This window comes from Grampus griseus (assembly GCF_964374135.1).
Source record: "Grampus griseus genome assembly, chromosome: 18".
NCBI classification, from domain to species: domain Eukaryota; kingdom Metazoa; phylum Chordata; class Mammalia; order Artiodactyla; family Delphinidae; genus Grampus; species Grampus griseus.
In genome coordinates this window covers 29,636,657-29,925,014 of record NC_139012.1, presented here as the reverse complement: position 1 = coordinate 29,925,014, position 288,358 = coordinate 29,636,657, and the positions used below count along the sequence as shown (strand labels likewise).

Genomic DNA, 288,358 nt, shown 5'->3' with positions numbered 1-288,358 from the left:
TTATTCTCAGCTGCAGCTTTGACCAACCCAAGGTCAGAAAACCCCGATAACCTTGTACATCTTTGAAAGATGACCAGAGTCCATGGCCGTATGTCTTTGCCGTTTCCATTCTCCGTCAGCGATTTTAAATAACTAATGTATTATTCCCACAACCAAAGTTCAAGTCTTAAATTTGTTTTGTTCTGGGAGGAGGAGAAAGGGTAAGGTGAGGGCTAGTGCTTGTTATTCTGCCAATTATTGTCATTTCATGACTCTTTTTGTTTATTTCAAAGTGTTCTTCGATATTTAAAAGTGTACATATACTTCTGGTTAGTTTCATATTTGAAATCAAAACAAATGTAGGAACATAACCTTTTAAGGTAATTCAACATCATGATATTGGATTATTATCTGGTTGGAAATGTGGTTTGGAATATTAATAATGTATTGAGCTAGTTTATGATTAAACACGGGTTGAAAGCCAAATAATGTAATGGTTTGAAGGCAGAGGCAGAGGGGAAGCTTGATTCTAGCAAGGTCATGGAGTGGGAGAGGAACTGGTAGAAAATGCAGCCTGGACCCTCTAATTTTAGTCCTTTTCTTCAGCACCTTTTAATTTTCTGTACCTAATAGTTGCCTCTGTCCCTCTGTTTATGGAGCATTTAAAAACCTGTGATAAACAGACAAGATACCAATGAAATTGAAAACTGAGTATATTGCTCATTGCATTGGTTGGTCACCCATTCCAGTCTGTGACTTAATGTTCCTATCTAGGTTGAGGTTTAAACACAGTAGTAATTTTTATGACTGGAGCGGATCAGGCTAACTTAATTCAACACCTTCCTGCTCACCTGCCCGTCCTGCTATCTCTGTGTTCGAAGTTTTCAGTATCACTGTCACCCTGTGGAAGGACCAAAGGGATGCCAACTTGAGCTCATTGCCATGCCTGGCACCAGAATATGAATCCTTCCCCAGTTACTTCCAACTGGTCTGTTTCTCCACCTGCCCCATTTTTGTCCTTTGGGAGTTGTGTGCTGGTCATCACTTTTGTTTGCGTTTAGTGCTAAATTTTTAAAGAATCGCACTCTGTGGGTCCCCCATTGATATTTACAAAATTCCTCTAAGTGGTTTCCCTCTTTCTCTGTAAACTGCATCCCTTCTACTGGTGGTTTCCAACCTGTGGTCTGGCGTGAAAAGGTTTGCTGGGTGCACTTGAATCCTCAGTGCATACCGGTGTTGTCAATAGACTAAATGAGGGTCTTATGATTTGTACTGTTGCTTTTCAAATGGATGTAGAGCGACGTAAACAGACAAGATACCAATGCATTTGAAAGTGTTACTGAATTCATAGAAGCATTTCTGGTAATTATATATAATTTCAATCAACAGATATTAAGCTTGAAAAGACTCTGATGGTAAAACTTTGTTTAAAATTTTAAATGTTAGAAAGCAATTCTTACACTAGCTGTTGCAATTAAAATTAGTTTTTCAGAATATAAACCTGATTTTGTTTTTTGTTTTCTGAGGAGCCATGAAAAGATTTTAAAAGTCCGCATTTACATTAAGCTGTGAAGTGTAGCGTTCACAGCCCTTTACAATCTGGTCTCCGTCTGTATATCTATCTTTATTTTTTGATCATTTTCTCCATTACTATTTGCATAGTTGCCAGATAGCATAGACATTAAAAGCACAGATTTGTACAGATATCCCCAGAACTTATTTATCTTTATAACTAGAAGTTTGTACCTTTTGACCACCTTCATCCAATTCATGATGACTGCAGTTAACACTGCTGTACAGTATATTTGAAAGTTACTAAGAGAGTAAATCTTAAAAGTTCTCATTACAAGGAAAAAAGTTTTTTGTAACTATATGAGGAGACGGATGTTGACTGAGCTTACTGTGGTAAACATCTCACAATATATGTCAAATTGTTAGGTGGTACACCTTTAACTCATACCAAGCTGTGTGCCAATTAAATCTCAATAAAGCTGAAAGAAACCCCAAAGCGCCGTTTTGGAATCAAATCATTGTTCAGGTCCTGGCCCAGCTTCTTAAACGCTGTAGGCCTCAGTCAGTGTTCTTCCTTGAGCCTCCAGTGGTGCTTACGCCAGTTGAATGAGATGCTGACTGTAAAGGAATTAGTGCTCCCTAATCCTTGCTTGTGTTTCCCCGCCCCACACAGGGTGCTGTTTTCTCACCTCCAGGCTGTTGTGTGTGGAATGCCTGCTATTCCTTGTTTACCTAATATGTGTTGCTCCTCTGCATTCTTCCATGCTTGGGCTCTACAGTCAAGCTTTATGTGAAGCCTTTTCTCGGCCACCAAGCCTCCACCCCACCCATTCCTTCCTTATCACTATTGCTTGTATGGATTTTTCTTTTTTGCTCTCTGTGGTATAATAACAAACATTCTTCTGTATTAGACTAGGCGCTAACTGAGGGCAGGAACAGTAGCTTGTCGTTTGCTTGAGGATTTGGCACAGTGCCAGGTAAACACTTGTTGAGTGAATGTACAATCTAAGGCTGGAGCTTTAATGAAACCTAAGGACCAGGACTCTTTCCTTCTCCCAGTGGAAATGTGCATCAGAGTCCAAAGCTGAGCTTGTTGCTTTGGCAGTTGGTTGGGACCAGCTACAAGATACGCGTTCATCTGGGTGCCAGTGTGTACTTACCTATTTACGCAGTATTTCCTCTTCTGCCCCAACCCTGTTCCTGAGTGATGTCACTCTACTCCTGCCTTTTAGTTACTGGTTCCCCTCATGGGGACTTACATTCAGTCGTTCTGTTATCCAGAAAATGCCTATGAAGTGCCTACTCTGTGCCAGGCACTTGCTGGGCTTGCTGATTCAACTGCCAATTCTTTAGTATCTTTCTAGGACCTCCAGACAGAGTGCACCCCGTGAGGAGCAGACATGCAAACAGACCCTGCAGTGCCATCAGATAATTGCTCTGATGGAATTTTGCCCCGTGTATAGTGATGGCATCTGGGAGGCCGCCTGAGCTCACAGAGGAGGCAGCACTTGAGTCGAGGCTGGAGTGGGGCTAACACCTTTGCCCCCTGAGCTAGAGCATTGTGACTTTGTAATTTGTTGAGAGGTGTTGAGGTTGCATACAGCACAACTTTCAGGAGTTGCTTGGAGTAGTTTATTTATTTATTTTTATTTTTTATATTTAAAAAAAATTTATTTATTTTTGGCTGCATTGGGTCCTGGTTGCTGCGTGTGGGCTTTCTCTAGTTGTGGCGAGCAGGGGCTACTCTTTGTTGTGGTGCGCAGGCTTCTCATTGCGGTGGCTTCTCTTGTTGCGGAGCACGGGCTCTAGGCACGCGGGCTTCAGTAGTTGTGGCACATGGGCTCAGTAGTTGTGGCTCGTGGGCTCTGGAGTGCAGGCTCAGTAGTTGTGGTGCTTGGGCTTTGTTGCTCCGCGGCATGTGGGATCTTCCCAGAACAGGGCTCGAACTCGTGTCCCTTGCACTGGCAGGCAGATTCTTAACCACTGCGCCACCAGGGAAGCCCCAGAGTAGTTTATTTTTGTTCAGGTAACCTTTGCATGCAGTGAAATGCATAGGTTTTAAGTGTAGAGCTGTAGGATATACCTTTTTGTCAAATGTATAGGCCCGTGTACCCAGCACCCCAATCAACTTATTGAATATTTTTACCACTCAAGAACGTTTCCTTCCAGAAGGGCACATCAGTCTTTACCTCTCCACTCTTCAGATTTCTAGCATCATAGATTTCTCAGGGCAGTTGTGAGCAGCCAAGGGGTGTCTTGATGTCAGTTTGCTTCTTTTTTCTTTATGCAGCATCTTCCTATTTCTTAAACACATCCTCTTTATTTAGCAAATAAGAAAGGATCCTAGGACAGGAGGGGCGGCGAGAGATGAGGGCGTTCACAGAATTCTCTTGGGAAGGAACTGATTCACACAGAGAGGAACCAGGGCAGAGATGCTGTTAGAATAGCTTGATTCCAGGAAGGGTAAACAGATATGACAAGGTATTTCCTGAGGAAGTGGGAGGATTCTAGCAGTGTCAGTCATTCTGGATCCTTCCAGTGTACTGGTACACTGAAAGCTAGAAGTGGACGTCTTCTTAAAGTGGGGGAAAATACTAGGAACTCGTACCTTTAATAAAACAAGTGTTCTTGAACTGGCTAGAGAAATGAAATCCCTGGGCCAAAGGAAATGAATGATTTTTTGGTTCTTTTTTTTTTTTTTTGCGGTACGCGGGCTTCTCACTGCTGTGGCCTCTCCCGTTGCGGAGCACAGGCTCCGGACGCGCAGGCTGAGCGGCCATGGCTCACGGGCACAGCCGCTCCGCGGCATGTGGGATCTTCCCGGAGCGGGGCACGAACCCGTGTCCCCTGCATGGGCAGGTGGACTCTCAACCACTGCGCCACCAGGGAAGCCTGATTTTTTGGTTCTTGATGCACATCATCAAGTCACTCTGTGAAAGCTTTGTGCTAATTTGCAGCCATGAGCAGAGGCTGGGAGCCCCAGCCTCTCATTATTCTGGCCAGAATTAGAAATTGTCATTTGCATTTTCCCTCTAAATAAATAGATGAAAGATGTGCATTCTACTTTTTCTTAGGTCACTAATGATGTTAAACATTTGTCTAACCGATGACTCATTGGGTTTTCTCCAGTGAGGAAGGGTGAAGCTGAAACAGGGAGGGTTCTACCTCCTCTAAATGAGGTCGCAAAAGGCTCAGAGGGCCCCTGGCCTGGTGACGTAAGTCTCTAAGTTCATAGGCCAGGGTCGGGCCATTGAGGAAGCGTCCCCTGAGTTGTCTCACTTTGCTTTTGGGTTGTTTGGAGATAGGCCCGTTGAGTTCTGAACACAATTATGAGATAAAGAATGGAACAGTTGGCTGTTTTGAGGAATTCCTGAAGCTTCTCCGAGGCTGAGAGAGGAAGAATTTCCCCTGTGTGTGGAAGGAAGTGTCGATTCGTTTAACCTGTTGGGCTCTTGGCCTTCTCTGCGGTGCTCCAGGGCGCTCTGTCTCTGGATGCCCAGAGGGCTTTGGGTGGTCAGGGATTTCTACTGAGGCTAACTGGTCTCCTTTTATTTGCGGTACGCGGGCCTCTCACCGTTGTGGCCTCTCCCGTTGCGGAGCACAGGCTCCGGACGCGCAGGCTCAGCGGCCATGGCTCACAGGCCCAGCTGCTCTGCGGCATGTGGGATCTTCCCGGACCGGGGCACGAACCCGCGTCCCTTGCATCAGCAGGCGGACTCTCAACCACTGTGCCACCAGGGAAGCCCTAACTGACTCCTTTTATCTCCTGCTTCCTTTCAAAATTACTTCTCAACATAACAGCATTTGAGTTTTAGAAAAGCACTAGTTTTGACAACGTTAGTTAAGAAAAACCAAGCAACATCAGCACATTTACCTGATTCTTTTAGTTTGGAGAAATCGATTGTCGGTGAACTCTTTCATCTATTACATCTATTATCTGCAGATTGAATTGTCCATATTGTTCCTGTGCTCTACAGTCCCTGACAGACAGTTCTCAGGTTCTTGTTGAACAAATGAAAGTTTTGTGTCCAGTCAAAAGGTTGGCTGATTTAATTGATGTCTGTAGATCTCCTTAAATCTGTTAACTGTCAAAAATGTATCTGAGCCCGAGGAAATGATAAACTATGTGTTGTACCGTGTTTACTCTTTCCAAAGGTAATTGTCGGGTATGTTTCTTTAAAAACACTTTTGATGTACTCAAAGCTCTTAACAAGGATGATACCTGTCATATATGCACAGCTTTGAAAACAGGTTTAGCACACTCACTCTGCCACTTACAGATGAATCGCCACACGGCCCCATAAACAGCCTTTTCGAAGACTGTAAAATGCTCCCTGATAGGCTTCTCAAAGCCTGGTTCTGATTCCCGGGTACCGGATGCTCAGTTTGGTGCTTACATGTGTTTAGATGATAGTGCGCAGCCCTAGACATCACATCTGTCTTTAAGTACCTGGGGGATTGTCTTAAGGAGAGAGAATAGAAAAGTCTTCTGTGGGCTTAGAGGGTAGAACTGGTAATAACTGATTGAGCACAGTGAGACTTTTGACTCAAGTATTTTAAAGACCCTTCTATAAATAAAGAGCTGTCCTACCCCAGAATGGACTGACTTGAATGGTGGGTTACCGCCTAGTGAAGGTTTTCCAAGAGTAGGTAAGTAACTGACAATTAAAGCAACTAGTAGTTATTTTTTTTAACTATGTGGAAGACATGTGGCTAGAGCATCATACCCACATGCTCTTATAATGAAGGACTGTTATTACCCAAATATGTGTGTGTGTGTGTGTTTCCAGATGAGGAAAAAGAAGGGTGAGAGGTAAAATAATTTGCTCAAGGAAACACTAGAACTAGTAAGTGGTGGTTGGGGATTTGAACCCAAGCAATCTGACTTAATCAGTATATGCTGTTGTCCAAGAGGGACACCGGTCGGTAAATCGTGGTGAAGGATTTATAAATCAGGAAGAGAATGGGCTGTCAGTCTTCATTCCACCTAAAGCTGTGAGATTAGCTGCTTTCTGTTTATGACAAGTCCTCCACACACAACAGGTTCTGTCTTGTGATGTTAGTGCCTGGAAAGCTCGTGATCGAATATTATGTAAGCTACAGCGTTGCTAACAGACACCCTTGAGCAATTGCAGACTTTAGGTTTGTATGTTCTGGTGTATCTAAGTGCTCCATAAACCCTTGAAAGTGTTACAAAACGGAAACATGGTTATATGATGACACTGAGTTATACTTTGTACTAGAGTAGGAGATAAATTACATCTAACTAGTTTCTTCTCTAAACAATTTATAAAATTCCCAATTTTTTCTCTTATACTACCTGATTTTAAGTAGTACATGGTATACCAAAATTGTACAGTCTGTTACTGTATAGTGCTTTGAAATATATTTCGTATTTTTGATGAGGATACTTTCTAGTTAGTGTTTTAGACTTGTAAGGACTGAAGCCAAGATCATGATCAAAGATTTTGCATTCTTGACTAGATTTAAATTTGACTTAGGTGTCTGAGCTAGGAAGGAAATACCTGATTTATTATATCACCATTTCATAATATTCAAAGGAAGGGTGGTTGTTACCAACCTTGTTACAAACTTTCTCATTAGAGTTTGAGGTCTCTCATTCTACCTGAGGAAGGAGAAGATAAACAAGCATTTTACCTTTACTTCTTGAGTGGTGTCTAATCAATTTGGAATTTTACCCTATTGTCTGAAAAAATATCGTCCATCTATCAGTAGCGTCAGACATAGTTGGCCACACCTTCCTTCTTGAAACATTTCCTTCAATTGCCCTCTGGGTTTTTCTCCCATTTAACTTGATATTTCTGATTTTCCTTTGCTGAATCCTAATTATTTGGGTAGATATTAGAGTACCCTGGGGTTCATTCATCTTTCCATGTCGTCTCTTCTTTGTCTACAACCTCTCCCTTGCGGGTGTTATCAGATCCATAGCTTTGTACACCTTCTGTGTGCTGATAGCTTCCACGTTTATATTCCTGACCCTGACATTGTGTCTAACACTCCCCTCATATATGTATGTGTATACACACACACACAGTCTCAAGATTTCCAATTGTAGGTCAAATAGGCACATCACACTTTGTTCAAAACAAAATTCTTAGTTCCTCTCCCTCCCTCCCACCCACCTACTCATCCCCTCAATGTTTCCCATTTTAGTAAATGGCACCACCGTTCACCCACTTGCTCAGGTTCCCAACTTCGAAGTCACTGTTGCCTCCTATTTTTATCACACCCCACGTCCAGTCTGTCAAGAAATCCAAGTGGCTATATCTCCAGATACACCCAGAATCTGACCACCTCTTACCATGTCCATCATCACCTCCCTGCTTCCAAAGTAACAGCCAGGTTCCTTTTTAAAAAAGTGAACCAGAGATTGTACATTCAACTCTTGCCCTCTCTTCCCTCCACAATGGCTACCATTACATTGAGAATAAAATCTGAGTTTTTAACCCATGGTCTCCAGGTCCCCACATGACCTATTCCCTGTTTGCCTATCTCCTCTCTGCTCCCACTCTCCATCTTGCTTGCCATGCTTCAGTCATCCTGGCTTCCTGCTATTCCTTACATGTGCAAAGAAGGTTTTTATTTTAGGACATTAGCATTGCTGTTCCTTCTGCATGAAAGCATTTCCTTCACCTATTCAGATCTCAGCTTAAATGATACCTCCTCCTCCCTGTCTCCCTTTCTTTATTTTTATTTTTTTTTGCGGTACGCGGGCCTCTCACTGTTGCGGCCCCTCCCGTTGCGGAGCACTGGCTCCGGACGTGCAGGCTCAGCGGCCATGGCTTACGGGCCCAGGTGCTCTGTGGCATGTGGGATCTTCCCGGGCCGGGGCACGAACCCGTGTCCCCTGCATCGGCAGGCGGACTCTCAACCACTGCGCCACCAGGGAAGCCCCCTGTCTCCCTTTCTATAAAATAATCAGCCTTGTGACCCCATACTCTTATATTTCATAGCACTTATCATCACTTGCTGTTGTATGATATATTTTTTGGTTTGGCTGTTACTCCCACAAGCATATGAGTGTTTTGATTTGTTTTCAAGCCTTGAATAGTGCCAGGTATTTAGTAGGCACTCAATAAATGGATCAATAAATGGATGAATGAACAAATGTCTTTTAATTCTTTACAGTTGATGTCTTTCTTACTCTGATATGACTGACTTTCAGGCTGTGCTTCCCTCAATAAGACAAGTTGGTTTTGTTATATTAGGGTTTTGTTGGTTTTGTTTTTCTTGTTCAAGTTCCGTTCTGGATTGAGCAAGTTCAAAGCATGTTTTTAAGAAACAAGTTTCAACCATGTAAAATTGACTTTGCTCAACCAATTGTAAAGATGCCCAAAGGTAAGCAAGTATCATAAGGTAAGAACATCCTAGAAAATTTGAAGATGAGCCTCCTTAGCTGAATATCCTGCACTGGGGACAGTGCATCGTCATGAAACTCTGGGTTTTAGTCATGAAAAAGATCTTACAACTCCCTGACTGGTGTCCTCCAGCTTGAGCGTGGACCATCCCCAGGAGCTAACTGGAGACAGAGCAGAAGAAAATAGCTTTACCTTGTTCAAAAACAAAAGAAAATAATTAAAAATTTGAGAACAGAAACACTTCCTTCTGTCCCATCTCAGACATCTGAGTCTACTTCACGCTTTCCCAGTGTTGCACTTTATACCACTTTTTTCAGGAATCATTCTGAGATGGCACATAAAGCCGAGAAGCGCAGGTTTCCAAAAGAGCGTCATTCAGAAATGAGGGAAAAAGGGAAGCTGAAACTTTTTGTCTGTTTTTATGCAAGCGACTTTCTCTTAATGTGATTTAAAAAAATTATGCCTGGGCTTCCCTGGTGGTGCAGTGGTTGAGAGTCCGCCTGCCGATGCAGGGGACGCGGGTTCGTGCCCTGGTCCGGGAGGAGCCCACGTGCCGCGGAGCGGCTGGGCCTGTGAGCCATGGCCGCCGAGCCTGCGTGTCCGGAGCCTGTGCTCCGCAGCGGAGAGGCCACAGCAGTGAGAGGTCCGCGTACCGCAAAAAAAAAAAAAAAAAAAAGTTAAAAAATTATTCCTCCTAGCTGTCATATGGATTAAGTGATAGCTCCCTTTTCATAAATAGAATTTTTTATTCTGTAAGTTTCAGGTGGACAGCATTATAATTCGACATCTGTATACACTGCAAAGTGATCGGCAGCACAAGTCTAGTTACCATCTGTTAAATATAATTTCTTTACAGATGAGAAAAGAGCGGCTCAGAGAAGTAGAGTTTCTTTCCCAGCACTGCTGATACTGTTAGAACAAGTGTTTGAAGTTATATTTTTCTATCAGAAGAACTCAAGCTCTCAACCATTTCATTCACCTTCCTCTGTTTCTCTTCCTCTTTTATGACTGTACCTGCTTTTTTGGCACGTACACGCTGTGTTGTACTGTTCCATATGTCTGCCTCTGTCTCTCTTTTTTTCTTATTTCACAATTAAAAAGCATAAGAAAGTGCTTAGACTTAATATAAATGTGATGTGAATTCACACTAAGATGTAAGTAGATACTGTTGAATAACTTCCTGCCGTTGGGATGAGACGGGCCTAGAGACAGCATGTGTGTGTGCGTGTGTGTGTATTGAGGAAGGGGAGACTTGGGCACTGGCTTTGGTGGTTCTTCCTGGGGCTTGTCCTGGCAGGGAAGAGACAGTCCCAGGGTAGCATGGGGATAAGTGTGAACGTGTTGGAGAGCATATCTCTGGGGAGATGGGAGAAGCATTTGGAGGCTCTTAGAGAAGGTCCTTCTGGAGCTGGACCAGAAAGACGAGGGCCTCTTGGATTGCTCTGTTGGCAGGACAGAGAAGCTCATAGTCTACTTAGCGTGGAAGGTGCTTATTTGAAGGTAGTGAGAATTTCAAGCCCAAATTGTGGATAAAGAAGTTAATTTTTTTTTCCTGTGAATGTCATGTCGGGTGATGTTGGAACCCATGGGACAGAATGGGACGGTGGAGGGGAAAGACCATATCACCTAGAAGATCAGGGTGCTTGCCTTGGGAGTCAGTGTCTTTTGTTAAGAGGAAAGGAAGAGCAAAGAGAGGTTGTGGTCCAAATGCAAGGCAGAAAACTAGGAGGGTGTCAGGGACCCTAAGGGAGTGTTGGTTCCGTGAAAGGTAGAAAGGAAGAGGATGGTCAGCAGTGTTCAGGACTAAAAGAAGTGATCAAGGGAAAAGAAAATGGAAAAAGGCCATTGAATTTGGCAAGAGACGTCTCTCACTTGTTGAAAATAGAGCTTTGGCTTGTTAGTGTGAGAGCCAAATGAAGCCTCAGGAAATCCTGCTGGGAAGTCTCAGTATAGGCGTGCGAGTGCCCTGAGAGAAGAGGTGAGGAGAGCTATTCAGGAAATCTAGATTCTCTTTACTTGTGTTAACAAATCCTCTCCTTACCCCCAGCTTACATACACTAAATGTTCAAACCGTTCATACTTACGGGAAGTACACTCTAGGACGACAGGTCCGAAGGCATCATTGTGGTCTCTACGTGAAGTACTAAAGTTGAAGCACACTGTTCTCTTTTAGACATCTGTGCCCCTCACGTGCTGAAGATCATTTTAATCTCCTGAATTTATTTCCTGTTTCCTTAGCAGGGAAAATGTCTCTTTTGTCCTCAGGGTTTTTAGCTGATAATAACTTGGTAAAGTTACTTTGTTTACAGTATTTAGAATAAGTATATCTTTTTTTTTTTTAACATCTTTATCGGAGTATAATTGCTTTACAGTGGTGTGTTAGTTGCTGCTGTATAGCAAAGTGAATCAGCTATACGTATACATATATCCCCATACCCCCTCCCTCTTGTGTCTCCCTCCCACACTCCCTATCCCACCCCTCTAGGTGGTCACAAAGCACTGAGCTGATCTCCCTGTGCAATGCGGCTGCTTCCCACTAGCTATCTGTTTTACATTTGGTAGTAAATGTAAAATAGATATTTGGTAGTTATTTTGGTAGATATTTGGTAGATATTTTACATTTGGTAGTGTATATATATCCATGCCACTCTCTCACTTCGTCCCAGCTTACCTTTACCGCTCCCTGAGTCCTCAAGTCCATTCTCTACATCTGCGTCTTTCATTCCTGTCCTGCCCCTAGGTTCATGAGAACCTTTTTTTTTTAATTTTTAGATTCCATAAATATGTGTTAGCATACGGTATTTGTTTCTCTCTTTCTGACTTACTTCACTCTGTATGACAGTCTCTAGGTCCATTCACCTCACTGCAAATAACTCTATTTTGTTTCTTTTTATGGATGAGTAATATTCCATTGTATATATGTGCCACATCTTCTTTATCCATAGAATAAATATAAATAGTTTTGATTTAGTGACGGTAAGAAGCTTAAGGTCATATTAACCAGAAAACAGATGGTAATAAAAGAAATAAAACGTTTAAAACTTTTAAATATCGATGCACATCGTTGCCACGAAGGTGTACATTTTTGGCCTGTTGGGTCTGTTTCTTTTCTGTGTTTAGTGTGGTATAGTGGCGAGAGTGGCAGGGTTTGAGGTAGTACTTCATAGGCATAGCTCGTACATGGCAGGTCCCAGAGTAAAAGGTGTGACATGGACAAGACACGTAGCATTCCTAGGCCTAAATTCTCACTGTAAAGTGAGGGTTGCAAGGTGGTGATAAGGTTTAAAAAGAAAAGAAATTTGGGAGACGTGTAGGTTACTCAGCAAAGTGTCCATGTTAGTAGTAGTATTCTACTTGCATCTGTATACAGTCAGAAAACAGATGATTAATTGATGACTTTTTTGGTTTTCCCTGGAATGGCTAATTTTTATGGATGTGTGTGTACGTGAGCGCATGTGTGCCTGTGTGTGTATCTCAAAATACACTTAGATAACTTGCTGTGTATTCTAACCTCTGGTTTTCAAACATGGGTCTTTATTAAGTTCTTCTGTATTGTTCTTAAGCTGTGATAAAAAATCCTTTCATTTATAAGGACTTGAAGTTAGAATGAACAACTGCCTTATGAGTAGTGAATTCTGTTTCTTTTTTCTGTTTGTTTTTACTTTTTTTTTTTTCGGCTGTGCTGCACAGCCTGTGGGATCCCAGTTCCCCACCTAGGGATCGAACCCTGGTGGGTTTGGCAGTGAAAGTACAGAGTCCCAACCACTGGACCACAGAGAATTCCCTGAATTCTCTTTCTTGATGATACGTCTGTCATCGTCATCTCTCTAGGGACCCTCAAGTTCATTTTAGCACATCTTTGCTATTGATTCTTTCCTTTCAGTGGACCTACAGTATAAATCTAAGGCTAGTCGACCTGCCTGAGACCTTTTAAGTTGAGGGAAGAGAATTCCATATTTATTGCACTGTTGAAAACACTGCCATATATTCTGTCCTCACTGCTGCTTTCCGTTCAGCTACTAGTTTCAGATCAGAGAGAAGGGTATGTAGATTAGGTGCATTAAGATTCTTTTAACATAAATTGTTTTTTTCAAGTCTCTATGCATTACTGTTATTTCAGTTATTCTTTGTTCTTCATGCGTCTTTTTTATCCTTTAAGTTACTTTTCATGTTTTGTGTGTGTCTTTGAACCATCTCATTAATTTCGCTTTTCTGCTGTATTCAGTTTGGAAGAGGCAATTGTAAGATCCTTCCAATAAAGACACTTTTTGATGTCATCCTAAGAATGAGCCTAATGAGCTATTTTAGAAAAGAGAAGCTTTTACCGTTTCCATGAAGAAAGGAAATGCATTTTTAGGTGTTTTATTCAAAGGATAACATTATACAACTGCTTGTTTTTAAGCCAATTTGCAAACATATTTAGACTTGGAAAATGCTTGTAAGTCCTGAAAGGTATCACTTGCCAAATAGCTGATCCTTTTGAAATTTGGCCTCATTTCTGGGAAAAGAATGTGGTTGACAGCACACTGCAATGTGCAGTAATCCTTTTTGTGTAAGGAAATGAATCTTCTTGGCTTGATAAACTCCAGATGAGTTTCTGGCTCTTTGATTATTACCAAGTCATTTAAAATTAAGGTTTCATTATTCAGTTTAGGTACAGCCACCGTCTCTGTGCTTGTAATGGCCAATGTGATGTTAAAATCCTTTGCACAACTGAAGCATTTTGGGGAAAAATTACATTTGGGTGGGCCATTTTGGGGCACAAGCTTATGATGTGCCTTAAGGAGATCAAGTTGAAGACCCATAGGAAGTTCTGCTGGTGTCATAAAGGAGAATTTTCTTGGAAGCCCACCTAAATGTTTCTACTTAACTTTTCATCAGTCAACCTTTTCTGCAAAATAGTCTGAAAAATGTAGCTGGACACGTAACTGCTCCCAACAATATGGCGGTTTCATTACTAAGGAGGAAGAGGTTGACAATGAAATCTCTGCCATACTTATTTTCTGATTGTTCCTTTTTTTGTAGCATTTTGCTTTATTATGATTGCAATCTAGTGTCTTAGCTCTTTGAAGGTATTATAATTTTTTTTTCCCCTTTACTCCCTGCATTGTCTGTGTCTTCCGAGCTCCTTTTCTGTTTTTTCCCTTTTGGCTTTGGTCTCTTTTAAATTGGAAGTTTCTCTTAAACCTCTGATGATCATTGTCTAACTGCTCTTTAGGTTTTCTGTCAGTTTCTGTATATGGGGCCATGTTCCTCACTACCCTCCCTACCCGGAGGACCCGTTGCCTCTAGACTCTGATTCTTTTCTGGAGGAACTTGCCTGCTTTGGTTCTGCACTATGCCTTTGCATGTCCTGAAGTTGGAATTTCCTCCATTCTGTTTGGTTGGGTACCACTCCTCCATCTACTTTCCACGTCCAAATATTTGTTCACGGTTTTCTTCTACTGTTGTCTCTTTTTGAATTCCCTTTGTCTTTGTGGATTAATGCCTTAAATTTCTGTGCTGTCATTTTGGTGAGGTTTTGGGAGGCAATGGAGAGAAATGTGTAGCCAGTTCATTGTGTCCAGGCCAGTGTGTGTGTGTGTGTGTGTGTGTGTGTGTGTGTGTCTCTACAATAGAATAAAAGAGTAGAAAAACGTGGGTTGAATGACGGTTATAATTATTGCCTAGGTGAATTTCATACTAGTAAAATAAATGCCACCTTATATAAATTTTTAAAGAATCCTATCTTATTGTAAAATTAAATTGAGGGGGCTTGTATAAATCTTAAATACATACACTGTAATGAGGCAAAATTTAAATCACAAATAAAGGGATAGTGAATGCAGGACAAGCAGAAAATGAGCATAAGAAAGAAACTAAAGCCACAGATGAGTTGCAGTTTCTGCTATGTTTTCTAATACCTGTGCTAGTAATAGGTCATAAACTTCATCTTTGTAGCAGTTAGTTCAGTTCAGAGACAGAATCTTGACCCCATCCGTGCCTTTCACAGCCTGGCTTTTATGCACACTCTTTCACTCACCTCTGAGGAAACTTGGCCCTTTAAGGGAAAAAAAGTAAGTTGACATGAGTATCTAGGTTCTAGTCACTTCAAATAACTGCATCCTACAAAGAAGAGGACAGAAGATCAGAGAGCCTGAGTAACCTGCCCAAGGAAGAGCAAGCCATACCTCCAATCCTGGCTTCAGTCCTGCTGTCCTGTCTGCGACATCACAGTTGCTTCCAGTGACACCCCTTCTGTGAATGTTTCCCTAAATGAGAACGGCACTTCACTTGTTGTAATTAGTTGTTTGTCTTTGCTACAAGCTTCTTCCTCTTTTTTTACCAAAGATTTAATATTTATTTTATTTGTTCCCAGTTTTTTTTTTTTTTTCTGTACGCTGGCCTCTCACTGTTGTGGCCTCTCCCATCGCTGAGCACAGGCTCCGGACGCGAAGGCCCAGCGGCTATGTCTCATGGGCCCAGCCACTCCGTGGGTGGGATCCTCCCGGACCGGGGCACGAACCCGTGTCTCCTGCATCGGCAGGCGGACTCCCAACCATTGCGCCACCAGGGAAGCCCTGTTCCTAGTTTTATTGAGATATAATTAACATATAACTTTGTATTACTTTAAAGAGCACAACACAATGATTTAAGTATATTTTATGAAATGATCAACACAGTAAGTTTAGTTAACATCCATCACCTCACACAGGTACAGATATTTTTTCTTGTGAGGAGAACTTTGAGATCTACTGTCTTAGCAACTTTCAGATATACAAAACGGTATTGTTAAGTGTAGTCACCATGCTGTACACTATGCTGCAAGCTTCTTGAGAGGAGTTGCCAAACCACCTAGGGCCCAAGTACAGTACCTGGACCCTTAAGGATGGCTCAGTAGAATTTTCTTGAAAGAAAAAAGTGTTGAATAAATTTAGTGCTTTGCACATAATACTGGTACTATAAATCCTTACTGAATGAGACCTGCGACTTGGTGACTTAGACGTGTAACCTCTGGAGGAAAGAAATGCTGGGGCAGAGAAGGAAAGCTATCAGTACCACTGGAAACAGTGTGTAATGGTGCTGGTATTTTGTGGTTAAAGGGAGTGTACTCCAAGTCTCTGATGACAGAGCCCAATAAATAGTTTTCTGTTACTCTAGTGAATTTACACCTGTAATTCTGGCATCGTTAGTCAATAAATAATTCACAACTTGACCTGAGGATTATTAGAGATGTTTATAAAATACTCTATAAAACATAAACTTAGATTAGATTTTACTAATCACATAATGCACAGTGATCTTAAAGTTAGCAAATAAATAATTTAAATTCATTTTGTACTTTTTCTTTTCTTTGCAACCATGGTGGGTCTCTCTATGGCGAATGTAATAGAATCATAAGACAACACAGGATCCTGGGGGTTTTTTTTTTTTTCATATGAAAAATACCCCTTTCTCATTTTTATCATTAATACACTATCCTCTACCCTTTCCCCAAAGAAGAAATTTGGAATGTATATCAGGATCCTAAGCAGGAAACAGACCACAACTCACATGATTCAAAGAAGGCAAGGTCTTACGAATGTGTACAAAGAGGTAAGGGAACCAATAAGAAACAAATCTGGGGCCATTGAGGAGGACAGGCAGGTTTGAGTTTTAGTTGTGAAGTTTCTTGAGAGGCAGTAGAAAGGAACAGGGGAAAATAATACCCTGATCGTTCTGTTATTCTTTGTCACCTACATCTGACACTTCTCGTTGGACAAATCCAGTCAGAGGCCAGTTGGCTAAATAACCAAGATGATGCAGTCCTCAGGGGGGACAGGAGGGGGGTGTAATCAGATCGGGGTGGGGGGGAGCTAGAGAATAGATTGGGGTGGAGGTGAGAGCAAACAAACTAACCAGCATAGATTTCACCCATTCCCATCTCTTCCTTTTAGTGTAGCCCAATTTTAGGTCTGGACTGAGAATTTTCCTTGTAGGCTTTTGATCTTAAGGGTCCTCGTTGAACATTATTATACATTCCAGTCTCATTACTCAGGATCTTGGTCTACCGTTGTTTCTTCTTTTTTCATCTCAAGACCTCTGATACATGCTTAGATATACTTATTTCTCAAATATTTTCCTTAGGTCCTATTTTGGGTAAAAACGTTTCTGAAGCTTTGCATATCTGGAAATGTCTTTCTGTTACCTCATGGATGAATGATTCTTGTCTGGCTAGAGTTTTAGATTGCAGGCTTCATACTTCTGAAGTCTGTAGAGATGTTCCACAGGCCTCTCATTTCTAATGTGGTCGGGGAGAAGTTTTTGTAACTAGTTCTTATCTGGAAGCTTGTTATATTTTTTCGTGTAATATTTTGATCCGAAAATATCAGATTTTATTCAACTCAGTGAAATTTTATTCCATTTGTTTAATTATCGCTCCCATCTTTAGTCACCTCCTTTTGTTGGTATTTAGGTCTCCAACAGCTCTCCCAGAAGTCTACTCATGATCTCTGTTTGTAATTTTGCTCTGTGGTAGACATTTCTTTGAGGCCTCTGCTCTTGGGAGTGCTGACGTTTCAATTCACCCGCTAATTTTTTTAGCTTATGGATTATACATTTTTTAGGTTACAAAAAGGATGGTTATTATTTTTTGGTGTTGACTTGAATTTCCTGAAGTGCTCGTTTTTTGCTCAGGTTGTCATCTGAGCCTGGCGGTAGCTCTGTTTCATTAGGAGTTGGGAAGATTTTTCTTGTTTATTCTTCCTTTGGCTGCTGGGCCCCCGTAGATATGTAGTTATTTTGCCTTGTCTCCTCATTGCAGTTCAGGTCCAGCTTCTGGGCTTCCTTGTATGATGGAGGCTTGGTGGTTTCTATCCACGTGGTGGGCAATGAATCTGTTGATGGGTCCTTGGTCTGTCTATCTTGAGACACCAGCAAGAAACTCCTGTGCTCTTATGTGTTTTTATGCTCTTCTACCCTTGTCTGGATACATCCCTGTCTGCTCTCATCCCGGGGCCTGTGGAAATTGACCGTGTTCCCTTAAGGATTCAGGTCTGTCTGTGGGTCACTTCTCCCTGGGAGCCACTCTGGTCAGAGGTTTACCCTGGGGTCTTCCACTTTTGGTCCCCCAATTCTCTCATGCTGAAGGGGAGACAGTCCTGCAACAACTCCTTATTTACTTGTTGGGGACCCGGTATCTTGCCTGGAGCTGTGGGTCCAGGGGAAATGTATGGCTTAGATTTGAAGTTAGGAGAGGGAAAAAGGCTGTACATATTTAATATGCTACCACCTCCACTGTATTTAAAAATCTCTTGAGCTTCCCTGGTGGCGCAGTGGTTGAAAGTCCGCCTGCCGATGCAGGGGACACGGGTTCGTGCCCCGGTCCGGGAAGATCCCACATGCCGCAGAGCGCCTGGGCCCATGAGCCATGGCCGCTGAACCTGTGCGTCCGGAGCCTGTGCTCCGCAACGGGAGAGGCCACAACAGTGAGAGGCCACAACAGTGAGAGGCCCGTGTACGGCCAAAAAAAAAAAAAAAAAAATCTCTTAGGCTTTCTATAGATACATTATTAATATTTATCATGTTTTTGACCATCTATTCAGCAATTCAGAGTGGTTATTCACCTTTGCAGTATGTTTAAAAGTTTAACTTCAGAGTGTTTTAGTGCATAAAGATGTTTTTGCATTTCAAAATCTGGACTGTAACATTTTCTCTTAAATTATGACTTTGGAGTAAATGCAGGCAGATTTTGTATACTAACTGGTTGTCATAGTTATGGTTTCAGAGATGCCATGTTTAGCCTGTGGTTAGTAGACTTTAGAACGTTTGTAGTCAGTGGAGAGAAATCCTAGACAACAATTTTCATTTGGATGTAAAATCTGTGGCTCTTGGAAAGGTTGCATCAATTCTGTTGGCTATGAAAAAGCTTAGTTCAGGTCTGGCACACTGGCAGCCTTTCTAAGGGCTGCCCTGTGAAGAAGGTTAGACTTTAGGACCCTTCTTTCCCTTCCCTTCTTGAGGGAGATTTGATACGATTGTTTCAAATTACTCTTCTGTCATCTTTTGTGAGAAAAACAAACTCGTCCTGTGCTGATTTCAAATAGTATTGGTAGGCAGGTATAATTTTATATTTAAAAAAAAAGTAAAATTAATATCGAATTCATAGGAGCTCATCATTGGGGATAGAAATTATTACTAAAGTTTTTGTCACCCATAAGTAACCTTGATTATTAAGTGCCATTTAAAAATAAACATTAGTGAGCTTCAGTTTTGTCTTAAATTTTTCATGGTCATTATATTTTGTTCCTTTAGTACATTTTTCTGTTCTATTTTGAACCATTTAAGAATGGGCCCATTTTAGGGAGGGACTGATTAAAAATTCATTTCTTCTTGCATTTTTTTTTTTTTTTTTTTGGTGGTACGCAGGCCTCTCACTGTTGTGGCCTCTCCCGCCTCAGAGCACAGGCTCCGGACGCACAGGCTCAGTGGACATGGCTCACGGGCCTAGCCGCTCCGCCGCATGTGGGATCTTCCCGGACCGGGGCACGAACCCGCATCCCCTGCATCGGCAGGTGGACTCTCAACCACTGCGCCACCAGGGAAGCCCTTGCATTTTATTTTGGCATTTCATAAGTTTCCAGGAGAATCCAGGAATATATCCATTCTCTTTAGATTTTCAAATTGTAGTTAATAGTTTGTAATATTCTTATAAAAAACTTTATGTATTTACTGAAAAAATGTTTATCGAACACTTACTGTGTTCCACGTGATATAATTAATGGGACACAGCAACAAACAAGTAGGTATAAGTCCCTAGCCTCGTGGGGCTTACTTACATTTTGGTGGGGGAGATAAAAAATAAACGAGCTGACGTTGTATTAAAGTTTTGTTTATTGCTCCATTTTAGTCTGTTTTTTGCTCATTGTAGTTTATCCTTTCTAAAAAGAAAATTTTAAATCCCACCACACTATCCAGAGGTATGTGTACCTTATTGATCGTTTTCAAGAACCAATTTTGATTTTATTTACTTCTAATTTTGGTATGCATGCAGGGGATGGGATTCCTATTTCATTGTTTCTGCCCTTCTCTTTAATATCAATCTTACTTCTTGTTTCTTGGCTTTCTTGCTTTTTCCAACTTCTTAAATTCCCTGCTCATGGGGCACGGTGCCTTCAGTTATTGCCCTGGGAGTCCGAGTGATTGCTGTCTTACCCCTTTTCTAGTCTCAGGGTCTTGTCTTTACTACTTTTGCTTTGCTTCAGAGCTATCTGCTTGCCAGTGGGAGAGGGGCACCTCGGTCTCCCGAGGTTGTCGAGTTAGCCACATGCTGTGCCATGAGGAGAAGGTACCTTTGTTTCCTAAATATTATTCCATTCGTTTGTCATGATTCCTTAGAAACCCATTCCCTGGAGTTTTCGAAATTTTATTTGAGTCTCCCTCCTGAGTAGTAGAAGAGATGCCTTATGCCTCGTCAGGATTTTCAGGTGCGGAGCAGGGTTGGCTGATAACAGGTACTTTGTCAATGGAATTTAGAATGTCAGTAAGGGAGTATGGGGTCTCCAGGAGCGCAGTTAGTTAATAATGCAAGGCCACAGATAGTTTTGCAAACTTGTATTTTGACGTTTAATCTTCTCACTGTTTACTTCAAATCCCTTATTCTAAGAAGTTTTGATTATTCTCTCCAGCAGTAATTCTTCCTCCTACATGTTATTCTCCTACTTTATTTTTACCTCTAGTGTAGATAGCCATATCTTTTAGCGTTTTTTTAAGTTGAAGTATAGCAAAATGAGTGAGTTATACATATATATTATATATTCCTATATAATATATATATTCTTTTTCAGATTCTTTTCCCTTATAGGTTATTACAAAAAATTGAGTAGAGTTCCCTGTGCTATATAGTAGGTCCTTGTACGTTATCTATTTTACATACAGTAGTGTGTATATGTTAATCCCAAACTCCTACTTTATCCCCCCCCCCACCCCTTTCCCCTTCGGTAACCATAAGTTTGTTTTTTATGTCTGTGAGTCTGTTTTGTACATAAGTTCATTTGTATTTTTTTAAGATTCCACGTGTAACTTATTTCATTTGATATTTGGCTTTCTCTGGCTTAACTTCACTTAGTATGATAATCTCTAGGTCCAATGGCTGAGTAATATTCCATCGTGTGTGTGTGTGTGTGTATATATATATACATATATATATATATCTCACATCTTCTTTATCCATTCATCTGTTGATAGACATATAGGTTGCTTCCATGTCTTGAGATAGCCATCTCTTTTAAAATAGTGATTTTTGCTTGGCTTCGTCTCCCATCCTAATGTGGGAACACTTGAAGGGCTGAGGCCCTGTTTTTTTCATGTTTGTGTTTCCCATAATACTGTGTGTGTGTGTATATATATACATATATATATAGTATGTGCCAAAAAAAGGCTGAGGTGTTATTAAATTAAATATTGTCACATACTAGTTTTAGACAGAAAAGGTAGCTTCTTGACATTGGATGGCCAAGAATAAAATTCATGTACATGAATTTTACATGTGCTTTGTAAACTGCTAAGTGAGACCATGAGAAAGTGACTGAACTTCTCTGTGCTTTAGTTTTCTTATTGCAAAACGGTGGTCAAACCTGCTTCATGGGGTTTGGAGGATGAAATGACACAAGTACAAAGCTATTTCAACTGGAGTTTTTAAGGAATGCAGAAGACATGGACACCAGAAGTAACGAAAAGGGCCAAATTCCAGAAAAGGTAACTAAGACACTGGGAGCACACAAAGGGATAAACAGTGACTCTGAACCAGGACTGACTTCCAACCCCTGCCTCCTGTTTCTGGTTTCCCTTTGTCCGCTTGCTGGGGAGTCCAGGAGGCATGAAAGATGCCCCTGTGCCAGCACTGTCACGTTCAGAGTGCGTCTGTGCCCTGTGCTTTATTTTAATTTTATTTATATTTTAGCAACTTTATTGAGCTATAATTTACATCCCATAAAATCCTGTGCTTTATTAAAGATTCTTAAGCATCCCCCCTACCCTATGAAATTGTTGTCACTACATAGGGTTACCTTTACAGCTGAACAATCTTTTTTTTTTTTTAAATGGGTGTGCTTTACTACTAGAAATTGTAAATTACAAATGTTTTGTATGTGGAATTTATAACCTTAGATTCTCATTTACCTGCCAATTTAAATTTTCTTCTTTGGGTTTTCAAATTCTTTTTTTACGTGACAAGTAATGCGTTTAACTGAATGGCTACTCAAGCCTGACCTTAACTCACCCTTAATCATGTGTTAAACTAAATTTCTTAATGTTCCCAGAGTTCCTCTCTGTGGTACTCATGGAATTTTTAGAAACTGATCATTTCACAAGGACTGTAATTTTCAGCTGCTTTTTGGCTTTCTCATTTATCTTTACATACTTGAAGTATTAGACAGTTTTTTACAGTTACCCCGAGGAGGTAATGATTAACCCCTGAAGGAGGACTGTGTGAGCAAAGATGTTGATTTCAGTGTCCCAGGTTCTCATCTCTCATATTGTTGCTAGGGAAGAGTGGCAGATGAAGTTCCCATTTTACAGGTGAGAAAACTGAAGCACACTTAAGAACTTAATACACAGCTTCCAAATGGTGGAACTGAGGGCCTCTGATTTTAATCCTAATATCATTTGTGGATTGAGAATATTTTCCTGTGGATTATTCTAGTTAATTAAAAGTAGAAGTAAAGTTTTTAAATATTCAATTTTAACTCACTGAGTATTGTTGATTTCCTGGTATGTGCCTAGGAAAAAGAAGACCAATACATCCCTATGAAGAAAGCAGCTGGCCTTGGGGAATAAAACCAAGCCCTGACCCTGTTCACAGAGGAGGGGACCTCTTATTAATTCCCTTTAATTATCCCACCAACCTTTTATTCCTTTTGGACGTTTTCTGACTTTGATTAATGCTGAGAGTTTAAAGGAGCACTTGTAGCATCCTTAAGCTAAATAATGTCTTTGAAGGGACCAACACACTGAGTTTCTCATTTGCTTTTAAGGCTGATGGTAACTGAGATGACTTGTTATGTAGGGGACAAGAATATTGATGATTGCTAGTGAGCTTTTGAGATGTCCTTCATGACTGTGTATATAATTTACCTGATCATAGCAAAGGTAATAAATCTGTTTTAATCGCTAAGTATAAGACTTCTATATCTAAGGATTTTCTCTGAGATATCTGTATTTTAAATTTAGATTTGTAAAATATTTAGTCATACTTTTTTTTAAAAGTTCAGGCATAATTTTTTTTTTTTGCGGTACACGGGCCTCTCACTGCTGTGGCCTCTCCCGTTGCGGAGCACAGGCTTCGGATGCGCAAGGCTCAGTAGCCATGGCTCACGGGCCCAGCCGCTCCGCGGCATGTGGGATCTTCCCGGACCGGGGCACGAACCCGTGTCCCCTGCATTGGCAGGTGGACTCTCAACCACTGCGCCACCAGGAAAGCCCTCTGGCATAATTTTTATTCCTTTTCATATCACATGCTTCTTTAATCCATATAATTTTAAATAAAATTTTGAATTAAGATTTTGAAGTTTTAATATGTTTTAAGCTATCAGTTTAAGAAATATGAATTTAAAACAGTATACATAATAATACTGAAGTTACTAAAATAAAGTGCTGATGTTTTTATTTACCTCCCTGGGTTAATGTTTTAGTAGGGCTAGTCCTACCAGTTTTAGCATGGTTGGGGTCAAATGCTAACTGTAAAGTAAAATGGGTTTAGATTTACCTTTAATTGTCTTTAAGCTAATCATTTACAAATTGTTATGCTGAGGAACACAGGATAAAGACATTGCATTCTGTTGAAAGGTAAAAACAACAACAAAAATTCTTCTTCCTGGGGTGTAATGCAAAAAAGTAACATAAAATTCATTGTACTACAACTTTAGTTATTGCTTATTTTGTCTTTAAGAATCAAAATAGGACTTCTAAATGCTTAAATAAAACCTTTTTAAGTTTCAAAATCTTGTGATGAATCGGTACTGATGGTGAATACTGGTATATTTTAGTTTGGGGGCCATTTCTGGTTTTTATGTCCGATGTTTAAGATACAAAACACTTATGTATTGCTTCTCATAAAATTAGAAACATTTACGTGAATATGATTTTTTATATAAGTCAAGTAATATAATGACTAGGGAATAATTAATATTAGTAATTAATATCTTTGTCTTCATGTATTCCATCTAGATCTTAACATTTACCAAATGAAAAGTTTGATTTTCTTTTTACCAACTGCAAGGTACATGTGGAATCCAATGACAGGGTTGATTTTAATTTAGATAACTCCTGGTCCTTGAAAGGATATTTCTAAATATCTTTGGAAGGCAACAATAGATATATGTGTTTCTGCTCATAGTTTTTTGGGAAAAAAATTTATGTTTCATGGTTGAAATTGATAGCTGAAAAATTTTGTTTTCAATTAGAAAAAGCATTTATGTACTGCTTTTGTGTTTAGTTATTTTAAAAATCTGAAAGTAATTGATGATTTAATTCTTACTGAATTATATACAACTGATAGATAAAATGTGGTTTATCTCCTTTGAAAATATACGTCTGTTCTTTAGGTTTGACTATTTCCTACACATTTTAAAAAATCTAGTCTTCTTTCTAGAAATTCCCTTGATTTTCTTCCCTATGTCAAGATGCTTTTATCAGTGCTTTTTTTCTGTGATATTTTCTCTTTGCTCTGCAGTGGTGACTCTGATTTTTTTCTCGGTTTTTATATTTGGTAAATGGGATTAGGGGATAGACAAAGGTGAATGGAGGAAGTCTGTCGATAAATATTCTTTTTTTTTTTTTGATGTTGGGGGTAGGAGTTAATTAATTAATTAATTAATTTTTGCTGTGTTGGGTCTTCGTTTCTGTGCGAGGGCTTTCTCTAGTTGTGGAGAGCCGGGGCCACTCTTCATCGCGGTGCGCGGGCCTCTCACTATCGCGGCCTCTCTTGTTGCGGAGCACAGGCTTCAGACGCGCAGGCTCAGTAGTTGTGGCTCACGGGCCTAGTTGCTCTGCGGCATGTGGGATCCTCCCAGACCAGCGCTCGAACTCGTGTCCCCTGCATTAGCAGGCAGATTCTCAACCACTGCGTCACCAGGGAAGCCCCGATAAATATTCTTAAATATTGCTTTTAAATCTAAAATGTTGCTTCAATTTAAACTTTACTATTCCAGTTAGCTAAGAGAACACAGGAATGTGACCTCTTCTCAAGCTGGGCTTCTTGCTGACCGTGGAGATAACAAAGAAGTGTTTTCTAGTCCTTTAAGTACACTTTTATATATATCCAAACATTCAGAAATATGTTACATGGATTATGTCTTTCTTGATCTCATCATCGCCCTTTTTTACACATTCTGCATTCATAGTACAAAATCACAGTAAGGTAGTATTTCTGTAGCCAACATGGTAAGTCTTATTTACATGAGTATTCTTTGGGGCCCTAAAGCTGGTAAAAATGAACTGTCTCTTGCTGAGTTTAAATTAGCACAACGGCAGAGGGTCAGATATGTGTATGGAATAAAATTGTTTTAGTATTTTTTACTTTTGAGGAAATAAAATGGCTACTCTGAATTATACTAAATGCTTCATAGTAGTTTAAAATTTTCTTTCATGCTCTTATCCTTCGGTGGAATAACCTATTAGATTTTTTAGTAATTTCTTTAGAAATTTACGGCTTTCAGAAAACTTTCAATTTTTTGATTGAGGTAAATTTTAGAAGCAATTAGAGTTCAGAAGGAAATATGTTCTGACAGTTTCCTTTTTTCTGTAGTATAATAATTGTTTTTTTAAAATATATTCTGCATGTTTAGAAGTAGTCATTTATTTTATAAACTTTATATGAGAAAAGATCAGATTTACTTTTGGATTCTTATTTTGTAAGTTAATAAAATTTTAGTCTGAGTGGAGTAATTAACTTGATAGATTTCTAATTCAAGGGGCAATTTGTATCTACTTGGCCTACATTTTATATGTTTTGTAACTATTCATTGTTGAAGGCTAATATTGTTAATAAAGTAGGGATTTTTACAAGCTTTGGTAGTTACTCAATTAAATGTATATTTTCTATTTAAGATCCTATTTTCTGCGTTATGAAAAGAAAATTGTGAGAGGATAGTTAGATGATGTATCATAAAGTATTAGGATTTTTTCCCAATAATTTTTGGTGTAAGAATATTATAGTGTGTTTCTGATATCAGTTGGAGTCAAAGCAAGCTTTTGCTTTTAATTTGGTAATGTCTTGGGGGGTTATTTGTATTGATATAAATCATGCTTACAACTTACACCGAAATGCCTTTTAAAAATTGACAATAAACTGGCTTCTATTTGGCAGACGGATATTATGGTGACTGTTTAATTTTGTAATTGTAATCTTTTTTTGAAAATGAAGTTTTCCCATTTCTTAATTCTTTGTGTCAGGATTTTGAAACTTTAAAAAGTGGAAATCTTCCTAAAGTGTTTTCATTACTGCTCCATTAGCTCTAGGATGAGGCATTTAATATTCTTGATCACTTAGAATGGTGTAGAGTTGCTGCTGCCCTGGGACCTTACTGTGTTCCTAAGGCCATTCCAGCCTTCTGCAGGGATGGAAAGGCAGCACACTGGTCCTTTCATTCTCTCCCTGTATTCACATCCATTCACATCCAGTAAGTAGTCCTAGGCTGGTAAGAGAGGACTCACGTGTAGGCTGTTTAACTTACCAGGTCTGGGGACTGTTGCCCTCTGCGTCTGCCCTCCTTGACAAGCAAGAGTGTGATACAGATTGGTTCCAGCACCGCAGGCCCCCATACCCAAATCCACGCACGCCCAAGTCCCTTGTATAAAGCGGCCTGGTACGATTAGCCCTTTGTGACCTGACTTGTCACTCTGCTGCTGGTCCCTCCCATTTTCTTCCTTCTTCAGTATTTCTCATTGTTTACTTTGTAAACTTAATCTGAAAAACATAGCCAGTCAGAGTGCTTTTTCATTTCTCTATGAGAGCTAGACCATCTTAGCTCTTCGCCTGTCATCTTAGAATTTTTTCCTGGTCACCCAACATGGTTACTGGGTATTTTGAGTGTTATTTCTCCACCATCAGAAATGATTCCTGTCACCCATCACATCTGTCCCCAAATTCCTTTTCTTCACTTTATTTGAATGTTGAGAGGTCTGAAATACTTAGGTAATTGAGATTCTACTATAAAGGAGAACCTCCTAATAATTTTGACGTTGGGAAGTAGGATGAATAACTTGCTCATATCCTAGTAGGCCAGGTTGTCAACCCATGTGTTGATATTTCTAACTGGGAGAATGATTGAATTTACTTCTTCATTAGATTAGTATCTATTAAGGATTGTGAGTGTGTGTGTGTGTGTGTGTGTGTGTGTGTGTGTGTATTCAATGCATGAGTGAAATTCTGGGCCTTATTCTGGGGATACAGAAATGAGTAGCCTACATTATATTTCTTGGTTTAGTTGTCTGATAAGTGTCATCAGGCAGATACGCAGAGGGAGCTATGGGGGAGGATAGAGCACACCAGAATCAGACTGTAGGGGAAAGATTAGGAAATGCTTTCCGAAGAGGCAATACTTAATCAGAGCTGTGGCCATGGGTAGGTGTTAGCTGGAATACGTGAAACTGAAAGGCTTTTCTTCTAAGGAGAGGGAACAGGATGTGCAGCACATGAGAGAGAGTGACGTGCTCAGGGAATTCCCTGAAGGTTGGGGGTAGCTGGAGCTTCCAGGGGCAGCTGGACTCCAGAGGGAACCATCTAAGGTAGCAGTTTTCAAGGTGTGGGTTGAGACCCCTGTGAGATCCTTTTATTTATAAAACAATACTAAGATTTCATTTGCCCCTTTCACCCTAATTCTCTCAAGAGTATGCTAAGAATTTTCTAGATGCTGCCCTGTGTATGATGATATCATTGTTCTCTTGTTTAACAGGATGTGTGCTTGTGGATTCTTGTGCTTTAAAAAAATTTCTCACTTTAAATTTCTAAAACAGTAAATATTGATAGATAAGCCCACATAAACAAACGTTCTTTGGGGCCTTCAGTAATTTTTAAGAGTGTAAAGGGATCCAAAAATCAGAGAATGCCCTTTTAAAGAGTTTGGATTTTATCTTGAGTGTGGTAGGGAGTCATCAGGTAACTTTTGCAAGAGTGTGACGTGTTCAATGTTCTTAGAGAGCAGGGGTGCTGATAGAAACACAAAGTGCCTAGGGGCCAGCCTGAGGCAGAGAGACTGTTCAACAGCTATTGCTGTCATTCCTGAGAGATGTGAGGGTTTGAGCTACTTTTGGTGGGATAGACATGGTGGTGCAAATGGGGAGACCAAAAAGGGGGTAGAATCAGTGGCTCTGGGAGGGTTTGGCTGTGAGGAAGAAGTTCAGCTCACTCCCAGGTTTTTGATGTGGGATGCTGGCAGCCAGTGGTATGATAAACTGAGTGGACAGGTTTGTTTGTTTTTCTTCTCCCCAGCATTTTATAGGTATGTTCCTCTGTTTTCTGGCTTCTGTTGCCTCTGATTAGAAGTAAGCTGGAATTCAAATCATTGTACTCCTGTAAGCAAAGTGTCACTTTTCTCAACTTGCTTTCAGGATTTTCTGGTTATACTTAGTTTTTAACAGTTTGATTCTGACGTGTCAAGGAATTATTTTCTTTGAATTTATCCTGCTTGGTATTTGCTTATCTTTTTTTTTTTTTTTTTGCGGTACGCGGGCCTCTCACTGCTGTGGCCTCTCCCGTTGTGGAGCACAGGCTCCGGACGCGCAGGCCTAGCGGCCATGGCCCACGGGCCCAGCCGCTCCGCGGCATGTGGGATCCTCCCGGACCGGGGCACGAACGCTTGTCCCCTGCATCGGCAGACGGACTCTCAACCACTGCGTCACCAGGGAAGCCCCTGCTTATCTCAGATTATGTTTTCCTGCCATTCTTTTTTTCTGGGACATCAATGACAGTTGTTATGCTATTATGTTGGACATTTTAACAGTGTCCCTCATGTCCCTAAAATTTACTTTTTTCAACCCTCTATCTTTCTTTTCTTCAGATTGAGTAATTTGCATTGATCTATCTTCAGCATATCTTCAGTATCTTCAAAGGGTTCGCTGACTCTTTATCATCTTCCTTCTGCTGTTAATCTCGTCCAGTGAAGTTTTTATTTCAGAAATTTTATGTTTCATTTCTTGAATTTTAATTTGTTTTTTGTTGCTACAGTTATTCAGTTTTATAGTTTATGTTTCTCTGCTGAGATTGTCTTTCATTATTAGCATTTTTCCTCTTTATACCCGAGTATTGTACCTAAAATGCTTGCTAATTAGAACATCTGAAACATCTTAGGATCTCCCTTGATAGACTTTTCCCTTGGGAATGAGATCCTGTTTCCTGGTTCTTTTATGTCAACTTATTTGGACAGTATCCTGGACGTTATAAATGATGAGTTGTGGGAACTCACAATTCTGTTACATTTTGCCAAGAAGTGGTATTTTTATTTATTTTTTTGGTTTTGTTTTTGGTTAAAGCAGGTACTTCATTTGCCTGGATTCAAACTGTAAATTCTGTTTTACCTGTGGTGGTGGCAGCTTAAGTCTCAGTTCAGCTCTTTTTCCCTTAGTCTGGTGCTTGGAATCTGCCTGCACATCTGTGGTTTGGGGGCCTTCAGAGATCTGGGAGGAGTTTGTTTTGTTTTGTTTTGTTTTTTTGTGGTACGCGGGCCTCTCACTGCTGTGGCCTCTCCCGTTGCGGAGCACAGGTTCCGGACGCGCAGGCTCAGTGGTCATAGCTCACGGGCCCAGCCGCTCCGCGGCATGTGGGATCTTCCTGGACCGGGGCACGAACCCGTGTCCCCTGCATCGGCAGGCGGACTCTCAAGCACTGCGCCACCAGGGAAGCCCTTGGGAGGAGTTTTTATGCTTCCTTTCTCTGACTCTCTCTGGCCTGGAATTTCCCTCTCATCTTCTGGTGACTGTGGTTTTCCTGGGCTCCATCCTCTAGTTCTGAAGCCCAGTGAGACTGTGAGGTTTCTACCAGAATTTTAGCCACTTACATGGTACAGACTGGGGCCTGTCCTCATCTAGCATAGTTCGTTCATTCTTTCACATGTCAGCTCACCTCCAGGCATTGCTTGTTTTCATTTCTTCCTCCAGGGCCTTCAGAAATTTTCTCTTTTTTTTTTTAATGTATTAGTCCTAGGTTTATAGTTCTTACCTGTATGAGAGTTGGCCTGATAGGAGTTATTTGGCCGTCCCAGAGGTGGAATTATGGTATTGTATTGGTATTATTTACCAAGAAAGAGAGATTATAGAAAGACAGTCTAATGAAGTGGGAGGTGAGAGGAGCAGGATGGATTTGATTCTGGTTGTGCTGAGTATGATGTTAACCAAAGTAGAGTTATCCACCAAGTGGTAGTTATGGAAGTGTGACACTTAGAGGTGTGGTTTGGGCTGGAGGTACAGATGTAGGACTTCTAAACATGCCAGTGATGACCGAGATCATGAGAGTGGATGAGCAACGAGGAATGTTTTGAACCAGAGGACTGACCTGAATTCATACCTCTGGGGAACAGCCGTGTTTAAGAGGTAGGAATAGGACGAGGAACCCAGGAAGGAGATTCAAAGTGGAAGTGGAGTACAGTGGACCCTTGAACAACATGAGTTTGAATTGCACGGGTCCACTTATACATGGATTTTTTTTGTCATCGATTGTGCACTACAGTACTACATGATCCGCCAGCCATTTGCTGAATTCGTGGAACTGTGTATACAGAGGGTCAACTGTAAAGTTATACTCGGATTTTCAACTGCCTGGAGGGCACCCCTAATCCCCTAATTGATCAAAAAGTCAACTGTAATTTGTAAGGGAAAGTTGTTAAAGAAACCAAGCTCGTGATCAGCAGTTCTTAACCTGGGATCTCTTGACCCGGTTGGTTTAGGATTAAGTTTCAGGGGGTTTCTGAACTCTCTGCAGCGTGTGTATGTGTAGGATTTTTCTGGAGAAAGGGTTCATACCATTCATCAGATTTCCAGGAAGGTTTGTGACCTACAAATAGTTAAATGTTGAAATAAACAGTATCAAAACAACCCAATCAAAAAATGGGCAGAAGACCTAGACATTTTTGTAAAGAAGACATACAGGTGACCAAAAAGCACACGAAAAGATGCTCAACATTGCTAATTGGTAGAGAAATGCAAATCAAAACTACAGTGAGGTACCATCTCACACTAGTTAGAATGGCTATCATTAAAAAGTTAACAAATAATAAATGCTGGAGAGGGTGTGGAGAAAAGGGAACCCTTCTACACTGTTGGTGGGAATGTAAGTTGGTGCAGACACTATGGAAAACAGAATGGAGGTTCCTCAGAAAACTAAAAATAGAATTACCATATGATCCAGCAATCCCACTCCTGGGCATATATCCAGACAAAACTATAATTCAAAAATATACATGCACCCCTATGTTCATAGCAACACTATTCACAATAGCCAAGACATGGAAACAACCTAAATGTCCATTGACAGATGAATGGATAAAGAAGATGTGGTACATATATACAATGAAATATTACTCAGTCATAAAAAAGAACCAAATAATGCCATTTACAGCAACATGGATGGAACTAGAGATTATCATACTAAGTGAAATAAGTCAGAAAGAGATAGACAAATACCACATGATATCACTTATATGTGGAATCTAAAATATGACACAAATGAACCTATCTATGAAACAGAAACAGACTCACAGTCAGAGAACAGACTTGTGATTGCCAGGGGAGAGGGGGCTGGGGAACAGATGGATTGGGAGTTTGGGGTTAGTAGATGCAAGCTGTTACATATAGAATGGATAAACAACAAAGTCCTACTGTATGGCACAGGGAATTATGTTTAATGTCCTGGGATAAACCATAATGGAAAAGAATATACATAAGAATGTATATATGTGTGTAACTGAATCACTTTGCTGTACAGCAGAAATCAACACAATATTGTAAATCAACTATACTCCAATAAAAAATAAATTAAAAAATAAACAGTGTCAAATTAAGTTCAGAAAAATGACTGGAGAGTGTCTATTTAATCTACAAATTTGGAGCTCACTAGTGGCTGAGAGCGATTTCAGGGTGCAGGTGGAAGACAAATTAGACTTCACTGAGAAGTGAATCGGAGATGAAGATGCAGAGCTAAGGGCAGGGAGTATAAAATTCTCCTGCAGGAAGTGTGGATGGTAAGCGGAGGAGAGATTGCCTGATAGAGGGGAGTAAGATTAAGAAAAGCCTAGCAATGCCCCGCCTGGCCTCATGTGTCGCAGGGCCCTTGCCACACTATCCCCTTTGTGCTTATGTCCTGAGATTTTTAGTTTGTGAAAGCTGCTCTGCTGTCAAACTCTGGAGACTGCTTGTGTGGGCCGGCATGCCCGCACTCATAGCTTTTGATCCCAAAGATGTTACGAGCGCCATGATGATGACAGTTTATTTTTCTCTTTAGTTTGGTGTTCTTCCCCTATAGCACATTTTATTTTACTCTGCATATAGTAAAGGCTTAATGTCAGTGGCGTCAGTTTCAGGATATGGGATAGGGCCATGATCCGGTGGAAACAGTGGTCCCAGTGCCAAGGGTGTAGAGAACATCTCTGGTGCGTGGTTTCCCTTACAGCTCTCCATGGATGCTCTCAGGTCTCTGGGGGGATTCCAGGTTGCTATGTATGAAGGTTTCCCTGTCGTAAGCCCTTAGAATAGGGAAAGGCTTTCAAAACGTTGTCCAGGAGAAGTAGGGAAGTATGGAATATATCCCCCCCCCCCGCCCATGCTCCTTTCCCCCCGCCTTTGGACTTCTTTTCTTAAGAGAGAAGTGCGATTAGATGGGAAGACACGAGGCTGAACTACTATGGGAATCAGAAAAGTAGGCTGAACTAGGGAAACTGAGATTTTGTAGCTTTCTGAACTCATCCTGATATCCTTCAATTAAAGGAAATCTGCAGAATACCTGTTGTGGCTCATGCCTATTGCTTGTTGTATTTTCTGTTGCTGAGAAGTAGAACACTTTCCAGCCTGCCCGTGTCCCCTCCTCACCCGAGCCAGCTACCTTAACACCAATTCTTGTTACTTCCAGCCCTAATGAAGCCGTGCAGTGTCACTGTACTTCTAATATCAGATAATGGTGAAAATAATTGATCAAAGATTAGATGAGAGCTAATTCTCCAGCAACATTCAATTCTTTTTTTTAAAAATTTATTTATTTATTTATTTAGTTTTTGGCTGCGCTGCAGGGCATGTGGGACCTTAGTTCCCCAACCAGGGATCGAACCTGTGCCCCCTGCCTTGGAAGTGTGGAGTCTTAACCACTGGACCGCCAGGGAAGTTTCTCAACATTCAATTCTTATACTAGAAACTTGTTAAGAAATGAATCTATAGTTGGATAAATTTGTGGTAAAGATATTTTGGACCCTACCCTTCTTAGACTCTTAGACAAAGAATAAAATATATCAAATCACTTTAGAAGTTCCAGCTCCAGAGCCAACGCACTGCCCTCCTCACCTCTGTGAAAGCTGTGTATCACCTTGAGTTGTCACTGCTTGGTGAGAAAGTGCAGGGCAAGTGCGCACAGAAAGTGGAAAAAGTATTCACAGGGCTTCTGAGAAGCCTGAATGCTTTGGATAATCTGCATATTCTGTTCACTGCTTAATTTCTAAAAGTACAAATGGAAACGTAGTACACACACTATTCCGTTCCATGATTTTGGTACTTAACAGGATAGCTCGACTGCCCTTATATATTGGCACATAAAGGGCTTTAAAATTTTTTTGACAGTTGCAAAATCTAATATTTGTAATTACTGTATTTTATTGACTGGATGAACTAGAATTTATTTAACCTGTCCCCTTTTGACAGATACTTAATTTTTTCCTGATTTTTATAATTATAAGCAACGCTTTTGCGAATGACATCGGGCGTACGTCATTTTGCGTGTGTGCAGTTATAACTGTAGGATGAGTCCCAGCAGCTGAATTGTTGTTTTCCTCTCTAGAGGGTCTGCCAGTTTACACTCCCACCAGCCACGTAGGAGAGGGTCTGTTAACCCCTATTCTTATTCTTTGTCAGAAAGATGAAGATGGTATCTTGTAGTTTTGATTTTGTATTAATCTTATTTATGAGATTGACCATCTCTTAATATGTTTAAGGGTAATTTGTTTCTTTTCTGTTAACTATATTGCTTTCTCCTTTTTGTAAGAGCTCTTTATTTATTAAGGAAATTGGCTCTGTCTAGGATGTGAGCTGCAAGAGTTTTTATTGTGTGTGTGTGTGTGTGTGTGTGTGTGTGTGCACGTTGGTTTGTGTTTTGACTGTTTTCCTATGAAGAAACTATCTTAGTACGTAGTTGAGTTTATTAATCTTTTCTTTTGTGGTTTCTGGGTTTTGTATCATAGGGACCTTTCTCATTCCTAGAGTACCAAAATCTCCTAGTTTCTTTAGGTTATTTTGTAGATTCATCTTTTATACTTTAAAATCATTGATCTGTCAGGAATTAGCTTACTCTAAGGCATGAGCTATGGATCTAACTTTCTTTTTCCCTCAGATGGCTACCCAGGTGAATTCACCTCTTTTTTTTTTTTTTTAATGTGATCTACCTATGGCAGACATTACAAGTTGTCTATCTGATATCCATTCTTCTCTCGTCACCCTTTGAACAGTGACATTTATGAGAATGTTAGTAAATCCAGATGAAAAGATTTGTCTTCTTAGACACCCTTGTGCTGAGAGTGTCCATGTGTCACAGGTGACTATAGGGTGGAGCTTCCAGGAGAGCTATTGCCTGGGTGACAAAGAGGGACAGGCTGATAGCATAACCCTTTGGTTTTATCCTTTCCCTCTTTTCCTGCCTAGGTGAGGGTAGAAGGTACAGGTGGCCAGCATTTGTAGGCCATCAGGGAAATGATCGTGGATTACACTTTGAGGATGGATACTAAGAACTTTACAGAAAAATGTAACTGAAATAAAACACTTGTGGAAAAAATTCCAATCTCTGGCAGCAGAAGTCAGAGTGCTTCTGTGTATGTGTATGTTGGCAAACTCAAAGCAGAGGGTGAGGGCTTCCCTGGTGGCGCAGTGGTTGAGAGTCCGCCTGCCGATGCAGGGGACGTGGGTTCGTGCCCTGGTCCGGGAAGATCCCACATGCCGCGGAGCGGCTGGGCCCGTGAGCCATGGCCGCTGAGCCTGCGCGTCCGGAGCTTGTGCTCCGCAACGGGAGAGGCTCTCACAACAGTGAGAGGCCCGCGTACAGAAAAAAAAAAAAAAAAAAGCAGAGGGTGAAATACAATGGAAGAATGCAACTAAACAGAAGGACCGACTTCTTAGCTTTTATTCATAATATATTGGCCTTCCCCAAATTGGACACAAGAATTGGGGTATTCACAAAACTACAATGAAATACGAAGGCATCTCAAATCAAATGTGTTGTTTTTCTCACTGGGTTGTAGCCTGGTTTTTGAAAGGTAGAGAAAATCTGCTCAAAGGATGTGATCTATTTGGTTTCAGCTTACAGACAATATCCTGATTAGAGTAATGAAATAAATAGTATCCAATATTTAAAAACTAGAGATTGAATTATAAAGGAAATACAAGTAATAATTTATTGAAATTACTGGATCGAATCTGCCAGCAACAGCAAATAGTTGTGGCGAATATATGGTTTCAGAGTCAATTTCAACTCCCCATCCCTGCTGTTTATAATTTTATTTTCAGGTTAGATTATAACAGAAGAATGTTCAAACATATTTGTACCCTGTATTTCCTTTCAGTTAAAGTCTTTTCTAAACCAGATTTAAGTTAGGTTCCACAGTTGTAAAACAAATGTTTTCATGAAACAATGTTTAAACAGACTTATTTAGGAAATTGAGCTTTATTTTTTTTTAAGGTTGATACATCCTCCCCCTCCCCCAATCTTAGCATTTGTTTCAGTTCCAAAAATAAACTTAAACACACTTTTTTGGAATACATTCTCTCCTCTATGGTGTTGATGGAAGTCTGAACCAACGAGACAAATCCGGAGACATCTCTGTCGCTAGAGGCAAGCTCTGGAGGTGGTGGGTGAGCTTTCTCAGAGGGAGCTCTGTATCTAAATGTTACCCAACCACTCATTGCTGGAATGCTATTCTTTAAACAAAGAATGAGTTATTCACTTAGCTGAAGAAGGTGGTCAATGAGACATGATGCTTGTAACAGAAAATTGAAGAACATTTTTTTTTAAAATTTATTTTTGGCTGTGTTGGGTCTTCGTTGCTGTACGCGGTCTTTAGTTGCGGCGAGCGGGGGCTACTCTTCGTTGCGGTGCATGGGTTTCTCATTGCGGTGGCTCATCTTTGTTGTGGAGCATGGGCTCTAGGCGTGCAGGCTTCAGTAGTTGTGGCACACAGGCTCGGTAGTTGTGGCTCGCGGGCTCTAGAGCACAGGTTCAGTAGTTGTGGCGCATGGGCTTAGTTGCTCCGCAGCATGTGGGATCTTCCCGGACCAGGGATTGAACCCATGTCCCCTGCATTGGCAGGCAGATTCTTAACCCCTGTGCCACCAGGGAGAACATTTTATCAATTGTCTCCCTCTTCGTAAATGTCTCCTCCTTGTGAAACACACACACACACACACACACACACACACACACACACACACACACACAGATGTCATTTACATGGTGCCTCTTCGAAGAAGCAAAGTAATAATTAAAATACAGGGGAAAATTTAGAAAGTTTCCCCTAAAACTACATATATTTTTAGAAGATTGCAAATATAAAATGTAGCCACCTTCTTGTTTAAAGCATCCTTAGCATTCTCTGTGGAGCAGAGTAGACCATCCGTAAATGTTAATGGAATGGATGAATAAAATTACGCTGTCAAGTACAGCATATTAATTATGTGACTTTCTCCAGACTGAATATTTGACTGACTTGATGAAACAGTGACTGTGGCTACTCACTGATCTCTGTGATTGCTAACGGAATTATAGTTAACAGAAACAGATTTTTCAGAGTTTACCCTGCTGCATCTAAGTTGTACACAGAGAAGCCAAGCGCTGGAAGCTGGTTTCTTTACATTAATATGGATACCTTCTCAGTGTCTTTGACTGCAGGGGGGCCGTGAACCTGAGGCAGTGTAGCAGGTAATGTAACACCAGGGCGGGGGAGCAAGAATTTGTGAGGTGTTGATTCTCTTGAATTCCGTGAATGTCCCTCTCTTTGTATCAATCCACACCTGAAGATTAGGTTTGTTCTCCTCTGGATAAAACATTCCTTATTTAATGCATTCCACAGCAGCTACCAACTGAATGTGAAACTTAAATCTTGTTTCACTAGCTAACAAAGATGAGAAGACATTGCATTATTAAAGCTTTTAGCCAATAAGAGGGGTGTTAGGTACGTAAGTTGAAGACAACCCCGCCCCCTTCGTTGTTTTTAAAACAGAAACAACTATTCAGGGGTAATACTTTTCTGTAATAAGGTGGCAATTCTTTGATGATTACACCTAAGGCCTTTTTCAAGGGCTCTTAACCTATGAAGTGTTTAAAATTGTAAATTGAACTTATTACTTTCAGTCTACAATTGAAGCTTTTAATACGAAAGCTATGAAGTTTTACTTTTGGATCAAATTCTGGTAGCTCAGCTTTTATTTTGTGCCCAAGATAAGAGCAACCTATCTTTCTTTTTTAGAGAGGTTTTTAAGGCTTTGTTTATGGTATAGAATGAGCCCAAGTATTTTTTTTTCCTGGATTGTTTTCCATGATTTTGTTTAATTCAGAAGTGACATAGCTATAATCCTACCTACATTAAACACTAATAAAACCTGCATATTTGGAGGAATGGCCTGGACACTGGTGGGAGATATAGACCTCGGCAAGTCCTCTCTACAAAAATCTACACTAATACTTTTGACTAATTAGAGATTAATTTACTTAATGGTTCTTTAAAATTGCAGTTCTTTTCTGGGAGAATTAACAATTATCATCCAATTTTACCAGTATCTGCAATCAGAGTTTGACTCACTGGGGATATGTTTTGTATTGAAGTTTATAAGCTGCTTTATATCTAGATACTCATTCAATAAATAGGAGTACCTACTATGGGCTAGTGACTTTGTAGGTATTTGGGATATATTAGTGAAGAAACCAGACAAACATACAGAATAACTGTGTTAATTTTATTACATAATTCAGCCAAATTTACTGACTTTACTGAAACCCTTATAGTAGAAGTCAGCTAGATTTCTTGAAAGCCTGAGCGAACTTTCTGGCCAACCCAATAGGCTGTGCATTTATCCCTGCAACCTTAGTTTTTAAGGAATATTTTCTAATGGGGCTCCGCAGAGCAGAGTTTCCATGGTGACCTTTGGAAGATGGGGTGGGGATGAGATTTATAGACTAGTGTGTATGGCTCTTCAGTGATGCTCAGAATCTTCTGCCCCCCACACCCCTTTTTTTTTCCCACACCCCTTTTTTATTAGACCAGCTCTACGCCTATTGGTTTACACATGGGAATTCAGTATACTATTTCTTTAAAAAGGAGCGATCTACTTTCGCTTATAAATGGAGTGGGTGAGTGTTGGAAAACGGAGAATTATCTTTTTGTTTGAAATTTGCCTTAGACAACAGTGGTTTAGATATTCTATGATTAACCTTTGTTGCCATATTATTCTGTGTTCATCTATGAATTTAACTACTTTCTTGTCTTTCCAGCTTGGTAAAACTGTTCAGGACACTAAACAGATGATTATCTGAAATCCACAGCTCTCTTAGATGAAAGTTTGGAAAAGACCTTATACATAATCTGGCATTTGATCATGTTTTTTCTACTCACTCCCTCAGATGAAGAAATGATGAGAGGGTATTTGTATCAGCTTTTGCCATGATCATGCTGTGTAACAACTTTAAAGTGTAGTCTTTGGACCACCTGCATCAAAATAATCTAGAATGCTTTTATTTTTTTAATAAATTTATTTAGTTATTCTTGGCTGTGTCGGGTCTTCGTTTCTGTGCGCGGGCTTTCTCCAGTTGCAGGGGCCACTCTTCATCGCGGTGCGCAGGCTTCTCATTGCAGTGGCTTCACTTGTTGCGGAGCACAGGCTCTACACGCGCAGGCTCGGTAGTTGTGCCTCACGGGCCTAGCTGCTCCGCGGCATGTGGGATCTTCCCAGACCAGGGCTCGAACGCGTGTCCCCTACATTGGCAGGCAGATTCCTAACCACTGCGCCACCAGGGAAACCCTAGAACGCTTTTTAAAGCTACAGATTCCCAGCTCCCAGCCTGGACCCACTGACTCAAGTTTAAGTATCACTATCTTAAACCTCGTTTCATATCAGCTCAGAGAATGGCAACATTTCTGATAGCTGTTTCACATCACGTGTCTCATACCTTTTTTTAAAATTGAGGTATAATTTACAGTGAAATTCACCCTTGGTAGTGAATTGAGATCTGACAAAACGCAGACAGTTGTGTGACTGCCACCTCGATCGAGTTACAGCAGTTTCATCCCCCCGCCCCCCTCCCCCAAATTTCCTTGTGCACCTTTTGTAGAAGATCCTTCCTTTTTTACCCCCTGTCCCTGGCAACCGCTGATCTGTTTTCTGTCCTTGAAGGTCCTTGTGGTTTTGTCATTTTGAGAATATCATATAAATGGAATCATACTATTGTAGCCTTCTTTCACTTAGCGTAATGCATCTGAGACTCATTCATGTTTGTATCAGTACTTCATTCCTTTTCATCACTGAGTGGTATTCCTGGAACAGATGTACCTCAGTTTATCAATTCCCATTTGAAGTATATTTGGGTTGCTTTTAGTTTTGGGCAATTATGAAGCCACTGTGAACATTCATGACAGGCTTTTTATTTCACTTGAGTAAATGCTGAGGCATGGGATTGATGGGTCTTCTTGTAAGGGTCTGTTTAACTTTATCAGAAATGGACAGACTTTTCCACATTGAGTCTTTCTCTTTATTACGCAAGTGATGTTGAGCATTTTTTGTGTGCTTAGTTGCCATTCGTATACCTTCTTTGATGAAGTGTTTGTTCAGATAATTTGCCCATCTTTTAAATTGGGTTATTTGTTTTCTAGAGTTCTGTATTCTGGATGCAAGTTGTTTATCATTGTGTTTTGCAGAAATTCTCCCAGTGGTTTGATTTTTTTTTTAGTGTCTTTCAAAGAGTAGAATTTGTGTCCCAGCACTAATTATTGTCATCCTTATTTAATGCAATCGTGTATTTCTGTTTTTCTTCACAGATTCCTATTCAGCTGTGCCATTCTTCTCTAGTACTTTTAAGCCCACAAACATATCAAATATATCCACTGGCAGTATGGCGTAGTGAGAAAGAGTATTTTCTGTGTATCCAAATTTTGTCACTTTGACATTTCATAGTCATTTTTTTCTTTTTACAATTTTTGTCATCCAAGGCAGAAAGTCTTATGGGAAGGGCATAGGAGTTGGCCAAACTTCTTACGAAAATTTGGTTCAGTAAGAGAAAAAAATAGAGGCTTAGCAATTCTGTAACTTAGCTAGAGAGTGTCAGAGCCTGAATGGGGCAGCAGGTGTCTGACCCAAAGTTTGTGCTTGTTACTATGCACTGTCCATTCTTCACTAACCATTTTACTCTTCTTTGTCCGTTTCAGTAAAGAGCCTTAGTTTTTTCCTCTTATGTATTGTGATGTACAGTTTACAGAGAGCTTTGGTTGACAGCTATTGAGTAATCTTAGAGGCCCCTTCAAGGTTGTATCATCTATGACATTGTGATTTATCGGATTAATTCTGGTAAATTCCACCCATCTTCAGCTATTTGTAAGTTATTGCGTAAAAGCAGTGATATTGGAAAATTTAAGCATGTTTTCTGTAACTTTCCAGTTCGTTAGCCCACAGGTAATTTTCCCAGAGCTTGTTAGATTATGAAAAAAGGTTTTGCCTTTGAGTATCCTTTGGTTTAGATTTTCCACGGAATTTGCCTCCATTTCATTTTGCATAGATTTACTAAACGTCCTGTAAATGCAGACTTGAACTTGGAGTAACCTGCGTTTGCAGTTTCTGTGAACCCCGCTGGCCGCTGGGAACTAGGCTGCCACACCACAGATTTATGTTCTTTCCCCCTTCTGGCTAGAGTTGACTTATGTTTGTGTAAAGTTGAAGGAAACTAAAGCCTCATCCCACGCTATTGTCTTCCAAAAGCACGCCAAAGAAAGAGACCAATTAAAAGAAGAAAGCCTGGCAATGCATTTTAATCTTCTGCCTGTTCTGGGTGGCCTGCAGGCTCTGTGGAGGAGAGGAAGCAGTAGAGCCTGTGGAACAGTTACTTGGATTTGTCCTATGGAAACTAACTCAGAACTCAGCTGCTCAGGGTTTGCACCGAAACAGCTCACAAAGAACATGTTGAAATGAAAGCCATGCTTTCTGGCCGACCTTTGAGTGCAAAGCTCTGTGAGGCCTGCAGTGGTGGCTGACAGACACAAACACTCAACAGTGAGAGAAGTTGGAGGAAGCCTGCATACAGAGGAAGTATCTACGGGTGGTGACAAATGACAAAAAAATGATACAATTTAGTAGCAAGTTTGACGGTCCTTTATTCAAGGGAAGATAATTCATGGATGGGGGGGAGTACTGTTTCTGAGGGATTTGGGCAAAAGCGAGTTGACAGAGCCTTCGAGGCAGCAACATGGACATTGCATGATTGACCAGGAGGCCAGGAGTATCCTGGGAAGGCTAACAGGTCTAGCGTTTTCTAGCGTGAGGTGAGCCGAGCTGGAAGATTGGGGTCCGTGTATGTTAGGTGTCCTTGGCAGTTTTCCGTGAGTGTAGGCTGACTTAGGTTTGTGATGTGGGCCGGTCCACTGGAGTGGCCTCCATTTTTTTTTTTTTTTTTTGCGGTACGCGAGCCTTTCACTGTTGTGGCCTCTCCCGTTGCAGAGCACAGGCTCCGGACACACAGGCTCAGGGGCCATGGCTCACGGGCCCAGCCGCTCCGCGGCATGTGGGATCTTCCCGGACCGGGGCACGAATCCGTGTCCCCTGCATCGGCAGGCAGACTCTCAACCACTGCGCACCAGGGAAGCCCTTGGCCTCCATTTTTTATCAGCCGTAATTATGTATATGAAATAAGGGGTGATGAAGAGGGAGAAAGTGGCTACTTCAGTTATATCAATTTACTGCGAAAGGAGGCCCCGGCATCCAAGATTTCCCTCTTACCTTTTTTTTTTTTACCCCCTCCTCCCCCCTTTTTTTTTTACAAGGGGTAAAATATGTTGACACTGGCTTTGTGAGAGGGGGCTTAGCTATGACAGACTAATGGAATGTGTGCAGAAGTGTCTCTAGGCAAGGTTTGTGGAAACAACACCCGAAAATAAATCCTTACAGTGAAAGAACTGGCGGAACATTAGGAGAAAGCGGATTACACGTGCAATTGGTCATCCCATGGGGAATGAGAGACCCTCTACAGGGTCTGCCTGCATGAAGGCTGTTCTCCCTGTTCTGGACTTGTTATTAGTGACTCTTTCCAGAATGTGTTTCTATAAAGTGACTACCGGTTATATGGAAGGGCTAAACCATGACTGTATTAGGATTTGTTTGGTCAGAAATATTCGGCTGTCATGTGAGATTGAAGTCTTAAGTCACTGGAATAAAGGATGCGTAACTGTTTGAAGGAAAAGGACTTGGGAAAGCTCCAGAACACAGTACGAGTAATTTGGGAGAAAGCTGTGGTAGGGGATAGCACTTCTGGGCCACCAGAGGGCAGCATGCATTCAACAACTATTTTCTGAAGTCTGCATTTTCAAAGTACCACTGAGGACTGTGTGAAAGGGGGGCAGACCCTGGAGTGAAGTCAACTTTGTACTGATTTTATGCTCATCCCATCCACCTTGGATAACTCCAAGCAATATGTCATTTTTTGGTCTCTCCATGTTTTTCTTTCTCCCCAAGCAGAGTTATTCCACAGCTTTCAGTATATATCTCTATATAGCACTTATTAGATTTTTCTTTTTTTACTGAAATATTTTATTTGAAGGAACATAAAAATTAATTTCTTTTACCATGCGACTGTGAAGAATTAACTGCACCTTCCCAATAAAAATTTAATCGTTACTTTTATAACATTAAAGTAATTAAAGTCATTTACAAAGACAATATCAATTGAGACTCATCCAGTTATAACTAATCCGTTATAAACAAATAGCAATCTTAAAATTTCAGAATAAGTATCATTAAACTGAATTCGAATATAGGAAGCTCATTGACTATGCTATAACAAATAGATGAAAACTAAAATGGATTTTACACTCTAGGGATATATAAGTGTTAAACATTCTAATTTCTTATACAGATAACAGAAAGCTTCATTTCATTATTGTAAGCTCTCAAAATTTATGCTTATTTTTTCTACTTCTGTCAATTTCCTGACACATTTAACACAAGCATGGAAATCTTTTCAGTAAATTGAGCATGTGCACCTCACACATGTAGTGAAGGATGCTGGCCAAGTGACATATGTCTCATATTGTTTGAGTTTCCGATCTATTCTTTGCTTCAGACCCCCATACAAGTTTATTCTTTTCTCAAGCAACCTGTGAATTTGCAGTATCTTTTTTGGCTTTTACAGAGTTGGGGCTTTCAGCGGCTCTGATAGTTTTACAATAAGCTCTCCTGTGGCCATTTGGTTGCTGAGTTCTCAGCTTTCTCCATTTTGCAGTTGTCCACAGCCTGGTCTATGCTCTTGAAGGCCTGACTTATCATTTCTTTTTCTTTTTTCAAACCTATCCCTGACTCCAAAATACTGAATACGTTCCTTCCACTGGGCTTTATTTAAAGATTGTTTCTGACAAGGTGCCCCTTCATTCTTCGATTTATCTTTTCTGGAGAGTTTCTTTCCACCCCGCTTCCGCTTCCCAGGCTTGAGGTCAGGGTTTCATGTTTGGAATGCTTTTTATGCAATTCTTGAAATTTATTCCACATATTTAAGGGAATTCCAGAAAGGCACACTTTGTGTGCACTTACATGTGGCTCTGTTTCAGTTTTTGGTCTATCTAAGAGAAATCTGTTTCTCTCATTATCTGACCTTTCTCTTCCTGTGGGTTCAGGCTTCATCGGCAGAGTTCAGTGCAACATCACGTAGGCCAGGAGGAAGCAGCCCACGCCCTGTCTTTTCCTGAAGTTCAAGTCTTTAAGAGAGTAGCTCTTAGAAAGGTACACCTTCTCCTGCTGGCTGCACACCTGGAAGCCTGCAGGTTCTGGGGCAGAGCCTCACTATAATCCCAATGTGGGAAGAATCCCCTCCTGGGCATAACACTCAACGGCCAGGTCCCAGGTAGGATTTCTAGTCTGTTGACATTTTCATGCACTGTAAGTGTTTTCCAGGATTCACTGATTATAAACATAGTCCATTTTCTCAATGGGAAGCATCCTTACCCCCTCACTTTGATGGGACAGAAAACCCCTTTCCCACCAAAGAGCTTGGGAAGGTGCTGAGCTGCCCCTTCCAAGGAAAATATGGACCTGGCTGGGGTCTTCTCTGGCCTAATCTGCCCATGCTGGGCCTCCTGACAGATCCTCTGGAACTGTCACCAGGAGCCCAAGCCCATATTTAATTTTGTGTTAGGCTTTATGGGCAATGGATCTTTGTTAGGACTACTCAACTCTCTCTGCCCATTGTAGTGAGAGATCTCATTGCAATCGATTGGAGTTTGGGTTCCAATAAACTTTTATTTATAAAAACAGTTGGCGGGCCTGGGTTTGGCCCATAGGCCCTAGTTTGCCCACCCCTGGTTTAAGATGTGGTTTTCAATAAATTAGGTTAATAAGTTATTTTGTCTCCCATGTTGCTTTAACATAGTACCAAGCAAATGCATAAAGTACATTGATTTTGTTGAATATACTCTGATGTACTTTGAACATTCTTTGTTCAGTGATGAAGAGTTATTCCCAATGGCTGAATAATAATTATAACTACTTTTTCTGGCAATGCTTCAATGAAGTTCTCAGAAAATACGTAAGCGATCGTCTATGTGTTGTATTTGTAAATATTTAATTTACAGTTAAAAACTGGAGATTTGATTTTAGTAAATGAAAAGTTTTGATAAGTGCCTTTGGAGTGTGTAGTCTAAGCAAAACTGAAAGGTTTTCCTAAACCAAACTGTGACCGAGAAGAATGTTTTTAAAAAGCTTTAACAAAATTAGTTTTGCTTCAGGTAATGTGAATATAGCCAAAATATCTCTCTGTTTATAGACAAGTGGCTTAATGTTTGAAGTATTATTCATCCCGTCAGTCTCCTGGGTGTGTGTTGAGTAGACGATGTTTTTTCAGTGTAATTTCAAAACGCAGGATGGTTTATCATAAGAAAAAAATGCAGGATCTGTGTGGTCTTGGCTTGACTTAGAGTCACAGGTTACTGACTGTTAAATGTAATACGGAAATGTTTAAACCACACCGAGGTCTTCCCTGTAGCCGCCTAACCTCTTGTATCCTTGCTGTCAGTCAGCCTTTGTCCCACCAAGATGGAAGAGCTTCGGTCATGGTGCTCAACGCTTGGCTTCTTGGTCCAGTGACCTGCTTCCTCCCAGAGCTTTCCACTCTGTCCCCTGGAACAATTTTATGGTGAACACTCCAACATTTACCCCTCCCCTAAACCTTCTCTTTACCTCTTTGCCTTAAGAGAAAGCCAGTCCTCCTTTTTTCCTGTTGCCTTCTCCAGTGGAGTTTGCCATCTCTCGCCCACTTCAGGGCTGGAAGAAGTGGCCACTTCCAGAGAGTTAGCCTGAAATGTTCACACAGCAGTATCTATGTCTTAGACCAGTTGGTTAGACTGTCCAATATCCTTCTTCCTCACTGCTGCTGACCTCTGACCTCTCACTTGCTCCTTTTTATTCAGTGAAGACTTGAGCACCTGACTCATGCATCCCTCCTGCTCTGACCTGCCATCACCCTGGGTAACACAGTGTAGACCGGAAGGGTGCATCAGGTTCTCTCACTTCCCAATCCACGATATCCTTTCCTACTCCAGGCACTTTCTTTGACGCCCTAATCATGGATTTAGTTATTTCCTGGAAGGGCTGCACTTCTGCATTATTAAATCCCAGCATCTGGGCTTCCCTGGTGGCGCAGTGGTTGAGAGTCCGCCTGCTGGTGCAGGGGACACGGGTTTGTGCCCCAGTCCGGGAAGATCCCACATGCCGCGGAGCGGCTAGGCCCATGAGCCATGGCCGCTGAGCCTGCGCGTCCGGAGCCTGTGCTCTGCAATGGGAGAGGCCACAACAGTGAGAGGCCCACGTACTGAAAAAAAAAAAAAAATCGCAGCATCTTACTCTACAGCTTACTCAGCAGCTTCAACTAAACATGCTTAGTCAAAGCCCCTTTACTTTCTTTCTTCTTACCAGCTGCCTGTCTCTACTTCCCTCCCTGCTTAGTGTAGTCTGCACGGTCTGACACTAAGCCACTTTCTTGAGATTGTCTTCAAACTGGCTCTCTTGTCCTCTTGCATCTACCTGGGAAAACCCAACTGCTGACGGCCTGCTCAGGTAGTCTTGATCTGCACGAACTCCAGGTTGCCCCGACCCTACTTGTGTGGAGCGGGTCCCAACAGATCCCAGCTAGTTTCAGAATCCTTGGTCTACTCAGTGTCTCTTTTTTTTTTAAATTTTTTTTTAACATCTTTATTGGGGTATAATTGCTTTACAATGGTGTGTTAGTTTCTGCTTTATAACAAAGTGAATCAGTCATACATAAACGTATGTTCCCATATGTCTTCCCTCTTGCGTCTCCCTCCCTCCCACCCTCCTTATCCCACCCCTCCAGGCTGTCACAAAGCACCGAGCCAATATCCCTGTGCCATGCGGCTGCTTCCCACTAGCTATCTACCTTACTACATTTGTTAGTGTGTATATGCCCATGACTCTCTCTCGCCCTGTCACAGCTCACCCTTCCCCCTCCCCATAACCTCAAGTCTGTTCTCTAGGAGGTCTGCGTCTTTATTCCTGCTTTACCCCTAGGTTCTTCATGACATTTTTTTTCTTAAATTCCATATATATGTGTTAGCATACAGTATTTGTCTTTGTCTTTCTGACTTACTTCACTCTGTATGACAGACTCTAGGTCTATCCACCTCATTACAAATAGCTCAATTTCGTTTCTTTTTATGGCTGAGTAATATTCCATTGTATATATGTGCCACATCTTCTTTATCCATTCATCCGATGATGGGCACTTAGGTTGTTTCCATCTCCGGGCTATTGTAAATAGAGCTGCAATGAACATTTTGGTACATGACTCTTTTTGAATTTTGGTTTTCTCAGGGTATATGCCCAGTAGTGGGATTGCTGGGTCATATGGTAGTTCTATTTGTAGTTTTTTAAGGAACCTCCATACTGTTCTCCATAGTGGCTGAACCAATTCACATTCCTACTCAGTGTCTCTTAATTAAGAGGTTATTTACCCAGGACCTGCAGGAGGGCTGCAGTTCCCTCAGCTCTTTTCTAGTTATCTCCGGATCCTTCACGCATGTGTACAGCTATTCACGTTCCTTCTGGGTTATCCAGTCCAGTTTTAGCTCTTTCAACCTGAAGCATCACTTCATACCAGTTATCAGATGGCTCTGCCTTCTCCCACAGCGTCTTCCTGGAGGTCTAACTCCAGGAAGATTTAACTCATTCCATCAAGACTTTTGTAGAAGGCACATAAGACCAGTCACCTTCAGTCATTTTTTATTTTATTTTATTTTTTATTTTATTTTATTTTTTTTAACATCTTTATTGGAGTATAATTGCTTTACAATGGTGTGTTAGTTTTGGCTTTATAACAAAGTGAATCAGTTATACATATACATATGTTCCCATATCTCTTCCCTCTTGCGTCTCCCTCCCTCCCACCCTCCATATCCCACCCCTCTAGATGGTCACAAAGCACCTAGCTGATCTCCCTGTGCTATGCGGCTGCTTCCCACTGGCTATCTATTTTACGTTTGGTAGTGTATATATGTCCATGCCTCTCTCGCTTTGTCACAGCTTACCCTTCCCCCTCCCCATATCCTCAAGTCCGTTCTCTAGTAGGTCTGTGTCTTTATTCCTGTCTTACCCCTAGGTTCTTCTTGACATTTTTTTTTCTTAAATTCCATATATATGTGTTAGCATACAATATTTGTCTTTCTCTTTCTGACTTACTTCACTCACCTTCAGTCTTATTTCGACTTTCGACTTTGACTGGATGCAATTCAGAAGCATCTTGCCTTGTGTAGACAGGCTAGAGTTCGTAAGGCACTGTGCATATACGCTTGTGTAAATTAGTCTGCTCATTTTGAGGATTAAGAGTATGTTCTTATAGAAGCTGTAACTTGGCTTGATTTCTCACGTTGAGATGTGGGGAAGTGGCGTGAAAGTGCATGGTTCTCCCCAGTCCACGACTCTCGTGATCATTTTGGGTCAAGTGTGTGTGTAGGTGTGTGACCCAGCCTTTTGTTGTAATGCAGTTACCACAGTGGCCTGGAGCATCAGCTTAGGGTTCAAAAAATAACAGCATTCGTGGCATAAACGGTGATCATCGTCACCAGTGAAAGCACTTATTAAACAACCACATTTTGAAAACTGTCCAAATGTAGTTGAATAACGAATGCAGGCGGTTTTAAGTCTTTTTGTTCTGCACTGACGTTTGTTCTATTATTAGCCTCTTTCTGGAATATGGCTTTCGTGGTGTGGCCATTAAGGAATTCATCAAAATTTCATGTGGCCTGCATGGGTCTCCATTGTCTGTGGCTGCCATCTGGCTCTACTTTAGGTGCGGCGATCATTATTTCATGCGGCACTCAGGGTCCCCGTCCCTGCCGATACCCAATCTGTTTTCCTTCTCCTCCGGCTTTTCTGTCTTCTGACTTCATTCTCTGTTCCAGGATGTAGGACGTCTGTCATTATTCTCTGTTAGGGGAGGAAAATATTAGTTCACGCTGGTTTTCGGCTTTTCCTTTTCCCCCAAGACATTAGTTAGGGCTTTCATGTGCTGCCAGAACCTCTCAGGTGTTTTTCCCCAGTGTAGGTACCATCTGTCTGATCCAGGACTCTTGTTCCTGGATCACGGCCTGAGAGGTAGGGAGGCTGGTTTGCTCTCCCATCCCCTCCCACTTTCCACTGCTGCCTTTTCTTTTTCCTGAGCTGTGTTCTTTTAGTCTCTGAATCTGAATTAAACCTTCTCTGTATATCTCACACAGCAGTTTCTCTTTTTCTCCTTTTGGCCTTTAGGAGAAGTGAATTAAGATATTTTTTTTCTTACAGATGTTTGTTGTTGTGTATGTTACGCAGTGGGGGAGGGCAGGAGAAGATGTGTAACCTTGACGGAGGTTCCTGAGCTCCAGAAAGTTTCAGTGTTGGACAGAAGAGCAGACACGGCCACTTGATGGTGACATAAGGCAGAACGGGGTGTCTACTGAACTAGTGGCTCAGAAAATCCGTCTCACAGAAGATGTAGAGGGAGAAGGACTCTTTTGGGGGCAGTGGTGTTCGGGGAAAACAGTGGAGGGTACACTTTGAGATGTTGAGATGGAGGGGTGAAGGCCCTGGAGGATACTGATTGCTTGTGTTTACACAGAATCAAGGAATCACGTGTGAGAATCCAGGGGTGAAAGACCTGGAGGGAGGGAGGGAAGCCTTACCCTAAGGGCAAATGGACCTTTGGAAGATTTTGAGCAGTGGTTTTTGATTTTTAAGGAATGATAGGTAGTCTTTGAAGTACAGAGTAGAAAAGGGAGATTAAGGCAAGGTGATCAGTAGGTTGTTGAAATGTTACATCTGCCAGAGGAGAAGCCGAGAACTGGGGTGGAGAGAATGACGTGGATTTGGAGGGACAGGAAGGTTCATGCTCGTGTTTTGAGTCTGGGCAGCTGGGAGGGTGTTGGTATCATGACTTCAGTAGAGAAGTGGGGTGTGGCGGTTCAGTCCTGGGTGAGAGGGTGAGGCCTGTCTTACATGTGGGCTCTGTGGTGATGTCTGGGTGCTCAAGAGGAGATGCTCAGCGGGGAGGTGTGAATATGAGGCTGGAGGGGCGCTTCAGGGGAAGGACAAGGGTTGCAAGTTCAGGGCTACCTGCTTGGCGTTTGTAATTGAACGAACAGAGTTTAGAAGGTGGAGGAAGGCCACTGAGCAGGTGAACTGAAGAATTTGGAGGGCGTGGTTGGCAGGTTAAGCTTCACGGTTTGGAGGAGGGTGAAGTAATTACCCTGGAGAAGTTTTCCGGACTAACCCATACCCTCCTGCCTTGCACACATTCTGTCACACCCAGCTGCCCTCTGCCAGGGATCCTTCTCGGTTTTGCCTGAACATTCAGACGCATCTTCAGTTTGTTGTGCTTGGTTGCCTGCCCGTATTATCTCCCTTTTAAAGCATAGTTCTAGGCTCGGAGAGCAGAATCCACGTACAAACCTAAGCCTCATAGAACCCAGATCTGTGAGCTTCCCTGATGCTTTACTGGATGAGAGAGAAATCATCCACGGTCCTGAGAGGAATCTTAGAAATCTCACCCATATGTTCGAACATTTTTTATAACAGGAGTTTACTTTCTGCAAAAATGCAGATCATTCCACATTGGAGAATTTTATTATGGTAGAAAGTTGTTCCATGTAGTTGGGTCCCAGGTCTACCATTTAAACAGACTGTATATCTTAACGTGCAAGTTTTTCTACAGAAGTCTCAAAATCTATTGTGTGTTTCAAAATCAATTTGGTAGAAACACATCAAAAGCTCTTATAGAATGAATAAAGGAGACAGATTAGTGGTGTTTATATTAATTTTTTTCAGCCGTATTGAGGTATAATTGACAAATCAAACTGTAAGATATTTCTCTTTTTTGTTTTCATCAAATGTTGCTTGGTGATATGTTCTTAAGCTATTTTGTTGAATTTTTTAAAAAATGTACTTGGATCTAGCCGTGAAAACTAGGAAACAGTAATTCCTTAACTGAGGTATTAAACTGCAGCTTATACCTCTGCAGTACCAGGAACTTGCCAGTAGGTGGTAGCAGAGAGCAGGAACTGATTTCCTGTTCGGTTTCCTTCGATTTCCAATAAAGAACCAAAGAAAGCATTTAGAGTTGTGAGCTGTAGTGATGATTTACTCCAAATTCTTTTTCTTATAAGGAAATCAAGACTCACAGAGCTCTAGATACCTAACACTAAAACAGTGTTTATCGGAGACCATTCTTAGCAAAACTCCGTAAGGGTACTTCTGGAAACGTTAAACTTCAGGTGTCTGTCTCAGGCTCGCTTAGAGAAAGGCCTGGGACCTGTATTGTTTTACAGACGTCACAAGTGATTCTTTTACACGCTAAATTCTGAGTCAACGAGTGAGAGTCCTTCCTACAGGGCAGGATTTATGCTGGGCCTTCAGAATGCAATGAAAATCCCTGTGGATTTTCAAACTGACATGCCTGCGGGGCCAGCCAGGTGGTGAGCTGGGGCGAGGAAGGGTGGGTGTAGCAGATGGGAGGGTAGGGTCTGTGGCTCTCTGCAGAGTGTGTTCTCCCCAGGGCCGCCCATCACTACCTCAGGGCAGCCAGTTGTGGCTTTTCAGGTAATGCATGCCCAGCGTTGGCAGACCATTTCTTTTTTTAAAGAGAAGCTGGTAACCCAGATCTTTGCTCCCTCTTGCCCAACATTGTGCGTGGGCCAAACAAAACGTGTTCAGGTTGGAGTCAACCTGTCGGCTGTGACAGCCCCTTCAAGGACTTAGGCCAGTAGGGGAGCCACGAAGGCGAGTACACGTGTGCCTGCGGTGATGTGAATGTCACGGGCAGCCAGGAGTTGAAGGCGCAGAGGGGGAAGAGGGAGCCCTCAGCACTGCATGAGGGGGTCAGGCACACATCCTGACATTGAGCTCTCAAGGTCTGCGATATATATATATATATTTTTTTTGGCGTGGGGGAAACAATCTCATCCATTTGTATGGGCAGAGTCTTCCTTCTGTTATCCTAAGATGGAACATTCATATCAATCTTTTCACATGTCACTATACCAGGATACAGTTGTCCCTTGGGGGACACCTGTATCTGTGGGGGAATTGGTTCCAGGACCTCTTGGGGACACCAAAATCCGGGGATGCTCATGTCCCTCAAATAAAATGCCCTAGTGCAGTCGGCTCTCCGTATTTGTGGGTTCCACATTCCCAACACTCAGTACAGAGGGCCGACTGTGGTGCTGAAGAAGTTACTCTCAGTCCTTCTGTTTTTATAGTCTTGAAACAAAATTAAAATTATTATTAAATTAAATTATTACTGACATTATTACTAAAAACTAGAATTATTACCCAGCCAAGGATATTTTAAACTAATAATTAGACGTGTTATGGAGCCCTGAGCAATATCTACTTTTGAGATAAATAATCTGGAAACTTTGCTGATCTATTAAGGCCCTAGAAAGAACCTAGGGGAAACTTTGTTGCTACAAGTCGTTTGAGGAAAACTGATTTCTGAACCATTCTGTTGTGGGGATGGTAATTAGTTCACAACAGGAGCTAATGTGGAGGTGCTATGGCCCTCTGTGTCCCATCTTACCTGTGTTTTCTGTTTTGAGACCATATACGTAAAGTGAGCTATAAAAAAAGGCCATAACTGCACTTGAGAAAACTTAGGGTTGTAGAATTGTTTAGAGATAATGCAAAGATGACACATTTAAAAGTAAAAAGATAGATGCAAGTATATAAAAGGAAATATCGTGATTAAAACATTTCTGTATGTGAGGTAGTGGGCTGGAAGTTTCACTTTGCAAATTTAGACCTATTCCTATGAAATTATAAGTAAGTTTTTTAGGGGGATAGACGTTTAGGAGATAGTAAACAAATTACTTTAATAGCTTAACATATGTTGAACTTCCTTTGTGTATGGGGTATGAGATGGTATTGAACGCCTTTTAAAAAGTCTTCTTTATTGAACTTGAATAAAATGCACAAATTTTTAAGTGTGCAATTCATTGAGCTTTTTTAGAACATGTTTATTGAGATACAATTCACAAACCATACAGTTCACCCTTTTGAAGCGTACAGTTCATTGGGCTTTAGTGTATTCGCAGGATTGTGCAACCCTCACCCCAGCCTAATTTCAAAATGTTTTCATCACGCCCGGAGACACCCTATACCCATTAGCACTCACCCATTCTTCCCTTCCCTTAGTCCCTGGCAACCACTAATCTACTCTCTGTTGCTATGGTTTTGCCTTCTCCGGGCATGTCACAGAAATGAATCATCATATGTAGTCCTCTGTGCCTGGTTTCTTTCACTTAGCCTCATGTTTTCTAGGTTTGTCCACGATGTAGATGTATCAGTACTCCATTCCATTTTATGGCTGTATGATATTCCATTGTATGGTTATACCATCTTCTGTTTATTCATTCATCAGTTGATGGATCGATGGGTATTTTCAGGTTTTTGGCTAACACAAGTAATACTGCTATGAAAACTCATATACAGGTTTTTGTGTGAACATGTGTTTTTATTTCTCTTGGGCATGTACCTAGGAATAGGAGTGTAATTATCTCTTTGCTTCCTAGAAATTCACTGTTGAATGGAAGGAAGGCTGACGACTGTGTACCAGAAGGACGACATTGTTAGGTTGCAGTAGGAATCCATCAAGAATCACTTAGGCAGCTCCTGTGTCACAGGTCGCCTCAAGTTCGTCCCATAATGCCTAAGTTACACTGGAGAGTAAAGCATATCCTAGGGGTGTGACTATCCATTTGAAGTTCATGTAAAATAAGTAGTGACTGTCACCTGTAATACAGATACACTATTTCCTACGATGAATGTTTCCCACAGTGATGACTCTCATAGTAATTCACCGGGAGGTAAGCAGGTTAATTGTTGAGACTTGCTGATGTGTGTGTGTGACATTTCTGCACGAAACAATGATGTCTCTTGAGAACCAATGATTATATTAAGCGTTTGAACTCTACTTAAACTATCCTGATAATGGATATTCACGTCTACATGTGCCTTGTGTGCTATTTGTTTAAAAAAACTCCTTGATCGAGGAGCAAACAATAATTTATGCGCTAGACTAGGCTTTTGGTGGACTTTTTTTCCTTTGCAGTATTTTACCTGTTTTCTGCAGCAGCATAAATTTGGAGTCTGAACTTGTATTTATAGACAACATGTACTTTATACTTTATTCTTTAGAAGTAGTTTTGTGATCCTTCGCAGAACAAAGTATAGCTGTAGAGCTCGAGCACATTTTCGTGTGTGATGTTTCTGGTGAATTTAACTAGCTGCCAGTAGGGTTCAGGTTGTCTTGGATTTCGTATCTAGATGAAACCTGGTACGTAAATTGTCAGCCCTGGAGCACATCGTTCTTCCCTTGGTTTTATATAGTTCTTTCCAGTTGTGGCTTATTAATAGTTGTGGTTCAGCAAAAATAATCGGAGACTCTAAGCTAAAAGTTGGTATCAGGAAGTGGCCACTTCTTCTGGACCAGAAATTATGTTTAAACTCATTCTTTCCCACCCCCCCCCCCCAAATATCTGAGTGTAGCTGGCATTTGGCCTAATGATGATTAAGAATTTGGAGGGTTTATAAAGACAGTTGGCTTTTAATTATCCAGAACACACTGGGAGCTGTGTACTTTGCTGTTAGTCTTCCCTTCCCGGCTGCGTGAAGACTTGGGAGCCTTCCCAAGAGAAGGGGAAGTGGGGAGGTGTAATTTACACTAGCCGCTAAGACCAAGGGCTTACCATGGGCAGTGGGGTAGAAAATGTTTAGATTTTTGACCACTAAGAGACTTTCGGATTCCATTTAGAATTCAGTGATCTGTGCAATTCTAATACCACGATTTTGGAAGACTGTGCGTTGGCTTTGGATTTGCTATCAAGTGATATTAGCATTGGCAAAAATAGTCCTGGTATATGCCGGGATATTATGTAGTACAATGCCAAGTCTTAAGAGAGGCCAGTGACTTGAGAATTATGTCACTTAAAGCAGTGCTGAGTATACAATATAAGTTAACGAAGAACATGCTGTAATTCAGAGGCTTAACCACATTTTAGAGAGATGCCTAGGCTTAAAATGCCATTTTGACCACATATTTCAAAACAGGGTTATTAGACTTTTAAAGAGGAATTTCCAAGAATTGCTTCATCTTTTTATATTCCTAGCGCCAAGCACCGTGCCAGGTACGTGCATAGCAATTGCCATTACGTGATTTTTGAATGAGTGAATAACCAAATACTTTCTTAGTATCTTAGTTAAAATTAAGAAAGATTATTTAAATGGAAAATTGAATTCTAATGTATTCTTCGGTCTGGAAAAAATTTATGTAGCAAATCAGTGGTGAAATGCTCTCAACTGAGGTTTTCATCTAAGAATATTCCCTTTTAAAAAGGTATGTCACTAGAGTGATATGTTTCCATAGACTCTTGTATGTGTTTGTTCTTGAGCTAGTGACAAAACTAGGGTGAGTGATTTTGGGGAACTGAGGCAGGTTCTTCTTCTAAAACACAACCAATCTCCACCCTCCCTACCCCCCATACACTTGAAATTTAACTAGCAGTTTTGCTTTTTTGGGGGTCTTGTTCTTTCTTGCTTCAAATACTTGTGCAAATATTCATCAGAAGAGTAATTAGATTTAACATAAGTGACAAGTATGTGTAAGCCATATTTCAACCAATGAGAAGTTGGGTAAGACAGTTCTGCCCTTGAGAGTGTGCAGAATAGGCTGGGATGGCTGGGAATAGGTTCCTAATTACATTGTCAAGTTCACTCAGCGCTTCCATAGACACTCTCACTGGATGCTCACTGCCTGTTATGTAGGGACTGACCTAGGTCTCAACTCAAGCAAGCATAGTTTTACTCAGTTTCCTCATGTCTAGATGGGGTAAGAGTGTCCACCACACAGGGTTGCTGTGAAGATTAAGGGAGATCGTGCACGAAGTAAACAGAGTAAGGGTTAGCTGTCAATCCTGGAACCCCTTTTCTAGCTGAGAAGACTGAGGCCTGGGGAAATTGGGAGACTTCATTATACAAAGGAGTCTGAGACTCCATCTCAGCTTCTCTGACTTCAAATTTTTATTAGTTTAAAAAGGCCACTACCCAGACTCCCAGGTATTGAAACCAAACTTATGGTTACCAAAGGAGATACGTCGGGGGTGGGGTGGGGGGAGAGCTTGGGATGAACATACACACACTACTATGTATAAAATAGATAACCAACAAAGACCTACTGTATATAGCACAGGGAACTCTACTCAATATTCGGCAATAAGCTATATGGGAAAAATATCTGAAAAAGAATGCATACATGTATTCAATATATGTATACTGAATCACTTTGCTGTACACCTGAAACTAACACAACATTGTAAATCAACTATACTCCAATAAAATTAAAAAAAAATAAGATTAAAAGGATAGAGCCCCACCCTTTTTGGAAGAATTGGTTTCTCTAAAATTGTGAATAACCTTTTCAGTAATTTTACTCTGGGCAAGGAAAGAGCTAGAAGGTAGACTTTTTATATTTAAATTATGTTTAGTTTTTACCTAATATTTTCGACTGTGTGCCACAGTCCTTGCATTATAGGTTTTTAGTATGTGTGACCAATGAGATTTGTCAAATCTTGACTAATGTATACGTCTCATGGAATTCATCATAAAAATTGGACCTGTTTTGCGGCATCATGGGATGCTGCAAAAAATGAAGTTTGATGGAAGAAAGGAGAGAAGGGTGTTTTTAATTCTTTGGTGGCTTCTTAGAGACTGAAAACACGACAGCTCCTTGATGTGTGCCGGCCTGGGGGGGAGTCTCTCTGTGGAAACCATGGCCTATAAGGGCTCTCTCGTTGGAAGGTGGGATATACTAGGTTATGTTTCTGAATGAAAATGTTAAAGCACACCCATTGTTTGTGAATTGCTTCATGATGTGGTTCCTGTGTTCCCCAGTGCTTTCTGAGGGCAAATATTCCTTGGGGTTTTTTTTTTTTTTGGCATGACTTTGGTTGAAGTGATTGGCATGATGATCTCCTGTGTGTATCTTAAATGTCCTGATGTAGTAGCTGATCAGTCAATTAGTAACTTAATTTGGAATCAACTATGAGCCCAGTTGAAGCTCATCATCTAGTTTTTTGGCAGCAAACATCCCTTTCCCTCTTTTTTTTTTTTTTTTTTGCAGTGCGCGGGCCTCTCACTGTTGTGGCTTCTCCTGTTGCGGAGCGCAGGCTCAGCGACCATGGCTCAAGGGCCCAGCCACTCTGCGGCATGTGGGACCTTCCCAGACCGGGGCACGAACCTGTGTCCCCTGCATCAGCAGGCAGACTCCCAACCACTGCGCCACTAGGGAAGCCCCCTTTCCCTCTTTTAAAACAAGCTCAAATGGGCACTGTGTTTTTGCACTGTGATTCACACAGAAGTATGGTGGAGAGTGCTTTTGGGATTCTAAACATCTTTTAAATGGCTGCTTAAAAGGAACTGAAAAATTTAAACGGGATGAGGGCCTGCTGACTTGCATTAGTGAGTGTTTTGCTGATAACAGTCTGGTATAAAGTGGTCTTTGACAAGTTCCCAGAATGTTTGGGATTTAGGTCATGTGGTTTCTTGGCCAGAATTGGAGCTGAGATGTGAAGTTTTAGAGAAACTTGTTGCTTAGATTGGTGGGAAATCTCCTCCAGTGAGAGGATTTAAATAAAGCTGTGAACCAAACAGTAAAGGGTATGAAGATAATTCCCATTGATATATTAAGTTAATATATTTCATAACAAAAGAAATGGGTTTTTTTGAAATTTGCCAGGTTGGCACTTATTGAGGGTGTATTCGGTTGGTAGGTATTTTATTCCACAACATATGCCCTTTGAAAGCTTTGTATCAAGGGCTTCTTTGGAGGCTACAGGTGGTAGGACGGGTTTGACGGCAGTGTTTGTGCGGTGTGTACTTTTGGCGCGCTGCTCCGCCCTTAACTTGCTCAGGGGAGTAATTATAACTTCACAGGAAGCATCTCACCCAAGAGCCTCACACTTGGCCCTGTTGCTTCTTAGCTTCTTTCCAACAAGATGGCTGCTCAGCACGCAGGGACAAATGGCTGGAAGATGCAGTGGCCTCGACTACAGTGTGTAGTCTTTTTTTTTTTTTTACTTTTCTTTTTGAAGATATCAAATATTTTCAAATATCATTTGTGGGCTGTGAAGTAGATATGGCAAATACTTCTTTCCCTTTGAAAATCAGTAACTTAATAGAAGTGTGTAGAGTGAGATGGGTCCAGGATCAAACCCCAGATGAAATCTGATGTACGTCTTAGGTTATTTCAAGTGGTACTGATTTTATTCAACTGCATTAGGAAAATATGGAAAGGGACAAGGAAGAGGGAAGAAAACAAGTTTTTACAGAAGGCAAGGTGTGGCCGTTTGACGACATAGTGATTACTCCTGTTTGTGTTGACTTTTGATAACTCAGTGGGAAACACGTGGTCTCTATTTAGTTCCTGTGAATCACAGCCTCATTACATAAAATGTATCACACCTCAAATAGCTTGCTAATGAGTGAGGTTGAAAATTATTGAAAATCACAATGAGTAATTGTTAGATTAGAACTACCAAACAATTTTTCTTTCAAAATTCTGGAATTTCTTTTAGCGTACTGAATTCTTCAAATACAGATGCATTCACATTTTAAAGTATGATTTCATTTTTTTGAACAAAACAGCCTTCACTCTATTTTGAGGTCCTTTCTAGATCTCTATAATTGTTTTTTTTTTTTTTTTACAGTTTCCAGGATATGGAAGGTAGTCTAGTGGAGTTTTATAATGTAACTCAGTTTCTTCCTTTTAAGTAAAAGATGTTACTTCTGGCAACATGGACTTTCTCTTTGCTAAGATGAAACTTTTATTTTCATTCTACAGAGGGATAGTAATAGCTAATTGTGCTAACATTTGTGAATGCTTTTTCTGAATCAGGCAAGTGCTGAGGGCTTCACATGCAGTATCCCATTTAATACTCTGTGCAGCCCTGTGACGTAGGTACTACATCTCTGTTGCATCCCTGAGAAAACAAAGAGGTTAAGCACCCTGTCCAGGGTTATAGGTAGGAAATAGTGGGGCAAGGATTCACAGGCTCTAGAGCCCCACCCTGGCCTCACCTGGCCATGGTAGGTGCTGTGCTGTGTGTTGCTGTGTGTTTCTTAAGGAACGTGGCCCAGGCAGCTGCTATAGACTGAAAATCCCTGCTATGAATTTATGTTCTCTTTTTAGTTTAAAACTCTTGGGAAAACTTTTTTGTTTTAATTTCTTAGGAGAGGTCTTAGATGAGTTTATATTTATATGGATATATAAATTGCTAATTAAAAATTTTAATTTTTAATTAATCAGATGGTTTTCCTTGTTGAGCTTGAGGTAGATAGTATATACAGTATATATATAGTATATACAGTATGAACTGATAGTATATACAGTATGAACATTTTGTAATGTTCATGAAAATGTCAAGAGAAATGCTGAAACCATTAACAGATGAGTTTTCATTTTATTAGCATTTAGAATGCCACTTTATCACACACACACACACACACACATACACACACACAGTCATTATGTGTTAAGACACAAGTCTGTTTTTTTTCAGGAACATTGAAAAAAAGTTAATTCAACATTTTTTATTTACAGAGTTACCTTTTTAATACCCTTAACAGTGGAGGATTATTTTTGAAGGCACATTGCATGGTAAAATACATTAATTTAAATTAAAAAAGTCTAAACACAGATGGAAGACAACTTAATTTTTTTTTTTTAGTTTAGAAACACTTTGTGTCTGATGCATTTGAAACATTCTCTTACTGAGTGCTTATAAAATGCTGTAGGTTTTTGGTATCTGTTCCATGTGGATGATTCTATAACTTTCTAGAAAGTTAAACTTTCTGAACCTCAACCTTCGTACTAGTGAAAGGGGGAATAATAAGGATTATTAAACTTGAGGATGTGTGCATTTCATAGATGAGAAAAATTACCTGCATGAAAACTGGTGTCCTTCTCTTCCTTTATCCTTTAAATGTAGGAGACACAGGAAATTGACCTAAATCTGATGAACTATAAATTAAATATATAAAAATATAAATTAATATATTTTTTAAAATATATATTAATATATTTATAATTAATATATTTTTAAAAACATTCAAAAGAAGTCAAAACATTCTTTTGAATGTTTTTAAAAATATATTAATTTATATATCTATTGCACAAGAAACACCTGTGGTTACTACAGAATATACATAAGCAAAAAAATACTAAAATCAGCTATAATTCTACCACTTAGAAATAATTACTGTTAATATAGTTATTCTATATTTATTTATATAATGCATACTTATATATGCATATTTATATAATGCATAGAGTTATAGAAATTGGGATCATACTCCATGTACTTTTTGACAAATTGCTTTATAATTAATATGTTCAGTGTTCTCTACAAGTGATAAATCTACTTTTCTGACATGAATTGTAATTTCATGAAGTTTTCTGTTTTATGGTTATATTATAATTTATCTGATTTCTTATTGTTGAGCATTCAGGGTGTTTTAAGTTGTTGCTATTATGTGTAATGCTGTGAAGCAGTTCTTCTACTGATGTCTCTGAGTTCTTGTCCTGTTGACTTAATATAAATTCCTAGATCTGCACATAGTGTGCCCAAGAGAATGTGTGTTTAAGGTGTCAGACACGGGCTTCCCTGGTGGCGCAGTGGTTGAGAGTCTGCCTGCCGATGCAGGGGACACGGGTTCGTGCCCCGGTCCGGGAAGATCCCACATGCCGCGGAGCGGCTGGGCCCGTGAGCCATGGCCGCTGAGCCTGCGCGTCCGGAGCCTGTGCTCCGCAACGGGAGAGGCCACAACAGTGAGAGGCCCGCGTACCGAAAAAAAAAAAAAAGAGAGATGTCAGACACATTTTACAAATTGCCTTCAGCAATGGTAGTGTCATTTTATATTATCTTTAATAGTGTACAGAGCATGCCAGATTCCCATGTCTTCAAAATATAGACTCTCATTTAAGAATCTGTTTAGTTTTACATTCTGTCTTTGTAAATACAGTATAAATGGAGTCTGGTCTTATATCATCATTATTTAGATTTTGATAAGTGTATATGTACAAGAGTGCATTCATATTTTGACATATGGAGGGAGGTGGTCTGAAATCCGCTACATACGATGATTTTGCCTTTCTGTAGTCTTTTTGGAGAAATGAACCATTCTGGATAGTTGGGTTTTCTAAATATCTATCTCTATTCCATTATTTCTACTTTGTTAATATTCTGAATCTAACTCAGCTTTTTTGTCTATATGGTGCAGAGGTATTCTTTTTTTTTTAACTTAAAAAAATATTTATTTATTTTTGGCTGTGTTGAGTCTTCGTTGCTGCGCGTGGGCTTTCTCTAGTTGCAGCGAGCGGGGGCTACTCTTCGTTGCTGTGGGCAGGCTTCTCATTGCGGTGGCTTCTGTTGCAGAGCATGGGCTCTAGGCACACGGGCTTAAGTAGTCGTGGCACACAGGCTCAGTAGTTGTGGCTCATGGGCTCTAGAGCGCAGGCTCAGTAGTTGTGGCGCCTGGGCTTAGTTGCTCCGCGGCATGTGCAACTAAGCAGCCCTTAGTTGCTCCAGGGCTCTAACCCATGTCCCCTGCATTGGCAGGTCGATTCTCAACCACTGCGCCACCAGGGAAGCCCCTAGAGGTATTCTTTTGAGGGCTAATTCTTGTGATGTGTTGTCAGCATGTTACTTGAAGGTTGATGTGTGTATTGAGGTTAAGCATATACCTCTGCGAGCTACCCTCAGGTACCTGATTGCACTGCATCTTGGCCATTATAAGCTAATAAGTCGGTGATATTTACCCTGTTTCAGATGAGCAGACTGGGGTTCATGGAAGCTATTCAACTTGCTTAAGGTCACACAGCTACTAGATAATGAAAGTGGGATTTGAATATATTTTTGTCTGACTTGCGCCCTTTCTCCTTCCATTTTGTCACTTGCTACACTGCCTCTCAACTGGCCCATCCAGTGCTGTTGACTGTCACTCTTTACTGCTCTCCATGTGTCTGTGGGGTCACAGCCCTTCTTCCTTCTAACTCACTGCTTCTAATCTACCTTGATTTGGGAACATAATCCCTAGATTGTTTCAGTGGTGGGTAATTGAGTATTGGTGGCTCTGAGTGGCTTTCCTAATGACTAGAGAGAATGGGCTTTGACATCTGCTTTGGCCGTTCCTGGGACTTTCTCGTGCTTTTTAGCTTTGGGTAGGAGTTCCCAGATAAATGAGATGCTACTGTGTTTTCACTAGCTGGGATTAGTGCTCACCTTGAGTTTGTTTTGGATTTATTTGGGGAAAATTCAAGAGAGTTTGTGCTGCATAGGTTACCTGGGATAATACATGGGCCACTCAAGGTTACCCCTGAAGGAATATACCATTCCATTTGGATGTTTTACTGAACTCTTAAACTCTGTGTTTTACTTACGTGGCTGTGAGCTCCTTGCATTTTTTTTTTAGATCTACACCCAGTATCCAAGTAAGTGCACGTAACGGAGACACTTAGCAGATGTTTAATTCATGCAGCAACATAGCCCTTCTGTAGATTAATGACCTTTGTAGGAAAGGATCTGCTACTTCTTCCTGCTTTTGAGTGTGTCACCTCCTGACACAGGTTCCTGTCCCTGTTTATAGAACCAGCTTATGAGAAACCAACTTTAATTCTAGAAATAGCCATTGTTTTGTCAGTGACCCATTATTATGTGTACCTGTGGCACTGTTGGGTGTTGTGGAAAAGATGCAGAAGACATACAGGGGCTCTAGGTGGACGGTAAAGGTCACAGTGGTGAGTAAGGACAGCAGGAGCTTTGTAGCTCACCTAGGGTTTAAGATTAGTGACTTCCCAATCAGGTTTCCGAGATCAGATTTCTCCCTGAAGTGGCAGGTGGAGCAAGGCCTCTGCTTATGGGTGGTGGGTCCATCTCTAGGGCGGCTGCTGTCCCAGCTGTTGTGGTACACCTGTCCACACCCTTGGCTGGGGACTCAGTCCCAGGGTATTCCTGGAGCACCTTTTCCCTACATGGCCTCCATTTTCTCTGCTACTCTTGTCCCTATGGAATCCACTTTCCTCCCAACCACTCCACCGTCAGAAGACAGAGGAAGACAGAACTGGTAGACATTTTTTCAGCAGTTTCACTAAGAACATTGGTGGCGGTAATGGTAGATGGGCTGTTCATATGTAAAAGCCTTAAGTGGGGAATTGTCTGTTTAGAGTGTGTACCATCTTCCCTCTCTGTCTTTTCTCTCTCAATGTCAGGATTTAATCTTTTTCTTCCTATTGCAGTAAATAGCTCTTTACACAAATCAGGGCCATTTCATGAATATGTTTAGGGAGAGTCATGCCCTCTGCTATTTAGCTTTGTAATGAAACTTGAGGAATTTAAGGGTGGAATTGAAATTAATGATGTGCGTATACAGTTGGTATTTCAAGTTTATATCTTAATCTGGTTTTATTTACCCTTAGTAGAGTAGATTGCCCATAGGGCTTCTTTTTTAAATAGAAAATATGCTCGAAATTAAGCTTCTAACTTTTGTTTACCCTCCATAAAATGGTTGCATCATAGAAACCACTTGTTGTGGGTTTTTCTGTTTAGATTTGTTCATACTAAAATGGTTAACCTTTCTCTTTATAACGTAGAACAGTGCATAGAATTTCCTGTATGGAACAACTTTTGGTGATACATGCACGTTCTCCAAGTATGATATTAGAGGCATGTTAATTAATCTGATACTGGATTTGACTTGTGTATAATCCCTGATTTAGAGAAAACTAATACCCAAATATGTCTTTCAGGCAGTGACAGAGAAGAATTTTGAGACAAAGGATTTTCGAGCCTCCCTGGAGAATGGCGTTCTGTTGTGTGAGTAAGTATTTAAAGCATTAAAAAAATAATTCAAAAGCAAAGGGGCGTGTGTGTGCGTGTGCGCGTGCGCGTGCCTGTTATGAGGTGTCTTCATCCACCCCCACCCCACATGGCCACCATAGTCACTGATATGTCTTCTTGGTAACAAGTGAGATTTGATCCCTGCAAATTGACACCCTGACAGTACCAGACAGTAGGAAGGGGTTATCGGTCTCTGTATCTAAAGATAACATTGGTGAAATATATATTATTTTAAATTAGTAAACAAGAAAGATTCTGTTATTGATTGATGGGCCAGTAGGGGTGGGTGGTTGAGAAGCAAGCCCTATCGCATAGCACCAGCTCTCACTTGCTGTGGAAATTCTAATGTATGGAGTTGCCTGGTGTATAAGTTAATATAAAGCTTGTTTCCTTCGTCAGTAAACAGTGATGATTGTAGAACAAATTTAGGCTGCAGCAAATATTTCTTTGAACCTTTAAGTGGAGTCATGACATTACCACAATCAATTTGAGTCACAGGCCAGCCATTCATTCAATTAATATGATATTGCTGAGAATCACATCTGAGGCTTTGGTTATCCTAAGTCAGATAGGCTTGTGCCACGATTGATGGTGTGGGACCTACAGTGTATGTTTAGTGTGATGTTTTGTTCCCCACTGGATGCAGAGTACAGTTAGCCGGGTGGTGACCTTTGGGGGTGAGGGGCAGACAGTCTATGGAACAGAAGAATGCAGTCCTGGGTGAGGGTCCAGGTTGCAGACGTGAGCAAATAAAGTATAAGAATGTACTTGTGTATGTACCCACATTTTTGAAACCACTTAAGTATTCCAATCTAGACACTTATCACATAAGTATTTATGGAATCTGTCCACAAGCAACCACTGGGAGTGTATGTGCTCATACTTAGATGATTTTGATTATCCTTTTAAAGGAAGGTTGTTTGCAGCAAAGATCCGGAGTCAGAGGGCTTAGGTTTGATTGCTTGCTTCATACTTTTGGACATTTGAGCAAGTGACTTAACATCTGAGCCTTATTTTCTCATCTGTAAAGTGGAGATCAGGGTATCTGATCTGCCTAATTCACAAAGGTGCAAAGTTCTATAATACGTATATTAAGGTTTCCATAAACTATCAAACTTTGTATGAATACAAGTTGTTGCTAGGAAGACGGCCATGAAGATAAGTCTTTATCTCATCAGTTCTGTTGATGGGTGTTCACACTTCTTTGTCTTAGAGCAGTGTTATTAAGTCGAATCATATGAAGTGTTGATATTCAACTACGTGTGACCTACAGAAATGTCAATTTCATGTGATTCTACCAATATGTAGTAGGACAGGCATATGAATAAGGGTCACAAGTAAAGTTTAAGGGATGTTTCTTGTCCTTTTCTGATGCCACGTTCAGAGTTGTTGCCAAATAGTGTTTAAACTAATATTAGTAGGTCACGTGGCTAGCTCAATTGGTCACTGATAGGAAATTATCTTGGTTTGCAAATTATATGTTTTATATAGTCTAATGTGTTCAGAAGATGGGGGGAAAAATGGTTGTTAGACACATGTGATCTGAAAAGAACCTTAGCTATGAGTGTAGACTAGAGCTTTGATGCAAATAACTTTGATGTCAGTTTTAAGTCCCATAAGTCAGGATAGGAGTTAGGTGGGCTTATGTAGGCAGTGGGCCTGTGGAGCACAGAGTTGTTTTTAGACATATGAAAGCATGCAACCCAAATAGGTGATCTTTTTAAGAACTCACTTAGTGGTTATATAGTTCCAGTGATGAACTATTACTCAAAATAGTTGTAGGGATCCCCCTTTTGGGGACATAGCCTCCATAACTAGGTCATTAAACATACTTGAGAGTGACACTTAGTGTTTTATTTAAAACGCAATTTATGCAGCAGCCTAAATTACTTGAGATGATTTCCAAAAACTATATCCAACCTGAGTATATTGTTACCAGGAGGATATTCAGAGTTGATAAAAAACTGTTTTGATCACAGGCAGTACTGTTAGATTAAATATTATAAGTTCTACCTTAATGGTCACAGCAAACATTTAGATGCATGTTTAGAGATATATTAGTTTTTTCTAAATGTCATTTAAATTCACAACTTCCAGAAGCTCATTCTTAGATTGTTTCCTTATTGAAATAACACCAATTTGGGGTTTTGTGCATTACCAGCTAAGTCTAATCAATCTATTTAGTACCCAGTATTCTTTATTTTTAGTTTTTAAATTTATTTATCTTTGGCTGTGTTGGGTCTTTGTCCGCTGCGTGCGGACTTTCTCTAGTTGGGGTGAGTGGGGGCTACTCTTCGTTGCGGTGCGCGGGCTTCTCGTTGCAGAGCACAGGCTCTAGGCGCATGGGCTTCAGTAGTTGTGGCATGCAGGCTCAGTAGTTGTGGTTCACAGGCTCTAAAGCTCAGGCTCAGTAGTTGTGGCGCACGGGCTTAGTTGCTCCGCAGCATGTGGGATCTTCCCGGACCAGGGCTTGAACCCATGTCCTCTGCATTGGCAGGCGAATTCTTAACCACTGCACCACCAGGGAAGTCCACCCAGTATTCTTTAAATGAATGTTTCCCAAAAGTAGTGTCAGTAAATATTAAGCTGTGGTAATCAGTAATTTTAGTTTATGATGGGATCCCAAAGTACCGCATGATGTTTGTATTAAAAAAATTTCTTAATGGTGAATTGCATTATTTTTAGCCACTGGTTAATGAAGGCATTTTAATCTAATAGACGTAGTGTTGGAAAAAAGTCCAGGTAACTATATTCTGTGTAAATTTATAGCTAAAGAAAAGCCTAGCTGGTTGGTCTACAAAATGATTAAGCATCATTGTTTGATCACATATGCCTGAGTAGTTATTATGTCTAAGAGGAAAGCAAAACCTGCTGTTCAGAAGCCTGGTATTGTAAACCCTGACTTTTAAATTAGTGGTAAATATAGTAAGCTGTCTGTCTTCGAGAATATCTTGCCCATCTGAGGTCTCAAGTTTTAGCTGAATTATGACTTAAAAATAAATTCAGATTTTATAATATTCTATAGGAAAAGGCTGACTTCTCTTTGGTTCACTGCCATAAAAATGACCAATTCTTGTGAAATATAGGGTCTGCTTATTGCCTTTTAAAAATCTCTAGGCATCCTAGTTCATTATCACCATTAAACAGTTTTCTTATTATTTTATTTAGTAATTTCAGCAGTCTTTTATGCTTTAGTAGAAGTTTATCCTTTTTGAACTGGCATTCTGGAATATCAAAGTCAAGAGTTGGAGGAAATGAGCTCATTATAGCTTTTCCCAACTGGCACTGTACTGACATTTCAGATAGTTTAAATTGGGTGTAAACTCTGCACTGAGGTTTCAGACAAGATACACATCTGAATAATGAGGGTAGTTATGTGCATTTATTGCCTTTTAATCTGAAGTTAGTATCTGCTGTATATCATTTTAGTATCATTTAGTTTGATTGACTGTGGGATCCAATCAGTTGAGGGCTAAAGAATACTCCCCCAGTTAAAGTCTGTTATAGTAATTATTTTACTGTATACCTTAGACATGCAGTCTCTCTTGGCTTTATTAAACAGTGAAATGTGAACGAAATCTAATTTGGTTTTTTTTCCTAATTAGTAAAAGGATTGACAGGAGTCTATAAGGTGATTTCAACTCCTGGTTATAATTTTCTATGAATTTTATTAATAGTATTCATTCATCTGTCTCCTATCTTCAGTGTTTATTAGGGTTCCTGAAGACTCCCTTACTATATATTTAAAAATATAAGAGATTTGCCACTACATAAGTATCTGCAGTCCTCTCTTGCTCTGTGGTTCTGCAGAATTATATCTCTTTAAATATATTTAGTTGGAGCATATCCAGCTAGTGATTAGTAATTTCATAGTTACTCATCTTATGATAGCAATCTTGGAAATATTTAAATGGAAACATTGTTTATTATCTTTATGAAGTAAGAAGATGTATTTGAAGGTAATCTTATTGGGTGTGTCTCTGGTTAGTCAGTCAGTACTTCCCATCCCTGGAATAATGCCAAGTCTTTGCTCTGTCCCAAGTCAGCCATGCAGACGTTTATGCCTTTTTGAACTCACAGCTCACATTTTTGAGGAAACTCTTCTCACACTGGCACCAGGCCTTCCTTTCCAAGCTTGCAGCTTGGAAAGAGTGGAGCAAATAAACATTCACCTACTGGTTTGAGAAAACCTGTTTCTATTTATATCTGCTATGTGAATACTATACTGTCTTCCTGAAACGACTGTAGTATTTTGTTAAAGGTGCATTCAAAAAAAGAAAAAAATTATTAAAAAATACTCCTGTTAATTTACTATGGGATACTCGAGTGATTGTTTTAAGACATCAGACAAGATAGAGACCTTGCCACTTCTCATTCATGCGAGAGGGCTCTGTCCTTTGTTAGAGTTGGAGACTTTCACACACTGAGTGACAGCGACATCAGTGGATTCTTGGGGCTTCTATGCAGAGCTCCGTGTAAAGCTCAGAGGTCCTTCTGTAAGGATGAAGGCTTTTTTCTTAGAGCTCTTACTGGTTTTGAATTTCCTGAGGACAGGTGCGTTCATACAGCTCACCAGCACTATCAATTGACCCTGATCCCATATTATAGCCATTTAAAATTTAAGTAATAAGAACTATTTTTCTTCACTTAAAGTGGTACAGACCTTGAAGTTTCTATATTATTTGATAATCCAGTAGTTTGCAAAGATGCACGTGTTCAAGTTCATAAAGATAATTAAAATTTTTAAAACTGCTTTCTCTTCATGGCAGTGTTTTATGGTTGCCATCTGTATGCTGTCTTTTTAACCTTCACAGTCAATTTTTTCTGTAATTTTATATCCACATATAGCAAAACGTCATTTTTTTAAAAGTAGTTTTTCAAGTTGAAGGTCAGCTTGGCAAACATCAATTAAAAAATTCACTTCTGTAATGGTAGTCATGTTATACAGACTCATTGCAAATTTTGCAGAGGTTTTTTTTACATTGTGGCCTCAGACTTGAAGGTAGAAAGCTTTGGTCCTGTCTCGTGAACTTGCTGGTACCATCTACAGGGCTTTCTCATCCTAAATATAAATTACTGAGAGGAGGGCACACAACATTTCAGTGCTAGGGTCTCTGAGGAAAAAAAAATGAGAATGGTGTTCTACTAAAAATAAATAGGAGTAATGTATGTGCTAAATGTGTGTAATATAAACAATTTATATTAAAGTTGATCAGAAAAAAGTTATTTTTGAAGTAGTTTCTTGATGTCATGAAGGCTCTCAGGTAGGTAATGGAAAACCACGTGTTGGCCAGGAAATGGTGAACGTATAGGAATTCTAGTCAGTGCAACGAGAAGTATTAAGAAAGGGAAATGAATATTGCAAAAAGGACAAATATATAATGATATCACATCAATTAAAAGTAGAGTAATTGCCTTATATGAGAGACTTAATCTCTAGAATTTTTACTTACCAACAATCATCAGTCAGAAAGTCAGATGAGATCTAAGGGATAAAAGGCAATAGTGAAAAAGTTTAGAACACAGTTTACTGTTTACTTTAGAGAAATGTGTGAGACATATTTTGTATGTTGAAATGTAATGGTAAACTATATGCCTTAAGAAATGGAATGAAAAACTGTATTTCCAATAGTTGTCAATTTGTTTATAATTTTAAGCCAATACCCATGTTAAATCTAGTCAGACTTTTCTTAGAATAAATAGAATTTTAACATTCATAGGGAAGAATAAACAGGTGAGAAGAGGAAAAATCCTAAAATTAAAAATTTCTGTGGAATGATACTGTCTCAATATTAGAACAAATGACAGACTTGAGAAAGCACAGTAATTAAAAAATTATGGATTGCTTTATAAATGTACATATTAATGTAATTGGAAGGTCCAAAATACATTCTTATGCATAGGAAGTTGTGATAAAGGACAGATGAGAGAATGGAGAAGAGATGAGTCACTCGATTATTTGTATTGGGGTACATAATTGGCTAAGAAAATTAATTTACAAACTCAGCATATACCACAACTCAACATCAAAAAAACAAACAACCGGGCTTCCCTGGTGGTGCAGTGGTTGAGAGTCCGCCTGCCGATGCAGGGGACACGGGTTCGTGCCCCGGTCCAGGAAGATCCCACATGCCGTGGAGCGGCTGGGCCCGTGAGCCATGGCCGCTGAGCCTGAGCGTCCGGAGCCTGCGCTCCGCAACGGGAGAGGCCACAACAGTGAGAGGCCCGCGTACCGCAAAAAAACAAAACAAACGAACAAATGAAAACAAAAACCTGATAAAAAAATGAACAAAGGACCTGAGCACCCATTAAGAGATGAAGGGATGAAGAGGAGGTGGTATATATGCGCAGTAGAATATGACTCTGCCATAAAAAGAACGAAATCTTGCCATTTGTGACAACATAGGTGGAATTCGAGGGTATTATGCTAAGCGAAATGTCAGACAGAGAAAGACAAATACCATGACTCACTTAAATATGGAATCTAAAAACGAAAACAAGTGAACACATACAAAAAAACCGGAAACACAGTCATAGAGAACAAATAGGTGGTTGCCAGAGCGGGGGGATGGGGAATAAGTGAAATAGATGAGAGAGATTAAGAGGTACAAACTTCAGTTATAAAATAAGTGAATCACGGGAGTATAGTCAATAATATTGTAATATCTTTGTATGGTGACAGATGGTAACTAGATTTATCATGGTGATCATTTTGTAATGTATAGAAATATTGGATCACTGTGTTATGTACCTGGAACTAACATAGTGTTGTAGGTCAATTATGCTTCAGTAAAAAAAAACCAAACCCAAACCTTACGTATACTAGAATATAGCCTGGATTAAAATAATAAAAAACTGAGAAAATAAAATAGAAGAATTAAAAAAATTTTGGAGGCAGTTTAAGATTCTAAGCTTTGAAGGAATAGAAAAAACCCAGAAAAAATAGACTTGAAGTTTTATGAAATAGATAACTCTGGCAAATAACATTCTGGGAAAAATATTTTATGCAGAATTGGCTTAAATATTATCTAGAGTTCAAATAAACTGGTAAGGTACACGTTTGAAAATCTCAATAGACAAATGAGCAAAGGATGTGACCAAATACTTCACAAATGAAGAAATACTACTGGAAATAAATAGTAAAATCTCTACCTTCAATAGTAAGAAATAATTATGTTAAAATCAGATACGATTTTTAAATTGAACTAGTAAATAATTTAAAATCTGTTAAAAAAATTGATGGCCGTATTATGGCAAAGTAGTCTATGATATTCTCAAAATGACCAGTTGAGTATAAGCTGGTACAGTGCTGAACAGCAATTTGGCAGTATCTATCAAGTAATTATATGCTAGTTTATTTATTAATATAAACATATATTTATTTATCATAAAGGTTATAAGACTTTCCCCAATAATTCTTTTGTTTTGGACTCTAAGAAAAGACTACAGAATGGGAAAAAGGTATGCATAAAGCCTCTTCATAGTGGAAAATATTAAAAAGAGCTTAACTATCTAACATGTGATACATAAAACATTGGTAAAATTTTTTATTTCCTTTTCAAGCAGTGCTTATAAAGGCTGCAGCACTAGGGAGATCACGCAGTAGGGCTGACAGGCAGAGGGAAACAGTGTCGCTGTTTTATCATACCATGAGGTAGACACAGGAATGACACCAGCTGATGCAAAAGTAAATTGGTTCATATTGCCAGGTTCCTTTCCAGACAAGTACCAAGAGCTTGTCACTGATGGTTTTATTTCTAGAAATAGAATATAAGAAATGATAAGGAGCATGGTCAAAGATATACACACAGACATGCATCCAAGCATTTTTACAGTGGCAGAAGTTGGGAAGAACCTAAGTTCGACTGTGAGAATCCTCTGATTTATATGAAGGGATGGAGCAGAAGTTGCGATGTTACTTAATAGTAAAGAGCAGAACCAGGACAGGAAACCAGAGTCCTCCTGCTAACACGTATGGCTATCGATGTTGTATTGGGAAATGTCCTGTTACTCAGCAAGATCCATTAGTGCCATAATTGTTGATGTTGCCTAGAATAAGAGGACTCTGCTGTCAGACCACTTGAGCTTTGCTGGACTCACTGGAGGATGCTTCAGGCGTAACAGTGAAGCTAAACAGAAAGTCCTATCATCATGAAATGATGATTATCAATGCATTGGTACTGACTTGTTGCCGCTTCACTTACTTTCCCATCTTAGCATGTCTTGTTAACCATTTATTTGTGTTGTATCCTAATTCAGCAGTATTCAAGATTACTGCCACAGGAATTCTAGAAATCAAACTTATATGAATTTTACTACCAGTCTTTAAAAATATTAATACTGAAGTAATCATAAAATTCTGTATTGAATTTTTTTTTTTTTAGAAGATGTTGGGGGGTAGGAGTTTATTAATTAATTAATTAAGTTTTGCTGTGTTGCATCTTCATTTCTGTGCGAGGGCTTTCTCTAGTTGTGGCAAGCGGGGGGCCACTCTTCATCGCCGTGCGCGGGCCTCTCACTATGGCGGCCTCTCTTGTTGCGGAGCACAGGCTCCAGACACGCAGGCTCAGTAGTTGTGGCTCACGGGCCTAGTTGCTCCACGGCATGTGGGATCCTCCCAGACCAGGGCTCGAACCTGTGTCTCCTGCATTAGCAGGCAGATTCTGAACCACTGCGCCACCAGGGAAGCCCCTTGAATGTTTTTAAACTTTAAAATTTTAAATTACATATGCTTATTACTTTATCCATGGATGTGTGATCACTACTCAAGATGGTTTTTATTTTTAAAATATTACAACTTATGAATTTAGCTGTAGATAATTAATTAAAAATATTAGTAAAACATGTACTTATGATAACCACCCTAAATTAATATATCTGGTAGAGAGCTTACTCTCTCTTTTTTCAAAAAATATTTATTTACTTATTATTTATTTATTTATTTAGGCTGCGCCGGGTCTTTGTTGTGGCCCTTGGGATCTTTGTTGGGCATGCGGGCTTCTTAGTTGCGGCATGCACGCGGGATCTAGTTCCCCGACCAGGCATCGAACCTGGGTCCCCTGCATTGGAAGCGTGGAGTATTACCCACTGGACCACCAGGGAGGTCCCTAGAGAGCTTACTCTCTTGATCAGCATTTGACAATCAAGAGAGAACACTGAAGATTGACTTGTTTGGTAACAAAAAATGACAAAGGGGAATAGCACAAAATCATGTCTAGCATTTGAGTGAAACTAAAAAAGTTCTTCTAAATTTATTTCTACAAAGAAGATAGAGATTTTGAATCATTCACAGAAAAATTTCTGCGTTAGAAGTTAGTGGGTTTATAAAATATTTGATATGCCAGATCCTTCGATAAGTGCTAGGAGATGTGTTTGGAATGAGAGAACATCCTTGCACTTAGCACCTTCACTGGCTGGTTGCTCTGTGGCTGGTCCCAGTGCAGTGCTCTGTCTTTACTTGACATCTGTTTGTTGAGCAGAGTCTGCATCTCAAAGAAACCTAGACAAATGATTGTGTCGAGTAACAGATAAAACAAGGCATTGCTCCTTAATTTGTAAGGAAATGTGTAATATCTTTAGTATATCTTTTAAACAAATATTTAGCTTACTGATAGGAAAAGTTTGACTAATGTGGGGATATATGTTTAGAAAATGCAGCCGAAAGAAAGATATTAAAAATATGTACGTGTGAATGACTAACCAAATACTTATAGGTGAAAAAGTTCACTCTCATTGCATTGATATACTCTTTGATGTCAGTCTTTGTGGTACATTTGGAAAAAATCTTTGGAAATAGGAAGTCAAAAGATGTCTCTCGATTTTCTACGTCTGCTGAAGAGCTTTCTGATAAAGGGGAAATGAGATTTGGCATTTGGAACTAGTTCCTGGAGACCAAGAGACAGAGCATCACATTCTAGTTCTCATTAAAGCCTTTTATAACTGAGCCAGATGCCATATTGAGCTCTATGTGCAGTTTTCTTGGAGTGTTGCCTCTGACTTATATTTAAAGTCAGGTCACATTCACTGGTGATGAGATTTCTGAACAGAGACAACTTCCTAGCATCTGTTATGTAACTCAACTCCCTTGGAGGGAGGGGCAATACATTTTGGGGAGGAGAAGAAGAGGAAATAGATAAAACTGGAGGAAAGAGATGAAGGAGAGGGGTTGTAGTCCTTTTTGCGGGGGTGCTCTACCATGGGAGATAGCAAGTGACTAGGTGTTTCCTGTTCTGGTTTTCATCTTACTAAAAGAGCACACCCCTGGTATGCTAGCAAAGCACATGACCATGAGGGAAAGCTTGGGAGAGTCGAGGTATGATTCTATATAGGATTAGAGGGGTGGGGCAAAGGGATGCAGGCAGACAAAGTGGTCCCTTGACTGCCTCTAGTTCCTTGTGTACAGAGGTATCTGGAAAGTTAGCATGTTATATGGTTCTTAAATAGAGCCAGTGACCTGAAGCCAGTGTTGCGTTTAGGAATTCCACATGTATAATTGAAGAATACTTATTATGCAAAGAAGTTCCATTTGTAAAAGAGAGTAGTATCTCTCTTGTGTGGCACTTGTATTTTATTTGACATAAGACTATGCCCTATTCCTTTAGATAGACTTAAATTTCACAGAATTTTAGATTTTATGAAACCTGTTTTTCTCCCCAGAAGAAACATCCTAGTCTTTCTTTAATTGTATCTGAAAATAATTACTCATGATTCATAATCAGATTGGATGTTCACTATTTGCCAAAACTATATGAGCATTTTCTCCATATTCTAGTGCTTAGAACTGATACCATTTTAACAGTTGACAAAATAAAACAGCATTTTCCTCTAGTCACACTGCTTTTTTTAGAGGGTAGTTTGCATGTTATCCAGAGTGTTGTTGTTCCTTGTGGTTATTTCCATGTTTGTACACATACGAGGAGGTTCAGGAATGGATGCCAATCCATTGGGTGTATGTTGCTTCTAAGTAATAGCTCTGAAACTTTCTGATGAGGGAGGAGTCCATTAACTCACTATTGGGAGATGTCATTTATCTGTGCTGTTTGCTTTACCTCTATCCCTTGCCTCCTTTGGCTGACTTAATTGAGAGTAGGCTGTGTTATTATCCATTCCAGAAACTGTATTAAAAAAAAATTCTCGGGCTTCCCTGGTGGCGCAGTGGTTGAGAGTCTGCCTGCCGATGCAGGGGACACGGGTTCGTGCCTTGGCCCGGGAAGATCCCACATGCCGCAGAGCGGCTGGGCTTGTGAGCCATGGCCACTGAGCCTGCGCGTCCGGAGGCTGTGCTCCGCAGCGGCAGAGGCCACAACAGTGAGAGGCCCAAGTACCGCAAAAAAAAAAAAAAAAAAAAAAAAAATTCTCTATTACTAACGCTGTAATACAAAAATGGTAAGCGAAGTAAACAGATAAATTGAATGATCTGGCCAAAGTTACCGGTGACTCAAGTGGGTGGAGGCGGAATTCATGACACACTTCCTTTAATAAGGACAACTGATGTCAGATTTCCCTGACATTTTATAAGATGCCCCAGCTCATATTGATGTCTAACTTTTTTTTTTTTTTTGCGGTACGCGGGCCCCTCCCGCTGCGGAGCACAGGCTCCGGACGCGCAGGCTCACGGGCCCAGGCGCTCCGCGGCATGTGGGATCCTCCCGGACCGGGGCATGAACCCGTGTCCCCTGCATCGGCAGGCGGACTCTCAACCACTGCGCCACCAGGGAAACCCCTATGTCTAACTTTTAATATCACAGAAAGATTACATTTTAAGGTTCAAGTTCCGTAGGAAAGTCACTGTCAAACTAGTGGTCAACAACTGCTATGAATTTCTTGGTTGACGCTATGTTAGAATTATGTTTCTGTTAAGTAATGTTTCAGTTATTTGTACTATGCGTTGCAAGAAGCCACCAGTAATAGAATTCAAGAAATACTTGCTTAATAGGGAACAACTAGAACAATTAAATTGGAAATGTCATTTCTTATAAACCTGCTCAATTCTTTGCTAGCTCTTCAGCTAGTGATTAAAGAAAAGTATTGTGACCATGAGGGAGAAAGCCTTCCTTCCTACGTGATTTTCAGTGCACAAATAAGAAATTAGGAGTCAAAGAGTAACAGTTCTTGGAAATGCTTAAAGTCGAGGGGTGGTTCTGTCATCTATGTTATCTAAAGATCTTTGTGTGAAGAAACTATGAAAACAGAAAAACAGCTTTTGTTCACCAGACTAAATCTTCATAAGCCACTGTTTGGTAATTTTGAATCCTGTTAACAACATTCTGAAGCTTATTAAGTTGAGACTTTTGTCTTCTTTATTTTTAGCACACTCAAGTGTATATATAAATCTCTGGAATGTTGAAGGAGTGACATTCCACAAGTGTCAGATTTTTTTTTTTTTTTCTGTTGCCCATTGTGAAGGGGAGACCAGTAAATTAAGAATGTTTGATTCTTTCTCCTATATTTGCTTTCCTTTTGGAACTCTGTTACAGAATAAAGAATTGTTTTTTTGTGGAAGCATTACTGAATAGGAAAATCATTGTTTCAAATTATAGTTTTCTGGCAGTGATTAATGATTAATTAATGAGGCTAGCTTTACTAGAAAAACATTATTATAATATTAAATTTCTACATGGCTTGGCACTATTATCAGTGCACAGCAACAAAAATATAGAATTCACCATAATCTAGATTTAGAACCAAAAATTGTACTCTTAAGTTTCAGGTGTCAAAGCTGGGCTCTAAAAGTGTTTTAGAATCTAGAGACTTACAAATATCCTTGCAGATTCTGTAATAACAACATAAACTTTTGTTCAGTGTTAGATTCTGAAGTGACTGTTAGCCTATTTTGGGGAGTTCTGGTGCATTTAAATTTTTACCCAGTCATTCCGCAGTGATAACAAAGCAATCATAGAGTTGAATGAGTTACCAATGGGAAATAGTTGTTATTTGGATGAGTTCCACTGCACCCTTTACATATGGCAAAGAAAAAAATATGGTTTGAATCTACCTTTTTAAAACATGGATCAGTTTGAGAAAAAAAAATCAGTAAAAATGATTAAGAAAAAAGTATTCTTAGGTTGAAGAGAACTATATTACAATGAAAGAGATTCTTAAACTAACTGTTGAAACAGAATCAAATATTACCTTACTTTAACAAATGTGGAACTATTTTTACAGGACATGTCTTTGAATGTAGAAGTGTGTCTGTATGTTCTAAGAGGCCCGTGTCACTGTTGTTGGCATTGCTGGTCTCTGTTTCTTGACTTATTTTCTTAGTTGTTTGCTTTCTGTTGTGCTCTTGGACCTGAAGAAAATATTGGGATGGATGAATGACATGTATGATTTTTGAGGATGTTAAAAAGAACACTAAACTAATATTGGCATTCTTGTAACTGCATACATTGTTTCTTTATTTACTTTCAGTTTGATTAATAAGCTTAAACCTGGTGTCATTAAGAAGATAAATAGACTGTCCACACCAATAGCAGGTTTGGTAAGTAATAAATTATCTTCAAAATTATACTTGTTTCTGAAATGTAAAAAGATGGGCATAAACACGTTCTCTTATCTGGAATTATCATAGATATTAGGTTTGGGGTCTTTTTTTCTCAAGAAAAGTATTTCTTGTGATCTTGTCCTTATATCTTTAGTTCCGCCTTCTGTTTCCATTCTGCCTGGAGGCTTTTATTCTATTTATTTAATTTTTTGTTTGTTTTGCTTCTTGTGCCCTCAAACTGCCTATATCCCCCCTTTTGGCCCATTTCTTCCACAAATTGCATTTGTTTAGGATCACGGTCTTTCCGAAACTCAGTCCTCCGTGTATTGGTTGCTAGTTGACCACAGTTTATGGAAACTGGCCAAAGCTGATGAGTTGTTACATTTCAGGTGCTTCGTGCTTATACATTGCCCTTGCTCAGCATGCAGGTTTTGGAGTGTATTTGCAACATACTTAAGACCTGTCACCTCTTTTGGTTTCCTACCAACATCCTGTGTGATGTTGGGCAAGTCTCTGTCTTCTACTTTGCCTCAGTAACCTTTTCCATAAGATGACTATGGATGACTCTCTAGATTCATTCTAGCTTTAAATCCGGAGTTTTGTGTATGAAAAACACCCCATACTATCATTATATAGATTCTCTGCTGTATCAAGACCCTAGAGAGATCAATAATAATGTGGGACCATATCTTTGGAAATAAATAATTTATAATTACAAATGATGGATAATTTTCAAAATGTTAGCATTCCCGGGGCTTCCCTGGTGGCGTAGTGGTTGAGAGTCAGCCTGCCGATGCAGGGGACACGGTTCATGCCCCGGTCTGGGAAGATCCCACATGCCGCGGAGCGGCTAGGCTCGTGAGCCATGGCCGCTGAGCCTGCGCGTCCGGAGCCTGTGCTCCGCAACGGGAGAGGCCACAGCAGTGAGAGGCCCGTGTACCGCAAAAAAAAAAAAAAAAAAAGTTAGCATTCCCTAAGAATCAAGGCTGATGATGGGAGTCAGGTAAAAAATTAATTTTACAAAACACTCAAGTTTAAGACAGCTAATAACTGGAATGTAAATAAAATATTGTTAATATTTTATCTTTGGAATAGTCAAGCTGCTTATAATACATTCAGGAACCTTCTGCTTGGCCATGCATGTGTTTGCAGGTGTTAGAGGCATGACGGATTAAAGGTAGCAGTACTAAAATTTCTGGGTTTGCAGCTGGCATGAAGGTGTCATCAGAATTTTGACAGGAATAAGTTGGTGGCAGAGTGTTTATTATTAGAAAATACCTGTCTAGGAGAGAAGGAAAGAAGAGTTTTTACAGTTTTCTCTTTGAAAGATCAGAAAATTACTATTTTCTTTTGAAATATAGAATGCAGTGGACCCTTGAGCAAAGTGAGAGTTAGGAGCACCAACCTCCTGCGCACTTGAAAATCTGTGTGTAACTTCTGACTCCCCCACCAAACTTAACTGCTAATAGCTTACTATTGACCAGAAGCCTTATTGATAACATAAATAGTCGATTAACCCATATTTTGTATGTTATATCAATATATACTGTATTGTTATAATAAAGTAAGTTAGATAAAAGAAAGTGTTAAGAAAATCCTAAGGAAGAGAAAATACATTTACAGTACTGTACTGTATTTATTGAAACCATAAGTTTACATTGTCTGTTTACAAGATGAATCATCTGTCTGTCAATACCAACATCAATATTGTCTCATATGATACAAAACACTATAGCTGTTATACATATTACTAACAGTAGTCATAAAATTGAAAAGGTAATGTGAAAAAGAAATTCATATTTATTTAAAGGTATAATGATTCATGCATTGATAACAAAGAAACAACACTATGATTGCTTCATGGTTACCAAGCCTATACACTAATAAATGAACCATTATATGATTTTTGTGGCGTACAGTATTACAGTCATATTTATAATACAGTATTAGAAACATTGTTACATTGAAAAACCCACTTACCCGTGATGATAGTCTGATATGCAGTTTCTCCAATCATGAGAGAGAGAGAGGCATATTGTACTGTAATGTAATTCCTTGAAAGCAAAGTTATAAAACAGTAAGAAAACTAACAAATAATTTTATATTAAATATCACTCACCTTATGCCTGTGTAAAGGTTATCTACATATATTTTATGCATTCACGATATATACTAACTTTTTCTTAATTTTTTCGATATTTCTAGGCTACATGGTTCATCTGTGAGTTTTTTCAAATTGTCACAAATCTCCAAAAAATTTTCCAATATATTTCTTGAAAAAATATCTACGTATAAATGGACCTGTGCAGTTCAAACTTTTGTTGTTCAAGGGTCAACTGTCTATATATAAAGTTCCAGAGCAGTTGGGCTCAAATATTAATTCCTTCCTTCTTACCAAGTTACATCTGTTCTATTTCTGTCATGACTAAGCAACTGACATGATATTTTCATTGGTCTCAAACTTGGTTGGGTAAAAAACTTTCATATATATGCATGTATTGCAATGTACATATATGTATGAATTACTTCTAGCAATATAGGAGTCAGAGGTGTTATTTAAGGAATAAAGTTAAAGAACTTTTGTTTTTGAAGTCTTCCTAGGAAGAAACATTCAATTTAATAGAATCAATATGTTTTATATGAAAATAACTTTTACGAAATAACTTCTGTGAAAATTAAAAGTATGAATTGTATTGAAAGTACTCTGTTTTTTCAGATGGCTTGAGTTATTCTCAGTGTTATAGGTTGAATTGTGTCCTGCCCCTCAAAAAAATGATACAATGCGGCATACCTCAATTTATTGTGCTTCGCTTTAGTGCACTTTGCAGATATTGCATTTTTTATAAATTGAAGGTTTGTGGCAACCCTGCATCGAACAAGTTTTATCAGTGCCATTTTTCTAACAGCATTTTTTCACCCCATGTCTCTGGGTCATATTTGGGTAATTCTTGCAGTATTTCAAACTTTTTCATTATTATCATATTCGTTGTGGTGATCCATGACCAGTGTTCTCTGATGTCACTTCTATGACTCTGAAGGCTCAGATGATGGTTAGTATGTTTTAGCAATACAGTATTTGTTAACTAAGGTATGTGTGTTGCTTCATTAGACATAATGCTACTGCACACTTGATAGACTACAGTTAGTATAAACATAACTTTTATATGCACTGGGAGACAAAAAAAATTCATGTGACTTGCTTTATGGCGGTGGTCTGGAACGCAACCCACAATATCTCTGAGGTATGCCTATATACCGAAGTCCTAAACTGCACTACCTCAGAATGTGATCTTATTTGGGAAGAGGGTTGTCACATGGAGTATGGGAACAGAGGCCATAATGGAGTAGGGTAGGCACCCTAATCTAATATGATTGGCATCCTTATAAGAAGATGGCCTTATGAAGGCAGGTACACACAGGAAGAAAGCCATGTGACAACTGAGAATTGGCGCGATGCATCCTCAGGCCAAGGAGGAGCAGAGATTGCCAGCAAACCACCAGAAACTGGAAGAGGCAAGGAAGGATTCTTCTACAGGTTTCATGGGAGCATGGCTTTGTGCATACCTTGATGTTGGACTTCTTGTCTCCAGAACTGTGAGACAATACATCTCTGTTGCTTTAAGCCACTTGGTTTGTGGTACTTTGTCATGGCAGCCCTCGGAAACTAATACAGATAGGTAAATGTTTCAGTTAATACTTGCCTTTTAAAAAACTTTTTATTTTGAAATGTAGATTCAGAGGAAGTTGCAAAAAAAGCAGTACACGGAGTTCCTCTGTGCCTTTCACCCCAGTTTCCCGCATTGTAACATCTCGTATAACTCTGGTACAATATTGAAACCAGGAATTCACACTGGTACATTCAAAGACTTTAATCAGATCCACCAGTTTTACATGTAGTTAATGGTAACAAAGAGCAAAGATGCTTTCAAGCTACGTGAGGTGAAGAGTGTTTTATTGTAAGGATTTTCCAGAGGACTCTCGTTAATCTAGTGCTCAGGCATAAACATGGCAGCTGGGTTCAACATGACTACTTTTTTCTGTCCCATTTCTAACAGGAAATGGCATCCCTTAGTTGCGTTTCCCAAGAGAGGAATCTGAATGGATCAGATTACCTTTTCTTTTTTTTTTTTGTTAAATTGGAGTATAGTTGATTTACAGTGTTGTGTAATGTTGTGTTAGTTTCAGCTGTACAGCAAAGTGCATCAGTTATACGTACACATACATCCACTCCTTTTCAGATTCTTTTCCCATATAGGTTGTTACAGAATATTGAGTAGAGTTCCCTGTGCTGTACAGTAGGTCCCTATTAGTTATCTATTTTATATATAGTAGGGTATATATGATAATCCCATCTCCTAATTTATCCCTTCCCCCCAGGTTTCCCCTTTGCTAACCATAAGTTTGATTTCGAGATCTGTGAGTCTGAGATTACCTTTTTCTTTCCAGGCTACAGATCTCGTGGGTCAGTGGCCAGCTAGTAGGTGAGTTCCTTAAGGGAGAGAGTGGTCTTGGCTGACTGGGCTGTGGTCAGGAGTATTCATTTCCTTTAGTTTGTTCAGTTCTGGTGTGTGAGTTGAAGTTGTTTCATGAATGAAGTTTGTTTGGGGTAGATACCAAGTTAGGTCAAATACAGCAGTAATTACACAATTTCTGTGTAAGGGTTTGTTAAGCTATGTGAGTGTAATGCTCCAAGCCCCCTCTTGCATTCCTCTCTTTTTTACTCTCTTCTTCAGTTATGACTTTTATCTGTTTCATGTCCACTCCCATGTGTATTTAGCTTTGAAGCCAAGGCTGTGGATTTACCCATGGCAGATGGACCTGTGTGAAACACTTGGAATATCCCCTGAGCAATGACAACACAGAGGGAGATGTTAAGATGATTCAGAAGTATATTGAATGCTTTGCTTAAAACATTCATATGATTATATGATTACTTTTTTCTTTAGGAAGGCAGTAATCATGTTCTCATAGGTCTTCTAGAGATACAGCTTTCCTTGCTTGATTGAGTTTTGTAAAGAAATACATTTTCCCCTATCCTTTAAATTCTTTTTGTTCTTTATAAAGCCATGCTTAAAAATTCTAACGCAAGAGTTTGAGTCTTCCAAAAATTAGCTGGTGTTAAATGTGGGTATGTTCAAATCACTGAAACTCAAAACCAAAACTTTGAGAATTAAAAAACTCAACCTCAAAACAAACCCCTGAGAAACAGGCAAGATATTCTGATGGTGAAAAGAGCCGTTGAACCAGAATATTATTTACCATCTGCATTAATGTGCATGAGATACAATATGTGTAGAAAACATCAAGGAAGTTATTAACCGTAAGACTTATAGTCATCTTGGACCCCTAATGGTCGATTTGTATTTTCTAAAGCAAGGTTTCTCAACCTTGGCACTATTGACATTTTGGACTGGATAATTCTTTGTTGCGGGAGTCTGTCCTGTGCATTGTAGAACGTTGAGGAGCATCCCTGGCCTCTACTCAATAGATGCAAGTAGCAGTGTGCCCTCCATCCCCGCCTTGTGACAACTAAAAATGTCTCCTGACATTGCCAATAACCCCTATGGCATAAAATCATCCCTGGTTGAGAACCACTGAGCTAAAGAATCAAGAAAGTAAACGCTACCCTTTTATATGGACTAGTTTGCTGACTGACTACAGATTTGATTGTTCTCATGCTTGGCATTTCAATTGCGATTTCCCTTTGAAAAGCAATGGTATCCTAGAAAATTTAGTTTGAATCATTTGTTTGTTTGAATGTTTGTGTCTGTCAGTGGGCTTAGTAGAAAAATCCTTGGTATATCCGGACTTGCATGAAAAATATGGGCTCAATTTGAACATCTTTGCTCTAAAGTGTTATTCTTTCAGATTCCTTTAAGAGTGGAATGTGTAAGGTTGACTACAGAGGCTGGGAAAGTTGTCTCCTCATTCAGGAATGCTGTAGAATGTAGGAAATGGGCAAAGATGCCAGCTAGCTTAAGCTGTTAGATGTGTCATTTTCTCCTGCCTTCATAATGGTTATTTTAAGAAATAAAGCAAGTCTATGGGTCTGCCATTTTTCAGAAGGTTATTAGTGGTCAGTGTTCTTGTACCTGTGTAAAATTACTTCTGATTCATTCACCTTCACTCACCTATACACTTGGGTGTCAGCAAAGTAGTGCAACCTAGTCTATGCCAAGGTCACTGTTGAAACATCTAGTTGTTCCCTTCCGCTGTAGTAGAAAATTCACCTGAGGAATCAGCTATAAAATTTAAATATTCTGATACAGGTTTTATCATGTACTTTTCTGAAAACTACTCTTAAGCAATGACTATATTTATCCCATTAAAAATTTTTTTTTAGTAAAATAAGCCCAGGGGTTGGGAGAGGGGAGGTTTGTGAAACGCTGAGTTTGCGAGTTCTTTCTACAAGTAAAATCAAAATGTGAGACCTCAAGACAGACTGTTTTCAGGAGAAAAAAACTTTCTTCTGTTTCCTTTCTCTTCCAAGTTGAAATAATGTAAGAAGTACAAATATAATTACTAGTTTCATTCAAGGGTGGTACTTTTCTGGGTAAGAGGCAGGAATGAATTTTGTATGGTTGAAGAGAAAGTACTCAAGGAATATTAGAATGTGGCTTGGATGAACAGCCAGTATGAATATATGCCTTGCTTGAAAGAGTGGTGATTGAGAGTTGCTCTGTACTAGGTCAAACCCAATGTGTGTCTCAGAGGGAATATCTCTCTAGTTGGTAATAAGCAAGATGCATTTGTGAAAATATTTGGATGTTAATATATGCAAAACACTGATAACAAGCTGCGGCATGAGAAGAGAGGGGAAAATGGTGTACAGCTAGTTTAAAATAACCATTTAATGGTAAGATCAGTAGTGTCTGTTTTCTGGTCTTTTTTTTTTTTTTTTTTTTTTTTTTTGCGGTACGCGGGCCTCTCACTGTTGCGGCCTCTCCCGTTGCGGAGCACAGGCTCCGGACGCGCAGGCTCAGCGGCCATGGCTCACGGGCCCAGCCGCTCCGCGGCATGTGGGATCTTCCCAGACCGGGGCACGAACCCGTGTCCCCTGCATCAGCAGGTGGACTCTCAACCACTGCGCCACCAGGGAAGCCCTATTTTCTGGTCTTGAATTTTATTGCTGACTTCGTAGATTTGTTGAAGGAGATCTTCCACCTAGTAAATTTGGGAGAGGCTTCCACCAAGCAAATTCTTTTTGGTTCACTCATCCTTGCCAATTCGATTATTTAGCCAATAAGAGCAGGATTTTCGTACTGAGCTGATTCTGACTGCCCTGCCCCCCATCTTTAGATGGATGGGGGTCAACATGGAGGTCCCCTCCCATAACCCTACTCTTGCCTCAACTCTTAGTTTTCATGTTCTTTATTTCCTCACAGTTGATAAATAACAAAGGCTAAATGTTTCTATAAATTACCATTTCTCACCTCTTACTGTATTGGAATAATTTCATATATGTTGGGTCAGACCTTGGAGTTTTGAGTTAAAAGATTTTTTTCTTTTCTTTCATTTCCTAATGAGACAGTGAAGGTTAAACTATATCAATACACTTGATTAAAACTGCTCCATCTTGGTCTCATGATTAAAACTCTATTAAAGAAATGTTTTTATTACAAAGGGAAGGTGAACCACTGTTACAAGCTGTGTAACACTAACATTTAAACTATTCTTATTTTACTAGCATGCCAATCTCATTATTTTCTTTGAAAACAAAACACCAATAACACAAATACGGAGTACTTTTTCTTACTTCTTAATAAAGACATAGAAGAGTACTATAATGTTACCATTTTTAGTGTACTATTGCACTGGTGTAAGAAATCATAGCATAAAAGTTAGCCAGTACTATAAAAAAAGATCACTTTGTGCATTTGAAATGACATTTTCCATGGTTGTATTTTAATGTAAATAACTTTTTTCTAATGTATCTTTTATTGGAATTTCTGTGGATCACCATCTGTACTTTGAAATGGTTTGGGGTTATCCAGTAATCAAGTCTGAGGAAACAGACTGATGTGCATTGGATGTCTTCAAGGTAACAAATATTAGATATTAAATATCCAAATGCCTTAATACCTCCATGTAAATAGCATATAAATAAGTCAATGATGACTGAGTTATTTATATAAAGTATTTTTAGGAGATCTCAAGTTTTCTTGTCACCCTATTTTTCTCCAACTCTCAACTGAAATTAAGTATCACCAAGAGTAGAAACTTAGTGTCAACATTGAAATTGGTTACAATGCCCTTATAATGATGCAGCACTGTAAATCAGGAAACTCCGGTTTTATTTCTAGCCATAATCTCTTAGTCATGGCATTGGCACAAGTTTAGGAACACTTTCCTATGGTTTCAAAACTTACTCGTTTTTAAATCTAAGATGAACATTTATGTGCCAACTTTCAGCCTTGAGGGCAACTTTTTTCAAAACATTAATGAGGGCTTCCCTGGTGGCGCAGTGGTTGAGAGTCCACCTGCGGATGCAGGGGACACGGGTTTGTGCCCCGGTCTGGGAAGATCCCACATGCCTCAGAGCGGCTGGGCCCGTGGGCCATGGCCGCTGGGCCTGCGCGTCCGGAGCCTGTGCTCCGCGGCGGGAGAGGCCACAACAGTGAGAGGCCCGCGTACCACAAAAAAAAAAAAAAAATTGATTCAGAGTAAGATTATGTCATACATGACAGTTTTATTCAGATACAAAGACACTTTGAACAATCTCTCTTTAGGCATCTTTTTAATGTAGAAATTGGAAATGGAAGAGCAGATGACGTTAATATGAAATAGAACCCAGGTGTAAGACTGGTGTCAGGGCATTGGTTGCTTGATGGGGTTTAGGCCCATGACTATCCCTCCTTTCCTAAAAATACTGAACACCTACTCTGTGCCAGGTACTGTTCTAAGAACTTGGGACACAACCACAAGTAAGGCAGAGAACATTGCTCCCTAATGGAACATAGGCAGTAAGTCGATAATAACCTGTCAGGTGCCAATGATTACTGTGAAGAATCTATAATACCTTGCCAATTACCTTAATTATACTGAAAAAATAAAGTGAATGGGTAGAGAATGATTGAGTGCATGCATGAGAAGTATTACGGAGAAGGGGCTCAGGAGCGTCTTATTTCAGGGGCTGGCGTTTGATCAGGGACGTGAATGAAAGGAGGGAGTGGGAAGATATGAGGATGGGTGGGAGTTTTCCATAGAGAAGGAAAAGAGGGGTGGGGTCAAGGCAGGATCAAACCGGACCATTAAGGAGGACTCTGCGTCTGGAACTGAGTGAGGCAAAGAGGTAGGCCAGCAAGGTTGTATAGGGCTTTGTGGGCTTTGGTGAGTAGACTGCATTTTACCCTAAGCCACTGGGGATGAGAAGCCGTTGGGGACTTTTGAGAGTAATTTAATTTGTTGTTAGAAATTATTGGTTGTCTGTGATAAAGGATGCACGTATTTGTGAATACACTGAAACCCATTGATTTGTGTCCTTTGGATGAATTGTATAGTATGTGAATTAATGTCTCAATAAAACTTAAAAAGAGATCATAGATTGGTATTTGAAGAGTGGACTGAAGGAAACTGAGAAGCAGAAAAGTCAGTTAAGGAACAGCTTCAGTAATTGTGATGATTCATTTCATGTGTCAACCTGACTGTGCTGTGGGGTGTCCAGATATTTGGTCAGACATTATTATATTATCCTAGGTGTGTCTGTGAGGGTGTTTTGGATGAGATTAACATTTGAATTGGTAGACTGAGTAAAGCAGATTGCCCTTTCTACTGAGAGTGGGCCTCATCTAATAAGTTGAAGGCCTGCCTAAAACAAAAAGTTCAACCCTCCTGTGAGTAAGAGGAAGCTACTCCTGCCTCAGTGCATGAGCTAGGACATTGGTCTTTTCCTGCCTTCAGACAGACCAGAACTGAAACATTGGCTCTTCCTGAATTTCAAGGCTGCTAGCTTTTGAACTTGTAGTTATACCATCCCACTGACTCTCCTGGTTCTCAGGCTCTGCCCACGAACTGGAACTATGCCATCAGCTCTCCTGGGTGTCCAGCTTATAGATGGGCAGATTGTGGGACTTAGCCTCCATAACTGTGGACGTAGCCTCCATAATTGTATGAGTCAATTCCTTTTTATAAATCTCTTTTATATATGTATCCTGTTGGTTCTCTTTTTGACTAATACAGTAGTTCAGGCAAGAGAATGTGGTGGCAATATTGGGAATGGTGAGAAGCTGTCAGAGTTTCCAAATGTTTTGATGGAAAAAGTGTGTAGGATTTACTTATGGGTTGATAGAGAAGCCAGGGTTTTTGTATTAGTAGTTTATTGACATAATACATATGGAGCAGAGGGTTGGTGGAGGGGAGGGGAGAATCAAGAGACCCTGTGCAGGATGAGGCGATTTGCATAAGGTGGCAGATTTGCAAATGTCCAAAAAAGTGGTCAATGTTGATTTTAGATGTTATTCCCTAACAACATCATGGAAAAGATGATGAAAGGGATGGTTTGTGATTATTTAACAAGAAGGAAAATAATCACTAGAAGCCAGCCTTGTCCACCACAAATGCTCTGAAGCAACAGATCACTGGGCTGGTCCCATGGAGAGTCCAGGAGACCTACTAGAGGTCATGAAATGGCCCACAATGGATTTTGCTTGACTCACACAGGTTTTGCTTGTCTTCAAAATTTAAATCAACATTTGCATACCCTCATATTTTAGATAAAATCTTCATCTCTAGCTTTGCAGTGAATCTGGTAACAGCAGGCCTGTATTCCCCCAAGGCAACCATTATATGGGGTGTCCCATAGACAGGATGGGAGCCTCTGGTTTCTTTGTTCTCTTTTGCCATCTCTTTGACATTATGCCCGTTTTATTCATTTGTATTTGATTTATTCATATGACCATCCTTGGCCTTTTAGGCATCTGTCTTAATTCCTGTAATGTGTCTGTTGTTGTAGCCTTGGTAGTTGAGATGGAAAAGCGGACCAGCATAATATCTGTAGGCGAAATCTTAAATAATTGAGAAAAAATGCTCAGTTTTAAGGACCTGAATGTAAATCCATGTAAACTTGGAGAGAGGTTTCTGGCAGTTTGCCTTAGGGCTTGTACTTGCCCTAATTTTATTAAAAAAAAAAAAAAAGGTGGGATGAAAACATGGGAAATTTACTTAGTCTAGTTTATAGATGTTGGAGCAATCACGCATAGCTCATGTACTGGATATCAAAAACTGAAACTAAAAACGATCCGAATGGGCCTCAGTCTCCAAAAGGATATTCATCAGGAATATATTTCTACTGCATTCTACTGAAAAAAATCAATCACATGAATTCTGTGATTTTATATTAGCTACAAATGGAATCATGCATTTTATGCCTTTTTCTGTGATACCTCACTAATAGCATCACATGACATTCAATTCAGATTCTTTATATCCACCTTATTTTTATTCTAAATTTGACTAGCTTCCTGGTCTGTTAAAACTAACAGGTCTTCTTCCTATGAACTGTGATGTCAATTCATAGGAGGTGACTACACCACTGTATGTGAGCTCAGCTGATGGTATAATATAGATGCCACAATACAAAGTACCTGTGGTCTGCAACAAGAGAAGTTGGGTAAATTCTCTCCATTTACTGATTACTTACTATATGCTAGAAACTGTGCCAATCACATATCTATTTCCTCATTCCATCCTCACAATCACCCCATTATCCTCATTTTACAAGATGACCATTATTAATTACCTTTACAGTGATGGTTTTTTGTGATAATTAACCACACTTGGAGTCCTGTCTTGAGTTACAGATGCTTCACTCTGAGAAGGCAATAGCACACAGGAACCTGTCTTTTTTTTTTTTTTTTTTTTTTTTTTTGCGGTACGCAGGCCTCTCACTGTTGCGGCCTCTCCCGTTGCGGAGCACAGGCTCCCGATGCGCAGGCTCAGCGGCCATGGCTCATGGGCCCAGCCGCTCCGCGGCATGTGGGATCTTCCCGGACCGGGGCACGAACCTGTGTCCCCTGCATCGGCAGGCGGACTCTCAACCACTGCGCCACCAGGGAGGCCCCAGGAACCTGTTTTTAAGGAGGCTTGGTAGCTGTAGGCAGAACATCTCCCAAAGATGTTCACACTCTAGCCCATTGAACCTGTGGATATGTTGCAAGGCAAGGGGGGCTTAGGTTGCAGGTGGAATTCGGGTTGGAGGAGAGGATCCTGGATTAGCCAGGGGGGCCCAATATAATCACAAGGGTCCTGATAAGTGGAAGAGGGAGCGAGAACCAGATAGATGGTAGTGGAACAGAGACTCAGCCCGATGCTGCTGGTTTTGAAGATGGAGCGAAAGAAGCCTCAGGAAGGAAAAGAAAATCGATTTTCTTCCAGAGCCTCCAGAAGGAATAAAGCCCTGCCGACGCCTTGATTTTAGCCCAGCAAGACTGATTTTGAACTTCTAACCTCCAGAACTGTAAAATCATAAACTTATCTTGTGTTAAGCCACTAAACTGTAATTTGTGACAGCAAAAATGGGAAATTAATACAGTGGTTAAGAGCACACACTTGAGTTGAACTGTTTGGTTTGAATCCTAGCTTCACTACTTACTGGGTGACCTTAGGCAAGTCACATACCTCTTAGGCCTCAGTTTCACCGTGTGTAAAATGGGAACAGTTAGACTTTGTAAGCTTCTTTTCATGGGAAGTTGAGATTATTGGGAAAATTAGCTATTCTATGGAGAGCCAGTTGGGATAATAAGAGAATGGAAAAATGTCACATGAGCGACCAGAGATGTTGAGGAAACCAGGAGAAGCTGTGAGGTGGGGGAAACACATGGAGTGTACGAAGTAGGAAAGCTCAGGGGCTCTCCTGTGGGAGAAAGATGAGATTCATTTTGCATTAAGTAGGCAGGGATAGGATCAATATTTTATAATTACAGTGAGAAGTCTTTGGACTTTTTTTAAATTAATTTATTTATTTTTGGCTGTGTTGGGTCTTTATTTCTGTGCAAGGGCTCTCTCTAGTTGCGGGGAGCGGGGCCCACTCTTTATCGCGGTGCGCGGGCCTCTCACTATAGCAGCCTCTCTTGTTGTGGAACACAGGCTCCAGACACGCAGGCTCAGTAGTTGTGGCGCACGGGCCTAGTTGCTCTGCGGCATGTGGGATCCTCCCAGACCAGGGCTCGAACCCGTGTCCCCTGCATTAGCAGGCAGATTCTCAACCACTGCACCACCAGGGAAGCCCCTTTGGACTTTTTTGACATAGAAATGACTAAAAGTGAGTCAGCCTCATAAAGCAAGGAGTCCCTGGGGTTGGAAAGACTTACAAAAGGGCTGATGATCCAGACATATTACCTGTAAAAGAGTCTCTGAAGGGGGTGGGGTGGGGGCACTGAAGGAACACGAATTCCCAACCATCTCCAAAGTTTTACTGTGTAGTTTTCCTTCATTAAACATGCTTTATTGATTCATAAGACATGCATTTTAGCATCATTATGACACGTTGATCTAAGCAATTACATGTTTCACTTTGGAACATACAACATGGATAATTTGAGGACAGAACTTTGTTTTCTTTTCTTCCCATTTTGTCCCGTCCCCCCACCTCTGGCAACCAACCAATCTGTTCTCTGACAGAACTTCTTAAGAATCTATGTTGGCACCTTTTTTTTCTTTTTTTAACAGAGTAGGTAAGTTTTAGAATTACTTCCTTTCTGATGTAAAGTTTAATAGATATAATATGTAAGACCGTACCTGACTTCATGCTGCAGTTTGACAAAGGCTGTTATGGCTCCTGTGTAGTTAATTGTAACCCGAGTTGATTAAGCATGTCAATAACTAGCCTTTTTTTGTTGTTGTTGTTTTTAACATCTTTATTGGAGTATAATTGCTTTACAATGTTGTGTTAGTTTCTGCTGTATCACTAAGTGAATCAGCTATACGTATACATATATCCCCATATCTCCTCCCCCTTGCGTCTCCCTCCCACCCTCCCTATCCCACCCCTCTAGGTGGTCACAAAGCACCGAGCTGAGCTCCCTGTGCTATGCAGCTGCTTCCCACTAGCTATCAGTTTTACATTTGATAATGTATATATGTCCATGCCACTCTCTCACTTCGTCCTGGAGTGAGGTGGATGGACCTAGAGTCTGTCATACAGAGTGAAGTAAGTCAGAGAGAGGAAAAAAAAAAAAAAAAAAGGTTCTGAAGAACCTAGGGGCAGGACAGGAAGAAGGAAGGAGGTGTAGAGAATAACTAGCCTTTTACGGGAGCACTCAGCCCTCCATCCCTCTGACCTGCTGCTGCCCTAACCTGCCAGCTCTCAGTCTCTCTCTCTTGGTCTGGCTTTGCTCTTGCCCCATCAGACAGTGCTGGGGCAAAATCAAACCACCAAGCTGCTGGCACAGTTATCATGTATAAGCCCCAGGCCCTCCGTGTCACCTGGCGATTCCTTTTAAGCATTTCTGGTTGGGTCCTATTTTCACATGTGACAGAACTTTACTGCTCTCCTTGTCCTCAATTCCTTTCTTACCGGCAAGTGACCGAGCCTTTTTCTTTGTAGAGAAGTAAGCACCCAAGGACAACTTAAAGACGAGCTGCAAAAAAAAAAAAAAAAAAAAAGACGAGCTGCTTATTTTCTTCACAAATAAGGATGGAAGTCGAATCTCTTGTGTGTTTACCTACATATTAGAATCACAGATTGTAGGTGTGCTACTTCACAGCTTACATTTATTAACTAAGCCGTAAAACAGGATGAACTTTCCAAAACAAAAAGAGCTAGGGCTAGCTGATCAAAACTGTGACTAAGCTGCTTTCTTAATGGAAATGGTATACTTAAAAGGCAAATTTGGATATATTGTCATTGTTGCTTGGGAGTTGCTTTAAAATCATTTTGAATGACCACAATTAGTGTATCATAAGAATGGAATTCAATTCACTTTTAGTCATGGTCCAATGTGAGCTCTATAATACCTAGGTGTTTCGTGTTTACGCTAACGAGAAACACTGCTTTAGTTCATATTTGGAAAGAGTGTCCTTATTTTGTTATTTGTCAGAGAACTTGTCTACAAAGACTCTAATCACCTGCAGGAGTATCTTAGGATGCGCATTGCGATTCAGTAGGTCTGGGGTGGAGCTGCAGCTTCTGCATTTCTGACAGTTCCCAGGTGATGCCAGTGCTGATGGTGTGTGGACCACACGTTGAGTAGCAAGAGGCTAGGTCAGCTGTTCTCCAGTTTGATCCCCATCAGCATCGCCTGAGCGGCAGTACTGCGTGCCCCTTTGGTCATTCTGATGTGGCTGACAGGAGACTGTCACTCTAAAGCATGGACTTAGTTTCTCCGCCTCCAGCAGTGCTTACACCCTCTTGCTTGCTGGCACGTACCTGCTAACTTTCTGGCACTGTCAATTCCCAAGGCAGAGGAAATAGGGGCCATGTCATTAATAGAAAAGGAGTTGAGGTCACCAAGCCTCTTGGCCTTAGGATAAATTGACCGGCACCATCCTGTCCTCATGTTCAGAGGAATTGGATAACAGGCTCTTTTGAAAATGGAAGAATCTTGCTTAAAGTAGGCATAGAGCTGTACTGGGAAAAAAGGTCAGACTGAGCATGGGAAGATCGCTTGGTTCATTGATGGGAAACACTGCCAAGTGACGCCATTCTGGGAGCTTTGGTTTAAGATGTTGCTGGTATGGCCCTCAGGTCACAGGCCTGAGCACAGCTTCACTCTTCTTTAGAATTAGTTAGGATTTTCATCTTATTCAGGAATTCTGTAATAAATCTCTTTATTAGTCTTGACTTTATTTAAAGAACCCATTTTTGTGTATGACAGCTCTTGACCCTGTACACTCAGGAAATTTCTGCAGAGGTGGGTCTAACTGGTTTGATCTTAAGAGCAGACAGTTCCCCATCTGTTGTGGCATTAAGGTTTCGTCATTCAAAGTATTCCCTCTACATGTTGGAAGTCATCACACTTGAAATTTTATCATTAATGATACTTAAAGGGGCTTCCCTGGTGGCGCAGTGGTTGAGAGTCCACCTGCCGATGCAGGGGACACGGGTTCGTGCCCCGGTCCAGAAAGATCCCACATGCCACGGAGCAGCTGGGCGCATGAGCCATGGCCGCTGAACCTACGCGTCCGGAGCCTGTGTTCCGCAACGGGAGAGGCCACAACAGTGAGAGGCCCACGTACTGACAAAAAAAAAAAAAAAAAAAAAAGATACTTAAATAAGAAAAGGTCCTCTAAGTAAGAATGAAAGTGGCTTTGGGCAGGTGAGAGCCTAGGGAGGTGGAGTATACACTTTAATGAGGATTTAGACTTTGTGTAACAAAATGATTCAGCATGTAAGAGAAAATAGTTTGTTGACAGTAATGCAATAACACATCATTGTATACATATGTGTCAATCCCGATATCCCAATTCATCACACCACCACCACCACCCCCTGCTGCTTTCCCCCCTTGGTGTTTGTTTCTTTATATCTGTGTCTCAATTTCTGCCCTGCAAACCAGTTCATCTGTACCATTTTTCTAGGTTCCACATATATGCGTTAATATACGATATTTGTTTTTCTCTTTCTGACTTACTTCACTCTGTATGACAGTCTCTAGATCCATCCACGTCTCAACAAATGACCCAATTTCGTTCCTTTGTATGACTAATATTCCATTGTATATATGTACCACACCTTCTTTATCCATTCGTCTGTCAGTGGGCATTTAGGTTGCTCCCATGACCTCGCTATTGTAAATAGTGCTGCCATGATCATTGGGGTGCATGTGTCTTTTTGAATTATGCTTTTCTCTGGGTATATGCCCAGTAGTGGGATTGCTGGGTCATATGGTAATTCTATTTTTAGTTTTTTAAGGAACCTCCATACTGTTCTCCATAGTGGCTGTATCAATTTACATTCCCACCAACAGTGCAGGAGGGTTCCCTTTTCTCCGCACCCTCTCCAGCATTTGTTGTTTGTAGATTTTCTAATGATGCCCATTCTAACTGGTGAGAGGTGATACCTCATTGTAGTTTTGATTTGCATTTCTCTAATAATTAGTGATGTTGAGCAGCTTTTCACGTGCTTCTTGGCCATCTGTATGTCTTCTTTGGAGAAATGTCTATTTAGGTCTTCTGCCCATTTTTGGATTGGGTTGTTTGTTGTTTTAATATTGAGCTGCATGAGCTGTTTATATATTTTGGAGAGTAATCCTTTGTCCGTTGATTCGTTAGCAAATATTTTCTCCCATTCTGAGGGTCTTTTCGTCTTGTTTATGGTTTCCTTTGCTGTGCAAAAGCTTTGAGGTTTCATTAGGTCCCATTTGTTTATTTTTGTTTTTATTTCCATTACTCTAGCAGGTGGATCAAAAAATATCTTGCTGTGATTTATGTCAAAGAGTGTTCTTCCTATGTTTGACTCTAAGAGTTTTATAGTGTCCGGTCTTACCTTACATATAGGTCACTAATCCATTTTGAATTTATTTTTGTGTATGGTGTTAGGGAGTGTTCTAATTTCATTCTTTTACATGTAGCTGTCTAGTTTTCCCAGCACCACTTATTGAAGAGACTGTCTTTTCTCCATTGTGTATCCTTGCCTCCTTTGTCATAGATTAGCTGACCATAGGTGCATGGGTTTATCTCTTGACTTTCTGTCCTGTTCCATTGATCTATATTTCTGTTTTAGTGCCCGTACCATATTGTCTTGATTACTGTAGCTTTGTAATATAGTCTGAAGTCAGCAAGTCTGATTGCTCCAGCTCCACTTTTTTCCCTCAAGACTGCTTTGGCTATTTGGGGTCTTTCGTGTCGCCATACAAATTTTAAGATTTTTTTGTTCTAGTTCTGTAAAAAATGCCATTGGTAATTTGATAGGGATTGCATTGAATCTGTAGATTGCTTTGGGTAGTAGAGTCATTTTCACAATATTGATTCTTCCAATCCAAGAACATGGTTTATCTCTCCATCTGTTGGTACCATCTTTACTTTCTTTCATCAGTGTCTTATAGTTTTCTGCATACAGGTCTTTTTTCTCCCTAGATAAATTTACTCCTAGGTATTTTATTCTTTTTGTTGCAATGGTAAATGGGAGTGTTTCCTTAATTTTTCTTTCAGATTCTTCATCATTAGTTTATAAGAATGCTAGAGATTTCTGTGCATTAATTTTGTATCCTGCAACTTTACCAAATTCATTGATTAGCTCTAGTAGTTTTCAGGTGGCATCTTTAGGATTCTCTATGTATAGTATCATGTCATCTGCAAACAGTGACAGTTTTACTTCTTCTTTTCCAATTTGTATTCCTTTTAATTCTTTGTCTTCTCTGATTCCCGTGGCTAGGACTTCCAAAACTATGTTGAATAATAGTGGCGGGAATGGACATCCTTGTCTTGTTCCTGATCTTAGAGGAAATGCTTTCAGTTTTTCACCATTAAAAATGATGTTTGCTGTGGGTTTGTCCTATATGGCCTTTATTATGTTGAGGTAGGTTCCCTCTATGCCCACTTTCTGGAGAGTTTTTATCATAAATGGGTGTTGAATTTTTGTCAAAAGCTTTTTCTGCATCTATTGAGATGATCATATGGTTTTTCTTCTTCGGTTTGTTAATATGGTGTATCACATTGATTGGTTTGCATATATTGAAGAATCCTTGCATGCCTCGGTTAAATCCCACTTGATCATGGTGTATGATCCTTTTAATGTGTTGTTGGATTCTGTTTGCTAGTATTTTATTCAGGATTTTTGCATCTATATTCATCAGTGATGTTGGTCTGTAATTTTCCTTTTTTGTAGTATCTTTGTCTGGTTTTGGTATCATGGTGATGGTGGCCTCATAGAATGAGTTTGGGAATGTTCCTTCCTCTGCAATTTTTTGGAAGAGTTTGAGAAGGATTGGTGTTAGGTCTTCTCTAAATGTTTGATAGAATTCACCTGTGAAGACATCTGGTCCTGGACTTTTGTTTGTTGGAAGATTTTCTTTATTTTTTTTAATTTTCATTTTTTTGCGGTACGCGGACCTCTCACTGCTGTCGCCTCTCCCGCCGCGGAGCATCCGGACGCGCAGGCTTAGCGGCCGTGGCCCACAGGCCCAGCCGCTCCGCGGCACGCGGGATCCTCCCGGACCGGGGCACGAACCCGTGTCCCCTGCGTCGGCAGGCGGACTCCCAACCACTGCGCCACCAGGGAAGCCCTGTTGGAAGATTTTTAATCACAGTTTCAATTTCATTACTTGTGATTGGTCTGTTCATACTTTCTATTTCTTCCTGATTCAGTCTTGGAAGGTTATACCTTTCTAAGAATATTTCCATTTCTTCCAGGTTGTCCATTTTATTGGCATAGAGTTGTTTGTGGTAGTCCCTTAGGATGCTTTGTATTTCTGCGGTGTCTGTTGTAACTTCTCCTTTTTCATTCTTAATTTTATTGATAATTTTATTGATTTGAGTCCTCTCCCTCTTTTTCTTGATGAGACTGGCTAATGGTTTATCAATTTCGTTTATCTTCTCAAAGAACCAGCTGTTAGTTTTATTGATCTTTGCTATTGTTTTCTTTGTTTCTGTTTCTTTTATTTCTGCTCTGATCTTTATGATTTCTTTCCTTCTGCTAACTTTGGGTTTTGTTTGTTCTTCTTTCTCTAGTTCCTTTAGGTGTAAGTCTAGATCGTTTATTTGAGATTTTTCTTCTTTCTTGAGGTAGACTTGTATAGCTATAAACTTCCCTCTTACAACTGCTTTTGCTACATCCCATAGGTTTTGGGTCGCCGTGTTTTCATTGTCATTTGTCTCTAGGTATTTTTTGATTTCTTCAGTGATCTCTTGGCTATTTAGTAATGTATTGTTTAGCCTCCATGTGTTTTTGTTTTTTACATTTTTTTGCCTGTCATTGATTTCTAATCTCATAGCATTGTGGTCAGAAAAGATGCTTGATATGATTTCAAGTTTCTTAAATTTACTGAGGCTTGATTTGTGACCCAAAATGTGATCTATCCTGGAGAATGTTCTGGGCACACTTGAGAAGAAAGTGTCATCTGCTGTTTTTGGATGGAATGTTCTATAAATATCAGTTAAATCTGTCTGGCCTATTGTGTCATTTAAAGCTTCTGTTTCCTTATTTATTTTCATTTTGGATGATCTGTCCATTGGTGTAAGTGAGGTATTAAAGTCCCCCACTATTATTGTGTTACTATCCATTTCCCCTTTTATATCTGTTAGCAGTTGCCTTATGTATTGAGGTGCTCCTATGTTGGGTGCATATATATTTATAGTTGTTACATCTTCTTCTTGGATTGAACCCTTGATCATTATGTAATGTCGTTGTCTCTTGTAACATTCTTTATTTTAAAGTCTATTTTATCTGATGTGAGTACTGCTACTGCAGCTTTTTTTTGATTTCCATCTGCATGGAATATCTTTTTCCATCCTCTCACTTTCAGTCTGTATGTGTCCCTAGGTCTGAAGTGGGTCTCTTGTAGACAGCATATATACAGGTCTTGTTTTTGTATCCATTCAGCCAGTCTGTGCCTTTTGGTTGGAGCATTTAATCCATTCACTTTTAAGGTAATTATTGATATGTATGTTCCTATTACCATTTTCTTAATTGTTTTGAGTTTGTTTTTGTGGGCCCTTTTTTTCTCTTGTGTTTCCGACTTAGAGAAGTTCCTTTAGCATTTGTTGTAGAGCTGGTTTGGTGGTGCTGAATTCTCTTAGCTTTTGCTTGTCTGTAAAGCTTTTGATTTCTCCATCGCATCTGAATGAGATCCTTGCCGGGTAGAGTAATCTTGGTTGTAAGTTCTTCCTGTTCATCGCTTTAAGTATATCATGCCACTCCCTTCTGGCTTGTAGAGTTTCTGCTGAGAAATCAGCTGTTAACCTTATGGGAGTTCCCTTGTATGTTATTTTTCATTTTTCCCTTGCTGCTCTCAATAATTTTTCTTTGTCTTTAATTTTTGCCAATTTGATTATTATGTGTCTCGGCGTGTTTCTCCTTGGGTTTATCCTGTATGGGGCTCTCTGTGCTTCCTGGACTTGGGTGGCTATTTCCTTTCCCATGTTAGGGAAGTTTTTGACTATAATGTCTTCAAATATTTTGGCAGGTCCTTTCTCTCTCTCTTCTCCTTCTGGGACCCCTATAATGCAAATGTTGTTGAGTTTAATGTCGCAGAGGTCTCTTACGCTCTCTTCATTTCTTCTCATTCTTTTTTCTTTATTCTGTTCAGCAGCAGTGAGTTCCACCATTCTGTCTTCCAGGTCACTTATCCGTTCTTCTGCCTCAGTTATTCTGCTATTGATTCCTTCTAGTGTAGTTTTCATTTCAGTTATTGTATTGTTCATCTCTGTTTGTTCTTTATTTCTTCTAGGTCTTTGTTAAACATTTCTTGCATCTTCTCGATCTTTGCCTTCATTCTTTTTCCAAGGTCCTGGATCATCTTCACTATCATTATTCTGAATTCTTATTCTGGAAGGTTGCCTATCTCCACTTAATTTAGTTGTTTTTCTGGAGTTTTTTCTTGTTCCTTCATCTGGTACATAGCCCTCTGCCTTTTCATCTTGTCTGTCTTTCTGTGAATGTGGTTTTTGTTCCACTGGCTGCAGGATTGTAGTTCTTCTTGCTTCTGCTGTCTGCCCTCTGGTGGATGAGGCTATCTAAGAGGCTTGTGCAAGTTTTCTGATTAGAGGGACTGGTGGTGGGTAGAGCCAGCTGTTGCTCTAGTGGGCAGAGCTCAGTAAAACTTTAATCCTCTTGACTGCTGATGGGTGGGTCTGGGTTCCCTCCCTGTTTTGACGAGAGGTGACCCAACACTGGAGCCTGCAGGCTTTTTGGTGGGACCCATGGCAGGCTCTGGGAGGGCTCAGGCCAATGAGTACCTTCCAGAACTTCTGCCACCAGTGTCCCCTTCCCCACGGTGAGCCACAGCCACACCCTGCCTCTGCAGGAGACCCTCCAACACCAGCAGGTAGATCTGGTTCAGTCTCCCCTGGGTCCCGATGCGCACACTACTTTGTGTGTGCCCTCCAAGAGTGGAGTCTCTGTTTCCCGAAGTCCTGTCAGAGTCCTGCAATCAAATCCCGCTAGCCTTCAAAGTCTGATTCTCTAGGAATTCCTCCTCCCGTTGCCGGACCCCCAGGTTCAGAGGCCTGACGTGCGGCTCAGAACCTTCACTCCAGTGGGTGGACTTCTGTGGTGTAAGTGTTCTCCAGTTTGTGAGTCACCCACCCAGCAGTTATGGGATTTGATTTATTGTGATTGTGCCCCTCCTACCATCTCATTGTGGCTTCTCCTTTGTCTTTGGATGTGGGGTATCTTTTTTGGTGAGTTCCAGTGTCTTCCTGTCCTTGATTGTTCAGCAGTTAGTTGTGATTCTGGTGTTCTCGCAAGAGGGAGTGAGAGCACGTCCTTCTGCTCCGCCAACTTGGTTCAGGCTCTGTTCTTTGTTGTACAAGTATTGTAGTCAGCTTCTAAAGTGGTCCCAGTGATTCTCACGTGATAGTCACTCCCTTATACCTATAAATTGTACCTAATTAACTAGATGCTCTAGCTGAAATGATTTCCTGGTGGAGTGTTAATGTGCTTCCTGGCTTCCTCTTGATGATTATAGTAAAATGCGAAAGGTGAAGTGACAGGTAGAATAGTAAACACAAGGGGTCACAGGAATTGCTGGTTTTGGGAATTATCAGTCTCTTTATGTTAATAAATGATTAATTTTTTTTCTGAAAAAAATCAAGAGAATTGAGAAATGGGTTTTTGGCAGCGATCAAATTCAGAGCGCTTGCAGGAAAACAAGATGGTCTAACGATGAAGCTGAGGGTGTGGTTGTATAATCGCTTAAGATCTTAGAAAGATACAAAGTGGTACCTTGGAAATCTGTCTGGTCTAGCAATAGGGCTTCTAAGAAGCTTAAGGGTGGTGTCTCTCAGTCATCTCAGCACATGAAGAGAAGGGCTTGTCTTGAAGGAATTTGTGGTTGTGGCTTTTGTCTAAGGGAGTGAAGTCCAATAAGATTCACAGAAGACATATGGTATTTTTGAGGGAATTGTATTTGCAGAAACTTTGAGGGAATCATATTTGCAGAAACTTTGTAAACTTAGACTGAAAGGGAAAGAGGATTACAAAATAAAAAGACCTTTAGTCCTCCAAACTTCTTCAGCCAGGAAGCAGACTGAGAAAGGTACACATCTGCAAACACAAGCTACTTTCCAAGGAAATGGAAAGATAATTTTTAAGGCGGAGCCAAGTGTCCGGAGAGTGAAGCAGAAAACCATGAAGGAGGTGTTCCCTGGCCTTGAATCCTAATGAAGGACCTGCCAACCTATGCTTTGCAGGACTTCAGAATCAGTGACCTTTCCTTTCTGCACACATTGAACTGGAGTGTGTCTATTGGTTACCCTACACCTGTCGCACCATTGTATGTTGGGTGTCTGGGGCAGGTAACTTGTTGCTTCAGTTCACTGGCACTCAAGTTGAGAGAGCTATTCAAGGGCTGTTTCTAAGGCACCGCACCTGAGGAGCCTACTGCTGCTCAGATTGAATGCCTTCCATTGAGCTGTTCAACTTTTGACTTAAGTTCCTTTAATCTTTGACCTCTGTTCAAAATGAATAAAATGAATCATGGATGGCAGCTTTCAGCTAGGTAGTTCGCGCTGCCTTTTCCTGATAGTACGTACACTAGACTAACATCCTACTGCTACAAACAGGTTTTCTTTAAATGTCCCTGGGCTCCCTAACAGCATTGTTTTTCTCTGCCATACATTTGCTTCCCCTTTCCCTAAGTCCTCTCACGCACCAAGAACCCAAACTGTTGAATTTAGCCTCTTCACCTTACTTCATTTCCCTTTCGATCATTCCCTCCCACGTTGCCATCGCAGCCTGCCTTTTCTTCCTGTGGAGATGAGCTTCCCAGCATGGGAAAAGGGTAACTGCCTCTCTCCACGTGGCAGAGAGGACCCTCGCGGCCACCTGTTAGGGAGTGAGGTGAGCTTTCAGGGGCCCTGAGCGGCTCACCCCTCAGATGTGGCGTTGCCAGCAGGTGTGAGGGGACCAGCCTGTGCTGGCATGTGAGGAGGCCATTCTCTTGCCTGAGAACCTAACAACGTGGAAGGTGAAGAGTCGCATGGCATCTGCACAAGCTCAAGCCCATAAAGGATTTTCTTTTTTGAAGTGGAGTAAAGATAGAAGCTCCAGCTAATTTTGCTCACCCAGTGTGTCTCTACTATTGTCAGTGTTGGTGCAGCTGTTGACGTGAATGAAGAGCCTTGGTTTGTGAATGGAGGATTTGGGTTTTGAAGTTAGATAGGAGGGCAACCTAGATTTTCACGTTGTGGAGGCCCTTCCTGAGGCAGGTGCAGGGCATGAGTAACGACCACACCTCAGCTCTGCGGCTCAGCCAATGATCACTGGGCTTCTCCTGGGTCCTACCGTGTGGTTTCCCTGTCTGTCAGGAGCCGGGTTAGCAACCAAACCAGATTCCAGGTGTGGTATTCCACAGTCGTTCTGTAATTTGTAATCATAGAAACAGAATGTTCCTCCTCTTCTTTCTTCCCTGCCAACAGTTTCTGGGTGGGTGAATGTCAGTAGCTGGAGTTATTTTTAAAGAGGAGAGGTGAGGCTTGTCGTGCAAAGCTGGGAAGAGGGCGTTTGTTTGCAGAGCAGGGCTGACATCCAAGTGTAGATTACTGCTCAGTGGCCAGGCACTTGTCCTATAACAGGTAATGTTTAACGTGTCAGTCACAAAGATCACAGGAACAGCATATGCCTGGCATGAGAGAGCACTGCCGTTTATGCTCTGGAAAACTGAAAGGCTATACGTGCACATGTATTAATATTATTTTTTTTTACATACATGAGTGGCTTGGTCTTGCTTCCTCCTTTTTGGCTGGCTGTAATTGGACTTTGAAGCTTGGAAGTTATATCATAAAAATTGGTAACCTTTGTCTGAGAGAGAGCTCGGCTAAGCAATCACTTTCCACTTCTTTTCACAGGATAATATAAACGTTTTTTTGAAAGCTTGTGAACAGATTGGATTGAAAGAAGCCCAGCTTTTCCATCCTGGGGATCTACAGGATTTATCAAATCGAGTCACTGTCAAGTAAGTTTCACTGGTTTGTTACATGTTTTTTTAAACTTAGGGCTTGTGGCTTAAGTGTAAATAATTTCTGAGAGCTCTGATTACAGGAAAATTGTCCCTCCGTCTTCCTCTGTTTGCATTCCAAAACAGACCATTTAAGAAATAGTTTAGGGATTGTGAGTGTGAAGCTGTCTGTAACTGAGACCATGGTATCTTATTATTTTAGATTCCTGTATTAGCCAAAATGGTGGTTTATATTTTAATGCTTGTCCAACATCATAGTGTTTGGTTGCTAATGGTGAGGATGCTCATTATATTTATAAAGAAAATGGAGAAGGTTATATTTTAGCTTACAGAGTAAAAATTATTTGAAATTAAGACATGATTGCTAACATAAAAATGAGAGTGGGACAGTGATAAAAGAGACTTAATATTTGGAAAGCAGCGGTGCTTGGGACCAACATGTACCGCTAATGACTTTTGTCAACTGGCTGATTTCTAAAAATGAACTGTTTTTCACTCTTTTAATAGTATGGATGAGAAAGTGAAAGTGTGTGGGGGGGTGTGAAAACATGTGCGCAGGTGTTTGTGTTGTGTTTTAGATGGAAAATGCTGTTTGTATTTGAGTATATGGTTTCAGGAAATCTGGTTTTAAACTCTTGTAAGATTTTTCTCTTATAAATCTAAATTTGCTTTCAGTGAATCAGAATAAACTCATGTTACCAGCTCAGTGTGACAGGAAAATGATTTAATTTTGTAATAATGACTTCCTCCTTATCATGGCTCTTAAACATAATTAGCATTTTTCCTTTGGAAAAAAATAAACACCTTATTCTATCTATAGAAATAATAGAAATGAAAAAATTAGCTTTTACCAATTCAAAGACTAAGTTTGAAGAGTTAATATCTCTGTTGTAATAGCTTTAAAGTCATTAAAAAATGACTGTAAAATCTTAAATATGGTCAAGATTTTTTTCTAAAGAAGAATAACCCTGTCTATAAATATTTTTTATAGTAAACATTGTCTTTAGCCATATAACCTAAAAACCTGGGTAGGATTAATCTTTTAAAAGCAATGATATATTTTTAAATGAACAAGCCATTTCATATCTATATGCTTCTAGTTCTGTTGAACAAGCATTTCTAAACGACACAGCAGTGATCCGTGCATAGCAGGGATGGGTCTGTTAGCATTTCTGATTAATTTGAAGATTGTTGAGAGATGCTAAGTTTCATCACCAAAATGGCATGTTTACTTCTGCAGTATTCGAGGTCATGTTTAATTTCCATGAAAAATAACTATGGATGAATTTATTTTTCCTAATCAGCATTCTCTCGTATGACCTATCTGATGGGCAAAGAAATTTTTAACTTTCAACGTGTTTTTCTTCAGTTGTTGCTGTCTATTAAGAAGAAATGTCTTTTCCCCTTAAAATCATACTGTTTTGAAACTCTGTAGCCGATGTTCAAGGAGGCTATGAACTTAATAAAACATGTTTGTTGGCTTCTAATAACAAGAGTGCCCTGAGTGAAACTTGCCTGGAACCTGTTTCATGAGACACTGGGTCTAAAGTGTTCAGGAAAAATCAGTATCTGGGCTCAGCCTTCAATGAAATTAAGTTAGTGACAAACCGAAACCAGGAGGTCACGTAGTTACAGCCGTAGTAGGAAGTATGCAGAACAACTTGTTTCAGTGGAAACCACAAGTCCATAAAAGCAAGATGTGTCCAAGCAGTCCTAGTGAGAACATCTGCATGAGGACCTTGACACTCTTAATTAAGAGCATCGCCCCGACAGCTCCGTCTTGTTGGACCAAAGAGCACAGGGGTCGATCGTGGAACTGCTGCAAAGGAAGTGGAGGGTGGAGAGTGAGAAAGCTGGCAGACAGCTTCTTTAAATGATTGGCCAGAGCTCCTCTGCCCTGAGATAGCATTTTTTTTAAAAAAAATTTATTTATTTATTTTTGGCTGCGTTGGGTCTTCATTGCTGTGCACAGGCTTTCTTTAGTTGCGGCGAGCAGGGGCTACTCTTCGTTACGGTGTGCAGGCTTCTTATTGCGGTGGTTTATCTTGTTGCGGAGCACGGGCTGTAGAGCGTGGGCTTCAGTAGTTGTGGCACGTGGGCTTCAGTAGTTGTGGCACGTGGGCTTCAGTAGTTGTGGCACGCGGGCTTCAGTAGTTGTGGCACGTGGGCTTCTGTAGTTGTGGCTCGCGGGCTCTAGAGCGCAGGCTCAGTAGTTGTGGCGTAAGGGCTTAAGTTGCTCCGCGGCATGTGGGATCTTCCCGGACCAGGGCTCGAACCCATGTCCCCTGCATTGGCAGGCAGATTCTTAACCACTGCGCCACAGGGAAGCCCTGAGATAGCATTTTTATAGAAGGAAGGGAAAATGTGAAGGAAAGCAAATAATTCCTTACAAAATAGTAATGCATTTCTCTTTAGTTTCAGTTCTTATGTAACGTGGAGGCTTCTGTAGGTCAAAGATCTTGTCCTATATTTATTGTAGATTAAAAGCCTTGGTGTTGGTTAGGCTGATGGTTCTCAACTGGGGGCATTTGGCAACGTCTGGAGATACTTTTGGTTGTTATAGCTGGGATGGGGGTGCTACCGCCATCCTGGGGGTCAGGGGTGCTGCTAAGTACCCTTCAGTTCCAAAGGGTATTTAGTGGCCTCCGTAACAAAGAATTTCTGATCGCAGATATCAGTAGTGCTGAGGTTGAGAGGCCTTGACTTCAAATTTTTAGATTTTCACTCTGCCAGCAAGATAATTGTGTGGAAGGGAGGATACTGACATAAATTTTCAGCTGAAGTGTGACTTTTTACTTACTAATATAATGACATGTATTTCTGTGTTAGTATGTTTGTTCGTTTTACGGAAAGGCTCATTGTATTTGGAGCGTGCAGTAAGGTGTGAGTACTTGGACATTACCGTGCCCATCCACGTACATTAAAATTAGCAAAAGTAAAAAAAAAAAAAAAAGCTCAGGGGTCTTCCCTGGTGGCACAGCGGTTGAGAGTCCGCCTGCCAATGCAGGGGACATGGGTTTGTGCCCCGGTCCGGGAAGATCCCACATGCCGCGGAGCGACTGGGCCCGTGAGCCATGGCCACGGAGCCTGCGTGGCCGGAGCCTGTGCTCCGCAATGGGAGAGGCCACAACAGTGAGAGGCCTGCGTACCGAAAAAAAAAAAAAAAAATTAGCAGAAGTGTGGCAAACTATTTATTATTTTAAATGCTCTATCAAAATTCAACCCCTAAGATACTGCACTAACAGTTCACAGACCTGTTGTTGTTCTTCCTGCACATGTAATCTAAGATACACGTTTGCAGAACATACTGAGAGCAAAGAACTACATGTTGGCAAATGTGAGGTATTTCTTTTTGTTAGTGGACGACAGTCCACTATCTATGTTATTAAAAGCATAGATGACACACAGAGCCTAGGAGAGTTGTGTGTGGTGAGAATGAGTGGCAAGAGCAGAAGCAATTAATATAAAGACCCACTGCTGTTGAATCACTTCACTAATCTAGACCCTAAGTACAAATCTTATTTTACAGTAGTTTGAGATTTACCATTTACTTTGTAACAATTTTCGCTAGTCAAACAAGCTAGGGTACTCTTTATATTTCTGTAATTATACATATTAATTTTCTAACTGAATTATTTTATTTGAAGGAAGTAATAGTTTGAACTTTTCCAAATATATTTGAATTATTCCACTTATTTTGGGACTACATATATGCAAAAGTCAGTTGATACTTTTAATTTTGACATTCCTGACTTTGATGGACAGGGTGTATCTTTACTCCTTTTCTTCCCAAAAGGGTAGCAAGCAAACTGCGGACTTAGGCTCCATGAATGGTAGATTGAGATTGAACCTATCCTAGTTGAGATGTTTACTGAGGCCATGAAATTTAGCTTCTGCACCAATGATTAACTGCACCGTATTATTAACCATTTACCAAATATCCATACTGAGCTTAGAAACACACACAATCTGCAGAGAAGAGGGGGTGTGACTCCCACAGGGCCATCTCTGCACACTTTCTCTAAAAGGCCTGTGGGAGAGCAACCACAGCACACTGCAGAGCTCCTACAGCAAGTGTCATGGTCTTTGGTGGCATCTGGTCATCAAGAGGCACAGAACAATGACTCGTTGTGGAAAGCAACTCAACAGAGCAGCCCAGACGTCCTGTATTGGAGGATTGAAGTTGACAGAAAGGTAGAGTTGAACATTAAAGGTTTTAATTTTGTGTCTAGCATTTTGACTCAGACTAAGTCCTGCATTTAAACCATTGCTCTAAACCAAATTATACATTGAAATTTTTAAGCTGAGAATTTGAACAGATTATAAACATGTTTTCTGTTTCCACCCCCTTACCATTCCAATCCAGTTTTTCGCACTTCCTTAGATGCATTCTGTTCATAATACAATTATAGGATGGCGATGCTTTTGAACACAATATTTGTCATGCAAAGAAAAAGTATTTTTTAGTGTACACTTACTCTTTTGTTATTTACGATATTAATATTTTAGTTCTAAAATGTGACTTGAGATATTATTGACTGAGTTTTTTTAAAAGGTCTGTTTATCAAATGGAGGGTGGAGAAATCAAGAATCTGTTATTTTTACATGTACTAGTTACCAAAGGAACAGTAGTTGGAAGCGAAATTAATGTTCACGTATTTCCCTTGTGAAAATAACGGAGGCTCAAAATGATATTTTAAGGATTTAGCTGATCTCTAAAGCTTCAAAAGGTGCTTGATTTTGCAGCAATACTGTAAAGTCATGTCTTAGGAATTAAGTTCCCAGATGGCTCTCTTTTACAGTCTGCCAAATTTGACTTGAGATATGAATGTGTATGTGTATTTTTTTAACGTTGTTATTCATGTAAGTAAAAATATACCTACTTTGAATTGGATAATTTTCAACTTTCTCTCATTTAAACCTGATTATACTACTTTTTTTTTCCAGATGTGTCTTTCAAATGAGTTTCTCAATGTCTTAATCTGTTTAAAAAAAACGAAAAGGAAAAAAGCAACCTTAATGATATCCAAACTTGGATCTGTAACTTGAGTATGGGGAGTTCCACCTGTCAATTCATGTTGCTATTTTAAAATGTTCCCTCCCTTCCTACCAAGTAATTAGAACAGAATAAAAGAGAAAGGAAGTTTACTGCATCACATATATCTCTATCCCATTCATTCTCTGGTGTTAGGTAGTTACTGAAAGGGGGACATTAATTCTTTTGGGTTGCCGAAGTCCTCTTTAAGGCCAGCAGCAAAAATATATGGTCACATTTTTCAAATGATCTTTAATTGCAAAGTTTGAATTTCTAAGAGTCTGCTCAACTGCAGAGAAGGTGGTGGGATATGAGCTGCAGGGACAAACTGTAGAATAACTAGCAGTTTTACCTGGCATTTATTTCGCTCCATTTCTAGTTCTTAATTTATTTCTTCGATAGATCGACACTTTCTGGATGCCAAGTCTCCTTCCTCAGCTCCCCACTCCCTCAAATCCAAAGAGCCATGGGGTCTGATTTTGTCTTGGTTTGCTGGGTGAGACTTCATGTTATAGACTTTGATGGCCAGGATCTTTATCTACAAAAGTAACCCATCCTAACTTCATTGCTCCAAAGAATCTCACTTGGTGGCTCATTTGATTAGCAATTGTCATGAATCAGTTCATGGGAAGGTGGTAGAATTTGCTTCGCCTATCAGATAGCATTTGTTTTATAACGTGGTCCTTCAAAGGGTTAAACCAAAGAGATATTTTTGTTGAAGAGATTCTTTTTTCACCTAATTATCTGTAGGGCTGCCTATGTTGAATTAATCAAACTTTTACAGTTACATGCACTGTAATATCTGTAGTCCTGTCAGTCGTTTTTGAAAATGAGAGCTTCACCGGTCACTGGAGATGTTAAGCATTGTTTTCCCCTGAATTTCATGCTATATTCTGGTCTGATTTAACTGATTGTTTGAGTGAAGGGTGTACATGTGAGGTGCGTGTGCTTACATCTGTTTCTGGAGCTACAGAGTAGAAAGTGGCAGTTAATCCAGCTATGGGGAAATTTTGGTTTCATTCACTTGCCAATCATACAGCAAGCATTGATTCAGCATCTTCTCTGTGACCGGTACTTATACAGACATAAATAAGATGGAGTCCTGCCGTTAGAGGGGTTCACATTATAATTGAGGAAATGTCCTCATAAGTTAGAACACATTGTGTTAAATGCACAGGGCTCTCTGGGACTATAGAGATGAACAGTCATTTCAGCTTTTTAATCAGGAAACACTTTTAATTGAAGGTGACGTTGGTCTCTCTTCTGGGCTTTCAAAGCATTTCTTGTTTTTACCTACATCTAATTTTTCCCTAGACTTGAAGCTATCTGAGGGCAGAGTTAATGCATTTAATCTCCTCCTGACACCTTACGTGTTAAATACTTATTTGAAAATCAGATTTTAATTATGAAGATATGGAAATCTTAAAACCAGGCTTCGAAGATGAGAACTGAATATTTCTTTGCTAAGTGCTCCTATCTTTCTTCCTCATCTTTTCAAAACTGCAAAGCAGATCTGGGAAAGCAGTCACTAAACTTTTGGTTTGCTGGGTGAGACTTTTACTTATCATTTCAGAATATTGCAACACAATCTGAAACTTATACAGTTTAAAAGAAGAATGTGTGTTTCCTCTCAGTTGTGTGGGTAAAACTAAAATTGGAATGTTGGGCCATGTACTTTCCAAAGTATTTGGTGGAAGTTTTAATCCTTATGCTGATGTCCAATGATAAATGCTAGTATTGTTTTAACTGACATTTGAGGGATGTTGTTACATGCTTATATTTATATGAAGCTTTAGAAACATTTTAATGTTCTCATACCATCACCAATCTAAATGTATGCTTAAGGCTTGGGTGGAAAAGTATAGTTGTTACGTAGGTAGTTGGAATATCTTGTAGAAGCTCAAGGGCAAGGGACAGAAAATTTTAAAAGCAGGAATCAAGAGTGGAGGTAACTTAACGGGAAGTCATTAAAGTTACTTTAATAAGAAGTTTTACCAACAAGTTTACAGTAAGCCTTGTTTCTTCCAAAGTCAAGCTGTCTGCCTTGGTACCTCTTACCTTTGCCTAGCATTAAACACCAAAGCCAATTTGAAAAAAGTCACAAATTGCCTTTGACTTTGGCATGATAAAAACTATTTGAAGAATATGAGCGCACAGAAACATGAAGATTTCTTAGCAGCTCATTTGAATTGTTTCTAGTATACCCCAGGCTGGGTTTCTTTCTCACCCAGGATGGAATAGAATTTCAGTTGATGTGCATCAATTGTCATGAATAGACAATCATCCTAACAATAGCAGGGACTTTAGGTGCCTGACATGGGTTTAATCCCATCCCATTCAGTCACCTGGTGGCTGAATGACCTTAGACAGGTTAGTTTTCCTCCCTGTGATCACTTTACTGCTCAGTGAACAAGAGAGATGGAATGGCTAATATCCTGGAGCTTAGCAAATATTACCATTTGGGGGATAGCCCTACCCCGCAAGGATATTGTACGGATTTTCATAAAGTCATGTATGTAAAGTGTATAGTGCTTGACATATAGTAGTGCTCAATAAGTGGTACTGAATTATCAATTGTGATCATTTATTTTATTTTTTTTAACATCTTTATTGGAGTATAATTGCTTTACAATGGTGTGTTAGTTTCTGCTTTATAACAAAGTGAATCAGCTGTACATATACATATATCCAGATTCGTGACCCTATGAAGTGAAGATACGTGTGCTCTGTAGAAGAACATGGAGGGAACAATTTGGCCCCCAGCTGCTTAAATTGTGATGATTGGCTATAGGCTCTTTGCTTTTTTATGAGAATTTTAGCCATTTTAGACTTATCTCTTCTTTCAATTAGGAGCAGATATTAAAACAGATGTTTTTCTGACATGTATGTTTAGTCAGCTTTTTACAGTGTATCTGTTTCATTAGAATAGCAAAGCTGGAAACCAGAGAACATATATCTAAGTTATTTACTCTTCCTCCTGTTTATGTGGGACCAACATAATTTTATTAACTTTTTGAGACCTCAATTTTCTGTGTATTTTATGAAATGTTAGAAATATTGTAGTTTGATTTGGATTTATTTCCTTAAAAAGTTTCTATTTCCATATTTAAAAAAGCAAAAAAAAAAAAAAAAAGACATGAAACCACAAGCAGTCCACAACACAAATCCAAATTCAAAACTTTACTTTGGTGATTGGTTTAATTCTTTCATCCCATTTTTCCTCTTCTGTGAAAATTCTTATCGTTTTGGTCATTAGGAGAGGAGAGGTGGTTATCCTTTGGATAGGCAAGATCAGATCAGATGCTGTTCTCTAAAAGGCTTTTGTAGGCCTTATGAATTTTTTTTGGGGGGGGCGGATAGGTGTTCATAATGTTTACAGAATTCAAATGCACACTGCAGCTATGTTGTCCCCCAGACAGAAAACTTAGCTGCTCCTTTTGGATATCTCCCATCTGTGCTGTCCGTCAAAAGGCTACTGTACTGATAGCATAAAGGTCTTGATTATATTCTCTAAAATATTTGTAGTTTTAACTCTGGACATAAACAGTCATAACTAGCAATAGGCACTGTTTGTGAGGTCATAAGCCTTGGTTCTTATTTACTTCCAGTTGTACGTGGTGAAACACATCAAGAAACTAGGAAGTATACTTTCATGTTGATGCTTTGACATAACATTATAGCTTGGTTCTTTTAAAATGAAGAGACTCGCTATCAAATGTTGAATAGGTATAAAAGTTGTATATTGATCATTTATTGGTTATTTTAAAGAGTCTAGGTTAGTGGAGTAGTTATATTTTAGGGGTAATTGCCCTGGTATAATTTGTCATGCTGAGCAGCCCTTCCAGGTGGGATAGGCTGCTGATGGACTGATTCTCCGTTTTTCAGAGACATACCTTCTGCGTATCCCTACTGAAGTGAGAGGCAGGGTGATGGTCACTTTTTCTTAAGAGCTTAAAAGCATTGCTTCAGATACTACTGACCAAAATATACACAGTAAACTTAAGAAAACATGCTCCAAAAGTGTTACTGAGAAACCTTTAATTTTAAGGAAAAGTGTACACCGGCTGTATAAATTAAGGATACTTGCCACATTAAATGCATATGATAGTGTAATAAAATTCCATTCAAAAATAAGTAGGTTAAAAACATACTTGAATGAACACACTTCAGGTAAGCCAGTTTTTCTTAAGTTAAAAAAGGAAAAAGTGGGGGATCTTGGTGGCCTGGAAAAAGCAGCTGCTTTGAATTAAGCTCTGTTTGCATTAACCACCATAAATTTAAGAAGGGTTTGTGCTGTGTATTTTGAGCACTTTGGGGAGAAATCCCTAGATATCAAGTATCACTGTTATTACATTTCACCATTTCATTACATTATAATAACATTGATGGCTGCTAGACTTTGTAAAATGCTTTTGTTCTGTATTTTTTCTTTCACTTTTACTGAGATAAACGGAAATAATCTTCAAAAGAATCTATGTCTGGGTAGACAATTTGGCTGACATGTTACTAGACTTCTTTTGACTTAATATTGAGAAGAAAAATTCTCTGCTAAGTGGGGAGCTCAGACTTTATTTTGTGTATAATGTGTATTCATCTCAAAAGTGTGCAGTAGAGCACATACGTGTACACACACTAAGAACATATGTGAAAATTTGTAAAAGGCTTCAAAGAGTGAGGCACCAGACCCTGAGGGTCCCTAGATCCTTTTTTATTTTAGTGAAGAATTCATTTCACCAGAAGGGCTTGGTCCCTGTCTTGGAGGAGAAATAGGAATAGTATGATTAAATATTGGTGTCTAAAGCATGCCCATCCCAGATTAAGAAATAGAGCTCTATGTCCTTTCTCATATTTTTCATTCTCTTTTTCATTCTGCTTACAAGAAAGAGTCAGGGTAAAAAATTCCCGTAAAGACTGATATCCATTGATGTAAGCCTTGAGCTGCTAGAGCCAGAGATTACTGCTGCTGGGGTATCTAGAAGCAGCACAGTCCTGATGGGCTGAAGAGGGAGGGAGGACAGGTACATGAGGCTTAGCCTAGGGGTACTGAGTTCCCTCATCTGTACACCTTTTATCTTGTGGCTTGTCAGCCGCAGCCATTGAATATTTAATATGTGCTGTGTACAGACCCTGAATCCTGGGTGGGTAGAAGAGAAAAAAAACCTACTCTTTCTCTACCTTGTTCTTAAAACCATAAATAGGGAAGATGAAAAAAGCATTCTTCAGTCTTAATGTTTGCTTTTGTGTCTTAAAGAGCATTGCAGTGATTTACAGTTTACAACTCTAAGGGAACGATGGATTTGGACTGATGAATATCAACTAGGTGAGGGCATCACTGTACTACAGTGTCCGGAATATTTCATAACTACTCCATCAGGTTTAGACACCTGACAGACAGCTAGCTATCTGTCAGGTGTTTTACATTAGTTATTTCTAACCTAGTAACAGCCCAGCCAGCCATTTTGCTTCCAATGCATGAAATGAAGGGAGTCAGAGAGAAGAGTAACTTGTTTAGCTTATCTTGGGCAAATAACAGAGCTAGGATTTAAATTCAGGGGGTGTCTTAGCCTTCAAAGCTTGGATTGCTTCCACTGTATTGTCTAAACAGACTTGAACAGACTTTAAAAACTTGCTAATATTCTTTCTAGTGCTATGGGACTGAAATTGTCTGAGTTGCTGCTTAACCAGGCCAGCTATAGCCCAGATGGATTTGTGTGTATGACTGATATTACCTCATTTGATACATGGCCAATATCTTTATATTATAATTAAAATTTCCCCCTAGTTTGTGAGCTAAGTAACTTCAAATAGATACAATATTACTATGTGCCATTAAATCTAAGATCAGTGCTTTTAAGATCTCCTTATTTTAGAAATGTTAAATAGACACATGTGTACCTTAGAATAGAAGAAGTATGCTACATGTGTGGTCTTTTCTCCCTGTCTAGTAAATAGAGTATTTGGATTTTACTGATATGCACACATAAAGGCCTTTGTAGGTTTTATGACCTTTACACAGATAGTTATGAATGTTCAGTTGTATTTGCCATTCTAATGGAACATTCCTGTTAGAGGCTGTGGATTGTAAAACCTTACTAATCTAAATTGCTCAGGATCATACTACCACACTTTGACCTTTACAGCATTGGCATGAAACGTATATTTAAAAACAGAACTGGCAGGAAATTATTCTAAATAAGTTATTAATTTACCAATTTTTGATGCTTCATTTTACTTGTTAAAACCAAACCAAAAAACTCTCCAGAAAGTGGGCATAGAGGGAACCTACCTCAACATAATAAAGCCCATATAGGACAAAACCACAGCCAACATTATTCTCAGTGGTGAAGAAATGAAAGCATTTCCTCTAAGATCAGGAACAAGACAAGGATGTCCACTCCCGCCACTATTATTCAACATAGTTTTGGAAGTCCTAGCCATGGCAATCAGAGAAGAAAAAGAATTAAAAGGAATACAAATTGGAAAAGAAGTAAAACTGTCACTGTTTGCAGATGACATGATACTATACATAGAGAATCCTAAAGATGCCACCTGAAAACTACTAGAGCTAATCAATGAATTTGGTAAAGTTGCAGGATACAAATTAATGCACAGAAATCTCTTGCATTCCTATATCCTAATGATGAAAAATCTGAAAGAGAAATTAAGGAAACACTCCCATTTACCATTGCAACAAAAAGAATAAAATACCTAGGAATAAATTTACCTAGGGAGACAAAAGACCTGTATGCAGAAAACTATAAGACACTATGAAAGAAATTAAAGATGGTACCAACAGATGGAGAGATAAACCATGTTCTTGGATTGGAAGAATCAATATTGTGAAAATGACTCTACTACCCAAAGCAATCTACAGATTCAATGCAATCCCTATCAAAGTACCAATGGCATTTTTCACAGAACTAGAACAAAAAATCTTAAAATTTGTTTGGAGACACAAAAGACCCGAATAGCCAAAGCAATCTTGAGGAAAAAAAAAAACAGAGCTTGAGGAATCAGACTGCCTGACTTCAGACTATACTACAAAGGTACAGTAATCAAGACAGTATGGTACTGGCACAAAAACAGAAATATAGATCAATGGAACAGGATAGAAAGCCCAGAGATAAACCCACACACCTATGGTCAACTAATCTGTGACAAAGGAGGCAAGGATATACAATGGAGAAAAGACAGTCTCTTCAATAAGTGGTGCTGGGAAAACTGGACAGCTACATGTAAAAGAATGAAATTAGAACACTCCCTAACACCATACACAAAAGTAAACTCAAAATGGATTAAAGGCCTAAAAGTAAGACCCGACACTATAAAACTCTTAGAGGAAAACATAAGAAGAACACCCTTGGGCATAAATCACAGCAAGATATTTTTTGATCCACCTGCTAGAGTAATGGAAATAAAAACAAAAATAAACAAATGGAAACTAATGAAACTTAAAAGCTTTTGCACAGCAAAGGAAACCATAAACAAGACGAAAAGACAGCCCTCAGAATGGGAGAAAATATTTGCAAATGAATCAATGGACAAAGGATTACTCTCCAATATATATAAACAGCTCAAGCAACTCAATATCAATAAAACAAACAACCCAATCAAAAAATGGGCAGAAGACCTAAATAGATGTTTCTCCAAAGAACACATACAGATGGCCAAAAAACACATGAAAAGCTGCTCAGCATCACTAATTATTAGACAAGTGCAAGTCAAAACTACAATGAGGTATCACCTCTCACCAGTTAGAATGGGCATCATCAGAAAATCTACAAACAACAAATGCTGGAGAGCGTGTGGAGAAAAGGGAACCCTCTTGCACTGTTGGGGGGAATATAAATTGATACAGCCACTATGGAGAACAGTATGGAGGTTCCTTAAAAAACTAAAAATAGAATTACCATATGACCCAGCAATCCCACTACTGGGCATATACCCAGAGAAAAGCATAATTCAAAAAGACACATGCACCCCAATGTTCATTGCGACACTGTGTACAATAGCCAGGTCATGGAAGCAACCTAAGTGTCCATCGACAGAGGAATGGATAAAGAAGATGTGACACATGTACACAATGGCATATTACTCCGCCATAAAAAGGAACGAAATTGGGTCATTTGTAGAGACGTGGATGGACCTAGAGACTGTCATACAGAGTGAAGTAAGTCAGAAAGAGAAAAACAAATATCGTATATTAACGCATATTTTTGGAATCTAGAAAAATGGTACAGAGGAACCGGTTTGCAAGGCAGAAATAGAGACACAGATGTAGAGAACAAGCATATGGACACCAAGGGAGGAAAGGGGGGTGAGATGAATTGGGAGATTGGGATTAACATATATACACTACTATGTATAAAATAGACAACTAATGAGAACCTGCTATATGGCACAGGGAACTCCACTTCACTGTACAGTAGAAACTAGCACAACATTGTAAAAGAACTATACCCCAATAAAAGATAAAATAAAATAAAATACACAGAATCACAAGAGAAACCAATTACATTGAAACATGGTTGTCAAAATAGTTCTGAAACACAAATATGAAATATAATACTGTGTTTTTATTAATGTATTAAATTTTAAAATACAAACAAATTAAAAATAAATTTATCCTTAAAAACTTAAAAAAATTAAAAATTAACTTATCTTAAAAAAAAACGACTAAACCATGACTCCCTCCTCCAAACATCCTTGGCTGGGAATAAATGCTTATAAATTATTTATATATATACATATAATATAAATATATATATATAATATTTTCATTTCAGTTTAGGTTATTGTGTATTAAATCTTATGTAGAACCTTAATGCTTGATAATTTGAAGTCCTGTCTGAAAGCTCAAACTAAAAGCAAGAAGATAAATTATAGTCATATTACCTAGCTTATTGAATTAAAGAAGAAGAATTACTTCAGTACATCACTGCAAGTCCTGCTATCAGTGTAGCCGTTGGAGGGTTTGAAACAGGTGGTAAGTACAAAGCACCAAGTGTAACAGTAAATAACACTGTCTAATTTCGGTAAGATGAAACTCCTGGGGGATCAGATAGTGACTCAGAAAAGCAAAGTCCAAGAAATGACTCAAGCACAGAGACACTTTAAGAATTCCTTTACTAAGACTTATGACAAGTGGAGTGATCACTTCTTCTACCAAGTCATTAGAAGTTATTTCTTGCTAGTTGTTGAATGTAAATCTTTCATTCATAGGAAAAAATATTAAACTTTTATGTTGTGAATGTGATGTTTTTAGAAAGCCAAAGATAGTTGAAACTAACAGTAGCCTAAGATACACGTATAAGAGAAGAATACAAAGAAGGAAAAATTTCCTTTTAAATAACTAGTGGGATGGGTTAGATGCAGTAATAGAAAACACTTGTTTTAAGGCTGTTGAATATGTAAAAGGAGGAAAAGTACTGCTTTTGAGAGACGGAGTGGAGGAGAGTGGAAAGAAAGTAACATTTGAATGCTTTGCTTAATGCCTTGTATAATCTTACACCCTCTTTGTTAGAAAGAGTGGCTGCTTGAGTATACAGGTATGGAAGCTGAGAGGTTTGGCCTCTCACTCAAGGTCATGTGCCTAGCACAAGTGGGAACCCTCATTAGGACTCCAAACCCAGTTTCTCTCCATTATAATAATTCTGCTTTCAAGTGTATCCTAACGAAAGACAGGAAGGTCAAACAAAGGAATTTTGAACGTGTTAACGTGTATCTGTCAGACACGAGCTCCATGAAGTTGGTTGGATAGGAGGGAAGTTTTGGAGATACAGAAGAATTTGTAATTTCTAGAAGCTGTGGGTGAGAAATTACCCAGACTTTACTGAGAGTGAGAGTGCTTTAAACAAGTGCTTCTCAAACTTTAATGTGCACGTAAAACACCTTGGGCTCTGATTCAAATGCAGATTCTGATTCATTAGGTCTGGACAGGGCTGGGATTCTGTATTTCTAGCAAGCTCCCAGGCTGTGCCGATGAGCACCACGCTCTGAGTTACATGTATTTAGGCAATTAATGATAGTGATCGCATACTGGAGTGAGGGTTTAATAAAGATATTGGGGCAGATGTAAGGCTTTAGTGTGGATCTGGAAGATAAGTTGGATTTGAGTGAGGTGGGAGAATACTACAGGAAGACTGGCACATCCAGAGGCACAGAGGTGAGAAGTTCTAATCAATCATTTTAGAGAGCCCTTTAGATGCAAAGCAATGAGTAAAGTTAAGTAAGATCTCCGCTCTTGAGGCCTGAACTTATTTGCGGAGAAGGGTACGTATGCAAGTTTCTAGTCTAGGTTGGCAGATTAGAGGCAGGATGACAGGTAGGTTGGGACCAGCTTGAGTGGTACCTCGAGTATCTTGGCTGGGGGAGTTTGAGCTATCTCTTAGGTAGTGGGATTACTACCGAAAGCTTGGTGCAGAAGGTTACAATGTTAAAATCAGAGATTTAGAAAGATGGGGTAATGAAGTAGTACATAGAATGGATTGACTGAGAACTAGCTTGGAGGCTGGCACAGGTGTTGGGAAATGGTTGCAGTTCATGGATGTTTTGATAAGGATGCAAACTGCTGAAAGCAGTAAAAATGTAAAAGAGGAGAAGATATTTGAAGTAGACATGATGGGGGTTGATTAGAATGAAAGAGCAAGAAGGGCCAGCTTTTGAGCTTGTGCAACTATTAGCAGAAACGGGAAAGGTAGCCAGTTTGGGGGCAAGATAGAAATGAGATCTTAACACACTGCACTGGACATGACAGTAGAGTATCCAAATGGAAATGTAGGAGTTGTTAATGCATTTAATCAGAAATTATGGTCTTTTTTCCTTCTTTTAAATGCCAACGAAAAGAAGGAATTATTATTTGAGTCCCAAATCTCTTTTCTGTAGCGCCTTCTGGAAGTGTTAGGCCGGATTTCTTGTCCTAGGAACTACTTTGCTTTCGGAGTAAGGGCAGTGGGAATGTCATGCCCTCACAGGAAACACTGTGGGCTTGGCCTCTGGGCTCAGGTGGATATTCAGATCAGTTTAGCGAATCCAACATCACTGTGTGTCCTAGCCTTGGGGTCCTTAAATCATAAATACCCCTGTTTGCGTGGTAGCCACCATCTGGACCAGTGTTGGCCGTACTAACCCCACTCACTTGCTTTGTATTTTCTCCTACAACCTGAGAAAAGTTGTCCCTTGTCTTTCTGTCAACATCTTTTAAATCTAAACTCTGCGTCTCTTGTCAGCAACTGCTCCAGACAAGAATATGTACAACCCCCCCATAGAATAGACCATTTCAACCACATTGTGTCCAAATTCGTACAACAAAATGGACTTATCTCCTTGTTTTTTTCTCCCACCCATGAAAACCTTACTCCCAAACAACAGCATTGAAAAACAAAACTATGGAGTCTGCAAAACATCTCATTCAGCTTGATGGAATTTTATAAACCAAAACTGCTTCTACTTCTGTTCATCAAGGTTGGAAAAATAACAGTATTTTAGGGCAGGTGTAACACCAGGGAATTTGATTCAATAACTAGATGGATGGATAAATGAATGAGTTTAACAAATATTTATTGTGTTCTTACTCTGTGCATGGCACTGTTCTAGGGATTGGGGATCCAGTTTTGTGGTGAAAAGGACAAAGCCTTGCCATTCTTAGGCATACATGCTACTAGGGAGGACAATAATGAATAAAAATATAAAATGATGGGAGGTGGTGATAGGACTCTGAAACAAAATAAATCGGGTGGAGAGAGCACGTCAGGAAGGTTCGTTTTGATATGATATTTTAAGCATAGTTTTAGATAAAATTCTACATGCAGTAGATTTAAAGGTACTAATAAAACTAGCTATTGGGATTAGTGTTACATTTTATTAGAATCATAAAGAGTTTTGGTAAACTTTTCTCCTAAAACAAGCTCACTGATTTGAAGCTTTAGTGTATTTTAAAGTGAAGCATCAGAAAGGAGGCCCATTAACCTCCGAAGGTCGGGCTGCAGTTTGGGGTGCGTCTGCACACGAGGCTTCCCCTCCTCTGCACCTGACTCCCATCTGGCAGCCTGCTGGCTGGCAGGGCTTGTGTCTTTGCATTTAGGTTTCACCCTCGCAAATGAATTAAGGGTTCAGTTTTTGTTTTAAGATTTTATATGGTTTGAATTCAAGGAAGCTTGCTTTGATCAGATAATTAACTACTTATGGTATTTTGACTCCTGCTTTTCATAAAAGATTTCGTATTTTTCTGTTAGTCTCAAGTCTCATGTGTGTACTTGAATCATGTATTCCCACTCATGAGCCCATCGTGGCTCCCACTTACCCACAGGTCAAGTCCAAGCACACTTGAGACTTTAATGGAGTTCTACTGTCTAATCATGTGTGGCTTATTTACTTGCATTTTTATTTCCCTTCTACGCAAGCTTTGTCAACCAGTCGGGCCAGCCTCTTCCCCTGGACAGCCATTCTTACAGGCCAGGCACCATCTTGCCTCATCCAGGAAGCCCTTCCTCCCTCACTAAGAGAGGAAGCCAGATGCCTGGTTGTTAGTCCCAGGCGGCCAGTGCTGACTGCAATCTTTGCTCATTTCCCTTACCCTCTCTGTCCTTCCATTTCTTTACCTGCGAAATAGAGGACAACACTAGTACCTACTGCACAGGGACCATTGTGAGGATTAAATGAGTAAAGGTGAAGAGCTTAGATGCCTGACACATGGCACACATCCATTATACGCTGGCCGTTAACTACTACTGATACTTTACGTAAAATTTAAACTACTGTGTTCTCTAAATATGGTGTGTATGATCTACATGATAGCTTTTTTTATTTCCTACTCCATTGTTTTTTACCTTTATGGTAGATTTTTAAACTCCTAACTTTTAATATATCGAGAGCTAGATTGAATTATAATGTATTTGGTGATTGACGATCAGGTAGGAACAGGAACCCTATGGAGGGAGCAAAGAACACTTAGGGACGGTCCTTGTCTGTTGCCCTTGTCTACTTAGAGGAAAAGCTCGAGAGGAGGGGATGGACCCAAGGTGCTGAGAGAAAGTACTGCTGAGTTGCTGCCTTTTTTCTTTCTTGACTGTCTTAGATATGAGTTAATTTACAAATTTTCTCATACTAATTTCTTTTTTGTTATGGCAAGAACACTTAACATGAGATCTATCCTCTTGACAGATCATTAGGTACACAAGCCAGTGTTAGCTATAGGCATAATGTATCAGCAGATCTCTAGACTTATTCATCTTTTATAGCTGACACTACATACCCACTGAAAAGCAATTCCCAGTTTCCCCTTCCCCTGGTCCCTGGCAACTACCATTCTATTGTCTGTTTCTATGTCTGTTGACTATTTTAGATATCTCATTTAAGAGGAACCATGTCCTTCTGTGACTAGCTTATTTCACTTGGTATAATGTCCTCCAGGTTCATACATGTTGTTGCAGATGGCAGGATTTCCACTTCCAGGTGTATATCCATAAGAATTGAAGCCAGGATCTTGAGGAGCTCTCTGCACCCCCAAGTTCATTGCAGCGTTATTCACAATAGTCAAGATATGGAAACAACCTAAATGTCCATCGATGGATGAATAGATAAAGAAAATATGCGACATTACATGCTATGTACAATATTATTCTGTCTCATAGTAATCTTAATTCTGTATGTTTTCCTCAGTTTAAAACCTTAGTCTCCAATGCCCAGTAATATCTCATTTAATAAGATGCAGTAGAGATGACTTTGTGGTTAAAAATTGTAGGTGATTTTTTTTTTTAATAAATTTATTTATTTATTTTTGGCTATGTTGGGTCTTTGTTTCTGCGTGCCGGCAAGCGGGGGCTACTTTTCATTGCGGTGTGTGGGCTTCTCATTGCAGTGGCTTGTCTTTGTTGCGGAGCATGGGCTCTAGGCACATGGGCTCAGTAGTTGTGGCACGCGGGCTCAGTAGTTGTAGCTTGCGGGCTCTAGAGCACAGGCTCTGTAGTTGTGGCGCACGGGCTTAGTTGCTCCGCGGCATGTGGGATCTTCCCAGACCAGGGCTCGAACCTGTGTCCCCTGCATTGCCAGGCAGATTCTTAACCATTGCGCTAGTAGGTGAGTCTTAAGAAAGGATTGTAAGGGTGTGTTTCTTAAATGAACTAAGCAATATGATTTTACCGTTGGGGTAATAAGGCAGAAGGGAAAATAAAGGATCTGTCCATATAAGGAGATAGAGGAGGGAGAAAGAGCTGTGTATATGGAGAAAGGAGAGGTGTGGCAGAGGGACAAGAGTGACTCCCTCTGCCAGAAGAGAAAAGTGTGACCCAGGTGACATTCCTGTAGACTCAGTCTGTGCGACAAACAATAATAGGAAAGGAAGGACCTCTACTCTACCCTTATGTGTGAAGAGGATAGTTTTTCTTTTTCTTTTTTGTTCTTTGATATTTAGAGTAAATGGAGAAGTATCTACCAACTTAAATCTTAAGAAATGTAAGACTACAGATCTAGGGATAACTGATGATCTCTCCATAATCCTTGGATTTTTTTTTTTTTTTTTTTTTTTGCGGTACGCGGGCCTCTCACTGTTGTGGCCTCTCCCGTTGCGGAGCACAGGCTCCGGACGCGCAGGCTCAGCGGCCATGGCTCACGGGCCCAGCCGCTCCGCGGCATGTGGGATCTTCCCGGACCGGGGCACGAACCCGCGTCCCCTGCATCGGCAGGCGGACCCTCAACCACTGCGCCACCAGGGAAGCCCTGTCCTTGGATATTTTGATTACTATGATAACAACTATAAGCAATTGGATTTATTTTATATAAACAGAAAATATCCAACAGTGTTCTTAGGATGAAAAAGTTGAAAGCAAAAATAATTGAATAGCCCGCTAACGATTTATTCTTGCTTTAATCTTCTATTATTAGGAATGATTGTTTTTACTCTTTCCTTAAAGACTTATAAGTGGATAATTTGTCCTCTTAATTTGACTAACAGTTGTGTTAAAGAAAACTATGAAAGTAAGAAGGGCATTATCTCACCAAGAAGTTAGTAGTAAATCATTTTGCTAAAGGTCTCAAGTCTTACTAGTTCATTCATAAAACAGAATGATGCAATCAGTAAGAACTTACCTTAGTAAACTTTTACACTTCTATGTATCCACTTCCCTCCCAAATACACTGTTCACGATTCTCTTCATCCTCCCTCACTCCTAAGTAAATAATTTGACAGTCTGGTGTTCGATCCCTTTTTTGTGTTCTATTGAAAGTTTAAGACAAAATTTGGGGTTACATTATTTGAAAGGTTGTTTTTTATCATGTCTGAGAATTGCTTTCAGGGAATGACTTTGAAAACTTATTAATTTTCTGCTATCAATTTACTCACTTGTGATTTCAAAAGCATTTTTAATTTCATAAGCCTTTAAAAATGGGCATATAGTTATTAGGAGATAAATACTGTATTCAAAAGTTGTCAGCCTTCAATTCTGGAGCACGTTTATCCCACAATCGTAATGAAGGTAATACATGGGAACATTTATTTATATTAGTTCAAAATGCTTAGTCACATAATGCAGTTGATGTGAGTGTTCACTGTTTTATTTGAACTTACCAGAAAAGCTCTCTAAGGAGTCTCTCTGCTGCCTTTCATATCAACTTAAAAATTGTAGTGGGAATATTCCTTTATATGAGGTAAGAATCAGACTATCGGAGCTGGAAGGTACTAAAGAGACAGCTCCATCCAGTGCAGTCCTCCTTTCACATGAGAGGGAAAATGTGGCCCAGAAGAGGTCAAAATGCTATTCCAAGGCCACTCGTGAGCCAAGACATGTATCCTGACTTAAGTCCCACCTTCTGGTTTGGGTGTAGTTATTTCCCCCCGTGTCTTATGCCCAGCTTAGCCAGGGCAGCAGAAGACTTGAACAAGAATAACACTTAATTTCACCTGGCTTTAACCTTTTCTTATTTCAGTGAGTGACTGTCTATAATATTGATACTTTGTCTACATTTTAGTTTATTATTCTACTTCAGATTTAGTAACTTGAATAAGATAAGGGCTATACTTAAATTTCAAAGGCAACCACCTTCTTTAATCAGTAGACCTGAATATGTTCACATTATTTCACATTTTAGAATATAAAGAAGGAAATTTACCAATGGCAATTTAATTGGTCTGTGCAACCGCTATCCACTTTTCTTTATCCATGTTTTGTACCTGTTTTCAACAAGTTGGTCTGTGTTGGTGTTTGTTAGTGGTGCCTTACAACCCTAATATACACAACTATTTTTATGTAAGCTACTTTGGTGTTATAATTTTGTGTGTAGGATTTTCTGATAACGTGGTCTTAGATTCATGCTCATTTAATCTTTCACCAGATGCATTATTCCAGTGTTACCTAATCCAGACTTTCTTCTTAACTGGGCAAAACAAATTAGAGATTAGGTAATGCAAAAATAGGTCTAGGCCAGTTTCTCACCAATTACCCTTTTTCAGAGATATATAACAGGAATGTATGATATTATGAGGAAATTATAAGATGACTGTAACAAAATTAACTTACTTTAACTTTCTGAATAGCATTCCTTCCTTTAAAGCTGACAGTGGTTGGCTTTTCAGAAAACTTATAGGAGAAATCATTTCTGTCCTTCTTGAAACATTGTGTTCTGTGGACATGGTAGGTGTGTTTCTATGTTTGGGTGTTCTCTTCTGGATCCCATGGAGTGTTGGTGCTTTTGGAGTGTTAAGCAGTGAACTCAGTGATCTTCCCTGTCCTTTAGATCCCCGGACCAAGACATCCTAAGTGACGGCTTAGTGAACAGCGACAGCAGCAAATCGAGTGCATTTTTATGGTGCTCTCTTAAGCCCACGCAAGCCCAGGGAAACACATTGAAGTTTTTCAGTCAACACTTGAAAATCATTGGCAGCAGTTCCAGGCTTTTCACTTAACTCTGAGTTTCTTTGTGCTTTTTATTGTTTGTTTTTAATTCTAGTTGGGTAAGGCTAGAGGAATTATGTTTCAGTTTAACTTCCTTTTTCAGAGAAGTAGCTAAAGTGGTTGAAGCTGTAGCTTCGGTGAAGCTGTAGTTTTAACTTTGGTATGTTTCTAGGGCACTGACTCTCAATCATTTGCATGCATCAGAGTCACCCGGAAGACTCACTAAGACCCAGATTCCTGGACTCCTAACCCCAGAGTTGCTGGTTCAGGAGGTATGAAGTAGGGTCTGAGGGTTTTTATTTCTAACAAGTTCTGTGGTACTGTGGATACTGACGGTCTGGAGACCGTGGTTTGAGAACCTCTGTTTTAGGGGATAAATCAATGGGAACTACTCAAAGAGAAGGTATGTGACATTATTATCCTAAGAATATTTTTAGTTCATCTTGTATAGATATTCAGCAAAACCCTCAGTACAGTTGACCTTTGAACAACATAGGTTTAAACTTGTGAGGGTCCACTTACACGTGGACTTTGTTCACTAAATACGTACTATGGTATTACATGTTCAGCACTGTTCAAAGGTCAACTGTAAGTGAATAATGTTTGTGGAAAGAAAATAATCCTCAAAGGTCCTTTGGAGGTAGTGAGACAAATACACAAAATGTATTTTATTAACGTCAGTAATGGATATAAGTGGATGAATAATGGTATGGCTCTATATTTGCATGAGTGATTGGGACTCTAAAGTGATGGTGTATCAGGGACTTGGCAATGTCCTATGGGAGTTTCCTGGAAATTGACATTTAAGAGTTAAATGTGTGACAGATTCTGGGCATTTTAGGCTGAAGGAATGGAATATATAGCTCTGGAGTGAGAGTAAACAGGTCCTGTTGTGTTAGACTTGTTTGATTAAAGTCAGAATAGAGTGGGAAGCAACAGGAAATGGCTGAAAGACGGAAATGGGGATGTAACTAAAATTAAGTTCAAGATAAAGCATGGGGAGCCCTATGATTTAGTGGGGATGAGAGGGAGTAAATGGCCCCTTAAAAATGATTCTAGATGATGGGTAGGATAGATTTTTAGAAGAGGCTGAAGATTAATCTCTTCTTTCTGGTAATATTTTAGTGCCTATATTTTAAGTACTTAGCCAGAGATGAACAATATTCTGTTTCTGAATTCATGGAGTTCACAGTCCAGTGGGAGAGACTAGGAAGATAATTTAATGGAATGCTTTAAAAGCACTCTGTGCGGAGCACCCGTGGGCTCCCATGAGAGAGGCCTCTAGAAGATAGGAAGGCTTCAGAGGCTGGTGACATTTGAGTTTAATCTGAAAGGATGAACAGTTCAAAAGTGGGGGAGAACAGTCAAGAGCCTTCTAGGAAGAGAAAACTTCCTGTTGTCTCTTATGTGGAGGTGGGAGAGATCAGGGCTGTTGAGAGAGTTCTAGAGCTGTTTTATAGAAAGAGTGTTGGGTTTATGCTGGGGCAGGTCAAGAAACGAGGTGACCGAGAGTGGGCAGATGATGAATGTGAATGCTATGTTTTGAACTTTACTTGAGGGAAATAAACCGTAAGAGGTAAGAATGTCAAGATAGGAGACTTGGGGCTTCCCTGGTAGCACAGTGGTTAAGAATCCACCTGCCAATGCAGGGGACACGGGTTCGAGCTCTGGTCGGGAAGACCCCACATGCCGCGGAGCAACTAAGCCTGTGCACCACAACTACTGAGCCCGTGTGCCACAACTACTGAAGCCCGCGCACCTAGAGCCCATGCTCCACGACAAGAGAAGACACTGCAATGAGAAGCCCCAGCACCACAACGAAGAGTAGCCCCCGCTCACTGCAGCCAGAGAAAGCCCGCGCGCAGCAGCAAAAACCCAACGTGGCCCAAAATAAAAATTAAAAATAAATAAATTTATTAAAAAAAAAAGATAGGAGACATGGAGAGGATTCCATTTTAGGACGATTGTTCAGGAATCTCTGGGGAGGAGGAGGACCAGGGGGAAGATCGAAGACAGGAAATACATCTGAGAAAGAAGCAAGGAATTGCAGAGAGATTTAGGGACTAGAATTGATAGGACTTGTTTGGTGGGGAAGTGAGTGTTCGAGGGAGATGTTGTTTGGCTTAGGCCTTAGTTTTCTGACTCTGAAATTTGGGGCCCTTCACCAGTGCAGAGCATGTGGAAGGATGAACAGGCTCGGGGATTAGATGATGCATGCACTTACGAAGACTTATTCGATTTAAATTCTGAACTGCTGATAGTGGGAATATAAAGGGCATATCTGAGAAAAGTTGCCTGGGAAGTATTATTTGAATTTGGTTTAGATTAAATATGGTGAAGGGGAGAAAGAAGAAGAAAAAACTCATTCGATTCATTAGTCTTGGAAGTTTCAAAAAGGTATTCACAGAAAATGGGAAAATTGAAATTGATTGCAAGAAAGGTTAACTACTCTGAAGGACATCGGGATCGAATGTGTATTGAACTTGAAAGTTAATTGAAGAAGGCGGTGTTATATTAATCTGAATTTGAAAACCAATTATGTTATTCCTTTGAAGCATGTCCATTCTTTCTCAATGACTTATACAGAGTGATTGGTGATACTTTGATAAGATTCTGAAATTTGAAGCATTATATGGAAGGCTAAGAAGGAAGTGGCACATCTATGGAAGGTGGTACATGTAAATGGAGATTTTTAAATGATCCGTGGTGTTAACTCTCTAATGAAAGACAGGCAGCTTTATACAAATTGCAAGGGAGATAAGTCATAGTATGTTTTTAATTTAATAGTTGGTCATTCTTGGAGAGTGAGTCAACTCCTCAGACTTCATTTACTACTCATGAGACTGGTTTTGGTTTCAGCTAATTTTAGGCCCATGGAAACTTGAGTATACTTTATGAAGAGGAATTAATTAAATTCTTAGATCCTCTAAAACAGTGGTTCTCAACATCAGACAATTTTGTGCCCCAGGGGATATTTGGTGACGTCTGGAGACATTTCTGATTGTCTTGACTAGGGTGAGGAGAGGTGTCTAGTGAATAAGGCCAGGAGTCTGTTTAACATCCTGCAATGCACAGGGTAATCCCCCGCAATGAAGAATTGTAAGGTTCAAATGGTAATATTGTCAAGAAACTCTGTTCTAAATATATATTGCCCCTATGAACCTTTGGATTAAATATAGTTGTGAAAAATTTGGTGTTTTTTTAAAAAAACACTAAGATAAGAGAGGCTAATCTAGAACAGGCAAAATTTAGGACTAAAAATGATTTATGAAAAACTTGGGCTAGGGATTTTTTTGAGGAGGCCGTGGTGCTGATTTTTCCCATGGTGGAATTAACATTTTGAAACAAGTCTCACTTATAGGCAAGGGAGAATAATGTGCTTAAAAGCAATACGGACCCTTCTGAATGTGTAACGTGAATCAATAGTTTGGTATGCACTACTTGTCAATACAGCTTTGCACTATTCACACATAGCACATTTAATATAAACTACAGCTAAGGAATTGGTGTAATGGTATACTAACTTACTACTAATAATTTACACCTTATGCTTTCATGTTCATCAGAAAGAAAATAAATATTTACGTGCTAGGCACTTTAAATATATTTTGTTTAATTTTCACAAACCTAAAGGTAGATTTAGCTTTCTTTTTTTTTTTTTTTTTTTTTAGATTAGAAAATGTACCTTCAGGAGACTAACCAGAATGTTTTCCCAGTTAATCTTGTTTGTGTTTAATTTATAATCTTTTTATTTATATTCGATGGGTACTTGCCTTAAAGAAACTACACTCATAAAGGCTTAGCAGTGACAAGAACAGGTAATCTCTGCCTTGCATTTCTCTCACTACGAGAATTATTGTGATATATTTCATTTACTTAGAAGGAAGTCCTTTAAAAAATGCTTTGGCAATTTTCCATCTGCAGAATCCCATAACGGGTTGTATGTGCAAGATAGTACAGTACAAATCTAAATTTTGCCAGAAAAGGTAGGGGGGAACTTCTGCCATTGTCTTTGGGAGACAGATTTAGGCAGGAAATTATTGTTGCCATAGATAGGTTTTGAACCAACACTTGGAGAGAATGTTGAGAGACATTTATACTTCTCAAGGATATTACAGACAATTATTTTTCAGGATTAAGAAAGAAGTAAATTATTAAAAATATATTAAGGTAGAAAGAGTGACTGCACTAATACTAAAACAGGGTTTTAGTCCATAGCTCTTAGTGTATGGCAAGTACGGATCACATCAAGTCTTAATAGTTTTGTGACCTTGGGGAAGTTTTTAAGCCTTTGGAGTCCCAATTTCCTAATCTGTAAATCATTAGATTGTTGTGTGGATTAAAGGAGATAATAATGCAATACGGTCAACGTAATGATTAATATAAAGTGCTTAATAAAGGTAATTATTATTAATATACATGATACAATTAAGCGTAAAGTGGACTTAAACAAGACACAATTGGGAAATACTTCATCGATACCAGAATTCCTTAAGATTTTAGTAACTGTTCTGCCAAAAACTATGAGAAAGTGAATTTTTCAAAGTATAAGTAAAACGGATCTCTTGTTGTAGGGCTTTTCACAACTTCAATTTTCTGTTATATGTTAAGGAGAAAATATGCAACACTTTGTGAAAAGTTTTGACCTTAAGCCCCATTCAATCTGCCAGTTTCTCATGCTTCGTGGTACACAGTTTGACAAATACTGACTTGGAAAATTCCTCACCTGGCACATTATTATTCCAATATCATGATGCTAAAGACTAGAAGATTTATACCTATAGTCGAATTTCTTGTTGGCTTTGCTAAGTGTGGACTCAGAAGTCTGGAAGGGCACCTGAGCCATCTAGCTCAGTATTCTCCCAAATTGTATGTTTAGGAACATCGGTGGTTTTGACGAGATTTTTGTTGATGTTAATACTTCTTTCTTTTTCTTCTTTGAGGAGAAGTAATTAGTAATTGAGTGAGTGTGTATTACATGTGTGTAAGATATTATAAGGGTTAAGAAAAGAATACAGGGCTTCCCTGGTGGCGCAGTGGTTGAGAGTCCGCCTGCCGATGCAGGGGACGTGGGTTCGTGCCCTGGTCCGGGAGGATCCCACATGCCGCGGAGCGGCTGGGCCTGTGAACCATGGCCACTGAGCCTGTGCGTCCGGAGCCTGTGCTCCGCAACGGGAGAGGCCACAACAGTGAGAGGCCCACGTACAGCAAAAGAAAAAGAAAGAAAAAAGAAAAGAAAAGAATACAGCAGTAATTCCTCAGCGCTCATCCTCATTCCCCTCTAAACAACATTTTTGACTGGTCCCTCCGTCTCGCTCTCCTTCCCTCCGGCGTGCCACTCCCATCACATTGGCTGGTCCTTCTGTGTCTGCCTTGCTGGTTTCTCCTCCACCTCTTAGCCCTTATGTGTTGGGTTTCCCAGCCCTCAATCCCTAGACCTCTTCTCTATCTACACTTATTTTCTAAGGGGGTCTCATGGTAGCTTCATGACTTTATATTTAATCTCTATGCTGACAACTCCCCAGATTATATCTCCAACCTAGATTTCTAGCTTGAACATCCTACTTGTATGTCTAATTACCAGTCACTTCACATTTCTACTTTGTCATGTGTCTCAAACTTCCCATGTCTAAAACCAAGCCCACTCTTCCCATTGCTGCTGCTACCTGGCATTGTTACCTACAGAAGTAAAATGATGGGTAGGCCTGTAATTGACACCCCCTGTAGTCTCTCCCCAGCACATTTTATATAATTGAAGGTCATAACTCCATTTAGTACACGGAGCATATATCATGGATATTAAATTCTGTGTTCAGGAATTGTCTGTTTCTGGGTTACCATCTAACAGGGGATATACATGTGTGAGTCTCAAATTGTGAAATCAGTTTTATGTGATAGCAAACATACTCCAAAAAGTAGAAAAGAAGATTTGCAAAAAGTCTGTGGTTGAGAGAGTTAGAAACAAAACCCACTTTTCAGCTCCTGCAGCAGCTCCTCAGGTTCATTATTTAAGTGGAACTGTGTGCCGGTGTCTTCGAATGCATGTGGGTTTGTTTTTTCCTTTCTCTTTAAGTGAAACTTAGCTATTCTTAGTACTGTGTGGGTGGGGTGTGAAATTTAATAAGAAATGATTTTTAACGAGAGGGTACTTACTCATTTGTCATGTTTGGAATAAGCATTATGTTCCTAGGGCAAAAACTGTTGAATTTCCAAGAGTTTTGCCTCACATAGGTAAGTACAGAAATCATCGTTTATCGATTTTTGCTCATTAATTATCTCCAGATTTGGTATTATTTTCTCAAGTGCCATTTTTACAATTTCCAGTCAGGTAGAGCTGCATTTTGTAGCAATGGCAGATTAAAAGCTATGAGTCACATGTGTCTCACATTACTGGCAGATTGTCAAATGGAATACAGTTTCATTTTTAGGGATGAAGGTGGGAGGAAAGGAAGAATTTCAACTTCATTTTTTAAAATGCAGCTTACTTTTTGAGTGCAGTATTCCAAGAATTCGTCTTTAACTTTTATCCACACATTTCTTCCTCCTTCTATTTGCCAGTCATTAGAGAAAGGTTTGCTCTGTTTTATGTAATGCAATGGAAGAGCTTCCATGAATAATGTCTGTTAATAGAAAAAGGAGCCGTTACCTGATAGATTCCTAAATTCCTTCTTCACTTCCTGCATTTGGAATAAAAACAGGCCCTTCCCTCAGAGACAGTAGCGTCAGAAATTATTATGTCACTATGCTTCTTAAAATTTCACTCAGTATCCTTTCCTCCCATTTGGAGGCAGACTGTCTTGTCTCTTATAGAAAACGATGCCGCGGCTGTAATGAGAAGGGCATCTGCTTTGAATGGTCTCAACCGTCTCCCCTGGCCACACACATGCCTCCTCCCTAACCTCATGCATACCTGACAGATTGAAAGCAGATGCGGTCCACACACTTTTTTCTACTGGTGATCGCTTATGAAATCATGATCTAGGACCTCATTTCTTGACATTTTTTAAAAAGTTGTGAACAGGTGGCCAGACTACATAAGCAACAACTGGAGGGCAGGGATTACTTAGTGGCTTGGAGGAGGACCAAGTATTGTGTGAGCCCAGCTTCTCTAATGTCAACCCCGTTTCCCAAGCAGCACATCCCGGTCAGCTGAAGCCACCCAGGGCAGGGCAGGGCAGGGCAGGGCTAGAACTGACTCTGGAAGGGTTGGGTCCATGCTCTACTCTGGAAGTAGCCTCAGGAAGTGGATGCTTGGGGACATAATCACCCAGTGAGTTGCAGTTGTTCTGAGGAACAAAGGTAAAAGCTTATTTGAGACCAAGAAAAGGGGATGATGGGGCTGTAGGATTAGGGATAGAAAGAGGGGTGAGTGTGTATGGCAGGGAGGAGACCCAGTGGGGTAGGAAGTTATACTTGAGTCTCTTATTGAACTCCAGATTCCTTGTAGCCAGAGAAGCTTGGGGTAGTGGCAGGTGGTACCACATGTCTCATCTCTCCTGTTAGGATGTAGGGAGTCTTCCCCCGTGGTATCTGGAGCAAAGATATTCCCACTCTATCAGAAATTCCAGCATGAGTTTTTCATCACACGCTTCCTTGTATGATACTTCAGTAAGACAACTGTATTTGATCTTAACCGAGGTTGGATTGGGCAGGGTGTGGGCTGGGATTTAGGGAGGAAGGATGATTTTGGAGCACGGAGAATTCAGTGCTAGGGGATTTTGATCTTAGGGCAGAACATGACAAGATTGAGCTTACGGTGCTGTCAGTGAAGAAGTTGGTACCTTGAGGAAAAGGTGTATCAAGATACGGAAGAAGAAGAAAAAAAAAGGTATGGAGGAAGAACATAAAGAGAGAACTGGGAGTCGGTTTCAAGCTCTGTGAAGCTTTATCTTATTGGGGAGGAGTTTTCCTCCAACTCTTTGTCCTTGATCTGCGGGACTGGCTCTGTGAGTGGCTTTAGGTGACTTATATAGGAGCACTGGAAGCTGGGCAGCTCTTAGCCAGGCCTGTGGTTGACTCCAGGGGTACAGTCGTGAGTCAGGTGTGGTTCCAGCTCTCTGCTGTCCACCAGGAGAGACTCTATGAGAGGCTGAGGTGGGTGCATGCATGTGGGCCCAGGGTTAGCTCTTTGGATAAACAGAACGTTTTTGGAAATATTTTTGATGACGCCCTAGAATACAGCTGGCCGCACCAAGCTATAATAAAACTAGAATCTCATCCTTTAACACTCTGTTCCCAAACTATGCTGTCAGATAGGAGGGAGATAGACTTTGGCAATGTAGGCACATTTTTTTTCTCTCAGATTTTGAGCTTTTGGAAAATTGAAGGGTGTTGGCCTAGGCAGTCCCTGGTAGATAAAGGGCGGGTGAGGAGGGCTGGCTTGGGACCAACATGGATGTTTGGCCAACAAGGGTCATACCACACTAGTTGGCCTTGCTCTTTGTTTGACCTTATTCTAGAAACAATTTCTTGTTCAAAGCCTTTCAGAGAAAGAGGGAAAGGAAAGAAGAACATGAAAGAGTGTCTTGAATTGTGCTTCACAGAAATGTCTCTTCTAGGGGGAAAATACTATGTGTGGGGAGACTTGCCTGTCCTCTCGCCACTTCCCTTCCACCATACTGTGTGGTTGAGATGGGTAATTGGAGGATAGTCTTGAAGTGTCTCCTTTACTTGATCTGCTTGGGTTCAGTACTTTTCAAATGTCTATCTTAAGCCCAGTGAAATGGGTATGTGGTTTCCAGGTGAGACTGTGGAGGCAAAGAGTTAGATAAGCATTGCCACATTCTCACAGCTCCCAAAAGTGGAGCCGGAAATCACACCCAGGAGGTCTGACTCCAGAGCCTGCCCTCCTAGCCACGCTGCTGCCTCGGGGAAGAACGGGCTCTCCCGATGAGAGCCAGAGCAGCCACATGGATTTTATTTCCCTGGTCCTTTGCTTAGAGATGGTGCTCTTTGATGGAGGATTTGTACGAGTATTTTAAAACAGCTTTGAATAAAGAAAGGATCAGACCTAGAGTTTCCTGGCTGTAAGTATACCTTGAAGTTAGGATAAGGTGGTTACTGATGGATCTTGTTCACTGATGGGCTTACTTGAGGGTTTATGGCTCTTTTCTTCCTGGCCTGTGGCAGAAAGTTTAGAGCTCTGTGATGAGCACATGTTTTCTGGTCCTTCGTCAGGTAGTGAAGAATTACCAGAGCTGTTCCATTAACAGAGTGGAAGATGATATCTATGTCATACTTGCTATTTCTTGAATATTAATATTTAAATTAGTGTGTAATACACAGAGAAGGCTAGCAACATATTCAACATAGTCATTTTTTCAAACTATTAATGTTTCATCTCTGTCCCTTTTTATGGTAAATTTGGGTTTCAAGGAAGGTTTGGATTCTTTGGCCTTTGTCTCTCAGAGCTCTGCTGGGAAGCTTTTTTATCCCAGAGACCATCACTTAATCTTTGTACTCAGCACTTTGAAGCTGCCCTTTGTTTTTGAACCTGTGCCTTTTTTGGGTTATTGATCTATGATTATAAAGAATTCCTTTTATTGCAATGTTAAAGAAAATAACTTTAAAAAAGAAGCCCAGTTATGAGTATCAATACAGTTGGAGGCAAAATTGGATGTTTTAAGTAAGCTAATGTAATTTAACTGTCCTTTGACATCACGTAGGAATCTCCTGAGCTTTTATCATATCAGGATTTCTTTTGCTGACTTACATTTCTGTAAGCTAAATAAGTGTGTTCAGATTAGTATTGGTGAGCATCTGTGTGCCATGCACTGTGCTAGGCATTTTTTAAAAAAATTATGGAAATAATTAATTTAGAAAACTCCAGGAACTCAGAGGTTTTGTTTTGGTTTTTGTGGCTTTTGGCCACGCTGAGTGGCATGTGATCTTAGTTCCCCGACCAGGGATCGAATCCACGCCCCCTGCGTTGGAAGCATGGAGTCTTAACCACTGGACCACCAGGGAAGTCCCATGTGCTAGGCATTTTTAATAAAATATTTTAACGTACTTGTCAGGTGGTAGACCCTGTCTTAAGACACTTGGGATATGGCAGTAAATAAAATCACAAAAATTCCTTTTGGATTATGAAGAGACAGATAATAAACGAATGCATGCAGTTGATGGTTATAAATACAAAAATAAAGCAGGGATGACAGATGGGGAGTGTCAGGCAGGCTGGCTGCAACTTAAATATTGGGGTCCAGCATGGCGTCACTAAGAAGCCTGTGTGGGTAGCTTGGTAAAGAAGTTGGGCCCTGCCCTCACATAGCTTACAGTCTAGTGATAACTGCTGCTTGGTGAGCACTTCCCATGAGGCTATTATTTGCAGTTTCTCCAGAAGGAGATGGAAGCTTCAAGAGTTAAGTGAATTGCCGAAATGAACATAGCTAGTGGGACCTACATCTGACCCAAAGACCATGCTTTTGAACAGGGAATTATACCATGTCAGCTGTTGAAATATCTGTTGTAAGGGAATTAGCCTATTTGTAGATCAGACTGTCTTATTTTGGGTTCTGATGGGTTAGGCAATATCTTGGATGGCTCATAGAGAGACTGATACCATGAGTTTCTCCTCTGCCCTCATGCTTGCTCTATTTGGAAGGCCTTGGGGTTGTGCCCTGTGGCCACAGCAGGGAAAGGAGCCGCCTGGTTACTGACTTGCATACAATGAGATGTGTTTGTTGCGTGTCAGAAGTTGACCTCTATTGACTCCAGCAAATCATTGACTACTTGAATTCCTGGCATTACATTTCAGTGATAGAACAGCAATTTGGCTGGCATGTGTGTCACTGTGTTCAAGAGCATGTTATAAATGCTCATATTCAGAAGGGATTGTGAAATGAGGGAAAGGTTGTAGTGCCAAGGTCACTGCTTATTGTGAGTGTTTATTCCAAAATAGGCCATACCTGGTGTTTACAATTATTGCTTTATCATAATACAAAGTAAATGAGTGTGTTGGATTAGAAACCTTTAGAGAGGGCTGTGGAAAGGAGGCCAGGCATTCAAGAGAGCTCTGTTCCTCTTTCGGCCCTCAGTGTACTTATGAGAAAAGTGGGGTGGTTTGCATTGACTGTTAAGAGTGTGGTGATTTTCAGCCTAATGTATCCTTTTCATTGAGTATTGATGGTTCTTTGTGCTTTGGTTAATGTCTGAAGTGTGTTTGTTGGTCATTAATATAAAAAGAGGCTATATATTTTATCACCTTTTTTTTTTTTTTTTGCTCATGCTGTGTGACTTGCGGGATCTCAGTTCCCTGACCAGGGATTGAACCCAGGCCATGGCAGTGAAAGTGCTGAATCCTAACCACTAGACCACCAGGGAATTCCCAATATAACTCTTATTTTTTTAAATTGTCAGTTTCTAGTGATTTTTCCCCCCACTTCTTTGAAAAATGTTGATTTTGTTTTTACAAGATGATTTTCTTTTTTACTTAAGAGAGAAGCTGTGATTTAAGTACTTGGGCCGTAAAATTTATTTGCTTTTTTGAAGTATGTATCTTTTTCTATATGTGTATTTTAAGTGTACAATTCACAGACTTTAGAGATGGAACTCACTTAAATAGCCAGCTTACAGATCAAAATATAAGAAATTTTCAGCGCCCTAGAAGCCCCTCACCTTTTTCCAGTCACTTCCATCCTCCCCCACCAGGGTGAACGGTATCCTGACTCCTAACATCATATCTTTGTTATGCCTGTTTTTGTTCTCGACTTGAATGAATAATACAGTCTGTGCTCTGTTTGGCTTCCTTTACTTCCCATTGTTTGTCAGATTGAACCATATAGCTGCAGGTTGTTTGTTCTCATTGCTATGGAATATTGCATTGTGTGGATATTCCATAATTTATCCATTCTACTGTTAAAGACATAGATGTAGCTGCAGTTTATTCTATTATGAATTGTGCTTCTATAAAGATTCTCATGTGACTTTTGGTGAGCATCTGTAAGCATTTCTGTTGGGTATATATCGAGGAGTGGAAATACTAGGTCACAGAATATGCATATACTGTATATTCAGCTTGAATAGTTGCTACCGAATGTATTAAAGTAGTTGTACCAATTTACAGTTCCACAGAAGGGTGAGAGTTTGTGGATTTTACTTTTGTTATGCTGTTTTGGGGGTAGGTGAGAGGCAAATGTTCTTAAGTTCATTTCAGTTCATGTTTATCTTATGGGAAGGAATGGTTGTAGCTGTCTTCATGGATTCTTTGAAAGTGAAGTTAAATGTTTGTCTCCGTTTGTGTGCTCATTCTCTCCCCCTTTTCTTTGTCTCCCTGTGTATATATGTTATATATGTGTGTTTTATATGTCTTACACACATGATGTGTGTGTATACATATATATTTTCTTATAAAGGTACTACTTATGACTCTTAGACTGAAAAGCGACCTTGGAGGTCATCTAGTTCAGGCTCCTGCATCTCTCTGAATTAGCAATGATCCTGCTTAAGTCTCTGATGGAAAGCACCAATAGTTTAGGGTCATCCATCGCTTTGTTAATTAGCTTATGTTTTTTCGTCTTCAACGTTGCGGTGACATCTGCCTCTTTAACTTTTCCCACAAATGTCATGCCCTTTTACAGGTGGGGGGAAAACCCATGATTCTTATAATAGAGTGAAATCTCTTTAGGCAGAGATTCATGGCTATGTTTTAAACTGCACTTTTCAACATCTGCAGGGTTTGGTCTCTGAGCAATTTTCTCTGGGGAACTTGAGTGAAAAATCCCTCACGCAAAGTGGAAAAGAAAACTCAGGGCAAAATTACTTTTGTTTTTTCCTATTTAAGGTTTTTTCCCCCCATTTCCTGATTTATTTTCTGCCGTGAGCACGCATTGATTTTTTCCCCCTTTTGATTGGGTTTAAACATTGTTTAAAATGAAAACTTACAAATGCAAATAACACATTTAAAAAATCAGACTGGGGCTTCCCTGGTGGCGCAGTGGTTGAGAGTCCGCCTGCTGATGCAGGGGACACGAGTTCGTGCCCTGGTCCGGGAAGATCCCACATGCCACGGAGTGGCTAGGCCCGTGAGCCATGGCCGCTGAGCCTGCGCGTCCGGAGCCTGTGCTCCGCAACGGGAGAGGCCACAACAGTGAGAGGCCCGCGTACCGCAAAAAAAAAAAAAAAAAAAAATCAGACTGTAATGAATAAAGTAATGAAAAAAAGACAACCTTGCTTTTTATAGAAAACTGACAATTATATTTCATGAAATCAATGAATATGGAAAAATCCTTCTGATGGATAATATACTGACTAAGGTTTCTGAACTTCCAGGTGGTATTAATATTCATAGAACTTTAGAATACAAATGAGTTTTTTCTAGTTAATAATTAACAATTTAAGGTTCATAGATATTACTAATGGATATTTTCTTTTTTCTTTACAGGCAAGAAGAGACTGATAGGAGAGTGAAAAATGTAAGATATATTTAATGGGACATTATAAATGGTTTTTTACTTACATGTTCTGTGAAAAGGTAGTGGGATCTAAAAATATCTGATATATTCTCTATCCTTTTTCTAAGTTTTGCTAGAAACAAATTCTAATTGTGTTTAAATATGATTGAAACATGTATTTTCTGACCTCATAGTATAAGAAGGTGGGTTAAATCTAGGGAGTGGGTCCTTACATGTTAGTAATGTGGTAAAGGCAAATGAATAGGCTATAGGATTTTTAGGAGAGCAAGTCAGAAACCACCAAAATCAGACTTTAAGGAAAAACGCTAAATGTTTAAGGACTCTGGGCAATTGCCCAATGTAGACTTATATCTATAATATTCTGCATATTAGAAGAATTTCTAAAAATGTGACAGCTTTATTGAAAAACATAAGAGCTCAATATCATTATTAGGGAAGCTGAGAATTTTTGATTTTAAGTGTGCAGTCTGTAAGATTGTTGGAAAACTATTACTTTAAAAGTTTAATTTATGTTTTCTTACTGTAAATTTTTTCCTTCTTCATGTGTACCGGTAGAGTATAAATACCTGTTGGGGTCTAGGCTTTTGCTCTGAGAATGTGCTCAGAGATGGAAATCTAAGAAGAATTAACATTTTTAGTGACCCTTCTCCTTTACATAATTTAAAAGAAAATCTACTTTTCAACCATAGATACTGTCTTTTATCTAGAGTGCTCACTTGCATTTGAGCTTGCCATTAGTTACTAAATAGACTGATCTTGTTGTTTCATGGAATTTTTTTTTTAAAGGTTTTGATAACTTTGTACTGGCTGGGAAGAAAAGCACAAAGTAACCCCTACTATAATGGTCCCTATCTTAATTTGAAAGCATTTGAGAATCTTTTAGGGCAAGCTCTGACTAAGGTAAGGAAACTCTATCTATATGAGACAACTACTCTAACTAGTACTACTTCTCATCTTCCCCTTTCCCCTTCGTCTCTTTTTTCCACATGCCCTCTGCCTTCTTCTCCTCCCTCTATGATATATGGCGGCTCTGATTGGGATGGGTGGAGAGGATTGTTACTCATTTGCTGGCTTTGTAAGCCACCACAAGGAGTGAGTAAGTATTTCAGAGCAGTTTCCAGGGTATGTGATATAGGTATATGTATTTATTTCTTAATTTTAGGTAACTCAACAAAATACTAATTTACTTTCTTTCTTAGGCACTTTATATAACCTAACTCTTTCTATATTCATTATGAACTTAACCTGTAATAGAGAGGTGCTTCAGGGCTATTAAAATATATGGAAGTTACTCGTTTCTTTATCTTACTGTCTTGCCATGAGTCATTATATCTCAAGTGCCAGCGCTGACCAGAGTTGGCCAAATCTTCACTCATAATATTCAGATGGGAAAATTAACTTCACTGTGGGGGTATTTATGCAGGAGAATCTGCTGTGCAGAAGAAAATATGTCATCAAAATAATATATGGTCATCTAATTAATATTAGTTGCTTGATGTGTCTTTATGATGATTAATCAGGCATTTAACATTAGTCTCTGGCACATTGTAAGGGTGTAATAAATGTTAGTTACTATAATTGGAAGATAGAAATTTTAGGATGAAAATGATCACTTTGCCTTATAACTACTCTGATCTCTAAATAGTTTTGCCTGAACCCAGCCACATACATTATAGGGAGATGGGATTATAGTCTAGAAGGTTAGGGTATTCCTTCTGGATTTTTATTTTCTAATTGTAAAGAGTTGATAATACCCTATTTAAATTCCTTAAAACAGTTAATTCAGATAACAGTTGAGATAATACCATGCACAAGCATTGTACTAGTTGTTGAGAAAACACTCATACAAGGCTGATGACCCTTCCTTACAGCACAACCCTCTGATGTAGACAGATGAACAGGTAGGTCAGTGCAATGGAGGAGGGCAAGGCTCTGAAGGATGAATGTGGCAGGGATTTGAGCAAGGGCAAAGCCTTGCCTTACAGGTATTTCAGCCAAGAAAACATCCAGTTAAAAATAACATAGGACTTTGGCTCTTGCATTAGTGTTCTCATTACAGCCTTTGGTTCTTTTTATGGCAGTCTGACTCAGGTTGAATCATCCTAGTAGAGTGTTTGTGCTGGGAATGCTTTATTCGAGGCTGCTTCCTATCACCAGTATCAAAATCAGAGTAGATGAAAAAGAATTTTCAGGGACTTCCGTGGTGGTGCAGTGGTTAAGAATCTGCCTGTCAGTGCAGGGGACACGGGTTCGAGCCCTGGTCTGGGAAGATCCTGCATGCTGCAGAGCAACTAAGCCCGTGCGCCACAACTACTGAGCCTGTGCTCTAGAGCCCGTGGGCCACAACTACTGATCCCGCATGCCACAACTACTGAAGCCCGTGTGCTTAGAGCCCATGCTCTGCAACAACAGAAGCCACCGCAATGAGAAGCCCATGCACCACAACAAAGAGGAGCCCCCGCTTGCCACAGCTAGAGAAAGCCCACACAGCCATATGACCCACGCAGAAGACCCAATGCAGCCGTAAATAAATAAATTTATAAAAAAAAAAATTTTCATAGGTAAAACTATAGTTGTGGTTCCGTTCCATTATTGTGGAGTGTGGAGAGCCATAAGAGGTGCGTGAATATATGAGCTGTTTTGCGTCTGTTCTGTTAAAGTCAAAATCATTGTGTGCATCAGACTTTTCTCCCTTAACTAGATAACGCTTAATGGCCAATCCAAAATATATATTAAAAAAAATACTTGCAGTAAGCTGTTGACCCTTAGTCATCCTATAAGTTGTAGGTGACTCATTTTAGGTGACTTGTCAGAGTAAAGTCCTTGGTGGGGGTTTGGGGGAGGAACCAGGCAACGGGGCCAAACTTAGGTTCTTTTATAACCACGGTGGCACATCATCATTATCTTTAACACTTACGAGGCCAAAAATCATCTCCTTGAGTTGAACTCTAAGCCTTCAACAAGTGTGTGTCTAAGAAACCTGGTAAATCTAAAGATTTACTTAGAATTTTAAAACCTATATTTTTTAAGAAGTATTTTGGTGGTACCAGCACTAAGCCCAGCTTCCCTACCCGCTTGGAAATAGGGTACAAAGCAGGCACTTTCATTTTCATGCTAGGATGTCAACTCTAATTCCAGGGTGTGTGTGGCGTCCAAAATATATGAAATCTCACATAAGTCTACTAGACCCTACTGGCACTTAAGCATTTGTCAAACAATTCAACCACGAATTAACATCCAGTCTTAGCCAAAAGTATGCCTGAGACAGCTGCTAATTATTCATTGTAAACATTCTTTCTTCAACTTTTTATCATATCTTGAGAATGTTCCTAATTAAAAGTTGAAAGAATAGTACAACAAATACCCACCTGTGTTCCGTCGGATTTAATCATTAAACATGTCCCATATTGGCTTTATTTATGTATCCATCTGTGTTTTAATTAATCATTTCAAGGTAAATTGCAGACAACTCACCCCTAAATACTCAGCATGCATCTCTTAACAGTAAGAATATTCTTCCATATACCTGTGATGTCTACTAGACCAAAGAACAGTCATGAATTCCACATTAGTTAATATCCAGTCTATATTCAGAACATCCCAATTGTCTCCCAACTCTCTTTCATAGCTTTTTTTCTGAATAATGATTTAATGAAAGTTGACATATTACATTTGGTTGTTAAAGAACCTAGGAGTTCCTGGGGCTTCCCTGGTGGTGCAGTAGTTAAGAATCCTCCTGTCAACACAGGGGACACAGGTTCGATCCCTGGTCCGGGAAGATCCCACACGCTGTGGAGCAGCTAAGCCTGCGTGCCGCAACTACTGAGCTCGCGTGCTGCAACTACTGGAGCCCGCGTGCTGCAGCTACTGAAGCCCGCGTGCCTAGAGCCATTGCTCCGCAACAAGAGAAGCCACCACAATAAGAAGCCCGTGCACCTCAACTAGAGAGAGCCCGCACACAGCGACGAAGACCCAAAGCATCCAAAAATAAATAAAATTAAAGGAAAAAAAAAAAAGGAAAACCCTCTGCTTTAAAAAAAAAAGAACCTAGGAATTCCTATCTCTATATTAGTATCATCACCTGAAAGTAACATTTCTGATTTTTACTATAGTAACAAAATTACCTTCACCATATTAAAAAAAATTATAGTTACTAGCTATTCATTGAGTACTATGTATTAGAACTATGCTAAAGGCTTTATAAATTCTACTTACATGCTAATTTTAAAAAGTCCGGTTGTATTTTGCTATTAACTTTCCTAGAGGAATGTTAGTTAAAGATGCTTATTTTAGTAAGTTCTATATGATTTACAAACCTATGGTTAATAACATTTACATATTTCTATATAGCTGTTATATGAGCTAAACAAGTATTTCATTTAGATCCAGGGAAAATGTTTTATATTCAACAAACAAGTCTACTTTCCTTGGTTCACATCTAGGTTTTGAGTGAAAATAAATGAATTTGTGAAGTGTACGCCTGCTATTCTTGCCCCTCTCTCTTTTAAAACTTTTCTTTCTGTTAAAGAACTTTGTTATGGCTTTTTTGTTTATTTAATAAAAATGAGCCCTAATATTTCCTGGAGGTAGGCTGAATATAATCTTATTAACTTTTCTCCTTTTGGATATCAAAATTAAGGTTGGCTTTTCTTATTGCCTCCTTTCATGTTTATTGCCAGAAAACTGTAGATAATAATTGATTTTAGCCTTTGAATGTTACTCTAATTATTAGCTTTTCTTTTATTAAAACGTTCCCCCTTATTATTACCTTATTAAATAATATTGAATACCTCCATATAGTCACATGAGTGCCAAGTATTAGTTGTGGGAAAACATTTACAGATGTATATTCTGATTTTTATCAGATTTTTTCTGATATTTAATGGGGGAGTCTCATTGCCTCACCTATCAAATGCAGCACAACTTGAACTACTGCAAATCAATAAGCGATAACTGATTACACTTTTGGAAGTTTATGCTAACTTACAAGTCTTTAAAAAATGTTCTTCAGGCACTTGAAGAGTCCAGCTTCCTGAAGAGGAGTGGCAGAGACAGTGGTTACGGTGATATCTGGTGCGCTGAGCGTGGAGAATTTCTTGCTCCTCCAGGCAACTATAAGAGAGAAGATTCATTTGAAAGCTTGGACTCTTTGGGATCTAGGTCATTCACAAGCTGCTCCTCTGATATCACGTTGAGAGGGGCACGTGAAGGTGAGTTACATTTTGGACTGGACGGTTTATTTTTATTTCTTTGTGTATTGAGAGAAAATTGGGAATTGGAGAGAGTAGAAAAATGGAGTGAAACTATTGAGGCAAAAATTTCGCCAAGAAGTATATTTTTGTAGAGATGGAAATATAATTGGGGGTGTCTTTTCTTTCCTTCTTTCCTTCCTCCCTCCCTCCCTCCCTTCCTTCCTTCTCTCTGTCTCTCTTTCTGTCTGTCTCTCTTGTTCCTTCCTCACTATATTGCCACTAGAGGGGTGATAGTTTCACTTCTTTTAATCTTCTGTTTTTAGAGGAGTTTGGGGAAGAGACAGTTAACTATGACCTGTTTTATCAGCGATAATCTATCCTAATTCTTTTCTCTCCAGATTTGGGTTTAATAATCTCTGCCTCTGAGGCCTAGTAACTGATATATCTAAACATAAAGAAGAAAGTAAATAAGATTCTATAAAAGTCTGTTCTAGCTCCTGAATAAGCTTTCTTTCCTTTTCTTACTTTTCTGCAAAAGATAAAAAAAAAAAAAAAAACTTCTAAGAAAAAACAGGAAAATATTTTAATAATTATCTCTACCTAAGAAAAGAAATGATTGATATCTGTCATGATAGAATATTATGCTAAACTTTGATTAAGTAACAACACTGGCATTGTGTTAGAAAACATCTTTTACGTCTGTCAGGGTCAGAGTAAACCCAGGACAAGTGTGAAAGGAACGTGTTAATGAAAGTTTCTGTTGTGGGAAGGAACTTTCTTTCAAAATCCCAATATTGTGGTCAAATCTATTATTTAAATGCAAGTCTTTTTCCCCTGGCTATTGGGTGGTCTCAGAAATTTCTGACTGTATGCCTCTCGCAATTCAAATTGACTAGGTTGAAACCACAAGTGAAGTTTCTTGAACTATTTCTGTGCTTCCACCATCAGCATGAAAAATTGAGAGTTCTGGTTGTGAGTTTTTGCCGGATTGTTAGAGAGTTTACTTTGCTTGTTTATTTTGATTATTATTCTTTATTTTAAGTGTTTTTTCTAATGTTTTTTTTTTGCGGCCTAATGTTTTTATTATAAAAAATTTCAAACATCAGCAAAGTTGGAAGAATTTTACATGAATACCCATGTACCTGCCAGCTAGTTTTACCATAACATTTTACTGTGCTTGCTTTATCACATACCAAGCTCTCATTCTCTGTGCATTAATTATCCATCTTATTTTTTGAGGCACTTCAGAGAACATTACACTTGTCCTAAATGCTTCAGCATTTAATCATTAGCTAGAATTCAACCTTTATTTGCTGTTGTTCTTTTTTTGTTTTGTTTTGTTTTGTTTTTTTGGGTTTTTTTGCGGTACGTGGGCCTCTCACTGTTGTGGCCTCTCCCGTTGCGGAGCACAGGCTCCGGACACGCAGGCTCAGCGGCCATGGCTCACGGGCCCCAGCTGCTCCACGGCATGTAGGATCTTCCCGGACCGGGGTACGAACCCGTGTTCCCTATATCGGCAGGCGGACTCTCAACCACTGTGCCACCAGGGAAGCCCTATTTGCTGTTGTTCTTTTAATGTAAATTTACATAAAAGCAATGTACAATGAATTTGTTTTTCAAAAATAGAATGAATCCACAAATATTATAACAAAACCCCAAATTTTTTAGCTTTTTGAGTAGTCGTGGCATTTAAGCGTTTAAAAAGTAAATGGCTATTTGCGTTAACCTTTACAATTACTGCTGTATTTGTTGGCTGTTTGCTGTCTAGCTTTAATGTTTTCATAGCCCAGATGACTCTTATAATAGTTTTAAGGAAATGAATGAGTTCATAATTCATCTGAGTGATTAAAGCTTTAAAAGCAGAGGTTGAAATTCTCAACCCACTACATTACTTTGTCCTGACTGAAGAACCTAACACATGTGATGTTTGAATTCATATCTGACCAACGGAAATAAAAGGGACCCGTATTGAAGGCATGTGGGAGTATACAGACTCCAGTCAGTTCAAATGCACTGATCCAGTGGTGTGACTTGAAGCACTGTCCTCAGATACTTGTTGGGTTGGGTTCCTGGCCCTTGTGAGGAAAAGCAGAGGGTTACTGTCACGCTGCTTCCTGATCTTGGGAAAGGAGTTGCAGACCATGTTTGAAGAGGGTGGAAGTGAAGAATTGGTAATTACAACTAAGGGGAAAAAAAAGAAAATCCTGGGGGCCACCAGGATGATAAAACATTTTTGTGATCAGTATGTTGAAATTCTGCTACCTACCAGGTTGTAATCCCAAATTGATGATCAATATAATATTGATAAGATAATATTTTTAGGTTAACAGAATTGCAAAGTCATATTCCTTAGTTTTATATGAAGCCTCTGTTGACTGGAAAAAAAAAAAAGCAAAAACACAATCTAAAGGTTGAGAATTGTGTTTTATTCAGCAGACTTGCTGAGGACTTAAGCCCAGAAGACAGTGTCTCAGATAGTTCTGAGGGACTGCTCTGAAGAGGTGAGGGTGGAGCCGGGATAAATAGGAGTCTTTGTAAAACAAAACAAACAAAAAACAACTCACTCAGGTAGTCAGAACATCAAAAGATTACTGTTAATTAAAGAAAAGCCAGACATCTCAAGTTAATGAATTTCAAGCTTTCCTATGTATGGAAAGATGAAAGAGTCTGGGCTCACTGAAATCATTCCTTTGACATGCACCTTAACTATATGGGGCGAGTAGCCTGCTTTTCTCCATCCTGAATCCCCTCAGGGTGCACAGTCGGGGACAGGTGCAGTGGCTGCTGGCTGGCTGGCCGCAATATCCTTTGTTTACTGATATGGCTGGTGGCATTTTTCATCCATATCTCTTACCAGATCAAGAATATTTGCCTACTCTGCAGCGTACTGTGCTGGACTAAAAAAAAAAAAAAAAAAAAAGTAGCTTTAAAAATTCCGAAGTAGAAGGATCTTTTGTACAAATTTCACATGTACAAGATTTTAGCAAGAATCCTTGACATTTCTCTCTTATTTTCAAAAAATGTACTAATTTAGGAGGCAGTAAAAACAAAGCGCGAGATTATTGACTATTAATCCTTCTGGTCATAGCTGCTATACTTCCTCCTTTCTTTCCATGACTCTCCTTTCCCTGTTCCTGTCTCAAGGTCTCCTAGCTGTGTGTTCAACTGCTTCCTGTAGCCTCTTCTCTGTTACTACTGTAGACTCCTGCCAGGCACGGTGGAGGGGACAAGACTGCCTTTGGCTCAGGTTTACCCTGCAGGTGTGCTCCTGCCTAGAGCCCACAGCTCCCAGGTCCTCAGGTACCGTGCACAGCCAGCCTCTGAGAGCTCCGGCGGGAAGCATGCAACATTTGCAAAGTTTCTTAACAAATACACAGAGGCAGGAAGAAAAGGGCAGAATGGGAGGCAGCTGAAGCTTATATCTATCGTATCTATATCGTATCTATTGTGATGTTTTGTACCCTCATTTCTTCCCATGTATTTAAAAGAACAAACTGACTTTTTTTTTTTTTTTGAGAACAGATTAGTGTTTGTATCTGTCTGACCTTGAGGTGTATCAAAGTATATTCTTTCAAATTTGTGTGTAAATGATGTTGAATCAAAATACAAGGTTCCCAATATTTCCGTGACCACCATCAGAAAAAGCCTCGAGTTCTGTGTTCTCTTAATATTTTGGGGGGACATTAGAAGTCATTTGGTCCAACCTCATGTGTAATGTGTGATTCTTGCTCATAGGGGTCTCACAAGGATCTATCAAACTTCTTTGTGCTTTTTGCATCTCTTTCTTTGTCTTCCCTCGTCTCTCGCCTCACAGAAATTTTGGGTGACTGCATGATTTATTTTCAATGACTGAGTTTCCCTCGAACTACATTCAGATCTCGTTTTAGCCACCTTTGACTTGATTGCTAGATTTTATTCACATGTATTCCATCAACAAATTTTATGACAAATCGTGAGGGCAAGGAAGACTGGGAAGAAAAGGGGTTGAGCCATAAACCGGGACTTTTTCTGCTTAGAATGTGCAACAGTGAAAGAATGTACTGCATGCATCTCCAGTATGCAAAGCAAGTTCCTCCTGATGGGTCTTATCACAACTTCATGACAAATTTCTAAAAATATTCCCTGCAGTTAGCAGTAGAGCACTGGGTTTCCAAGGGAAAGACAAAAGCAGGCATGCTGTGTGGGTTTCAGTTGGACGAGTAATCTGGAGAGTAAAGCAAATTCTTGTGCCTTTTTTTTTTTTAATAGGTTGTGAAAGTGACACAGATTCTGAATTTACATTCAAAATGCAGGACCATAATAAAGATGATATGTCATATCGAAGGATTTCGGCTATTGAACCAAAGTCCGCTTTACCATTTAATCGCTTTTTACCCAACAAGGGTAGACAGCCATCCTATGTGCCGGCGCCCTTAAGGAAGAAAAAGCTGGACAAAAATGAGGATAACAGAAGAAGCTGGACAAGCCCAGTCTGCATAGAAGCCGATGGAACATTTCCAAGGTACTGGGATGCGAGCTGATTGTTGAATTTTAAAATTCAGTCTGCTTTGTGAATTTGCCAGGATATTTAAATTTGGTAAAAAGGAATGGTCCTTAAAATGTATTTCACAGATAACATAGAACTTCATTAATGAAGTATTTCTTTTACTTACCTATATTTTTAGTCATCCGTATCTTGAAGAGATTTCTTCCGTTTTAGAATGTCAGCGTATGATTTGCCGGTTCTTTTTTTAGATGCATGCCTTTAGCTCACTGGTTATCTTTCAGCTTCCTGGATGACTTACGTTGTTCATTGTGAGCTCTGCTGTGTTACTTTCTTCCATTATTTTTTTTCTGTGTTGACTGAGCTCAGTGGACACAAAAAGAATCCTTTTATTTCCCATCAAATCAGCAGAGCAAAGCATGATTTTTCGAATCCAGATTCCTATCAGAAGGAGGTGTATGGTTCTGAAAGTGGATCAGACTCGGAGGAGGAACGGAGGTTGCCGGATATAGTTTTGGATGACTTAGCCAACCGTAGATTCCAAATGAAAAAGAGGCCCGAGGGTTTCATCTCGAAAAGCATCTCTCCTAAGTCTTGTGCACCAGTCTTTTCTCCTGCTGACCCATTAGCCACTGAGCTATACAGAATGACGAGGTCAGAAAAATTTCTCTTGGATTGGAATGTCTATTATGCTCTTGATTTTTAATATGTAAAGTAACACCCCAGATGGTTTGCAATTTGTCTCTCTCTTTTAACACATTTTGTAGTTGTCTTTGGCCCTTCTGTATCAAGCTCTTCTCTAATTAAAATGAGATGCTATTATAATGCCTTAACTTTGTTGTAGGAGCTGGAATGATGAGACTGATGAGAATGGGAACTAATTGGCTGCATTCACAGTGTAAACTTTGTGAGACAGAAAGCATGCCTCTTGTGTTCTGTGTCACAAATTGCTCACGCGGTGTCTTAACTGGTTGGATGTTTTGAACAGTAACGAGAGGAGAACTTGGGGCACAAACGTGGAGAACTGGCCAACAGTACAAGAAACTTCAGACTCCTCTTGTTATTTGGAAGAGGCAGAAGAAAAGACAAGCATACCCAACACTGTAAGGGATGATCTTTATGTGCGAAAGCTAAGCCCCATCATGCCAAGCCCAGGGAATGCTTTTGATCAGTTTCTTCCCAAATGCTGGATCCCAGAAGATGTGAACTGGAAACGAATAAAAAGGGAAACTTATAAACCATGGTATAAAGAATTTCAGGGCTTCAGGTTTGTCTCTGTGCATGTTTCTTTTATTCTGGTGTCCACTCAGTACCCTGGCTGGGTACATTCTGTGTGTGCTTTTCATGAGAGAGGTTAATTTCCCTTCAACATCTGTAGAATTGCTAACTGAAAAAACTACTGTCTAAATTTAAACTTTAGGATCTGGATCGTAAAAAGTCCTCTCCATAGCCAGAGCTTGACATTATTTTTAGTCGCATCGTTCTCCAATTCTTTGTCTTCTTTTCTCTTTCCTTTCTCTATGTCACTCCACGGTAGAGGGAATTCAGACTCTGACGATGAGGATTCAGGCTCTGACAGAAGCTCCGCCATTTTTAGTAGAATACAAAAAGCAGATCATAGGCTAGACAGCAACTGTCAAAGATGTTCACTCTTGCTGGAACTGGCTAAGAAATGGACCAGAAACTCCCGGGACACCCATGCAGCCAGGAGAACTAGTGGTGCTTCAGATGAGCCCAGGTGTACCTGCCTGCATGAGCCCGCCTGCTTGGAGTCTGGCCTGTGACGCCTGTGCCAGCTTCTGCTGCTACTTTAACCTCTGACCATGACGTGCTGAGTCATGAACACTTAGGCACTTAATGTTTAGTTATAAAAGCATAACATATGACATCGTGCTTTCTGTACAAGCATGTGAGCTTGAAATTCTATAGGATTAAATATTCTTTAGCACAATCACGTGCAAGAGAGTATATAGTTACATGTGGCATAGACAGTTCTTGGGAAAACCGTTTTGAAAAGGCTTTTTAGGCAGTTGACCTAATTTTACAGTTGTGCTATGTGTGGAGCTGTGGAGAAAGGAAATAACTTATAGACAGACACTGGGACAGGCGAGACTGGTGGGAAAATGCAAAGAGAAGATTCATAGGAGTCTTTAATAAAGCTTCAGAGCGTTTTATTTAATCTGCTGACCACCTGTGCCTGTTGCATAAAGTGCTTGTTGCTCAGCTCTTGAAGATCATTGCTTCTCTGGGAGGGGACTTAGGCCGTTGTGGCCAATGGGATGAGGAAGGGGTGGAAGGGAACACTGTGTGTATCAGGGAGCTTCACTCTCTTCCTGTTCTGGCCCCATCACTTGGCCTCAGTGGTGCCCACTGAGAGATACACTCTGCTCTTATTCCTTTAAATGGTATCCAAGAAAGTCATGGATTACGGCATTAAATGCTGGTCTTTCTTCCCAGCGAGAGTCCCTCCCATGGCCCCCCAAAATAATTCACCCACAGTGACTGGCTAGTTGGTCTGCTACCTAATTACCTTTTCTCCCCAAATTTAATAAGATTCTCCCTTCCTTTTTCTTTTCTATGCTTCAGTCAGTTTTTATTACTTCAGGCCCTCCAGACATATTCTGATGACATCTTGTCTTCTGAAACACATATCAAAATTGATCCCACTGCTGGCCCAAGGCTCATAACACGCAGAAAGAATCTCTCTTATACACCAGGATATAGACCAGATGACCTGGAGATGCCAGCCCTGGATCCTGACTTAGAGAATGATGATTTCTTTGTCAGAAAGACTGGGGCTTTCCATGCAAACCCATGTGTTCTTCGGGCTTTCGAAGACTTAAGAAGGCTTTCTGGGCAAGACGATCCTGTAGAGCAAGATATAATACTGCAGTGTAGGGAAGGTGAACTTGTACTTCCAGACCTAGAAAAAGATGATATGATTGTTCGCCGCATTCCAGCACAGAAGAAAGAGGTGCCTCTGTCGGGAGCCCCGGATAGATACCAGCCAGTCCCTTTCCCCGAACCCTGGACTCTTCCTCCGGAAATTCAAGCAAAATTTCTCTGTGTACTTGAAAGGACATGCCCACCTAAAGAAAAAAGTAATAGCTGTAGAGTGTTAGTTCCTTCCTGGAGGCAGAAGAAAGATGACATGTTGGCTCGTAAGATCCAATCTTGGAAGCTGGGAACTACTGTGCCTCCAGTCAGGTTCACCCCTGGTCCCTGTAGCGAGGCCGACTTACAGAAGTGGGAGTCCATCCGGGAGGCCAGCAGGCTTAGACACAGGAAGCGGCTGATGGTGGAGAGGTCAGAGTGTGTTTCTGCAAGGATTTGCTTGTCATGGATGGTCTTGTGTGACTTTTCTTGTGTGAGAAAGTGGCATTGTATTGCCCAGCTCTGCATGTCATGAGCCATTTGGAAGCTTCCTGTAAAACATTGATTTTGCTTTGAGAAACCTTTAGTCTTTGTGTGGAAAAAGTGCAATTCCATATTTGCACATCTCAACATCCCCTCTCTGAGACCTGTTTAAGAAGGTGTATACACAAATGTTGCCCTTGGCCTTAAGGATGACTATGATACTATTCTGCCACATTGACGTTTCACGAAAATGTTTTCCAATTATATTTACAGACTTTTATTCTCACGTCCAGGCATTTCTGAAACAGTCTGGTTGTTTGGTTTTCCATGTTTCTCATATTTCGGAGTACATGATTTTTGTGTAAAAATTTCCCTTAAAATATGGCATTGCAAGTTTCATTTAACTTGATTTTGATTTTGACCTAGACTTCTTGGACTATCGATGTGTGACTTTTTAAATTTATGGTTTAAAGTTCAGTGCAAACATTATTAAAATGCATGAATGTTATTTGCTGTCTGCTACACTTTACATGTATGTAATTATGGCCATTTTGATAATGAGTCTGCATTTACGTGTTATGCAACTTGCTGTTTTGATGACTGTTCAGTTTGTTGAACTTTGGGATCGACAAATATTGGGTTAAATGAAATTAGTAGATCTAAATCTAACTTATTAGTTCCTGGCAACAGGAAGCTTTTTTAAAAATGGGTTTGTTGGTTCAGAGGGAATCAGGAAATTCTTTATCTTAATCTGAATTCCTTGAGATATGAGATCAATGAGATTTTGAGACATGATCAAGAATGTGACTGAAGAAACAACCTTTTGAGATTTGTCCATCTCTAGTTCAACTCTTAAAGATGCTGATTTAGAAACTAACACAACTAGAAAAAATGACTTTTAATTTTTGGTTTTCTGATTTCTTAGACTCTTTCAAAAGATTTATGGTGAAAACGGGTAAGTTCTGTGGTTCACAGTAAAAAAAAAATCTGCATTTTCTTTGTCCTTTTTGTAATACGTCCTTGCACTTCTATCCTGGCATGCCACTAAATGGGGGTGCTCTGTGCTGTGCATGAGACTTAAAACATGGGAAATCTTTCTTAATTCTGCAACCAAATGGTAATATTTCTGTCTGAGTGCCCAGTGCATGAAGTCCTATAGGACAGCAACAGTTTGTTTTATTAGAAGTTGAAAATTCAGGCCCTTTTTTTTTTTTTCCTTAAGGAGTTGATGAAAAGTCACAAAAACACGTGCCTGAGATTAGGTGTATTTATTTTGGTATCTGATTGCTGCATAGACCAAACCTCTCATTTCTGGGTGTTGAAGCCCAAATAACTATGTTTTAGAATATCTATGATGGAAAAAGAGTATTAGCATTTACTTTGAGGTTGGAACGCATGCAGTTGGCATTATCTGTGTACTCTCAGTTCAAGGGGAGCTTTGTTAGTTGGGATGGTGAGTGGCATTAGTCTTCCCTTGGTAGGATTTGGAAACACTTTCAAGATTCCTGATTAGGGTAAGATTTTATAACATGGCTGTATTATAAAGGCAAATCAGACTTCCAAAACTGCAAAAAAATTAAAATATTGGTAGTTTCCAATATAGCTGCAAGAACTATATTTAGAACTAATTCCCAGTTTTTGTCTACATTGGTCCTCTGTATCTGAGGATGCAGATCCTGGAGCCAATCCCCCTCGGTCACGGAGGGGCGACTGTCCTGTTGTTTAATTCTAGTCACCCGGTAGACATAAAATATGATAAAAATAATTCTCTGGAAATATTTTCCCTTTCTAGAATAACTGAGTTAAAATAAATACTTCTTTACTTTTAGTACACACTAACTATGTAGACTTAGTCATTCTTAGTGCAGAATAACCAGCTGGCTACATCTTAATATTTTATATCAAACTTTCTGTAACTTTGTGAACCTAACTGCTAATACTTTTTGATCGAGAAGAAAATTTAAGTATGTCAAATATTTTAATCTGCCTAAGCCTTTTCATCTCTAAGGTTCTCTAATTTTAAATTAATTAATTAATTAATTAATTAATTTTTGGCTGCGTTGGGTCCTCGCTGCTACGCACGGGCCTTCTCCAGCTATGGCGAGGGGGCGGGGCCACTCCTCATTGTGGTGTGCAGGCCTCTCATTGCTGTGGCTTCTCCTGTTGCGGAGCATGGGCTCTAGGGTTGCGCGGGCTGCAGCAGTTGTGGCTCGCGGGCTCAGTAGTTGTGGCTCGCGGGCTCTGGAGCACAGGCTCAGTAGTTGTGGTGCACGGGTCTACCTGCTCCCGGCATGTGGGATCTTCCTGGACCAGGGCTTGAACCCGTGTACCCTGTTTGGCAGGTGGATTCTTAACCACTGTGCCACCAGGGAAGTCCCAGGTTCTCTGATTTTGATAGCTTTGGATAATTTTGATAATGTGGAGATCTTGGAAGGTACTAAAAATTACTATTTAAAGCAATATAGCCATTCTAGATGTCAAAGATGTAAAGGAGCGATGGGCACCTAATTTCAAGTACTTCTCAGCCATTGATTTTAAAAATCAGGCTCTCAGCATGCTTTAAGTGTGCCTTGCAAAGGCACATTATCTCCTATCCAGTTTCTCATGTGTGCTTAAAGCGTTAACATCAGGGAAGGTGAACAAGGCAATTTTTAGCATGACACTTAAGCATCTGCTAATCTCAATTCATCATGGGAAAGCTGTTTTAACTTGATAAACAAATCTTTGCAGTATCAAACATTTTGAATGATAAGTTTCAGAGGAATTTTCTTTGGTAAATAAGGCTTTATAATGTAAGCAGGTTGTTTTTCTTGACGGGGATACGTATACACTGAGTACAAGTGCTTCACGCGAATGTAAACCTGTACAGCTATTCCAATGGCTCTACCTGTTCCCTCTTAGGAACACACTGTATGACTGGGTTAAGGAAAGAAGAGAAAAACCCAAAATGCTGAGGCTCAGCAAGCTAAGGGTTTTCCTGGGCCAGAGCCAGCAGCAGCAAATGCCTTCTGTAGACCGTTTCAAGATTGCTGCTTGCATAGTACACTATTTGTTTTAAAGGCTGTTCCCCATGCCGTTTACTGCCAAGGTAACACAAATAAAGCAAGGTTGTCTGTAAATGCAGACTGATGAATAATGCATGACTTGTCAAATAATGGAAAGTCATACAGATATATCTTCAGAAAACTGAAGTGCATTTTAGACCACTTGCAATTAAAATATATTATTTGGGATTAAAAAAAATTCTCTCAGTTACCAATGTTTTTCTTAAATTGATCTGCAGTGAAAACAAAAAAAGATTTAAATTGGATTGAGTATAGACATTTAATCTAGAATTCATCTCATGTTTATAAACGGGTTTGTAAATGATTATAAACATGAAACAAGTGATATTTCTGGGTGGTATTCCTCTGGACATCGTGTATGTTGTCAAGCTTGGAACACTTACCTGGAAAAATCATTATTGCTCAACATCCTGTGATGGAAAAATAACTGCCTATAACATGAATGCTTTCTTTTTGGTAAGAACCAGGTTAAAGAGAAATGTACATCACCTTTTGCAGGCTTTGATTGTTCATTTCTGGCTTGCTTTTTATTTGGCATTTAATACTTCTCACTTTATTTTTAGTAAGACGCTTTGTATGTGGCAGTCATTTTCTCACATATGCTTTTGTGTTGCATGATTTGTCTTATGGTCCTGTGACGTTTGAAAATTTGGTTATGATGCCTCTTGGCAGAAGCTGTTAATGGCAAAGAATTTGTAATGGTATATAGCTATAATTTTGTAATATGATTAAGCCATTGAGTCTACTGCCAGTAGCAACAGGAAATGAACATTGATTCAAGGTGAAGTTGTAATCAAAGACAACTAAGACACGTATATTTTACTTATGGGGTTTTGGCCAAAAAATTCTGTAGAACTCTAAGACATGTAAGACAACAAGAAGGAAGGAAAAACAAAGTTGATGTGAGTTACTTTCTGAAGATTTTGCCCCCAGGGGACATTCAGCAATGTTTGTAGACATTTTTGATTGTCACATTGGGTGGGTTGAGGGGAGCGTTGCTACTGGTATTTAGTGCTTTTATAGCCAAAGATACTGCTACATGTCCTACAGTACACAAGATTGCCCCCTACAATAAATAATTTTGGGGCCCCAAAATGTCAATAATGCAGCTCTAGAGAAACACTGATTTAGACTCTAAACCTATAAAGGAAAAGTCTCTTATGTTATCTTATCATTATAATTTATGGTAATTCTAAAGCCTCTGACCCTGATTTTAGCATTAATTACTCTTCAGAGAATTCCTACAACACCTAATGGAAATATATTTAGAGGTGCATAAATAGGTATATTCTTATCTTCCCTTGAAAGGTGGGGACCCCAAACTTAGCATCATGGAATTTCTGTTTGCCATATAAGGTTATCGGTGATTTTATATTTAGGAAATTTTGCTGTATGTTGTTCCTTTTTGATCCCTTAGTTCCTAGATATTCATCTATAAATTTCCTGAGATTGTGTTCTAAAAAAATATCGTAACACTAGTCCCTGCACTGTGGGAAAAGAAAATAAGATTTTAGTGATCTTGTTTTATAATCTACTCCCTTTTTCTTAAACTTCCCCTTCTTTCTCTCTTCACCCTACATGCTATTTAAAAAAATTCTATTCAACTGAAAATGCAACATAATAGACCTGTATTTTTTTGGAAAAATCCAAATGCAGTTTTAAATTGGAGCTTTTGCAAATAAGGAAATACAAGGGTAAATGAACTGCAAGGGAATTATTTGCTAGTAAATAGTATCTCAGTTTGCAGAGGTAGACAGGTAGGCGTTATGTGCATTTTAGAGATGTGGAGAAAGAGAAACAGATGCCACAGCTTTCCCAAGGACCTGCAGCTCCTGAGTTGCTAGAGTCAGACTAGGGTTTCGTACAATGAGGTAATCCATGGAGACTGCTCGGCGGTTGTTGTTGGCACACAGTAAGCCCTCAGAAGTTTAATATTATGCTGTTAACTCTGATAAGGAAGGAAAGAATTCTTCATGATCTGGCTGAAAGACTCCTACACTCAAAAAGTTCTCGATTTTATCAGTGTGGCCTGGGGTGACCTCTCTAATTTGAAACTGCTTTGGGAGTTAGTTTTCAGTAGATCTCTAATGAGCATATTTGCCTTAATAAGAATAGTTGGTGTATAGCACCAGATGGTTATTGAAATGCCATCAACATAACCTGACCCATTATTTCTCCTAATGACTCCTTCCTGGCTTAGCAGACAAGGAACTGAGGCTGAGAAAAGTTAAGTCGTGTTAGGTGGGGGTGAAAATTGGTGCCTCTGCTGGGTCTTACTTCCTGTCTCATTCTGGTGCCTGGCTCAACCTGTATGGAATGTGCCAGGCTTTCTAGAGGTAACTTTATCGATCCAGGGAACACAAGGGCCTCATATTCCTGCCTTCCACAGGGACTTGTCTACTCTAGCCGTTGTTTGACTTACTTTGTTCATATTGGGGGGACCTCCTGTGTGCCAGGCTCTGTGCTTTGGGCTCCCCGGAGGGTGATGCAGCCTTTGCCCATGGTGATACCATGTTTTCTGAAAAGACACATGTTAAGGTTTCATAGTGCAGGAGGGTGAGGGCTGAAAGGGTCTGGGCCAGTTGAGACTGTCCAGCCTTCCTCCCACCAAAAGATTACTTAAAATATTTACATTTCCAATTTTGTTCTGGAATTTATGTAACCTCATGTGTTGGGCATCCACATTCCCCTCGTACCTTCGTCCTGAAAAAATTTTCTTTTTAGTGAGTCTGTTATTGTATTAGTTCATATAGCCTTATTCTTTGCAGTTATGACTTGAGTTTATATTCTCAAATCATATGATGATTTTTATATAGTCATACCTAGTTAATTATATATGATGTTAACAGCTCAATATATAATTTCATATATGTACTCATATATGTAATTCCTTAATATTCTTGAATAAATCCTATAAAGCTTTCTGTATAACACTTTGGGGAGGAGCCACAATTTCTTACAAAATTAGAAACATTTCATAGCTAGTTTATTTTGCATGATTAACTATGCTAAATCATACCTCATTCTTACCACAGATGTTAAATGAGTGCGTCCTGCATGCCCTGCATGTGTCCTTCCAGGCAGCATGTGAACTTGTGAGGGAGGAAAGCTCAACATGCGTGCATGCTTGCACACTACATATGACATAGTGCTGAGTGTTAAGTGCCACAAGAATGGTATAACTAAAGCATCGCTTTTTGCAGGAAGACTTTATCAAAGTGGGAGAAGATTATCTAGGTCATTAGGACATTTACGAGCACCTACCAGGGGCTGGGCACTCTTTTAGGCGCTGGTGATACAGCAGCAAACAAGTCAGACAAAATTCCTGCTGTATAATCTCACAGGGCGAGGCAGGTGATGTGTAAATAACCATACAATTCAGATGGTGATAAACGCTATGGAGAAAACGAGGGATAATGTGAGTCAGGGGAGAGGGGCATTAGCTCGTCTTGTAGGGTGGTCAGGGGAGGAAACCCCTGAGGTAACATTTAAGCAGCTGATGGGAAGTGAGAGATAAACCATGTGCATATTCGGTTGAAGAGCATTCCAGGCAGATTAAGAGCAGGGAGGGAAGAGGTTGGGCCTGAGCAGGGAAGCCAGTTGGCTGGAACAGAGTGTGTGAAGGGGAGCTCAGTGGGGACAAGAGCAGAGAGGTAGGCAAGGGGCCAGGTGGTGGCAGACATTGAAGGTCTTGGAAGAACCTGCTTTTAACTCAGGTGAGATGGGAAGAAACTGGTGGGTGCTGAGTGGAGTTCTGTCACGACCTGAGTGCAATTTCAAAAAGGTCCTTCTGGCTGCTATGTTGAGAATACGCTGTTGTGCAGAAAGTGGTGGAAGCAGGGAGACTGATTATTGTAATAATCCGGGCAGGAGATAGGAGGGCCTGGATCAGGATGGCAGTGGTGGAGGTGGTGAGAAGTGGTTGCCCCTAGATATATTTAGAAGGTAGAGGGACAGGATTTCCTGATGGGATCAGTTATGTATAAGAGAATGAGGAATCTGGCATGACTTAAAGATCTTTGGCCCAGGGCTTCCCTGCTGGCGCAGTGGTTGAGAGTCCACCTGCCGATGAAGGGGACACGGGTGCGTGCCCCGGTCCGGGAAGATCCCACATGCCGCGGAGCGGCTGGGCCCGTGAGCCATGGCCACTGAGCCTGCACGTCTGGAGCCTGTGCTCTGCAACGGGAGAGGCCACAGCGGTGAGAGGCCCGCATACCGCAAAAAAAACCAAAACCAAACAAACAAAAAAAGATCTTTGGCCCATAATATGAAAGGATGGAGTTGACTTTTGTTGAGATGAGGAAGATGTGAGACCATGTTTTTGGTCTGTCAAGTTAAGTTTGAGTTGCCCATGAGACTTCTAAGCAGAGAATGAACAGGAAGTTGCATGCACCCAACCAGACTATAGTCTTGCAGGGATCCTGAGGAATGAGTGGCATTTAAAAAGGCATATATACTGGTGAAGGGTTTCTAAGTTGGAGGGAAGAGTTCAGGAGAGACCTTTACTGGATTTGGAGCCTGGGTGATAATTTAAGAAGCTTTTAAAAAAGTCTAGGTAAGAGTTGACTGTTGTCTGATCTAGGGTGTTGGCAATAGAAATGGAAAGAAAAAGACACTGAATAAGAGGACTTGATAACTAGGGAGAAGGGAGAGAGAAAGGTGAAAAATGGTTCTTCGGTTTCAAATGTGGGTAATTGGGGGCAGGTAGCATCACTGATAAGAGGAAAAGCAGGTTTGGAGACAAAATTGAGTTTGGCTACATCAACAATAATCATGTGTTTAGTAAGTTACCATTTACAAAATCCTTTCTAGGTATTATTTCCATTATCCTTTTACGGTGGCCGTGCAGAGATGTTTATTTAATGAGCAATTGGAATTGACTCAGACTGGGCCTAGGCCGTGGATTTGGGGGAGTCATTTACATAGAGAATGTAATTGAATTCCTGAGCTGGCTAAGGGCAAGCATGTTATTAAAAAAATGTGGTGATGGCAAAGTCTTGGGGAAGGCAAACTTAGGGGCTCAAGAAAGAGAGGCAGAGTTACTTAAATAACTAAAAGTGGAGTCAGTTACAATGAAATAAAAATTTAGAAAGATTGATAGGAAAGAACATTTTGGGCACCCCACGTTTGAAAGCTCTGTGTCTCTCTCTTCTTCTCTCTGAATACTGCTACTCAGTATTCAGATCTGACACCTCTCTTTCCTGGAGGCCTCCCTCAGTCTCCCTTCTCTGGTGTAGCTCACCATACCCTTCTGTGTGCGTGTACAGCACACGTGCCTCATGGGCGGCACCCCACTCTCCTCAAACTACCCTAGCTTGAACTCTTTGACACCTAACCCGCAGTACGTCCTCACGGCAGGGGTCACACATGGACAAAACGAAAGCTGCCTTAACAAAAAAGAGGATTATAATAGAGGTTATATTGTCACTGGCTATTGGAAAAACCACCTGTGGTCTTTGAGACCAAGCCCAGTGCAGTAGTGGGGCGGATGTTATAGAATCTTTGAGAAGCAGTGGCACATTTATTCTGGTATTGAACTTGAGGAGAAAATATCAGGTAATCGTTAAATTATTTAATAAGTGCTCAGAAAAGGCAGCCAAACCTTAAAAGATTATCTCTGGGGGAGATAGAAAAATAAAGACAGGTGATTCTAGGGACTAATAATTATTTTTTTCCTAAAGTAATCTTTTTCTGCATCGACTACCTAAATATGAACATTGGATTATTTTTTTCAGACTTGTTCAGGGTTCATTTAGCCATTTTGTGAAAGAATTCATGCTTGACTTGAGTGCTAGGCTCTTGTTTCTGCGTTTTGGAAAAACACCATTTATCTCTGTAGTGCTATTTCTGTGATATTATCACGAAAGCATCTAGGTAGTACTGCAGAATTTTAGATGGAATTTCCAAATATAAGCCCAACCTTCCAGTTTTACCTTAAATCCGGTCACATGAACCTTGGTTACCATGGGTATTTTTGTCGTAGGAGCAAGTCCATGAGTGATGTCAGCGCAGAGGATGCTCAGAACTTGCGTCAGCTGCGTTACGAGGAGATGCAGAAAATAAAGTCACAGTTAAAAGAACAAGATCAGAAATGGCAGGATGTGAGTATTATTTTTAGTGGGAGGTGGGGAGGCAGGGAGGATGTATTTGTTTGACTCTTCCTTCTTTAAAAAGAGAGTCAGTATACTCAAGGGACGATTTTCCTTGCTATTCCAGATTTCAGTTCTGTAGAAAATGTGATGTTTTAACCATTTTGGTCTATTACTGCTACATATCTTAAAGGCCATTGTATAAAACGGAAGCTGTTTGTCTTCTAATATTTTCTGTGAGTTCTCAAAAATGAGAAGCTGCTTCCGTGCAGTATAGGTAACTTGTTTACTTGCTTTGGTGGTTGAACTTGGCGTATGACTGTTACCGATGCTCATGAAAGGAAACACTTTGCTCAAGGTTTAGGGAGAACAGGGGAGCAGAGGGTCCAGCCCAGACACTGGGTATCAGCAGGGAGAGAGGAAAGGGTTCTTAGAGTTAATAGAGGAGGTTTGGGGAGAAATACGAATTATAACTCAGTAATATTTTGGTTGAAAAAGCAGTTATCTAATGTGAATCAAAATTAGGTGTTTTTACAGTGCTGACATTTGGATAAAGATTTAACCTTTAGTTTTGTCCCCGGCAGAAGGGAACTCTACCCTTTTAAAAAGCGTTAATTGTTTTACACCAAAGGAGTGTAAAGAAATACGATAGATAAACTACACAGAGCAGACCCAAAGAAGTCTGAGGACAACCTTTTGGTAAGAGGGTTGAGTGGTAGCATAAACAAAAGGGCTAGAGATAGTAAATCTTAATTTTCCAAGGAGTTAAAGATTACATAATACAGATGAAACCTCTGCCTTGGCCATGTTTCTAAATTCCAGTTCCTCTTTTATTTGGGAACGCATTTTAATTGTCAAGAAACAGAAATTCAGTGTCAGTTTGCCAAAATGCATGATGACTGAGGCTGAAAATGAGAGGTATGGAGGGTTTATCCCTTAGGTTAAGTCAGACGAAAATTCACGCTGGTTACCTTGTAGGACTAATGTGCACTGCTTTTGTTCTTTCTGAAAATAGTTCATATGGATTTCAGGCTGTTTTTTGAAGCAGGAATGGCCCTGTCTGCTCCCAAAGGGTATATATGTGCCCTGGGGATGAGTTTCCTCTCAGTTTGAGAAGCTTACATGAGCTTCTGTTGGGGCTGCAGTGCCACTAGGAAGCATGGGATTTCTCTGTTTTGATGACATAGAAAAGTTGGTACCATCCAAACTGTCTTAACCCCTGGGTGTCAGAACCAGCTTAGGCTGCTGGGACTAATTTTAAAGGAGAATTAGGTTGATTGTCCTGGGGTCACCCAGCTAGGTGAGACTTAGGTTCCTGGATGTATGGAAAGCAGATGTCCACTTGTTCCCGTGTAATCCTCCTTACTGCCCTGTCTTTATGAGGAGTTGACCCGCTTTGAAATCACATACTTGAGGCTGGCTTCCCCATTAAAGCCTTTCCAAACTCCGCCTTCCCCTGCCTGGGATAGAAGTGATCACTTTCTCCTTTGGATCCCTGCTCTCTCACACAATCCTATCACACTCATTGTTGAACTTTATTTACCTGTCTGTCTTTCCCTCTAGACTGAGAGTTCCTTGAGGGGAAGTGCACCTTATTCATCTGTGTTTGTGGCCCCCTTGTCTCAAAGTAGGGATTGAACTCAGTATTTGTTAAATGTATGCTTCTACGTTTAGCCATTTTACAGTCGCGTTTCTCTTCCAGTCTGACTAGTGAAACATGTCATTTTGTGTAAGAGTCAGATTATTGGAGTGAGATGGAAATGAATTTGAAACAGTTCCTGATCTTCTCTGACCTGGCATCTAATTACAAGCATTTAGCATTCTTTGTGAAATGGGCAAGTGAGGCAGGCTACCTGGGAAAACAAAAATGGGGCCTATCTTATTAGGTCAGGGCTTTTAGACAGATACATGAGATAAAAGGCTTGGTACAGAAACGCTGGCTATAAAAAGCAAAATTAGGGCACCTTGGCATCAAAGTTGTAGTGAATAGTTTCAGCGATGTAATGGGATCCTCTGGCGCGCTCTCACTGCTGGAGAGGGTGTGTAGAAATTCAGGTGTGCCTGTGCTGATGTGATTTTCTTCTGTCAGGACCTTGCAAAATGGAAAGATCGTCGGAAAAGCTACACTTCAGATTTGCAGAAGAAAAAAGAAGAGAGGGAAGAGATTGAGAAGCAGTCGCTTGAGAAGTCTGAGAGAAGATCTAAGACATTTAACGAAATGCTGCAGGACAGGTAATGAGGCTGAATGCATCTCAGGGTTGGAGATACCAGTGTTAGAAATAGATATTTTGTGTAAGTGTAGTGGGATGTGCATGTGCACCGATATTAAACTGTCATTAAATGTGCATAACCTTCGAGCATTTTGCTCTGCAGTGAAAAAGCAGAGTATTGCTGTAATAAGTAGTGACTTGGATTAATGAAAGAAATGAGTCCTTAAGGGTGGTGTACGTAATTTCTTCATTTTACATTGTATATTCACATGCAGGATTGGCTATATATGCAGAAAATAAACAACTTTTTCTCCTTTTAAAGTAAATTTAGGAATGGAATGGTCGGATAAAACCAGCTCTTACTCTTAACTAAATTGTGTAAAAGTATAGCAAAGTTCTTTTTCATGTCTTCGTGGTGCAATTAAAATTGTATTTTTAAAGGAAGACTATATAAACATCAGTGTGAGGGTTTATTTTTTTTCATTGCAACATAACAGGATAAAGGTCCAATTTTTACTTGCCTGTGGAGCAGTTACTGTGTGAAACCTTGAGATATTTACAGGTCAGGGAGAAGGCAAATAGTCTTTAAGGATAATGTCAAAAAGGAAATGTGCTGTCAGGTGAAATTAAGCAAAGCTCCTTTGTCCCCTAGAAGCCAGTGGTAAACACAGTTTCATTCACTTAAACGCAATGCAGTTGGCTTGAGAGGTACTCCTTACTAAATGGTAGCCGTGAGACTGTTTCATCAGCCTCTCTATAGACAGGAATGGTGACTTTTAATCTGCAATAATTTTCCATGGAAATTCTATCAAGCTGTGTGAAATTATAGACTAACTTGATCTTAATGAAAGTCTGAATCTTCTGTGGTCTTCTGTTTTTACGAAGCTATTATAAATTGTGTACAAGAAAACTCTCAACCCTGTTAAGAAATCCACATCTTTGGAGGGTTCAAATTGGTCGTCAATTAGTTATCGTTATAGTGTGTTAATTTTGGAAGCGTTATACACTTGTGGATGAAATTTTGAATAATCCCTTATTAAAGTTTTCTTATTAAAGTTTCTTTACAATTGCATATACTTCAGGGACTTTTTTTTAACCTCTTTAAGAAAAAAAAGTCAAGCTCTTAATCTTTCTTAGTGTGACATTAAAAAATTTGCATGTATTTATTCCCACATTCTCTTAATATTGTGTTATGATATGAAGTCAGTAGTCCTTTTGTTCCCACCCATTTTTTAATGTTAATGACCAAAATAACATCTGTCTCTCCATCTCTGTGTGTCAAATGCCTAACTTTGTGGTTTTGGTGTTTCTTTCTGCTAAGGGAATCCCCAAATCAGATGTCTACAGTGACATCGAGGAGGAAACTGTATTCTTCTGATGATGGAGTGAATGAAGAAAAACTTCCCCCTATGCTGACTATGTCAGAAGTAAGTTCCCAGAGTGAGAGAGTAGAAGAGAAGGGAACCACTTATCCGACGGAAATGCCTAAGCAAGATTCTACAGCTTTTGCAAAAAGGGAGGCTACTATCACAGCTGAAATTCAGCTTCCTTCGAAAAGCCCCGTGGAAGAACAACGCCCAGCCTCTTTGTCTTCTCAGCATTCACGACAAATGGAGTCAACTCGAGTTTCAGCTGCTCTCCCTAGAAGTTACCAGAAAACTGATGCGGCCAGGTTAACGTCTGTGGTCACACCAAGACCTTTTGGATCTCAGTCAAGGGGAATCTCATCACTCCCGAGATCCTACACGGTAAACGTGTTTCTACTTCACTTAGTCTGTTCGCCAGCGCAAAATACCGGTGAACTTGTGCAGAGGTTTGAGTTACAGATACTTGATGGGTAAAATGTATATAACTTGTATATAAAGCAATTGTATTTTTACCAATTTAGATTCAATAGACATTTAATGCTTAAAATATAGCAACGATGCAGAACTGATTAAACTTTAAATTCAATGAAAGTCGAGCTGATACATTTTAAAAAATAAGTAATCTACATTCTAAGGCAGAGCATTTATTTTTTAGTGTCATATTTTCTCAAATATATCTTTTGTAAAGTATTAGGTTGCACTGTATGAAGTTGCCAATAGTCAGTTCTTTTTGACCTACAAAACAGCAATTTCATGTGGTTTAACCTAAATATTTTCAGGTGATTATGTACAAAGTTCTATTTTTCCTGATTTCCCACTTCATTAGAACTTGATATATTTGATTATAGTTATTAAAATGTATCTCATGGTTCAAAAAATACATATTTTTATTGGGGTTTTAAAGGATATAGACTCATTTGCCCTGAGAATGAAGCAGGGCTGAAAGTGAGTGTATTATTTTGAATTATTTAAAAGGAAGCAATACAGTCTTGAGCACGTTGGTGTTCAAATTCCTTTTCCCTCTGCCAATGAGGAATGCTAAAATTCGAAAATAGAAAAAATTTGATTAAAAAAATTCAAGATGAGGGAAGCCTGCCTAAACTAGCCAGAAAAACCGCTGACCATTATATTAAGTAAATACAGGCATATTTGACAACATAAAAATTAAATTTATATGGTAGACACCATTAATGTAGTCCAAAAGACAATTTATATAGGCTCAGAAAAATATTAGTAAAATGTATTTTATATATAGGTTTACTATCCCTGAGATTTAAAATGCAAATTGATAAGGAAAGATAAACAGTAGAAAAGTGAATACAGAAATGAATAGTTCAAGGGAGAGGGAATTTAAATGGTTGGTAACATAAAGTACATAGAAGCGTGTTCAGTCTCATTAGAGCAAGAATGAGCTGTACAACTTTTCACCCATGAGATTGACAAAGATTTAAAACATTCAAAACGTCTAGTGTTGGCAAGGATGCAGGGACAGAGACATTCTTATACATTACTTTGGGAGTGCATTGCTACAATTTTTAAAGATATACATATATATATATATATAAATAATATTTTATACTACATACATAAAATATTCTTTCGTCCAGCAAGTCTACTTTTGGGAATCTGTGCTATAAAAATATTCTGGTTATAAAAAGATGTGCAATATTTTTGGTATACTTTAAATGACATTGAATGCATATCAAATGAATAAATTGTAGAGATCCATAGTGTGAAGTATTCAGTTGATCTAGTTTAGATTTCTGTCTGTTGACCTGGAGTGATGTAGATGGTCAAAGCAAGTTTCAGAGGTCTGTTTATAAAATAAACACTTTTGTAAAAAATAACTACTCCTACCACTTCATATGTACGGATCTGTTAGTGTGAAACCATGCGCCAAGCTTTTAGTAGGAGTTACTTTGCTGAGGGAGGTATATATTACTTTCATTACTTTAAAGTATTAATTTAATGTATATGCTTTTTAAACAGAAATCTAACAGAATACGAAGTTTAAAATGATGTTTCCTATTTAGATGGATGATTCTTGGAAGTATAATGGAGACGTAGAAGGCATTAAGAGAACCCAAAGCAGCTCGGTCAGCATCTCTGTGCAAAGACCTGACACGAGCCAGCTTGCGTCCAGGTCATCCAGCGAAACAGAGGCATCAGCACCCAGAGAAAGTGTGATGAGGCTGCTCTCTCCTACACCCACCTTCTCATCTCCTTCCCAGGGCCAGGCTGCCACTTCGAAAGACACGTTATCTTTAACATCTAGCCCTGATTTAACGTCTGAGCTTGGAGAAGGGAGAAGCTCACCACAGACAGAGGTCTCAAGATCACAGGTGGGTTTGGGAAGGCTTTTCAATCACCTGCTGCCCAGAAACATAAGTAATTAAATCAGGAAACCACGTTTCTAACCTCTAGGCACTACAGTCTGGGCTGATAATGTAGGAAATGACATTGCATTTTATTTGTAACAGATCTTGGCGAAAGTAGATCTCTTCCAACTCTGAGTTGATGGATCCAGATGACCCTTGTGATATGGGTGTATGGAGACTTTTTGGACCAGTCTCCCTGGAGTTGGCTGGCTTTGCTCTCTACTCCCCATTTCAGCAGCTGTTGCCTTGCACCGTTAGCACTCAGTAGTCCGGGTTTGGGTGCAGGAGTCACTCAGGAGGTTTTAGATGCAGGTCTAATAGAAAATGGGTAATAAAAGCCCCTTCTCAGGGAAGTGAACTGACCACAAGGAGAAACTGGTACACATGAGAGGGGAACTTCTTTCTCTACCATATGAAAAATCCTAGTGACTTTCGATACTAATTTGTACTTTGGGAAGCCTAGAATTTTGTACCACTCCTTTTCTTTTAAGGGGAATATTGAGGCTTAGTTACAGTATGACAATTGCGTTCTTTAACATTTGGAGTCCAAATAAAATATACCATCAGATGAAGAAGGACTGGGGGCATTTGTAGTTTTTCCTACTGAAAATCCCACAGATGACTTTAAGAGAATTATTAGGTAATGAATGTTCTTTTAGTTATGTTTTACACATAGGCTAAAGAGTTGTTGCTTGTCTAGAGAAGAGAAAGAAACTTTTCTCTTTTAGAGAAAAACCTTCAATAAGCAGTTTGATAGTTGTATGAACCCCTTAGTGTGGAGATGCTTTTATGGTTCTGTGGCTTAGTCCAGCATTTTCTGATGCCTTACTAAAGTGTATTTTTTTCCCAAGGCACAACATCAAGTATATAACTTGGCCCAAGTTATATTAATGAAATATCTCTGTGTCAAATATGATACAGCATATTTTAGTATCGTTAGTTTTTATTAGTACAGGAAAGCTTTACAAGTTTAAAGTAAGCTTTTTTTCGTTGCGATTATGAAGTACTCTGTGCTTGAGAAAACTTGGAAATGCAGGAAAACATACATAAGAAAAATGACTTGGTAATCCCATCATTAGAGATACTCTGTAGCATTTAGATATAGTTCTTTCAGTTTTCCCATGTATATTTACAAAGATATCTAAATCCAGTCTCTCCAGGTTGCTAAAATCATTGGTTGTAAATTATTTTTTTAACTTCACTTTTAAAGAATTGGGAATACGTAATTAGCATCATCAGTCTCAGTGGATGAGGACTGTAGCCTCTGTTATGCTTGGGGAACATAAGGTACCATGGATGAATAATAAAGAGAGAAGCAAGGTGTCTTTTGTTTTATGGACTTGCCTGTTTGCCTTCGCCTTTTCAAACAGCAAATCCCACGCAACAGCCTGATTATTGTACTGTGTGCTCAGTGGTGGTAACTCCTTCAGGGTGGCAGTTGACTAGCTGCATCAGTGGATTAAGAAAAAGAGGGTGTGGGTGTGGCTTCCAGGTTAGAGCAGTTCAGAGGAATGTGAGTTAACATGGTGTGGTTTCAGGTTTTATCATTAGTGGATTTATGCTCTTTAGTCACCCAACTTGAAATGGAATGCTACCGGGCAAAATTAGGCTTGACTTAATAAGTGGAGCAATCGGAATTCTTGAACAAATGTATATATCGTATGGTGACTTGCCTATCCCTGAGATGCTTGGTGTGTCCACGTCTGCACTCTGAGGAAAGTAGCTTATGTAGCATCACCCTGCTCTTGTCACTGAGAAGGAGCTGACTGACTTGGGAAAAGGGCTGGGAATGCACAAAACAGCCTAGGACCAGTATGGCCAGGGCATACGCAACACTCCTCCAAACTACATAGTTCTAGGAGTTCAGAAAAATAAAACATGGTGTCTGGCTGAACATCTAGATGTCTTTCTCTTTTTTTTTTTTTTTTGGTACGCGGGCCTCTCACTGTTGTGGCCTCTCCCGTTGCGGAGCGCAGGCTCAGCGGCCATGGCTCACGGGCCCAGCCGCTCTGCGGCATGTGGGATCTTCCCGGACCGGAGCACGAACCCGTGTCCCCTGCATCGGCAGGCGGACTCTCAACCACTACGCCACCAGAGAAGCCCGATGTCTTTCTCTTTTAATTGAAGCGTACTTGATTTACAATATTATATTAGTTTCAGGTAGACATCTTGGTAGCTTTGTAGGAGAGTGTTCTTCAGGTCCTCTTCCTTACTCACACTTGTGCTGGCAGTGTCCTTTCATTTCTTCCTACAGCATCTCCCTTGATGTTGTTACCCTTTTCTATCCCTGCTTCCGCTACCCTAATTCCAGCCCTTTCCCTCATCCGTGCAAACACTTAGTAAATAGTCACGTCTTTGTGCGTTCTACACAAGGCTGGCACCAGGTTAATTTGCATGATGCCGGGCTGGACTGGGTAATTTCTCTGCTTCAAAGCCCCCAGTGGCATGCTGTGGTCTGTTCAGTGAAGTTCAAAGCACTCAGGGGAACACCGAGGTCTCTCATGACTGTTCCCAAACTCCCTTTGTAGTGCCGAAACGGCTAATGTTTACTGAGTAGCTGCTATGCCGACCAGGCTTCGCAAGGCATTGTTTTATTTAATCCTCACAGTGACCCTCTTATTGCTGTTTTGTAGCCATGAAAATGGAGGCATGAAGTGGTCATGTTACTTGCCCAAGGCCATGCAGCATAGCGAGTGGTGGAGTCAGGATTTGAACTCAGTTAGTTTGTCTCAAGATTGCCTTCACTGCCCTGTGTTGTGAGAAAGAGAGCGGAAGTAGGTGATATCTAGCCACATGAGTCTGCTTGATATTTCTGGAACATACCCTATACTTTCATGAACACATCATATATATTTTTATTCTTATTGTTGCCCTATTTAAAAATGTTCATTTCACCCATCTCTGTGTTTTGAAGTTCTCCTGTTCCTTCAAAGCACAGGAAGCTCGGTTCCTTCATGGATCAAGAGATCGCCTCCCCCTTGTTGGAACTGAACTTCCTACCCTTGCAAGTTTCATTCACTGAATGCTTCCTTTTCCATATGTTCGTTTCTCCTTCTCTGGTATTGTTTATACCCTCCATAGCCTTTACCCATAGTTGGCACTTAAGTATTTATTGACTTGAATTACATTCAAGGCCTTGATTACTAGACTGAAGTATGAACTTGATTCAGCAGGTAATTTAGGTCTTTATAGGTTCTTTAAGATTAAGGAGTGTTTTAGGAATGTGAGCACTGTGATGCTATATAGAATTATTTGAAGGAGGCGAAATCTGGGGGCAGAGATGGGCTAGGAGCCTCTCACAGAACTGTGGTAAGAAGGGAGTTCATGGCATAAAGAAGCAAAGACTTAATGAGGGAAGAACTTAAATGACCTCGTTTAAAATCTGCCCAGGAGTTTCTTTCTCACCTCCATTGCTAGTCTGGAGTTCTGTTTCTCTCTCTTCCCTTTTCTCACAGACTTCTCTTATGGTACTGCTTCTTTTCCAGCCTCCCCTGCCAGACTGGGCTGCCAGGGCAATTCTTGGGGCACCCGAACAAGGGGAGGCAGTGGGACTCCCAGAGTCCTCCGTCCCGCTCCAGCTGCCTCACAGATGTGGCTTTTCCCCCAAATTGGTGTTGCATACAGGGTTTTGTTTTGTTTTGTCTTGTCCAAGCCTTCTGCCCCCAAATCTCATCCAAATCCACATTTCAGGACCTTTGCCCCAGATTTTTAAATCAGAACCCAGAAATAGGATGATACATGTGGAAGGAAGGAAGATTTTTACACTTCCTAATGCCCAAGTCTACGAGAGTACCTCTTTTAAGAGTACCCAGGGTTTACCTTATCACATCTACCTCCTGTGCATTTTACCTGCTTGTCACCTTCACTAGACCCCTACCCTATCTAAGGGTAGGAAGCAAGCCTGTTGTGCTCACTGTTAGTACGGTGCCTGGATCTGTAATTATACGTTGAATGCTGACCGAGTTCTATTAGCTTTAGAGCTACATGTGTGAGAGTTAAATAGGATTTTCTTTAGTTGATCTGGAAACTGCCTAACCAGCATATATTACATGTATAACATTGTTTCCATGGGAAAAAGAAGATAATTACTGGCCATCAACCATGTGGCTTGGCACCTTTTAAAATGTTTCATTTAATTCTCTCAATAACCTAGCAAAGTAGGTGGTATTATACTCACTTTCACCAGTGAAATACTTGAGAGTTGAAAGTTATGTAACACACCCTAGGCTAGTTAAATGCTTAGGCCACATTTGCAACTTCTCCGACCCCGATTTTTTTTTGAAATGTGACATGCTTAAATTTGAGAACTGCCTTAAAACACCAAATGTTGACTTAATTTAACTTGGCCATGTCTCTAGAATTTTAGAGCCAATATGGACTGAAATATCTTCTGGTTCATAAAGAGAAAATCATTCTTAAAATTATTTTGAGGAAAGGTAGATATTTATCAAAACTCACCCGAACTGAATCTAATTCTGAGGTGCAGACTTCAAACTCTACCCAGCTGGCAATAAGGAGCTACCAGCAATTTTAAAACAGGGTATGATATAATAATTGGTATTTTCTATAACTAAAGTTCTGGCAGATGTGAGCAAGATGGGGGGAAAGAAGTGCTGGAGGCAAGAGAGCCAGTTAGGAGGTGACCCACAGCAATTTAGAGGGGAAACCGTGACCTGAGTTCAGATGAGAGCCTGAAGGAGAATGGAAGGATGGGATGGTTCCAGATGGATTTATGGCTTGTGGACTTGCTGACACTTTATTAAGTGTATGTGTGTGGTGGTGCTTGGGAGACCATTGTGTAGAGGTTGTGTGGGGAGCACTTAGGGGAAGGAAGGGGAAAGAGGCCCAGAAAGAACCTGATGTTTCTAGCTTGGGTATCTGGTTAGACAGTGATGTGATTAACCAACATGTGAAAAGCAAGAGGTGGAAGAGCAGGTTTCGGGGGGAAGATAATGAATTTAATTCTGAGTATGTTGGGCGTAGATAGTAGTTGATGACAATGCATGAGGTTGACTCAGGAAAACCTGTGGTCAGGAAGGTGGGAGACTGACTAGGGGTGAAGAAGAGCAACAAAGAGAAAATAGAATAAAGAGGAACACACTAATGAAGCTGAGAGGTGGCCAGAGGGATAGAGGAAAAAGGCAGGAGAAAATGGAATAATGGGTGACTTGGAAGACCGTTTCCCGTAAGCAAGAATAGTTTGTAGTGCCTGATGGCATGAGGGCCGAAGATGGATTTGGTAGGTAAGAGCTAAGCTGGGGAATGGGTTGACTCAAGTGGTAGAGCTGGAAACACCACCTGCTTCTTTGGAACGGATAATGGAGAGGGGAAACAAGTAGGTATAGACGCATCTTTGGTGAAGGAGAGTAGCTCCAGTGCCAGAGCTGCACCATGAGTTGAGGGCTACTCACTATGTTCTCGTTCCACTAAGACCCTGAAAAAAGAAACTGAAGAGCCGTGTAACAAAAATCAAAGATTATGTATTTCCTCTGTTATTTGTGATTTTATAGCCTGAATCTACTTTCAGTGTTATTTGGTTTTATCAACTTAAGTAGGCTTTCTTTAAGGGAACATGTTTATCTAATTGAAAAAGTTTGAGGAGAATGGGCATCTGATTGACCCTGTTGTTTATTGATTCCCATCTGTGTTGATACGAGAATCTTAATTCATCAGATCTCATAAAAATAAATCTTACCATTGCTATGCCAGATCACCATGTCATTATTTTAAAATCTCAGATTTAAGTGTATATTTCTGTTGAAATTGTACCTAAATTAAGGGAAGTTATTTTTATTTTAGATGCTGATATGTTGGTGACTGTATTTTATCTTTCCCAGAATAGGCAACTGTAACCACTTGGGATAGTTCTTTATCAGTCATCAAGAATCTAGATTTCTCCCAATAATTTATATTCCTGGTTCCATCCAGTTCAAAAGGAAATTCCCACAGTGTCATCTTCTGAAACACGGACCCTTCGTAGAATACTCACATGGCATATATCTTGCAAAGAAAAATAAGGAAGTAGAAATCCTAATCATTGTTGAATAGTTTATGCTTGACTATAATTATAGATATATTCACCTGCAAAAAGTCTCAAGGATAATTTAATTCAAGAACCCAGGATTCCACAGAGATGCCAGAGAGACTGTCATGGTGGGGAGGCCATGCAAGAGGGGCCTCTGGGGCCCTTTCCCTGAACTGCCACCACCTACTTTAATCCTTTCTGTGATGTGGGAGGGAGATGGTCTGCATTGGAAGATAGGGTTTTGAAAACAGAAAGCTTTAAAATTAATGTCATTGTGAGAGAAAATTCTCTGGAAGACTCAGTGACATGCCTGAGGCCACCTGGCCATTGACAGAAATAGTCCTGTAAGTGCTCACATGGTTCTCTCTCCTTTGCCTGTGTGCACTCCCAGGACCCACGTAACAGGCTGCCAGGCTGTAGCCACAGTAAGGCTGACCTCCTCTATTAACTATTTCAGAGAGGTGGTTATTTGCCTTTTTATTATGTTCAAGTAGAGATTTATCTCCAAGGTAAGAGCAGTCCTTTGGAGGACAGTTCTTCTGGTCTAATACAATTGTGACACTCTGCCATCTAGAGCTTAAGCTCATTCTCTTTTATCCTATGTTTGGTGGAAAAGGGTAATGTTCACTTGCTCTCTCCCACAAAGTATTCTTTATTGTAGTTTGAAACTATTTATTAAAACTCCATCCTGTCTCTTATTCTTCAAGATAAAAAAACCTCAATTAGTGTCTTGGAATTTCTAACCCATCATTTGTCTCTGTGCCCTTATATAGCAATAGATTCTGCACTCTAATTGGCTTTAGGTCAGAATTTGGCGGGGGGAGTAGAGTGGGGTAAAAGTGGTGAAGACGACTGTTTATTTTCATTGAGTCATCTCTAATTTAAGTGTGTGGTGGTTTTGGTTAAGGAGTAGAACTAACCAGTAATTTTTTCTATTCATAGCAGAGTTTTGATATACTCTGGAGATTGGTATCCATCAGACTGATCATTAATGACTGTTCTCACTGTCTACATCTGGGTTCCCATATTTCAACTGCTTTACATGATGTCTGATGAAAACGTTTCTATATTACTAGCTACAATTTTTTTCTTAAAAAATTCCATACCCACTTTGAAGAGTCAGTAATTGTTTCTTGAGAGCAAGGACCATGCCTAATTCGTCTTTATTTCCCAAGTGTTTTATGCAGAATAGATGCACAATAAATGTACGTTGAACAAATGAGCAAGTGTGTATTGTTACAACACTAATTACTCATCTCCATACAATACAGTAAGTTCTTGATCCTTTATTCAATGCCTTCCTTGTCTTCTAATTCTTATATAATATCACAGTGTTTCTTAGAATATAGTCACTTAGATTTCAAACTTGTTCTAAAGGTAGAAAAACTCATGAATTGCCCTGTTGGTCCTAGGGCTGGACTTAACTGCTAAATTAAAATAGAGGAGTTATAGGCCTTTTACTGGAAAATAAAGTGGCTTTAGGAAGAATTTTTCTTTTTAAACAGTTAAGTCTAAGTTCTTGATAATTATGAATCAAAGAACTGGAAACACTAGTCTGGGAAACACATGCTGAATTTTATGTCTGCTGTTTACCCAAAACAAAAAATGTAAATTATGGAAGTTAATTAAAATTTTCACAGACCTAGTATACTAGAGTGTAAAACTTAAAATATTTGTTTTGGAAAATGGCCTAAGAAAGTCCGTGAAACTGAGAATTTGTGGCTGTGGACTGTAGGGATGGAGATGAAAGTAGAGGTCTGCCTGTTGTCCAAGTTCTGGGGCCTGCGGGCTGTTGTTACTTCAAGGAGGTTGTGGCCTGGAGCTCATGGTGTCTCAGTGGGGCCCTCTTGGCATCTTACTGGTGGTTCCTCAGGCATGACCCAGTTCTGCATTTTGTAGCAAATGTAGCAGCTCTGCCTTTACCGCTCGACCTTCATGCAGCAGTAGGACAAGCAAAAATGCCTTGCCAAACTTTCACATACCCGTTCGGGGGTGGTACCAGTCCTAGATGAGTGATTCTGGTAGCTGAATTTTGTGTCTATGAACCCCTCAAAATTATTTGGCTACATATATTGAATGTTGGAGGTAGTTTAAGTATTGTGACATTTTTAAAATAAATGATTTAAATCTTTTTTTGCATTTTCAAAGATGCCATTTTATTGCAATGTATTTGAGATATGTGTAAATTTTAAAGGTACAGCATGTTAATTTGATACACTTGTATATTGTTATGTGACTGCTGTTGTAGTGATAATTAACATCTCTCACATTACATAATTATCCTTTCTTTTTAGTGGTTGGAAGTTCTAGTCTCTTAGCAAATTTCATCATAATAAGATATTGTTTGTACTCACAGTACTGTGTATTAGATCTCTAGGGCTCATTTACTATTCACTGGAAGTTTGTACCCTTAAACAACATCTGCCCTGTCCCCTCACACCCATCCCCTGGTAACCACCACTTTACTCTCTGTTTTATGAGTTTGGCTTTTAGACTACACGTATAAGTGATATCATACGTACTTGTCTTCCTCTGTCTGACTTACCTCACTTAGCATAATGTGCTCAAGGTTCATCCATGTTGTCACAGATGGCAGGATGTCCTTTTTCTCATGGCTGAATTCCACTGTGTGTGTGTGTGTGTGTATACACACACACACACACACACACACACACACACACACACACATCTCACTCAGCTTCATTCCTGGGTTATAAAAAATGGTCTGTAACTTAGACCCAACTGTATGGTGGGCAAAAGCCTAAGCTTTATCAATATAAATCAACTGATTTATAGTATGCACGTGAAGAAAAATATCTATGGCTATGACGATTTCCCTGATTTTAGCAGCAAAATAATAAACTCAGAGATATTTATGTAAGTGAAGGTTTTACCAAACCCAAGGGGAAAAGAATGAAGCTTCCGGTTTATCATGAAATAATTCAAGTGTACCTTGCGTGCAGCCTCCCTTCTTTCACGGATAGACTTTCCTCCACGTGGGTGCCAGGGACACTTGATCCCACCGTTTCATGTTTGTTTTCAGGATCAGTTCAGTGATATGAGAATCAGCATAAACCAGACGCCTGGGAACAGCCTTGACTTTGGATTTACAGTAAAATGGGATTTTTCCAGGATCTTCGTAGCATCAGTCGAACCAGGTAAATCATAGATTGAGCTCTCCTGAAGTTTCTTCTCCTTTGTTGTCCTGTGCTGTTCAAAAAGCCCCCAGAGAAATTAGTTTATTTGATAGAGGAAGAGAAAACACATGTGAAAAATGCAGCAGTAAAGTGAAGAGGCGCATCCTCTTCCCAGAGACTGATAGTTGGAGTTACAAATTACATATTGTTTGATCTTGCCTCGTTAATTTTAGTTTTGAAGGGTCGTAATTTTGTGACTTTTACAGACTTCAATTATCAAAACTTTAGGCTTAATATTTGGAAATACTAACAAACAACGCTAAATTGAAGAGCCAGAAAGAACTTGCCCTGATCATTTGTGTTTGTGATGGATACATAGGTGCTGTATAATCAATGTTTTCGGAGCGTCCTAATGTATCTATTGCCCAAGGACTCCTGAGGATGCTTTGGGACTTTTACAAAAGCACTGCCCCTCCTCCACCAAATCAAGCCCAGAAACTCTTAGCAAAATAGTACAAGCCCTAAAATGAAAACGAAAGCTATTGTATTTATGAGGAGTTCCTCATTTACATATTTTAGCTATATAAAAATGCATGTGAACTTTGGTTATTTCTTTGAAATTTCAGGGCTGCTTTAATTAGGTAATGGTAAGTAGTAATTTTAAGCCATTTTAAGCGGCTCTGTTTTTTTCTCCATTCTAGAGTGCATCTGGCTTTGGAAGCTCAGCTAAAGCGGAATATATATTTCACATTTTTAATTTAAAAATAATTTAAAATTTTCTTCCTAGGGGGTTAATAAAGAAATTTTATTGAACAGATGGGTTTATCATTTCCCTTTAAACGTTAAGGAAGATACATTCTATAGGATTAAAAATGCCTTTGGTTGCTTTGTAATGTTGTAGCTACTCAAATATTTGATAACTTTAAGAAATTTTGTGACTCATCTGCACCTGAAAAGAATATGAGAAGTGATTAGGTGAGATTAAGAAGTCATTTTTTCTCTTAATTTAAATAAGCAGTGACTAGTAGGACATGTTTTTATTTTTTATTGGTAGTTTAATTTATTTTGCTTTATTTAGGTAGCCCAGCAGAATTTTCTCAGCTACAGGTAGATGATGAAATTATTGCTATCAACAACACTAAGTTTTCACATAAGGACACAAAAGAGTGGGAGGAAACCATGGCTAATGCTCAGGAAACTGGAAACCTAGTAATGGATATCAGGCGCTATGGAAAGTCTGGTGAGTTGGTTATACCACCGTGTTTGGCTTGCTAAATTGGGAACTGGTCTTTGGCAAGTGGTTATAACAGCTCGCTTCAATAACGTTTTCTTCTCTCTTCGTTTCACTTTTTTATTTTTTGGCTTAAAGATGTTTTGTGGTTATGTTGAGACAAGTCTTGAATGATGCTTCTTTGGATGTTCTGTCTGAAAGCTTTTCACTAGCAAATTTACTGAATTCTGCATTATTTATTGACTGATTTATATGCTGGACTGGCTTTGAATGCACATATCAGCTGAAGGCTCTTGTAATTATATCTGCATTTGGAAGTCATATGATGATGTTGAATATTAAGAATTACACCATGGTTTCACTTCCTCTGCAGCATCATGACTGTAACTGGTATAAGAGAGAGCACAGTAGGTCAATATCCCAGTTGTTCATTCGCGAAGAACTTTCGATGTACATTTCATTATTGTGTTGCTTAATTGTTGAGGTTAGATGGGGAAGGGCGTTAAGCCTTCCAGACCTACCAACTTATGATATCAAAATATAATACCCAGTCCTGGTTTACAGAAAGATTCAGCAAATTTGCCAATCTTTTCACTATTAACATGCTCTAACCCTCTGTTTTTGGAAGGTGATCTGTTGGTAAAAGGCCCAAACTCTTCATTTCTTTCACACACTATCTGACTTGTTTGTCTTCTGTGTGTGTATTTTGTATATGTACATTCAGTACTTCGTTCTTTCAACTTCAACATTTACGTGTACTCATTTCTTGATCTTCGTGTGCCAATCAGACTGGGGCAAAGACCAGCCTTCCCTGCCATTTACACGGCATAAAACCCTCAATCTCACCAGTATGGCTACCAAAATTATAGGTTCACCTGAAACAAAGTGGATTGATGCAACTTCTGGAATTTACAGCTCAGACAAATCTTCAAATCTATCAATAACAGCTGATTTCTCAGAAAGCCTTCAGAATTCTGTAAGTATTTCGAGAAGTGGGAGTATTTGGGTAGAGCAGAGCAACTATAGGAAGTGTGTTTGTGGGGGGAAAGAATCTGCTTTCTTTGAACAATTTTGATGCTGTTTTAAAAACAGATAATTGAATAAGGTAATTTATAGTAATGAGAATAAAATATATTTTTGAAAATCGTAAGGCACTACTCATTAATAATTTAGAGTAATAGTTATATAATGAAAAAAATCAAAAGACCCCATAGTGATGTTTTGTAGGGTTTTTTTTTTTAAACATACATTTATTTATTTATTATTTATTTATTTATTTATGGCTGTGTCAGGTCTTAGTTGCAGCGGGTGGGCTCTTTGTTGCAGCGCGTGGGTTCTGTAGTTGTGATGGGCAGGCTCAGTTGCCCCGTGGCCTGTGGGATCTTAGTAACCTGACCAGGGATCGAACCCACATCCCCTGCACTAGAAGGTGGATTCTTAACCACTGGACCACCAGGAAAGTCCCTGCAGGTGTTTCTTACCAATCCTTCATCATTATACCCCTCTCTCAGATCTTTGTGAATGTGAAGTAGTTAATTATGTAAAATTATACACTATAACTTCTATGCTTTCCTTAGTCTTTACTGGTAAAATAGATATAGTAATTGTGTGCAGTTTTAAAACCTCATGAAGCAGTTTTAGTCCTTGTGTGGATGAATGTGATGGGTAGATTTACATATGTGGTTAAGAGATACACAGTTACATTAATTGATTTAAAATAATTATAATGTAGAAAATTTCTAATTATCAAAGTAATAGTTAAATTTAAATTTGCAAATAAATGTGTTTATATTGACTCCCTAGATATAATGGCTGTCATCCCAAGATGCTCCCTTTCATGTAATAAGGAGATCCTGCTACCTTGTATAAGAAAAGTTTAAATGTTAGAGAATCCTATATGACTGTGTTGCTTACTCATAAATATAAACCGAATGGACCAATGATTATTTGGCCCATCATGTTTCTTGGAAAATTAATGACTGATTGAACTTAAAGCTATTCATGCTTACAGTTGGTCATTAATTCTTCCACAAATATTGAAGAACAATGAAAAAATTATGTTTCTATTATATGTGAAAGGCTGTAAAGAATATATTAATACTGTGAAAAATTCATGTCATTAGAAGATATTTTCACTAATGAGAAATGCATTATTTAAGCTTGAAGTCCAACTGGAGAGAATGTTGTTAACTGGCATTTTTATCCTTTCTAGAATACTGAATCAAAGGAAATTAATGGAATTCGTGATGAAAGCAATACTTTTGAATCAAAAGGTAAACATTACCATAATAGCTTACATTTATAATATAGGAGAAGTCATTGCACTCAAGTTCTGCTACTATAAAAATTAATATCTGTGAGTGAAAGCAAAACTGATCTACTGCAAGTTGAAACTCAGAGGTTAGCGCATAGATCCAATTGCAGCCAGGTGGAAGGGCATTCAGTTCCAGTGTTGAATAGTCCAGGAACTGCAAACAAAGCTTTGGCAGCCTGTCCAGGAGCTTTGAGTGCCTGTGTGTCTAATCCAAATAAGAAAGACTGGTTTTCCCGAGGCCATCAGCCTTCTCGCTATGGTGTGCTGGCAAAGGGAATCTTAGTTAAATACGAGGTTTCCTTTCTCCCTTTTATGTTGTGAAAGGGACAAGCCTGGAAGCAGCTAGTAATAAGGAAATGCCAGTGGCAGTAACAGTTGTTAGCAGAAGTGCCCATCTGTAATGAAAAAGCAGACATAGCATCTAGGGAAATTTTGCATTATGGAGTCATCACTCCCTTCCTTCTGCTGTCTATCTACAAATAATTGAGCTACCACATGCTGTGTGCTATAGCTTAGGCACACAAAATAAATAAGAAAGATCTGGTCCACATAGGCAGGGAAAGAAACCCAAAGAGGATGAAGCTTCTCTTAGCATGAAACTAGACTGCCAGGCACAGGTCTGGGTTTTCTCAGTGGTTTGGTGGTTTTGAATCTGCATTTGTCAGTTCATAATACCTTACGTCAAAATCAAACCAAATTTATAAATTTCCCTTCCTTTATTGATTATTTATGTATTTAATTTCTGATAATCATGTGACTATATTTTAATTGTTTGATATTGCATTCTTTGACTGCTTTTTTCTTCATGATATTTTAATCTAAGATGTGCAGGTCCCGTTCTGTCTGACTCAGCAGAGCACTTGTTAGTGACTATGGGGTGATACACGGGCCCTGTCATTTGAGGGTTTTGTTTAGATAAGTAAATATCAACTAGTGTCAAATAATAATTACATTTACATTTTATGAATAAACTGAAGTATCATAATCATTTGGAATAATCTTGTGACAGATCTGTAGAAGTCAGAATATTTTCTTTTTTATCTGATTGAACTCTACTTGCTTTATGTAAAGTTAGGGGCTATAAGATCTTGGAGACTAGGGCAAAATAGTCTAGTTAGAAGAATATTTTAATTTTAGCATTTGGGTTTTTTTTAGAATTGTTCTCTGGATATTTATTTTCTTGTCCTCCTCCCCATTATTTTTAGTTCCTTTTTTACTTACTAGTACTATGAAAAATCTTAGTTACAAACAATTCTTCCTGTACTAGAAAAGATTTTGAATTGATTAACCTAAGCAAAAACATTTTAATTTCCACTTCCCTAAAGGGGTGTAATCTAGCACGGAAGATGTTACTTCAGCTACTTTGAAACTGTGATGCTACCTGCTAAAATTTATTAATCAAAATATTAGTTCCTTTTACTAATTTGAATGTAGTATAGACTACTAAAACTATGTGTGTCTTTGTGCATTGAAATAATCCCTATCTTCTACGGCAACCAGTTTTATCATTTTAAAAATAATATTGCTACAGAATGGAAAGATGTATCAAGTATCGTTTAGTTTTCCAGTGGTGAGAGAGTAAAATGAATGACATGGTATTGATGTGTTTTTTTTTGTGTTTGTATTTTTCAACTAGCCTCTGAACCTATTTCTTTGAAAAACTTAAAAAGGCGATCACAATTTTTTGAACAAGGTAAACTGCCAAGCTAACAATTCATGTACTTTCATGGAATTGTTCCCACTCTCCACTCTTTTCCTGATAGTCTGTGGTGCTGGGCACTGAGCCTCTTCTATTTGGCCATCATTATGACCAAGCAACATAACCCATTTCCATTCTTTCCCTAGGGTCATCAGGCTTTTCTTACAGTTCATGGGTCTACCTCTGTGGTAATGGGTCTTTGTGTGTCCTTTGTATACCTCTGAAGTTTTTGTTTTTTTTTTAATTAAAAACATTGAGATGCTGTTTAAACACACACTACTTGCCACTGGGTGACAGTAAGAAATGAGGAATTTCATTTATGCCTTACTGCTTCCTACAAATTGCATAATAGTAGATTACACCAACATACAATTGGCCAACTTTTAGAGTCAAATTTTGGGTTTTGGAAAATGCTCTGAATAAAGAACAGAGTTGTTGATTGCTATTGGGATGATGGCTTTGGAGTGTTAATAGGACCACTCTGTAAATTTGGTCACATCTGTAAACAAGTACATTTTGAGATTCTCTTTGTTGGTGTAGTCGGGCAGTGCTGCGTTACAATGTGCCGTGCATGTGGCATTTCCTCCCTTTTCACGTTTGTCTAATGCTCTGTCTCATGAATGCAGTTTGAACTCTGTGCTTTGCAGTCAAGAGCTTAAAAGTAATATCCAACATTTGAGATGCAATGGCACAGTCAGTAGGGGGTGTGCTGTTGGTGTCTAAAATGTTATTATTTCTTACTTTTAAGATTATCAAAAATATTTCCAAACTTGCCTTATAACATGGTACTTACTGGATTTGTGTATTTTGTGTTAATCTATTCGTAGTCTTTTTTGGTGAATTAAGATTTCTTTTTGACTGTAAATAGAAGTAGCTTACCAGCTCTGCATGTACAAGGGTCCATTTGTGTCAGTGTCCTTTGTGTTTTCGATAATTTTTGTTCAACTCTTGTTATTCTATGGTAATTTAATTGAAACTGTGTGATACGCCTAGCTCAAATTGGCTAAAATAAAGCAATTCCTTTTCTTTCTCCATTTTCACGCACTTTTCTTCAACAGACTATTTTAGGGAAGAATATTTTCTTAAATCTCAAAGCAGTTTTCTTAAAAATTTGATTGTGTAAGTGAATAATTTATTTGACAGCTGAGGTTTCAGGAAAATTTAAAAATACAGCACGGTAGTGTTTTTTATGAAATTTGCTTACATGTTTATAATCATTGTACTACATACAGGCACACACAATTATGTAGGCCCCATAAGAATAAAAAGAATAACGTTCTGCCCATAGGGTTACACATGAAGTCTGAATATTTTGTGTTTCAAATAATAGGAGTGGAAAGGGAAATGTTTCTTGAATATGTTTGTTGGTGGCTTATTTCAGAAAAGTAGCTCCTTAGCAATAAGGCCTGAAAAATGTGACTTACACCTGTCACAATGTAATTGAATAGCAGCAAGTAAAAAAATTGGGTTTGGTAGATGTTGTAATATTTGAAATTCAATTTTTCTTCTATTAGGCCAAGTTATGAGAATACTATCCACTTTATTAATAAAAGAACCCTGAACCCTTAGAAATAAGTACACCAGTATCTCAGCTCTAGCACCTAGAGATAAGATGAAACTTTGGCATCCACTGTTTCTCTTCTTTTTACTGACTTTGAATTTGGAAGATGAGTAACAAACAGATGGAACTAAAGAGAGAAATGTACTGTTGTTTGAAAAAACTCATGTCACTTAGTATATTGGCATAGAGACAGTTAGTGATACAACTTTCTGAAAGGAATTATTTCATAGAAATGAAGATTTATATTGTTTTCTTTTTCTTTCCTTGCCCACGTGCTGTAATATAGGAAGTTCCGATTCTGTGGTGCCTGATGTAAGTAGTATTCATTTGGTTTTGGAATAAACAAGGAGGCCTGGGTGGGACTGAATTAGCACACAGTAGCATCGCTTACCGTTATTTTAAGCTGCATGAGAGTTTATCCAGGAGTATCTTTCCAAGATAAAGAGACCTATTTTTTTTTTAATTGAAGTATAGTTGATTTACAATGTTGTGTTAGTTTCTGGTGTACAACAAAGTGATTCAGTTTTTTATATATATATATATATATATATATATACATATATATATATATATATACACACATATTGTTTTTCATATTTTTTCCATTATGGTTTATAACAGGATATTGGATATATCAGTAGTTCCCTGTGCTATACAATGGGACCTTGTTGTTTATCCATTCTATATAAAATAGTTTGCATCTGCTCATCCCAAACTCCCAATACAACCCTCCCCTGCCCCTTGCCCCCTTCCCCCTTGGCAACCACGAGTCTGTTCTCCATGTTTGTGAGTCTCTGTTTCCGTTTTGTAGATAAGTTCATTTGTGTAAGAGACCTATTTTGATATATAAAGCCCACCCTCCTTTTACTAAAGGCCAAGGGTGATACGAATAATTTATGTATGCAAAAGTACTTCAGTAGGGCTTCCCTGGTGGTGCAGTGGTTGAGAGTCCGCCTGCAGATGCAGGGGACACGGGTTCGTGCCCCGGTCCGGGAAGATCCCACATGCCGCGGAGCGGCTGGGCCCGTGAGCCATGGCCGCTGAGCCTGCGCGTCCGGAGCCTGTGCTCCGCAGCGGGAGAGGCCACAACAGTGAGAGGCCCACGTACCGCAAAAAAAAAAAAAAAAAAAAAAGTACTTCAGTAGATGACTTAATGAAGTAACATATTCTTCTCTGCTTTGCACCTTTTCTCTTGTAACTCGGCAGCTTCCAGTCCCGACCATCAGTGCCCCGAGTCGCTGGACGTGGGATCAGGAAGGGGAGCGGAAGCGGCAGGAGAGGTGGCAGAAAGAGCAGGACCGCCTGCTGCAGGTAAAGCAGGGTAATGTGGGTCAGCAGGAACACAGTTTGCTTTAACAGCTTTTCCTGCTCAGTGTCAACCTACATTAAGAAGCAACTTAAAAAAAATTAAAAGCCAATAACCTCATAATTAACAAATCTTTTGATATGTAGCACATTTTTTAAAAATAAATAAATTTATTTATTTATTTATGGCTGCGATGGGTCTTCGTTGCTGCGCACGGGCTTTCTCTAGTTGCGGCGAGCGGGGGCCACTTCTTTGTCGCAGTGCGCGGCCTTCTCGTTGCGGTGGCTTCTCTTGTTGCAGAGCACGGGCTCTAGGCGTGCGGGCTTCAGTAGTTGTGGCATGTGGGCTCAGTAGTTGTGGCTTGCGGGCTCTAGAGCGCAGGCTCAGTAGTTGTGGCGCAGGGGCTTAGTCGCTCCGCGGCATGTGGGATCTTCCCGGACCAGGGCTCGAACCCGTGTCCCCTGCATTGGCAGGCGGATTCTTAACCACTGCGCCACCAGGGAAGCCCCTGTAGCACATTTTTTATGAAATACTTTTCCATTTTGAAAATTTCCAGAGTCCTCCTTTTAAAATTATTTATTAGACCCTTTGTATATTTTTAGAGTATGTGGCACCATCGTTTTATGGATTTTCTTATGCATGAGAGGTGTAGAGATTTGTCAGGACCTCCACCTGCATAAACTGTGTGCTTGGTCCATTGCGCCGTAATTCAGTGCCCCTTCCAGTTAGCTAGGGGCGTCGATGAATTACAGCCACAGTAAAGAGTGGATATGGGTTCAATTCTGAATGTCTGCCCTTTCCCAAGTCTGCATTTTAGCTCAGTATAAGCTATGATCTACTTTAGGGGTGCAAATCTGATTGGTTAAACCAATATCTCTGTCTTTAAAGATGGAGGTCGAGGGTAGAACTGGCAAAATGCAAATGAGAGATTAACATCATTAACCTATTAACTAATTAATATGCCATCTCATCTTGTAGGAAAAATATCAACGTGAACAGGAGAAGCTAAGGGAAGAGTGGCAGAGGGCTAAGCAGGAGGCTGAGAGAGAGAATTCCAAGTACTTGAATGAGGTAGTGTTGGCCCACGCCCTCTTCTAACTTCTCTACCTTGTTGGTGAAATTCGCTGTAAGCTGGAAGCTACCCCGTTTCACCTGGCTTTTGTCACACATTCACCTGTGTAGTTCTCTGAAAATACCAGGCTCTGGTTTGTCAATTTCACTGTGACGTTTCAGCCTTTCTCCTAGCTTCTCTACTGTATCACTAAATAATCCTATCGCTAGGCTCGAAGTGCATCTTCCTCTTCTGTGTTACAGCTCCACCACCCATGTGTGATTTTGGTAGTGATAAAACTTTTAACGTTATTTCAAGTGGAATTCTGGGCCAACTACAATAAGTATCATTTAAAACTGAGTATAGACGTATCTGTGCATAGTACAGAAATGCACAGATTCAGATGGGTTTCTTTTCTCCCTGGTCGCGTAGGAGCTAATGGTCCTAAACTCAAACAGCATTTCTCTGACCACACGGGAGCCTGCTGTGGCCACCCGGGGCGAAGAGTCCAAGGCACCTGACAGCGAAGGAACCCCAGCAGAGGAGGAAACGAGGCAGGAGCAGCAGCAAGAGAAAGACCAGGAGCAGAAGCAGCGCCAGGCAGAGGCAGAGGCAGACGAGCAGAAGCGCCAGGCGGAGAGAGAGAGGGAAACTTCTATCCAAATATACCAGTACAGAAGGTCTGTCCCCACGGCCGAAGGGCGCGTGTGCTTTTTCAGTTGATCTGACTTGGGTGCCTCTGAAGTGTGGAATGGATACAGCTAACTGGTCCCCCTGCTCCCTGCTATCCGTCCTCCACGCAGGGCCACACAAGCAGAGGTGAACCTTTTTCACTGTCAGTGATCCTGTCACCTAACTTCCCTCCTCAAAGTTCCCACATGGCTCCCTGTCGCGTTACAACATCATCCAGAGTTCTCGCCGTGGCCCCGATGGCTTGAATGAATGCAGCTCGGCCTTCTTGTCCACCCGGCTTCCAACCACTCTTCCCCTCACTTGATCGCTTACAGTCACACTGGCCTCCTTTTCCTTCCATGAAAATGTCCAACTGACTCTGCCCCGGGACTTTTGCATTTTCTAGTCCCTGTACCTGGAGAAGACTTCCCTCACGTGTTTGTGTGGCTTACTCATTTTCTTTAAGTCTCTGCTCCAATGTCACCTTCTCAGACTTTGCAGAATACCTCATCAGAAACACGTCTCTTCCCCCCACCCTTTCTCTCTAGTGTGCACTCGCCTGCTTTACATTATGCATTTATTTGCTTGTCTGTTAACCTGCCCCATCCCACTAAAATGTATTATGAGGCCAGTAAGTTTGTTTGCTTCGGTAGCCCAGCCCTGGAATAGTACCAGAACATAGGCACTCAGTGTATGTTTGTGGAATGAATGAATTGCAAATGTCTGTTGGCGGTAGTAGGTCTGTTTTCTGTAGGGATGGATTGAAATACTTCTGTATGTTTAGTTTTCAACTCAGAGACCATTCTCATAAAGAGGCTGGAATAACATTACTTTGATATCCATTTCTTAAACTCTGGGCAGGCATTAAAGTCTAATACTTTGAGCATAAACTCTTTTTCCATCTTTTAGGCCGGTTGATTCCTATGACATACCAAAGAGAGAAGAAGAATCTTCAGGTTTGCTTCCTAGTGACAGGTGTGTAGCGCTTTAATTGTAATTTGGTTGGAGTAATTGGCCTCTGAAGAATATTTGAGGTCTTGCCTAGATGTTTCGTAGGACTGCTTTAGCGCCTGCTCTTTTGTGGGATACAAAGATATCCTGCTGGTTGATGTTTGTATCAACTGGCTTTTGCCGTGTAACCAACTGCCCCTAAACTTAGTGACTTGACTTACGATTTCGTGGGTCAGCATTTTAGACTAAACTCAACTGGTGGTTCTTTTAATTGATTGGGTCCCTAGTGCATCTACCACCAGTTTACTAAGCAATTCTGCTTTGGGGAGTTGACTGGCCGTCAGCAGGGACAGTGAAAACAACTAAGCCATGTGTCTTTCAACATCCAGCAAGCCAGTGCAGTCTTCTGTACATGGTGGCTGGACAGAGAAAAGAGAGAGAATTAAAGAGAGAAAGCGTGTGAGGCACCTTGCAGTCTAAGGTCTGACCTGGTGCACCGTTGCTTCTGCCACATTCTGTTATCTAAAGTCACAAGGCCAGCGCGAGTTCACGGAGAGGAGAAAAACCCTCTCTCTTTGTGGAAGGAGCCACAGTGCAAGGGTAATGGACACAGAATAAGACTTGTGTTCATTTTTGCGATCTACCTGAAGCTTTATTTTAAAGAAGTTATAAGCAATGGCATAAGCTTACCAAAAGTTCCATGCGGACATCTGAAATGAGAATTGTAGCCTTCCTCTTAGTTTGATTAGAACTACTAGTCAGTTTCAGGGAATGAAGATAGGATTTCAGATACCTGACAAGTTATATATTTCCTAAAACATTAAATTTAATATTTTAAAAGAATTTTAAAAATGCTTTGCACTCTTGAAATCACTAAGGACTTCTGAAAAGTCTGTCTATATATATACCCACTGTATGACCATTAATCTGTGTTTTCACAGCTAAAATTTCTCCTTTAGGAAGTTCACCTTAGAAATAAGGAAGGGCTCATCTCTGTAGGCAATCAGGATGACTAAATAGGGCTCAGAGTAGATAGGGAAAAGAAAAACAACATACATAAAGGTACTAATGGGCTGACATTAAGCTAGACAAAAAATTCTAGTGATGGATAACCTTATTTATAGTGAATGTTTCTGGGTAACTTTAGATCATTAAAATGTGTCTCTCTCTTTTTTAAAGCTGTGATTTATTTATATATATAGAAATAAGCTTGATGTATGTGGTTTTCATTACCTTGAGAAAATAAGTAGATTTTAGGGAAAGGAAACTTAAGGAATCCTGGAAAGTATGAAACGCTCGTAGGTAGTTGTGATAAAGCATGCCCTAGAGGCATTAAGGAGCGTAGCTAGGCATCATGCATTAAAAATATTTTCTTCTACCTTAATACAAATGAAACCATTCATGGATGTTGCTAACAGTTGTGATATATTGTGTGTTACACATAATTATATGTTGTATTGATATAAACGTCTGCATATACCTATGTATGAATATTATTATTATATAATATATTATTATTCATTATTATTACTAGTATTTGAAGTTATTGTGCCTAGGAGAGTGAGAAAGAGATGAGCATGGATTGGTATATGGCCCCAAGGTTTAGGCCTTTTCAGAAGTTGCCTATGCCAGTGTGCTCCAGTACCTCTTTGGAATGCTAGGATAACATTTGGTGAGTTGCTGTTTCAGAGTAGGACCCTAATGCCCCCAAAGATGACTTCTTGACCCTCGGGCAGCGTGAACGAAGTGCTGACAGTTCTGTCAGTCTGATGTTAGGTGATCTGATGACAGATGCTTTGTACAGCCTGGGAAGATTGATGTCTGGAAGAGAAGAGAGTCAAAGTATTCAAGCTGGTCAGAAAATCATAGGCTTTAACTGACATCAACTTAGGATTTTCACATGCTTCTGTTCCTAGCATCAAGCTCTTTTCTCTTTAGAGATGTCTTGTTTTCTGCTACTTTGTGCAACATGAAAAATGCCTTCATATGAAAATACATATGGCTCTCAACAGACATGGGAAATAAATCAGCTGCTTTAAAAAGTAATCTTTTGGGGGTTCTTACTTCATAAATATGAAAAGGATGTTCTTAATGAGATGTATGTAATCTGTTCTGTGTTTTAGGAATAAATCCAGATCCACTACTGAACTGGATGATTACCCCACAAACAAAAATGGTAAATGTGAATTTTTTTCAGAATTCTTCCGCGCAATTGCTTAGTTATGCTATCACACCCTATGATCAGTATTTTTAAGGTCAAGGTATTTCAGGTTGATTAAGATTACATATTTAAAATACAACAGATTTTTAGCACCCCTTCCCATTTGTGTATAAGAACAAAATTATCTTGTGCTTCATTTGGCTTTATTTTATGATGGAGGGAGTACTGCAAGATTAAAATGATTATAAATAGCTAAGGAAATCTGTGGAAATTTTGCAAAGTGATGCTGATACAATTTTGTATAGTGAATTTCATCTTGCCTCCAAAGAATTGGGACAGAAAAGTTTTCTGCAGAGTACCAGGGAAATTGTATATAAACCCGAAATTGCATATAAACCTGAAATTGGACATTTAAATGACAAGATTCAAAAAATTCAAAATGGGGCTTCCCTGGTGGCACAGTGGTTGAGAGTCCACCTGCCGTTGCAGGGGACGCGGGTTCGTGACCCGGTCCGGGAAGATCCCACATGCCGCGGAGCGGCTGGGCCTGTGAGCCATGAAAAAAAATTTACAGCCCTCTGTGAACAAAACAACATCCACAGGCCCCAATGATCTGATGGCAGCTCTGGTTAAAGCTTGTAGAATTTACAGTTTCTAATAGGTTCTGTAATCACCCCTTTCCCCTTAACACAGAGGACCTTCCATCGTCTGGTCCTAGTTTAACTTTCCAGCGTATTTTGCTGTTTTCCCCATTAGGGGCCCTTAACTATAACCAAATTGTTCTCTCTCTCATTTTCCAACTTATCAGATGCTTTCTGATCTAGTTCCTCTGCTCTCACCTGTTTGGATTTCCAGTTTCTTCTCCCCTGAATTTGCCCCTAAGCCACCATTAAAATTAATGTTTAAGTACTTGAATCTGCCATGAAACATCTTTAACCTGCAGTGATCATATTCTCTCTTGAACGTAAACACGGGACCTGTTAGTAATAACAAGTGTGACTCTCAGAAATAGTTTTGTTAATATTTGTGACTAGTGTTATTGATCTGGCTATTTTTCTATGTATGTTTTCTCCCCTTTGCTAACTGTAAGCTCTTGTATAGCACACGGTAGACGTTATTAAATATCTTATTGAAAAACTTGGCTATGCCAGTAAGGCATCTTTAAAATAGAAAACATTTTATTCCAAATCTGACCAAATTGATAAGCTGTGTGCATACACCAATGTAAACATAGGCGTGTATAAGAAACCTTTGGTGGCCTTGTTCATTGCTTACTGGAAGATAAACTAAGGCAGAATGAATTTTGAAAGAAAGACAATAGCAGTGAATCTGGAGAGCAAAAGAAAATAAATCCTTAGATGAAATTTTCTAATCCAAATTGAGATGGGGAGGATACATCAAAGTTAGGGATGTTTTACCCATATCAGGAATTAATCAGCAAATCCAAGGAGACAACGCCTTCAGGATAAAACCTGACTTAATTGTCACTCATCCAAATTATAGTTCTGTCAGTTCCTTTACAGGAGATACAAGTCTGATAACATTCCTTGCTTATCATTTGGATTACTTGGCTAGTTTTCAATTTCACAAAAGCCATTTCGGTCATTGAATATGCTCTCATTCCTATGATTTGGTCATGACTTATTCTGTGACTTATACCGTGAAGACTCGAGCCATGTTAGCTGGAGATGCATGCGTTTCTGTCTTCGCTCTCTCCGCACGGGGAGTGTACGTTTTTTGAAAGAACAGAGTGCCCTGTTCCCTTGCAGAGTTGTCACAGCAAGCATTCAGTGAGCAGGTGCTTGACTGATTTTAATTTAGGAAGGAAGGAAATAGTGGAAGAGAAACTTTCTAGATGAGCAGTTTGTAATGTAATACTGCTGAAATCAAGGCTGGTTGTCTCCTTTTTAGGCAGCCCTCTGGAATGCCTCTGGGTGTGGAATTGGAATTTCTAGGGACAGGAGACTGTTCCTTTATGTTCTGAGGCAGCAGTCTCATTGAGAATTGATAATGTGAGCATATGTGCCCAATGTCACTTTTTTTTTTTTTTTTTGCTCCACTGTATTTGGAGATTTATCCACTATGCCTTTTTTTAATGTGCTAATCCCAGAGCTTTTGATGTTTTTAATTTAGGAAGCAATAGATATTTAGACCGAACTGGGAGCAGTAGCTCATCGCAGAAAAGCTCCAAGAAGGAACAAGTCCCATCAGGAGCGGAGTTGGAGAGACAGCAAATCCTTCAAGAAATGAGGAAGAGAACGTCCCTTTATGATGACAACAGCTGGATCCGACAGCGCAGTTCCAGTGTCAATAAAGAGCCTATTTGTCTGCCTGGGATTATGAGAAGGTGAGAGACATCTTCGGAATTATTTCTCCTTCTGTACTGAGGTGCAGATATTTAATTTCTAGACGTGCTGGCTGCTTTGGACAGAAGAGATGTCATCATTTCTTTTCTTATGTAAGATTTAGTGGGGGAAAGAGAAGGAGAGCAGATGTCATTGGGCACTTGTCACAGAGCACTGATTAGTGCCAGACACGTGCCAGGTGCTTTGTCTACATCATCTCACTTAATCTGGAAAGAATGTCTTGAGGCAGGGATAGTAATTCTGCTTTTCCATACGAAGAAGCTGTGACTAGAGCAAGCAATGCACTCGGACAAAACCACACGGCTAATAGGTTGCCAGGCTGCCTGTGGAGCTCTGATGTGTGATTCAGGTACTTAAATAATTGATGTGCTCTTAGTGCTTCCGTGGATGATGCTGAACCAAAAAAAAAAAAAAAATTAAACCTCTGTTTATAATGAGATAATGGTTAGATTGGAATCATGAAAGTAGTGTTCACAAAGTGTGGACACCTAATTTTTGTAACTTAAAGGAAAATACAAAGATATCAATTAATTGGAGATGAGAGGATGAACTAAACAGATGTATCCTGGGTAAGTGAATACTGAAGCTACTTCTATTTAGTATTTCCACAGCTGACCAACCGAGGAAAATTACTGACAACACATTACAGACCAAGGGCTAATTACCTCAGTGTAAAAGTAACGCTTGAAAATCAGTAAATAAACCCCGAAAACTTTATAGAAACATAAACAAGTGATATGAACAGATAGTTCATAGAAAAAGAAACAAAGTCAGTAAGCATATGACAGATCAACACTTCTCCTAAAACAACAGTGGTATGCCTCGCTGGTGGGATTTGTAGAGTTAAAAGGTTGATTAAATCTAGTATTGATTAAATTAACTTAAATCTAGTATTGATTGAATCTAGTATTGATTAAATCTAGTATTGACAATTGTATAAGGAAACAGGAATTCTTGTTCCCAACCGGGTGGGCAGTTTTTTCAGTGTTAATTAAGCAAAAGTTTTTGCGTATACCCCGTGAGCACTTGAGTTTCCGACACTTTATCTTCTGGGTATATTTGGATAAGTATGCAAAGATAGTATTGGCAGTAGCAAAAAAGAGAAATAATCAGAATATGTACAAATAAGAGTGTACTTGGTGCTCATTAAATAAATAGTGGCACCCTGATAAGTAGAATACTATACAACTATTAAAGAGTGAAAGAGACATCACTCTATAATATGCCACCTCAACAGTGAGTGGGTTAAAATAACAATTCACTACTCTCAGAATTCTGAGCGTTGGCCGGGCAGGTCTTTGCATGTATTGGTTGGGGCACTTGGCAGCTGTAGTCATTTAGAGCTGCGGTTGGCAATCTGTTTTGCACGCAGGACCAGATTGTAAATAATTTAGGCTTGGTAGGCCACCCAAGTCTGCGTCATGTATTTTTTGTTGTTTTTTTTAATGACTGTTTGAAAAGATAAAATACCCTTAGCTCATGCATTTTTCGTATCCTGGCAGTGGGCTATAACTTGCTGACCTCTGATACTCCAGTGAGAGCTCAGCTGGAGCTATTGGTTGGGAGCTGCTGTTCTCCAAATAGGCCTCCCCACATAGCTGCTTGGGTTGCCTCATAACCTGGCACCTGGATTTAAAGAGGAAACCTTGCAAGAGGTATAAGCCCTAATGTGCAAGTGCTTATCAAACCTCCATTTGTCTCATGTCTGCTAATGTCCCATTGACCAACATGTCGCATGGCTAAGCCCAGAATCAGTGGGAGGGGACCACACAAGGATGTGGATACCAGGAAGGTGATTCACTGGGGGCCACCAAAGTACCTTCTATCACCTGAACTGACATGAAGATAGTTCTAAGAAAAGGTATATTACATGCAATAAAGCAAGTTATGAAGAATATGAGTTGTAGAATAATCCCATTTGTTTAAGCATGTTAAACATATGAACACATTACATATGTATATAGACATGGTTATCCGTACATATGTAAATTTGTATATGTATGTAAATATATACTTGCATGTGTGAGGAAAGAGTCTAGAAGGATACACCGTCAACAGTGGTTACCTCTGGGGATTAGGCAGGTAAATTGTAAGTAAAAGTGTATATACCCTGCTGGATTGCTTGGGTCTTTCTCATCATGATGATATAATACTTTTATAATTTGAAAAAAATACATATTTCAAACTTGGGATAAGAGAGAAAGTTTTAAAAGCCATAACAACAAAATTGACCAGGTAGGAAAAAATCCTCATAATTTGGAGTCAATCTTTGTAGGTCAGAATTAATGTCAAGTACATAACGATCTTATTTACAAAGCAGAAATAGAGACACAGACATAGAGAACAAACGTATGGATACCAAAGGGGAAGGGGATGTGGAATGAATTGGGAGACTGAGACTGACATATAAACACAATTGATACTGTGTATAAAATAGATAACTAATGAGAACCTACTGTATAGCACAGGGAACTCTTGCCCTGTAGTGACCTAAATGGGAAGGAAATCCAAAAAAGAGGGGATATATGCATACGTATAGCTGATTTACATTGCTGTACAGTAGAAACTAACACAACATTGTAAAGCAACTCTACTCCAATAAAAATTTAAAAAATTTAAAAAAAATAAATGAAGGTTAATTGAATATGAAACATCATGATGCCTTTGATGAAAAGGAACTTTAGCTGTTAAAGGTAATTTTATATGTAACTGGCCTTGTTAGATTCATACCTGCTTATAAAATACATGGATATTTTAATGACTGTAATGGTGTTAAGTGGATTTCTAGTTGAATGTGTTCTATAACTTGGATGAACCCTTTCCATGTTTCAGAGGTGAATCTCTAGATAACCTGGATTCCCCGAGAGCCAGTTCTTGGCGACAGCCCCCTTGGCTCAACCAGCCTTCAGGAGTCTATGCCACTTCCTCTGTCCAAGACTTCAGTCGCCCCCCACCTCAGCTGCTGTCCACTTCGAACCGTGCCTACATGCGGAACCCCTCCTCCGGCGTACCCCCTCCCTCAGCGGGTTCCGGGAAGACCACCACCCCGTCCCCCATACTGCGCAGCCATTCCCCTGCGGTTCCGCAGCCCGGCTCCCAGCCACGCAACAGGTGAGGCCCTTTGGGTTTTCCCTCTTCTTCCCTTCGTCTCAAGGGGTTGTTTTTCATTAAAAATTTCCCAAAATCTTGTCCAAGGTTTCCAATGAAAAAAGAAAAACAAGCCTTTTTGAGTGTGTCAGTTTCAGTGTTCCTTTCCCAAATCAGTTCCTTGCTATCTTTCCATGCCAACCCAAGGGCATTTATGGATGTCTTATGAAGCCATTGGAGGCCTTTAAAATGTTGACTTCACTGCCACTGCCTCGTTTACTTGGGCCTGTGGTCAGTGTCTTAGATGCAGACGGACCTGAACAGTTCTCACTGTGGAATCATAAAAATATACAGTAGCTCAAGAATGCATGACAAATTGATGAGTAAAAGCAGTATTGTAAAATGTTTGACTGTTTTGATGAAACTGTAACATAAACTCATTTTATAGGAACTGAGCATGAAAGGAAATCATTATAACCCAGACCCATCGTCTGTGGAACTTTGAACAAGCTGGCTTAAAAAATCCTTAAGTTAGATATGGCATTTTGGGTTTTTGATTTCCAAGACCATTGCTTGTCTCTTATCTGGTTTTCCGACGTCTTACTCAGACTACATCAACTGAATTCTGCAGGTCATATGCTGCGGGAACTGTGTGAGAGTTATAATGGTGGGTCTTGGCACTTGCCTTTTGGTATGGGTTAAAGCTCAGATTATCAGCCTGTGTTGGGGTGCTATATCTGTGTAGCTTCTCCACAGATCACTGATGCTTCACAAAGCCACATACAGCAGGGTTTCTGTTGAGACCTGAAGGGAGTGCTACTGGCCTATGCTACTTTTCATCACTATTGAAATACTGAAAAGTAGAAACACAATGATTAATATTGGGATTTTTTTTTAAGCTATCAACTAAAGGATTTCATTCGGAGAAGATATTTTTATCTAGCTAAAAATGTTGCTTGTGCCAGGATTTATAAAATGTGTATCAGGGAGCTTAAATTAAGAGAAGAAGAGATGAGGATTTTTGGTAAATTTGGAGGGAAGATAGGGACTGCAGAGTCGGGGAGAAGCCAGAGGAGAGAGTACCTGTTTCCTTACTGAGAACCCTGCCCTCGGAAAGCAGAAAGGAGACGGGGCTGTGGACTTCTCTGCCCTGAAAAGGTCTCTATCTAGAGCACGTGGTGCTCTAACGTGAGGCACTCAACAGCTATGCCCTTTCCAATGTCACTGAAGTGCTGTGCCAGTCCAGTGGGATGCAAAGATAAGAAGTAGCCTTCACCTTTCGGCCTGGGAGAAGAGATAAGCCTTGTAAATAAAGCAAAGTAGAAACTTGCCTTACCTATCTAAATGGTAGCTGTCAGGCAGTTTTCATGTCATTCTCCGCAGAGGCAGCCCTGTAAACCAGAGGTACAGTCAGGAAAGCACTGATACTTCTGTTGACCTAGAATATCGGGTGAATGAGAAAGAGGTTGAGAAAATAAGGTTGAGGCGGTAGGTTGAATAGACTTGCAACACCTCTCCGAAGCGGGGCTGCCCTTTCGGTGTTCGACGAGCAGAAGACATGATTAGAGCTGTGCCTTGGAGGGTTTACCTGGCAAGATGATGTCGGCTGCATTAGAGGAGGGGGGACTGTTGCCGAGTACAGATGTGGTCTGAGGGTGATAGCACCGCGAAGTGCAGCATGGACTGGTTACACGGAAATCCTTCATGTATGTGACTAGGTGTCAAGGGTTCCAGAGCCGTCGTGGAGGTCCGTCAAGGTACAGTATAATCAAGGCATACTTTGGTTGGCTGGTGAACGTTTTCCTGCCACAGGTTTATAAAATAAAGAGTTTCGTAAACTATGATTCACGTTAATACCAGAGTGTGATTTTTAGATAAGAGCTTTGAGCTACTCGGATGAAAGCCACCCTTCCATTCTCGTTCTACGTCTAGGTCGGTCAGTGGGAAGCGCATGTGCTCCTATTGTCATAACATTCTGGGCAAAGGAGCCGCCATGATCATCGAGTCCCTGGGTCTTTGTTATCATTTGCATTGTTTTAAGGTGAGACTGAGCCAGACAGCCTACAGGCCCGCATTGCTTTGCTTGGAGAGAGCATGGCTTCTTGCAGCGCTGGGTGTGGACCTGCCACTAACAAGCTAGGTGCTGCCTCTGTTGGTCTGTGCTGCACTTTGAATCACAAATGGCCTGCTACTGCTACTAGGTTCTCAAACCTTGAACCTGGCTTCAAAACTTAAAGCCGGAAGCACTATGCACGTCCTATTTCCAATCTAAGATTCTATAAGTAAAATTTACCGTGCGTAAATGCTTTCTCTGACATGCTGCCACGGTTATTAACAGCATGGGGACATGAATTATAACAGTGTCCAAACCCTAGCTTTGAACAGGGAGAGTATGAAAGGAAAAATAATGTATTTTTACAGTTGCACAGTCTGCTTGTACCTAAGGGGCTCTTGCACATAAGAAAGAAGTAGGGCTCTATGACTCCCTTAGTTTGCAGTATGTCTTTAGAGACACATCTGTTTGATTCTTGAACTTGCGTTGGGCCAGAGAGAGAGATTCCGGTGGTTGATCCTGGAGTCCTTTAGAGCTCAGCTTGTTTAAGCTTGTCTATCTCTGGCTTGGGTTGTTCCTAGGCATAGCAGAATGAGTCAAAATTATTAGTGTTTGAGCACAGGGAACCAAAATACCCAGCCTTGAAGGGAAAGCACTGTGAGTGAACCTCACCGAATTGGTGCTGGGGGGAATGCCTGTGGTGACCCACCCCAGGGCAGAGAGCCAGGCACCCAGTCTTGGTGCCCTTCACCCGTTCCTTCCTGTGGTGCTTTATCCTCTCCATTCCGCTGGGAGAAAGGAAGATGCAATTTCTTTAAACCAATCAACGAATCATTTCCATTCTTTTGGTATATTTAGAATGATATCTTGGCTCTTAAAATTGGCTTTATGAATTCTTTAATGTCTCATCTGGCAGGTTTCCTTTTCATCTAATTATCTTTGGGCCTTTTTTTTTTTTTCTTCCTTTGCTGAAATGTATCTAAGAGCTTAGAAGCTGCGTTTTGCTCAAATTTTTTTTTTTTTTTTTTTTCTGGGAGTGCCCCAAGCTTTCTTGAGCTAAGTGTGGACGTTTCCTGTTTTTGCTTTTTTTTGTTTGTCTCCCAGTGTGTGGCCTGTGATCGTGACCTCGGAGGCTCTTCCTCAGGAGCCGAAGTCAGAATCCGAAACAACCAACTGTATTGCAACGACTGCTATCTCAGATTCAAATGTAAGAGAGCAAATCAGGGAGAAAATTTCTTGTCTTTTGCGGAGACCACGGGTTCCCATGCATTTCCCTGAACCTGCCACCAGCTCCCCTTCAAGCTCCCTGCCCCAGAGCTCCAGGCTTCAGGAATCTCAGAGTATCCCCTTCAAAGAGGGTCCGGTGAGCGGGTCAGTGGGTCAGTGCTCAGGATTCCAGCCACACAAGGGTGGGTGTAGGACCAAGGAACCAGAGAGGGATGCGTGCCAGGAGTCAGGACCGTGTGCTGTGCAGTCTGCTGAGTCTGGAGAAACTTCTGATGACTCAAGCATAAAAACCAACCAAGACCAACAGTCAAAATGAATCTTCTGTATAGACTCTCATCAGTTTCTTGGCTAAGAAACTCTCATCATTTTAGCTGATTTCTATTATTTACTAATGGGGTCTGATTATGTGATTTAGAATATGACCAACTTTAAAAACTGTGGTTTAAAAAGGTAATAAAGAATAGTCAGCGTATGCTTTGTTACTCTATAATCATATGCTATCAAATTATACAATAATTTAAGCATTAATTCTGATGACATAGTGTTTCAGTGTCATTTTTGGAAAAATTGCGTTTTTCGAAAACTTCACATGCTATTCTGTGTCTAAGCCTGTTTTTGCCTGTAAGTGTGTTATAAACATAGGGTAGCGTAAGTAGATTGCATATCGTTTATAGCTACATAAAGACAACCATTCCTCCTTTTTATATTTTGAGCCTTGATGCTGGTAACATGTGTTTCTTCCTTATTGTGAAAGGGTGTTTGTTACAAGTGGTATCAGCCAAACCATATGCTTTTGAGCTCTGAGGTATTTATATGGCCTTTATGTGAAGAGTGCTTTGGAAATGGCTTCAGCCCAGTCAACTCTCTCTTATCTGTCACCGTGTTTTGAGGCTTCTCACCCCGTTGGTCCAGACCTTTCCTGGATGCCAGCACTGAGGTGGGAGAGTGTCAAGGCTGGGCATGGAATGGGGAGGGAGTGTGTGTATGTGTGTGAGCTTTTCTCTCTTTAGTCAAAATTCCAAAGCCAAATATAATTGATTTTTGGAATCATCATGGAAAAATTGCCCATGCCTTTTCTCTCCTCCAGTACAAATAATAGAGAGTTGAGTGTAACTTGTTTCTATATCAGCAGTTAATTTTTACTCCATTTTTTTTTGCAAAGAAAGACTTGTAGAACCCAGAGGTGTGATTTGCCCAGCTTTATCCTAAGTGAGTAACAGGGTAACTCTTTCTACCTCATGGGGTCATTCTCTGAACGATTCCTGCTATGTATCCCAGGTGGCGATATTCGAGTGTTTCTGAATCTAAGCGCTTTTCTTTCTTCTCTCCTTGCCTGATCAGCTGGACGGCCAACCGCCATGTGATGTAAGCCTCCACACGAAAGCACTGTTGCAGATAGAAGAAGAGGTGGTTGCTGCTGGTATAGATCTATAAATACACGTTGTATGTCCTTTTGCTCTCTTTTTTAAAAAGAATAATACTTTTTCTGGCCTCTTTAGATTACATCAGAGCATTATAGTCTTGGTAGAACCTGTATTTTTGTTGTTTATTTATAAGAAGGTAATTATGTGTGGGGAAAAGTGCAGTATTTCCTTTTTGAATTCAGCATTATAAAAGCACAGGGGAAAAATAAGAACTTCGAAATATTTTTTTGATGCTGATAATGATCTAGTTTGACTTTCTAATGGTGTTTTGAGGAGGGTTATTTTATTGTTTTTTTTTTTTTAAGTTTTGGAAACATTATTTGAAATAGTTAATATAAATATGTAATTGCATTTGCTCTGTTTATTATAATGTATTCTAAATTAATGCAGAACAATACGGAAAATTTCACTAAAATCCACCCCCAAATTTGCTTTCTGTATCCTTCTTTTCATTTATGTAATATTATTAAAATTTTTTTTAGCTTATATGACATTTTATTTGCTTGATGAGGGGAGCTCTATTTTCTTCACCAGAATTGTCACTAAGCAATTCCCAGTAGAAATTGCTTCTTTTCATTCATGGAAAATCATCATGGTTTGTATGCCAGAAGTTTTCTCCAGAAACTAGTGAGCCTTTCTGTTCAACTGCATTTGTAAATAAACTTGCTGATGCATTTAAAGAGTGGTTCTTTTTCTTCTGTGTGTGTCTGTGTTTGTCTACCTTCCAAGCCTTTTAATTTTGTTTCAGTGTGTGGCTTTTCTTGATACTATGTTTTATTTAGCATATTTACTGAGGAATAAATTGACATACAATAAAATGCACATATTTAAACTGTACAGTGACAGGTTTTGACATGTGTATATACCTATGAAACTATGACTGCAATCTTGATATCATTTTTCCTGAAAAATTTTAACAAGAAACTTTATTTTTGATGGAAAGTTGTTTTTGAATGCAATACGTTTTTATGGTGAGAGGTGAAGTGAATGGTGAATTGTTGGATGATGTGCATAGAATCTTTACATATTCTTTTACTTCCTCAGTGATAAGTTCAGAAAATCTATAGGATAAAAAAATCTATAATGTTTTAGAAATCTGGAGTGAGAGTGCAAGAACGCAAGACTTTAGCATGTTTTGAGCAAAATAAGCTTGCTTGAATCCTTTATAATAAGGAAACTGGAGTGGTTAATTCTAGGATATGAGAACTGTACTGGGATAGGTTAGAAATAAGAAGCTGTAATGTGGGAGAACATAAAAAATTTAGTTCCAGTTTTTATTTTTGTTTAGTATTCTTTATTTCTGATTATTAGAGTAATGTGTGTTTTTTGATGAAAATTTATCAAGTACCTAAAGCGTAAGGAATTCCAAACTTCCAATGTCCAAACTTTGGAATTCCAAAATTCCAAACTTCGAAGACAAGAGCTCTGTGTTTAAACTCAGTCCGTACACAGTTATTTATCCTGTGTTCCTGGTTAACATTGGCTTGTGAATTTTTCCATGTTCTTAAAACCATTTCTATATATTTTTATTAATGGTTGCATAATGCTCCATTGTTTGGTGCTGTTAATACTTACCTGATAGTTCCTCTACTGCGTGCATCTCATTTGTTTCTAATATTTAACACTTTTTTTAAACAAATAGATTTTATTCTCTTTAAAGTGATATAAGTTACTTTTATTTTTTCCCCATTATTTTTATCTTTTATTGGAGTAAAATTGCTTTACAATGTTGTGTTAGTTTCTGCTGTACAATGAAGTGAGTCAGCTATATGTATACCTGTATACCCTCCCTCTTGGACCTCCCTCCCCCCTCCCCCTCCCGTCTAGGTCACCACAGAGCACCGAGCTGAGCTCCCTGTGATATATATAACATGGTTATATATACTATATGTATGCATATACTTCTAGTATAAAGTCTGTGATGGACTCTCCATGATCATATCTATTTCTTTATATTATTTTCATAGACATGAGATTATTGGCTCAGAGGTTATGCATCTTAAGGCTGTCACGATGCATATTGCCACAGTGGTTTCCAGAAAGATGCTACCAACTTAGACTCCCAGTAGCACCACACAGGAATTTCCGTTGCCTTGTTCTCTGCCTGACATATAGTAGCCCTCAGTATGCAGTAGCTGAATAAATCAATGAATAAACCACTGCTCCAATTTCTGTCTTGTTAATTCTGCTTGTTCCTACCTCTAGTACAAGCTTTATTTCTTACCTCACAGTTTTAGTTTTCTCATCCGACATCTCTACTGATCAGTACTCCTTTTCATCTAAATCCTGTGTCTTTTCATCTTAACCTTGTATACTGTTTTTCTTCTTCTCTGTACATTCTTATGACTTTTTTCCTCATCTCTCATATTATCTTGTTAAGTGATAATAATTTTGTTAGTACAAGTTGTTAGGACAGCTTTCAGAGATTTTCTTCTGAGACACCGGTGTTATAGCACCTTTGTATATGCCCATGAGAATTTGTAACTTCATTTAGGAACAAGGAAAGATTCAGTCATTCAACATTCTTTATTCAAGCGTTATGCGCCAGGCATAGTTTTAGGCACTGTAGATAGTGCAATGAAGAAACACAAAGTCTTGTCTCTTACTGGGCTTAGATTTCCAGTTGGGGGAGACAGTGATAAAGGCAATAAAATGTAACATGCATGTGGAGATAAGGGTGTTGAAGCACAAATGAGCGGGGCGAGGAGGCTCCATGAGTGTTGGAAGTGAAAGTTCCGTGGTGCCTTTTTATATGGGTTGTAGAGACATCCTCTCTGATATTTGAGCCAAAGCCTGAAGGATTGAGGGAGCAGACCTTACAGATATCTGAGGGGAATGCATTCCGGATATAGAGAATAGCAAGTTCAAGTGTCCTGAGGCAGGAGAATATATGGTGTGCTCAGAAAGCGACCATGTGGTTAGGACGGATCAAGTGAGAGTGATGTGAGCAAGGAGGTGTGGGCAGGAAGACGCAGGTCTGCTGAGCAGGACAGAGACATTGGAGGGTTGAGCTGAGGAGTGAAATGAACTGACTATGTTTTAAAATGACTGCAGACCACCACATAAACAATAGGTTGCAGAAGAGTAAAGGTAAAAGCAGGGAGGCGAGTTCGTAATCTGTTGAAATTGTCCAGGTGAAAGATGTTCTCTTCAGCAGGGCGGGAGCAGGGGAGGTGATGAGGAAGGAGGTGACATTACACAGTGTGCATATGTATCTCGAAGATGAAGTGACAGAATTTGGTGATGGGTTGGATGTAGCATAAGAGGAAGGGAAGAGTCCAAGTCTCAAGTGTTGTCTTAAGGAGCTGAACATGGAACCACCACTTTTTAAAATGGATAAGGTGGTAGGTGGAGCCCAGTTGGGGTTGGTGGGGCAGGGAGATCAGGGTTTGGATTTTAAACATGGTAAGGTCTGAACAGTATTAGATAAACTAAATGACAGTGTCGAGTGGGCAGCTGGCTGTGCAAATCTGGAGTTCAAGGCAGAAGTCCAGGCTGGGGACGTAAGTGTAGGGTCATCAGTGTATGGATGGAATTTAAGCTGAGAATCAAGAGGATATCACCTGGATTCTGACTGTAATTAGAGCAAAGAATATCTCAGAAGGACCAATTCCTGGGGTCCTCCAGCATTGGAGATCAGAGATGCAGAGGCAGGAGAAGAACCCACACACTGGTGTTCTGGGAATCAAGTCAACGGCATATTTCAAGGCGGAAGGGACCTGCTGTGTCAAAGGCTACCCAGTGATGCAGTAAGATGAGAACCCAGTCGATGACTGGAGATCATGTACATTTTGGTGTTGGTGGATTGACCACCTCAGATGTTCAGTTGGGCGGTCTTTCACGTACACAGCACCCAGCCCAATTTCCAGTGCCTAGCAACCTCTGAGTGTCCTGATGTGTTGTCTATTTACCCAGTGAGATGAACTGAGGGAGAGCTTGGAGAGCCATCTCCAGGCCACGTTCTGTCCGTACCGCCCGCCCCGCGCCCATGATATGTTAGGAATCAGAGCTGCACTTCCCAGTGTGCTGTGAGTGAGTTCCCTTGACACGTGTGCTGCTTCCCCTTCACCACTTGCCCTGTAGTTTTGGGGGACTCTCAGAGTGTCCGGGAAACAGAGGTACTGGGGTTAGAGTGCACTGGCTGCTTCCAGAGGCAGGGACAGCCAGCTGGGTTCTGTTCTACCGTGTTCTGAGACGCAAACTTTGGGTCTCTCGGCTGAGGCCCCGGACTTGGTCGCTCTGCCTTACTTCAAGCTACAGACAAGCTTTGGTCCTTAAATTATGATTCACAGTTGAGTTTCATGGTAGTTGATTGAAATTCTGTACCCTCCCACCCCCGGAGTCTAGCATTGCCAGTGGTAGATCTCAGTGTTAAGGCTTTTCATCCCTTTTAATGTCTCCATGTATGCTTTGTGGGAAGCAGGGAGAGGCCAAGTCAGAAACTGCCGTCTAGGGGCCATATATTTTTTTAATTAATTAATTTTTGGCTGCATTGGGTCTTCATTGCTGCGCACAGGCTTTCTCTAGTTATGGTGAGCGGGGGCTACTCTTCTTTGTGGTGTGCGTGTTTCTCATTATGGTGGCTTCTCGTTGCGGAGCACGGGCTCTAGGCGCACCGGCTTCAGTAGTTGTGGCACGCCGGCTCAGTAGTTGTGGCTCGCGGGCTCTGGAGTGCAGGTTCAGTAGCTGTGGCGCATGGGCTTAGTTGCTCCGCAGCACATGGGATCTTCCTGGACCAGGGCTCGAACCCGTGTCCCCTGCATTGGCAGGCAGATTCTTAACCACTGTGCCACCAGGGAAGTCCTAGATGCCATGTTAAGACATAAGAAAGTTCTACGTTTTAAAATTTCGTAAATATTCTTTAAAGTTACCCTTTATAATCTTGACTTAAAGAGGCAGTAGGTACATGTGTATTCTCTAGCCTTTCATTTGTTTTGTTTACACATGAGAATTATCTGTGTGTGTATGGGGAGGAATAATCAGAGTGCTGGGTCCATTGGGAATCTTTACAAGAGGCAGGGATCAAAAAATATCACCATCATTTCTGCTGGCACACTTCCACTTCCTGCTTCCTCCTACTTGAATTGAGCTTAGCAATTGAGTAGCCAAGAGAAGAGCTCTCTGTCCTCTGTGTTTGTGGGAGAACGACATGGGGGGAGAAGACGGCACATGGCCTGTGGACAGGCAGCTTCATAAGACAAGGCCAAGGAAGGATTGAGGGGCCAGGCCATTTGTGAGTGGCTAATTCTAACATCCAGTCTGTCCCAAAGAGGTAGTGGGGAGGAGTGAGTGAGTGAGAGGAGTAGAAGGAAGGGATGATTTCTTCAATATTTTTGAGAAATCAAAAGTTTTTATTTTATGGGTAGGCATGACTGGTAGAGGAGGGAAGAGGATGCTTTTATCCCCTGTAGTCATTAAAACCCGGAGCCTCTGCAGTGCTAGATTCAGACAGGAAAGTAGCGTGAAAATTAAATTTGTTCTATTCAAGAATGTAATCTAGGCATTTTATTCAATACTTAATTTTCATTTCTATCACGGTGTGAGAAGTAGCAAAAAAAAAAAAAGAAAGAAAGAAAGAAACTAGCTGGGTTCCAAGGAATAGGCCTGGAATAAAAACTACTGCCTGATTGTTAGTTGAGAGACATCTCTAATAGTGTATATGCCAGGGCTGGGAGTTTACTCATTTTATTTACTGCTCTAACATCAATCCTTGCAATCTGGAAGAGGTGTTAAGGTATGCTAATGCAAGTCCCAGTTTATACCAGTAAAAATGGCATAAAAAGAATTTGAACTGTTTGTAGTGAGGTGGATGGACCTAGAGTCTGTCATACAGAGTGAAGTAAGTCAGAAAGAGAAAAACAAATACCGTCTGCTAACACATATATATGGAATCTAAAAAAAAAGCAGTTCTAATGAACCTAGGAGCAGGACAGGAATAAAGATGCAGATGTAGAGAATGGACTTGAAGACACGGGGAGGGGGAAGGGTAAGCTGGGACGAAGTGAGAGAGTGACATGGACATATATACACTACCAAATGTAAAATAGACAGCTAGTGGGAAGCAGCTGCATAGCACAGGGAGATCAGCTCGGTGCTTTGTGACCACCTGGAGGGGTGGGATAGGGAGGGTGGGAGGGAGACGCAAAAGGGAGGGGATATGGGGATATATGTATACATATAGCTGAATCACTTTGTTATACAGCAGAAACTAATGCAATATTGTGAAGCAATTATACTCCAATAAAGACGTTAAAAATGGCATTTAAAAACCCTAGTATGTGTTTAAAATCCATGTGTACAGGACAGGAAAAAAGCCATTTTCAGATTAATGTTATAAAACATGGAGGGAATATTTGATGAATACAAAGCAATCCTTATTCTCATGGAGGGGAAAGGCACATACCCAAAGGATTCTAGTGCCTGGTAGTAAAGACCAGGGCTATGAGAGAAATCCAGTGTGTGAGAATCCATGAGACATTTCCATTTACATTTACTCAGTTGTGAAGCAACTTCACAGCCAAGTTGATATTTGAACTACATCTTTAAGAGCAGACATAATCTTAGCAGATAGAGCATGCAGAAGGAACAAAATACCATTTCTGAGTTGGGATCAAATCCCCAGAGGTGCCTCCCTTACGTTGTATTCGATCAAAAGCATACACACTTGGGCCTCTTTCGCAGAGGAATGAGGAGATCCCTAGTTACACTATGTGGGATCATGTCTTCATGGAGTGGTGAAGATCTGACGTAGGGTGGTGAGACCGCAAAAAGGAATAAGTCAATGGATGAGAGATCATGACTCAAAGACATGACACGACCTAAAGAGAAGCAAAAGAATAACTGTAGGACCCCAAGCCTGGGTAGTGTAGAGACTGATATTGTTGAAAAAGGAAATGAGTTCTGTTTTGGACATGCCACAGTACTACAGGGTTGACATACATAGAGAAGAAGTAGGTGAAGGTAGCTGGAAATAGGGGTTTGGGTTTAACTAGAAAGAAATGACATCCATTAGAGTTGGTTCATTTGCAAGCTCAAATTGATTTAGATATAAGTTTATTTCCTCACCTGAGAGAAAGTCGAGAAGGTCAGTTCATCCAGCAGTTTAATAGTGTCATCAAAGGCCCCTATCATTCATCTCAGGCTGTTTGGCCATCACAACGCTGGCCGCTCCTAAGGCTGCTTATTACCACGGTTGCAAGATGGCAGACAGGCTCCATGCTTCTTTTTTCATATTCACTGGAAGAGATGCTGAGCCCTCATTGCTCTTCAGCGTATAAGGGACCTTTTCCAGAAGCCATTGGCCAAACTTCTGTCTTCTCATAGGCCAGGCTTGGCTTATTTGCCCAGTTTTGAACCAGGGGGCCCCCTTAAGTGAGAATCACCTAGTGATGCTGACTGATGGGAGTTTGGTGGAGTAAATGTTGGGGGTTAACCACAACATTTACCATAGTTAGCCTTTATGAATTCTCTTAAAAATTGCATACTTGTATCAATATGATGTGAGATCCTGTCTTTCAAAATTAGAACCTTGTAAGTCGGCGAGTTTCTTAAGGAACGATATAGAGAGCACAGGGGAGAGGACAAGAATATTTCCTCTGTCGTACCCACCAAGGATCATGTGAGAGAGTACTTGAGAAAATTTGTTCTGTTCAAGCAATCATGAAGAGATCATGGTGGTGATGAGGTGAAAAATTGGTAACCTGGATAATTTGTAAATACTTGTGACTACTTTATGAATATAAAGTGTGAAAAATAGTCTCATACTTTTTCAGGTTTTTTCTGTAAAAATTCATGAAAGGGAATGGTGGGTTCAATGCTCATCTTCTTATGATTAAATTTGAAACTTAAGATTGTGGGTTTTAGGTACTGTAATCCCATGAGATCGTTTAATACATTTAGGTGACCCAGTAATTCTCTTGATGATTCTGTTTGACGATTCTGTGTGAAGCTCTTTAATGCTTACACTGTAAAGATCCTCAAAGCTCGTCATGGAGAGTATTTTTCAACACCAGTTTTATAACACAATCCTGTGAAAGATTATCAAAACTCCTTGCTGTTAAAATTAGATTGGGGAAAATAGGATTTATTGAAAATTCCCTAGGAGAGACCTATTAGAATCAGGAAAAGGACGGAGCAGTGCTTTCTAGCTTACATCCAGGCTTTTAACTCACATATTTTTGTGTGCTACTTGCTGTTACTTAAATTTTTTTTTTTGTATTTTTGATAGCTAAAGTGCTTTGTTAGATCTGTAATGAATTCATTGTCACAGACCTGCATGGGAAGCGTTGGTCTGCCTGTTGCCATTTCAGGCTAAATAGAGAGTTCTTCTTACATTTGTCAGAAGCTCATTTGCCCTTTCAACCTGTTCTACGGCAGCAGGAAAACATCCATCACAGATGGCCAAGAGAGCTCCTGGGTCAAGCTTGCAAGTCCTCTGTGTTCTTAAATCCATTTCTACCTCCAAATCAGACTAGCTTCCTGGGAGCCCTTAGTCGTAAAATACTGACTTTGTGTCAGTTTCAAGTTTGGATGTATAATGAGGTTTAGGATATCCATGTTGCCTTCTTTCTGAATACATTTAAGTTCTAGGGTCAGGAATATAGCTCACAGCTGAAGAGGAGGCCAATGGAAGTGCAGAGAGAAACCAAGAAAGAGCCTCTCCCTGACCTGAATTCACCTTAACAAGTCTTTATTGAGTATTCATTGTGTGCCAGGTGTATTAGGGACACGGTACAAGTGTGGTATTTTCATACTATAAAATAACTATGAATTCAGCTATGAAAATTAACATTTTTATAATTAAACTTATTTACAAACAATTTTATCGTCAAAATTAATATATACTTAGAGCCCCATTCCACCTGAAGGCAAGAAAACTCAAATCTAATCTTGCCCATTTCTTCTCTCCAGCTTTTTCATATTTAAGTCCAATCAAATCAGGATATTCCCTAACCCCTCTTCTGCCCCACAGTTGTTATCTGACCTTGGCTTGGTTTACATGGTGACAGAGTCATGGCCCCGTGGTGGACCTGTGGAAGCACCTTGTTCTATGCACCTCGTTGCTATGCCAGTGATCACTGCAGCACCTAGCATCCTGTCTGGTCTTTCTACCTGGTTAGCCCTTCACGATGGCATCCACTGGGGTGTCAACTTTCCCACCTGATCCATGGCTTGAAGGACCATGCAGCACAGGTCACCCAGTGTTCAGCTTCAGCCCTCATCCCTTCATCTCAGGCAGGTCATCTCTTTGGGTCAACAGGTCTGCTCTGTCAACCAAAGGTCCTCTCTGCCCCTAGATCCTGAATCAAATCTGCAAAGTCCCTCTTTCACATAAGGAAACATACAGCTTCCAGGGATTAGGATGGGAACATTATTTGGCATACCACAGTCACTTTGATATTTACCAACTAAAACCAGGAGTTAGTATTCTCCCCTTTTGCCACTATTTAAAAAGAGATCATTAGGATGATTCTGACTAAAAATGTTAAAGTTTTTTCTCAAATAATATTTATAAATGTGTGCTCATCACTAAAAGGTGTAATAAAATGACATTTGTCGACTCAGTAGGCTTAATTTTCAGTGGGATAGTGGTGGTTCCAGTGACCTCTGCGTTGCCCGTTTTGCCTCATTTCTTTGGGAGCCGTCTCTACAATGATGGGCAAGATGATCCATTGTGCTGTATGAAGAACATATTAGAAAATTTATTTGTATGTGTTTTTATATTTGAAAAGAAACATTTTAAGCATTTCTGGTATTTCATAGAAGGGTTGGCACAGACACGCTTGTCGTTATGGCTGTTAGTCACGTGCAGTGCAGAACGCGTAGTGTAGTACGTAGATGTCCTGAGGGCTGAATGAGCACCCCACCCCGCAATGGTTTCTTCATTTGGCATGTTGTGATATATTACAATTTATTTATGTCATCACTTTGCAAGCAAGATTTTTAGAAACATGAGGAACACGAAGAAGAACATCTACAAATTTTCCAGTGATGCTTAAAGTCAAGTAAGATTTAATCTCTCCTTGACATACTACATACAGTAATAAATGTTTACAAGCATCTTCTGAGCTTACATAATAGCAGATGCATATAACGGCAAATCCCCTTGCTCTTCTTACTGAGGTTAAAATGGCTGAAATAAAATACTGAAATAACATGGAAACTGACACAAGTATATTCCTTTGTCAGCAAATATTGCTGGAAGAGGCACAGAAAACATCACCGAAGTAGAGAAGAAACAAGAATGAGAACAAATAATTCGGTGTGAGACGTTTGCTCCATAATACAGGTGTCTCCATCATATCTCAGCTTATGATATTTGCTAAATTGTTTCAATGATGAAATACAAAAAGAACTATTTATGAGCCATTAAAATGTTTTAGGAGACCGATACTCAACAGTAAGTTACTTGTTTATTAAAAACAAGGGACTTCCCTGGTGGCACAGTGGTTAAGAATCCGCCTGCCAATGCAGGGGACACGGGTTCGAGCCCTGGTCTGGGAAGATCCCACATGCCGTGGAGCAACTAAGCCCATACACCACAACTACTGAGCCTGCGCTCTAGAGCCCACGAGCCACAGCTACTGAAGCCCGAGTGCCTAGACCCGGTGTACCGCAACAAAGAGTAGTCCCTACTCGCCGCAACTAGAGAAAGCCCGCGTGCAGTAACGAAGACACAATGCAGCCAAAAATAAATAAATAAAAATAAATAAATTTAAAAACAATTTATGGTAAAACTGGGTACATTTACCCATTGATGGAATGACTATTTTGGAATAAAAAAGAGATTCCAGAATATAGTTACAGAGTCTCTATAATATTACTATATTATTTTTACTGCATCATTTATTGCAAGTTTTAGTCTCAAATTGTAGTCAGAAATGAGCAAATGTGGTTCATTTTATAAAAAACAGGATTTTTTTTCAGCTTTATTGAGGTATAATTGACGCATAAAATTGCCAGATATTTAAAGTATACAACAGGCTGATTTGATACACATGTACATTGTGAAAGGATTTCCCCCATGGAGTCAATTAACACCTCCATCACCTCACACAGTTATCCTTTTTATTTGGTGAGAACATTTAAGTTCTACTCCCTTAGCAAATCTCAACTATACAATACAGTGTTATCAACTATAGTCACTATATTATACATTAGATCCTCAGACCTTACTCATCTTATAATTGAAAATTTATACCCTTTTACCAACATCTCCCTATTTCCTCCACCCACAGCCCTGGGCAATCACTTTTCTACTCTTTAAAAACAAGATCTTGCTCCAGTGTCTCGTCTGCAGTCGGTTGTGTGGAGGGAAGCGTCTTGGTCCGTAGGCGCGAGGAAGGGAACAGCATCTATTGTCTGTGTTTGACTCCGTAGTTTGGTCCTAGGCCTCCCGGAGCTTTCCCGGGGCGGTCAGCAGAAAACGCCGCGACCGCCCCGCCCCTCCCCTCCGTCCCCGGGACCGGGAGGGACCCAGCCCGCGTCACGCCGCATCGCGCCCCCGGAATCAGACGGTGCCCCATAGATTGCCAGCTTTCCCCCGATGGTCAACGAGTAAGAGATCGTGAGATCACGTACTACAGGTGAACTCTTAGCTCCTGCAGCTCCTTTTGACAAGAAATGTGGTCGTGAAAATTGGACTGTTGCTTTTGCCTTAAGAACTTTCTCTTGCATGGCACCAAGAATATCACCAATTCAAGCAGTTTAAGATTGTCAGGACAAAACAGTGATGGTGGTCAAAAAAATAAGCTTCGTGAACATATTATAGACTGTGGCGATATAGTCTGGAGTCTTGCTTTTGGATCTTCAGTTCCAGAAAAACAGAGTCGCTGTGTAAACATAGAATGGCATCGATTCAGATTTGGACAAGATCAGCTACTCCTTGCCACAGGGTTAAACAATGGGTGTATCAAAATATGGGATGTATATACAGGAAAACTCCTCCTTAACTTGGTAGGTCATACTGAAGTGGTCAGAGATTTAACTTTTGCTCCAGATGGGAGCTTGATCCTGGTGTCAGCTTCAAGAGACAAAACTCTGAGAGTGTGGGACCTGAAAGATGACGGAAACATGATGAAAGTATTGAGGGGCCATCAGAACTGGGTGTACAGCTGTGCATTCTCTCCTGACTTCTATGCTGTGTTCAGTGGGAGCCAGTAAGGCAGTTTTCCTTTGGAATATGGATAAATAGACCATGATACGGAAACTAGAAGGACATCACCATGATGTTGTAGCTTGTGACTTTTCTCCTGATGGAGCATTACTGGCTATGGCCTCTTACGATACTCGAGTTTATATCGGGGATCCACACACTGGAGACATTCTGATGGAATTTGGGCATCTGTTTTCCCCACCCACTCCAATACTTGCTGGAGGAGCAAATGACCGATGGGTACGATCTGTCTCGTTTAGTCATGATGGACTGCGTGTTGCAAGCCTTGCTGATGATAAAATGGTGAGGTTCTGGAGAATTGATGAGGATTATCCGGTACAAGTTACACCTTTGAGCAATGGTCCTTGCTGTGCCTTTTCTACTGATGGCAGTGTTTTAGCCGCTGGGACACATGATGGAAGTGTGTATTTTGGGGCCACTCCAAGGCAAGTCCCTAACCTTCAACATTTATGTCGCATATCAATCCGAAGAGTGATGCCCACCCAAGAAGTCCAGGAGCTGCCGATTCCTTGCAAAGTTTTAGAGTTCCTCTCCTACCGTGTTTAGAGGATGCTGTCTTCCCTAGTATTAGGGACTGACAACACACTTTACACAAACCTCAAGCTTTACTGACTTCAAGGTTTAGGAGATTTATTTAATTTGATACATTCTTGTATTGCATTTTCATCAGTTGAGCTTTTAAAATATTATTTATAGACCTTAGGAGAAATATTTCTGAACATATCAAATGTAAATATTTTTCTAAAATGTAACTGTGAGAACATATACATACATGTATATATTTCGATATAAGCTGCTGTGTGTTGAATGGACCCTTTTGCTTTTCTAATTTTTAGTTCCAACATGTATACATTGCTTCAGTAGAGCCACAATATGTATCTTTGCTGTAAAGTGGAAGGAATGTTTTCATTCTGGGACACTGAGTTAGATGGCAAATACTGACTTAAGAAAGCTGAATGCCTCATAACAAAATATGTATTTGGTTGGGGGGTGGTCAGACAACTGACCTTCAAGTAAAACAGCTTTTGTCTAGGGAAGGATTTTGTTTTCCTTAGGAGTGGCAGCTGAGAGGTAGAATTTGAATGTGACATTATTAAATGAAAAGTAGCCAGGATACAACCAGGAAAAAAGGGTGTCTTTTTTTTTTTTTTTCCCTAACTACTGCTTGTGGGCCTTAATTTTGGAAAGCAGCTGGCTACTTTTACCCCTGTGGTATAAATAAAGTATTACAATAAATTTTAGTCAATTTGAAAAATCTGTTTACTGCATTATTGCTAAATATTTTGTTGTTTCTACTAAGGGACAATTATTTTATGACTGTAGTGGATATTTTTGCTTATTTTTTACACATAGCCTATGTTTCTGCAGGGGATAATATTGGTGACTTGCCAAAGAGAAGCAATACAATTAGTATATCTGTTTTTGCCTTCTGTTATTTATCTTACCTGCAGATATTAAGAATGTATGCATTATGTAAAATGCTTGATTATATATTTTTGTTGAGCTTTTTTTTTTGCGGTATGTGGGCCTCTCACTGCTGTGGCCTTTCCCGTTGCGGAGCACAGGCTCCAGACGCGCAGGCCCAGTGGCCATGGCTTACGGGCCAAGCCGCTCCGCGGCATGTGGGATCTTCCCGGACCGGGGCACAAACCCATGTCCCCTGCATCGGCAGGCGGACTCTCAACCACTGCGCCACCAGGGAAGCCCCTTGTTGAGCTTTTTAATTAAAGACTTGTAAAAAAAACCCAACAAAACAACAGAACAAGATCTTTACTAGAATAAAATAACATTTTGTAATGAGATAGGGAATGACCATGAAAATATTTTTTTGCTACACTTGATGGCAACAACGTTTGATGGCTTTGTTTTCATTACTTTGTCAGTGGTTGAAGATATTCTGCAGATTTTCCTTTGCAAAAAAAAAAAAGGGGGGGTTTCAAATTTGTTGACCTTTTCCCAAGGTGGCTGCCTGTAGTTTTCCTAGTAGACATTTAAAATACAAAAACAAGCTTAATAATCTTCTTGTACAATAAAGGTGATAAAAACAAATACAATGCATAACCCCTTTTGAAAGAAACATATGCTATGAGAGAACAGTTTGAAAATTAAATGTGTAAGAAGTTTCCATTATTATATGGTTTTGTTGCAAAAAAATCCCTAAATATTACACACATTTCTCATCAGAAACTAAAATGTTTAACAGTATTTTCAAGTGATATATTTTTAGCAGAATTTGAACCAATTTGTTTAAATATACACAAAAGGTAGAGGACTCAGTGAGTGGAAGTAGTGGGATGGAAATTAACTAGCTCATCTTTTTTTTTTTTTTTTTTTTTTTTTGCTGTGGCTGGGACCGTAAGCCATGGCCGCTGAGCCTGCGCGTCCGGAGCCTGTGCTCCGCAGCGGGAGGGGCCACAACAGTGAGAGGCCCGAGTACCGCAAAAAAAAAAAATGTATATATATATATATATATATTTTTTTTTTTCTGCTGTGTTGGGTCTTTGTTTCTGTGCGAGGGCTTTCTCTAGTTGCAGTGAGCAGGGGCCACTCTGTCGCGGCCTCTCATTGCGGAGCACAGGCTCCAGACGCACAGGCTCAGTAGCTGTGGCGCACGAGCCTAGTTGCTTCGCGACAAGTGGGATCCTCCTAGACTAGGACTCGAACCCATGTCCCCTGCATTGGCAGGCAGATTCTCAACCACTGCGCCACCAGGGAAGTCCCAAGCTCATCTTTAACAAAACGTCTGCCTAAATGGTAGATGCCATTGAGCAATGAGTAGCTGCTTAGTGTGACTCAGTAAACCAGCCAAGGTCAAACTCCTTCCACTTGTCCCTTTGTGCCAGCCATGCACACCAAGGATGCCTGTACATTAGTCCACAACAAAATCTTCCAATCTTTGTATCACCAATCAAGATATTTTGTAAGATCAGAATATTCAGTCATATTGTGTTCATAAAAATATCTAGAAAAATAAACATTTTGAGGGAGGAAAGGCTTTAATTTTGTGCAGCAACGAAGACCCAACGCAGCCAAAACTAGCTAAATTTATTTAAAAATAAATAAAATAAAATAAACATGTTTACAGTTCTGGCAACTAAAACCGAAAGAAGTAAAGTATCTCAGACCAGAACTGGAACTTAGGTCTTGTCCCGTTTGGGGTTTTCCCATCTTAAATCTTTTTTTTTTTAAACATCTTTATTGGAGTGTAACTGCTTTACAATGCTGTGTTAGTTTCTGCTGTATAACAAAGTGAATCAGCTATACATATACATATCCCCATATCTCCTCCCTCTTGCATCTCCCTCCCACCCTCCCTATCCCACCCCTCTAGGTGGTCACAAAGCACCGATCTCCCTGTGCTCTGCGGCTGCTTCCCACTAGCTATCTATTTTACATTAAATGTATTTTTAAAATTACTCCAGGTGAAGGGAATTGCACTAAAACACACATCTGTTGGAGAATTGGAGCATTAGCAGTGGGACTCACTCTACTGTTTGGTTATAATACACAGGGGGTAGAAACTTGAACTTTCAGAGACACAAATCTCCATGTGAAAAGCCTTTAGTGATCAAATGAAGCGCTCGGTCTCATCCCGAATTTTACATTTTTCCATTAAGAGCTGTATTTACTTGTCCCCCAACTTGTTGATGGTTGGATCCAAGTGTTCTAAATATTTTGTATCACCTTCATGGCAATTAGCACTTAGAATGAGGGGCAGGACGCTGTGATGGTTAAAACAACAGTGCTGAGTCACAGGGTCTGTGGCTCACTGCTTACCAGAGGTGTAACCTTGAGTGACTTACTTTCCCTCTCCGTACCTCAGTTATGTGTAAAACAAAGTTAATATGAGTATTACTAATAATCTATATCTCATGAGCTTCTTGTGGCCAAGAACAGTCCCAAGTCAATTCACGTAATGCCCTTAGGAAAGTGGCTTTTGCCAATAGAAACAGATAATGCACGTTAGCTCTTCAGCTGAATGGCAAACGCTGAGTGTTGGAAGAAAGAATAAATAATCAATCTTCTAAAAACTCGATTTCGGCTTTTGAGATGATACAGGGTTGACACAATTTTAGAAAATCAACAATAAATACCAGCTGAGAGTGCAACTATGTTCCTAATTCCCCATTTCTTTGGAAGGATTTACTTGCAGCGTTCCTTTTATGTATTTTTAACAATAGGTGGCAGTGTTGGCACAAGATGGGGAAAAAAATCCACCAGGTTTTTTTGTTTTGTTTTTTTCCTTTCCCCTTCATGTTTGATAACTTTCTGATTAGTTTTTAAATCACCGATCAGTCCAGTATTAGCAGTCTGGGCACACCCCAATGCTAAGTCCAACAGGAGAGCGGCTGAAGGATTAACAGGAAATTTAAATGATCATTGCTTCATAAGGAGAAAATCCGGGCTGTTGCCATGTGGAGAATCTAGGTCCTTATTTCTCTATCAGATGATTACACCCTATTTTAGGGCTTTTTTTTCTGCGCGGGAGTAGATTTAGGAACGCTTCAGCTCACTAACCGGCGGCCTGGAGACTGTCCCGGATTGCGCTGCCCGCTTAGAGAAGCTGTCCTGTCTCAGGCATCTCCACGTTTCCTCAGCTAATGAGCCACCTACTATCTGCCTGGGGGATTTCGTTGCAACGATTACTGACTCTCTTTGTGGGAGAGGCGAGTGACTGCCAAGACATTTGGGTCTTGCCTTTAAAAATTACCAGTTTTTAAAATAATTCTCTTATTGTTTTAAGATTTTTCACCTGGAGCTTCTCTGAGAAGGGTGAAGGTAGATTCTCACCTGTTAAAATGGAAAAAAAAAAAAAAAGCAACTGACACAACTGGGCAAAGGCATGGGGCCCACAGAAGGATGAGGATTCCTCTTCCTCCTTTGAATTGGATTTTTACAATGTTAATTGAGCCCAAAGATTTCCCATCAGGCAGATGAACTCTTTAATGGATTTGGGCATATATCTCTGTCTTTATATCCACACACACACACAATTTTTATTCATTCAACCCACAAATATGTTTTGATTGCCCACTATGAGCTAGGCATTGTTTACTGAAAAGCAATATATGACCTAAAAGGTGAGAATTGTTTTATTTGGTGGACAAAATTGAGGACTTAACCCTGGATGGCAGCCTCTCAGATAGCTCTGAGGGATTTCTCTGAAGAGGTAAGGGAGGAGCCAGGGTTACAGAAGTTTTGCCACAAAAACCAAGTAGTCAGAACATCAGAAGATTGTGAGCTCCCTGGTGGCCTAGACGTTAGGATTCTGGGCTTTCACTGCCATGGTGGCCTGGGTTCAATCCCTGGTCAGGGAACTGAGATCCTGCAAGACGTGCAGCATGACCAAAAAAAGAAAAAAAAAAAACAAGATTACTGTTAATTGAAGGAAAACCAGACATCTTAAGTTAATGAATTTAGTGCTTTTCTCTGGATGGGAAGATGCAAGAGTTTGGGCTCACTGAAATCATCCCTTTGATATGCACCCTAACTACTAGGGCCAGTAGCCTGCTTTTCTCCATCCAGAATCCCCTCCGGGTGCACAATTGGTGGTGACTGCAGTGGCTGCTTGCTTGATGGCCACAACATCCTCTGTTTATTGATATGGCAGGTGACATTTTTCATCCACAGCACTGATATCAACAATGCAGATAAATCCGTGAACAAGACACATGTCAGCCCTCTTGTGGCGCTTATATTATCATACACACAAATGTGGCAGGTGGTATATTATCCTACACACAAAGGTGGCAGGTGGTAAGTGCTGTGAAATAAGTGGTGTGAAGTGATAGAGAGAGATGGGAAATGAAGGGGATTCTATTTTAGATAGGGTGGCCAGGAAAGGATTCCTGAGTGTGGTGACGTCTGAGCAAGCACCTGAATTACCATAGATTGTTCCTGTCTCCCCCAAATTCATTATGTTAAATCCTAATGACCGACGTCATGATATTTGGAGATGGGGCCTTTGGGAGGTAATTATGTCGTGAGAGTGGAGCCCCCCACGAATGGAATTAATGCCCTTATAAAAGAGACTCTGTAGAGATCCCTTGTCTTTTCTACCATGTGAGGACACAGTGAAAAGACGGCCATGTAAGAACCAGGAAGTGGGTCCTCCCCAGACACCAAATCTACTAGCACCTTGATCTTGGATTTCTCAGCTTCCAGAACTGTGAACAATAAGTTTCTGTTGACTAGAAGTCACCAGCCTATGTTATTCTGTTATAGCAGCTCGAGCAGCTAAGACATGAATGAAGTGAGGGAGTGAAACAGGCAACGTTCTAGGGTAAGACTATTCCAGAGGAAAGGGCATATAAATGCTCTGAGGAAATTGGGTCATAAGGCACTGAGACAATCAGGGGCAGATGCAGACTGATGGGGTCTGAAGCTTATGAAAATTAGCCACCTGCTTTAAGAGAGAATATAAAATTAGATACAAAAGTGAATATGTGAATAAAAATCCCAAGAAATGACAAAATTGTAAAAGTTGACAAATTGTGTAAGCATCAAAGTCCAATAAAGACATCATTAACTGCCCGACACACCTATGAAATAGTTTTTTCCTCTAGTTTTGGCTACATACTCTTTGATTACTTCTTCATACGACTCTGGTGGTATAATATATTTTTATAGAGATAATAGATAATTTAGTTTTTCCTTTAACATCGTTGAGCAGAATATTATTGACAGTTTATAAATTTCTTTTTGGTTCTTTTTGGTTATGCCATGTAAATTTTCAAGATTCTCAGAGTTGAAAAAATCTCAAAAATTTCTTTGGAATATGAACTTTAAGATTTGGAAGAATTTTCCACAGAGAAAATGCTGGTTTTGTTCATTTCCACTATGAATACTTTAAAAACTGGTTGCTGTGGAACCACATGCATATCTCGTTGGACTTTTGCCCTCCCGTCTTCACACCACGACGCTGGAGGGTGGGTCAGCGTGGAGAGGGCTGGGCATTTCCTGGAAGCCCTTCGTGAACCACAGCAACTACCACGCACAGAAGTGACTGCAAGCCGCAGGGATACACCTCACACAGGTCACATGCCCTTCGATCCACCTCCCCTTAGCCAGACCCCAAATGCCCACGGCCACGCCACTGCCCTCTGACAAGAGGGGAGATGTATCAGAGGGAAATTAGGACTGGAAAGGAGACAGAGGCCTTAACTGATTGGGGTTGAACGATTTTTCTTTTGCAAGCTTTACAAATCTTATGACGACATTGACACATTACTGTACAAGTAAGGGTCCTGAACCTTAAGCTCCATAAACTCCATGGAAAACCCACCTCTCCTAGAATGCGAAGATATCTCTGCCCTACCCTTAGTTCATTGAAGGGAAAGGAGGTCCAGCAGTGTGGGATTTGTTTGGGAGAATACCTTAATAGAACAGAGTTCCAAAGCATACCCAATAAGCCATGGCAGACAGATTTCCCATCTTGGGCAGTTGTATTTCCCCAAACAGGGGTGACATGAGACCATGGGATGCACACGGCAGAGTCTGGGATGGTGACTTTATTAGATGTCTGGTGGTGAAGAGTGAAGGGGAGGTGGGTTTGGTAGTTTCACTGATAAGTTACTAGTCATTTTAATTTTGAAATATTTTTAAAAATATGTAAATCCCATCTATAAATTATGCTGATTTCACGTGAAGTTTTGCACAGGCTCAGCGGCCATGGCTCACGGGCCCAGCCGCTCCGCAGCATGTGGGATCCTCCCGGATCGGGGCACGAACTTGCGTCCCCTGCATCGGCAGGCGGACCCTCAACCACTGCGCCACCAGGGAAGCCCAGAATTTTCTTAATATGCTTTGACTTGGCTGCTTCTGCCCCTGGGAGTCCAGCCCCACCTGAAGCCCTGCAGGCTTCCTTTTTTTTTTTTTTTTTAACAACAATCGTGCCTGACTCCATGGAAGGTTAGCCAGGTGGCCGGAGGGCCTGGCAACTTAAACCCCTTCATTACCAAAGGAAAATAGCCTTATTGCCTAAGAGAGGTGAAGCGAAGGGAGACCACTATGTTGTATTCATTAAACGTCCAGCTTAAACTTCCCTCAGCCATCTCCAGCCCTGCGGTGGATAGAAAAAAACATGGAGAGGAGTGACGAGACCTGGATTCCAATTCTGCCTTTTAGTACTTAGTGACCTTGGGGAGGTCGCTTTACCTCTGCAGCCTCTGGTTTCTAGGTAAAGAATAAAATGAGGTATTTTGCCTCATACCTGAAGTGGGCTTATCTTACCACGAGGGGGCAGGCAAATACAACCCGTGAAGTTCTTGCATATCTCTCACATGCAGGAGTATACAATGAAAAGTTATAATACAAATAAATTTGTAGGAGTTTAAAAAAATTGGTACAATAATATGATTTTATGATAGGGTGTTTGAGGACTCTCAACTGTAGTTACACCTTCCATGTTGTTTGGGTTTAGTTGCCTGTATTGTACGTTGCAGTAATGGCTAGCATTTATTGAGTGCTTGCTGTGTGCAAGGTGCTGTGTTGTACATGTTACCTGTAATCCACACAACAAACTGTGCAAGGTGGGCATTATTCATGCTTTACCCAGAAGGACCCTAAATCTCAGCAAGGTTAGGTGGCTTGCCCAAGGTCAAGCAGCCAGCAACTGGCAAAGCTAGGATTCAGATGTAGGTCTGATTTCCCCTCAGCCAGACCCTGCTTTTATTCCCACAGTTAACCTCCTTCCACAGCTGCGTGAGTGTGTGCACGTGGCCTGATCCATCCAGCCCTGCAGTCATCCAGAGGCACAGTGATGTCATGGAAATATTCAATATTTCTCTCTTTGAATGAGTGACTCTGATTTCATAAAACCACAGAAATCGCTGTGGAAAAGGTTAAATCATGACATTATTGCTGGAACATCATTGGATTCACCTGTTCTGTTTCCATCGGTCCCACAGAGCTCTGAGGCCCACACTCCACATTCCCACACAGCCTGATCCCTGGAGGCCTTCCTTCTCTAGCTCCCCTCCTGTCCTCTCTCCTTGTGGTGCCCAACAGGAGGTGACAGCTTGTGGCTCTGTACGCTCTCTGTTGGGATCCTATAGAGGCAAATGCTGAAGGATTCATTACACAGTCTTCCGTCAGCCATCAATGTCCTCCTTCCGGCCCTCCTCTCTCACCTTAGCTTAGGACCTGCTACTTCCAACTATGCAAATCAATGCATGTTTCCTAAAACCACCCAGCATTTCAGATACCTTCTCTCTTACTTGCTCGCTATCGGGGTTTTGTGTGTGTGTGTGTGTGTGTGTGTTTTCATTTTAACATCAATTTCAGAATGTCTGCTTCCAAATGCTTTCCTTGAGTATCACTACTCCACCCTGAACATGGCTTTGCTTAGCTTTCAGTTTCCATTTTGTTAATTTTGTCACCTTGTACGTTGCTTCTCAGATCTCCCCGTTCATGAGTTGGTAGTATATTTCTAACTGCACTGTAAGTTCCTTGAAATCGCTGGAATTTGATTTCTCTCAGGATTTAACTGAGTGTTAATAATAATTAATACTGAGCTGGATTCCATCCCTTATCCTCATTTATGAGGCAGGGATTAAGGTGCATCATTTCAGTAGCTCAGGGGATCATCAGTATGCCCGCTGGGGGATATTTACGAGCACCTACAATGTTCCCAAGTCTGTGTTTTGTGCTTTAAGCCATGGTCTGGTATCATTTACTCAAAAACCCAGTGAGGTAGCCACCATTATCGTTCCTGGTTAACAAATGACACCTCTCATGGTCAGTAGTCTTGTCCAGAGGCAGAGTGCTGACCGGGGCAGGATTTGAATCCAGGCAACCTGACTCCGAAGGTCACGCCTTTAACCACTGCTCCATCTGCCTCATATCCAGACTTTGGTCCCGTTTGGCCTTCAGAGCCGAGTTGTGAGAGGGCGGACAGGAACTATGATGAAAGCGGAACAAGGTAGCTGGTGGAAGTCTCTATTCCACAGTGTGACTCTCCCTGTGACCCCGAACATCTTGAGTAAACTCTACTAAAATTCATGAAACGTTTGAGACCAGAGTTCTTGCAGAAACCCTGGGAAGAGGCAAAGTAGCTTGACAAGATTCAGGCATCATGGTGAGAATGCTGATTTTATCTAGATCTCTAAAAGAAGTGGGCACCTCAGCTGAACAAAAATTACTATTTTGGGGCTTCTCTGGTGGCGCAGTGGTTGAGAGTCCGCCTGCCATTGCAGGGGACGCGAGTTCGTGCCCCGGTCCGGGAAGATCCCACGTGCCGCGGAGCGGCTTGGCCCGTGAGCCGTGGCCGCTGAGCCTGCGCGTCCGGAGCCTGTGCTCCGCAACGGGAGAAGCCACAACAGTGAGAGGCCCGCGTACCGCAAAAAAAAAAAAAAAAAAAAATTACTATTTTGGCACTAGTCTCTAAAACAAAAACAAACCAAACAACAAGAACTATGTATCACCTTGAACTAAAATGACTCAACAAGAGGCCACATCTCTGTCAATTGAGAGAGAGTTCCCAGCTGATCGTCACTAGGCTTCCACCACTGCTGCTGGGTCACCGTGGGGACCGCCTTGGGTGCAGCCAAGAGGGGGAAAGCAAAGGCTCCCTTACCCTTTCTTTTGTTTCTTTGCATCTGTTACAGTTGCTGCAGAATAGCAATCCCATCACTCAAAATGGCCCCAAGTCCCTTACTCATTTGTTAGTATTGGTGTTAACATTGAAAATATTGAACACCTGGACTGGCCCAGGCAGCGACCCTCAGAACAGATGATAATTATAAACAACTCACGTAGGTAGGTGGTGTCAATTAAATATTAGATATGGTGAGCCTAAACATGGGCTTTACTGTTTCTCTGATTGCAGGCAAACAAGGAGGAGGTGGTAAAATTAGCTCTTGCCTGGACTTCAGGCGGCAGAGAAGGTTGGGATTGGCTGTCGCCATCGGCGACTCTGGTGGGTGTTCAGGAAAATACTAGGGGGTGATGAAATTTTACGTGGCATCGCAAGACAGAAGGTCAGGTAAGTGGTACCCAAACCTGGCTGATTACTGGAGTTACTTTGTGAGGTAAAAAATATACAGATCCCAGGTTTTGCTTAAGGCCTGTTGAACTTTTAGCCACAGGGCTACATTCATAAAATAAAAATTCCCCAGGTAATTTCTGATAATCAGTTTGATCAATAACTTATTGGAGGGAACATTCCATTATTGTTATTTATTTTTTCTTGAGACGCCTCCCTTATTTCCTGATTGAGATCCAGAACTCTTTCTCTGGTTACGAAGGTCAATTATCTGAGCAAAGTGATATGTGGATAGGGCATTCAGAAGGATTTATGCCATCCGTGTGTGTGTGTGTGTGTGTGTGTGTGTGCATATAATGCATTTGAAATATGACTTTTAGTCTATAATTAAGCCCAATGAAAATGTGATATTTTAAGCCTTGGTTTCATTATATGTAAAATAATAATGATTATAATAAAAATGATGATCTATGTAAACCATCTCAATGGCATCGGTTGTGCATCTCTGCCTAGTACATGGCTGTTGCAGGTAGAGTTTTGCTAATCCCACAATCAGCCTCAGGGTTTTTTTTGTTTTGTTTTCTTCTAGGTTAAGAGAGTTATGATTTCTTCTCTCCCTAAACTTTTAGTCTCTCATAGACTTCCCAATGATAGAAAAAGACTAGTACAATTCCCTTAATGACAGTTGCCCTTTTCTCAGGTTTTCTAATGTAGGGAAGCAGTTTTTGAGTCAATAGATTGGCCAGTGGGAAGTCTATACTGAAATCAACATCATGCCTATAAGTTTGCTTGGGGATTACTTCAATAAACTCTGGGAAATAAAACCCTTTCTGCAGAAGAATCGATCATACTTACCTGGCTTGGAGCCAGTTCCGAAACAAAGGGCTATCTCACTGGATATAGTCCTGTTTCTAAACTAAGTGATACAGAATGTTCTTCATTGTCAGAAAGTGATAAAAATAAATATGGTGATTAGATACACATTATGTTTATCAGGAACTCCAAAGCAGAAAAACCATTGTTGGAAATTCTGTGATCACTATAAAAATAAACTCAAAATAAATTAAAGAATTCAAAGCTGCAATTCTCAATCAGGTGTCTCTAAACTAAATAATGAATGGGGAAAGAGACTTTTAATTAAAAAATTCTAATGAAAAGCATATGTCTACCACACAAAGACCACATTATTTGGTGGATATTTCTTGGGAAACAAAACTTTTAAAGATTGGGCACATAAAGGTATAAATGGAAATAGTAAATGTAGAAAGGTTAAAAATGGTGAAAAGTTTGCTTCAAGGTGTTCATTATTCAAAAAGAAACTGGGTTCCTTGGATCTAATTGCATTTTATGATAGACTTGAGCATATCATTGAGGATAGTGGACCCCAACTTCTTAAATGCCCCAAGCTCATTTTTTCCCTGATACACTCAGCACAATATTATTTGTAAATTTATCTTATAGTAATTGTGGTGATTCATAATTACAAGACCACAATAAATAGCTTTTTATATACGTGGTATTTCATAAATCAGAGCAGCACATATAAACTATATAAGATTTTAAAAAAGTAGCAGCTATATGTGCAAGAAATGTATGTCATCTACAGACAATGTTTGAGGACATACACTTGAAAATATAGATTCTTCCACCCCTCTTTGTATTAGCTCTCCAAATCTCTAGGTGATCCACGGTCCACATGTTTGGGATCACTAATTTATCGAGTGAAAACAAGAACAGTGCATGGTTTAAACTCTCCCTCAGATACACTGTCTTGAAAGACTTTTGCCTGAAATGTATTCTTTCCTACTTCTGTCTGTGCTGACCACCATTCACATCTGGTGGTACCCAACTTGCTGACTGTGATCCTTGGCAATTTTAGCCTGTGTCTCAACAATATGGTGTGGGACTAGAAAAAAAGAACTAAGGGAGAGCGTCCAGATTCTAGCGCTGGGTTGGGACTTGGGGTTAATCATTTTGACTCCCTTTTTATATGCAACATAAAGACTCCAATGCTCCTGTTATTAACCCAGCCCACAGGGGACCTAGAGGAATAAAGTTAATACGAAGGAACAATCTGAAAGCTTTGGCTGAAGGGTATTATGTAAGCCACTGGAGAAAACTGTCCAATTATGGATAAGAAAGTAGTACGGATGTGAACTTGTGGGTTTTTTCCATTTACGTAAATTAGTGGTAAGAGGTCTAGAACATACAATTTTCTTATGTATATTTTATTCCTTCACTAGTAGATAGAAATAAAGGCGCCCAGCCAGCAAGAGAAAGTTGGGAACAGTGGGGCTGAAATGGCTATTCTTGTTATTTTCCCTTCCCGGGAGCTAGCTTCATGCAGTCATGCTTCAGGGTCTGGCTGAACCGCCCAGGGCATTGCAATGCCTAATACTCAGTGCAGTATAAAGATTCTTTGGAAGTTTTTTAGATGAATACATAATAACTTTTCATACATTCACAATACCTCTTATTCCTTGAATTCACAAGGGAGAAACACTAATCATGGCAATATTAAGTACTGTAATGAGCGCAAGGTAGCATATGGGCCCGGGGGTAAACAATTTCTGTACTGTTGATGTACTTATTTGCTTTTCCTGTAAAACGTCCACGACCTGAACCATTGCTGCAGAATACAAATACAGGTTTTCAATCTAAGCCACACATTAAGATTCTTTCTTGAAAAGAATCCGAGTGTTCTCTGGAAAGACAAAGGAAGGCTAATTAGTATCTTGGGCCCTGGAAACCAGTGTTTTGCAGTATAAGTGAGTTTTTGAGGATAGATCCTCTATAAAGAACGCCACAACTTCTATCAAGACACCACCAATATGATTTCATTTCCAGATGCTTCTATTTAGAGTTCAATATCTGCCTGGCATTCTGTTGTATATTATCACATCATGAAGGTATTGAGGTATGATTTCTTGTCTTCAAAGAAACACATAATATTTACAATATTCATATAATTCCTGAGAGTTCACAGAAGACATATAAACATATAAGATGCAAACTTAAATGCCTCAGGGGCCAGGCAGATAGCGTCAATGTGTGGTGCTGCCTGGTATAAGACAGTAGGGTGTGGTGGGGACTGTGGCCAACTGGGAGATGCATTACCCTCAAGTTCAAAGTCACATTTAAAGAAAACTGCTCTGCTATTCAAATGAAACATATACGTGGGCTACATTTACCCTGTTGACTTCTTTTCAGATACGCACAATCTCTTTTGAGCCTCTAGCAACTGTTCAAAGTTGACTCTAGACACCATTTTGCAAAAGAGGAAACAGAGGCTCTGTGAGGTAAAAGTCTTGGGCAAAGTAACTCAGCGAGTAACTGGGAAAGCAAGAATAAGAACTTGAAGTTCTGTGGACCCAAGCCCAGTTATTTTTGTAAAAAACTAGTAGAGTAGGAAGGGGCAGAAATTGCTATTTACTTTGAGATTTACTCTCTCTTCTCATATCTAACTCATCATCCAAGGGCTCCTCCACTGACTTTGGTTGCCCTTTCCCCATATTTTTGTACAACATTAAAGAACACAGTATGTGTGTGTAATATCCTCTAGTCAACATGCTTCTGATTTGTCAGAAGTCTCTGGGCTGCTTTCAATACATTGATTTGCTCTACAAAGACAAGAAGAAATTGCTGAGGAACATAGCTTGATGCAAAAGGTTGCTGCTGTCATCGGAGCAGGCTGGTCAATCCAGGGTGGATCCAGTGCAGAGCTGCAGACCTCAGTAGGGCTGACTGTGTAGGATGCCTCAGAGCATGGGTACACATCACAGACATGAAGAGCTATCCTTATAGCCAGTTCAGGTGGCAAAATATAGGCTTCAGAGTCAGAAAGAGTTGGGTACAAAGCATCTTGTCCTGGGTGGCCAGGGCAATCTAATTAAACCTTCACTATCACTTTTGTTGTTTGAAAATGGAGGAGACAATTATCGTGGGGCTACATAGGTGAATGTATTTGGAACAGGCGTTGGGCAGTTGTTACTGAATACTAGATGCTCAGTAAATGCTGGTTCTCCTCTCTCCCTCTTCCTTTCCCCTGGCTTCATGCCCAGTGGAGGAGGCTTAGGCCACGCTGGTAAAATGAGAAGCTGGGAGATGTGCTTTGGGAGCTGGAAGACCACAGTCCTCATTGCCACGACCCATACAGTGTTGACAGGGATAATATCTGCCTTGGGGTGCTCCAAATACTTTGTCACTCTTAAGGGACAGTGAGTAGGAAGTAAGTTATGGAAAGTGAAGTAGAATTTCTGTAAACTGCTGGTGCAAAATCTCTGACAGGGTCACATGCAGATTAGCATAATTTTTGTTCTATTTTTGTCCTGTGAGATACTTATTTGAGTTTCATTGTGCCCATTGTGTGGCTTTTGTTCTGAGGCTATGGGTTTAATTATTTAGTTATTTATGAGTGCATCTGGGCATAAATGCCACAGTTTTATTTCAGTGACAAATTTATGGTCAGTGAATTTTAGTAATGAATGAATAAATTATTTCTCTTTCATAAATGCCCCTGCAGTTTGTGATTTCCATGGCAATTCATAATACTTAAGAAAGGTTCTTTATTAGTTGAAAAAGCCAATGCTAATGGAATCAGGAAAGGAGAGATTTTAAATTGCTTTAATTAACTGTGTTAATTAATATCCAGCATGTGTAAGATATTGAATTGGCTTTGGTTGGCTCGATTAGAATTTAGTTGCTTAAAATCTGTCTAATATATAAATGTTCTTTGTTAAAGGACATTCTAATTCTTTTGTGAAGTAAATGGCAGGAATAAAAGGATTTCCTTTTCTGTAATCTTTGATTCCTGGTATGTTATTGAAATAATGAAATTACTGAAATTTGCCAAAAAAAAAAAAATCAGCACATGCAAACAAATCCACATCTTGGCTTTGTAATAAAGAAGCCTTAAAGCCACATTGTGATGTGATTTGAAGGAATTAGGGAAGCTTATGACTGATTGCATATTTCAAATCTTTTTCAAGAAGAGTCAACACAAAGAAATTTAAATAAACCCTATTCTCCACAAATCACTGCACTAGATGGACTGGGGCAAAAAAAAAAGACGAAGAAGGCTAATCCCTGCTCCTGTGGAGCACACAACTGAGTGAAGATGGGAGACTCGCAGTTACTCAAATGAGGAGTTGGGAAGAGTGTTTGAAGAAGGAGGAGATGCTGAGTATGGTTTCTGTGCAAAAGGCACAGACTGTTAATCCTTGAGGATAGTGAATGCCCTATTTTTAGAGCCTCCTAGGCTTAGCATATGTTTCCTCAATGGAAAACATCAAGACTCATTCTTGATTTTTCTTTTTCTTCACACTCACATCCATTTCATCAACAATTCCCATCAGCTTCACATTCAAAATATGTATCGAATCTACACACTTCTTATCACTTCTACCAATACCACATAGTCCAAACCCCTGTGCAGATTTCCTATTTCATCTAACTCTTCCCAGGGCCTGGAGAGAGTTAGCAAGTGCAAAGGCCCTGGGCCCTGGATATTCCCTCCGCTGGAATAATTTCCCTTTAGATATTCTCAGGACTCATTTGCTACCTCATTCAGGTTTCTGATCAAATGGTACCTCCTCAAAGAGACTTACCTGACTACCCTATCTAAAATAACCTCTTGCTATGTACTTGTCTGACTTTTAAAAAATCATGGTACCTGTATCAGTCAGGGTTTAAGCACAGAATTACATATATATATTATATAGATATAATATATATATAGTATTTGCATCTGGTCAGGAGGGGAAGATGGATGTGGAGTGGGGAGATCAAGAGTTGGCTGGAACCCACAAACATGACCTGGAACACCATGGGGATGGACTAAATAAAACTATCCATTTTTTTTTTTTTTTTTTTTTTGCCACTGACCTTGCTGACAAGGGTATCCTGCAGAAGCCAAGGCACTTCATCAGGGAGCTAAACACACGCACCTGGCCCAGGAGTCACTGGCTCAGGTGTTAAAGAAGCTGCAGGAGGATAGGGAAAGGCAGTCCAGCTACTGCTCTATGCCCCTGGGGTATCTCAGCAGATCAGCAACAGTGGGTGTGAGCTACAAATAGGCAGCTGCTTCCCTCTGCTCTCTACATCTCCCGGAATCTTCCTGTGGTCTAATCAGAAAGACACAAGAAATGGAATTCTAGAAAATGTAATTCAGCCCAGCCAAACTGACATGTTACAAAGCCATCGCGGTATCTATAGTACCTAACATTGTGCTATATATTTATTTGCTCCATGAAAGCAATTATTTTTTTCTTCTCAACAGAGCAGATTCAGATATGTGATTTGTAACAGAATCTTTCTAGATTGTTACCTAATTTCCATATATCTCCCCCATCAGCCTCTTGCTACTGTCTAAAATAATATTACTGATTCTTTCCTTGGTGTTATTAAGAATTCGTCACCAATTTGACAATGTTCAGATGACCTCCTCATTGTCACAATGTGACAATTTTGTGCTAAGTGTCTAACAAATACTTCATTTAGTTAGTCCTCACAACAACTCTGAAAGTAGATGTTATTATCTCCATTTTACAGATAAGGAAACTGAGGCTTAGGGAGGTTAATACCCCAGTGAGGTCACATAGTTAGTAACAGAGCCCTGCAGGATTTGAACCCAGGTCTCATTGATTGAGAAGTTTGTTCTATTAAACTCTATATGTGGGTAATTATAGTATAAATGTTGGACTAACTGAGATCACTGTTATCCTTTTGAGAAGTGGGAATCAGCCACCGGTGTCTGGGTCTAGTATTCTACAGTGTGAGGCAGGATGAGAACCTGCTGGTCATTGCATTGTATTGATCTAAAGCTAAAGTAGTTAAAACCAAACGGGTGGCAAAATCCAGAAGATGGACTAATGTAACACATGTGATCAAATAAAATCAATAAAAATGGTTCAAAGGATTGGTCCCTGACAGGAATTATTGATTTAAGCGGGAACAAGTTAATATGGATTTGACAGCAAATCTAGGTTCTAGGCAGCCCTTAATGAATGGACTCTTGGATGATGGGTAGAAATTGCACATCTTCAATATCTATGTTTTTCCTCTCTTTCCCAGGCACATAGCTGAACTCCATTTCCCAGATCCTTAGCAGTGACTCTGGGGCCATTTGACCAAGTTCTGCCTAATGAAATATGGGTAAAGTGAAGCCTGTCACTTCCCTGCCTGACTCATAAAAAGCTCTATGCATGACCCTCATCTCTTCTTTCTGTACTGCTGTATCCTCAGAAGTCACTTTATTTTTAAAAAATTTTAAAAAATAAATTTATTTATTTGTTTATTTTTGGCTGCATTGTGTCTTTGTTGCTGTGCACGGGCTTTCTCTAGTTGTGGCGAGCGGGGGCTACTCTTCGTTGTGGTGCACGGGCTTCTCATTGTGGTGGCGTCTCTTGTTGTGGAGCACAGGCTCTAGGTGCTCGGGCTTCAGTAGTTGTGGCACGCGGGCTCAGTAGTCGTGGCCCACGGGCTCTAGAGCACAGGCTCAGTAGTTGTGGCGCACGGGCTTAGTTGCTCTGCGTTGTGTGGGATCTTCCTGAACCAGGGCTCAAACCCATGTCCCCTGCATTGGCAGACAGATTCTTAACCACTGAGCCACAAGGGAAGCCCCAGAAGTCACTTTAAAGTAAATGTACTTTAAGAATAAAGGAGTCTGGAAGCCTGGGTCCCCCTATTATTCACTGCTTCTCGCTCTCCACTCTTCACCCTGCCTCACTGACTTACGTTGGACTGTGGCATGAGAGAGAAATGAACTTTTGTTGAGTTAAGCCACTAAGAACGTGGACTTTTGGTTATATAAGCCACTGTTATTTATTCTGTAAGAAGAGCATGCCCAATGGCTCAAGCTCACTTCTCCTTGAAGTATCAGTGCTGCTACTGGATTTTCTGCCTGTTCTCTCCTATTACTTTCAATACCAGAACTCAAAGGTGTCCAAGCGCCTAATGATAACCAGACCTTAGATGCCAGAACCAGGAGCTAAAGCACAGGCTCCCTGAGTCTAGGTCAAAGCAAAGCTCGTAGTCAGCATTTGTGTCTGCTTGGGTCCTTGAAAAAAATAGCAGGCCTTTGATGGGAAAGAGGATTGTAAATTCTGAGAGGTTGCAAATCACATCACATAAGATTTCATAACTTGGGCTTCCCTGGTGGCGCAGTGGTTGAGAGTCTGCCAGCCGATGCAGGGGACATGGGTTCGTGCCCCGGTCCGGGAAGATCCCACGTGCCACGGAGCAGCTGGGCCCATGAGCCATGGCCTCTGAGCCTGAGCGTCTGGAGCCTGTGCTCCACAATGGGAGAGGCCACAGCAGTAAGAGGCCCGTGTACCGCGAAAAAAAAAAAAAAAAAAAAGATTTCATATCTTGTGTTGAACTATGCTGGTGGGTGAAGAATTGATGAGATAGAAAGGAGGGAACTTTTGTACTTTTGGAAAAGAACGGCCACAATAAATGTGGTGTATAAAATGAGTGGACCCTGAGACACAAGTACAGACAATGGAAGAATTAAATTGTGAGTTGAAAGATCAAAAGAAAGCAGTGAATAGATAAAAGGAAAGGAATAGGTAAAGAGATGCTTTGAAGGAAATAAAACAAAGTTGGTGACGATAAGCATTAAAGATGGGAGGGAGGTGAGTCAAAGATAACCTAAAAGTTTCAAGGCTTGAAGATTTGGGAAAATAAATGGTAGTGCCATTGGCAGTGACAGCAAATATTTGGAAGAGGCATAGTTTTTTTATTGCCATTTAGTTGACCTACGATGTTGGTTTCAGGTGTACAACATAGTGGTTTGATATTTCTATACATTACCAAATGATCTCCACAATAAGTTAGAAACCATCTGTCACCATACAGTTGCTATTACAATATTGGTGACACTATCCCCTATCCTGTACATTACATCTCCATGACTTATTTATTGCATGAACGAAAGTTTGTACCTCTTAATCCCCTTCACCTATTTTGTTCATTTCCCCACCCCCTTCTCCTCTGGCAGCCACCAGTTTGTTCTCTGTATCTCTAACCCTGTTTCTGTTTTGTTTGTTTTGGTTTTTAGATTCCACGTATAAGTGAAATCATACTGTAATTGTCTTTCTCTGTCTGACTTATTTCACTTAGCATAATAATTTCTAAATCCATCCATGTTGTTGGCAAGCTTTCATTCTTTTTAAAGACTGAGTAATATTCCTTTGCATATATTTACCATATCTTCTTTATCCATTAATCTATCCTTGGACACTTAGGCTGCTTCCGTATCTTGGCTATTGCAAATAATGCTGCAATGAACATATGGGTTCATATATCTTTTTGAATTAGCATTTTTGTTTTCTTCAGGTATTTACCCAGGTATGGAATTTCTGGATTGTATAATAGTTCTAGTTTTAATTTTTTGAGGAAACTTTATACTGTTTTCCATAGTGGCTGCACCAATTTACTATCCCACCAACAGTGCAAGAAGGGGTCCTCTTTCTTTACATCCTCACCAACACTTTTGTTGTCTTTTGATGATGGCCATCTGAAAGGTGTGAGGTGATGTCTCATTGTGTTTTTGATTTGCATTTCCCTGAGGCTTATTGATATTGGAGCATCTTTTCATGTGTCTGTTGGTCATCTGTACGTCTTCTTTGGAAAATGTATATTCAGGTCCTCTGCCCATTTTTTAATTGGATTTTAACCCTTCGGGTTTTCAAAGCCAGACATTGGGCTCGTCTTCCCTGTGCAGCACCCCCAGGCTGGGGAGCTCGATGTGGGAATCAGATTCCTGGCTCCTTTAGGAGAACTCTGCAGTTGTGATTTTCCTCCCACTTTTGGGTCACCTTGCTGGGGGCGGGGGTCCAGACTAGACGCCCCTTTTGTTGTTACTCCTTCTTTATATCTTTTGTTATGGAAAATCCTTTCTGCTAGTCTATAAGTCACTCTCAAATATAGCTGTTCTGTAAGCAGTTGTAACTTGGTGTGTCCGTGGGAGGAGGTAGCCTCAGGATATTCCTGCACCACCATTTTGTTCCAGATTCCAGGAGAAGAATAATTTTTGATGGAAATGTGATGATTTTTGTGTGTGTGTGTATGTAGAGTTTCAGTGACTGAGACATTTAGAAATGTCCAGTAAGCAGTTGATAAATTACTTTCTAATCAGGCTGACTTTTCTTTTTCTTTCAAGTATAGTAAAAACTAGGCTTCTGATCATTGGAGTCTTTTTTTTTTTTTTTTTTTTCAAAACTGAAGTTAAACTAATACTTTCCAGGCATTTGATATATACCTTATGATGGTGACAATGCTTAATAACTCCATCATTTTGCTGCTGTCTCTTGTTCTATTTCCCTTCCCACCACAATAGTTGAGGCTTCTATACTTTGCCCACACTGCTAATGTATTTATAAAGCATGGCCCTGCTGTTCTTTCATGCCCTTGCTAGTTGCAATGTATTTTGTGACGTGGCCTTTTGACTTGGCCTGTGCCTGTGTCAAATTGTCTTATACACGTCCTTGATCTTTTGCCCTGCTAACATTTTACACACTATTACATTTCAGGGTTTGGAATCTTTAATCATGCAGTAAACACTGATGCTGCATTAATTTTAAATTCAAGAGATTGAAAAAGAGGGAGATTGAAAAGGAGGTCAACTTGGATCTAGAGATTGACTGAATTTCTCTAGGAGGCAGAGCACCTTAAAAGCCTGCATTTCAACCAGATGATTTATGAGTGACCTGTGTGGCTGATATTCAAAGAAAGAAATTACTGTTTTGGAGGTGAGAGCCAAGATAGTGCCTCACTGCTGGTCAGTTTCTCATCATCTTTGGAGAATAAAGGTAGAGAATATCGGGGACTGTTTGGACCAGAAGAACCTGGTTGGTTAGGACCCCACTGGGTCTCCAGATTATGCCAGGAGAATGGGAATGTGTTCTGTGAGGAGACAGTGCTTTTTCATCTCCCTACATATAGCAGAAATATTTGGAAACAACTCCATCCTCTCCCTGAACTCAATTTCACTGGCCTTACTGCTCAATGCTTTCTTTCCTTCAATGTCTTTCACATGAACAGTGCAGATCCAACAGAACCAACTGTCACTGACTTTGGTGATTGTCAGCAAGGGGGGGTAAATGTCTCTTTGATGGGTGTTTTGATGTGCTTGTTTAAATGTGCCCTCTGTCCACTGATGCTTGTGGAATGACCTCTTGTTGTCTCAAAGGCTGGCCTCTCTTATTTCTGCATGGGAGGTAGAAGTGTGTTCTTCCTCCCACCCATATCAAGTCTTGTCAAAGCAGACATCGAGATGAATATTTGCCCTTTCCTCCCTTCTCAGGCCAGCTCTGCAAACTAGTAACATTATTGACATGAAGTGTATAGATATAAAAACAAAGAGATAAAATGATACTTAGTACTAATGAGCATAGGGTAGAATAATATATGTCTGCAATATGACTTGAGCTGTGCACAAACAAATGCACAATGATATTTTTCAGATTAACAGTGGACAGAGGGCATGTCAGAATAAATTGGGGGACTCTTCTTCAAATATACTTACCAAGGATACATCTCCTCTGTGACAAGCAATGACAGATGAGACAGCTAGAAATGCACTGTGTATATGACCAGCATAGAGGAGAAAAAAGTTGAGCACCAAATCCTGTGTGATTGATTAGAATAAGATAAGAAAATCTTTGTTCAGGTTGCAGTCTTTATTGATAGCAGATCAGAATCTGAGTATGAAAATCAGACCAAATATACTTGTAGAATTCAACATTTCTATGTATATGGACTTAGAATTAGATTAGGCCTCTTTATGCCTCAGGTTTAATAAGATTAGAAAATCATGTTGCAATTTTGCATGTTTAGATGAGAAGGGATAGTAATACTTACCATGTGGCTCAAAATCCTCATTTCACGGAGGAGAGTTCTGAGGCCTAGAGAAATCATGATTGTCCATGGTCACAGTGGTGTAATGGCAAAAACTTAGGCTTTGGAGACACAACAGTCTGAGCTTGATTTCTTGACTTCCATTTGACCTTGAGCAAGTTTCTTAACTTTGCTTAGTCTTAGTACCCTGATTTGTAAAATCAAGATGTTAATCCCTGTCATTCAAGTTTATTGGAAAAAATAAATAAGTTAAAATCTCCAAAACAGTTATAGGCATGTAGTAGGCTCTGAACAAAGGGAGACTGCTAGTATTATTATATATGCTGAGAGAAGACAGATTTGGGAATAGAATCTATATCAACATTGTAGGATACAGCTTTTGTTTTTCTACCTCATAGAGCTCATAAATCAAGTTTCTATCAATGAAAACTAGCACTTATGGAGAGTTTACAAACACTTTCACATCTGCTACTCATGACTAAATGGAGGGGCCAGTATTACAATCCAGCTATAGGGAACATTGACTTTTAACTTTAGGTTAAATGACTTGCTCAATAATGCTAATAAGGAATAGAGTTGGGACTGAGTCCAAACTCGGGTCTTCCCCTACCCTGAACCATTCCAGATTTGCTCCTTTATAATCGATGTTTCATGGCTTGCCATTTCCTCCATTCCCTAATTAAAGTGCTGTATCAGTGCTCCACAAACATACTCTATTTCTTATTTTATATATATACTTGAAGTGGTAACATAACTGGTATATTGAATTAGTTGAACACTATAGGGTGCAAGTAGAAAACAATTTTATCTCATTATCTCAAACATTGTGGACATTTCACTCCTGTAACTAGGATAAAATCTCAGCCAGCCACTGATGTTTCCAGGCAATCTTAGATAATAAAATTTCAATTGACCTTCCAGCCATGATGGTAATTGGTACTTGACTAGCTCTAGCAACGTAAACAACTATAAAGCTAGGCAAATATATATGGAACAGCTGTTTTCAGATGATGGCCGACAGGCAGCAATGGACTGTAATCCCTAGAAAAGGAAAACACATGATCCTTATGATTACCCCAGATTTTTGACTGAAGGCACTTTGAGACCATGGCACAGGAATTTGAAACCCTAGCAAAGTATGACAGTCTCACTGAATGGAGTAGCCAGAGTTTGGGGCTGCTGAGGCTGGATTTGTAGGAATGGATATCTGAAAGAAGGCAGCTGGTCAGAAAATAAGCTTCAGAAATCTGCCTAGGGGTCCCCTCGAATCGTTGGCCAAATACTAATCGGCATGTACAGGGAGAGACACGGCAAGGCTTGACAGCAAGCAGCTACTTAGGGAGCTGTGAGCTGACCTGAGATTTTTGAGATCACAGAGTTCAAGGGAGCATTAGAATTCTGACCAACCAAAGTAGAGAGGTCTTGCTGAAACTTCAAGTGTTCAATTGAAACCCCATAAAGGCCACATCTCAGATGTTGGGCTACTCTGGCCTTAGAGAAGGAAGTAGGAAAGTGTGCCTTATACCTGTAGAAAAAAAATGATCAATGGAAGCAGACCCAGAGATGGCAGAGATATTGGAATTAGCAGGAAAGAACTTGAACAGCTATTATAAATATATTCAATAACTTAAAGGAAAATATTGTCATACTTAGTGATGAACAGATGGATAATTTCAGTAGAGAAATTGGAATTATAAAACAAGAAGTAAATGAAGCATTAGAACTGAAAAAAAAAAAGGAAATGAAAAATTCACTGGACTAGCTTAACAGAAGATTGAACACTTTAGAAGAAAATATCAGTAAACTATCCAAATTGAATGACAGGAAAAGAGCCTGAGAGAAGGAACAGTCTCAGAGATCTGTGAGGCAACATTAATCGGTCTAACTTATGTGTAACTGGAGTTCCCAGAAGAAGCAAGAGTGAGACTGAGGCAGAAAAACAAGAATGAAATAATTAGCAAAAATTTTAAATTTGATCTTTAAATTTTGGAACAGGGGAAGGAAGTTCACTCTTAAAACTTCTTTTCAAAATTGTACTGGATGTATTAGAACTAGTAAGTGAATTTAGAAAGGCTGTAGGATTCAAGATCAATATACAAAGACAATTGCATCTCTATATACAAGCAAGAAATAATTGGAAAATGAAATTAAAGGTCAATTCTATTGTCAATAGCATCAAAAAATATAAAATACATAGGAATAAATTTAACGGAAGAAGTGTAAGACCTCTATACAAAACACCAAAAAAGATTGCAAAAAGGAATAAAAGACCTAAATTCATGGTGAAATATACCATTTATGGATCGCAAGATTTAATATTGTTAAGAAATCATTTCTTTCCAAATTGTTCTATAGATTCAGACAATGACAATTGAAATCCAAGCAGTTTTTAAAAAATAGAAACTGACAAGCTGATTTATATGGAAATGCCAAGGACTTAGAATAGCCGAAACAATTTGAAAGATAAAGAACTTAGACTACTTGTTTTCAAGATTTACCTTAAATTATTATAATCAAACATTATTATTGATGTAAGGATAGACAAATAGGCCAATAGGATGGAATAAAAGAGTCCATAAATAGACCCACAGGTGTATGTTGTTATGGTTTTAAAGATGACTACAAATTCTTAGATACACCTCCCATCAGGATGTGGGGATCCCTTGAATCTAGATGGGACTGCGACTACTTTGTCCAAAAGAATATGATGGAAATGAAACTGTATAATTCCTGAGAGTAAGTTGTAGGAGGCAAAACACCTTCTGCCAGGTTCTCTTGGGACACTCCTTCTGTGGGAAGCCAGGCTTATGTAAAAAGTTTGACTACCCTGTGGCTACTATGCTGGAGAGGTCATGTGTAGATATTTTGATTGACACTCTCAGCTGAGCCCCTGGCAGCCAGCCAGCATACCAGTCATGTGAATGAGCCATATTTGACCCTGAGCCTAACTGAACCTTCAGAATTCTACAGCCCCATGCAACACCTAAGCGTATCCACATGAGAAGCTCCATGAACAAACTCCAGCAGAGCCTTTCTCAGATTGCTGACCCATAAAATAGCAAAGTAAAATCCTTGTTCTAAGCCAGTCATTCTGGTGGTAGTTTGTTATGCAGCAAAAGTAATTGGATAATTTAGTGGGTAAATGAGACTCCTTTCAAGAAATGGTGCAAGGAAAACTGGATATCTGTATGGAAAAAAAGAACTTCAACACATACTTTGTACTATACATAAGACAGTTCAAATTGGAGGATCGACTCAAATGAAAGAACAAAATATGTAGAGCTTCTAGATAAACACATCAAACTATATTTATGTAATGGAATATACTCAGCAACAAGGAAGAAAAATAACTCACTGATACATGCAACATCAGGGATGTATCTCAACAACATTACCTTGAGTAAAATAAGCCAGATGTGAAAGAGTACGTATTATGTGAATTTATTTATATAAAGTTCTAGGACAGGTAATCTACAGTGATATTGAACAGTAGTTGCCTCTGCAGAAGGGATGAAATTCTGGCACTGGTTCCCTCTGTTTATGGCAGGTCCCTAACACTGATTATTTTTCTTTTAGGTGCTTTTGTGACTTCCACAGAAACACTCCTGCTGGGGCTCTCTAATTGTAATTGTCATGATTTGAGTCTCAGCCTTTGTATATGCAGTGACCCATCTCATGCTAAGTCTCTCTTTAGGGTTCCATCATACATTCAGGGCATCTCCTGAGTAAAGTTTACTTTAAGGCAGCTCCAGGTCAGCTTTCTTCCCCATGTGGTCCACATCTCACCAATGAAAACGCTCAGAAATATTTGTCCCACCAAGAACTGCAGTTTGTTCCCAGTGCAGGGCTTTCGTCTTTAGCCATGGGCTTCAGCTTCTTGCCTCAGGCCTTTTCAAGCATGGTTCTGACATCAGTCTTGGACCCCAGATATGCCAGGCAGTCAAGGTCAACTGCTCTGAGCCATTCACCAGATGCTTCTCTTACTTGCCCTCTTCCCCTCCTCTATGATGGGAAGAGAAAATATTATAGTCCTCTAGAACTGGCCGCAGTAATTCTGCTTTGCAATCCCTTTAAACCTCAATCCTTTTATATCCTCAGGAGGGTTGCTGAGCGATTCACGGCAACACTGATTTATTATCATTTGCTTTGGAAGCTCTGCAGAGGTGGTGTTGCCCTACACTTTGTAATGTAGGGTACTTAGTACCTATTGTTTACTTTCTCCAATTTTAGACTGAGGCAGAAATGGTCGAATTTTAACTTCTTATTACAGAAAGGGGGCATTTCAAAGCCCTGGGAGCTGACCTTTAGCTGACATTTTTGGCTTTGCAAAGCAGAGCACTTTTACTAAATTATTAGCTGCAGAAAATCTGTCAGAAGATTCAGTTTGTCCACAATTAACATTAATGTCAAGTGTGACAGCTATTTTTGTGATGATTTCAGCGGTGAAAATTCTCTTGTCTCACTAGTGTTCCTGCCACCTACAAATTTAAAAAAGCTCACTCTTAATGGGCCTCAGTTAGTTCTTGTGCCCTGTTGAATAATTCTATGTTCTCACTTTATAATTTTATTTTAAAATAAAAGTCACTACATTTGAGGGTGACCTACAAGATGGTGAAGGAGTAAGACGTGGAGATCACCTTCCTCCCCACAAATACATCAAAAATACATTTACATGTGGAACAACTGCTACAGAACACCTACTGAACGCTGGCAGAAGACCTCAGACTTCCAAAAAGGCAAGAAAATCCCCATGAAACTGGGTAGGGCAAAAGAAAAAAAAGAAGAAAAAGAGACAAAGCAATAGGGATGGGACCTGCACCTCTGGGAGGGAGCTATGAAGGAGGAAAAGTTTTCACACACTAGGAAGCCCCCTCACTGGCGGGGATGGTGCGGGGAGCTTCGGAGACACAGAGGAGAGCACAGCAACAGCGGCGCAGAGGGCAAAATGGAGAGATTCCTGCACAGAAGATGGGTGCTGACCAGCACTCACCAGCCTGAGGCGCTTGTCTGCTCACCTGCTGGGGCAGGTGGGTGCTGGGACCTGAGGCTTGGGCTTCAGAGATCAAACCCCAGGGAGAGGACTGGGTTGGCTGTGTGAAGACAGACTGAAGGGGGCTAGTGCACCAGAGCTAGCTGGGAGGGAGTCCTGGAAAGTATGGACCTGCCGGAGAGGAAAGAGACCATTGTTTCAGGGTGCAAGAGGAGAGGGAATTCCTGCTCTGTGTGCCCATAGATGGCAGAGCACCGCCTAAGCAAGCTCCAGACACAGGCACAAGCTGTGGCTATCATCTTGGATCCCAGAGGCAGGCATGGACTGCTACCACTGCCACCACTGCCACCACAGGTCCTGTGTGCAAGCACAGATCACTACCCACAGCCTCCCAGGAGCCTTTGCAGCACACCACTTCCAGGGTCCTGTGATCCAGGGCCAGCTTCCCCGGGAGAACACACAGCGTGCCTCAGGCTGTTGGAATGTCACGCCGGCCTCTACTGCTGCAGACACTCCCTGCATCCCAATTATGACTACCGTACCCTTCCCTCTCCTCAGCCTGAGTGGGCAAGAGAGCCCTAATCAGCTGCTGCTTTAACCCCCTCCTGTCTGGTGGGGAACAGATGCCTGAGGGCGACATACATGCAGAGGTGGGGCCAATCCAAAACTGAACCCCAGGAGCTGTGCAAAGAAGAGAAAGGGAAATTTCTCTGCACAGCCTCAGAAGCAGTGCATTAAATCCCTGCAATCAGCTTGGTAAACCCTGCATCTGTGGAATACCTGACTAGACAATGAGTGTTCCCAAAACTGAGGCAGTGGACTTTGGGGGCAACTGTGGACTTGGGGTTTGCTTTCTGTGTTTGATTTGTTTTGAGTTTTATGTTTATCTTAGTTTAGTTTTTAGTGTTTGTTTTCACTTGTGGGTTTGTTTATTGGTTTGGTGCTCTCTTCCTTTCTCTTTTCCCTTTTCTCCCTCTTTTTGTGAGTGTGCGTATGTTTCTTTGTGTGACTTTGTTTCGTTTTGCTTTTACCCTTTGTCTTGGGGTTCTGTCTGTTCGTTTTTTCTTTTATTTTTTTCTTCCTTTTCTTCTGTGCCATGTGGCTGGCAGGGTCTAGGTACTCTGGCCAAATGTTGGGCCTGAGCCTCCAAGGTGGGAGAGCCAAGTCCAGGATTTTGGACAACCAGAGACCTCCTGGCCCCATGTAGTATTAATCAGTGAGAGCTCTCCCAGAGATCTCCATCTCAACACTAAGACCCAACACCACCTAATGGACAGCAAGCTCCAGTGCTGGATGCACCATGCCAAACAACTAGCAAACCAGGAACACAATCCCACCCATTAACAGACAGGCTGCCTAAACTCAAACTAAGGTCACAGACACCCCAAAACACACCACCAGATGCAGTCCTGCCGACCAGAGGGACAAAATCCAGCCCCACCCACCAGAACACAGGCACCAGTCCTCGCCCACCAGGAAGGCTACACAAGCCACCGAATTAACCTCATCCACTGGGGGCAGACACCAGAAGTAAAAGGGACTATGAACCTGCAGCCTGCAAAAAGGAGACCCAAAAGTTAAACAAAATGGGAAGACAGAGTAATATGCAGCAGATGAAAAAGCAAGGTAAAAACCCACCAGACCAAACAAATGAAGAGGAAATAGGCAGTCTACCTGAAAAAGAATTCAGAGTAATGATAGTAGACATGATCCAAAGTCTCAGAAATAGAATGGAGAAAATACAAGAAACGTTTAACAAGGACCTAGAAGAACTAAAGAGCAAACAAACAATGATGAACAACACAATAAATGAAATAAAAACTACGCTAGAAGGAATCAATAGCAGAATAAGTGAGGCAGAAGAACGGATTATTTACCTGGAAGATAGAATAGTGGAAATAACTGCCACAGAGCAGAATTAAAAAAAAAAAGAATGAAAAGGATTGAGGACAGTCTCAGAGACTTCTGGGACAACATTAAACACACCAACATTCGAATTATAGGGGTCCCAGAAGAAGAATAGAGAAAGGGTCTGAGAAAATATTTGAAGAGATTGTAGTCAAAAACTTCCTTAATATGGGAAAGGAAATAGTCAATCAAGTCCAGGAAGGGCAGAGAGTCCCATACAGGAAAAACCCAAGGATAAAAATGCCAAGACACATATTAATCGAATGATCAAAAATTAAGTATGAAGAAAAATGTTAAAAGCAGCAAGTGAAAAGCAACAAATAACATACAAGGCAATCCCCATGAGGTTAATAGCTGATCTTTCAGCAGAAACTCTGCAAGCCAGAAGGGAGTGGCAGGACATATTTAAAGTGATGAAAGGGAAAAACCTACAACCAATATTACTCTGCCCAGCAAGGATCTCATTCAGATTTGACAGAGAAATTAAAATCTTTACGGACAAGCAAAGTTTAGAGTATTCAGCACCACCAAACCAGCTTCACAACAAATGCTAAAGGAACTTCTCTAGGCAGGAAGCACAAGAGAAGGAAAAGGCCTACAAAACCAAACCCAAAACAATTAAGAAAATGGTAATAGGAACATACATATCGATAATTACCTTAAACGTGAGTGGATTAAATGCTCCAACAAAAAGGAACAGACTGGCTGGATAGACACAAAAACAAGACCCGTATACATGCTGTCTACAAGAGACCTGCTTCAGACCTAGGGACACACACAGACTGAAAGTGAGGGGATGGAAAAAGATATTCCATGCAAATGGAAATCAAAAGAAAGCTGGAGTAGCAATTCTCATATCAGACAAAATAGACTTTAAAATGAAGACTGTTACAAGAGACAAAGGACACTACATAATGATCAAGGGATCAATCCAAGAAGAAGATATAACAATTGTAAATATTTACGCACCCAACATAGGAGCACCTCAATACATAAGGCAAATACTAACAGCCACAAAAGGGGAAGTCGACAGTAACACAATCATAGTAGGGGACTTAACACCCCACTTTCACCAATGGACAGATCATCCAAAATGAAAATAAATAAGGAAACACAAGCTTTAAATGACACATTAGACCAGATGGACTTAATTGATATTTATAGGACATTCCATCCAAAAAAAGAGAATACACTTTCTTCTCTAGTGCTCAAGGGACATTCACCAGGATAGATCATATCTTGGGTCACAAATCAAGCCTCAGTAAATTTACAAAAATTGAAATCGGGATTCTCTGGTGGCACAGTGGTTAAGGATCCACCTGCCAATGCAGGGGATGTGGGTTCGAGACCTGGTCTGGGAAGATCCCACATGCCGCAGAGCAACTAAGCCCGTGTGCCACAACTACGGAGCCGGTGCTCTAGAGCCCACAAGCCACAACTACTGAGCCCGTGTGCCATAACTACTGAAGGCCGCATGCCTAGAGCCCGTGCTCCACAACAGAAGCCACTGCAATGAGAAGCCTGCACACTGCAACGAAGAGTAGCCCCTGCTCACCACAGCCAGAGAAAAGCCCGTGCACATCAACAGAGACCCAATGCAGCCAAAAATAAAATAAATAATATTTAATAAATTAATTTAAAAAAAAGAAAGTTGAATTCATATCAAGTATATTTCTTGACCACAATGCTATGGGATTAGATATCAGTTACAGGAAAAGTTGTAAAAATTACAAACACATGGAGGCTAAACAATACACTACTAAATAACCAAGAGATCACTGAAGAAATCAAAGGGGAAATAAAAAAATACCTAGAAGCAAATGACAATGAAAACATGAGACCCAAAACCTATGGGATGCAGCAAAAGCAGTTCTAAGAGGGAAGTTTATAGCAATACAATCCTACCTTAAGAAACAAGAAAAATCTCAAATAAGCAACTTAACATTACACCTAAAGCAGTTACAGAAAGAAGAAGAACAACAACAAAAAACCAAAGTTAGCAGAAGGAAAGAAATCATAAAAATCAGATAAGAAATACATGAAAAAGAAATGAAGGAAACAGTAGCAAAGATCAATAAAACTAAAAGCTGGTTCTTTGAGAAGATAAACAAAATTGATAAAGCACTAGCCAGACTCATCAGGAGAAAAAGGGAGAAGACTCAAATCAACAGAATTAGAAATGGAAAAGAAGTAACAATTGACACTGTAGAAATACAAAGGATTGTGAGAGACTACTACAAGCAACTTTATGCCCATAAAATAGACAACCTGGAAGAAATGGACAATTCTTAGAAAAGTACAACCTTCCAAGACTGAACCAGGAAGAAATAGAAAATATGAACAGACCCATCACAAGCACTGAAATTGAAACTGTGATTAAAAATCTTGCAACACACAAAAGCCTAGGACCAGATGGCTTCACAGGTAAATTCTATCAAACATTCAGAGAAGAGCTAACACCTATCCTTCGCAAACTCTTCCAAAATACAGCAGAGGGAGGAACACCCCCAAACTCATTCTGTGAGGCCACCATCACCTTGATACCAAAACCAGACAGAGATATCACACAAAAAGAGAACTACAGGCCAATATCACTGATGAACATAGATGCAAAAATCCTCAGCAAAATACTAGCAAACAGAATCCAACAGCACATTTAAAGGATCATACACCATGATCAAGTGGGGTTTATCCCAGGAATGCAAGGATTCTTCAATATATGCAAGTCAATGTGATGCACCATATTAATGAACTGAAGGTTAAAAACCATATGATCATCTCAATAGATGCAGAAAAAGCTTTTGACAAAATTCAACACCCGTTTATGATAAAAACTCTCTAGAAAATGGGCATAGAGGGAACCTACCTCAACATAATAAAGGCCATATATGGCAAACCCACAGCCAACATCATTGTCAATGGTAAAAAGCTGAAAGATCAGGAACAAGACAAGTGTTCCTCTAAGATCAGGAACAAGACAAGTGTGCCCACTCTCACAACTATTATTCAACATAGGTTTGGAAGTTTCAGACACAACAATCAGAAGAAAAAGAAATAAAAGGAATCCAAATTGGAAAAGAAGTAAAACTATCAGTATTTGCAGATGACATGATGCTATACATACAGAATCCTAAAGATGCTACCAGAAAACATAAGAGCTAATCAATGAATTTGGTAAAGTAGCAGGATACAAAATTAATGCACAGAAATCTCTTGCATTCCTATACACTAATAATGAAAAATCTGAAAGAGAAATTAAGGAAACCCTCCCATTTACCACTGCAACAAAAAGAATAAAATACCTAGGAATTAACCTACATAAGGAGACAAAAGTCCTGTATTGAGAAAACTATAAGACACTGATGAAAGAAATCAAAGATGATAAAAACAGATGGAGAGATAGACCATGTTCTTTCAGTCGGAAGAATCAACATTGTGTAAATGACTATACCACCCAAAGCAATCTACAGATTCAATGCAATCCCTATCAAACTACCAATGGCATTTTTCACAGAATTAGAACAAAATATTATATAAGTTGAATGGAAACACAAAAGATCCTGAATAGCGAAAGCAATCTTGAGAAAGAAAACAAAGCTGGAGGCATCAGACACCCTGACTTCAGACTATACTACGAAGCTACAGTAATCAAGATGGTATGGTACTGGCACAAAAAAATATAGGTCAATATAGAAATCAATATAGAAATATAGATCAATAAAACAGGATAGAAATCCCAGAGATAAACCCATGCACCTATGGTCACCTTATCTTTGATAAAGGAGGCAAGAATATATAATGGAGAAAAGACAGCCTCTTCAATAAGTGGTACTGTGAAAACTGGACAGCTACATGTAAAAGAATAAATTAGAACACTCCCTAACACCATACAAAAAATAAACTCGAAATGGATTAAAGACCTAAATGTAAGGCCAGACACTATAAAACTCTCAGAGGAAAACATAGGCAGAACACTCTATGACATAAATCACAGCAAGATCCTTTTTGATCCACCTCCTAGAGAAATGGAAATAAAAACAAAAATAAACAAATGGGACCTGATGAAACTTAAAAGCTTTTGCACAGCAAAAACAGAAACCGTAAACAAGACAAAAAGACAACCCTCAGAATGGGAGAAAATATTTTCAAATGAAGCAACTGACAAAGGATTAATCTCCAAAATATACAAGCAGCTCATGCAGCTCAATATCAGAAAAACAAACAACCCAATCCAAAAATGGGCAGAAGACCTAAATAGACATTTCTCCAAATGAGATATACAGGTTGCCAACAAACACATGAAAGGATGCTCAACATCATTAATCATTAGAGAAATGCAAATCAAAACCACAATGACGTATCATCTCACACCAGTCAGAATGGCCATCATCAAAAAATTCACAAACAATAAATGCTGTAGAGGGTGTGGAGAAAAGGGAACCCTCTTGCACTGTTGGTGGGAATGTAGAGTGATACAGCCACTATGGAGAACACTACGGAGGTTCCTTAAAAAACTAAAAATAGAAATCCCATATGACCCAGCAATCCTGCTACTGGGCATATACGCTGAGAAACCATAATTCAAAAAGAGACATGTACCACAATGTTCATTGTGGCACCATTTACCATAGCCAGGACATAGAAGCAACCTAAGTGTCCATCGACAGATAAATGGATAAAGAAGATGTGTCATACATATACAATGGAATATTACTCGGCCATAAAAAGAAACTAAACTGAGTCATTTGTAGTGAGGTGGATGGACCTAGAGTCTGTCAGAAAGAGTGAAGTAAATCAGAAAGAGAAAAACAAATACTGTATGCTAACACATATATATGGAATATAAAAAAAATGGTTCTGATGAACCTACTGGCAGGACAGGAATAAAGATGCAGACATAGAGAATGGACTTGTGGACACGGGTGGGAGGTGAAGCTGGGACGAAGTGAGAGAGTAGCATTGACATATATTCACTACCAAATGGAAAATAAATAGCTAGTGGGAAGCAGCTGCATAGTGCAGGGAGATCAGCTCTGTGCTTTGTGACCACCTAGAGGGTGGGATAGGGAGTGTGGGAGGGAGGATCAAGAGGGAGGGGATATGGAGATATATGTATACATATAGCTGATTCACTTTGTTATACAGCAGAAACTAACACAACATCATAAAGCAATCATACTCCAATAAAGATGTAAAAAAAAACCAAAAGTCAATATATTTAATAGTATAATGGGATATGTCATAGTCTAATTGATTTTAAAAGAAATTTTAATTTTTTGTGTGTTTTTTAACTTTATTGAGGTATGATTGGTATATCAAGAAATCCACACATTTGATGTATACATCTTGATGAATTTCGATATATGCATATACCTGTGATGTCGTCACCACGACCAAGGTACTAAACATATCCTTCACCTCCAAAAATGTCCTTGTGTTCGTGTGTGTGTGTGTGTGTGTGTGTGTGTGTGTGTGTTTTGTGATAAAACAATTACCATGAAATCTATCCTCATATTTAATGATGCATCATAATGCAATATCGTTAACTTTAGATACTATTGTTGTACAGCAGATCTCTAGAATTTATTCATTTTTCATAGCTGAAAGTTTATACCTATTAATCATTTCCCAATAGCAATTGCTATTGGATCAGCCGTTTCTGTTGCAATGACAAGTATCTGGGACTGAAGTAACATGACCTCTTTTTTTGTGTGTGTGTGGTACGCGGGCCTCTCGCTGTTGGGGCCTCTCCCGTTGTGGAGCACAGGCTCCGGACGCGCAGGCTCAGTGGCCATGGCTCACGGGCCCAGCCGCTCTGCGGCATGTGGGATCTTCCCGGACCGCATGAACCTGCGTCCCCGCATCGGCAGGCGGACTCTCAACCACTGCGCCACCAGGGAAGCCCAACATGACCTCTTTTTAACAAGTTTTGTCAAACAAGATGATATAGTAATGGTTTCCCCTGATAGAAATAGTAACCAGTGTGAAAAGCAAACCAGTACCCAAGAGTGTGTAGTGACTACTATGGTTTTCTTGGTGAAGAACAGATTTTTCTACTTGGAAGTTGAATTTCCTTCTTCTCTTCCTTGCTTTTGATCGCTCTCTAAATGCCATTTTTAGTTATAGAATTGCTTTTCTTGTAAGAAGATCCGGTGACTTCCACTTAAAGTTGTCATTTCCCTCCTTTCTTTTTGGCTTATCCAAAAGCAACAAGAAAAGAATGAGAAATGAAAACATAATATCTGTCTTCAGAAGAGACAGCATAAATTTGGGACAACAAGGTAGGTGACGAAGTGTAACGATGGTGGCGATCACACAGAGGGATGGAAAGAATTAGAAGATATCCCTCTAGAGAGATCCCAGAAATCAGTGTGCTTTTCTAAGTTAGGGGCCTTAGAGGTGCAAAACTAAGACCCTTGCCAGGAAATTGGGAACAAGGTTCACTGACTGGCATAGTCGTTTTCCCTCTGCTTGGTTTTTTCGTCAGAAATGAAAAGCAAGGCCAAATGAGGAATTACACAAGTAATACAATTTTCAAGAAGCAGTCCACCCTTGTGGTGATGGGTGGACCTTCAGGGGTCTTTATATTATAAAAATTCCTACAACTGACAGTCTCTACAGCTAGGGAAAACTAAACTCCCAAAGAGCTCATGGATACTAGTATGGTATATTAGGAGCCATATCCTGGCTCCTACCCCACAATTATATGACCTCATTCATATAATTGGTTCATGAAACTTTACCACATTCAAATAATGAAAAATTAAAAAAAGAAATCTATATCTATATCTATATATAGAGAGAGTTATTACTAGAAAAAAGAAGGAATGAGAAACAAATTTTGGATAATGAATTCTTACTAGAAATACATTGCAGGTGGAAATTGTAACCAGATATTTCACATTCATTAAAAAAATTAAGGAAGCAATTGTTCTAATATAGAAAACAGACAAAGCAGAAATATGAGGTCAGGGAGAGGTAGTTAGAGAGTATGAGGAGATCACTGTGAGCTGGCAGAGTTCAGGAGTCAAAGCACAAAAGAAATAGAATATAAACAAAACTACTCTAGAACTAAAGGCAAAACTATTAGCAGACAAACAGAGTCTAGACATTGATGAAAATACAATAAGGGGCCTGATAAAAATTGGCACACTGAAATGGAAGCAAAGAGTTTAAAAGGTTAGAGAAAAAATAATAGACAAAGGTGATATGTGTAATTGGTGTCCTAAGGAGGAAAAATGGAGATAATTATTCAGAAAAATGTTTAGAATATTTTATGGATAAAAGGAGAATCTACAGTTTGAAAGGGCATGCTATTTCCTAGGAACATTTGACATAGAATTATAAATACAAACTTCAAGTGAAAGAAAAATTTCAGTAAAACAAAAACAGTCCAGGTTCAGACTTCTTCACAGAAAAGAGTGGGCAGCACTTAAGAATTTCATACCCAGCTAAAATATTTTTCCTGTATTAAGACAACAGACATTCATGAACATGTTAGAATGTAGGGAATTTTGAGTCCATGTATTATTTCAAAAACTACTTAAGGATAAGCCTCAGCCAATCAGGAGATAAGTGGTAAAATGTAGAAAAATGGTGGTATATACTGAGTCTGTGTAATTGCACAAAAACAAATATGGGAATATGGCTATAGAACCCAACATAAATGTTATAAACCCTGACAAATAGTGGAAAGAGATAAGGAGAGAGGAGAATGTTTATTATTATTTGGCTGATTTTCTTATCTTTTACAGTGAAATGTTAAAAGATTAAGTAAAGCTGATAAAACAACTGATAGAGGCATACAAAGGGGGTAAGTGGCAGTGGGGTGGCCTCTCCTTATAAGAAAGAATATTTTATCACTCATATTGTATTGTTGGAGCAGTGTGGTAATGATGATCAGACTGACTTGTAGTTGGTTTTATTATTATTTGAAAATTTTCTAAAGAACAATGCATGTTGTTCTTGCTAGCACCTGGCAGGAACTGCTCCTACAGACTCATCCTTGGTAATTCACCGGATAAAGGTACAATTAAATTTACCATTACAAAGGCAAACGCTAAAAAGATAATATCAGCTAGGGGGAGGCAAAGAGAAAGCAAAAATACATGCGCTAATTTCTCTTTGGTCAAAGTGCGGAATTATTTGGTACTGCAAAAAATACGCCCCTGTGAATCTGAGTAGGCGAGAATTTATTAAAAAAGAATCCCACAACACAAACCACAAAAGAATGATTTACAACCTATGATAATTCTAAAAAACTTCTATTCTTCAAAATACACAGAGGACTAAATGTATTATATAACGTTATAAATATGAATGTTATCACTAGGAAAAAACTCTTCCAAATTTTCAGAAAGAAATCAGATACAATACAAAATGGAAAACAATAGACCACACAGGAAAAGATCAAAAAAAAGAAAAAAAGAATATTTCTCTTAAGAAAATGAGAAGTTTCTTTCTCCACAAGCTGTCATGGCCTCTTTATCCATTTTTCTTATTTTGTTGTTTCTTGTCCTGCATGTCTTGCACGCAGAAGCCATGAAAAAATACACCTTTCTCTCTTGGAAAGGCTTGTGGTGGGGTGGGAGGTGTGCGGGCACTAGAGCAGAGAAACCCAGGCTTCTATAACCGTAACTATTATCAACCATCATTGATCGTCTATTACTTTGCCAACTTTTAGTTATGCCTGGGTTGGCGGGGAGGGGGGGAGTCCCAAACTCCGCCCACCAATTTCATTGGCTTCAGTCAGAGGTGAAAACCCTATTGATCTGTCCATGTGGACGCTTCCTTCTCTCTGTGTGAACTCTGCCTTTCAAAGAGAGCTTGCAAGTTTCGGCAGGGATCATGGGATCTGACTTGAAACGGAGAGCCAATGTTCAGAAGAAAGGAAGTTGCCTAAGCATGTTAAATGCATGTAAAAGACTATTTTGGGATTTGGAGATGGAAATCTTTCATCCCCTCCCTCTGCCGCAGCCTGGGCCTGCTGGCAGCATATCGTGTCTGGCTGTGGGCAGAGAGCAAAGACCTTGGCTTTCCTGTGGCTCCACCTCTTCAAACTTCCCAGGAGGAAAAGAACCTTATTCAATACTGTAACAGATGAGCTCTTGAGTTCACCTCATTCCCTGCCGCCATCCATCCTCCCACGACCAGCTTCTTTGCAGTGACGACTCTTGATTTTCGAAGTCCCAGTAATTTATTTGTGTTGCTCAAGCACTACTGTGACCCTACGTGGAAACAGCAGTTGTTATTACTGTTTGCTAATATATTTATCTCCAGTCCCGCGGCCATGCTGAGCTGGTGAAACAGATGCCTGCGAGGCTCTTTGCTTTTTGCCTCTCACGGAGATGAACCTGGCGGGAGTGCAAGGCCAGAGCAGCCAAGGGATAGCCTCAGGGCCCCTTCCCCAGCTGGCTTCCCAAATGGTGCAGGCAGACGGTGTGCAAAGCTACTCGTGAGCGCTAAAGGACTGCAGGCTCGGCGCCGCGCCCACGGCCCCTGCTCCTCTGTTTTGCCCAGGACAATGGGTGTGAGATGAGTTGTTAAAAATCATCCTGGCTTCCAGAGCCCATGGAGAGCTGCTGCCTTTCACTGTAATTACCCTTCACACCATTGCGCTGTTTAGCAGGGCCAGTTGGCTCTTTGGATGAAATTAGATTCTGAATATAAAGCCACGTGGGCATGAAATTATGTTCTGATTGGGCCATGGGATCGTAGTCCCGGCTACCTCTGTACCTCAGTCCGCTCCCCACACCCAACCAAGATGCTATTGATCTTCCCATGTTCTCGCTGGAGTCTGAGTTCAAACAGGCTCTAAGGGGTAAGGTCACATGGAGAAAGCTGAAAACCTTCATAAGATGAGCCCAGTGGGTAGTTACTGGGCTTGAATGCTTCCAAATATTTCTCTGCAGTGGACAATATTTCTTTTCAAATGACAGTGAATGCATTGTAAGCTTGGGTGAGGCAGTTGTGTCCTGTTTTTTTAATAGTTGTGATTAAAAGAAAAACTAGAAATTAAAAAAAAAAGATTAAGCAAATTTAAAAAATCAATTAGATGAGATTGGATGTGTTCAGGGTGGTGTATACTACATGATTCCACTTACATGATGTATGTAAAATAGTCAAATTCATAGAATCAAAGAGTGAGTGGTGGTTGCCAGGGGCTGGCAATGTAGGAATCTGCTGTACAGTACTGTGTCTATAGTCAACAGTACGTACTGTCCACTTGAAAATTTAAGAGGGTGCATTTCATGTGTTCTTACTACAATAGAATAGAATAGAATAGAATAGAATAGAATAAAAATCGATCTAGGAGCAGTGCCAGGGGTACATTAAGAGAGAGGACATGAAGTCAAAGGTGACTTTTTCTGGAAGTGTTGGTCCTGCTGCTTTTTGGTGACTGAGGCCCGGATGTCAGCGTCGCATGGGTATGCTCTGCTTGTCATGTGTCAATGCAAGGAAGGTAAGGGTGATGCTGTCCTTTTCACCACTGTTTTCCGCTGACCCGGAGGCATTCAATGAATATCTGTTGAAAGAACATGTCAGCGGAATTGCCCTCTGCTGAGGATAAAGAGCAGTCGATTTTCTTCCCTAAAGAGCCACGTGACCCTCATGGATTTCTTTTTTTTTTTTTTTTCCCCGGTACGCGGGCCTCTCACTGCTGTGGCCTCTCCTGTTGCAGAGCACAGGCTCCGGACGCGCAGGCTCAGTGGCCATGGCTCACGGGCCCAGCCGCTCCGCGGCATGTGGGATCTTCCCGGACCAGGGCACCTGCATTGGCAGGTGGACTCTCAACCACTGCGCCACCAGGGAAGCCCTCCTCATGGATTTCTGAGTCAGAAGGGGACGGAGGCTCTTTGTGTCAGGGAGAAGCAATGGCAGTAGCCCACTGATTTTCTGACTCCCCACATATGTGTGCAGAAGTTGGACTGACCGCTTCCCTCTAGACTGCCCAGAGTTCTTAGTCTACTCCATAGGAGGGGAAAACCCCAAGAAGATACCAGCTTTGCTAATAAGAAGAGGCTTGAGTCACCTTCGGTATGAGCTACTAACAGAAGAGATGCCCTCATATTTATACCCAGCTCTCTGCAGCAGTTCATTCATATGTGGAAATCAATTCATAAACTCAGTACTCCGAGTCAAGGCTTATATGAAAATGTGGACTTAGTAATAAAGGCCTGAGATTAAGAAGCAAGTTCTCAACATGGATGCATGGGACAAGAACCATCTGAGACCTAGATAAGAATTTAGCCTAAAGAAGATTTAAAAAAAATTTTAAAAATTATCTTCAATTTCATAATAAGGAGAAATTATTAACTAGTATCAATTTTCCATGCCTTATAAAATTCATGTTTTATAACTATGAATAGTAAAATATAAATATCAAAGATGTGGACTCAGTTATTCTCAAGTCAACTCTGAGAACATCTGAGAATTAAATAAACCTCTCTAGGTTTTGTTACAAATACAGACACCTGAGTCTCATGAGGGCCTACAAGGTTCTGAGTGTGCCAAACTAGGTTAGCTGCTCTCCGCAAGAATTTTGTCTTGAAACAGCTTCTTTCTGGCTTGGTGTGGTAACCATTGGTTTACAACTGGGTAGGGGTGGGAGAAGTAAAGGCAGTGCTGTAACGCTCAGATGTTATTTATCTGTAATTCTTTTTCTTTTTTTTTTTGCAGTACGCGGGCCTCTCACTGTTGTGGCCTCTCCCGTTGCGGAGCACAGGCTCCAGACGCGCAGGCGCAGCGGCCATGGCTCACGGGTCCAGCCGCTCTACGGCACGTGGGATCCTCCCAGACCGGGGCACGAACGCGCGTCCCCTGCATCGGCAGGCAGGCGGACTCTCAACCACTGCGCCACCAGGGAAGCCCTATCTGTAATTCTTTAAGACTGATAGTGCCTTAATTATCATTTCTGGGAGGACATGGAGGGAGGGAGTTAGGTTGGGGTAGATGGGTCATTGCTCTTTCTCAGGGGAAATGATTTTGGAGGAGAGTTGGTGGAACGATTCTCCCTTGGCGTCTTTTACTCTATAATTTGGTCTGGATGGAGTCAATTGATGTCAACAACAATAATAACACCTGGTATTCATCGACTATCCACTTTGTTTTGTAGGGACTGTGTTAAGTGTTTTACATATATCACCACATTTTAAACCTTTAGTACAACCCTGTGAACTTAGTAGCACTATGTCTATTAGGTGGATGGGAAAATCTAGGAGTAGTCAGAGAGAGGCTTTCCTGTGGAGGTATGGCTGGGAGGGGTGTGCGCATGGACCTCAGCCGAGTAGGGGGAAGAAAGCAGAGACAAACTCTGTAAACCTCACCGGCCCTGAGGCTGCCCCTGACTGTGTGCCTCAGGCAGGTCTTCCCAGGCACCGTGTGTGTGTGTGTGTGTGTGTGTGTGTGTGTGTGTGTGTGTGTGTGTGTGTGTGTGTGTGTGTGTGTGTGTGTGTGTGTGTGTAATGCCTCGTTGTGGTTTTAAGCACGTTTGAGCCAGTTGAGGATTCATTGTGAAGGCTAAATGGAGTGATGCCCAAGTAGAAATAAAGACTCGTGGGTATTTCCCACCTAGTTTGATAACTGTCAAATGAAAGGGATTCGTGCTGCCCACAGAAGTGCTAGAATAACAATCTGATAATAGTACTTGGCACTTGCTTCACAGAGTGGCACTCTTCCAGAATGATTCTCTGAAACCAGCAGGATAGCAATCTTCTTTTAAGTCCACATAGGGAAAACATGTCCTCAAAATAAGACTCTTCTGAAGTCAAGGACTAGGGGTTGAAGTGGCTACCAGCTTCACTTGCTCTTTAGCCAAGATGCCCAGGTTTGATTCCATAGTTGTTTCTTTTATATATTTTCTAAAATTTCATTGGGAAGGGAAGAAGGGAGAATAGTGAGGGATGTACAAAGCAGAAACAAACCCTGTTTTAGAGATGATATTATAGCAGTCCAATTTCTTTACAGCCTCACTGAAACAAATCAACGAAAACCCAAGAAAGTCTCTGTTTAACCAAAAAAAGTGTAACAAGGTGAAGAAAAGTTTATTTACCATAATTTCTCTTGGGGAAAGCACTTTGTTGTGTGTGGGGGGGGAATTTCAGTGAATTGTTTGGGATAGAGAGTGAGACCGCAAGGATAGGCCCAGGAAGGAAAAGTTAGTCCCTTAACCACAAGATATAAGATGAGAAAGGAAATTTGTGTGCAAAATGGGTGGGGGGCGGGAAGAGCCAGAGCTGGGAGCTCCAGCGGCAGCCCAGTTGCAGGAGCTTTTGGGGAAAGAAAAATGTGTTTCATGAATCTCTAAGTTGGTTTTCGTCTGTGCTCCATCAACTCTCTCTTCTCAGCTTTGGCCCTTGGACTCCCAACAATAGTCTTCAGTGAAATGGACATTTCTCACTCTTCTTTTTAGGGGAGTATAAGTGGATACTTTTGATGAAATTTGAGGAGATGCCTTTCTGTGTTTGGGTCAAAGTTGGGTCGAGAGTGGGCATATACTGGGGCAGCTTGTGACAATAAATTACATTAAATAGTAACCTTCCTATTTTTGTCATTTAGAATACTGTATTTTATATTTAGAGTATTTAATTTTGCCTTGCTTATGATTCTATCTTTTCCATTTTGTGTGGTATCTCATATGGCTCTCTCCAAGAAGGCTAAGGTGGTTACTTACCTGTTGGCAGGTAATAACCGTTTGTGGGTAATCTCTTGCCTTCGCTAATGAATTATATGTTTTGTGAATTTTTCAAAGCACAATCCATGGCTTGGCAAGCTGTCAAAACAGTCCCCTATAGTGTGGAGATACCATTCCTGGAGAATTAGTTCTGGATGGAATTAGTTCTGAGTTGCAAAAATAAGATTACAGGAGAGAATGAATTGTTCATGGTGAGCGAAAAGAAATGCAAAGACAGGTGGGAGTGAAGAGCTATTTGCCCCGCCTAGAGAGACTTTTGAAGATAATATCCTTAACATTTATACAGCTCTTCATATTTTTTAAGTGCTTCCTGGTAATTGACTCATTAATCAGATATTAGCTGCAGGTCATTCAATGAATTAGCTGTTGATTTGGACTGAAAGCTGTGCATAATTTGGGGGACTAGGAACAAACATGATTCATTTTACATTTCTCAAAAATGTTGACTTTCTTGTGCTCATTGAGAGTTACTGTGTGTGTGTGTGAGTTCTGATTATGGATACCACATGTACTTATTATTGTATGAATTCACATTTATGTCGAATACTCATTTATAATTTGTTAGTTTGATCTTTGTAACATGTGTGGAGATAAGACTATGAGGGGAAACCCCAGTTGTTGGAGCTGTCATGGTGCCAGTCATCACTGAATGCCCTCCCCCCAGCACAGGGGGACATGCTGGCATTGAGTGGTCAGTAAATCGCACAACCGAGACTCCTTCCTTCTCCAGATTGAACATTTGCTATCTTGGATGCACCAAATGATTGTAAGGAGATCAGGAGTAAATACAGTTTTTACTACAAGTAGATGCCTTATCTATTTGGCTATTTCTATACATCATAACTAGTTTATTTTCCATCTAACCTGGAAATAAATTATGCATATACATATAAGGCTTAAGTTTATTTGGCACATTATGTCTAAATATCAAGACATTCTTATTTCCCACTAGTATTTCTGCATATGTGTTCTTCAACCAATAATTGCAAATAATTGAGGTCTAAGGGAAGCCATAGAACTTTGGAGTTGAGTTTTTCAGAAATTAATGGGGACTCCTTTGGCTTTGATGCTTGAATACGTTAATATCACTGAGTCTTGTTGATTTTCCTACAAAGGCTTTGAAACCGTGGTTATTTCTCCCAGCTGAGCCTCTACATTTCCTTCCTTCCTATAATCATGCACAGTCTCTGTGACCAGGTGGCCTGGATTTGAATCCTGCTTCTCCTGTTCACTAGCTGTGTGACCTTGAGTAAGTTACTTTGCCTCTCTGATACTCTGTTTACTCATCTGTAAAATAAGGAATAATTTATCTGCTGCCTTTAGTTGTTAGGAGGATTAAATGAGTAAATATTTATACTGTGTCTGGTGCATTTAGAGCACACATCTTCCTCGACTTAAGATGGAGTTACATCCAGATAAACCCAAGGTAAGTTGAAAATGTCCTAGGTCGAAAATGCATTTAATACACCCAACCTACTGAATATCAGAGATTAGCCGAGCCCACCTTAAATGTGCTCAGAACATTTACATTAGCCTACAGTTGGGCAAAATCATCTAACACAGAGCCTATTTTATAATAAAGTGTTGAATATCTCATGCAATCTATTGAATATTTTACTGAAAGGGAAAAACAGAATGGTTGTCTGGGTACAGAATAGTTGGTTATAAGTGTATCTGTTGTTTACTCCCGTGACCACGTGGCTGCCTAGGAGCTGTGGCTTGTTGCTGCTGCCCTGCATCATGAGAGAGTATCGTGCTACATCTCTCTGGCCTGGGAGAAGATCAAATTCAAAATTCCAAGTACGGTTTCTACTAAATGTGTATTGCTTTTATTACCTACTTGGGTTCTTGGACTCTTTAATCAATAAAAGTTGATGAGGCCAGACAAGACATTCAGGCAAGGCTTTATTGGCACTGGAGCTGCAGGACGAGGGAGGGAAAACAAGTAACGGGTTTCCTTGCTCGCTCCTTAAGAGGGGGTGAGCTGGTCCCTTAAATGGCGTGAGGTTGTGGGCGCGTCCAGGCTGGAGGTGTGGCTAAGGCAGTCGGCCCAGCCCCTTGGTGACGTGCCATGCGCAGTATGCACCTTGCTTTTGCTTCCGGCACAGCAGAAGCGGCTGCTGGGGTTTTGGTCTTTTTCTATCTTGTTACTTATAATTTGCCCCAGCTGCCTCTGCATGCAGTTATTTTTACTCCTTTATAGTTTCTTTATATTCTGTTGCTGGAGGAGACGTTTGTCCAGTCCTGCAAGCACTGCAGCCAAGGATCCCAGGGCCCGGGTCCCAGCGTGTCTCACCTTCACACTGTCGTAAAGTCGAAAAATCGTAAGTCGAACCATTCTAAGTCAGAGACTGTACTACACAAGTATTTGTTAAACCTATTAAAAATGTCACATTTAAAAATAAGTTGCTGAGTCAAACATAGAAGATACTCTATTAATGTTTGCTAAGTCTTTTTAAAATTCACATTTTAAAATACGTTGCGAAAAAATGAGTTTAGATTTCTTCACTTAAAAAGAAAGAAAGAAAGAAAGAAATTACACTTTGCCGCTGGTAAACTTTAAGGAGCACAAATTGGCTAAATTTGCACTACAAACAACTACTTTCTTTGAAAATGCCAGGGGTGTGAGGATTGGGCAAAGGGTGTTTGGTGGTGGCTCTGAACACTGTGGGTGAGTTGGCAAAAAACTAAAGACCTGGATTAGCTGTAGCTTCTCACTGAGGTTGTTGATTGGTGAGTTTGAGGCAGGGAGCTTGGGAGGTCTTGGCAAAGGTAATTTCGAGCTGTTCAGCTTTCCTCACACCCTATCTCAGTGCCCGCTAGCTGCTTAGCCTCTCCATGGCTCAGCTTCTTTTTTTTTTTTTTAACATCTTTATTGGAGTATAATTGCTTTACAATGGTGTGTTAGTTTCTGCTTTATAACAAAGTGAATCAGTTATACATATACATATGTTCCCATATCACTTCCCTCTTGCATCTCCCTCCCTCCCTCCCTCCCTATCCCACCCCTCTAGGTGGTCACAAACCACCTAGCTGATCTCCCTGTGCTATGCGGCTGCTTCCCACTAGCTATCTATTTTACGTTTGGTAGTGTATATATGTCCCTGCCACTCTCTCACTTTGTCACAGCTTACCCTTCCCCCTTCCCATATCCTCAAGTCCATTCTCTAGTAGGTCTGTGTCTTTATTTCCGTCTTACCCCTAGGTACTTCATGACCTTTTTTTTTTCTTTTCTTAGATTCCATATATATGTGTTAGCATATGGTATTTGTTTTTCTCTTTCTGACTTACTTCAGTCTGTATGACAGACTCTAGGTCCATCCACCTCACTACAAATAACTCAATATCGTTTCTTTTTATGGCTGAGTCATATTCCATTGTATAGATGTGCTGCATCTTCTTTATCCATTCATCTGTTGATGGACACTTAGGTTGCTTCCATGTCCTGGCTATTGTAAGTAGAGCTGCAGTGAACATTGTGGTACATGACTGGCTCAGCTTCTTTATTTGTAAAATGGAGAAAGTAATAATTGTTACTTACATCATAGGTTTGTCAAGAGGTACCAGCCTGGTCTAGACTATTCCTAGTCCTCTGAGAACCTCACCTGTAAAAGTAGAATATATAAAACACTGATGTTCAGCTCAGGTTCAAATTTGTAGCATGTTTCCCCTTTGCTGCCCTTAAGATTAGCTTTCATGAGTGTGTAAGAACTGTGATCTGCCCTAGGGTAGAAGGTGAAGATTCCCAGTTTGATGAGTTCTGAAATATATCCATCACACCCAATTCTTTTCTTCTCTCATTATCTTTTCTAGCTTGTAATCTTGTTATTCCCAGTCACAGAGTCTGTTAAGATTAAATAATAATTGACTTGAGGGTCTATGTATCTATGGAGTTTTGAAAAATACATTAGTTCTCTCACAGTATATGTTATAAGAATCATTCATTCGTCCATAAACATTTATTGAACGCCTACTGTGTGTCAGGAATCGTTCTAGCCAGATGTTATGATGGCGGTCTAAAGCCTTTGCTTTATGAATTACTCAAAAGGGAGAATAGATTCAAAAGACTACAGAATTCACTGGCAAATAGAGAAAGGTATCAGCATCGAATCACATTATTGTATTATTCTATAATAATTCTAGCCGCGATAGGAATCATCACACCTGATTTTGATACTTTTCATGTTAGCATGGCAGCTGAGGGAAAAATAAAAAAGCCTTCTGAGATGACTTATTAAACTTAAATTATATTCTTGTTCCTGCTTTATCTCAGTTATAGTCATTTTTTTCACTTGAATGCCTCTGGATAGTTCAATCATATTCTAAAGAATTACAAACTACAAAATTATGGCTAAATCTTTATTGTCAGAACTCTTGGTCAGTTAAATGTTGTGGTTAATTGAGTTCTCTTGTTATAATGAAAGATTAAATTGATAATGCTAGTTTCAGACTTTCTGCTGCAAATCATTCAGCCTTATTTTTCTTTCCAGGTATAAGGAAAGTTGTTAAAATAGGTTTCTGGGGGTTGTTTTATTCTATATTATCTTGTTATATTTTTAACAGTGTGGCTTACTCAGTGTCTCATGGTTATACTTAAAAATTTCAGGTATCATTTTAAAGCACTGAAAAGTGAGACAAATGATGGATTAAATTTAACAATGACTTCAGGATATACCTGAGGAAAAAAGAGGCTGTGCGATTTAGTGGGACATGGATCAAATTTGGGGCCTGAAAGACCTAAGTATAAATTTTGGTCACTATTTACCATTTGTGTTAGTCTAGGGAATTTTACTGACTGGTCCTAAGTAGCCTCAGTTTCTTCATCTTAAAATATAAATAATAGGTTGTATCACATATTCTTTGATCACATGATGATCAAAAGAGATATTGTGTATGGTGGGCCTGGATACAACATTTATTCAGTGAATAGTGTGGGCATATGGTTTTTGCCTCCCCTTGCTTCTGGTTTGTTTCGCTATTAATTACTCTTATAAAAGTCATGGGTGACCTTATGGTTTAAGAAGGTGGATTTGTCAATGTGTTTGTCTCCTTTTACTTTTTCCAGCCCTCACTAACATGATAGTAAGTGGGTGAAAAAAATACAAGGACAAATAGGAGAACAGACATCAGTGGGAATAGACATTTGAACATTTTTTTTTTTTTTAGACAGAATAAGATAGAGGAAGATAATTGATGGAGAAGGGTGGAGAAAGTCACACCCTGAAATGTACACAGGAAAATACATTTTTTTAAAGAAATAAAAATTTTCCCTCCCCAGTTTAGAGAGGTTTGGGATTTGGAAGCTGGGGAGAGTAGAGAGTACATTGTTAAAAACAGGGGGTCTGGCTTTTGGCCAGCACACTTGGTGATTAGGGAAGGATGGGACAATAAATACTGTTTTTCTTTTTAAATTCAGTGCTATATAATCTTTTTTTCCTATGTGCATGAATTAGGTTGATAAAAATTTAAAAAAAACATTGGGGACACACATGATTTCCAGGTAGGAGAGTTTCATCATTGTATGAAATTATATGATATAATTGGGGGCATATAAATATGCATGTGTGTACATACATATGTGTGGATATGACTTTATGGTCTTTGATAACAATATGGAAAGACATATACTAGGTTTTCAGGATGAATTTTGCTAGGGATGGGAAGTGACCTGTGTGAAGAGAAGGAATAAAAGAGGAGAAAACAATATTTGTTTAACAAACTCTATCCTTTTAAATTACAGAACTTCAAAAAATGGTAAACCACTGTAATCTCTTAGAAAAATCTAAACAATTTAGAGAGATAGTAACCTTTTTTGTGTGTGCTTTGCTGAAATACATTTAATTTCCTCTAATAGGCATTATGCACAAATCTTTCTCTGCACTCTTTCAGAAGTTAGCAGACTTCCATTATCCTATACAGAGAGTAAGGATTAACTGTATTGTTCTATTTCTGGTTTCATTCAAACTGATCACAGTTATTTTACGCAACCAAATTGTTATTCAAGGACTGGAGAAAAAAAGTAAAGCCCATGTATTCATGCTGTTTGAATGGGTTCTTAAAAGGAATTTTACTTGTTGGGAAATGTTAAGAGTCAGAGATATGCTCCTGCCTTTATTCTCTTTTTACAAAAAGCAGAATTAGAAAATGAGCTTTGTCTCTTAGAAATTTTCTCAGTACCGATTTCTCTACCAAGTAAATGTCTTTTCATGATGATGTCAGAATTACTTGAAAACAATTCCCTCTTCTACCATTTATCTAGTACTTATATGTTTTAGATGATGACTGTGTATATTATTATCTCCATTTTTATGAGGAAATTGTGGCTAAGAAAGGCTTAATAGTTTGCCTAAGGTCAGAGCAGTGATAGTGTCAAATTAAGAATCAAATCCAAAACTTGTGCTCTTTTTCCTGCCCTCTATGGCCGTAGAGGGCTACATTTAAAGATAGCATTAGTGATCCCTGACAGTTTTTTTCTGCAAGAATGTTGGAGGAGGTCGTTGAGAGGATGTGACTGTTGGTTGACCCAAAAGCTGGACCAGGGCAATCAGAGGCTCCTCACTCTGTCTCCGTCCTTGGAATGTAGGCTCCATCCACTGTTCCCGCACTAGGAGTCGTTTCAAGGAAGAGGCTCGAGAGAGCGAAGTGTTGTTGAGACCATCTGGATGGTTTACTCCATTGAAACCAGTTAAGGCCTCTATAGAAACTCTTCCCCGCCCACCACCACCCCCCACCACTTAAATGGCCAAACATCCTGGCAGCTTTATTTGCAGGAAAATGAAAGTAGGAACTACATTGCATATAATAAAAAACAACTGCTAACACCAATCTCGAAACATTTCCATTTATACCAGAGTAGGTATAATTTCTCTACCCTAATTTCCCTACCCTCTCTAGCATTCAATTTTCTCCAAACCACAGATCTAATTACAGGCATATACAGCAAGTTTCATGTTAAACAATGGAACCCTTTTTCTATTTTCACAATTTTTAACTCTACCAATTTAACAAAATCTAAGAAACAATCTTCACTTGAAGGCTTGGGCTGGAAAAATTATAAATATTTTTAATTTCAAGGTTTCTTTTCCAAGTCAATTTATAAATCCATTGAATTGGGGGGAATCATCAATTTAATTAAACTATTTCTGTTTAATAATTTTTTCATTTTTTGCCTTGTGTTACTTATATATTCAGACAGAAAATACTGATTCAGCACATAACACACGTTTGCATAATTTACTATGCACATGAGGGCAAAATGATGGACAAGACAGATATTCTACCCTCATTGATCTTAAATTCCAATGAAGGCTGACAGTTATTCACATTAAGTTTGAAGAGCCCTTTGATAAAGGAAGAGTGGAGTAGATAGGAGTAAGCTATAGTAAGAAACACTATAGTCTGAGGGATGAAAAAAGACCAGAAGAAGTAATATATAAATTGTAATTAATAACTTGAATAGGTCTTGATGAAAAAGGCTGATGTTGGTAACGTCTGATTTCAGATGTTAGGAAATTGAAAATGTTCCAGGAAAAGGAAGTTAATTCCTAGAGAAAAGATATAATGTGGCACATATTCCTGATAATATTGCTGCATGATAAATTACAGGAAAATTTAGTGGCATAAACAACCATTTATTACACTCACAGATTTTGTGGATCAGAAAAATTTGACATATTTATGGCCTTTGATGCTGGCTGTTGACTTGGGACTCCAGTTTCTCTCTACGTGGGGCATTCCATGTATTTCTCTATATGGACCCTTTGGGGCTTTCTTACAACATGGTGGCTAGGTTCTAAAGGTGAGTATCCTGAGAGAGATAGCGAGACACAGAGAGAGAGAGAGACATATGAACTCTTAAGATCCTGGCCGGTGGGTTGGGAGATCTATTCATCTTGTAGCTGCCTGAGACAAGCCTCGAAAGTTTTCTTGCTTGTTAAAACTGCCACCTACCAACCTGGAGTGGGCAGCCTCTTTCTTTGGTCTCTCCTTGCCCTCCTGTACACAGACCAGTTTCAGATTTCACCTGGGGAAGTCCCTTGAAGTTTTGAACCAATAAAGGGGGAGAGTGTTTCCTCCCTCAAACTGAATTCCTGAGCCTTCCTCATACACCATATACATATGAATATATTCAGTGCCACTGCAGAGCCATTAGCCTCTGGAGGTACTCCAGGTAGGAGACAGCTGGCCTTGCCCTAATGACTTCAAACCCTTTGGATGTACTTAGCTGAGCTTATTGTGAGGGAGATGGATTACAAAAGGTTCCTGGTACAGCTTTGTTCACTGAGACGGGGTAATTTGCCGAAAACAGAAAACGTACTTTAAGGCTATGTTGAAGCGTAAGCGAAGCAATAAAATTAGCCTCTAAGGGCTGGAATTGCAACCAGGTATAGGGTAGGGGCAGGAACTCTTCTGAGGTGGAGGAGATTCATGATGCTTGGTTTTGTTTGTTTTTTTGCGGTAGGCGGGCCTCTCACTGTTGTGGCCTCTCCCGTTGCGGAGCACAGGCTCCGGACGCACAGGCTCAGCGGCCATGGCTCACGGGCCCAGCTGCTCCGCGGCATGTGGGATCTTCCCGGACCGGGGCACGAAGCCGTGTCCCCTGCATCGGCAGGCGGACTCTCAACCACTGCGCCACCAGGGAAGCCCCATGATGCTTGTTTTTAAATCTCTTATTCAGTCCAGCCTTGTGCTGGGCACATAGTAGTTCTCTTGGTTGACATAGCATGTACTCAACAAACATGTTGCTTGGTCGATGCAGAGAAGAGCTGGCTTACTTTGTCACAATAAAGAAAACCACCATAGGCTTTGAAAATAAGATCACAATCTAGGCTGGTAGCTGTCATTTATGGAGAACTCACCATGTGCCTGCCACCATGCTGAGGATTTTACGTGGGATGATTCACTACTCTCAGAAGAACCTGCGAAGTTAGATATTATATTACCTCCTTTTTTGAGAATGATGTGTCAGTGGTGGAGCCAGGATATGGAGCTAGTGTTCTGGTGAGGTCTAGAAGACAATAGACTGAGAGAGAGGTGTAAAGCATTCTCACTCTACTTCTTGTTATATCACTCCAGCTCTCCTCTTCATCCTGAATATGGAATGAGGGCTCCCATACCCGGATCAGTGGTGTAGAAGACCCAGCTCATTTACACATCATTTGGATTCCCTTTATAGAAAAATGTATGTGTCCAAGATGTATGCAAGGAATTGATAACTGTCTTTAGCGTGCTGGGCCATAAGTAATTCCTATGCCATGCTCTCTATTTTTAATGGCTAAATCACCATGTTCTCTGTCTGACCGTCATTCATTAGAACTGTTGTTAACCTGACAGATCACCTGGTACTCATCCTAAATCATCTTCTCATTTAATTTCATCCCCTTTGTTATTCTTAATCCTTTCTGAAAAATATCTCACTCCTGATTTCTGGACTGATCCAAACTTCTCACTCTTTCCCTGTGGATTTTGTTTGTCCAACACACTTACTTCACTTTTGCTAGATTTCCTTATTAGTCAGCTCTTTCACTTCCTAAATTGTTTTGTGTTTTATTGTGATTGATTTCCAGTGTTTAACATACTTATGGTTAGAAACTTTCTAGAACCAAATGCAGTATTTTCCGGTGTAGTGTGGAATGGGGTTGGGGAAAAAGCCTAAGTGTGCATCCTTCATTTCTCTCTTCTTCCTTAGGAACTTTTGGGGTTGAAAAGCTATGTTGAAGTCCTAATCCTTGGTATCTGTGAATGTGACCTTATTTGGCAATAGGGTCTTTGCAGATGTTATCCAGTTAAGATGATGCCATACAGGGCTTCCCTGGTGGCGCAGTGGTTGAGAGTCCGCCTGCCGCTGCAGGGGACGCGGGTTCGTGCCCCAGTCCGGGAAGATCCCACATGCCGCGGAGCGGCTGGGCCCATGAGCCATGGCCGCTGAGACTGTGCGTCTGGAGCCTGTGCTCCGCAGCGGGAGAGGCCACAACAGTGAGAGGCCCGCGTACTGCAAAAAAAAAAAAAAATAATAATAATAAAAAAGATGATGCCATACTGGATGGAGTAGGAGGGACTCTTAACCCAAAGTGATTGGTGTCCTTATATGAAGGGAAGACTCACAGAGAAAAACACACAGAGAGAATGCCCTGTGATGACAGGCAGAGATTGGAGTGATATGTCCACAAGCCAAGGAGCAGCAGGGATGGCTGGGAACCGCAGAAGCAAAGAGGAAGGCAAGGAACAGATTCTCCCCCTAGAGCCTTCAGAAAGAGCATGGACTTATTGATTTCAGAATTCTAACTTTCAGAACTGTCAAGTAATAAATTTCTGTTATTTTAAGCCACACAGTTTGTGACAATTTGTTACGGCAGCCTGGGAAACTAATGCAGGGACTAAACCTTTTCCTGATTTATTATCATCCTCATCTTAGTTGTAAGAGCATCAGTATAATGGGCACCCAATGTGTTCCTGGCACTGGGTTAAGTGTAAACATAATGTCATATCTGATGTAATCCTCATAGCCACTCTGATATTTTAGCGGTATTTTCCTTGATGTAGAGAATACATCAAGAGATTGAGAACTGATGAGGTTGAATCTATTCCAGTAAGAAGTGGACCTTAATATAAATTCTAATGGAGTTGACTCCAAAACCACTACTTTGAACCACTCTACCATTCTGCCGTGCCTGAGGCAGTGTGATCATTTTCTTTGTTTTCCTTCCCTCACTGATTTAACATTTTGTGGATTATGCACTCTGTAAGGTACTCTGACTTCATTTTTTTAACAGGATGAAATCATTGTTTTTCTTTCCTCACATTCCATTACATTTCAAGTATGTCTAACATCCTCTTCTCTTGTCATTACTGTTCACTTCCCTTCTTAAGAACGATTTTGGTCACTAGGAAAGGTACAGAATCAGATCAGGAGAAACATGATTTGTTTATGTCTCTGAGGAAGAGTACAGGTCAGAACAACTTCTCTGAAGCTTGTGGTTCAAGGAGATGTGTGTCTAGTTATTAGGACATAAATATGCTGTGTCTGCCTTTTCTTTAGGTTATAATTTGGTTAAAATTTATTCTTGTCTGTAACAAGGAGCAGTAAATGAAGATTCCTTGGCTTCATGCTCTGAGATAATGTTTTGAAAAGCTTCTAAAGTGACCTACCTTTTGGCATGGTTGAGAGAAAAGTCTGGAGAGGAGAGGCCCCTGAAACTGTTCTCCCTTCCATTTGGTTACTTGATTTATATTTTAAGACTTTATTCTTAGGTTTCATGTTAAAAAAATTTTGTAGTTTATCTTATTATCTATAGAACACTTTCATATATATATATTTTTCATTTGACTCTCACAACACTCTTGAGATACAGACAAGACGGATACTATTATTCTCATTTTAGAGATGAGAAAATATACGTACAGATATGATGCGTTTTGCCTAAGGTCGTATAGACAGTAAATGGAAGTAGGATTAGACCGTGAGTATTATGGTTTCCAACATTCAGTTAAACTTTCATAAGTCAATGCAATTTAATGCTAAAAATTAACATTTATATTGTGTATTTAATCTCATAATCCTCAAAACCACCTTATAAAGTGGATTTCTAAAATTGCTATTTCACAAACCCATGGTCGGAGACTTAAAAAAGAAACGTAAGAGGGTTGAATAAATTGCCCAAGGTCCCATGGGGTGTAATGGTACAGAGGATCTGAACCTGTCACAGAACACACATTCTTAGCTGTTTTACTGCACATCTTCCCCAAGTCAAGCATTTGTTCATGGGGAGGTCAGACCATGAAACGCTTTACTAAGTGATGATACACCAGGACAGTCAATCTCAGCCTGAAATTAAATCCAGAATTTCAATTAGATAGGCAACTGGACGGGTAGTGTAATCTGAATTAAAAAGCATACATTTCTTTGACACTGAAACTTTAGTTGGGTCCAAATACTCTTGGTTCCTAACTCACATAGTTTAAAACATCTCTATTGTGACATAGCATTTAAAGAATTTACTTGACTCTTAAAATGTGCACTCGTAGGCTTTCTTCCCCTCTTAGGATTTGTTCAGGTACCTTGATGAGACTTGGAAAGTTGAAATCCTTGAGTGATGATGGCTCTGTGCTGTTAGGTGACAGCTTTCAGGATCTGACAGACAATCCAGTTGGTTTAACGGCAATCAGACTGTTGAGAAGTTAAAACCACCTTCCAATCACATTGAGATCTGATGGGGAAGTTTGAAAAAAAAAATAGCTTGCAATAGTTATGTGTCTGACCACATTTTTTCCACAGTTAAATCTTAGAGATGAATATTTTTCCTTTTCAGAAAGCAGTGCTGGGTTAGGAACTTTACCTGGGTGTTGGATATTGAGCACATTTCTCTGGACTCATTAAAAAAATAAATAGAAGTCTCTTATTTAAGAGAGATGCTTGACAGAAAATCTTTGCACAATGACCATTGATTTATCAGCCTCTCTGCATAACACTTAGATTGGAAGATGTTGGAAGGTTTCTTTTAAATCATTCATTGAATGGCTTTAAAGTAAATTTAATTACTTTCACATGTACCATCTAATGAAATGTTCAGAGTAACTTTTCATTTTTCAGAGACAACTAATCTTAAATAATTTATTCATCTATAGAATCAGGCAAGCGTCAAACTACTTACCAGGATATTGATAAAAATCTATTTTCTTCCTCAGTTTCAAAATATGTCAAAACCCAACATGAATTCAATACTGGAATAAGTGACTAGACTAATTCGTATTACATGCAGTTAAAAAGCCTAATGTTGAGAATGAGATATATAAAATTATATATATAAAACATTTTTTCTTTAAAACTTTAATGACTTAACTTTTAGAATGTTTGGTAGTTTATATTGGTTGTCCTAGAAACCTGCTGTCCACATGTGCTGGACTGACTGAACATGTCTTAATGCATTGTTTCTGACAGTAGACTTCAGTGTAATCAAATGTAGTGTTACAGCATCTATTCATACTGAAGAGTTTATCAACCATCACTGCATAGTGATGGATTTTCTGTGTCTATGTTTTGGTTCAGTCTACTTGTAGATAGAGGGCCAATTTAAATGAAGTGACACACCTTTGTATTTTATTAGTGATATTTTACAGCTGTAGAAAAACAAAAACAAATTAAGATGTCATATTCTTCATGACAACAAAACTGGAACCATATTCTGACATTTCCTTGGGACCCCTTTTCTTGATGTAATTTTCCTATTCTGCTATATAAATTTTTCTAGGTCTTTCTTATGTAAAGCTAATCCAACATCACTTTTAGAGTTTAGTTTCCTCATCTAACATGGGAATCTAGTTGTCTAGGGTTATTCCTAGGATTCAATTGATATTGGAGGGCCTTAGTATTCTCTGGTAAGTGTTAGGAGAAAACTTTTGCCAAGACTCTGGATTACTTGAGTTTGGACATTTCAACACAGTATATGCAATACTGGGGGTGCTTTTTAGGGACTGTAAGTGCTTACCCTGAAATGAGTTATTGCCATGCAAGCAGAGCTCACTAGAGATTCTAGGACCTTGGGCAAGGTGATTGCTTTACCTTTTAAGCCACATTCTCTATAAAATATGTATAGCAGTAATAATAAAAAAAACCCTGTATTTGTCTCATAAAGATGTCATGAGAATGAAATGATCTAGCAATATGCCTTGATATAGTAGGTGCTCAAGAAACTGTACCCTTGTTATTTGTCTGTTAGCTAAAGGGGCAGAGGGGAGAGGAGGAAGACTGAAGGTATCAGTTAACATTGTCTTCATCCTTTTATGAGGACCCACTGCTCCTGGGACTGGAGGGCAGTTGAACATACATTCATGGGACAAGGACAGGGAGGAAATATAGCCAAATAGTAATTTATGAGTAGTCGAATTAGAAGTGATGTTTTGTTTCTTCTTTATACTTTTCTGTACTTCCTGCATTTTATACCATAAATGTTACTTTTTTAATCCTAGAATTTGTTTTTAAAAAATAATGTAAAATTATGCTGCCCTTTGTAATTTTTTTTTCTGTTAATAGAGCTCCAGGAATCTTAGAATTGAGTCCCTTAGAGAGATTTTGCAGGATGGTAATTGCCATTAGTATTGCAATAAGATCCGAGATGTGAGCTACCCTCAGGAGGTGGAAACACAACTTAGGAGTGAGACCAATCTGAGCTGAGTCCAAGCTGTGCAGTCTGGGGCGTGTTACTTCATCTCTCTGAGTCTGTTTTCCAATCTGTAAAATGAGAGTGACAGGTCTCCTTTGCCAGGTTGTCGTGAGGGTTAAATCAAATGAGAGTTCCTATGTAGTGTGCTTTACACAGCCTGGCCCATAAAAGTATTCATATAACAGTGGCTATTATTATTTACTGAAAGATCATTGAAGGTCAAATTCCTCCTTTTCCTGGTGAAGCAAATGAAGTACATGGAAGTTACATGACTTTTCTGATATCTTCCAGGCTGCAAATGACAGAGCTTGGACTAGAAATCAGGTTTACTGACACGAGTAACAGGTGTTACTCTGTTCTGTTACTCTGCTCTGACAGGTGTTCTCAAAATTTCTGTCATTGAGTACAATCTTCACAACATTTTCCATATCCACATAACACCTAGATATTATTTACTTACTATTTTTCTTTATAATTATTCTTTTTCACCTTAATAAATTTGTTTAGAAATTGTGTGTCATTATTCTAAATATAAATTCAGTATCACTTTCAGCATCATAAACAAAAGGTAATTGTAAAATAAATTCATTACCACAAAACAATTTTATTATAGTTTAGCTAGATAGTGTTAGAAGCAAGTTCAATGCCAAAAAAGATAATAGCTTGGGAGAGAAATTTAAGGAGACTAGAGCACTTCATGACATCAAGGAGCTGGTGTCCTGGTGGTAGGAAATGAGAAAGCAGAAAGATGAAAAGTCTTGGTACATAAGTGTAAGAGACTGGCCATCTGCACTTTGGGTTTTAGAACAGATCGGAATGGGTGAGAATAATGTACAAAGATTGATCAGGGAGTGAGTGAGTCCTTAACCAGAGTAAGATGTCATTTTTGTTTCAGAAACGTCTGAAACCATCATATTGCTACTCATCAGATTTCCTAAAAGGATCTTATTTGTTTAAGAACCTGCTTAGTTTATTCCACCTTCTTCCTCAGCCATCCATCCCACTTCCATGCTGTCTCTCACATCCTAAGATGGTTTGACATCAGCTGTTGCTGTTACTCTTATGCTAATGAATTGGACATGTATTTTGTAGCAAAGAGGCCATCCATTTTCAGTGACAGGTTGTAATGAACTGAGAGGGTTACACTATCAAATGCATTTTGATGGGAGTGATGGGAGTGTTGCATATACATCAGTCAAATAGCCAGAAATGGCCTTTTGCACGCTGGATAGGGATGTAAATAATGTGACCACAGGCAGAACAGATGGTGTAAGGCATGTTGGCAAGAAACCTTCTCTCCAGAGGTTAAGTTTCCAGAGTTGTCTTCAGCAACGTGTGAGTAATTGTTCTCTCAGTCAGTATTTTGGGAAAGTAATTAGTGAAGCACCCACATGAGAACAGCACTGTATTTCTAGGAATGAGGAAGAAGTGAAGGAGATCCTCCATATGACTAAGAAAGAAGCAGGGAGACCCCTCTCCTTCAATTTAAAAATCTTTCTTTCCTAATCTTGTCATTTCAGTTCTCTTCCTCATTTTTCCTTTATATATCTCTTTATATTTTTCTCTCTGATAGATTATCCTTTAATTTTTTAAGTAGCCTTAGCTCTGGCCCTTTCTAATTTCATCTTATTACTGTCTGCAAAAGGTCTCTGAAGGAGAAATTTCCACTTTGGGGAAAATAAAAAGGCTTAAGGAGATTGTAATCAAAGCCCATGAAATATATGAAAACGGTAAAGATAAAACAGGTCATCCGAAGTTCTAATATACCAGGAATAAGGTTTTTCTGTGAAGCTTAAAAATAGTAGATATAAGATGAAAAAAATGGATGATTGACATTTAAGGGCTCTATCCTGAGATTTTTCGAGAGTCTCTCAAATCATAAATATCAATGAAGTATAAATTTTCTGACGTAAAATGCAAGAAAAGATACTGAACCATGTGTGCATTTTCTTTAGACTGTTAGAGTTCTTACATTATAAACTGCTACCAAACTCTGTAAAAGTGGATAGTTGGGTTGACTAATGATGTGAGGATGAGTGGTTTGATGAGCGGTTTGATAGACATGCAGTTTGGTCAGTAAGTAAGAAAACTATACAAACATTTCTGTGAGGCACTTGGTGGTAAATGCGTTGGTGAAGCTCCTCAAACAGTTTATAGTTTTATCTCTTACTTGATGGGTAATATTTCCCACTGGCTGTAACACTAGCCAAAACGTCATGAATTGCTTTTTTCCTATTTCTCCATAGATATATCATGGATATATTCACCTTACAGCTATGAGTACTGCTGAACTAGACATTCTCTAATTTATTCCAGAATTCTGTATTGTATAATGGGCCATATTGTACTTATGAGCCATCATTTTCTTAACCTTAAAATTCTATTAACAGCACTATCATTTGCCTTTCTTTTCAGAACTATTTTTTCTCAAGGAAATAAATGTGTGTGTGTGTGTGTGTGTGTGTGTGTGTGTTTTCTGGGTCTGGAAGGTATTGGTGACCAGATGAATCTGAATTTCTCCACATACCCTTTATCTGCAGATGACATAATAGTATACCTTCAAAATTCTAGAGAATCAAGGTAAATCAGACTCAAATAATAAAGGAATTCAGAATAGTAGCAAGACATAAAATCAATATGCAAAAATCAATAGTGGATATGTACAACAATAATAACTAGTTAGAAGACATAATGGAAGAGAAAAATTCCATTTGCAACAGTGACAAAAAGGTAATTTATGTAAGAGTAGACTTAACAAATATTCACAACCTCTATGAAACACTCCTGAAAAATTCAAAAGTATGCTGGAATAAATGGAAAGACATCTTTTGTCCTTGGTTAGCATGTCTCAACATCATTAAGATGTCAGTTCTCTCTAAGATGACATCAATTTAATGTGATCTCAAAAAATATACCAAGAAGATTTTTTTTTCCTAGAGCTAAATGTGTTGATACTAAAGTTCATTAAAAATAACTTGCAGGAATAGCTAGGAAGACATTGAAAATCAAGATATATAATTAAATGTGTGTGGTACAGGTGCATAAGTAGACCACTGGAATGCAGGTTCCAGAAATAGAACCAACTTCGTGTGGAAATTAACTGTCTGCAAAGGTGATGTATTAAATCACTTGTGCAAAGATGAGCTTTTAAAATAAATGGTGTTAAGACAAATGAATACATGAAAAAGCATAAATCTATTTCTCATACAATATATAGGAATAAAGTCAAAATGTGGAGGAAGTGGTGAAGTTGAAAAATTATTTGGAAACCATTATTTTAAAAAGATTGATTCAAACAAAAATATGGGTGTTAAGCCTAGGGAGGAAGGCTTGAGAAGGAAAAGATACTTGCATAGTCTCATTTGTTTCCTCACACATTCCTTATGTTGCAGCTGTGCTGTGCAGAAACTGGACAGCACTGTGACCTGGTGATCAAAATTAACTACACTATTTAGTGGCAGGTGGATATCTTGTGCCTTTAGACCTACTACCCTGAGAACAACAAACATCACCTAGATGGTATTCAAGTCAGAGATGCTTAATTGACTCAGATGGAAATATTAGCAGGGCAACCCCACTTGAGTAACCCTCTGTAATATTCTGTATTCTTCCAAGACGTCCATGTCGTGAAAGACAAAGAAAGCCTAAGGAAATGGTCCAGATTGAAAGAAACTAAAGGGTAATGACAGCTGATTCTATATGTGATCCTGGGCTAGATCCTGCATTAGAGGAAAAATGTGCTATAAAGTACACTAGATAAAAGTATAGTGTCAATGTTAAATTTCCTGAATTTTATAACCATACTCTGATTATGTAGGTTAATTTCTTTTAATTTTTAAGAAATACATGTTTAAGTATGAAGGGCAAAAAGGGGCATGATGTATGCACCACTTTCAAATTGTTTATAAAAGTAAACTATACACATATCTGTATTTATACACCTATCTATCATTTATCACTTATCTATCATTTATCTATCTATCTACCTATCATTTATCTATCTATCTAGAATGATAAAGAAAATGTGGCAAAGTGTTAAATTTGGTGAATCAGGATAAAAGTTAAACAAGATTTCGTCTTACTATTCTTGTAACTTTTATGTAAGTTTGAAATTATGTCAAAACAAAAAGTTAAAACACACGTATATTAAATTTTAAGGAGTTTATTCCATGGTTATACTGTTGTGTTCTACCCAAGATAGAAAATAAGAAGGAAAAGGGAGGAAGCCTCCATTTTCTGAGAATATGCTGGGGTTTCAGGAGAGAGCAGAGGTAAACGTGTGTCACGGTTGTCCTTTGAAGTGTCCTTGAAACACCAAACCCAATTAAAATGGCAGAAAGTGTATTAAAAAGGTGGTAATATAAAAACAAAAGGAGAAGAATGAGGAAAGCACAGCATTAGGGTTCTGGAGGTTAGAAAGCATATGGTGGAGTGGTAACAGACTCAGCAGACTAGAGAAGGCTGCCAGCGAGGGAAACTTAGATGCAGGTAGGTTCATGCAACAGAACCCTAGAAAATCCCTAGAGTTGGTGGTATGAGATGCCACTGAAAGTGAGGGTCATGGGAACCACAGATAGGAAGGGGCTGAGTGTAGGAAGATTGGTTGCAGGTCTGCACACGAAGCTGTAGCCCCAGAAGCCCTATTCCACTCTGCAATGCTGGCTCACTGCTTCTCCCTTAACCCGAACAGAAGACTGGTTGTCTGCCCTCTGGAGAGGCTGAGTCAAAGGAACTCAGGGCTCCGGGACTCCATTTACAGCTGGGCTCTGGGCAGTCACACTAACAGCAAGGGGGCCACTGATGGTCTGCACACTGAATGGTGATGACCTCATCCAACTTACTCCACTTGCCTCTGAGAAAGCAGGCAGCCATGTTTATGTAGTTAAGGCAGGGCATTGGGATTTTCTTCTGGGGAAGCAGACCAAATCAAGAAGAAAGACTTAGAGGTATTGAACATTAAATATTCTCAGGAAATGTTTCAGCCCAGTAATGCTGAAATGAAGGATGCCAATTGACAAGCCCTGACTACAGACACTTTTTAGGGCTTTATGGAGAGTTTCTAGTACACAGGATAGGACAAAACAGGCACAGTAAGGGATTCAGAGATAAAAAAGACACAAAGCTAAAGATAACCTCAGAAAAGTATCATTAATATCTTTAGGCAGAGAAAAGGAGACACTGTCTGCATGGAATAAGAAGGGTGACACAAAAAAGGAGCAGAAAAATGGCTTCCTGAAACTAAAAAGAAATAGCAGTTAAAAATTCAAGAAAAGTTTGGAAGACAAAGCTGATAAAATTCCCCCAAAAGTAGACTAAGAAGACAAAGAGGTGGAAAATAAGAAATAAAAGAAGATTAAAGGATCAGTATAAGGGGGCCAAATATCCAAATAAGAAGAACTTCAGAAAGAGAGAGGAGGAAATAAGGGAGAAAATCAACAAATAAATAATTTAAAAAAATTTCCCGGAATCAAAAGACATGAATTTCCAGGCTGAGAAAATCACTTGAATGCCCAATGAATGCCTCCTTTCAAAAACGGGAAAAAAATCTATTTTTTTTCACATTATCATGAAATTTCAGAACATATTGACTAAAGGGAAGATCATAAATATTTCTAAATTAAAAAGGAGTAGTAAGTCAAAAAGAGAAAAACATCCTATATTAACACATATATGTGGAATCTAGATCTTATTTGCAAAACAGAAATAGAGACACAGACGTAGAGAACAAACATATGGACACCAAGGGGGGAAAGAGGCGGTGGGATGAATCGGGAGATTGGGATTGACATATATACACTAATGATACTATGTATAAAATAGATAGCTAATGAGAACCTTCTGTATAGCTCAGGGAACTCTACTCAGTGCTCTGTGGTGACCTAAATGGGAAGGAAATCCAAAAAAGAGGGGATATATGTACATGTATAGCGGATTCACTTTGCTGTGCAGTAGAAACTATGCAGTAGAAACTAACACAACATTGTAAAGCAACTATACTCCAATAAAAATTAATTAAAGAAAAGGAGTATATTCAATGGGTGTAATTGAAAGTCACTGGATTCCTGAATAATATCACTGGCAGGTAGAATGCAATAAAGACGGACAAGTTCTTCATGGTAAAAATGGGCATAAAGTTGTGTTGTTTTTAGAGTAAAATGAGAAAAGCATGTAAAGTGTTAGCCTACCTGGCATACATTGGTTATTATTAGTAGATGGTGAGTAACTTGAAGATAAGAATCATGCTTTACTCAACTCGGGGTCTTCCAAGTGCCAACGAACCTGCAAGGCTGGGCATATGTTAATACCTACTATGTGTTTGTTGCATCCAGAGGGAAGCGTGCAATTGCACAGATGTGACTAATGGCCACAGGGAATTCCCAGAGAAGAGTAAAAGTGCTCCTTCCTGGTTTTATGTGGTAGACTAAGTAAGGACCCCCAGGCTGGAGCTCTTGTTTGTTTTGTGCACAGCCCTTGCAGAGAACCTTCATCATAGTTTCTGGTCAAAAGAGTAGCAGGAACTACTCTTTTGAATGGAAACCCCATATTTGTGGAGCTTTGCCTGTTGATGGTGGTAATGTACATAGAGCTTGTCAAGTTTGTTCTTTGCAGCTCCTGGAAGAAGAAGTATATGTATATTCACAAAGCAAACAGACTTAAGGAACAAATTATTTATATGGATAATTTGAAATGACCCTTCCTTCTACTCTGTGCACACACAGGATGATTAGTATTCAGTATCTTTCTGGCACTTCTGGTTAACATAAAAATGGAGGAAAAAGCAATAAGCTATATATATTTTAAAGGAGGAGATAACTTTTTATTACATATGACATGAAAATTAACTATTTTTAATAAGTTAATAAAATAACTTTTATCACAGATGACATGAAAAACTATTAGAAATAAAAAGATTTTGGTAAATATAAGATTCATGTATAAAATTCAGCAGCATTCCCTTATTCCAGAAACAACTTGTTAGAAAATATAATAAAAAATTATAACCCACAATAGAAAAATGCTTGGGAATAATAAGGAAACAATAGTAAATAATAAAACCCAGGAGGTTTTTAGTTTGATGTTAGCTGCCGCCTTTAGTTTTCAACCAGAGAGGGTGCCTTGCTGTGTGTGGAAGGCTACTCAGTGGTACCAAGCCGGGGTAGCTCTCAAAATCCCACTTCAAACGGTATCCTCACCAAAGAAGACGTACAGATGGCTAAGAGGCACATGAAAAGATGCTCAACATCACTAATTATTAGAGAAATGCAAATCAAAACTATAATGAGGTATCACCTCACATCAGTCAGAATGGCCATCATCAAAAGATCTGCAAACAGTAAATGCTGGAAAGGGTGTGGAGAAAAGGGAATCCTTTTGCACTGTTGGTGGGAATGTGAATTGATACAGCCACTATGGAGAACAGTATGGAGGTTCCTTAAAAAACTAAAAATAGAGCTACCATATGACCCAGCAATCCCACTCTGGGCATATACCGTGAGAAAACCATAATTCAAAAGGACAAATGTACCCCAGTGTTCATTGCAGCACTATTTACAATAGCCAGGTCATGGCAACAACCTAAATGTCCAACGACAGGTGAATGGATAAAGAAGATGTGGTACATATGTACAGTGAAATATTACTCAGCCATAAAAAGGAATGAAATTGGGTCATTTGTAGAGATATGGATGGACCTAAAGACTGTCATACAGAGTGAAGTAAGCCAGAAAGAGAAAAACAAATATTGTATATTAACGCATATATATGGAATCTAGAAAAATGGTACAGATGAACCTATTTGCAGGGCAGGAATAGAGACATAGACGTAGAGAACAGACATGTGGATGCGCGGGGAAGGGGAGGGTGGGACGAATTGGGAGATTAGATTGATATATATACACTGCCATGCATAAAATAGATAGCTAGGGGAACAAGCTATAAAGCACAGGAAGCTCAGCTTGGTTCTCTGTGAAGACCTAGATGGGTGGGATGGGGGGCGGGGTGGGAGGGAGGTCCAAGAGGGAAGGGGTATAGGTATACAGACAGCTGATCCACTTCACTGTATAGCAGAAACTAACACAACATTGTAAAGCAATAAAAAATGCTAAACAAACAAACAACAGACAAACAAACAGAAAACCAAAGGGCATCTTCAGAGAGGCAGCAAGCTGGTTGGTGAGAGCATATTCTGGAGGGAGGCTGCCTAGATTTGAAGCCCAGCTTCAGGACGTAATAGGCAAATCACTGCCAAGTTCTGCTCCTAATTGTCCCATCTGTTAAATGGGGTTAATAATTACCTGAATCTAATAAGGTTGTTGTGCATATAAATAAGTTAATACATATAAAGCCCTTAAAACAGTATCTGGTACATGGTAGTTTCCACAAAAATGTGAGCTGCCATGGGATTATCACTGTGTATTCTGCTCGACATCATCTACTGTGTGTTCCTACAGGACTTAGTTTCCGCTTAAGGCACTCCTTCAACAATTATAATGAAGTTAATCCCATTATCATTTTCTTCCAAAATGTAGATGGAACAGGGGAAAGGTAGATGGTTGCACAGCAAAGATGGGTCACACTCTAAGTTTCAAGAGTTTGAGGTATTTTTCTCCTAACTGTGCAATTCATCTTCTTACCTCACAGACCTCTGGGAAGATCACTATAAAAATTTCCTAATGGAGAGACATGCTACATGACAGATGAGAAGATTTGATATCATGGATATTGTCAATTCTTCCCAAATTAATTTATACACTTAATTTCGGTGTGATAAATGCTCCCTGCCCTTTTTTGCTAACTTAGCAAGCTAATTTTAAATTTTGATTGGAAGGATAAATGCAACAGAAAAGCCAAAAAGTATTTAAGAATAGAAGAATAGTGATGGTGTTTGCTTTACTATAAACCAAATCAAATAATAAAGCTCTAGTAATGGAAGCAGCCTAGTGCTGGTACAGGACTGTCCAGTATGGTAGCCATAGCCACATGTAGCTATTTACATTTAAATTAATTAAAGCGAAATTAGATGAAAAATTCAGTTTTTAGTCATATCACGTTTCAGATGTTCAATAGCTACATATGACTACTACATAAGCAGTATAAATATAGAATATTTCCATCATTATAAGTGTTCTATTGGACAGTGGGACTCTAAAAACTAGTATAGGATAAAGGTGGAAATTCAAATAAATGGGTAAAAATGGACTTCTTTTTTATAATGGGGGCAATTATTGATAGTTTTAGAAAAAATATTCAAATGGTTTCATCACTTCATAGTATAAACAAAAATTTCAAATAGTTTAATGTTTTAAAATAAAGATGAAAAATAAGTATTAGAAGAAGAGAACATTAAAAAATTTCATGATTGAAAACACCTCTTAAAGAATAACAAATTATTCTGAAGCATAATGAAAAATAAAACAAGATTACATTAAAAAGAAAACTTTTATGTAAGAAAATATGGAGAAACTAAATAATAGGTGACAAATGGGAAAATTTTGCAACCTAATCGACAAATAAGGGCTATTTAAAGCACTCTTGGGGATTTAATTTTTTGAAAAAGGTAAAATTCAATATAAAAATGAGTAAAAGTACATTAAAACTCAATTCAAAAAAGAAGGAATGCCCTGAACACTCAACATATGAATGAGTAGTCAATTTCTCAAGTAAAAAAATGGAAATTAAAAACAATATTGAGATATGATTTTTTACCTGTTGTACTGTCACAGTTTAAGAAAGAGTAGACACAAAGCTTTCTTCACACTGTTGAATGGAACGGAGATGGGTACTTCATGTTTGGCAAGAAATTTGGCAAGAGTAGAAAAATTTTAAATGTGCCAACTTGTTGACCCAGAAACTCCACTTCACACAAAGATGTACTGTACTTGTATGTAAAAGGTTAATTGCAAGACTGCTTATAATTCACTCCAAGTGGAAACATAAATGTTTATCAAAAAGAAAATGATTAATTGTGGCATATATGTATGTATACTATATACTAGGTATATGTATATTATGTCTGTGTATATATGTGTGTATATATATAACAAAAATACTACACAGCCATGAATACAGTGACATAGCTCTTTATGTTCCTGTATGTAGAAATGCCCTCAGTGTAGATTGAAGTAAAAAGAAAGAGTATTACTTATAAATAGATATTATACATTTTACAAATTTATAATATAATTACTTACAAATTATTTATAAATAAAATAATGAACATTATAGAGTATTACCCAACTTTTGTTAAAATATATGTTTGTGTATACACACACGCTCTCTCTCTGAAACGTGTATTTTTCACATGCTTAGAAATAAGTCTGGAAGACCTGAAACCATACTATTTATAATATGCTACTTTGAAAATAAAAATATCCATGTAATATAATAGGAGAGAAGATTTATTAGATACGAAGAAAATCTTCTGGCTAGCATGGGAAAGACAGTGTAAAAGTTTTCAGAAAATAACTCTGGTCAGGCTGAGGTCAGTGTGATATAGTAGATAGATAAAATACTATGGAAGTCCACACGGAGACTCAATTAATTCCAACCTAAAGGAGACAGGACAGAGGAAGAGGTCACAGAGGATATTAGATATCTTGAAACAAAGAGTAGGATTTTATTGTTCCTCATTTTTCACATCAAAGAACCAAGGCACTAGAGGATTTTTGGAAGCTCTTAGCCCAAAGCCTGGCACATAGAGTGCTCAAGAAAAGAAGTGGGGTATTCTAGGTTGGTGGAACAAAATATGCAATACGGGTGTTATGAACATTATGGTTTGCATGGGGGAAATGTAATTGGATGCCTGGTACTTAGGATTTGTGCGAAAGCCTGGGAGGCAGGGAGGATGGAGAGGAGAAAGGACCATAGCAGGGTGTTGAAAGAGAGCTTGGGTTCAGAACATAGAGGGTGTTATATTGCTTGCTGTTGAGTTTAGACTGTATCCACTAAGCAATGGAGAGCTAGTCAAGGATTTTGAAGAGTGATGAAGTAAGATCAAACATGTATTCTGGAAAGACAACTTTGGTGGCAGGATGGGAGGTGATTTAGAGAAGGAGGAGACTACAAAGTCCTTAGTGTGTTATTGTGAGTGTTCGCATGATGCCATCTAGAACGAGGGGAGTGACAGTGGAATGTAGAGGTGAGGACCTGCAGAGGTAGTGTCTGCAGAAGCTATAAATGCATTCTATCCTTCTCATAGGATGGCTTGGCTACTCCCAAAATATTTCTTGACATCCTTCCCCGTTATGGCTTTTGCCTGTTGCCCTTCTGCCAGGTTTCTCTTTTACGAGCTGCCTGCCAACTACGGAGGCTACAGTGGCTTTTTGAAATACCATAAAGCTTGGAAACACTATTGAATTAAACATTATTTAATTAGTGAGGTGCCCTTCCTAAAACATTTAGATCCTTTTTAGCCAGGAGAGCTAAATATCTAAGTGTAGAGTATAAATAGACTGTAACTGAAAAGGGTATGAAATAATTTATCTAATGGTTTAGGGCAGGTTTAAATTTAGTTTAATAGAAATTCATTGCTGACTGATTTTGATCAGTATTGTTCTTTCCTTTTTAAATAAAGGAAACAAAAGAGTACAAACAAAGGCCCCAAAGGTGACAGATGAGTTCCTTCTAGGAACACTGCTCCAGGAATCATACGGGGATAGATTTCCTTTCCTCTGAATTGTGTGTACTGTCTTGTGAACTTTGTTATTGAAGAATCTGGCCAGGGTGACTTTTTAATTTTCCTAAAAATGAATGTACATGTGGAGAGAAATTGAAGATTGCCTGGATGTTGGGACATTTTCATCTCTGGGAACCACCAGATCTTTAGCCCTTTAATAAGAAACCACTATGGCAATAGTTCCCACTGTAGTGACTGCCCCCCACAGTTATTGTGTTTATGGAGAGACTTCCTTGCACACAACCCTGGGCTAGGTGCTGGGTGAGGAAAGCCAAGAGACTTGAGACTCAGTCTGGGACCTGAAGAAGCTTGCAGTTTAGACAATGAAATAAGACTAACAAATGAGGAACAGTTAACTCAGTGTGAAACTGTCAGAGGAGTGGCTCTCCATACTTTTTACACAGCACTAAAGGTATGACATAGCCTTCAGTCTACATTTGGTTCTCAGAGTGGATTGCTCAGCTAGTGTGAAACTGATCCTGGGCTGGAACTGCTGAAAGAGAGAATGCCTTACCTGGTCCAAAGTTGCATTAATCTTAAGGCATTCAGAAGATAGAAAGAAGGACTGATACAGTCCGAGAAGCCTTCAATGCAGAAGTGGCATGGAAGGATGGATGTGTCTGAATAACGAGGATATGAGGAACTTTACGTCCTCTTCCCTTTCAGGTCCGGGGATACAAATGCTGACGTGATGCTATTCAGGTCCTTAAAACAAAGCAAAATTCTGATAGGAGCAAAACACTTCAGTGATATTTCTCAACAAACATATCCTGAGAAACATATACTGACAGCTGCTGAGCCGAGCAGAAGGGCAGCAGAGATGTGAAAGACATGACTCTTGCCCTGGAAAATCTTCTTGGCTGAAGGTGGAGAAAGAGCTGACTAAGCATCTTTATATTTCCTGCAACTATTGGAAGACGACAACATCCTGTACCTCTGGCCAAAGGTCAGTCTCTCTGGGAGGCTGTTTTCTGTATCCAAGTGAAACTGGAATGAAACACATGGACTCTCAGTTAACCAGTCATTCAAGCTGGTTAATCACTCCAGGCTCATGTTACCCCTCTGGGTCTCCTTGAAAGGTCTGCTTGAACTTGGGCAAATGGCATTCAGACTTTTATTTTGCTGACTTCAGTGACTCTGGGCTTGATGTCCTAGATTCTAAGAATGCTTATTTTTCTTCTTTTCAAAACCTAATCTTCCCAGTATCCACTAAAGAACTAGAATGTTTTTTCAGATGTTATTTCAGAATAATGGTTGGAATATTTATTGATGTTTTGGATGACTTACATTTTAAAAATGTGCGCCAAAGGAAAAATACTTAAATTCATTTGAATGCTTAGTATTTACATGTTTAAAGGGATTCAGAATCACTATCATGTTTCTACAGTTGAATAAATGAAAAAAACCATTGTTATAAAGATTTGTTTAATTTCCATTCATAATTCAGCCATACTGTAATTCTAAAGTCATATTCATCATCTTCCCTCTACACTCTTTCCCCAGACTACTTCTGCTGCTTTCTACCCCATCTCTGCTCAAGGCATTAAATACCTTCCCTCTAATCAGGAAGAATCTGAACACTGGGGGCCCCTTTGGCTCCTCGCCTTCTTTCACCTCTGTGTCTGGTCATTGCTCAACTTCCATCTTGCCATGCTTCTTCCTGCACATCTGTTCTCTTCTATTATTTCAGTAATGAAACCCAGTTTTAAATTGGCTATGTGGTTATGCAAAATAAAAACTACATCTCCAGTGTTTCTGCGTCTTAGTTCTGAAAAATGAGATGTAAGTGGAAGTGCTATGCCACAACTTCTAGGAAGCTTCTTAAAAGAGAATATGAGTACCTTTTGCCGTACTTTTTTGTCCCTTCCTACTATGTACTTCCTGGTCAGAGCTCAAGCAGCCATTTTGAAATAAGAGGCAACATACTAAGGACAGTGGAGCAGCAACATAGGAGAGTGGTGACCTGCCAGTGGGGAGCTGTGTTCCCAGCCCCGGACTGCTTAAGTCTGAATTTCTTCCACATGAGAGAAAAATACACAGAAATCTGTTGCATTTCTATACACTAACAACAAAAGATCAGAAAGAGAAGTTTAGGAAACAATCCCACTTACCATTGCATCAAAAGGAATAAAATACCTAGGAATAAACCTACCTAGGAGGCAAAAGACCTGTACTCCAAAAACTATAAGATGCTGATGAAGAAATCAAAGATGACACAAACAGATGGAAAGATATACCATGTTCTTAGATTGGAAGAATCAGTGTTGTCAAGTTGATTATACTACCCAAGGCAATCTACAATTTCAATGCAATTCCTATTAAATTACCAATAGCACTTTTCACAGAACTAGAACAAAAAATTTTAAAATTTTTATGGAGACACAAAAGACCCTGAATAGCCAAGGCAATCTTGAGAAAGAAAAATGGAGCTGAAGGAATCAGGCTGTCTGACTTCAGACTATACTACAAAGCTACAGTAATCATTTTTTTTTAAAACACTGTTTTGGGTTTTCTCTTATGAGTCAAACCTAATCCTGATTAATATACTTCCTTATGCTTCTGTCCTATTCTTGCCATGCTCACTCTTTGTTATCAATCTCACGGGAGACTAAACAACAACGTAATGTAGGCAGTGTAGTGGAAGGATTAGCAACACAGGTTTTAGAACAATTCTTGTTTTATTCTTTGCTCTGTATCTAGCTTTATCTTTCTGTGTCTCAGTTTTCTCATTGTTAAAGGGGAACCTCCTGAGTTTATTCATAGGAATGAATGAGATAATGCCTATGCAAGACTCATATGCATAATGTCTGGCAGTAAGTGCTCCATGAAGAGTAGCTTCACTTGATATTATCATCTTGTTTACTTTGACCAAATGGAGAGATCAAATGCCATTGGACATGATATACAGATTCAGTGATTTTCTAAAGAGTAACCTGCCATTCACACTCTTCTCAGCACAATACTTTTTATATCTATATCAAAATTTTATATTTGACATATTTATATTTACATTTAAAGGTGTCCAAATTTATAGGTCATATTAAATCACAGGGTTGCAGTGACCATGCTGTACATGTTGATATGACTATTTCTCAAAATATTTTTCAGGCATAATCTTTTATACCATCTTCTTTGGCAGTGGAGCCTTTTATACTCAAGTCTTTTATTATCTTCTATAATATTTACCACACCTACATTATTCTGCTTTTTGCCCTAGGTTTTCTTTATGCAAACATAAGCCTGGGAAAGAAAGTATTTTCCAGTCAATTTTGGTAGCTGCCTTATTTCCAGATTAAAATTTGGATATTCAATCAAGCACTTATGTCTAATCTCTCACTCCATTTTTTTTTTCTTTTCAAGAATCCTTTAAAAATTAAAAAAATGATTTAATGTATTTATACCAATAGAGTTCATGACTGAAATCTGCAACATTTTTCAATAGTCTTATTCTTTACAGAAAAATGTTTTTTATTTTGTAGTACTTAGTACAAATTATAGATGCCTAGTCTATAACTGACCCAACAACTCTAGCAGATTTCCCCATTCCATTAGCCAAGTTCCCTTTTTTTCCTGCATTTCTCGTGTCACTTCCTGAATCCTCCATACACATAGTTGCACAGAACTTGATCAAGTTACCCTCTTACTGAAAAGCTTTGGTTAACATAACTCTTTTCTCCTTGGCTGTCTCTGTATTACATTTTCTATTCTTCCAGACATATAACCACCAGCTCCATGAAACATGATACCTGCAGCCAAAAGTGAATTTCACTCTTCTGTCTTCCCTTATCAAAGGGGAAAAATCCCAATTCATATATTCTTTAGAATTATTATATTTGCCTCAAATTGTTCAACTTTCTTATTCATGATTGCCAAAACTGAACAGAAGTGGGCTAAGCTCCTCTTGACCTCTGCTATGATGAATGGTTTTTTGCCCCAAGGAAGGTGGTAGGAGAGGAGGTTAGAAAACCAGGACCCAAAGATATGAGCAGAGACAAAATTCATGAACGGCAAAATTGGAGGAGGCAGAGAATGAAACTGAAATTGGAGTTGACCCAAAGTTTAAATCATGTTGGATTAATGACCAAATGAGTCTGAAACAAGCAAAGTTGAAGGACCTTGACAGCGTGTCTTGGGAAATCACTTCAATTTCCATCCAAAGTCCCTGGCTTTCTGTTACGGGCTGGTAGTACCAGTGGAAGGTAGATGCTGGAATTGCTGGGTGGGAGAAGTAAAACAAGAAATCCATTAGGACAAATCAGCTCTGTATTTTTAAATGGCCTTAAAAAGTAATTTTCCATTTTTTTTTTTAAAAAGCAGGTGGGTGGTATGACATTTTTAGAAGGAGAGGAAATTGTGTCACTAATTTGGATTATCTCCCAAATTGTGCCTCTTGGCCTTACTCTTTGGATTCTGGATCACATTCTATACGTGTTGGGTGGCCAGCAGCCTCTTCAGGCAATGACAAGGTAGAAGCAGGCTCAGCAGTGAGCTAGAAGTGGAAGCCCCATTGCTATGGAATGGTGGAAATATGCAGGGTTAGCATCCTGAATGTGGGATTTGAGCCAAGTGAGTTATTAGTATTTCTGCAAACTGCGAGTTCTGGATGTCCTTGCAGGGTTTTACTGTGTATTCAGTTGGAGAATTTTCATGGGCCATGGGGTGGGTTTCTACTGAAGGCAAGACTGGTGGCTTTTGTGAGTGGACACCTTACCTCCTGGAAGCTTGTATTTTCTCCATCAATGTTGCAGTCTCCTAATGCTCCTAGATTGTAGTGGTAGAGTGAGAGTGTGTGTGTGTGTGTGTGTGTGTGTGTGTGTGTGTGTGTGTGTGTGTGTGTGTGTGTGTGTGTGTGTGTCTGTGCGTGTGCTTGTGTAACTCAACAGAGGATTCAAAGCAATTTGGATTCTCTCCCCACAGTTCTTCCTTATCTCTCATTGAGACTCTTGTAATAGTCTTCTAATTGATATGCTTCTAGCTCCAGCCTTCCTTCCATCCCTGACATGCTTCCTATGTACTGCTGGGAAATCTTTGTGAAACACAAAGCTAGTGGTTCTTCATTGCCTTGACTAACTTGGCCATGTATCTAAAGGTGACATTCACATACACGACTAGTGAACAGCAGTCTTTTTTTGTGTAGCCTGAGTAGGATAGATAGTCTGTAGATTTTATGTGCCAGTACAGAATAAGGTCAAAGTTCCTTGGTGGAAGGCATGGCCCTCCACACCCTGGTTCCTCACTATATCTCTTGCCTTATACCCCCCATAACCCTTTGCTATACTCATGCCCCTCTGCATGCACTTTACTCACACTCCAGATTGATTCTTGTCCATGCACCTTGCTCACACTACTGCCAGTGCCTGAAAAGTCCGCCTAACTCTACCCTGTTGAAAAACTCATCCTTCCAGACTCAGTCCAAATATTATGTTCTTAATGATCACTTTTCAGGCTCTTTTAAATGAGTGAATTAGCCACTCTCTTCTGTCTGCTTTAAGATTCCATGCATGTAATACTTGTTTTTATTGTAACACATATTTTTAATGCAAATGTTTCAGTATAGTTTGTTATGTTTATTAGGTAAATAAAAAACTCCATTATGATTATTGTTTTATACAGACAATATTCATTTAGATTTACCCAGTTTTTACCTTTTTCTAAAGTTGCTTCTCCTTTCTCCCAGCATGTCCAGTCTTCCATTTGGGATCATTTTCCTTGTGCCTTGTATTTTTTTTACACATTTTTTTCCTGTGATTGATATCTAGTCTCATAGCATTGTTGTCGGAAAAGATACTTGATACAATTTCAATTTTCTTAAATTTACCAAGGCTTGATTTGTAACCCAAGATATGATCTGTCCTGGAGAATGTTCCATGAGCACTTGAGAAGAATGTGTATTCTGTTGTTTTTGGATGGAATGTCCTGTAAATATCAATTAAGTCCATCTTGTTTAATGTATCATTTAAAGCTTCTGTTTCCTTATTTATTTTCATTTTGGATGATCTGTCCATTGGTGAAAGTGGGGTGTTAAAGTCCCCTACTATGATTGTGTTACTGTCAATTTCCCCTTTTATGGCTGTTAGTATTTGCCTTATGTATTGAGGTGCTCCTATGTTGGGTGCATAAATATTTACAATTGTTACATCTTCTTCTTGGATTGATCCCTTGATCATTGTGTATTGTCCTTCTCTGTCTCTTGTAATAGTCTTTGTTTTTTTTTGTGGTGCGCAGGCCTCTCACTGTTTCAGCCTCTCCCGTTGCAGAGCACAGGCTCCGGACGCGCAGGCTCAGCGGCCATGGGTCACGGGCCCGGCCGCTCCGCGGCATGTGGGATCTTCCTGTAGTCTTTGTTTTAAAGTCTATTTTGTCTGATATGAGAATTGCTACTCCACCTTTCTTTTGATTTCCATTTGCATGGACTATCTTTTTCCATTCCCTCACTTTCAGTCTGTATGTGTCCCTAGGTGTGAAGTGGGTCTCCTGTAGACAGCATATATACGGGTCTTGTTTTTGTATCCATTCAGGCAGTCTATGTCTTTTGGTGGGAGCATTTAATCCATTTACATTTAAGGTAATTATCGATATATATGTTCCTATTACCATTTTCTTAATTGTTTTGGGTTTATTATTGTAGATCTTTTCCTTCTCTTGTGTTTCCTGCCTAGAGAAGTTCCTTTAACGTTTGTTGTAAAGCTGATTTGGTGGTGCTGAATTCTCTTAGCTTTTGCTTGCCTGTAAAGGTTTTAATTTCTCTGTCAAATTTGAATGAGATCTTTGCTGGGTAGAGTAACCTTGGTTGTAGGTTTTTCTCCTTCATCACTTTAAATATGTCCTGCCACTCCCTTCTGGCTTGTAGAATTTCTGCTGAAAGATCAGCTGTTAACCTTATGGGGATTCTCTTATGTGTTATTTGTTGCTTTTCCCTTGCTGCTTTTAATATTTTTTCTTTGTATTTCGTTTTTGATAGTTTGATTAATATGTGTCTTGGCATGTTTCTCCTTGGATTTATCCTGTATGGGACTCTCTGTTCTTCCTGGACTTGATTAACTATTTCCTTTCCCATATTAGGGAAGTTTTAAACTATTATCTCTTCAAATATTTTCTCAGTCCCTTTCTTTTTGTCTTCTTCTTCTGGGACCCCTATAATTTGAATGTTAGTGCATTTAATGTTGTCCCAGAAGTCTCTGGGACTATCATCAATTCTTTTCATTCCTTTTTCTTTATTTTGCTCTACAGTAGTTATTTCCACTATTTTATCTTCCAGGCCACTTATCCATTCTTTTGCCTCAGTTATTCTGCTATTGATCCCTTCTAGGGAATTTTTAGTATCATTTATTGTGTTGTTTATCACTGTTTGTTTGCTCTTTAGTTCTTCTAGGTCCTTGTTAAACGTTTCTTGTATTTTCGCCATTAGTTCTTCTAGGTGTTTGTTAAACGTTTCTTGTATTTTCTCTATTCCTTTTCCGAGATTTTGGATCATGTTTACTGTCATTCTGAATTCTTATTCAGGTAGACTGCCTATTTCCTCTTCATTTGTTAAGTCTGGTGGGTTTTTGCCTTGCTCCTTCATCTGCTGTGTGTTTTTCTGTCTTCTCATTTTGCTTAACTGTGTTTGGGGTCTCCTTTTTGCAGCCTGCAGGTTTGTAGTTCCCGTTGTGTTTGGTGTCTGCCCCCAGTGGCTAAGGTTGGTTCAGTGGGTCGTGCAGGCTTCCTGGTGGAGGGGACTAGTGCCTTTGTTCTGGTGGATGAGGCTGGATCTTGTCTTTCTGGTGGGCAGGTCCACATCTGGTGGTGTGTTTTGGGGTGTCTGTGGCCTTATTATGATTTTAAGCAGCCTCTGTGCTAATGGATGGGGTTTTTTTCCTATCTTGCTAGTTGTTTGGCATAGGGTGTCCAGCACTATAGCTTGCTGGTCGTTGAGTGGAGCTGGGTCTTGGCATTGAGATGGAGATCTCTGGGAGATTTCGCCGTTTGATATTACGTGGAGCTGGGAGGTCTCTTGTGGACCAGTGTCCTGAACTTGGCTCTCCCACTTCAGTGGCACAGCCCTGATGCCTGGCTGTAGCACCAAGAGCCTGTCGTCCACATGGCTCAGAATAAAAGGCAGGAAGAAAAGCAAGCAAGAAAGAAGAAGTTAAAATAAAATAGTTGTTAAAATAAAAAATAATTTTTACGAAAAAATGTTTTAAGTAGTTAAAAAAACCCAAAAACAACAAGACAGACAGAACCCTAGGAAAAATGGTAAAAGCAAAGCTATACAGACAAAATCACACACAGAAGCATACACATACACACTCACAAAAAGAGAAAAAGGGAAAATATATATATATATCAGTGTTCCCAAAGTCCACCTCCTCAATTTGGGATGATTCGTTGTCTATTCAGGTATTCCAGAGATGCAGGGTACATCAAGTTGATTGTGGAGATTTAATCCGCTGTCCCTGAGGCTGCTGGGAGAGATTTCCCTTTCTCTTCTTTGTTCACACAGCTCCTGGGGTTCAACTTTGGATTTGCTCCTGCCTCTGTGTGTAGGTCGCCTGAGGGCGTCTGTTCTTCGCTCAGACAGGACGGGTTAAAGTAGCAGCTGATTCGAGGACTCTGGCTCGCTCAGGCCAGGGAGAGGGAGGGGTACGGATACAGGGCAAGCCTGTGGTGGCAGAGGCTGGCGTGACATTGCACCAGCCTGAGGTGCATCATGTGTTCTCCTGGGGAAGTTTTCCCTGGATCACGGGACCCTGGCAGTGGTGGACTGCACAGGCTCCCAGGAGGGGAGGTGTGGATAGTGACCTGTGCTTGCACAGAGACTTCTTGGTGACTGCAGCAGCAGCCTTAGCATCTCATGCTGGTCTCTGTGGTCCGCACTGATAGCTGCGGCCCATGCCCGACTCTGGAAGTCCTTTAAGCAGCGCTCTTAA

At 39.9% G+C, this 288,358-nt stretch overlaps 2 protein-coding genes and 1 long non-coding RNA gene across 25 annotated transcripts; 2 read left to right on the top strand and 1 right to left on the bottom strand.

Annotated features, from left to right (window-relative positions):
- Nucleotides 1–69,084: 69,084 nt before the first annotated feature.
- LOC309836069 lies at nucleotides 69,085–79,541 on the bottom strand. Its single transcript, XR_014298088.1, has 3 exons — nucleotides 79,336–79,541; nucleotides 71,382–71,490; nucleotides 69,085–69,218 (listed from the first exon to the last, which is right to left on the bottom strand). It is a non-coding gene; the product is annotated as an uncharacterized lncRNA (long non-coding RNA).
- Nucleotides 77,144–198,706, top strand: LMO7 (LIM domain 7). 23 transcript variants are annotated; one of them, XM_082675838.1, is made up of 33 exons: nucleotides 77,144–77,213; nucleotides 102,159–102,265; nucleotides 137,571–137,601; nucleotides 138,388–138,501; nucleotides 142,613–142,811; nucleotides 145,938–146,093; nucleotides 147,042–147,294; nucleotides 147,685–147,930; nucleotides 148,265–148,543; nucleotides 148,814–149,014; nucleotides 149,863–150,582; nucleotides 151,559–151,588; nucleotides 159,682–159,799; nucleotides 161,877–162,019; nucleotides 163,319–163,745; nucleotides 165,398–165,706; nucleotides 174,811–174,925; nucleotides 175,983–176,144; nucleotides 176,924–177,111; nucleotides 178,348–178,408; nucleotides 180,086–180,142; nucleotides 180,295–180,336; nucleotides 181,996–182,021; nucleotides 182,916–183,020; nucleotides 183,994–184,086; nucleotides 184,499–184,746; nucleotides 185,648–185,713; nucleotides 187,813–187,865; nucleotides 189,984–190,197; nucleotides 193,049–193,327; nucleotides 195,236–195,344; nucleotides 196,461–196,563; nucleotides 197,925–198,706. In XM_082675838.1, the coding sequence occupies exons 7-33, from the start codon at nucleotides 147,080–147,082 to the stop codon at nucleotides 197,945–197,947; spliced, it is 4,632 nt and encodes a 1,543-aa protein (XP_082531964.1). In that variant the 5' UTR covers nucleotides 77,144–77,213; nucleotides 102,159–102,265; nucleotides 137,571–137,601; nucleotides 138,388–138,501; nucleotides 142,613–142,811; nucleotides 145,938–146,093; nucleotides 147,042–147,079; the 3' UTR covers nucleotides 197,948–198,706. The 23 variants fall into 23 exon arrangements, with proteins under 23 accessions (XP_082531964.1, XP_082531976.1, XP_082531968.1 ...); XM_082675841.1 differs by lacking the exons at nucleotides 77,144–77,213; nucleotides 138,388–138,501; nucleotides 145,938–146,093 and adding exons at nucleotides 101,899–101,992; nucleotides 138,682–138,697; XM_082675840.1 differs by lacking the exons at nucleotides 77,144–77,213; nucleotides 138,388–138,501; nucleotides 145,938–146,093 and adding exons at nucleotides 101,899–101,992; nucleotides 138,653–138,697.
- An 11,067-nt stretch (nucleotides 198,707–209,773) lies between these two features.
- LOC309836154 (WD repeat and SOCS box-containing protein 1-like) lies at nucleotides 209,774–211,238 on the top strand. The gene has a single exon (XM_082675994.1). It carries the CDS (start codon nucleotides 210,204–210,206, stop codon nucleotides 210,726–210,728), a length of 525 nt encoding a protein of 174 aa, XP_082532120.1. The 5' UTR covers nucleotides 209,774–210,203; the 3' UTR covers nucleotides 210,729–211,238.
- The last annotated feature ends 77,120 nt before the right edge of the window (nucleotides 211,239–288,358 follow it).

Excerpts from the sequence above, each read along its gene's own strand:
- LOC309836154 (XM_082675994.1), top strand. The coding sequence starts at position 210,204 with ATGATACGGAAACTAGAAGGACATCACCATGATGTTGTAGCTTGTGAC.
- LMO7 (XM_082675835.1), top strand. The coding sequence starts at position 106,389 with ATGACTCGTTGTGGAAAGCAACTCAACAGAGCAGCCCAGACGTCCTGT. Across the intron at positions 137,602-138,387 it reads CTGATAGGAGAGTGAAAAAT|GTTTTGATAACTTTGTACTG; the intron begins GTAAGATATATT and ends TTTTTTTTAAAG. Across the intron at positions 159,800-161,876 it reads AAGATCAGAAATGGCAGGAT|GACCTTGCAAAATGGAAAGA; the intron begins GTGAGTATTATT and ends TTCTTCTGTCAG.